Genomic DNA, 235,297 nt, shown 5'->3' with positions numbered 1-235,297 from the left:
TTCTGTTCTGATATTAACTACCTTGCAAAAGTGCTCTGAGCACTGTATCCTCCAACTTACAGTCTTTCTTGACTTTTCCCAAGCTTTTTACAAGAGGATATTATAGTCAGTATCTTGAGGCATGAAGGATTTGAGATTTTCACAGGCATACTCCACGACTTGATAATGGAACAAGCCACATCACCCATTCCTGGCTTGCTGGCTTTAAGCATCAGCTCGAACAAGCTCTCAGATGCACTAGAGCTCTGCCAACTGCAGAGGTAGACTGATGTAATTGGACACCTGCTCTTTCCAGAAAGTCATAGATTACCCTGTGTACTAAAAGGCTTCAGTTAAAGATCTTTTTCCACTCTATATTTCCTCATTTTTCAGTCTTGGTTTTTAGCCCTTCTTTCCCACCTACTGTTCCTCCTCAAACTGCCCCAGCAGGTACTGAGTAGATTTATGTTACCAATCCATTTTGTATTTTTAATGTTTAATTCAAACCCCATGTATTTAGGTGTGCATCATGTGCATTCTTGGAAGTCTACTCTAATGAAATATCTTGGAGACTAACCTGTGAAGTCACCTTGTGTCATGTTTCAGTCTTAAAAAATATATATATTTTTTAAAAAACCAAGAGTATTTTGAAGAGTTATCCAAGTATGGGACCATGAGGAAAAATTTAAGTTTTCATGTTTGCTTGCTTGCTAATACTTAATTTCATGTGAGTGTGCCTTTAATTTTTCAGTCTGTCAGTTTGTTTATATTTAAATTGCATGTAAGATTATGGCTCTTGAGTTATATAGGTCTCAGTGATTCTGAACCGTCCAGCTGAAAGATGCTGCTTGAACACCATGGCCATTATTTTTCAGTGACAGCTTACTTTCCTTATATACTTTTTCTTCTTTGGAACTGCCAGTTCTGTGGAAGATAGCGATGCAACTTCTTTGATGTTTTGTTAAACACTTTTAAACTTCTGCTGGCATTCTGCTCAAGGCAGGCCTTTGATGAGGTCTATGGTGCCTATTGCTAGGGACAAAGCACCTGCTCTGTGCTGTCTGCTGCTGCTAGTGGTGGTAGTGGTAAGCTTATGTTCAAAAAGAACCTTTGAATCTAAAGGTTCCTGAAGCCTGAGATTAACACAACCCACCTCAAAAGTTGACACAATCAGTCTTAGGATAGAGGGCAGTCCTATGCAGACAATTGTATGTAGATAGAAATAGTCAAATGTCTCATACTTAAAATGGTCTCTTTTCCTAAGCTTCCCTTTAAAGCTGGCCAGGATCATATTTTCTTAACTACTTAATTGTATCAGTGAGTGGCAGGACAGCTGAGGACCAGGTGTGGCTCCCTTCTCTCTGAGCCTCTTGGAGAAGCTTGCTTTCTAAGTGCTCTTGACTCTGCCTACCACTCCCTGATCCTCCCATATCTTGGCAGAGCCTTGTCAACTTCTGTGGTGTCTTCAGTAGTCTGCCTTCAAGCTTGTGTTCCTCATATACATCAGCTCTGTGATTATCAAGGTCAGGGTTGTTTTCATGTGATTATTGTAGTTCCTTCTTTATAACCTTTTGATTTCCTCCTGCCTGCTCTAGGATAAAGTTCACCCACTTGATGTGGCACAGGAACTCTCTGAGGTTCCTGTTTTGATAATCCTTATGCCATCTTCCTTATGATATCCTTTCTTCTTTGAGTACTTTATATTTTTTTTCTTTCTGATTATTTTAATTTTAAGAAAGCAGACTTAACAAGATTAGTTACAGTTGCCTGTATTTTGGTTGATATGCAGTACAAAGCACAGATGAGCTCCTTGAGATGATGTGTTGTCAAGGCTGTCAGAAGCTAGTGTGCTTACTTCTTTTAATGTATGAATAAGTATTGAGAAATACTGGACTTACTGGATGACTTACTGGATGTTTGGACCCTTAGCTGAGATAAGACTACTCAAACTCAGAACCAAAAGGAATGATTCTCTGTATTAAGATTAGATTAAGCTATAAGTGACCAAAATCATTGTAAAGAACAGTGACTTAAGTATGTTATTTTTCTACTGACATTCCAGAGATACGTACCAGTTCTGTGGCCATGAAGTAAATCCTCAGGGACCCAGGCCCCTTCCAGCTCTTGGCTCTACCTTCATTAGGATATATTTTCATGGCCCAAAGTCACATCTATTTTCTAGGCAGTAGGATGGAGGAAGATACAAAAAGGAGATTGAGTAGAACATTTTGGCTATCTTTTAAGGATAATTTTTGGTGGGTACCACATAATATTTTATTTCTATCCCATTGGCTAGAACTTAGTGCACATTCATTTCTAAATGCAAGTAGCCATTATTCAGTTAAAATGTTAATATGGAAGAAGAAGAGAATGCATTTCAAAGGGCACATATTAAAGGATTCATCCAAACTATTTAGTTTAATGTTCAATCTATATCTTCTCTTTCAGCACCCCCCCCTAGTTACTTAACACATGAACTCTGTGTATCAGCCAGAAGCCTTGTTATCTTTGATTGGAAGTGATTGCCTCTTCTTATTTTGGAATACCTCTTATTGTATTGTAAATTTCTTATGCTGAACTGTGCTTGCTGTCATTTGTCTACATATGTGGCCTTCCTAAATCATAAGCCCTCCCACAGTATAAAGTCTTGGGGCAGTGACCATGTTTTCTGTGTCTGTAATGCCTACCCTCGTTCTTGATAAATAATTAATTTCCAATAAATATTTCTTGTATGAGTAAATAAGTGATTTTTATGATTTCTTGTAGAATTTTAGGAACAAAAGATGGACAAACCTAGTGGAAGAAGTTTTATGCAAGTATTATGTGAAAAATACAGTCCTGAAAACTTTCCTTACCGCCGTGGACCTGGGATGGGAGTCCATGTCCCTGCTACACCTCAGGGCTCTCCTATGAAAGGTAAGAAAGATGGAACCTAACATATATATTTACTGAGGCTTACTTAGGAAGTTAGATCACAATATTGCCTTGTTTTCAAATGATATCCTTTCCTTTAAACAATGAATTAGATAATCTTTCCCTTGTATTATGATTTTAGTTTAGTTCTTTCTTAAGGACTTCACAGAACTTGTTTTCCTCCAGATTGGCCAAAAAGAGTATTCATTGCACTTGTGGGGCAAAAGCAGTATTTGAGTGATAATATTTGAAATACTTATTTTTTTTTTCAAGGAGCCTAGAGGGTACAGAAGTAGGTAGCTGGTCTGTGCCTTTAATTAATGGCCTAATTGGAAAAGACTACCATGTTTACAAAGATACAATACAAGATTGTTTATGTTGACCCAAGGAGTGGCACAGTGATTGGGAAAGACATTTAGAAGATGGTTCATTCATATGACCAGAAAATGTTCAAAGTATGAGACTTGAACTTGAAGAAATATAGAATTTGTCTAGAGAGCAGATAGAGATGGCCTAAGAGTGGGTTGGGTATGGAAAAAGTTATGAAAGTAGAAACGTGCAGGGTGCATTTGTGCTGGCTGTTAGCTTAATATTGTTCTTAACGGAACTCAGAAATAGTTCTTTGTAATTATGGTGCTTAATAGTGCATCCTTGTTTTAGTTCTTGTGTTTAGAGGTTACCGAATGTTTGCTGTTTATCAAAACATCTATCTTATCACTCCATGTAATCTGGAATGGCAGATAGAAATAGACTTTTTACTTGGTAATTTTTTTTCTAGAATCCATTTTCATTCTGATAAATTTTATACTGAAAAGTATGAAGCTGGAAAACAATACAGTTTGAGGCTTTCATTAAATAAATATGACCTTCATGAATACTTAATTTAAACCATATAGAAACATAGTGGTTGAATTCTCATGTTCACCCTTTTAGTAGAGATAGAGTGATTTTGTTGATGTGCACATTTTAGAGCCAGGCAGTTGTAGAGACTTACTACCTCAGTTTCACCATTTACCTCAGATTCTGAAACACTTTCTCTTATTACAATTAGACTTTAAAAGAAGGCTAATTTTCAGAAAGGACAAATTGTATATGGATATAAAATGTGGTAATTGATAGATAAGTATGAAAGAAACAGATGCAGATTTTGAATGGATCTACTTAAGTGAGGAAGATTTCTTGATGATATGAACTTGAAGAACAGAAGTGGGTTAGCAGGTAGATTATCTAGCAACTTGAGATAATTTTTATAGGCAGCAAAAGGTGAAGTAACATCGAGAGAAAAGAGTGATCCAGAATAATTTTGAACTAAATTAAAGAATTGAGTCCAGTAAGAAGGAGGTGGCAGTCTGGTCATTGACTTAATTTCTTCTGCATTTCATGGGTCTAGTGTTCAGATGGTGTAGTGATAGTGTGGACAATGGAGGTGAAGAGTCCTGCCAGGACTAAGAGGCGGGAGGACTTTGGTGATACTGGCTTGGTGCTTCTGAGCTTTTCCTCTGCCAAATTTATCTCTCTCCCCTTAGAATTCAGGACCCTCAGATCACATTACCTCCTGCAGTTTCCCAGTCCTTGTGTAATTTCAGTTTGATTTTTGTTTCTTGATGATACCTGGGGGTGAGTTTCTATGGATAAGAATTGGGCTGCCGTTGAAAGTGTTGTGTCTCTGTCATTCAGATCGCCTCAACCTCCCAAGTGTGCTAGTGTTGAACAGCTGTGGCATAACCTGTGCAGGAGATGAAAGAGAAATTGCTGCCTTCTGTGCTCACGTGTCAGAACTAGATCTTTCTGACAACAAGCTCGAAGACTGGCATGAGGTAAAGTTTTTATATTGCTGTGCATTAGTGAAAGGCAGTAATAACCATTGATTTGTTGCTTATGTTATTTAGTGTTCTGCTGGATCCTGGTTCTCACTTGAGGTTCATGTTATCTGTATGTCTCAAGATAAATGACTACATCAACTATCTATGTGAATTTTCAATTAGTTTTGTTATTGCTAACGTGTCTTATGTTGGTATGAAAAGCACTGAGGGGTTTTATTCCAGGCAGCAAGAGGTTAATGAGAGTACAGAGGTTTAGACTGCTAACAATACATTCAATCCTCTGCTGTTTTCCTTCATCCTGTGCTCCTTCTCTACTTCTGTTTCTATATTTATTACTATAAACTGACATAAAATAGCTAGAGCTTGAGACCAAAATTATTAAAATATTTATTCTTGCTACAGAAATTTATTACAGATATCTTAGCTTCTTCCTGTCTCCTATAATGTTACCATAGACTCCTTTCAGTAAGTGAATCATGACGTGACACTTCACATGGAACCCTTTCTGTCCTGTTCATTGTCTACAAACTAGGGTCTGGACTCCTTATGCATGACCCTTCATCCATATGGCCCTTTGTGATTTCTAGAATTTTATCTCCATCATTAGCCACACACACACACACACGTGTGTGTGTTTTTCCATGGGATTAAACCCAGGGATGTTCTACTATTGAGCCACACCCCTGACCCTATTTTATTTTGGTTTTGAAACAGGGTCTCACTAGGTTAATGAGAGTCTCACTACTTGCCGAGGATATCCTCAAACCTGCCACCCTTCTATCTCAGCCTCCCAAGTACTAAGATTACAGGCGTGCACTACCATGCCTGGCTAGCCAAATGCTTTTGCTTATTGCCCATGATAAACGCATCACATAAGCTTCCTCGCTTCTCTTCTACCTGGCCACCTCCTTTATCCTTCCAGGCCTGGCCCTAGTTGCTGTTCCACTGAATTCTTCCTGGCTCTCAATCATGCATGGTCAGATTGTCCCCATGCCCTGGGCCATGCTGCTGTGGAAGAGTTTATCACAGTGTTGTGGAATCACTTGCTTGCTTGCCAGTTTTCCTACTAGACTATGAACTTAAAGCAAGTGGAGATTTGTATCTTTTCTTTTCATCATTTTCAGTAGTGCCAAGCATACTAGGTGGTCAGATGTTTGTTGAATGTATTAATGAATCCTTTAATACTTCTGTTTGCTCATCCACAGACAGGCTTGGTGATAAAATTAATCATTAAAACACTATATATATATTGAATACTATGCAAGTCCCAAGACAGCTTTTTTGTTTAAGAAAAATTTTTGTATCCTAGTGTATTCAGTTTTTCTTATATTTATCTGTTTCATCGTTACACTTAATCTGTTAACTATATTCTTGGCTATATTTCCTATTTTTATTGGGATTTTTGCCAAAATGTTTTGCAATTCATGTCACTTCACTTCTAAATGATTATTAGTTTATATAGATTTATATATAGGGCTATTCTAAGAAGGAATCCCTAGTTGTGCATTTATTTGTTCTAAGAAATAATCTCTGCTTTTTGACTTATCTCAACAACTAGTATAGTTCTGGTTAACAAACTGCAGGCCTTCTTGGTACTTGGAGACACCCAATTGCCATGCATGCTCCACCCACACTGTACAAATGCAAGAAGAACTACAGTGCTAACCCCTCTTTTCTAGGGTTCTGTCAAGTGCCTCTGCTGAAGCTCTGATGAGATCTGTGATCTGCCTTGGCGGCAGTCAGGCCAAGCCTTCCAATGGATTAGTTCAGCTCCCAGGTCACATGCTGACTCCTCCACATTTGCTTCTTTGGGAGTGTGAACTTTTACAAAGGCTTTGCGCTCTGTGCTTTGCCCTGCACTTCAGTTATGTACATGAGCTTTTGCTAACTGGTAGGAACAGTTTAACAATCATGGAGTTGCCACTTCAGAAGGAAGATGTATAGAGTATGGATCAGAGCTTACACTAAGTAACTCAGCCTTTTCTCTGCTTAGACAAGGTCTCTATCAAATACTTTTCAGGCTACCATGATGTATAGTCAGAGGGTCGAGCGTTTATTCTTACTCTGCCTGCCTCTGCTCAGTGGCCTGTGCTCGGGTAGTTTTCAGCTAAAACGTTTACTATCAGGTTTTCATTTTTCAGCTTAGTTTTATTTTCATCATTTCTTTATATTTTCCCCTTATCCTTCACTGTAGTTGAGCCCAATCTCCTAGAGTATATATGAGAGCACAAAGAGATGGCAGAAATAACTGATATGGAGAGCAAAAGAATATTGATTTTTTACCTTTATTAAATTCTTTGCCAGGCTACAAATGCCTCATAGGTCACTGGTTTTAAGACACTGCATTTCAACCCCTTTATAGCCCATATGTCTGATGACCTGGAAGATCATTTGTCCCTAGCCACTAACCAAGTTTACCTCAGCCAGTACTAATACATCAGTGGGGAATGAAATAACATAGTAGATTATGTCAGTGTTTGAATGGTCACGAATGATAAGAATAACTTCTTTTGTAGTTTAAATTATTGGGCTGCTATATATCCCAAGGCTCAAATAAACATGGGTGAGAAATGTAATACAAAAGTATCGCCACCCTTCTAAAATAGGGCATCTATAAAAAATTCTTTCCTAGATACTTACTTGAATTTTGGCTGATTAGAATTTTGTCTGCCTTTTCCCAAAGTATTTCCTTTTTCCCTCTTTCCTTATCAAAGTTATTTTATAAATCAAGGAGTCAAGGGGGGGGGAATTAGCTGGTCAGGTGAGGTAGAGAATAGTTTGAAATAAATTACACGGAGTCATCTTCAAACCCTTTCTCCATTTTCCTTAAATCTTTAGTTTCTTCCTTTTTGAAGCCAGAGTGAAGGATCTATTAAATCATGGACTTTGGAAGACTAAGAGGTGATCTGAGTTTATTGCTGTGTTTTTGCACATGAGCAAATTCAACACAATCCAGCTGTTGGAGTCGTTTTCATTTTTGAAATTAAGAAAGGGAAGTCAGTATACTTCCTTGGAAACTCAGAGGAGTGTTTGTCAGCCTTTGCTATTGGAAATTTTCCATCATAAGTCAGATTATCTGTGTAATGAATATTACAGTTTTCTGAATCTTATCATCCCTTTGAGGTTACCCCCAAGTCATCTGTATTCCTACTCATTAAAAAGAATATATTTATTTCTAACATTTTTTTCTGATCATATTATGAGATCCTAGTCCAAGCTATGTTTCTAGGACATACAAGTCCTGATTGTAAATCTGTTTTTCACTGTGCAGTAGTATAGACAGAGTGTGAAGGTTATTTCACATATTTGTTAGCCTTGGGAAATCTCCCAGAAATTGCTTTAATTTAAAAATCTGTAAGCTATACATTTTTTAGTATTTTCCTCTTTATTATAAAAATAAAATTTAGAAGACTTTATGTTAAGGTTTATGTTATAAACCTTAGCAAACAGTTTATGTTTTCGATCTACTTAATTGGGGTTGTACTGTAATTAGCAGTTATTAATGCTTTAGATGGAATAAAATTCCACTTTTTTTCTTCTTAAAAGAGGTAGAATATAGCTGGTCATCATCTCCTATATGAAAGCCCTTCCTGTTGCTAGTATTAAGTCATAGGATGTGGTACAGACTTGGTCCTTGCATAAACTATTTATCTGTGTTGTAGTCACAGACTAAACTCCACATTCTAACCATGTATTACACAAGTGTTCAGTACCATTTGATCATAAAAGGGATCAAGCAGAATATGTACAGGTTGGTGTAAATTCCATGCCCTTGAAACAGAACCTATTGTATTTTCTATACATACAAGGCTGGTCATTTCTTCATTTGTAAAGTAAAAGTGAAAGTGGATCCACTTCAAAGGGTTATTGTGTGGAATGGATGAAATAGTGAGTGTGAGGAACCTTCCCTCTGACTTTACTGCTCTGAGCCTTCTTGAAGTTATCCACTTCTCATGATTTTAGAGTTCCTAAACTGAAAGTATACAGTCTCTCTCATGTAAAGTGCAAATTACTTTTTCTTTCTATCCATGTCTCTCCACCCTTATGCACATTTAGCACTACCTCCAGAAGTTCTGAAAAGAAACTAATACCTAGATCTCAACCCTGTAGTTTGTCCCACCTGTGAAGCTTCTGATTCAGTAGTTGATGGTAGAACAGGGCAATCAGTATATTTTGAAAATTCTACCAAAGATTCTGATGGATGAGACAATTGGTTCATACTATTCTTATCATATTAGTAGATGTAACATTTATTGAATGGTTTGTGTTATTAAAATGTATTTGAGAAATGTTACATGCTCCCCTAACCCTGCTTTCATAGAATTTAGATGTTATTAGGAATTAGGTAGGAAAACAGGTAAGAAAAAGACTTGCCAGTTGCTGTGTGGTAAGCATTACACGTGTGTCTCATCTGATTCTAACAAAAGTCCTATAACAGGGAGAGGAGCTATTTTCCCTGTTTTACAAATGAGAAAACTGAGATTTGGAAGGGTTAAGTAATTTGTCTGAAACCACACAGCTAGGACATGTTAGAAGCTGGTTTGAACCCAGGTTTTCCAACATAAGCCACGCCTAACTACTCTTCTGTTCCCTTTTAAATAACTTCCCATATCACCTGGCTCTTTGATGTTTAATACATGCACTGGGCATTTAGTATTTCTTTTGTACTTGTTTAAGCCAGTCCTACTCACTGATTGTGCCAACTACTCTTCGATTGTGTGCTTATTTTTTTCTGATTATTTTTCTGGTGGACTAGCTATAGTATGGTGGAAAGAACATTGGTTCTGATTTTCAATTCCAGATTTGACATTTGTGACAGTGAGACCTTACGCAAATTATTTGACATTTACAAATCTCAGTTTCCTTGTTTATTACAAAAGCCATCTTATTTTGCAAGTTGTTTTGAGAATTTAGTGAAATAAGCTGTGTTAAAAAGAATAGTACTGTGTAAACTTTTTAGTCATTTCTTTTTGTATCCTTTCATCTACCAAGTTGCAAGTGAAATTGTTAATTTGATGACCATGCTTTTCTTTACACTATACATCCAGTCCTGGACCCTTTAGACTTTTGTGTAAACATATATTCAAGTTTGATACCTTTGAAACAAACTGAAGCTTTTCTAAGTTGATTATGACTATAGTCAATTTTGAACTCATGAACTGTTTACTAGGTGGTTTTAAAGAAACTCTTAATTAGCCTTCATGTTGGACTGAGAATGAAAGGAAGAAGATATTCAAAGAGAATTACATGATCCAATCTCAACTCTTTAAAAGCTTAAAGTCTAGAATGTCATCTAAACTAAATTTTAAATCTTTATTTATCAAAGGAGCATCCTGTGGAGTAAAGCAGAATCAGAAACCTTGATAATAGTGACATAGTAAAACTTTATTTTGTACCGTTAGTTGTCAGTATGCTACTATTTAATAAAAAGAGTTTAAATTGTTGCCAAGATTTGTTGAAATCATTGTGCTGCTTTGTGGGTCCCATCACTAAGGAGAACTCCCCAAGGTAAATGGCTCTTTGCTTGGCGACCCACTCAGGCCTTCTGAGTATGCATGCTGTTTAAACACTCTGATTACTACCTGATATACTTTTCTTTTTTTTCTCCTCAGGTCAGTAAAATTGTGTCAAATGTTCCCCAGTTGGAGTTTCTAAACCTGAGTTCCAACCCTCTGAATTTGTCAGTTTTAGAAAGAACATGTGCTGGGTCCTTCTCTGGGGTTCGCAAACTTGTCCTCAACAACAGCAAAACTTCATGGGAGACAGTGCACACGATACTGCAGGAGTTACCAGAGTAAGCCCAGAGAGCATGGTGGAGAGGGAGCTGTGTTGCCATCTGTGTTAGTACCTAGAATCATTGCTGATCTTTCATCTCAGAAATACTAGCTGCAGATTGAATGGAGAAAGTGGTTAGAAAAATGAAGCAATTCCAATGAGGGTGTGAGGGCAATCGGGTCGCATTTCCAGTGGAATGCTTGTTCAGTGTTGAGTAGCACCAAGACATGGGATATGTCATCCTTTGGCTAGAAGATATTCCTGAGAAGCACTTATTGCTTGTGGATCAGCTCGGCCTTTCTCCATTTTAATCTTCTGATTACCTGATTTAAGAATTTTGCCACAACCCTTTTCTTTGGGAGAAAAAAGAAATTATAGTATCTCTAAAATATGTTAACATTTAGATGATTAGTTGCTTATCTGGCCTTATGAGAAAGTGGACCTATAATTTAAGAAAGAAATTACACTTTAGTTGCTTAGTTTCAAAATGCTGTATTGTGTTTTGTGTCTCTCTTTGTTTATGCACATAAATGTACAAAGGAAGTAGTTTAAAGAACTACATGAAGCTATAGTTTCCTTGACTGCTTAAATATGGAAATGATTAAAGCCCTTCAGATATCATCTGAGTCTTAATTTCTCACTCTAGCTGTAATGAGGTTGGTTTTTTCAGTGCATGTATCTGCCAGCATGGCATTGAGTGAACTTTTTTTTTTTTTTTTTTTTTTTTGGTGGTACTGGGTTCCTAGAAACCCTTCTACCTCCGGGCTACACCCCCAGACCTATTTTTATACTTTTTTATTTGGAAACAGGATCTCTTAAGCCAGCGCGGCTGGTTTCGAACCTGCGCAATCCTCCTATCTCTGTCTCCCAAGCGCAGGGATTACAAGCGTGGGCCACCATGCCCGGCATTGAGTGAGTTTTTAAATTCTAGTTCCATTTACTAACCATATGACCTTAGATATACTTCTTAACTTCTTTTAGCTCAGTTTCCTAGTCTGGAAAGTGGGCATAATTTTATTTACTTTGGAGAAACAAAATCTATAATGTTTCTGACAAGGTAGGGATTTAATAATTATTATTTCTTTTCTTTTTTGTGTGTGGTACTGGGAATTGAATCCAGGGACATTCTACCTCTGAGCTATATCCTCAGACCTACTTTATTTTTATTTGGAGACAGGATCTTGCTAGATTGGTGAGAGTCTCACTACTGCTGAGGCTGTCCTTGAACCTGCGATCCTTCTACCTCAGCCTTCCAAGTATTGGGATTGCAAGCGTGTGCCCCCACGCCTGGCTTAGTTATATTTCTATATATAAACATGTATTCGTGTTGTTTCTGGAATTCTCGGTCTCCTCATTTATGCAAGGTCACCTTTCCTTCAAAGCTATGCATCCTTTTTTGGTTATTCCAACTACAATTTCAAGTTCATTTGTGTATGGACCACCGTTATACTCACAGTTAGTATTACTCAAATTAGTACTTACTTATTTAAGCACAGAATTAATTTAGTACTAGCTTATTTCATTCTCTGTTGTCTTATACACTTTAGGTTTTACTTTCCAAGCCAAGTACTGTTTTGAGCTTGAGGAAGACATGTTTTGTACTTTCTTTACAATACCTACCAGAGTGAGTCCCATATGTAGTGGATTTTTTTTTTTTTTTTGAAACAGGGTCTCCTAAGCTAGCGCGTCTGGCTTCGAACCTGCACGATCCTCCTGTCTCCGCCTCCCAAGCGCGGGGATTACAAGCATGCGCCACCACGCCTGGCTAGATTTTTATTTATTGAATAAATGAGAATCAGTATGAAGTAGAAACTGAGTTGCTTTAAACAGTAAAATGTGTCCTTTTTTCCTTGCAGTTTGGAGGAGCTCTTCCTGTGCCTTAACGACTATGAAACAGTGTCTTGTTCTTCTATTTGCTGTCACTCTCTTAAGCTCCTACACATAACAGATAATAACCTCCAAGACTGGACTGAAATACGAAAGCTAGGAGTTATGTTTCCTTCACTGGACACCCTTGTCCTGGCCAACAATCATTTGAATGCTATTGAGGAGCCTGAAGATTCTCTGGCCAGATTATTTCCTAATCTGCGGTCCATCAGCCTCCACAAATCAGGTGAGATCCACAAGCTTGTTCTCATTTTGTGTGCAAGCTGAGCTGAGTTTATGCATGAAATGCAGCCGAAGTATAGTATATTCTTTTCACTCATAGCTCTACCTTTTTAGAGTACAAATTTTCAACATGACATGCAGGAGCCTATTTATTTATTTATTTATTTATTTATTTATTTATTTATTTATTGGGTCTGGGGATGGAACCCAGAGGCATTTGACCTCTGAGCTCTACCCTCTACCCAATTTTTTATTCTTTATTTTGAAACAGGGTCTCACTGAGTTGCGGAAGGCCTCACTAAGTAGCTGAGGCTGTCCGCGAACCGCAATCCTCTGGTCTCAGCCTCCTGAATGCTGGGATTACAAGCATGTGCCACCACACCTGGCGGAGCCTATCTTTTTAAATGTGTATGTATGGTACTAGTGATTGAACATTGCTCAATGAAGTGGGATTTCAGTCAGTGAATCTACACTAACATATCTTTCTCTTTCAAAGTCTGTAGCTTATATTATGGTTCATGCTTGGTGGCTTACATTCTATGGTTCTTGACATATGTATAATAATATGTACATATGTATAATGACATGTTTAATAACATTGTACTATAGTAAAGAATAGTCTTATTGTCCTAAAAATACCATCTGCAGCACCGATTTATCTCTTTCTTTTACTGACTTTTTTTTATTGTCCATCATGTTGTCTTTTTTAGAACATCATGTATGTTGAGTATATGTTATATCACCTTTTTAGATTAGTTTCTTTCACTTAGTATATGCATTTAAATCCTCTGTATTTTCATAGCTTGATAGCTTGTTTCTTTTTGGTGCTGAATAATACTCCATTTTCTGGATATACCAGTTTGTTTATCTATCATCTACTAAAGGACATCTTGGTCATTTCCAGGTTTGGGCAGTCAGGAATAAAGCTGCTATTAGTATATGTGTGCAAGTTTTTGTGTGGACATAAGTTTTCATTTGATTTGGGTAAATACTGAGGGCATGATTCTGGATGATATGTTAAGAGTATGTTTAGTTTTGTAAGAAACTGCCAAACTGTCTTCCAAAGTGGCTATATCATTCATTCTCAATGAATGAGAGTTCTGTTGTTCCAGATGCTCATCGGTATTTGTACTGTCAGTATTTTAGATTTTGACCACCTTTAACAGGTGGACTGTGGTATCTCATTTTAATTTGAAATACTCTAATGACATATGATATTGAGCATCTTTTCACATGTTGAGGTATTATATGAATTTTTTTAAGTTGGGTTGTTCTTTTCCTTATTGAGTTCTGTGAACATTTGATTAACAATTCTTTATCAGATATGACTTTTACAAAAAACATTCTTCCAATCTGACTTCTCATGGTGTTGTCTTTCATCCTGCTTTTTACCATAGAGGGTTTTTTGTTATTTTTGTTGTTTTGTTTTTGTGGTACTGGATATTGAACCCAGGGGCTTTTCACCTTCAAGTTACACTCTCAGCCCTTTTTTATTTTTTGTGTTGAAACAAGGTCTTGCTAAATTACTGAGAGACTTGCCAAGTTGCTTTGGCTAGTCTCGACCCTGCAATTGTCCTGTCCCAGCCTTCCAAGTACTGGGGTTACAGGTGTGTACCACCACACCTGGTACATCATAGATGTTATAAGTGGGAAATAAGTTTTAAATGTTACTGTTTTCTACCAGGAAGTAGATTATTTCACATGTTGACACCCCTGGATCTAACTGATCTTTTTTTTTTCTGGGAGGAAATGCCATTGCTAGGGTAGAGGATGGTTGTGACTTGGTGTTGTATGTACCAGAGTCCTCCTAAATTGCCCCTTGTTTTACCCTTGCTGAAGGTCAACAGAATAGAAAGGCACTATGCTGTTTTCCAGAGTGGATTTCCTATGCTGTAATATTGACCAGTTTCATCATTACAGGGATATTTTTCCTACCTGGAAGTCCTCCCTGACCTTGGAAGTCAAATACTATTTGTCTTGAATGCTACATTTGCTCACAACCACAGGGAGAAGATTAAAAAAAATTCTAATTGTTTTTGCATGTTCTCCTTACTCAAGGTTCAGGTTTTCTTCTGTTTATTTTTTTTAATTTGTCTTAACAATGGTTTTGTATCTGTTTCCCCTGTCACCAAAATGAGGGCAGTATGAGAATGATAATATTTAGTTTCTAATTCTGTCAACCTTGTCTCTGTCAACTTTGTCCCATTTCAGAATTTTTCACGTAGACATCTGGGTATGACAATATTGACTCTGATTTATAATTCTGTTCCATGAGTCTGTCAAGTGAAATGAGTGGTCATAGTACTTTTAAAAATGCTGTAATCATGGCTGTAGCCTGCTTATTGAAGACATGTGAGCCCCGGTGTGAGCCCGTTTGGTACAATTTGGAGGTGTGAGAATGGTAGAACAAGAGTCTCTCTCCTAACCCACTGAGATCATAAAGGCTCAGGGGAAGTCTTTGTGGTATTTAACTGAATTCCAGTTTTTCCTGGAGTAGGGAAGAGTTTCAGGTTAACATGTGATCATCTTAACAATTCAGGAATCATTGAAGTGATTTCTTTTGCTATGTTTAGCTTCTTATTTGTGTATTTTTCTGGATTAATTTAAACAATATCTTTCTCAAATTAGGTTTGCAGTCCTGGGAAGACATTGACAAACTAAATTCATTCCCAAAACTTGAAGAAGTGAGATTGTTAGGAATACCTCTTCTGCAGCCATACACCACTGAGGAGCGAAGGAAACTGGTGGTAGCCAGGTCTGTTGTCCCTATTTCTTTCCCCAGAGTCTTCGTTTTTACTAAAGAGAGTACACTGTGAACGTATCCATCTCTTGAGCACGCTGTGATTGAATTAGCTGTATCTGTAGCTCCCAGTCTCAGATAAAAAGAAATGCAATACAATGAGGAAAACATCGAATGCAATTGTCCTGCTGAGACCACTGAAAAATTCCCTCACAGATCTATCTTATTTTTATGCTTTTCAATATTTAGAATTTTCTATGTGAAGTCCTCTTTGGAGTTGTAACACAAAAGTCCATGTGATGGGGATTCATCTCTGTGATAGTTGTCCATAGTTCTTCTGTTAATACAGTAGTCATTTAAAATGGAAATACCTGGATTGGGGTGTTTAAGCTGCACCTGCATTTCTTCTTGAGTATACACTTACTTAAACATGACCACCACTATTATTATCTATTATTATCTTCTTATATATTTTTGCTACAGTGGAAAGGACCATGGAGCTTTGCTTTGTTCTCTTTTTGTAATGCACATAGTAGTTCTCAAAGAGGAATAGTAGGCTTTAAGGTTTCCTAAAGAAGGGTGGTTCTTTTAAACTGTGTTGCTTTTTCTGACTGGGGAACGCCTGCAGATCTTCACTACTTTGCAGTTGTTAACATACACATAAGCATCTCACTGAAGAAACCATTGTCAGCATACTTTGAAGAAGAATAAGTCTTGCAGTAGGAATTATACTCTATTTTCTTCAATTCCTTTGCAAATATAATAAATCGATTTCTGAATTACATCTCTAGACCTGTGCTATTTATTATGGTGGGCACTCGCCATGTGTGGCTATAAGCACTTGAAACATGTCTTGTTTAAATTGAAATGTGTTATAAGTATAAAAGAGATGTTGGTTTTCAAATAATTTATATAAATAATATAAAATGGTTCATTATTGCTTTTAATATTGATTACAACTGAAGTGATTAAATTTTCTACATTTTAGATTAAATAAAATAAATTAATATCACCTGTTTTATCTTTAAAAAAATTGCTAGTAGAGAATTTAAAATTGTATATGACTTAAATTTTGTCTACCTAAGTTGGACAGTGTTGCCTAGAATCTTATTTTGAAAAGGTGAAGTATGATATGAAAGGTCAGCATCACACCCAAAAATAAAACTAGATTATTTTGTTCCTTTTTAAATGACTTCAGTTCGTGTCAGTATTAATACACAAGCAAAACTGCATCAAATGTGTCCTTTTAAAAGAATAAGACTGAGCCTCAAACCAGCATTTTTATTTCTAAAGCCAAATATTTTCAGTATCTTTATTTTTTTCTTTTTCAGGAAATTTATTTATTTATTTTTTTGCACATATATATGATATATAAAACACTTTTCCGAACTTTTAAACATAGCTGAAACGAATGCATATAAGAAACTAAACTAAATGATATATTCATCCTAATGCTAATTGTAATCCTAATTCTAAACATATGTGAAGCGCTTACAATACACTGAAATTGAACATAATTGCACATAATATATGATATATGAAACACTTTTCTGAGCTTTTAAACATAGCTGAAACTAACACATATAAGAAACTAAACTAAATGTTATATTCGCCCTAATGCTAACTGTAATCCTAATTCTAAACAAATGTGACACTCTTACAATACACTGAAATTGAACATGATTTCACATATATATGATATGAAAAACCCTTTTCCGTGCTTTTAAACATAGCTAAATCTAACGCATATAAGAAACTAAACTAAATGTTATATTCGTCCTAATGCTAACTGTCCTCCTATGTCTAAACATATGTGAAACTCTTACAATATACTGAAATTGAACATAATTGCACATATATGTGATATATAGAACACTTTTCCAAGCTTTTAAACATAGCTGAAACTAACGCATATAAGAAACTAAACTAAATGTTTTATTTTTCAGTATCTTTAAATGCCTTCATTTTGGTTTAACTTGCAGATTGCCCTCAGTTTCCAAACTTAATGGCAGTGTTGTCACTGATGGTGAACGAGAAGATTCTGAGAGATTTTTTATTCGTTACTATGTGGATGTTCCACAGGAAGAAGTGCCATTCAGGTAAAAATCCTCTTGTCAGCAGAGCAAGACACCTTAGCGTGCCTTGTGCTCAAATAATTTCTGATTGGATCCTTCTAGAGGACTTTGATAAATAGTATTTTTTCCCTTTTTATTAAAGAAGAAACATAAAAGCAAACCTATTTATGTCACTTTGTGCAGTGTATTTCTTCTAGCCCTGCACTTACTTGACAGATGATTGGGTAAGCATTTGACTAACTCAGTCGTTCTCACTTCATACTTGATAACAGCAATTCCTTCTTTAATCTGAGAGTTGTTAAACTTTCATTCTGCTACAAGATGGCATATCTAGAGTTGTGTTCTGCCCCAATGATATAATTATCCCAAAGTATATTTATGCACCCACACTAGTTCATTTAATTGGGGGGGCACACATTTTACCTGTCCCCAAATTGGTCTCAATTCATTTTGCATTTGCTTGTATGATATACTACGTTCTAAGTATGGAAGATTTGACAGAGTATAGCAGGTTCATAGAATATGAGAAAAGGCCTAATAAAATAGACTTTTGAATAATTTTTTTTTTTTTTGGTGGTACTGGGGTTCCTGGAAGCCCTTCTACCTCCGGACTACACTCTCAGACCTATTTTGTACTTTTTATTTGGAAACAGGGTCTCTTAAGCCAGGCTGGCTTCAAACCTGCGCGATCTTCCTGTCTCTGCCTCCCAAGCACGAGGATTACAAGCATGTGCCACCACACCCAGCTTGAATAATTATTAAAGGAATTAGGATGGTCATGTATGAAGAGAAATTCTGAGAGCTAAATTAGTAAATACCATTAAATGTATGCTGAAATAGTACTTTATTTATTTATTTATTTATTTATTTATGTATTTATGTATTTATTGCGGGTCTGGGGCTGGAATCCAGAGGCATTTGACCTCCGAGCTATACCCCCTGCCCAATTTTTTATTCTTTATTTTTTGGTGGTACTGGGGGTGGAACCCAGAGGCTTTCTACATCCAGGCTATATTCCCAGACCTTTTTTTGGGAACAGGGTCTCACTAAGTTGCTGAAAGCCACACTAAGTAGCTGAGGCTGTCCGTGAACCTTGTTCCTCTGGTCTCAGCCTCCCAAATGCTGGGATTACAAGCATGTGCCACCATGCCCAGATGAAATATTATATTTAATAGTCTGTAAAGTTAAAAGGAAATGGAGCAGTGTGATATAGGCAGATATCCAAGGAAAAAATCTACTTGGCTGAAAATGAAGGATAGGAAATACTTCATAATTACATCCAGTGACCAACATATGAAACTGGCCTTCATATTCCTGAGCCTTAGTAGGTTAAGGGGCCTAAAACACAAGGGAGAGATGTCTGTTGTTTCTGGGCCTGCTCAGAGTGAGGTGGGATATCACAGTGGATGCGCTGATGGGATGAGACTATTTATTTCCTGGTGGCTAGGAAACAGAGGAGAGTGTAAAGGGGCTGGGGACTTACTTCTTTTAACTAGGCATCCCCTCCCAGAGTTTTACCACTTCCTGATAGTGTCACCAGCTGGGGGTCACCACATGAGTCTTTGGGGGACATTTCAGATCCGAACTATTGACAGGCAGGGACCAAGAGAGGCAAGGACAGCCTTGGGTTTGCAGGCCTATTCTGACTAAGGAATAACTTGGCATCAGTTGGTCAAGACCCATAACATTGAATACTCAATAGGGATATGAAAAGTCATCATCAAATCTCCTGGGTTTGGAAGCTTAGAACCCAAGAAAGAAATGGCAGTTGTTTCTGGGCCTTTGGGGAGGCAGTATTGCTTTTAGTTTATTGTCAGTTTATCACTTATTCTAGTCCTAAAAGTTTCATGATCTTTTAACTAGTGTGAACAGTCATAAAGACCATTTTGACTACCATTGTGGCCTTGCTGCCTATTTTAGTTATCCCCACTTTCCCATCCATCTAGTGGTTCGATGCCACTTTCTTGGTCTCATCTATTCTTGAAATTGAAATGAGCAGCCTGATTTCAGTGTCTTTTACCTGAATCTCTGGTCTGTAAAGTGTTTTTCTGAGATGTGGGTGCTCGGCTTACATTTTCAAGGCAGGGGTTTTGTAGATCTTTATAAGGCTCGTAGATGGAGAATGGGTAGAGGGGCAACACGAGTGATGCAATCATTTCCCTTGTGCCTGTGTCCTGTAGTTTTAAAATCCCTTCCTTCCCAATATCCTAAAGAATACATGGCATCTCAAATTGAAAACATATTGCCCATGTAAATAACCAAAGTTTTACAATTCTTCTGCTGTGGTGTTTTTGTGATTAACCCCAGAAAATACGCTGTTACCTGATGCAGGTGGAGCAGGATATGCGTGAGGAAGGTTGAAACAAACAGGAATTGAATTCCTTCTTGGAGAGGAATTCCTTCAGGGAGGGGATCTCACTGCCTTTTCAAGCCAGAGAGAGGAATAGTCTCTCAATACAAAAGAGGAATGGTTGCCCACATAGAAAAGGGAACCTGATTGAGGACTCGGGGTACTCCCAAATAACAATTTTCCCATGTCCCTCCTTTCCAATTTGTTCTTTTTCTCTCTTTTCTAATCAGTGCTCCAAATTTCAGTAAAAGTCTCAACATGGATGCACATTTAACTGACTTGCATTCAGCAACCTGGAGCATCAAATTTTGTGCGATATTATAGCTGCCTTAGCTCTTTGTTATAATAGTGGAAGGATCCTTTTCTTAATAGTTCTTAGGTTCCAGTCTGTGCCTTGGGCCTGTTTTATAGGGATTTGACCTTAATATATTTGTATTTGGACTTTCTTGTACCTATAGCCTAGTAGGTGAGCTACCTCATGGTCTTGAATTCTTCATGTCCTTCATTCTTTGGCAGCACTCTCTGAATCACCAAGAGCCTTGCATGTGACCAGCTGATAGTTCGTTACTTCACTACTCCATATCAACGACTTACAGAAGGTCTTTCACAAACACTAGTATGATATTTACTGGCCCCTTCTGCACCAGAAATCAGTCCCAACCACCCTTAATTACCTTTTGCCTGTAATCCACTCTCTGATCTAACTTCTTAGCACAAATCACAGAAATGAACTTTGGCCAACTTGAGTAGGGTAGGAAGTTAGAAAAGAATAATTAAAGTATATAGCTCACAAAGTTGAGCAAAAGATTAGGTGTGAGCAGGATTGGTGTTTTGACTTTATCTGCTGTCAGTGGTCTTGGTTTGACCTTGTATCTTTGCATTACTCTGAAAGATTTAAAATTCTAGCTTAATGTTAACTTCCCCATGTTTCATCTTCCAGGGAGTGGTGAAAGAAATATTTTTTCTAGTTTTTTAACTCCTTTCAAGCTTCTGCATCTCATATATCTTGAATTCCCTCCCCAGTCAGAAGGGCATTGAGATGCTAGACAACCAAAGTTGGCATCTATCCACTGTGGTATCTGTTCCCTGTTAGTTTTTCACATGTGTCTCCTGGTGTAATGATCCATATACTCAGCAGATTTATTTTTTTGAGTCTTTGCAATGTTTCAGGAGCTATATCAGGCACTTTAAGTGGAATGTAATGTATCGTCCATACTGATGGCAAGAGGAAGTAATGAATAAGAACCAAAGAACTTGTATTAAAATATGTTCATGAATTAAGAGTAGTGATAAATAGACTATCAATCTGTCTCCCATTATATGCATATAAATATAACTTTCACAAACACTAGTCTCTAAAATACTAACAAATAATGAACAGCACAGTGCATATTTAGTGAAAAGTGAGTTTGACCCTTTATATAGTTCAGTGTCTTATACTGAATCACATTTCAGCTCTAGTTTCTGAAAGGAGTGAAAATTTCTGGCCTTTTGGAGAAAACATTTCTATTTGACCAAGGGCTTATCTTTTAAATCAGTGTTTGACTTGATTTTTTTGTGAATTCTAACATTCACAACATCACCTTTTGGTCTGATTCCCTGAGCATCCCCTCCTCCTTTTAGTTTCCCATCTTGTGTCAATTAAACCTGAAATAGTTGTACTTAACTTAGATATAACTAAGAAAAGATGTTCATACTGTCTTTGAGGGCATGAGTCGAGAGTCCTTATAATCAACTGAATGTCCTCTGTGGTAGTAAGTTATCCTGGGAGTCAGTTAGATTAGTCATGTCTTTTTCTATATGATTAGTCATTTGGCCAGTGGAAGTCTTCACAGATGATCCAGAGATTTACATATCCTGTTTTCCCATCTCAGAATAAGGCATTTAAGGCACTGAAGGGAAACATCCTGTGTTTTTTAAGTGTGTCTTATAAACATAAGAGTTTTATAATTTCTTATAGGTACTCAATGACCTTTTTATTGCCTTCTCCTGATGGGTGGCACCAGAACTTTAGCTGCTTGTGGTAATGATGGACTCTCACAGAACTGAAGCATCGGTCACGTACTTCGTGTTTATTTACTTTGTGAAGTGATCAAAGATGAAAAACCTCTGTTTTCTGATTCTTGGCCTTTGAACATTGTAGTGTTTGCTTTCCTAGTCAATAGGTTCTTTCTTCCAAGGACTCCATCCAGGCCTTGTCTCCTAGTGGTTTGTATAGCAGTGGTGTGCTATTTCACAATAAGTTTAGTGTGTGCTGCGGGTGGCTGAAAAGATGTCCTCACTGGACTGGAAGCATTTCAATGATTGGACACTCTTATGCCTCACCAGGAGAACTTCTAGGAAATAACTCTAGACTCTAGCAAACTTTTAGAGGATAGTTTATTTACTGAATACCTACTATTACTGAACCAGAAGCTGGAGATTTAAGGACAGAAAATAATGTCTCCTCTCAAGAAGCTGCCTTCTGGGCCAAGCTGGAGATAATATTTCCTTTGTTGAATCTTCATGTTCCCAACCTTGAAAAGTTGAGTTACCCTTGACCTCAGTCTTTGAATTTCTTCTCTTCTGTATTCATCTTCCACATACTTTTACCTAGTTCTATAGCTATAAATGTCTTCTGTATTTTATTAAGAACCAAATATACCACCAGCCTTAACTCTTCTCAAATCCTGGACTAGTGTTTGTACTGGACCCTGCTACCTGGGTGTTTAGCCCAGTCTGTCTAAATCCATTTGGATTTTGCTATTCTTTCTTACCTAGTCCTTCACTATGTCTGCTCCTCTGTAAGCTTCCCCCATCTTCCATTTTTTCAGTTGCTTGGGATAAAATCTAGGGGTCATAGTTCATCAGGGTTTTTTTTCTTTCAGTTATACTTTAAAAAAATGTATATAGAGGCCAGGCATGGTGGTGCACACTTGTAATCCAGGTACTTGGGAAGCTGAGACAGGAGTTTGAGGCCAGCCTCAACTACTTAGTGAGGCCCTCTGCAACTTAGTGAGACCCTGTTTAAAAATGAAGAATAAAAAATAGGGCTGAGGGTGTAGCTTGGAGGTAGGATTCTCCTGGGTTCATTCCCAGTACCAAAAGTGTGTGTGTGTGTGTGTGTGTGTGTGTGTGTGTGTGTGTGTGTATGTATGTGTGTGTGTGTGTGTGTGTGTGTGTGTGTGTGTGTAGAACCTGAGTACCTTTTTACCATTGACTTTAAGGCTTCACCATCTCTTACCTGTATCATCATGGTAACCTACCAAGAGGGCTCCCCATGGCCTGTGCTCCACATGGCAGCCAGTTGACAGGAATTGCAGGGTGTACTTATGAAAGCACACAAACAAACCTGACTTGCTCTTCCTCAGATGTGTCACACACACTCTGACCTGGGGCTTTGCACTTTTCACCCAGTTATCTCTTGACTGCCTCAGTGACATGTTATTAGAGATTCCTTTTCTGCCCACCCTAGCTAAAATAGCACATCTGTGTTTCCTAAAATTATCTTGACCTACTTTTATTTTTTATTTTTTTGTCATTTATCAGCACCTGAATTACATTTATGGTAAGCAGGAGCTTTTTTGTTTGTTTGTTTGTTTGGTACTTTGCTATCTCCCCAGGGCCTAGACCAGTGCCTGGCAGGCTAGCAATGTTCAGTAAGATGAACGAACATTCACGTTATGTGCTGGAAGCATGAAGAAGGTGTGCTTAGGTCTGCTGAAAGAAGGTACTTTCCTAGAAAAAAATTGAGTTAAACTGGTGAAGGGTAGGGGAGAATACTCTGGAGAGACAAGAGCACTTGAGAAGTACAGGCACAGAGGGATAAAAGAACTCTGTATGTGTAGGGAACTATAGCAGATAGAGGAAAGGAGAAGTCAGGAAAGGAGAAGCCAGGGTCGTTCTGAGGGACCAAATGGCAAAGTTACAAGGGTGGCTTTTGGTTTGTATGTAGAAGGAGAGGCTGAGAGAGGCCCATAGTTCTAGTTAATAACTGCCATTTTGGTAAGAGGACATATCTTTTTGGAAAGCTACACATTAGGACTGATTCACTACATAATTTGATATATTCCTCAAAGACACTTGCACTTCTACTTGTTTTCTGATACTTATAGTCCTGATTTCTTTAGAGATCCATAAATATCATTTAAAGAGGAAGGAACCTCCACATTTATGGCTGTGAAACATGTTTATTATTTTTGCCTTGCCCTTTACTAGATGTCTGTCCAAGATGCCTGCATTATTAGTTGTGTGTGTGTGTGTGTGTGTGTGTGTGTGTGTGTGTGTATGTGTTTGCTTTTTCTCTGCATTTCCTCTGAGAGATGAGATTTAAATGATTTCTTTAGTACTCCCTAATATACAGCCTGTTTTTAAAGAGAAGAGGAAGAGACATGTACCTTTTCTGGAAATCAATGTACTATGTATCTTTGGGGGCTCAATGATTTCTTTTTGTTTCTGAGCAGAGTGGGGGTGAAATAAATGCACTGATTGCACTCTTTTCAGAGTTTAAAATATGGATTTTATAAAGAGGATTGCAAGAGGCATCACTCCAGTAAACAACTGTTTGATGGAAGGAGGAAAGGCTACAGCTAAAGATGGAGTGGCAAAGCCAGAAGGCTCCTTAAAGCATTTCTAGGGCTTTATTTTGTCCTATTCTCCTTTGGTGCCTTACTTTCTGCTTGTCCCAAGTAATCTTTAAACTGTGTCCTAGGAAGTCCTTTGTTTCGATGTCCAGGATTATATTAGGAATTCCTCCAGTGCTGATCCCAGTGTTGTTAGTGGTAAGCTTTTCAAAATATGGAGAGCATGTTTCTTCTCTACTCGAGACTAATGGCTTTTCTAAATGGAGCTGATTGTTATCTCCATGCCATTGTGAGAGAGGGCAGCAGCCTGTATTTGGACACCACCTGGATGAAGGCTCATTTTGTCGTGGATGCTGGAGAAATTCTAGCGTGTTGTGTCCGTTACCTCATATCCCTTGCAGACAGAGGCCTGCTGTTGTGAGGGAACATTCCGACACTGGGCACAAGTCTCCTGGGGTTCTCCATGTTGCCAGGCTCCATCATCCTCTGACAAGGGCCGTGACACAGCCCTCCTTACATTTGGCTGCCAGTCTGATGAGAAACAAAAGGGGCATTCTCCTTGGCGCACCAAGAGAGCCTCTGAAACGTTAGCTTTCCCGCTTGCCTAAGGCCTTTGTCAATCCACTGACCTTGGACTTCATTTTGACTTCTTGCCACTTTCCCAGCCCAGCAGAAGATAGGCTGCCTTCCTGATCTTGATTGGAGCTATATGCAAGTATTTGAATCTACCTGCAAGGGAGAGAGATGGGAACCAGCTCTCCCACCCCATAGTCTTAGGGGATGCTATCTTTGCTGTGTGAACTTTTGTTTTGGTCCTGGCAGGAAGCCAGTTTTATCATTTTTGTTGTTTGCCTCTTAGAATTTAAAAGAATAATGAAAAACATAGAGAACATTTATGTTCCCTGAGAGTAATAAAAGAAAATATTAACTGACAATAGTTAATATTTAACTTCATTTTTAATTGAAAAGAAATAATATTACAGATAAAATTACAGTGCCTTTTTGTCTGCTTTTAGTCCTTTTCTTACTAGGGTGACTCCAAGAAGTCACCCTGGTAAGAATTTAATGTGTTCAGGCAATGTCCAGCTTTTCTATCTCTATTAAAATGTAAAGGAGAATTTTACAATTCTCTGTCAATATGCATTGCAGCTTCTTTACTCAGGCAGTACTTTTTCCAGGTTGTTTGTTTGTGTTGTGTGTGTGTGTGTGTGTGTGTGTGTGTGTGTGTGTGTGTGTTTACTGGAGATGGAACCCAGGGGTATTCTACCTCTGAGTGATATCCCCAGCCCTATTTTCTTATTCTTTATTTGGAAATAGGGTCTCACTGATTTGCAAAGGGCCTCACTAAGTAGCTGAAGCTGTCTGTGAACTCTGGTCCTCCTGTCTCAGCCTCCCAAATGCTGGGACTAAAAATATGCCACCGCACTTGGCTCAATCTGGTTTGTTCACTTTATATTTTGTTGAAGAATATTAAATTTTAGGTCAAATTAATCCTTCTCTATGACTTAATCTTAATGCATCCTCTTAAAGGGAATCTTTTTATTTCCAAAAGATAACTTAATATAATCTCCTAATTTTTGTTTTAAGTTTCTGATTCCTCAAACATTTATTCTATCCTTATGTTGAAAACATTCAAAATCCTTTTTTTTTTTTTTCTTCAGTACTGGGGATTGAACCCAGAGGCATTCTACTCCCAAGTTACACTCCCAGACCTATTTTTTAATTTTTATTTTGAAACAGAGTCTCACTAACTTGTGGAGGGCCTCACTAGCTGAGGCTGGTTGCAAACCTGCAATCCTCCTGTCTCAGGCCTCCAAGTACTGGAATTACAAGTGTGCGCCACCACACCCTGCTTCAAAATCCTTTTTTAAAAAATTTTTTTGAAATATACAGAACATAATTGTTAGCCACAGCAAATGTTTTTAAAAGGCTGATATGTCATGGTTGTGAGAATTTGCTGAAACAGTTACTTTTAACACTTTTTTGTGGAATGCTATTTAGCAGTGCCCATTAAAAATGTTCAAATGTTTTGTTTCCATTATCTATTCTGTATAACAAACTACCCTTGAGCTTGGTGGCTTGAAATAACAATCACTTGATTTGTTGACTGTCAGTTCTGGAGTCTGAGCTGGGCTTGGCAGGGATATATTATCTTTGCCCTATGAGGTCCACTAGGGTAGCTCAGCTGAGGCAAGAGATTTCTTTGAGGCTGGCTCCATTTGGAGGCTGACCTGCTTATGCTGGCTGTTAGTGGAGCGTGTGGAGGAGCTGTGGCTGAGGGCTAGAGTGCTCCTTCTTCTGCCTCTCCAAATGGCTACGTTGGGCATCCTACTGCACAGAGGCCTCAGAGTAGAAAGGCTTCTTACAGGAGTACAAAAGCAAAAGTTACTAGACTTAAGCTGCTTAGATGGGGAACTGACAGACTGTCATTTCTGTTGCATTCCATTTGTTAAAGGGGAGTCACAGCATTATCAAAAATTCAAGGGCAGTAAACCACACAAGAGTATGAATACTGGAAGACCAAGAAACAAGTTACCATAGCTTAACTTCATTTAACCTAACAATCTTATCGATAGGACTCTATTCCAAAAATATGACCTTAAATATTAAAAAGTGTGTTTTCCTCAGGAATGTTCATAAGAGCTATTAATAACAGCATTAGCACCCAATGTCCACCTATAGAACAAGGTGTTATATGACCCATAACACATTTATGGTTTTGCTTCATGTATTTTTTATACATAGATACTTTTAGATACATACACATATATGATTGTCATGTCTTCTTCTCCCTCTTTCTAATGGTTTTGTAGTAGTTTCTAACCAGCTCCCCAGATTCCTGGTCCAGGATGAATTCTTGTATTGGATTTTGGAGAACCTGTCCTACAAGTATTAGAAAGATAGTACAAATCTAGTCACCTAGGCAGCCACTGGTTCTATACCATTCTAGGCGTAGCAAAGCTATCTTTTTACTTCTTGGGCCTGGACCCATTGCTAGGGTGCAGCAGTGGTATTTTGTTTTTTCATCATTGCTTTATGCCCAGCTTCCTATCACCCAACTCTAGCCCTGCTTCAAGCAGGGAGTCTGGCTGGAGTCTCCCTCTTGCCCATGAAGCACCTCTCATCTCCTTGCCTCTAGGACCTGAGTTCCTGACTGCTACTATCTCTCATGGATTTAGAACACTGTGATATTGTGATTTCAGTTTCTGGTTCATGGAGATGCTTATCACTTTTGAGCCTGGGTTATATCTTCTTGGATTTCAACCTTTCATATTTTATCCATTCTTACTCTGAGTTGGGAGTAGAAATGCACTAAAATATAAGTTAATGGAGCCATTTTGACTAAATTCCTAATCATATTGATAAGTATGGGTCAAAATCGTTTTTAATTACTATGGTATTTTCTCATTTGAATAGGTCACATACTCTCTACTTACTAGGTAATTTTGACAAAGAAATTTGAATTTAAGAAATAGTTAAAACATAGTTCCATGATGTAAAACTTGATGTAAAACTATGAAATAAACTAAGCTTGTTTGAAAATATTTTGCTATATGTGAAATATGGGAATAAATAATTCTACAGGTTGGTGAGATACAGACTTTGAAAAAGGTAAGTAGGAAACATCTGTGGCTTAAGTAAAAGAATGTGCTGTGAGATGGAACATCATAAATAGGTAGGAGAAGAGAACACGAGTAAATTTCTAGCACCACCCATATGTAGATGGCAGAAAGAAAAATAACTCATGAAAAGAGGCATTTGAAATATAGGAAGAAGAGAATTCTAGAATACTGGTCATAATTGTAGTAAGTCACTAAGGTGATGAGAATTAAGGAAAGGGATATCATGCGAGCAAGACTTGAGTCCCACTGTTTCCCCTCCCCTTCACTACTGTAAGTATTTGGGCTAATGAACTGGGTCTCAATTATTATATCCACAAAATATATAACACATGATCTCTCAGACTCCTTCTTCCTCTAAGATGTGATTTATTATTATTATTATTATTATTATTATTATTATTATTATTATTATTATTTTTGGTGGTACTGGGGTTCCTGGAAACCCTTCTACCTCTGGGCTACACTCCCAGACCTATTTTATATTTTTATTTGGAAACAGGGTCTCCTAAACCAGCAAGACTGGCTTCGAACCTGCGCGATCCTCCTGTCTCTGTCTCCCAAGTGTGGGGATTATGAGCGTGCACCACCATGCCCAGCTATGTGTTTTAATAAATAGAATATTGATGGTCTTGAGATGAATGTTTCAGTAGAGTATAATATCCCAGTTTTAGAATGTTAATGAGGTTTTTTTGATGTGCCATGATATACCCTATCAAAATGAGAGAAAGCATGCTATATAAAAAGAGATTAGATAGCAGCAATCAGAAGATATTTGGAGTATAGTTTTTATTTTTTTATTTTTATTTTTATTTTTTTGCAGGTCTGGGTATGGAACCCAGAGGCATTTGACCTCCGAGCTACAACCCCTGCCCAATTTTTTATTATTTATTTTGAAACCAGGTCTCACTGAGTTGCAGAGGGCCTCACTAAGTAGCTGAGGCTGTCCGTGAGCCACGATCCTCCAGGTCTCAGCCTCCCAAATGCTGGGATTACAAGCGTGCACCACCATGCCCGGCTGGAGTATAGTTTTTATATCCTCATAATGCTACAGAAGCAAAGTAAACTTAATGTTTTTATTTCTTCTTCTTACATTTAAGTGACTTGGTGCAACCAAGTGAACCACTGAGGATTTTTCAGGTTTTACATGTTACATTTTTTAAAGAGAGAAATTCCTGTTATTGGGATAAATTTTGTAGTAAGGATAGCTTCATTTAAAGACTCCACTGTGGGTGTGCATTTGAAGAATGGTAGGTTAACAAAATGATTAGCTTAAGACCACCTGTGAACATACCTTAGGGCAGCTTAGAAAACTTTTGGGATATTATGATCCCATTATGACGTAGGCATGATGGAATGTAAATCTCATTTTTTTCTCTAAGATGCTTTTTGAGATTGTGAGTTGCTGCTTTTGTGGCTGTGGCGGTATGATACGGAACCCTAGAAGCTTTCTGCCACAAAAAGCCCTTGATTCCAAGCACGCCTTAGTTTCCCAGTTTCCTAAAAAATATGAAAAATATATACAGTTTGTAGTGTTTAGTTAAGATAGCCTGTAAAATGACTCAGAGCTGAGAATGAGTTCACTCTCTCTATCCATCTTTGGGTTCTATGTTTTATCCTAAACATAGACAGATGAAGGTTTATGGCAGGGCCCTGTGGGTTTGAGGGTGTGTGTTTGAGCAGTGTTCCAGGTCTTTGTTTATGCTAGAATCACAGACTTATGAGTGAATTGTAGGAAATGCTCGCTGGTCTTGGAAATCAGAAGTGAGAACAAGCAATCAGGAGAAATAAGCACACTTTTCCCAAATGTGACCATCATGTTAATATCTGCTCAGGTGTCATTTTCAATATGATTCATATAAAAATGAAATCTGCTCAGGTGTGTCAGTAGGCAGGCACGCTGTGGACCCAGAGCCCCTCATGTGGAGACTGGCTGGTATGTGTTGAGAGGACGGCTCCCCGAGTTCCACCAAGCACGGCGTTGTTCTCCATGTCCTTTTTGTTAGTGCTCTGCTCAGCCCACTGTGTGGCTGCCTGGCTTCTAACTGCTCATGACGCAAAGACCCTTCACGCTATAAGGAGCTTCTCTCTCAAAGTGGGTGTGTTTGTTTATAGGAAGAGAAAGAAACAAGCCCGGTTCACCTGAGCTTGGTTCTCTACAGAGTGGCCGCTAGCATTTGATTCCCCTTTCCACTCTCAGTTGCCCATATGGCCATTTACACTGTGTGAAGTAAATTTTATTTATTTTTTCTGTGATTGGTCATTTTATGTGGACGGTAATGATGAAATAAGCCAGAGGACTTCTGAATGCATTACATTTTAGCTTCTAGGAATTGCAATATATTCTTATCAATAGTATTTCCAAAGTAGGTTTATAGTATTTTCCCACTCAGAAATGATGTATATGAATGGTGAATATTTGTTAATAACCAGATGAAGATACTGATTGGAAAAAATACCAGTTGAACTAATTAGTTTTGAAGACTACTTGGTCATCAGAAACCAAATAGACACTCTTAAGACTATCATTTTGGGAAGACATTGAACTGTTGCTAAGAAAAGCTCAGATAATTCAAAGTATGCAGCTATACTTCAGTCTGGATGGACTTCTGAGTAATGAATAAAACATCCAAGCCAGAAGGCTAGAAAGAAATTGCCTTCTAAAATTTAGTGGACATTTAGAAAGATCATGACTTTTATGTTTAGCATTTTTTTCTACTTAAAGACACATGTAACTTTTCAGCAATATATCCAATGTGTATAGTGAATCACAACTTCTTTCATTGTTTCTATGTAATAGTGAATATTTCTAATAGTGCAATTCAGAATCAAACCATATGCAAAATTCTGCTGGCTTTACCTGCAAATTAATAAGTGTTACATTTAAGGTTTAAGCCAGTAGAAAGAAAGTGCAGAAAATGGTCATGGTGATGGTACAAAAAAAGGTTGAGAAGTTGTGAAGGAACAAGATCACAAAGGGCCTTTTATAACCAATGTTGTCTATTGCTGCTATAACAATTTACTTTCCATTAGTGGCTTAAAACAATACCACTCATAAGTCTGTGATCCAGTTTCTGGGATCAGGAGTCCGGGCATGGTGGATCTCTGCTCAGGGTCTCTCAGGCTGAGGTAAGGGGTCAGAAGGCTGTGTTCCTTATCGGAGGCCCTGGAGAAGTGTCGGTTTGTGGGTTCACACAGGATAACATAATTCTCTTCCTTCCTGTACTCTCTGTTGTTCTCCATCTTAAAGCCAGTAATGATGCATTTAATCCTTCTCTGCTACTAACTGGGGAATCTCTTTGGTTTTCTCTTCTGCCACTAACTGGAAAAACTTGGTTTAAAGATTAGGCCCACCCAGATTTGGGGGTCTACCACAATCACATTAAAGAGTTAGGGCTTTCATCTGTGAGTGTAGTGTATTTTTAGCAGAGGAGTTAGGTGATCCAATTTGTTTTACAGTAATCACTTTGGCAATCATAGAGACAAGGAGATTGTTTTGGGGCCAGCCTGAAATCATGGAAAGTCATTAGCTATTTTCAGAGGAATCAGATTTCATGCAGTGAATAAAGTGCTTACAAAGTCTTTGGAAGGGCTGAAGGAGCAGACTCAAGCCATCTTCCTAGGACAGTCTCTAGAACGGTACCATAGAACTGACCCCCAGAGGACCATGCTTCTGTCCTTGGTGCTGACCACATGTCCTTAGCTGTGATCCAGAGGTTAGCATGCTGCTGCCAAGGCTGTTGACTCCAGGAACACATTGCTTGAACTTTAGCCTGTCATTGGGATGCCTCCCTCTGACTGTTCCCACACTGTGTCTCCTAGGTTTCTACCTCCTTCAAAACAGTGACTGTGACTGATAGAAGCTAAATCTCATCTGCAGGGGAGTGTGGGAAACACAGTTTTCAGCCATCTGCAGTACAGGAAGGCCTGTCAGGAGGAGATTGCAACAGATAATTGAGGAAAGTCATTTAGTTTATGCATCTGCAGAAAACTGGACTAGTAAGAATAGTGACTTGAACTTATAAGGCAAGAAGGCAAAAGATCTACAGATAGAGTTATTTAGGAGGAGTGTTTATAATATATATTAATTGATTGAATGAGAAATGGAGAGGGGAGTCCTTAGGAGATGAAGGAATTAGAATGATCATCGAGTTTCTGGCTAGCATAACTAGCTATTTTTGGTACTGTGTACTGAGATATTAAAGACAGGAAAAGAAGACGATTGGAAGAAGCAATGAATTATCTCTAGCATGTTGATTTTAAGAAAAGTTTCCTATTCTAATTTATAGGTTAGTTAACTTATAGATGCACATGATCATTTATAGACTGCATATGAGTCATAATCTTGTGCAGAAATGTGTTTGTGGTTGAGATTAATTCATTTGCCTATAGTGTCAAGTATAAGTGAGTCTAGGATTATATAATAATATAATAATAACATAGTATTATATGATCTCATTTTATGTTTAAATAGAATTAAGGCTTGCCACTAGTTTATTAATCTCATTGTTGAATAATTTTTGGGGGGTTACCTATTCTGTAAGTCTTTCTTGTTTCAGAATATCTGCTTGCTAAACTTATTTCTAAATAAAACTTAGCTCCTTTTTTTACTTATTTATTTGATTAGTGATGTTTATTTTCTGTTCAGTTTGTTTTAGTCACTTAACACTGTCCCTTTGCATCTCATTCCACAGTTTATCCTTTGGCTCTTGGACTTCTATATTCATACACCTTTTAGTTTCTGAATTTTCAAGTGTTTGTGGGGCATTTTCTTCTCTTGGTTATTTATTCTTTCAGATTGTGTTCTGCCTCTGCTTTCTGCTTACTGATGTCCTTGTTTGGTTTTTTGTTTTGTTTTGTTTTGTTTTTGCTATGTGCTTACTTGCCATTTTGTGTCTTTGCTTTCTTGTTTATGCTTAAAAGTAGGCACTTCTTTCTAGACCATTTCTTTGCTGAAACAGCATGAGCTAATTCTTCTTGACCCTTTGCCATTATTTCTTTTGTCACTCTGAGGCAAATTCTGAGGGCTGGAGTATGATTATTGCCTACTTTTCTATAGTCTAATGGAAAATGTCTCTGGAGTTGGGGATCAACTTTTATTTGATCACATGGGTTCTGCTGTCTTTTCTGAGATTTTGTTAGATTATCATAATCTTTTATAACCTATTTGAAGGCATATGCTAGGAAATGGGATAGGGGAAAAGACACTCTTAGACTGTGAATCATTTCACCTTTTGAGTCTGGAGCCGTGGATAACTTCAAGCCCTCATAATTTTACTTTTCTTTTGTTTGGGATTTTCTGTCTTGCTCTGTTTTTATTTGCTTGCCTTGGCTAAAATCCTGATATCCTGGCACAGGATATAGAGGCTTCTGATCAGGCTTCTGTTTCAGTCTGCTCCTTCTTTAATCTGGCTGACTTCTTAGCCCTCTGGGCCACTTTTCTTTAAATTAGAAACTGTTATAAGTATGCTCAGGATTTTGTTTCTTCCTTCTTCACAATGGTATCTAGGGGTTGAGTTCAAACCCTTGGTTAGCTGAACCACATTGTACTGAGATTTTGGTTCCATTTAAAAGGTTATGACAGTGAAATTGTATTTTTTCATCCCTTTAAAAATTAGTATTTTTGGCTTATGTCACAGGAGACGATTCTGTGATTTGTTGCATCATACCAACACCTTCTTTAATAAATTCCACCTAAGTAGATTTTAATCTTATATTTTCTAAGAGATATGTGCGTTTTAGTAATATGAGCCTCAGAGTAGTAGGGATATAATGTTAATTGTTTTATTTGTATACAGAGTTCACAAATTATTTATCTGTTACTTATTTAATTCTTATAACTGTCTTATAAGGAAGGATGGGCAGGACTTATTATCTAAATTTTACTAATGAAGAGACCAAGATCCAGAGGTCTGAGGTGCCAAGCCGCACAGTAGTTATGAGATGGAGTTGAGACACTGCAGTGAGAGCCAGAGCCATTTTATCCTGTACTCCACTTGAAGGGAGTGAACACTTCAGTCCTGAAGCACAGGTGTCTTACTGTGGCATTAATATTCCTATAAGCCTTATTTTGATACTGATTTACTGAGTAAAAGCCAAAGGTGGAGTGGGAGAGCCTGACAAATAATCTTATGTGACTATGGTATTGTGATCTATAATTAACTTCAACCTGTCTGAGATATTATAAAACTAATAATGTCTTTTCCCACCCCATCCTGTGTGTAGGAAACTGCCCAAATTCCTCAGTAAAATCAGACCTAGATCTCCTAGGGCCGGCAGTGGCTACAAGATTTTCCACATGGGAAACATGGCCTTGTAGGCTCTTTTTTCATATCTGTAATTCACATTTGTCTTGTATGTTTTTATTTCTGCTTTAATGAAAAAACTTGTTCTGTTTATTACCCACTTTATTCCCTCAAGAATGTATCCTTGACTCTTCCATAAATTCCTTGTATTACAGTTGAAGCTAGGCTGGAACATTTGAACAAGGTTTTGCTGAAAACTGGGTTAATAGCTGATACACATGTTTTTGGCTACAAGTTATGGTTTCTCGAGGCATCAGAAATTGCTGGCCTACTTATTTCTTTCCATTAATTACCAGGGAACATGTGCTTAGATTTCTACCCCCAATAATACCCAAGAAAGCAAGTTCTGTGAAGAGATGGGCTCTTTCTTTCTCTGTTATCTTTGTAGCACTTTTCTGGGTTCTGTTTCCTTTTTAGTTCATTCTTATGCAGGACAGGCCTGGTGACCACCTTTAAGAGAAATGCTTGCTCTAACCATAAGGTGTGGTTGTACTGTGGTCTCAGCAGGGCAACCATATCAGGTCACAGAATCTTTAACATATATACATACATAATGTACACAAATAAATAGAGGGAATTGTACTAGAATCAGACATTAGAAAGGTATTGAGAATAGCAGTATATTTAACCTGTTGTTTAGAAGTCCATAGCTCATCGTTGAAGCTGACACTTTTTTTTATCCTTCTAGGTATCATGAACTGATCACAAAATATGGAAAGTTGGAGCCTCTGGCAGAAGTGGACCTAAGACCCCAGAGCAGTGCGAAAGTAGAAGTCCACTTTAATGACCAAGTGGAAGAGATGAGCATTCGTCTGGACCAAACAGTTGCAGAACTGAAGAAACAATTAAAAACTATAGTGCAGTTGCCCACAAGCAACATGCTTCTCTACTACTTTGACCATGAAGCACCCTTTGGCCCAGAAGAAATGAAGTACAGCTCTCGGGCTTTGCATTCTTTTGGCATTAGGGATGGGGATAAAATCTATGTGGAATCCAAAACAAAATAACCTCTACCAGCCTTGTAAAAATGCTCATAAGGACTTATTGCAGGGCATTTGGTTCCAATGTGGTTTTCTTTGGGAGGGAGAAGGTTGTTTTGTTGTGTTGTGTTTTGTTTAGCATTGGGAGGGGTTTTGTATATTTTTTCCCCTAGAATGGGTAGGGGCCATTTTTGGTATTTTCTACCACAGATTTCTTTGGCCTAGCCAGCAGAATTGGCCGCCTCTCCAAGTTATATGCCCTCTCCAGTACACATGCCCTTTCTCAGGAGCAATGACACCGAAACCAGCTCCTCACTGTGCTCTGGGGCTTGCCTGTGCCGGGCTGCCATTACCCGTAGGCACACTCATGAAGACAGCAGCAGCAAAGTAGTCAGGAGGGTGTGTGACAGTATTGAAGCCAGGAGGCCGGGACGTGCCGCAGGAGGCCAGCACTTCTTGCTTGCAGGGCTTCCTTTCCCCTCCCTCTCCCTCCTGTCCTTTCTTTGGTTGAGATTTTCACTTTGACTTGTGTCAGCACATTTTTACCACATAGTTTAATTCTGTTCAAAATTAACTTCTCAAGTGACTTTTCTTCCCTCGTTTTTCCCTTTTGAAATAATTTCAAGTGTTTTAAGCATTTTTCAACCTGATTCTGATCTCAGGTACTCAGTGAGAACCTATCAATCTTTTTGGATCCTGAAGAGAGTAGCTGGAGATTTCAAACTTCAGGAAAACTTGCAGTTACTCTGGAAACACAGCAGAGCGGTCCAGTTTCCTTATCTGTGTCGTCCTTCCTGTTCCATCAGTCATTACTTCTGTAACACGAAATATGTCAGATTCCAGAGTTCTGTCATTGAATATATTTCCTCATAGCATCTTTTTCCTTTTTGTCATTTTAAACTGCTGAGAATAGAGGCCTGACTTTATGAAGGATCCAGTTGAGTACTGGGTGTATATGCCAGGAGAGCTGGTACACTTTCCACGGTGTGTGAGGGAGTGAAGTAGGAGAGACGGGAGAGGCTGCTTAGTGACTTTCCTCCCTGTGCCACCATCAGAAGCCTTTCCTCTTGCACTTTGCACTAAAGGTAGGGAATCTCTCTCAAGGGGAGTTTTGATTCCCAGTACTTTCTTTGGATTTTGTAATGTAGTGACTGAACAGTTCTTTTTGTTTCACATTTCATTTCATTTACTTCTGTAGAACAGCTCTGCTAATCTGTGAGTAAAGTGTTTAAGTGCGCAAACTTCCAGATTGCCTCCAAGTCCCGTGTTTGGCAAAAGCACATTTAAAGCACTTTCCTTTAAGTGATAGTCCCTTGCTACTCTGAAAGCTTTTTGTTCTTCTGTTCCTTGTTCATCAGATGTAATCCTTTTATTTAGTATGTGTCTTTCTTGGCCCACCATTTAGGGGTGGGAATCTTGAAAAGTACTTAGCATAAGCAGGGCAGGAGGTAGGCAGGTAAAGTGATTTTCAAAGAATGCAGTTACCATCTGATCGCATATGGCCTTTTGACCTTTGTTACCTGATTCCATCCCTCCTACAAACTTAATTTCTTATGAAATTTTTAGGTAATTCTTGTAAATTCTTCATGTATGAGGAGTTGTGTTTATTATCGCTACTTTTTAAATTTTCCTATGCCATGTGGCAGATGTTTATTCTCTTAATGCACTTCAGGTTCAGTATCTGTAAAGCCTTTGACTCAGGCCCACTGAGGCAAGTCTACATTCACTGTAATATTAAAGGTGGAAACCAAAGGGTTGGAGAAAGATGAATGAGGCCTATTCTCCTTCTGCTACAGTCTTTATCTTTGAAACCATCAAAGTGAGCAGTGGAGAACCAGGCTGGATAGAGACAAGAACAATTATTTTGCAATCACATTTTCCTGACAGATTTTTGGAAATAGGAAAGAAGCGTGGCAACAATGTCATGAAGATGAAAACTGTGGATGCTTTGTGTATATGCGCATGAGTGCAGACGTGTTTGCGAGAGGACTGTGTAATTGAGCCCGTAGCTTTTGTCAACCTGGGAGACAGATGCGCTCTTATTTTTTGAAGCTGTGTGGCCCTGACTGTCCCACAGCAGAAGGCAGAGTGAACACTTACGCTTTAATCATAAGTGGAGTGGTCACAATGAGATATTTTATATATGACAAAGTTTTATGAAATGCTTTTTTACTATTCGAGACCTGTTTCTTCTGCTACTGCAGAACACAGTGTTTACCCACTGGAGGCATCATTCTTTACTATACAGTTGCATGAAAAGGGAACTTCTCATTTAATTCAGCTAACATGGTTATTTTTAGGGCCTTGTAATTGATGGTTTTAATAATTGCTGAATAATTTTTAAGAAAATATAATTACTGATCTTTTAGAGTTACAGAACAGAAGTAAATGAGAAAATCTATTTGAGCATGTGTACTTAGAGATTCATTTGGGTAGCTGAGTAAAGATGCTGCTTTTGAAATAAAATTGGTGCTGAGTAGACACTTGTAACCAAAATTATTTTTATGACAAGTCTGAAAGAAAGAGGGAAGAGACCATGGACCTTTAAGTCTACAAGTTAGGCATAATGGATTGTCTATAGCTTATTCATATTTTAATATTGACTTTGTTCAGATTCAATGGGAGCATATTACTGACATTTATGAGGCAAAATGCTGTCATAGCCAGTATTATAGATATGTTACTTTAGGCACAGTGTATAGAACATACCTTTTATAAAACAAATTTTTTTCAGTTATGAAAAAAGGAAGCAGTAATAAAAGAAAGCCAAATGAAGACCAGAGGTCCTTTCTACATGTGGGTGCATAGCTGCTGAAGCCAGAGTTTTTGAATTTGAATTGTTGAAATACTCGATTGCTTAAAAAAAAAAAAAAAGTCCAGAGTATGTATCTTTCTTGTTGAAATTTTTGTTGTGTTTGTAACCTCTTGACACCATTGCCATGAACACCTAAGAAAGCAGTAAAGATCATAAGCCCCTTGTTTTTTAAGACCTTTTGGTGAAAAGCCTGAACAGAAGCCCATGTACGTGTAACAGGGATGAATGTTATGATGTTAGATTTTTAAAAATTGTATACTTTTGAAAAATGAAAGTTCAGTTCTAACTATATTTCCAGCTGTGTCGCTAAGCGGGCAGTGTAGGAACAGAGGATACAAGTTGCAGCAGAGCTGATAAGCCTTTGAGGCAGGGCACACAAACTTCTACTAGCACGCATGCGCGTGTGGATCCACTCACTCCCTGGGAAAGTGATGCTCCAGGGCATGTAAAACATGAGTTCAGAATGCCAGATTGTTCAAAGCAGTGTCACTTTTGTTTATGAATTTGATTTTTCCCTTCGTTTCACGTTAGATTTGTGCAAACAAACTGCTTTCAAGAACACCCAGAAGCCGCGTGTTGCCAGCTGCATCGTGAACACTTCTCGTCTCCTAGGTGCTTCCTTGAAATGTGCGTCCACTGTAGTGGGGGGAGGGCTGCGCTCTCAAGGCCCTTCATTGCCGGGGGTCTCCTACAGCTAATGGAAATATATATTTTATTTTAAGATATAATTTAAACATGAAGGTCTATTCTTTGCACTTTTTATTAATATATATATATATGAATATATAGAGAGAATCTTTTAAAAATTAAAAATCCAAGTCCATTTTCTCTTTGTGTTCTGATTTTTTTTGAGTAGTGAGTTAAAGGTTTATGTTTATTTTCATGAAGTTAAAAATAGACGTCCATTCTGTGGTTCAGTTCTTTGAGAAATTGGCTAACGCTAGTAAGAATGTGACTGTTTTGAACAAATTTGATCGGGATTTTGCTGAAGTTAAAAATCATAAAACATGAATTTATAAGAAATGTATTATTGCTTTTCTGTTAGCAAAACTGAATACTTATAACATGCTTTCTATACATCTTTTTATCTTTTGAGGATAAAGCTTCTGCTTTAAGATATTTGTCACCACTATTTTAAGTAAGATTGAAAATCTCATTTTGGTGAAATAAAAATTTGCCAGTTTTTATTCAAGGGCTACTTTTTCCTTTGAACAAATAAATTTCTGTAAGTATTGCAATTTGGGGCATTTGAACCCTACCTGCTTATCAGTAATTTCTTGATAAGCTATTATGAATTAACCTTGTATCAAGAATTAAAGCCCAAAGACTGTACTTTATTTCTATTTTTAAAAGACAGAGTCCACGAACTTCTCTCATAATACTTCAGAAATGTTTTAAGTATCTAATCTTTTAAATTTAGGATTATTTCTGCCTCCTATTCAAATTCCAAAGAATTGTAATTTTAACTTTTTGTTAAATTCTATTAAATTGCTATTTATCATGAGCTTCTCTGAATACTTACAAGGTAGACATATACCTAGACATTTCATATCTGTTGGACTGAAAAAAATGCCATGACTGTCTCCAGTTATTTAAATGCACCAGACATAGAAGAGCTGACCTTTCAAGTTGTGCTTCTCTTTCTGCTTCTCTGGAGACATTCCCATTTGATCTCCACAACCACCTTGTGAGGTCTATGCTGTCATCCCCATTTTCTTACTAGTGAGGAAATTGGCTCATAGGTTAAGTAACTTGCTGAAAGTCACACATTTGGTAAATGAGACCAAGGCCAGGATTCAGACACAAGTCATGACACACACACTTGATAATTCTGTTGTAATACCCGGTGCTAACATTCTCTTACATGCCTCCCAACACACCTTCATTGTTAGCTCCTTGATATCCATTCATTAAGTTGATTCACTCTGTGACAACATCGCTGATGTGGCTGATAGCTTTAAGTTCAGATTCGGGTAGGCCCTTGTGCCAATTCCATGTCTCCTGTTCCTCCTCCTCTGAGGAGCATATTACACTTGTGATGGATGCTGTCGACAAGAATAAGGGAAGCAGTACGATGAAGCAAGAAGACTGACGATTTGGTTTGAACCTGGGGATGTTAACAGAGCCACAGCACATGGTTTCAATAGATAGTCAAAGGTGAGAAAGGCTGTCCAGTGCCAACTCAGACTGTCAAGGAGGCCTGGTGTTCCAAGTGATTTTAACATTGGAACATTGGATAAAAGAAAAAATGTTTATAGTCCCATGAGACCTATCAATGGTTTTGTTTTGGAAAAGAGCAAGACTGACTGCCATTGTTTCTCCTTAATAGTAGAGAGGGGACCTCATGAAGAATATGAATATTGTTTATAAAATAGAGGAGATAGTTATAGATTATGGTCTACAAGATCTAGATCTGTCAAAAACGTTAAGACACAACTTCAGTTTGTGGAGTCTTTGACAGACTCCCTCCTCACCCTTGAACTTGCCTTAGTCACTCTAAGTAATCCAGGTAAGGTGTTACATAAGAATGAAACCAGAGGAGCAAGACAATAGTTAATACACACTAAAGAGAGAAATTTTTACAGAATACATTTGTGGACAGAGGTCAGCCTGACCACTGTGAATGAATACAAGGCCAGTATGAACTGCCTTGGTTGTGTTAAAAGCTTGTTCGCTTTGAATTACAAATTTAGAGTTTTTTAAGATTTATTTATTTATTTATGGAACTAGGGGGTTGAATCCAGGGGCATTCTACCTCCCAGCTACACCCGCAGCCCAATTTTTTTATTCTTTATTTTGAGATAGGGTCTCAATTAAGTTGTGAAGGGCCTCACTAAGTAGCCGAGACCGGCCACGAATCTATGGTCCTACTGTCTCAGCCTCCCAAGTACTGGGATTACAAGCATGTGCCACTATGACCAGCTTTAGATTTAATTTTTTTTTTTTTTTTTTGCAGTACTGGGGATGGAACCCAGGGGCATTCTACCTCTGAGCTACACCTCCTGCCCTATATTTTATTCTTTATTTTGAAACAGGGTCTCGCTGAATTGCAAAGGGCCTCACTAAGTAGATGAGGCTGACCATGAACTGCGATCTTTCTGTCTTAGCCTCCCAAATGCTGGGATTACAAATGTGCCACCACGCCCAGCTAGATTTAATTTTTAAAGAATATTTATATGGTTCAAAAAATCAAACAATATAGCAAAGATACTCTTTGAAGTCCTATTCTATTGTCTCTGTTCTATTTTTATTTCTTATGTGTTCTTATGTGTTTTCCCGGAGTTTACACAAATAATATGAAATAACAAATTGTAATAATGTAATAATAGAAAAAATATTCTGATTCCTCTTTATATAACAAAGTTGGAATATTTTACATTATCATGTATCTTACCTTTTTGCTTTATATATATCTTGGAGATTACTCTGTAATAGTGCATAGGGGAACCATTGCTCTTTGCAATGGTTCTATATAAACATTCCTTTTGTAGATGACCATAATTTATTTAACCAATACCCTATTCTCATTGACATTTTTTCTCTCAATTTCTCCTCCCAGTCCTAGTTTCTTTGTCTTTTTTTGTTGTTTTTTTTAATATTTGAAATTTGCTGCAGTAAACCACATATGTTCTTTTATATATTTTGAAATGCATCTTGTGACATACATTCCCATACATTTTGATGCCTGTAGAATCAAAAGGACAGCATTTGTGATTTTAGTAGATATTGCCAAATTGTTCTCCACAGGGATTTTTTTCACTGATTTTGTTATTTGTTACATCCTTGCAAAATTAAGGACCACACTGTTCTTGGGCTTAAAGTGGTCTCTGGGTGGTGTAAGTAAGGTAGACTTCTTCCCAGTGGGGCATGGTAAGTCTAGGAACTTGGACTCAACACATGACAGGTACATAAGCCATACATAGTGTCTCTTAGATGAGCCACCTGTCCTCTTGCACCTGTATTTTTAATCATTAGAAGGGAGATCCCACTCAACAGCAGAAGGTGTTATGTGTTATTTATCCTTAACTTCGTCTGAGTACTCACTTCAGACGAGCGCCCCAGTCATGGGTTAATTGCCCTGAAATCCCATGCTTACTGTATATAATGAGCTTTCATCAGAGCTGTCTCTTGCCTTCCTGTGAAATCCTTAGTGTATCTATTTCTCTCCATTTCTTTTCAACTTTACTCCTAATATGCTGGCAAGGTTATTAAAATGAGGCCAATTATGACTTGTTGTAATGTCAGTTTACTTAGAATTAGCTATGATAAATTTTTGCCTAGAGATACTTCAGTTGTTTTCAATATTTACATCCTTTAAATATCAGAGATAAGTACCTTTTGTTACTGAGTGTTTAGATCTAGAAAATATTGCTAACTAGTAAATAAGCACTAGTAAGTGTAACTAAATGTAGTTTTCAAAGAGCTGACACCACACTTCTCATATTTATTAATATTAGCTTAAACCAGATTCTGGAATGAGTAAGGATAATGCAAAATAAGTGTAACTTGCAGGTACAAGGTATGCTTTAAAAAGATGAAGTCCATGCCGGGCGTGGTGGTGGTGGCGCACGCTTGTAATCTCTGCACTTGGGAGGTAGAGACAGGAGAATCACGCAGGTTCAAAGCCAGCCTCTCAGGCTTAAGAGGCCCTGTTTCCAAATTATATATATATATTAGGTCTGGGAGTGTAGCCCAGAGGTAGAAGGGTTCCATTCCCAGTACCACCAAAAAATATAAATAGAGTCCAGCAGGGCATGGTGGTGCACGCTTGTAATCCCAACATTTGGGAGACTGAGACTGGAGGATCGGAGTTTGGCGGACAGGCTCAGCTATTATGGAGGCCCTTCGCAACTCAGTGAGAACCTGTTTCAAAATAAAGAATAAAGCCGGACGTGGTGGCGCACGCTTGTAATCCCCACGCTTGGGAGGCAGAGACAGGAGGATCGCGCAGGTTCGAAGCCAGCCCCGCGTGCTGGCTTAGGAGACCCTGTTTCCAAATAAAAATGTAAAAAATAGGTCTGGGAGTGTAGCCTGGAGGTAGAGGGCTTCCAGGAACCCCAGTACCACCAAAATAAATAAATAAAATAAAATAAAAAGTAAAGAATAAAAAATAGGGCAGGGGATGTAGCTCGGAGTTTGAGTTTGAATGCCCCTGGGTTCCATCCCCAGACCCCCCCCCAAAAAAAAAGATGGATTCCCAAAACAGTTTTACAGTGTAAACTCCTGATGTGGTCACTGATTATTGCCATGATACTTTAATAAGTGTGAAAATTTTTAGAAATATTACATCAGGTTATTAAAAAATCTCTTCAAAAATGAAAAATCATCCCATTTCATGAAAGTTAACCTAGAGGTCCAGGAGTGGAGATTAAAGGCAATTAGGAAGGCTTGCTTCCAGATGGGAGTTCCTGAGAACCTTCTCATAGCAAAAGCTGCTGCTGTTTAGAGGTCCAGGAGGCCAGCTATACTTTCTCCATCACTTTGTCCACTTGAGGGATTCCACTATGGAGGCATTACCCTCTAAAGGCAGAAGGTTAAGCGGAAACTTAGATGTGATCACCTTTCAGGGCTTGATCTGAGGCATTGGACATGGCTTAGTGAATAAATGGTATTTTTAAGCACTACAAAAATATTTGAATATCTCATGGCTGATTATATATTGAAACAAATACTCAGTTGTAGAGGACTTGTAAAAACATGTCCCAGACATCAGTACCAGGGGTTCAGTTCTCCAGGAAGCTGAGCTGGGAGTAACACCTGGTGAGCTTGGAGATTTACTGGGGAGTAACACCCGAGGAAGAAAGGGCAGAAGTAAGACTGGGCAGGAGAAACCATAGACCACAATACAGGTCTGACCGGGTCAGCCAGCCCAATAGGATGATGTTCTAGAGTAGAGATGTTCTGTTGGACGAGTCCTGCTCATCTTTCCCCAGTGCCTTTGATTGGAGAGTACAAGAATGGCCTCATCTTGAATACTTGTGGAGATACTGAAAGAACCAACTCCTGAAGGCTGTACCCTAGCCACACTCCTGCATCTGGAAACCTTCGAAGGTGGAGCTGAGAGGCACGTCTTCATTCCTGCCACAGTCCACCCCAGCGATACATAGACACAGATCTGCCCTCACGACTATGGCAGCTCCTCTGCAGCTCTGCTGGGCCTTTCTTCCTGAGGTTGGGGAACTGACTATAGCCCCTGTTGCTGCAGTTGATTTCAGGGCCATGACTAGTGCCACCTCTCCCTCTCCTACTTTTTATTTTGTCTCCTCTGCCAGTCTCAGTAGCTTGCCTGGTGGTTTCATCCAAACCTAACTTCCTGAGAATTCTGAGGCCCTGCTACCCAAATGCTGCTCAGATGGGGGCTACTACACTTGTGCCTCACAGCCAAAACGGGTTGGGGAGAGCCAAGAGGCACCAGAATGGGTCACCTGAGTTCCACACATTATCCCCTGAGCCCACTGTAATACAGCAGTCCTGCCTCCTCCTGCTGGCCCCAACAAGATGGTGGTCCATTTTCTTGTCTATTAGTCTTTGACCACAAAGAGCCCAGAGCACCCAGGCAGCATCGTAGCCACAGCTTATAGTTCCATGAGGCTCTTGCTATGTCCCCCAGGAAGAGTGCCATCAGGGGGAGCTAAACTTCCAATATCAGACATGGTCTACTTATGAATAAAAGAAGGTTTGCTTAGCTTGCAGTTTTAGAAGTTCTGAGTAAGTTCAGGCAGCCCCATTAGTTTGGTTTCTTTTGAGAGCAGTAATGGCACTATAGCATGGTAGAAGCATATGTGGAAAAGCAGTCACTTCTGGAACAGAGAAGAAGATAGGGCCAGGCTGGCTCCTTTTATAACAACTTCATCACAAGGACTATCAAAGGTGTTGTGTGAGAAATAGCCCATGCCCCAGTGACCTGAAGACCTCCTCCTAGGCCCCACCTCCTGAAGGTTTCACCACCTCCCTCCCTCCCTGCTCTCAGCCTTTGCTCAGCCATTTTTCCTCTTTAACCTACATATATAGTAAGAAATAATACCCTTCTAAAGCTGGGCGTGGTGGCACACGCTTTAATCCCAGTACTTGGAAGGCTGAGACAGGAGGATCCCAGTCTGTGGCAAACCTCAGCTACTTAGGCCCTCTGCAACTTAGTGAGACCCTGTTTCAAAATTAAAGAATAAAAAATCGAGCTGGGGGTGTAGCTCATAGGTAGAATGCCCCTGGGTTCAATCTCTAGCACCAAAAAAAAAGAAAGAAAGGAAGAAAGAAAAAGAAAGAAAGAAAGAAAGGAAGAAAGAAAGAGAAATACCCTTGTAGGTGGTATACAGTAGGTATGTAGTAAGCAATATCCTTGTTGGCTGGCCATCAACTTTGCTCCTTGGACATCAGGCTCTATTAACCATCTCCAGAGCTCTTTGTGGACCAAGTGCCCTTGGCTCCCACTCTGATCTTCCATGTTCTTATGAAAAGTATGCCGCTCCTACCCTGACAGTTGAGTGCTGCACTGGCCTCCCTTACTCCCAGAACTCACCATCCTCTTTGCCATGAGAGAGCCGGCCCTCTTGGTGGCCCTGAACATTACCTGGGTGTCACCACTGAGCATCTTAGTAATGTGGTGCTTCCTTCACTCGCAGCTGGCCTCTGGGCCTTCCATGGACCATCATTGTCTCGTGGGTGCAGTAGACTCACATAGTCTATACTAGCACGCCCACTTCCCTGAGCTTTTTGGTCCCTTCTGCAATTTGCAACAGTAATTCAGTATTTCAGTCCAACTCAGTGTGAGCCATTGCTTTGCCTGGACTTCTAGGAGCTGCCCTAGGAACAAGTTTGCACCTTCCCCTAGCATCCTTGACCAGAGTTGAAGCCTGCATCTCTAGAGAGTGCTGCCAGGCCAATGAATCCCCTTATTCTGAACCATGACTCAGCCTCCTTGATGGTAACGCTCAGAATCAACCCCTGGGCTCTCCCCCTCCTCACCCCATGCCATCGTGAGCCTGTGTGGTGGTTCGATCTTTCCGCTCCTTCACCATACAGTTCCTTCCCTATTTTATCAGGCCCAGCATGTCTCTTATTGGGTTATGCTGCAAATTGACAGGCTTGACCATTAGGCAAGAAGGTGGGAACAGTTTTTGAGCAGGGGAACTATTGCTGTGTAGGAGAGTCCTCTATTTTCCTGTGCTGGGAGAAAGTTTAGCTCTTAATGAGGTGGAAGGAAACACAGCTGAAGGCCCAGAAGTTTTGAGAAATCTGGGGAATCAAAGTCTCTAGGGGCATCTACCCAGAAAGCTCCATTTTGTATGTGTGTGTGTGTGTGTGTACATGTATATATATAAACACTTAATAACAGTTTCTGAGAAATGCATTGTTAAGCAATTTCATCATTGTGCAAATATCAGTTTTGTTCCAGTGCTACTAGGGGAAATGACTTTAGGCTATTGTTGGCTGAAATGTCACCATGTGACACGTGACTGTGTATATATATATATATACAATTTTGCACACATAAATATACATATTATATACACAACCAATCATGTATATGTGTGTATGTGTGCAAAATGAGTTACATATATATTTCATATGTATATGATTTTCTTTGATTTTGCACAATAGAGCTGTCTCACCTGAGCAACTGGCAGGGCCCTTAACACAGGGCTCTCCAGATCAAAACTACCCCACAGGGGAGCCCTGCTTTGGGAGGCAAGGTGCCTGGCTATCGTTCCTCCACCTGGCTCCACAATTGGCTGAGGCCCACCCTACGAAGACTGTGCACCCAGCACCAGTGCTGAGGCTGAGGCTGTAGAGTTCAGAAAAGTTCCCAGAAGTTCAGATCTGGAGACCTCTGGTTAGCCGCACACCTCTCTCAAAGAAAATCTCAGTGGCACATTTCTGTCTGCCTCCAGTAGCTACATCATTTCAAACTTGCTCAAACTCGACATCTATACTACAGAAAAAGTGTAAGCAACTTAAAAGAACAAAACAAAACTATTCTGTCATATGACCCATTTCCCTGGCTTTGAGGGAAATTATATACACATAACATACACATACACACACACTACATATATATACGTATATATATGCATATATATATATATATATATATATATATATATATACACACACACAAATGAAAAGTCTTGTTTGTGATGTTTTTCCTGTTGCCTAAGAAGCAATATTAAACTATGTCATCTTGGACATTTTGGGTAACTAGCTCCAAGTCACCCCCTTCCCTGTCTAAATTTTGGCAGAAGTCTTTACCCACCTCACACTTTCAACAAAATAACTCTTCCTGTTGACATTTTGTCATTCGTCCATCTGCGACCACTCTGTAACCAGATCCCCAGTCCAACAAGCCATCAGCCAGGCAGGCTCTCCCTAGCGCCTGGCGCTCCCTGGCAGCCAGAGCCCAAGGCCTCCTCTTTCCCTTGTGCCTCCGTCTTGGTCTCTGGTTATGCCCAGATGTCATCAGTCCCAGCAGCCACCCTGCCTCAAGAAGGATGAGGCGTTTTAACATGGGTCAGAAGGGTGGAGATGCAAATAGCTTTGCGTGCATGGAAAAGAAGACCAAAGCAATCCACGTACCACTAGCAGTTTTTAAAACAGAGCCAACTGGCCGGGCGTGGTGGCGCACGCTTGTAATCCCCGCGCTTGGGAGGCAGAGACAGGAGGATCGCGCAGGTTCGAAGCCAGCCGCGCGTGCTGGCTTAGGAGATCCTGTTTCCAAATAAAAATGTAAAAATAGGTCTGGGAGTGTAGCCCGGAGGTAGAAGGGCTTCCAGGAACCCCAGTACCATCAAAAATAATAAATAAATAAATAAATAAATAAATAAATAAATAAAACAGAGCCAACTATTTTGCTTTAAGAAATTTAGGTTGAGCATTAGACAAAAGCTTGAGTAGGGACTGGGCAAAAAGAATGCTTCTCCAGGTGAGTCTTAGACTTTGAGTTTAATTTTACTTTACATAACAACAACAACAACAAAAAAAACCCCTCGATCTTCTGTTACATAAACATGTGGCTTTGGGAGGAAAATCACCATTCAACATCTATAAACAAATATATTTGGAGGATTCATATTAGCAATTAGAGAATAAACTCATCATGCAAAAACCTACTGAATTATCATAGGCTTTGGGCAAAATATTAGATAACTTAGGGTAAAAATTTAGTTCCCCAAGCCCTCTTGCCATTTTAGGACAACTTGCCCAAATCTGGAATTATTTAATTTTTGTTGCTGTTTGTTTTGGTATAGTCAGCATTTAAATGTCTGGTAAGAGAAAACTTTGGAGCCATTTAAAAGTTCTCATTGATTTACAAAAGAGTTCTGCTGCATTCAAGAGATTTCTTTCTTAACAGAATTCATTTTTGACATTTTTGAACAGTAGATTTGGTTTTATGCTGCAGCCAATTTCTTTTTTCTCATGTCACGGATGCTGGGGCATCAAGCCTCATGGTCTCTCTCTTATCCCCTCAGTAAGTTCTTAACTTACTGTAGGTTTTCATCAGGAGGGGTCTGCCACCCTTTCTGTAAAGAGGCCCTGGGCCTCCGTGCAGGTGTCCAGGACAGGGTGTGTCTCCCTTTGTGAAGGATCCCGCCTGGCACTGGCTGCCTCCTTTGGTTTTGCCTGGAAAGTGTCTGCCTGTTCCTGCTGCACGGCAGTGTCTCCAAGAGAAAAGAGAAGGACTAAAACCTCAAGAAGTTTGGGAAAGTTCCTTTAAATATTTCATGCATACTTGTGAAAAAGCAGAGTAGAGCCTGTGAACAGATTAAAAAAAATACACACACACACTTTTGTAGAAACCCAACTTCATTTAAATGTTAGAGGCAGTATCTTTGTTTGCAGTTTTAATCCCATGCCGGTGGATGCTAATTCTGTAACATTATACAGTTGCCTTCTTTTGGGTACAAAGGGAGAAGGGGGGACTTCTTTTGTGTTTTTCAGTGCAAAATGATTCTGATCAGAAAGAACCAAGTTTCAGCTCCAAGTACCTGACATTTCCATCTGAATCTACTTTTTTTTTTTCTAACGAGGGAAAAAAAGGTCTAGTTTTTCAAGAAAAGAACCTTTCTACGCAATCCTGAAACTGATCTTTAGATTTACTTTTCCTTAATCAATAGGAAAAAAACTCGATCGCAACTCAACACTTCCCTGACTGTAGCTCAGGACTAACTGAATTTTTGGTTTTAAGAGTGTGGGATTCAGACATCATTTCAAGAATCAGAAATAATTGGCAGCAAGTTGAGGAGAACTGACGTGAATTTGTGTTTTACCTAATTTTTCCTGGTTTACAGAGATTTGGCTTACTAATTCTGACGCAGCTCCTTCAGTCTCTACAAAACAGGTTAGTGACATTTTTCATAAATGCAAATATCTCAATGAATCCTCCTTACTGTTCTCTGGGCTGTTTCCCCAAGGGCTCACGTCTTGCTCTTGCACACACCTGTCTCCGCTGAGGCGGTGGTGTGATCTCTACCCAAGTCCTTCTATTATTTGCAGCACAACTGACTAATATTTGGTATGTGCTTCAAATGTCAGTGTGTATACTTGACAACTGAAGATTTATAAGAAAGCTCGCGGGATGAACGCATGGCTTTTCCGTGAAAGTTTGACTCTTCAGCTATTATTGTGATAACTTCAAACAATGATAGGAGGGTTTCCTAAGAATACTGTTGGAAGCAAGGGTTACTAAGCAGGTGTATGTTTAACCTGGGGCTTACCTGCGTGTTTGCACCTCTGCTTTGCGGAGCAGCACAGACCATCTGTGCTCCTAATGGAGGGCAAAGCTACGAGTTCAACTGGTTGTAAAGTAACATAAGAATAAGTTAATTTTTGCAGTTCCTTCTTTAATTAAACTTGCTGGACTAATTACTTGTTGGTGTGCTGGGTTCTGTTTTGATTGTAATTCCAAGGAAGAACCCCATTGTGTTTTTTTTTTTTTTTTATTACCACTGTAACAAATTACTCACTTTGCTATGTGAAGTCAATGGAGAGTTTCAGTCTATCCATGATCTGGTCAGGAAAGTGATGAGTAGACGGTAATGGCTACGTGTACATCTCCTACCTGTAGAAACATACGGTGTTTCAACCAACATTTTGTTTCTTTAATCCTGAAGGGAAGCCATTGTGAGAATTAGGAAGCCAAGTCTCATGGGCGACCGCGGTCTCATTCTTGAGATCATGGCCCAGGACAGGAATCTCTGGAGCTGGGGTTTTGGGGGCTTTATCAGATGCAGAGTAGATACCTTTCCTTTACTGGTGGCCACATGCATTGATCCTATAAAGCTACCTGACAACTTGCATCATTTCACTGCACTTCCAGAGGGCTTCATCTGGGGGTCTAATTTGTTCATGAAGTGTTGAACTTAGGAGGATCTGCAGGACTGCGGGGAATTTCCAGCTGACTCAGAACCGTCGTTGCTCTTGTGATGTGAATTTGTTCTATGATGGTTGTGATGTGTCCTGGGATCTGCCACCCAACACACCTGGTGTTCTATTTACTCTGGCAAGCTGGGGATTTTTTTCTTTTTCTTTTTAAAATTCCAGGATGAATTATTCATCATTACTTAGAATTTGGGTCTCTTTCATCTTCGCACTTGTACGGCACCAAGGTGAGTACTATCGAATTCCATAAAGCTCTTGATTAGCATGCTCTTGAATTTATAAAGAGACACTTTGTTGGAACTGTAATTGTAAGGGCAGGTGCACATGCGTCTACAGATACTACAAGAAAAAAATGTAAATTAAATTCTGTTGTCAAGGGTAAGATACATTAACTTTGAATGATGTTCACTTACCTTCCACTTTTTCTTATTTAACTTTGAACAGAATTTGTTCTTTAAAATAATGCAGATTCATTGTGGGGGGGGTGAAGGTGAATGGGGGGAGCACCAAGCACAGTCTAAATGTATACCATTTTCGATATGTTCCACACTTAAAAAATTTTTAAAAATAAAAGAACAAAAGGAATATGATGATGAAAGTTAAAAAAATGCAGACTATTTCTACTAAAAGAATATAGAGTAGGTTGTGTGTGTGTGTGTGTGTGTGTGTGCATGTGTGTGTGTGTGCGTGTGCATTAAAGCATTTAAATGATGCTGGAGACTTAAAAAATACTTATTTTAGCCAAAGTTACAGTGGCATTAATGTTGGCAACCTGTGTATCAGTGGTATATGACACAACCAAAAATCAAAAACTGCAGACTGCAAGTTTAGCGAGATTTGTCTGTGTAGCATTGTTCTGGGCCAGGGAAAGGTCACCATATACTACTTTATACTGTTGTTTTGGATTTTAGACAAGAAAGATAGGGCAGTCCATATAGATCTTAAACTTCTGTGACTTAAATTCCAAAGTGTCTTTATTTTGCTGGTTGGTTTGTTTAGTTGAGCTGATACATTGCTAAGAGTCTGAATAAACATGTGTATAAGACCAAGTGTAGCCCTAACATTTTCCCAAGGTTGGGTGAATTTAAATAGTTATAATAGTCATTGTAGCATGTAAACCCCACGGTAATCCCACTGACTCCAACCCCTCACTCTTACTCCAAGCAAGTATATTTCCTTTGGGGAAGAAAATAACCCTGGAAGCACAGTTATGTTCATTGTAAAATTTCTAGCCTAGAGTGAACATGAGTAGGTATATTCTTTTTTTTACAAATGCTGATACTGTTGACAGACCATTCTGTTACCAGAAAGATCAATAGAGGCTATTATAGAAAGATAATAGAGATATATATTTAAACACGACTTTTTTTTTTTTTTGGTGGTACTGGGGTTCCTGGAAGCCCTTCTACCTCCGGGCTACACTCCCGGACCCATTTTTACATTTTTATTTGGAAACAGGGTCTCCTAAGCCAGCGCGCGCGGCTGGCTTCGAAGCTGCGCGATCCTCCTGTCTCTGCCTCCCAAGCGCGGGGATTACAAGCGTGCACCACCACGCCTGGCTCAACATGACTTCTAAGATGGAAATTACTGTAGTTAAAACCTGCTCTCTCTTATTAAAGCCCCCTTTTACATAATATTTACAATATTAGGGATCCTTATCATTTGTATTCTTCTTAAGATTAAAAAATTTTAACTGTTATTTTCTGTTCAAAATCATAAACTAGTCAGAGTCACCTATGAACAGAAGAATCTTGGAAATTGCCTCAATTTGGGACAAACATACAAATCAGGGACAGTTTCCATGGTGGGTGTCTGTCTCCTTCATGAAGTTTTCCAGTCCTGGGCAAATTAGCCAACCCAGGCTGCCCCAAACACCAATTAACCTTTGCACGAAAATGATTGCAATTTGAGATGAACTTGAGCCCTCCATCACACTTGGGCAGAGTTCTAAAAAGTTCCCATAGCCGGGCGTGGTGGCGCACGCTTGTAATCCCCGCGCTTGGGAGGCAGAGACAGGAGGATCACGCAGGTTCGAAGCCAGCCGCGCGTGCTGGCTTAGGAAACCCTGTTTCCAAATAAAAATGTAAAACTAGGTCTGGGAGTGTAGCCCGGAGGTAGAAGGGCTTCCAGGAACCGCAGTACCACTAAAAAGTTCCCATAAAGGGCAAACCCATGCCACGATTGGATTGGATTTGTTACTATTCATTTGAGAAAGTCCATTACCCTTCAGATTTAATAGGTGCTTGTGTATTCTGCTGTAGTAGAGATAATAAAGAATTCTATTCAAAGGAATTTGGGATTTGTTATTATTATGTAAGTAGGTATGTTAGACCCTTCTTCAACTATTGAGTGTAAATCAAACAAAGCACTTAGGCTGAGCCCTCCAGGATTTGACTACACACAGTGCCTCCCACTGGTTAAGAGTTCCTGGGCTTCTGCTAATGACTGGGCTACTTTTCCCTGTTATTCTCTGCTGGGAGGCCTCAAAAGAGACTAACGCTTTGTTTAGATAGATCTCTCCCTCTCTCTGCTTCTGAAATAGGGAGCTGGCCCTTCTCCTGTGTTGCTGGTCTGATCTCTGGCCCCTCTCTGTGCTGTTGTCTGTTCCCTACAAGGTTCCCAAGGAGCTGGACAGCCCTTGGCCAGTCACTCGCCATCCTCTCGACCCCATCAGTGCAGAACAGGGACTTTCCCGAGAAGAGGGCCTTCCCTGAGAATGGGCTCAGCTTCTCGTTGGCCATGAGCGGTACCATGAGAGCCGTGGTCAAAAGCCCCAAATGGACCTGCTGCTGCCCCTGAAACCACAAACAAATATTTTAAAGGGGAAAAAAGTTTCATTGTTCTATTTTTTTTATTCAAGACAAGAAGGGACAGAGGCAGAGGAAAGTGACACCTGAGATGTAGATTATTTCACAGATGCGATTGGACCAGGTCCTCTGTAACACAGGCCCTGGGGAGACTGTCTCATTTCTGCTGCCAAACTGGGCCACTCCTTGCAAGAGTTTGAATGGGATACTTTCAGAAGGTGGTGGCACTGTCACAGGAAAGGCCCGTGTGATGACTCTCACCTTTGACCAGGGAAACAGGGAGAGTCCAGTGCTTCCCCTCCAGGGAGTTCCCTAGGGACCAATCTCCCTGCTGCCTGGAGGATCCCAGGTCTGCCTTTGGTAAACAGAGATGGGCACAGAGCCTCTTGGGCAGAGCTGGCCCTCACTCAAGGTCACCCATTCCTGGGCAGTCACTACAGCCTGCCCTCCCCTTTACTGCCTGGTTCTAGCTGTGGTTTCCTCCCTCCTCAGCAGGAGGGCAGAGACTCCTTTCAGGAGAAGACACAATGATGATGGACTTCTTGGGCTAGAAGGGGACTGAGGCACGCTCCGCCAGCCCTGCTGGACCTGGAGGCCGCCTCTCATACTCTGATAGCTCAGGCAGAGTGATGCCACATCCCTCTCTCCAAAATACATGGGAACCTAGGAACGAAGCGGGAAGTGCTTTCTCCTGGGGAGAAATAATATCACTCCAACCCCCACCCTTCCCCAAAGTCCAAAGATAATGCTCTGTGTACAGCTTAGGTTTAGGGTGCATTGTCATGCCAATGAACTCATGCATAGCTTGTAAGCCTACTCAAAGAAGCTGGCTCCAGAGGTGAGAGGGAAGCAGCTGCATCTGTTTAACCTCCATCTTTCTCGACAGCTCAGCCCAGGGAGCTCATGTATCCGTTTTGGCAGAATGACACGAAGACCCCTAAAGTAGACGATGGAAGCTCGTCTGAAATTAAGTTGGCCATCCCAGTGTTCTTCTTTGGAGTTCCCTACCGCACTGTCTATGTAAGTGAGACACGGCCCAGCTGTTGCTCGGTGGCTCCCTTTTTTGTTTATGTCATTAAGGAAAGCATTTTAAATACCCTCTCCCAGGGTTCTGAGAAGGGAGGATTTATTGGCAGCCAAAATGACAAGTCCCGAGATTTCACGAGCTGATAGGTTTTATGATTAAGAAAGTCAAAGGTAAATTTAATGGCTAATGTTCATAGCAGAGGAGTATACAGGGCAATAAATTGCTCTTGTGGGTGATTAAACACAGAACCGAAGCAGAGGCTCCAATGCCATGAACAATCGCTTCTGCTACTCCACAAGATAAAAAGATACAACGAGCCACAGTAGGAGAGATATCATTTTTCTCTCCCTTCTGGGGGTGTGAAAAGTTTAGGCATCTGCTGTTCTCGGGCCTCCTACCAATTTGAAACAGAGCTGGAGCACAGTTGAGGGGTAATGAACTATTGTGTAAAAGTGGTTTGCAGCATCGGCCACCCTCGTTGGGTCTGCATTGATACTGGAGGATTCCGGTGTCTAGCCAGCACTGAGGAATGGTACCATTCGCTGCGGGAGCTCTCCTGGGCACCTACATTTTTAAGGTTATATTTTGGATCATTGGGTTTGCTGCTGCTGAGGTGATGGCTGCACATCAAGAGGAAGGCTCCGAGTGGCTAAGCCCATCCATCTTGAATATAATATGTAGATTATACCCCATCCATTCCTGATCTGTGTCCCAGCCCTGGAGGAATAAATGAAACTTTGAGTACCTCCCCCTGTGGCCCTCTCTACATCTGAGAGCTCCACTTCCCCAACTTGTGATCTGCAGCTGAGGGCTGATTCCCACTGGAAAATACTCCATCTTCCACTACCCAGCCAGTGGTTCTTACCTCCGTGGTGGCCCCGAGCCAGCAGCACCAGCACCACCCGGATACTTCTTGGCAATGTCATGTCTCGGGCCTCTCTCCATCCTACTGAGTTAGAACCTCTGAGAGGGGACTCCAGTGATGCAGTCGAGTAGGTCTTCTGGATGACTCTGATGCCCACAAAAGTTTGAGAACCACTGATCCTAACTATAGAATATAATCAAAACACATGTGAGCCAGTGCCAACTTCCTCTACAAATCTGTATGTTTTATTACACCTATGATTTCTCAGAAAATGCATGGCTCTGGCATCCTGAAATGCCTTCCCTGCTCTCCTCATAGCATGGACTCCCCAGTCTGGGCTCATCATAGATGACTGTAAGCTTTGGAGTATGTTAACCTAATTGGGTGAAGAGAGGAGAGCACAAGACTTTATTCCAGAAAGCCTCGACCTCCCAGTCCCCTGGGACTTATTAATCTCCATTGCATGATGTCACATGGAGTCTGAAGAATTCTTGGCCATGTGAAAGGAGGAACCATAGTTGGAGGAAGACTAGTTTGGGTACATTGTTCCTTAAGCTTCCAGCCTTTTGAGTAATAGTATTTTGTAAGCCTCTGGGTTGATCTGACTACTTGAAGACAGCAGGCTTTTAACAGTACTGCAGCTTAGTCTCTATCTGCCTTTCTAAACCCCAAACCCTCACTTCCAAAGCCCAGATGTAGATTCTTACCTATGGGTCACTGTTAATGTCTGTAATGCTACTCTTCCAGACTAGAACTATAAGAAACTAGAGTGTCAGGAAAATGACCCCAAGTCTTCCTGTGTAGGAAGTGCAAACATTCCCATCACAGGCATATCTGCTGCCAAAGCTGTGCAAGTCACTGGGGTAAATACTTTCAGATGCTGGCAGGGGCTAGCTGGTTTACACACCCCACCTGGGGGAACATGTTGGCTTGTTTGGCAGTAAGGTTTAGTGATCTGGTAAGTCTTCTGAGTCATTTACAAATCATGAGAAAAGTAACCTTAAACTAGTCATTTACATGCACAATGGAAGTACGGGAGTATCGATTTTTATGCAGCAAATTGTACAAAGAAGCTATCAACCATAAGAGCCAGAATGGAATTGTCATCTGTAGGTCTCAACTTTTTCTTCTTCTGAGTACAGAAGTGATTGTGACATCAATAGAAGTCTCTTAAATGGCTCATCCAGAGCAGTTTTCCTGAGATCTGAGTTCAATGAAGGATTATTTGACTGATCTTTCTCTGACACTCCTCTGTTATAAAACAGGAACCAAGGTCTCATATCAAGTTCCTTGACTTTTACATTTAGCTTTTCTTCCATGTTTGTTCATTTTTCCTGTCTATTTTGAATCTGTGATTCTGAGTCTTTCTTATACCCTTGCCCCCGGCTGGCCTCATGCACGTACACGTGTGTTCACGCACAGACACACACACACACACACACACACACACACACACACACACAGAGCCTAGTAGCATTTGATAAGTACAAACAGAGATAGAACAGAGAACATGAAAATGAGACCGATTATTAATAAGAAACAAAGCTGCCTTACAAATTGAAAGTGAAAGAAAACCAACAAGCATGTCTGGAGGTAAATGAGCCTTCTCCTTTGAACAATGGGAGCTGGTGTTTGGGGGTTCTAAGTCAGTAGTTTAAAAGTCTATTCCATTCATACAATTAGGCACATGTCTGTTTTGGCTTATGACTCGAAAGTTATCCTGGCTTTAGATCCGCTGTACCAAACCTCTGTTATTTTTCAGGTCAATAACAATGGCGTTGTTTCCTTCAATGTGTTGGTGAGCCAGTTTACACCAGAGTCCTTTCCCCTGACGGACGGGAGGGCCTTCATTGCCCCATTCTGGGCAGATGTGCACAATGGAATTCGAGGCGAGATCTATTACAGAGAGACCATGGACCCTGTCATCTTGAAAAGAGCCACCAAAGATATCAGGAAGTACTTCAAAGACATGGCGACCTTCTCTGCCACTTGGGTTTTCATTGTGACATGGGAGGAAGTCACATTTTATGGAGGCAGCAGCACCACACCTGTAATAATTTAAACTTTCCACTTTCTGCTTCATCTGACATCTAATTCTTGTCCATCTTCACTCCAGTGAAGGAGTCTAACTGGTAGAGCTGAGGGATGTCAGTTTTCTTGAGTTAAACTAATGGGTCCTGTCACCCACTTTTTAGGAAACAGAAGGAAATAACTGAGTGAACCACTCCAGTCAGCTATGATTTTTCAGAAGAGATGCCACCTGATCACAATTCATTACCAATGTCTAGAAAGAGCCCTCTACCATGAACTGACAGTAGGTAACCCCACCCCTGTTTCCCAGGAGAATAATGGGGACCCTGAGACCTCTCCCAGACCACAGATTTAGGGACCCAGTGAGGGACTCAAAGGTCTTTGTCTCTTGCCAGAGGCACAAATGTTTCTCTCCATCAATAATTTCCTTTTTCCCCTTGCCATAAAACCTGGTAGGAAGAAAATAATGTAAGGCACCAGATTTGAGCACAAATGGCCAAATGGCCTTGCTTATTTTATTGTGTTATGACTTTTTTTTTTATTGTGGCCAGGGCTGAAATTATTTATACTTGGTGTTAAATAGAGTGGGCAGTTAAAGCATTTCATGTATAAAGTTTCAACATCTGCTCTGAAATCCCAAATGAGCAGTCAAATAAGAAAGATGATCACTGGCGTTATCGTAGAGATAATCAACTTTCTGTATAAAGGAACAGACTATAGTTTTCACGAAAGCTTGCCTCTTGTTTGAATGACTTTGACAGTGAAGATTTTTAAAGTAGCAGACACATGCATTTTCAATTGCATAATTTCTCAGTAAACAAAAATACCTAAAACCTACCCTCCCCTTTCTTAGAATTATTTTTAATTCCATCTGTTTTTGAATGTCCTTGGCAATGAGTCAGTGATTTAGTGGTGGAACAGAAACTCTGGAGTTAGAGAGAGGTTGAAAAGTGCTGGCCTCGCAATTCGTAGCTAAGAAGCAAGGAGCACATTGCATTCTAGCACTTTCTGGCCAGAGCATCTCAAAGCACTTTATCGCTAAGAGGGCCTGCAGAACAGAGAGACATAAGTTTAAACAGCAGATGCATTGGCTGGGAATAACCTCTGAAGAAGCATACATTTCCCACTGTCATGTTATGGATCGCTAACGACTCCTTGGGTGATGTTTTATGTCCTTTAAGCCTCATATCTTATAGCGTTAGAATGCAGGATGCCAGCAATCAATAAATTCTAGTGTCAGTGAGGGAAAAAAATGAGAAGAAATGCCCATCAAATGCTGACCACCATTTTTTTTCCAAAAAAAATTCCATTGGCAATAAAAATGGCAAGATAATTTAGATACTTTCTCATTTGTACTTTGGAGTGAATTTCTGAACCAGGTGAGATCTCTTTCTATGAGGATGAATGAGGAAACATCTAAGTGCTTTGAGTTCCCTAGAGAAAAAAGATGACATTGTTCTCTAGAGCTGAAAAAGGTCCATTTATCCCCACCTTTGAAAGCGTGGGCCATCTAGGAACATGTATCATAGGACTTATTAAACAATGGACTTGAGAGATCCTTTAGAGGCAGAAAGTGTCGTGGAATCTCAGCAGAAAAGGAACATGTTTCCTTCAAAGAAGGAAAAGCAGTATTTATTGAGGGCTTACTCTGTGCCTGGTACGTAATAGGCTACTTTTGCATATAATTCAGTCCCCATAAAATATTCCTCAATAAGTAACATCTCCTGTTTCAAGAAGAAATAACTTGCCTGAGCAGCAAGAACAGAGATGTGAGCCTCCTAAGAGGCAGGACAGGGTTCACACTAAAGTCTATAAGCAAGTACCAAACTCTGTCCTCTCCTGCCTCCTTGGGTATCAAGGATACCCTCGAAAGCAAAAAGGGGGATTCAAGAATCAGAAAACATTTTACCAAAACGGATCCAGGAACATGTTCAAATTGAATGTTAAAGAAATATGTACATGCAGGGTTCTGTCAGAGCAAACAAGAGTGTGGGAGCCTTGGAGCGCCCACTGGGATGGCTGGGTGGCTTTGGGGTGACTTCCGGAGAGGGTGATGAGTTTCTCTCAGGACCTGCTTGGGCCAAAGGTATCTCCAATTTCAGTTCTGGAGAAGGAACTCACTCCAGAAGGCAAATCCCAGTCTGAAAGAGGCTCCAGCTTTAGCTCTTATGGGAACTTGACCTTGCATCTGTCCCTTGAACCTGACCCCCCCCCCCCCGCAATGACCATACAGCAACCTTGAGCTGACTGTACACCCTCCTCTGTGTCCCACTTTCTTTTGCCAACAGTGCCAAAGAATGAAGGCATATACTTGGGTGCCTCTATCAGCAACGCCATCAGCAGTGGCAGGCTAGGAACTTGAGGAGAAAGTTCTCCTTTACAAAAAGGGCTTTTCTTTGCCCGCACCTAGCCCCTCCCTGAAACCATCTAGGATGGGGAGATTTGGGGCTTCCAAGATCCTCTACACCAGTTTGATTACACAGGATAGGGATTTGGGGCTTCCTCTGCATCAGACAGAATGTTAGCCAGGATGGTATCAGGCAGCTGGGAAAAGGGCTTGGATTGAACAGAGAAAGGCCAAAGCTGCATCTACTTTCAGCTTGATTTCTGTTTGCATTTCCTGAAAACATGTGTCAAAGGGTGGAGATTAGGAAGGGGCAGTGGTTAAAGAGTTTACTGTAGCTGATTTTAGAGAACCATGTGCAAGGTTTGTTTGAATTCACATAGCATCTCTGTGTTCAAAAGTCTTAAATAAAGACAGCAGGTAATGACAGTGCACTAGGAGATAGGCTGGGAATGCTGGCTGCAACCAGCCAGTGCTGGGTCTGTGGCAGGGTCACTCTAAAAGTTCCAGCAACTTCTTTCCTTTAGTCTTCAGTTCTATTATCTATCAGGTGGGAAGGAGGACTGGGGATGTAGCATAGCGGTAGAGCACTTGCCTAGCATGCACAAGGCCCTTGTTCCTTTCCCAGCACCACAAAAGCAAAGAAAGAAAAGAAATGGATAGGAATGGGCCCCAAACATTGCCCATCCTAGCGTTGGTCCTAGTTACAGATGAGCACAGAGAATTTTACTGACAGTAATACATAAATGTTCAATTAGAGGAGCGATTTCTTTCCACAAAGTGCTTTTTAAAAACCACTTCCCAGCTTCCATTTTAAAAGGGGGAGACATTCCGTCAAGATTTGCAGTGTTTTCCAGGAAGGGAGCAGGCACAAGCCAGAGGGCCATTTTAATCACACTGACTAGCATCTGCTTGCTCTCCCCTCTCCGCCCACCCTGCGCTGGGAACTGGTATTTGCAGTGTCCTGGCCTGCCTGCTCTTATAGATTATTCTCGTGCTGCCATCTATAGGTGCTCTCACATGATCACAAGCTCAGCGGAGCCTCGGAATCTTCTGTCTGGTCCAAGACAGAGATGAGAGCCGAGCGGGGGCGCTGAGTCAGACTCCAGGTTTATCTCAGGCAATGTCTCTTTCAGATGCACCATCCCACATGTCTTGCTTTTCCCACTGGAGGCGAGAACAGATTCAGAAGGCTGGGCTGCAGAGCAGCTCGGAGCTGCCTGGGGGCAGGTTTGGAGAGTGGGTGGTGGGTGTGCAAGGTGAGGGGAGCCGCCACTGGGCGAGGAATGCGAGGCATGAGACCATCCCGTCCCATCCTGTAGGTGAACACCTTCCAGGCCGTCCTGGTGTCTGATGGCTCCTATACATTCACGCTCTTCAACTACTACGAAATCAATTGGACCACAGGAACAGCGAGTGGTGGTGACCCCCTGACAGGTCTTGGAGGTGTGATGGCACAGGTAGGTGGCTGTCTATGTCATCTTCTCATAGGCTTAAGTCACTGTGCTCCCTGTTTACATTGCTCAGCATCCTGGATGGAGCCCTGCTGACCACTTCTCCCTAGAGATGGGTGTGTGATTTTGCAAGGGCACTGAGAGGCTAGTTTTGCCCATCTCTGATACCTTGACTTGGGGATGGGATGAACGAGGCAGGTCTTTTGCACCTTGGATGGTGGCCCCAGGCAATCCAGGGAAAGGGTTTACTTGATTTCAGATGTGCTCAGTTCTGAACATAAGATATTTGCTCCAGTTAACCAGTAAGGGTAGTGGGAACACTCAAACGTCTTTTCTTTTTGTGCTGCAGGCAGGATTTAATGGTGGAAACCTCACCAATTTCTTCAGCCTCCCAGGCTCAAGAACCCCCGAGATTGTAAATATACAAGAGACCACAAATGTCAACGTTCCAGGCCGCTGGGCGTTTAAGGTTGACGGGAAGGAAATTGACCCAGCCAATGGCTGCACCTCCAGGGGTAAAGCACCTCCTGCCCTCTGTGCCAAAGCAGGGTTTGTTCAGTTTAGATTGACGGGCGAGCTTTTCAGCCATGGGGGCAGGCTTGTTTCTGATGCCTTACTCTTTTGACATCTCTTGGCTGGGTAATAGAGATCAAGGTAATTTTAGCATGCACGTTAATCACACAGGGAGCTGAAACTCTGCACTCGCTACACCACAGCTTCAGAAAAACACATCTTTCAGTTCTGAACAAAGCATACCAGAAATATGAGTGACTTCTCAGGCAGATGGACAGAAAGGATCCCTCCAGTTTGACAGTATTTTTGTTATTGCCATCCTCTTGAAGTTTTTGTTCTCATCCCTATTCTAGCTCTGACCCCATAGGAGTGGGCGATCTTTGAGCCTTGCCAAGTTCCTACAAGGGTAAATCAGTACTCACTACTATGATAAGAAAGGAAGAAAAAGTCGCATGGTCTTTATAGCAATCTCTTCCAAAATCTTCCCAGCAGCAGCAAAACATGCAGGGATTTGGGAGGAAATAAAAGCTGGCTTTCGGTCTCTGTGAACATGCTGTAGTTGTACCCCAGGGGTTTCCTTTAGGCTGATGTCCAAAGTTTAAAGCCTTTTCTAAACTTTCAAGACCTCTTCAAATGTACAAAATGACCTTGGATGATCACAGGAGCATCCCCATTTGTAGACTCCTGCATCTTGTGAGTTCAAAAGTATTTAGTAAGCAGGATTTCTGTTAATATTTCTGCTTGTAGAAGTACAGGCTACAATAACTAAAAGCAGAAAATTATGCCTATCTGTCCATCTATCTACCCAGCCCCTGACTTCTTACCCTTCTGCCCCTACCCATCTATCAATCCACACACCCACCCACTTATCCTCCCACTACCTACTCAACCATCTACCCCATCCATCTATCCATCCATCCACCCACCCACCTACTTACCAACTATCTACTTCCCCAATCCATACATCTCCCCATCAAAACCATCTTCCCATCCATCTATCCACCTATCCACCTATCCATCTATTGACTCACCCTCCTGTCTATTCACACATCTACCCATCTATCCATCCATACATACATATGTACGTACACCCATATATCTGTCCACCAAGCCAGTCACTGTGTGTAGAGCTGGAGACGAAGGTACTATTAGTTTCCCGTGACACTATTGTGATAGAAGAGACAGTCACAGGAACAGAATAAGATATAACATGATAGACACAAGTGCAAGGTACTGTGGAAACAGAAGAAGCCCTCGGTCAAAATGTTTCCAGATCTCCAGAGAAGTCTTGGGTTAGAATGAGAGGTCTCTTCCTCTCCAAGGATGGAAAGTATGGCCTGCCTGGTTTGGCAGTTCTGAGAGGCCTCTGGCTCTCTCAACTCAACTTTAATTTGCTAATATACAGGAAAACCATACTGACCCAGGAGGAAATGCCTGAGCCTCCTGCCCCGCTCCTTGCAGGGAGATCAGGATTTTCAAACCTCTGTCTTTGCCCTCAGGCATGGTCATGTGTGAAGGAGGCCTGCCTTGGCATCCTTGCCTTCTGGACTCTCTGAATTCCTCCATGTTCAGAATAGCAAATAAATGCTTTGGAGCTAAGCTTGTGTTAAAATGCATAGGACAGAATTCAGTCCTGAAGCTCTGTAAGAGCTCTCCTCTTGTGGAGTGTAACACAGCATCACTTAGGTCCAGGGGAGATGCTGACCCCATGCCTCATTATCTCTCTCCCCTTTGTGATCTGAACTAGAGCCCGACAAGCTACAGCCTGCTATGCAAACAGCTCTTTTCTTTTGTCATTGCATCGCAGAGCTGGCTGGGTGTGGACCTGCAGCATAAGTGCCCAGTGACAGTCTCTCACCCGAGTCTTGGGAAGAAATGCTGTGATAATAGGAAACACAGGCTGGCAGCACTGAGGAGCTGGTCAGAAGCCAGTGGTGTACAGAGTCCTCGCTCTGACTTCATTCTCTACCTCCTGAGTTATGGGTCTGTGTTTCATATACAGGACAAATCCAATATCCTTATACAGACTGCTGTGCATTTTTATGTGCCACTGAATGTATATCAATCTAATGAGATTGGAATTTGGCCTGGGTGATAGTAGGGAATACAGTTCCATGGAAGCGGTTTATAATATCATTTCACAAACAAAATGATCACAGAGAGTCTATTGTTTGGTCCAAACCTCCTCTATTCAAAGGCATTTTTTCCTCATTTATTGGAAGCCTGAAAAAGCAGAGACTGGCAATGATTCTGAATGGGGGCTGGTACAATATATTCAGCCTTGAACGAGTGCCACAGTGTTGAGGATTGAGGGCCTGTTTTAAGGGCTGATGCATGTGACCCTCCGGGAATGTAAATGAATCTATTATTTCATTTTGGGGTACTATTATCAACAGGTATAAAACATAATTTCTTGTTGAGACAAGTTCCTATTGGACAGATAGATAAAGGATTATTCCAAAGGCACCCAGGCAGCCCAAGGCCTTCAGCTTGGGTTAAGTTTGCAAGATATTCAGTTTCATAAAAGCTTCAGAAATCTTGTCTAATGTTTTTCAAATCACATTTGTGCCTCATGTATGACATCATTGTTTCTATTACTACTATTATTGTGGTGCTGGAGATTAAACCCAGAATATGCGATAACATTATTTTATTTACATTTCTCCTCTCTCTCTCTCTCTCTCTCTCTCTCTCTCTCTCTCTCTCTCTCTCTCCTCTCTATTCTCTCTTCTTTTTTCTTTTCTTTTTGGCAAGACTGGGGATTGAACCCTGGGCCTCACACATGCTAGGCAAGCATTCCACCTCTGAGCTATATTCTCTATATCAACCCTTATATTCCCTATTGCAACCTTTTTTAAGTTGCTGATGCTGACTTTAAATCTGCCATCCTCCTGTCTCAGTCTCCCAAGTACTGGGCTTACAGGCATGCACCACCATGCCCAGCTTAATATTGTGACCATGATATGTTCCCTTTTAGACTTTCTCGTCACAAAGGCTGCTACCTCTATGAGTGTGTGCTGGCTCTTGTTATAGCATCATCGTGACCCATAAGGCAGGGGTGAGAAATAGCATCGTCCCCACTGTACAGGCTAGGTAAACCGAGACGTGTGTGACTAAACTCAGTAGTCTAGGAAGCTGACTGCAGAGTTGCGACCATTGCTCAGTTCTCTTAATCCCCATCCAACCAGACTAGATCAGTCCCTAGTCCAGAGCTGCTTCTACTTCAGTTGAAGGTTGATATTAGCAAATGGTAAATTTCAACGTGCTTTGGTGGTGGAGATAATTTAGAGAAGTGATTTTAAAGACTGAATGCCACCAGGTATGGTGGTGCATACCTGTAATCCCAGTACTTGAGAGATTGAGACAGAGAAATGATGGGTTCGAGGCCAGCCTCATCAACTTAGTAAGACTCTCAGAAACTTAGAGAGGCCTGTTTCAAAATAATAAATAAAAAGGCTGGAAGTATAGCTCATGTAATATGTATCTGGGTTTAATCCCCAGTACTAAAAAAGAAAAGAAGAAAAGACTGAATGTTTACCAAAATAAACAGCAGTGAATATTTTTACAAATTAGCACATTCTTCACTTCCTGCACCTTGTTCCCCTCCCGACCTAGAGTGCGTCAGAGTTCTATTCAGTGGGTAAGGACAGCAGGCACTGGATGTGGACAGGGCCTAGGGGTGGAGGGACGAGAACTCACATAGGTTTAAGTCCTACCTAAGCAGCATCCTCAGGGTTTATGAGTCTTTGAAAGTGTCTTGCAACAGCAAGACCTTTCCAGAATTTCCCCAGGGAACTAGGATTTATACTTGCTAATCAGATTTCTCATTTGTACTATTGGCACTGGGCGGGGGCAAATATAGGGCCTCCGACAAATGTCTGTTGATTGAATGAACAATTTAACAAATAAACAAGCAAATGATTTTGTGGTCACCTGGGTCCATTAGGTCTTCTCTTAGAATACTTTTTCTCATATTCCTGAAAAGAAGGAACTGATTCCTGAGTGTTTCCTGCAGATTGGGACAATATGTCTTTCCTTGCATGTGGGTTTTCTCACCAACTGTGGAGTTAATAATGCCAAGAGCTTCCCCTGGATTCAGACACATACAGCTGGGTATCTTGGACGCACCACCTAGCTGTGAGTGATCTTGGATGAATTATTCAATGCTTTAAATCCTCGGTTTCTTCACTTATCAAATGAGGGCCACAATTCCTAACCAATAGGGAGCTGGTGTGGGTTATATGGCAAAGTGGAAATAAAGCATTTAGTCCAATGCCTGGCATGGAGGGTAATTGCTCAATAAATGTTGGCTCTGGTTTTCTTATCCCCCAGGACAGTTCCTTCGGAGAGGGGAGGTGTTTTGGGATGACCTGAACTGCACCATCAAGTGTCGCTGTCTGGACTTCAACAATGAGATCTACTGCCAGGAGGCCTCTTGCAGCACCTACGAGGTGTGCGAACCCAAGGGCAAATTCTTCTACTGCAGCCCCATGGAGACTGCCACATGTGTGGTGTTTGGGGAGCCGCACTACCACACTTTTGATGGCTTCCTCTTCCACTTCCAAGGCTCCTGTGCCTACCTCCTGGCCCGACAGTGCTTGCAGGCTTCCAGCCTCCCGTTCTTCAGCGTGGAGGCCAAGAACGAGCACCGAGGTGGCTCTGCTGTCTCCTGGGTGAAGGAGCTCTCTGTTGAGGTCAATGGCTACAAGATTCTCATCCCCAAGGGAAGCTACGGAAAAGTTAAGGTGAGACTCTCTCCATTCTTCATGGGGAGATGGAGAAGCTACAGATTCTTCAGTCTGCATGCAAATGCTTTACTTGGTCAAATTTTATTTGTACCAGAGCTTTGCTAAGCTCCCTTCTCAACATGTCTATCTGCTTTTTAACTCAAAGGATTGTATGTATATTCCTAGTTCCTTCACTGGGAGACACATGCACAAACCAACACACACACACACACACACACACACACACACACACACACACACACACCTCAGAAATGAGGTAAGTTCAATAATCCACTCACCTGGCTCTAAAAAGTGTAATCACCTGGCCATGCCCTGGCAATAGTGCAGATCCCTTATTCAGCATACCCTGTGGTTAACAGCCTTCACCCCACCTCAGCCCCCATCTTGTTTGCCCAAGAGTGTTGCTTCATTTGCACAGAAACCTCTATATTGATGGGTCTCTAGAGGTACCCCCTCCGCAGGACCTGGAGGGGCCTCCGTGGCTTCCGTAGTGAGCCCTGTGCAGAAAGGTCCTGTGACAGCTTTACCCAAATGCTGTGCTCTCAGAATCCCCCATTCCCACCTAGACTATCAGAGAGAACAGCTCTCTGTTTAGCATATGCAAATGGTGCCTGTCTCCACCTGGATGTTCAGCAGAGGCGCTGACAAAAGAGGGAACTCAGAAAGCACTAGCAATTACTCAATTTGTGGAGGCTCCAACGCTCACAACGTTAAGGAAGACCTTGTTGCAGCCTTGCATTTATTCAGGCAATAATAACCAAGACTGCAAGAGCTCGATTGTTGCAACCCTGTGCAATCCTTAATCCTCGTGCATAGAAGTCTCTGCAGAGATTACCAACCAGAACGGAGGCCAATACAAGGATTTCTTTCTTTAAAAAAATGTGTTGTAATTTTAATTGATGTAGCATGTCCAACAAAAGGCAGGACCAGGGAACTAATTCCACTTTTTCTGGCTCTGCCCTTCCTCAGTCTGTGTAGCTTATCGGCCTCATAATTAGGAAAGTGAGCTATTGCTCCGGTTGAAATGCCAATTCACTTGTTATTTGGTTAGTCTCTCTAGGGAGAGCTCCGTATATCAAATCTAAGCTAGGAGTTCGGGTACAGACCTTTGGAGTTTTACCATTTTAAGTGTATTTTGTGTTGCTGAGCACTGTCCTTATTCTGGCAGGTAGATGCTAGCATTTCAAGCTAGACATTTTTTTTTTTTTTTTGGTAGCTTTCCCCCACTTGCCTGCAGTGTGAAGATGATGTGTATGATATCGGTGGGTGAAGAAGGAAGCATCATGCTTTAGTCCAATTTTCCATTTTGATTAAAATTCTTTCTCGCTCACAGTCAGACTTTTTATTTTTTTGGAAATAAAGGGGCACTGTCATTTCTTTCAGGCCCAGCAGCTCTGCTAATTTTGCGTGGCTTGGTTCCATCGTCCAGGCATAGGGCACGGATTCCTCAATTTTCTGTAGCGACAGGGAGATGTGGATGTGAATATAAATGCTTCGGAAAGAAAAGGTTATGTGACTCCAACCGCAGGCTAACAATGGCTTCCTTTTCCTTTTGCCAAATGGTTTCCAGTGTCTTTGAATACACCTGCTCTATTGGGGAGAGTGACTAGATGGATGGCAGAGTCCTGACCCAGGGTGACGTGGGGACAGGCAGGGAGAGGGCTGGGAAGGAGGGAGGAGCCTGAGGTGCCTGGGAGGCAGCTGCCTTCTCCTGCCATAGGGCCAGCTGGGAGTGGACACTGAGACCCATCCTTCCAAACTACGGACCTGTCTCCAGAAGCTGGGGTCAGGAGGTGCATCCGACCTATGGATTTCTCCACACTGAACAAAATAAACAATTTAGGGTTGTATATGCTACAAAGACCCACAGGAAGCCAGAATAACTAAAACAAAATCATATAACAAATGTCTCCTTGTAGCTGGGAAGTTTTCCTCTTTCCCCCCACATGAACCCAAGTAATTTAGGGTACTCCAGTGGAAAGGGAGCCAAGGCTGAGCAGATTATGGAGGTGGAGAACTCAGACTCTGTGTAGGCTGCTTAACATTCATTTTTGTCATCTGCAAAATGGAGATGATTGGGCATCCCTTTTGGGGACCCCTAACCTGCACAAGGGCCATCCTACTTTCTCCTGTTTCTTTCTATTAAATACTGAGCGCTCTCTCTCTCTCTCTCTCTCTCTCTCTCTCTCTCTCTCTCTCTCTCTCACACACACACACACACACACACACACACACACACCACACACACACACACTCGGGGTAGTTGTTTCCTACATAACATTGCTGGGCTGTAGCTAGGATTTGAGTGCGCCTCTAATCAGTACCAGGACAGAGGCAGCCAGGAGCAGTGGTGAGACTGTGGCCTTGGAGCTCGAGAAGCAGAAATCAGACCCTGTCACCTGCAAGTCACACCAGTCCTGATGCTCAGTTTCCTCATTTATAAAGGAAGAATACAAAATGGACCTATAAGGCTGTGATGAGCATTAAGTAAAATAGCCCCATGTGCACACAATAGGCACTCAGTACATGTGCACACAGTAGGCACTCAATACATGCTGGCTCCATGTTGTCATCCCTACCCAAGACTCTCAGTTCTAAGGCCTCTGCTTCTATGGTTTCTCTGCTCTCTCCTTGCCTGGCCCTTGCCCACGTCCTAGGAGAGACACCTTGGAAGAGAGGAATGGTTAGACCAGAGGGAGGAGAGGGGAAAGCCTGGTGGTCAGGCTCAGCTGTTGGGTTTAGTCAAGGGCAAGGCATGGGCCTTGAGATGAAACAAGAAAGCACTCATCAACATAAGTGTCATTTAAGAGCTCCTGCTCTGAGCACCATGGGGTGCAGAACAATGACTAGTTTGTGATGAGCATGAAACGGTACCATGGACACTTGTGCCAGCACAAAGGCATCCACTGAGATGTTACCAAACCCTACAGTTGGTTGCCATATCCAGAGCCTGTCTCCTACCCTTGGCTTCTGCTTTAAGTAATATAAGACTTTTCTCTTTGTTGGCAGCAGCTTAAGTAAGAGGACAGGAGCACACTTAGCAATTGATGTATTTGGTATTTAAAATTCTACCAACCAGCTGGGTGTTGTGGCGCATGCCTGTAATCCTAGAACTTGGGAGGCTGAGATGGGAGGATCACAGGTTTGAGGCTAGCAGTAACTTTGTGTAACCTTGTTTCAAAATAAAAAATAAAATAGGGCTGGGGGGCATAGCTCAGAGGTAGAATGCACCTGGGTTCAATTCCCAGTACCACATAGACAAACAATAACAACAACAACAACAACAACAACAACAAAACAACCAACAACAGTAACAACAAACAAAAAACCCAGTTCTGCCAGACTTGGGGAAAACTTCTCCATTTCAGCATGGCACAATGGACAGTAATTGTTCCATATGCTTGCCAACTACCTTCCTTATAGTCTGGCTTTTCTTACCCTTGCTAGGAGATAAGGACAAATTAACAAACTCCTTCATTTTTCTTTCTACTTCTGGTTTTCTGCAGGACAATTTCTTTCTCAAGCCTAAATTTCTCATCCCCTTCTCCCATTGGTACAATCTGAATATTTATGTCACTCCCCATCAATACATTGAAATCTTAAACTCCCAAAGTCATGGTATTAGGAGTTAGGAGCCTGGCAGAGGCCATTAGATAAAAAGGACTCTGCACTCCTGAGTAGGATTAGTGCCTTTAGGAAAGGCCATTGAGAACTCATTTGCCCCTATCATGTGAAGACATGGTGAAAAGGCACCATTTGTGAGCCAAAAAAAAAAGTAGCCCTTAAAGACCCTGAATCTATTTGCATTCTTATCTTGGACTTCCCAGACTCCCAGACTTCCCAGAATTATATAAATATATTTTTTGTTATTGATAAACCACTCAGCTTATGGTATTTTGCTAAAGCAGGCCAAACAGACTAAGATGGAAGGTTGGTACCAGGAGTGGGGTGCTGATACAAGGAATTCCTAAAAATGTGGTAGTCATTTGGGAACTGAGTAATGGGTAGAGTCTGGAAGAGTTTTAAAGAGACTGCTAGAAAAAGCTTGTATCACTGTGAACAGCCATAAACATTGAATCTGGAGAGGGCCAACTACTGACCTTGGGAGTAAAGTTTAACTCTACTGCCTCATCTCCTAGACAGCTCAGAAAGCAGCAGCAATGGTACCAGGGAAGACTTGTGAGAAATCAGTATGGGTCCGGGGCAGCCTGCAAAGTTGATATGCAATTACAGTCAGCCCATCGAGGGCTGTGCTGGGACTAATCATTCTATTCCAGCCCACAGATGCGAGTCTGTAGACGCTACGCATGGTAAATGTGAAGAAGCAAATCTGCTCTCTGTTGGAAGCTTGCTAAGCCTCTTGCTCCTATTTTTTAGTTACCTGGGACTCACTCCTGACTCTTGCCCCATTTCTCATTCCCACTGGTCCAGCTGAGAGGGCTGCCTGTGCACATCCCTCCCCATCCCGCCCCTGTCTCCTGTGGGCTCTAAGCAGCATCGCCCCCTACCTGGGACTCTTGAGCAGTTGCCTGTCTGAGTTTCTTGCTTCTCTTAACTTAGTTCACTAAGTCCTTTGTGCTGGCCCAAATGGAATTTCTAAAATGCAAGTCCTTTCAGAGGCTCTCCCTACACAATGGGAGTCCAAGTTTCATGTTATCTTATTTCTAATGTGGCTTGAGAGGCCCTCCATAATCTGTTCTCAACGCAGAAGCCAGAGCAACTCCTCTAAAGTGGGACTCAAAGGGTGTGGGTTCTTCATCTAAACATCCTCTCAGCTCTCTCTGGTCCAGAGTCAAAGCCAAGGTTTTATGGAGGCTGGGGGTCCCTCCCTGTCTGACTGCTGCCCTCTCCTGCTCTCTGCTCCAGCCACCCCGGCCCCCAAGTCTCAGGGCCACTAGGCCTACTCCCACCCAAGGGCCTGCTGGCCCCTCCTTGTGAGCCCCCACACCCCAGACACCAGCACAGCTGCTCCCCCATCTGCGATGCTCCCTCCTACAGGGCTCTACCCTGATCATCCTACTTAAAACCAGAGGCCTTTTCCTTAGCTCTGGTGATCCATATTCCTTGTTTGGCTTTTCTGTGTAACACTTTTCTGATGTAATTAAATATCTTGTTCATTAATGTTATCTGTTGTGGGTCTCCCTGGCTAAAACACAGGTATTGTGAGGCAGGGATGTTTGTACATTTTACTCATTGTGCATTCCCAGATCTTAGAGCAGTACCCAGCCACAGACAGACCTCAGTAGGTTTGTGCAGCATGGATTTAGCCTGTCTTTAGCTCATCTCTGGCTGTCAGTTCCCTCTGTAGCCTGTAGCACCCCACAACTGTCCCCCAGCCTCAAGCGGCTGCCTCTAATCCCACCTTTATTCTCTTGTTCTGGAATCTCTGCCCAACCTCAATCCTCAATCTTCCTTTGGCCATTATTGTTTATCTTGAAAACTCCAGGTCAGATTTAACTATCTTTGCAGTCTTACATGATGTCCCTAGGCTGGACTGAATGTTTAGTTGCTTTCCTCCCACGTGTAGCCCATTGACTTAAAGTTAAGACAGTCAGTCTACTGTAAATATCCACCTAAATTCCTCCTCTTTAGCAGGCTCAGAGCTCTTTAAGGAGCAGAGGCAGTTGTTTTTATTATTTTAGTCCAGTGCTTGGTACCTAGCACGTATTCAGATCTGTTGATGTCACCGAGTAATTCAATGATATTGTTCTGGTATTAGGAAGTTACGGGGCAAACAGAGGCTGGTGCCAGGGTGGCCTCAATGCTCAGCTGCATCAACAGTGAAAGTTGAAGGTCACCTTTCAATGGGAGGAGGGTCATGGGTACTCAGAGCAGGGAGGGGATCAAGGGAAACACATGACAACCTGACACTTACTGGATCCTTAGAGGAATAAAGAGGAAAGTCCAGGTGACGAGTCCTTTCAGAGAAGGCTCAGAGCTGGTCTGGAGCCAGACAGGAAGGTGACAACCACCTGGTCCCTAGAGGTGGGTGGCACTAGAAATGCCAGGCTGTCATGACTCAAAGGCACAGTTCCCAGCTGGCCACACCAGCCACTCTAAGTGTGCCTCCAGGCCTTTGCCATGCTAAGAGGTGGACACATGGGTGGCTGTTCTTCCCGGAACTCCAGCTACTCTGCCCTCTTTTCTTGACCTCTGCTGGAACCCACTGCCTGGGAACCTGCTCACCTGCCTTTTATGGTTACTGTTGTTGGCAGGTTAATGACCTGGTGACTTCTTTGCCTGTCACCTTAGACTTGGGGGCAGTGAAAATCTACCAGAGTGGCATGTCTACTGCTGTGGAAACCGATTTCGGGCTCTTAGTGACGTTTGATGGCCAGCACTACGCCTCCATTTCCGTCCCAGGCTCCTATATAAACGCTACCTGCGGGCTCTGTGGGAACTACAATAAAAACCCGCTGGATGACTTCCTCCGCCCGGACGGCAGGCCCGCCATGTCTGTCCTGGACCTTGGGGAGAGCTGGCGTGTCTACCACACGGACTGGAAATGCGACTCGGGCTGTGTGGACAACTGCACCCAGTGCGACGCTGCCACTGAGGCCCTCTACTTCAGCCCTGATTACTGCGGCTTCCTCAACAAGACAGATGGCCCCCTGTGGGAGTGCGGCACGGTCGTGGACCCCACAGCCTTTGTGCACAGCTGCGTGTATGACCTGTGCAGCATCAGGGACAATGGCACACTTCTCTGTCAAGCCATCCAGGCCTACGCCCTCGTGTGCCAAGCCCTGGGCATCCCGATCGGAGACTGGCGAATCCAGGCTGGGTGTGGTAAGGTGGCGTCGATCCCAGTGACCACCTCTCTTGTGCCAGGGGGCAGGGATATGGCGTCGGGGCCCCTCTAACTGCCCTGGTGAAGGCTCATGGCCCTAGAGTGAGGGAGAGGTTGATTTAGTACAAATTATAAAGAATGAAATGAAAAAGGACCTTGACTTTCTACCCTACCCAGTATCGTAGACAGGAAGCAAGGACCCACGGAAGAACAAAACTGTTCTGGAAACACAAAAGGAGTGGCAGGAAACTCATGGCTAGAGGAAGGCCCAGGGCGGGGATGGCCACCCTACAACTGAGTGCCACGGTGGGGTCTCCAGGGCTAGAGGTGGAGTTGAGCAGGTGCAGGCCCTGGCTTAGGTGTCAACACCAGCCTTTGGGACAATAGTTTACCTCCCAAACAGAATCCTTGGCATTGCTCCCTGGCTCTTCTTCTCCACTTTCAGTCTCTTTAATATTGGTCCCTTTGGAGATTTTCAGCTGACCTGTGGTTGCAGGTCAAAGAAAGGGATGTGGAGAGTATAGAAAGGCCCTGTTTGGGGTATGTTCAGAGCAGAGAGGAAAGAGCCCCAACTTTGGGGAAAATTCAGGTTGCTTTGAATTATACTTTTGGAGTAAGCATTTTTTACCATTTAGTTATCTCACTATTTTTTCTTTCATCCCATTTAAAGCTCTCTTTTCCTAGTTATGTAAGAATTTAAAACAAACAACAAATGTGTTGCCTTCATGGCCCTCGGTTTCCTCCATGTGTGTAAATGGAAAATTATAATCCATGCATTTGAGTGCATTACGAAGTGGAGAAGATTTAGAAGTGTCTTTAAATTTCAAGGATAGAGGGAGATTTCGCCCCTGTAAATTCAGGTTGATTGTCATAAATCATCATGTGTCAGACTACTGAGCCACAGTGTGTTTTCCTTGCTCTCTGACTGACCAGTCTTTAGTATGCCCAGAGTAGCTATAGCATGAGTCAGGTTGAGATTGAATATAGCTTCTCTCTGATGCTTTGATAATCCAAGAGCATCTGAATTACCTAACTAAATTTTTATGTAGAATGGCTATATATGTTTTTTTCTAATGGTCTGTGTTTCCATCCCCCACACTTCTCAGTTTAGTAGGACAAATTATATTTCACTCAGAAAACTAGTTTATTAGACCCCTGAGCCCCTGCCTGCTGGATTCAACCAGATTCAAACATTTATGTAGCCTCAGATGCTCTTAAAATAAGAATGGAAGGCTTCTAAAGCGAGGGGGCCTTCAGAGAGCATCTAGTTCCCTCCAGACGCCTGGAGGATCAGGGACACAATTTTTGTCGCTAGTAGCCAGGGTTTTTTCTCATCTTTAACATCCCAGGGAATTCATTTCCACAGTCTGCCTTTATCACACTTAGTGTTTTAAGTCCCTCCCTGTTAGAAAATCTCATGTTTTCAAATTACTCTTCCAATAGTTACTTTTTCCTTTTGTTCTGGAAGTAAGGTTTATGTCCTTTCTGAAGGAGCCAGGCTCTTTCAAGTCAGGTTAGCTCATATGCCCATCCATTGAATCTGGGGATGTCTTGATGTTTGTAGATCAAATAATGACTACTGAGTAACCTAATCTAGTCTGCTGAATATAGCAACCCCGAGTTTAATTTCAGTGGAGATGATAAAATTTGAGTAAAATCTCACAACCCGACAGTGTTGCTCCATAATTCTTAGGAAAGCAGCCATGCTGGTTTCCACAGGTGCCTCCTCCAGTCTCTCTTCCTCAGTGATTGGGAAAGAGCATCTTTTCTCTGGGCCTCTGTGCTTGCTGCACCACGCCTGTTGCTGCCCGGGTCCACTCCCCTTGTGACCGCACTCTTTTCCTCTCCCTGCGTCAGTGTCCACCGTGCAGTGTCCAAGCTCCAGCCACTATTCCGTCTGCACCAGCAGCTGCCCCGACACCTGCTCGGACCTGACAGCCTCTCAGAATTGCGCCACGCCGTGCACCGAGGGCTGTGAGTGCGACGAGGGCTTCGTGCTCAGCTCCAGCCAGTGTGTCCCGCTGCACAAGTGCGGCTGTGACTTTGAAGGCCATTACTACACCATGGGGGAGTTCTTCTGGGCCACAGCCAACTGCACCGTGCAGTGTCTGTGCGAAGAGGGCGGGGACGTCTACTGCTTCAACAAGACCTGCCGCGGTGGAGAGGTGTGCGCAGTGGAGGACGGCTACCAGGGCTGCTTCCCCAAGCGGGAGACCGTGTGCCTGCTCAACCAGAACCAGGTGCTGCACACCTTCGATGGTGCCGCCTACGCCTTCCCCTCCGAGTCTTCCTACACACTCCTGAAGACCTGCCCCGAGCGGCCCGAGTACTTGGAAATTGATATCAACAAGAAGAAGCCTGATGCAGGACCAGCTTGGCTCCGGGGTCTGCGGATCCTGGTGGCTGACCAGGAAGTCAAAATAGGAGGCGTCGGGGCCTTGGAGGTCAAGGTAAGACTCCTTGACCCCTTGGAGGGTCCTCGGACGAGTCTCACCAAGCAAAGGAACTTGAGCTTCTTGGCAGGTTTGCTTTTCTGCCTCTGACCATGAGTGGATTCTAGGAAGCTCCTGGTAGGAGTGTTTTCTTCTGATTAGCACCAAATAAGACTCTACCAGGTGGAAGAATGGAGCAAAGCTGGGATTTCTTGAAATGGATAGAGCAGGGACTGCTCCACATGAGACAAGTGGTTATAGAGTGCCTGCTCTGTGCCAAGCACTAGTCTATGCCTTTGTAAGCAGTGTCACAATCTAGCAAAGGAAATAATATAATTGTTTCACTGTACAGATGGGAAACTGAGGTACAGGGAGGCTATGTAACTCCCTCCAGGGATACAGAGCCACAAAGTAGGATTTGAACCCAGGCAGCAGCTGGCACTGGAGTGTGTGTGTGTGTGTGTGTGTGTGTGTGTGTGTGTGTGAGAGAGAGAGAGAGAGAGAGAGAGAGAGAGAGAGTGTGTGTGTGTGTGTGTGTGTGTGTCTGGGGACTTGTGATATTCTACCTCTGAGCTACACCCCAACCCTTTTGTTGTTGTTTTTTTGAAACAGGGTCTCACTCTAGGTTGCTAAGGGTCTCACTGCATTGCTGAGGCTGTCCTGGAATTTGCGATCCTCCTGTCTCAGTCCCCTCCCAGATACTGGGATTACAGGCATGCGCTTCAGGCCCAGCTGAATCTATACTCTTGGGCCTTGGACTTCACTCGCTCTCCTGTAGAGGGGGCCCATGTGGGTAATGGGAGGGGTGCCTGCCATGCAGAGGTCATTGGTTCTAGAAGGAATAGTGGGAATCACCTAGTGCAAATATTCCCAAAGTCAGTGATACCATCCTCCTGGGGAGAGCTGGAATGATGGGGCACAGTAGTAGCCTCAGATGCAACTGGAGGACATTGAATATAAGGGGGCAGAAGAAGCTTTCAGAGGGGTGCTGAGTGATTTTTTTTTTCTGAAACGAGGGCAGTAAACCAACAAGCTTGGAGATCTTGCTAGATCCCACAGGGCCAGGTGAGGGCCCACTGCTAGCTGAGCAGAGCTAGATGAGTAAAGGGGTCTCCTTCCTCCCGAGAGACAAACATCTCACTCATGGCATCACGTGAGGTCTGGCTCAAACAAGCATCAACCCATAGAACTCAAGGAGCTCTTAAAACACACACCCAGGGACCCAGAGGACTGAGTTCTCATTCCCAAAGACAGGGGTTAAAGTAGTAACAGAATAGCTGGAGATAGATAGGTGGACGCACAGCTAGATCACTATACACATTGGGAAAACCCGAGGGGCTGGGGCAAGGGAATGTGAGCCGTGAAGAGAAAAGAGGGAGCCAGAGAGGTAGGGAGGAAGGAGAGCTGTGGGTGAAAAGGGCGCGCCAGGCATCCACGTGGAGATGCTGGGCAGCAGGAGGAAGTCACTATCTAAGAGATTTGTGCTCACATTTCGATTTTGTTTGTGGCAAGCTTGGGGTCTAGAACACATAAAAAGCAAATGGGAGTTTAAAAAGATAAGAACAAAAACGTTCACAGAGAATAGCTGGTTTCTGTCTGTGGTTTCTGTGGACCGTCACCTTCCTGCTACTTCCCGGAAGAGTTGGTCACCCGGCAGAACCCCCACTTTATCCCACAGCCCCGGAATGGGTGGGGAGGGGGCCCTCTGCCTGTCTTTGGAACTGATGAGGGCCCTTTGAATTTCCAGTTCAATGGTCAGGAAGTGGACCTGCCGTTTCTCCATCCTTCGGGGAGACTGGAGATTTATCGAAACAAAAACAGCACGACCGTGCAGTCCAAGGGCGTGGTGAGCGTGCAGTACTCCGACACCGGGCTGCTGTCCATCCACCTGTCCACCGCCTACTTCAACTGCACCGGCGGCCTGTGCGGCTTCTTCAACGCCAACGCCAGCGACGAGTTCTGCCTCCCCAACGGCAAGTGCACGGACAACCTGGCGCTGTTCCTGGAGAGCTGGGCCACCTTCGAGGACATCTGCAACGGCGAGTGCGGGGACCTGCTCAAGGCCTGCGGCAACGACTCGGAGCTGCTCAAGTTCTACCGCAGCCGCTCGCGCTGCGGCATCATCAACGACCCCTCCAACAGCTCCTTCCTCGAGTGCCACGGGGTGGTCAACGTGACGGCCTACTACCGCACCTGCCTCTTCCGTCTGTGCCAGAGCGGCGGCAACGAGTCCGAGCTCTGCGACTCGGTGGCGCGCTACGCCGGCGCCTGCAAGAACGCGGACGTGGAGGTGGGGCCCTGGCGCACCTACGACTTCTGCCGTAAGTAGGGGCGCGGGGTCTGCCGCGCCCGGAGTCCGCTCGGCCTCCCTTCCCTGAGGGACTGAGCCCCAGGGCGATCCGGTTACAAGGCAACCTCCCCAAGTCCCCGCGCACGCAGAGGCCACGTGGCCCCAAACCCGACCGACTGTCCCCCACCTTTATCTTGTTCTCACAACACTGGGCCTTTTCACTGCCGATCAGTTGGCCATCCCATCGCCTCCTGCTTGTATCTGGCCGAGGGTACAGATGCCATGTCAGAGGACTAGAAATGGCTCTGATGGTCCCGCAGGGGCCTTCTCCTTGGCAGAGAAGGGCCCCATTCATTTCAGTGGGAGGTGGCGGGTCAGGGAGCCTTTCAGGTGTGGAGATTAGCGTCGCTCCCTGGGGCAAACCTGACAAGGTCTATTAAGAGCGCCCAGGGCCACGGTGCAGGCTCCTTATCTTGTCCCGTTCAGCAGGGCAGTGACAGGACCAGTTGTTATTGGAATAGCTGCTAGGGAGACCTGACACGGCCCATCCTTACTTATCCCAATAGCAGGGGCTGGGGGATGCCCAGAGCAAGAATCACTTCACCTGGACTTCAGCACACACCCTCGCCCTGAGATGTTCATCCCCAACACCAAACCAATGCCACCCTCAGGATTCCATCTTCTCTATTTATTTCCTCTTCCTTTTTATCTTAAAATAACTTATTTTGATTTTGAAATGATGTTTTATTTCAAAATAATTCCCAAGTTACATAAAAGTTGCAAGAATAACTATATACACATTACCCAGATTACACCTCTTGCTAGCCTGCTGTCCCACAGTTCCCCCACCCCTTTTCATTTGAGAGTAAGTTGCCTACTTTGTGCCTCTTGTTTCAGTCTGTTTTCTGTCACTGTAACAAAATACCTGAGAATATCAACATGCAGACAGAGAAGGTTTGCTTTGGTTTGTGGTTTCAGAGATCCCTGTACTTTTGGGTCTATGGCAGGGAGCATATTGGGGAGCAAAGTAGTTCACCTATGGCCAGGAATAAATGAGGAAGAGAAAATGTTGGGGGACTGCTGTCACTGCACTGGCCAGAAGATCTCACGAGGCTCTGCTTCTATAAGTTTCCACCATCTCCCAGAAGCTTCAAGCTGGTGGCTTGAACTATATTGAATATTGACTATATTGCTAAATCCTAAACTTCACCCCTAAGTCTTTAATAAGTATTTCCTTAGGATAAAGACATTCTCTTGTATAACTATAGTGCAGTTAGCAACCTTATTCATGGATACAGTAACTTAACATCCATATTCCAATTTTGTCAGTTAGCTCAGTAACATTTTGTGTGTGTGTGGGGGGGGGGTACTGGGGATGGAACTCAGAGGCCTTCTACCGCTGGGCTACACTCCCAGACCTATTTTATATATTTTATTTGGAAACAGGCTCTCACTAAGTTGCTGAGAGCCACACAAAGTTGCTGAGTTGCTGAGGCTGGCTTCGAACCTGTGTGAATCTCCTGTCTCAGCCTCCCAAGCTCTGGCATTACAAGTGTGTGCCACCATGCCTGGCTCAGAACATTTTTTATGACTTTTCTTTTGCCTCAGGACAACAGATCTAGTCCAGGATCACATGTGGACACGTGTTTTTTTTTTTTTTTTTTTTTTTTTTTTTGTCATGGCTCTTCAGTTTCCTTTAATCTGAAACACTTCCTCAGTCTTGTTTTACCTTTTATGACCTTGGCATTTTGAAGGAATGCAGCTCTCTCCTTTAAAATAGAATGCCCCTCATTCAGACTTGGTGTGTCTGTGATGAGCCCCAGCTGCACACCTGCCCGATGCTGCCTCCTGCAGGGGCCACTTGTGATTTTTGTGGGATTTCCTGCTCACGCAGAAGAACACTCTTTCCAACCCCCTTGTGGTGATGCACACTCTGGCCCCTGGTTAGGTGCTGCCAAAAGCCTCTAGCACACAACTGCCATGTATTTCCCCTGCAACCCACTAGCAAATGTTGGGAGATACTTTGAGACCATGAACATATTCTGCTTTTCATTAGAACCCTGCTCCTGGATTCGGTGCCCATGTGGCTCCTGCTTGTATCAGTGTTTTGCAGGATGATTTTAACCAACAGCTCCCTTCCCAGCACCCTCTGCACATCTACCAGTCAGCAGCTGTCATTCTCCTGTAAGCAAGAGCCACCCCTTCTAGCTGTCCATCTATGCACATCCCTCTCTGTCTCTCTTTGTCTCTCATCAATATAGACATGGATTCCTTTTTGTTTCAATAGCCTGTATTTCACATTGCATTTGTGAGTTATTCTGGGTATTAGGTTGTTAGATTTGGCCTGTGAGAACCCACTCAGGCTGGCTCCTATATCCCTTGGGCACGCTTCTGTAATTTTTGAAGCACTTCCTCACTTTCTGATGTAACAAGATGCTCCACATTCATCTCTTAACATTTTCTTTCCAGACTGGAGTCATTCATGACTCCAAGAAGCTCTGATTCCTTTTGATGGGGAGTGTTGTTAAAAACCAGTATCTGGACGAAGGATATCCATAGCTCTTAGGGTGTCTTTGCTTTGCCTCTGACTCTTTCCAAGAGACTTAGGAGCAAACACACACACACACACACACACACACACACACACCACCTCTTTAGATCTCTGATTTCTGAATTTGGGAAGTCTAGCATGTAAGTGGAAGTCTTGGTGGCTCTCATCTCAGCAAGGGCCAGTTATATCCCTAGTGAGCCTTACCCGTCATGGGGAGGCACGAAGAGCAGATGCTGTGAATCCTAAACTGGGCCTCTAGAAGAATTCTCCTTTCATAGTCACCTACAGCAGGCGAGCCACACTGTTTCTATTGACCACCACATCTAGCAAGACCCGGTGATGCCTTCACAAAGCCTTCTCAAATGGACCTCCCAGCATCCTCTTCTGTTCTGCCTCCAGCATATGAAAACGATCTCTATTCCTGCTTTCACACCAAGCTTGCTTGCTCCCTCCTCCTCCTCCTCCTTCTTTACTTTTCATTTTATGTTTTGGTACTAAGTATTGAACCCAGGGGTATTCTACCTCTTGAACTGCGATTCGAGCCCTTTTTATTTTGAAGTGGGGTCTTGCCAAGTTGCTGAGGATGGTTTCAAACCTGCAAACCTCCTGTCCCAGCCTCCCAAGCCCCAGGATTACAGGCTTGTGCCACCACGCCGGCTTCACGCTCAGCTTTTTACTTGTATTTTATTCATGGTACAGAATGACCAAGCCTGCCCCCATACCATCTCTATGTTGTTTCAGGCTATCCCCGTGCCAGCAGGGAGGGTTTGGGGATTGTTTTTGTTCTGCATGGTAAGCCAGGTCAGCCCAGCATGGTGGTGACAGTTCCTCTTTTCCCAGGAGTGATGGCTGCTGAGAACAGCCTGTCACTGTGCCTCATCACCCCAGAGGAGCTGGAGGAGCTCTTGCAAATGGGTGTTTTAGAGAGAGATTGGGCAGCATCAGCAACATGGAATGTGGCTTCTTGGGCAGAGGGCCAGGGATCACATTTGAAATGGCTGGATGGCTCATCCACACCATGTGCACTGGGGTTTGGCAAGGACTAAAGTGTACACATTTATTAGCCAAGTTTCCAGGTCCTGAGGAGTTAATATGACCAGGGTCCTGCAGAATGAGAATCAGATGGGGCAAGAGCTGTAAATCAGGAACACCATCTTCTTTAAACCCAGAGAGAGAGAGAGAGACAACCACTGCTTCTGTGTTCAAATTTTTTCAGCTGGCCTTCCAGTCGGAAGAGGCAAGCTGCCCAATTAAGTAATTTCACCATCATTTCTGAGGCCGGGGGAAGTTTTATTACTCTATGTCTGTATGTTCCAGACTTTCAGACAAATTCAGACAACACAATAAGTCATAAAGCTAGAGCCATTTACATAAGTCATGTTATTTGCTATCGCCATAAACCTGCACTCAGTGTTATAACATTCATAATTTAGAGACAAATGTGAAAATCCCTCTATATGGACATACATAATCAGCACTGAACTAGCCTTCAACTCCAAAGCTGTACGCTATTGTAGTCAACTGAAATGGAGAGAGTCCTTTAGCCCAGAGGAAGAAAAGATTGGCTTCCAGTACACAGTGCAGAACTACTGAGTTTGTACTTGTGGGAGAGCTATTATCACCATGCGATTTATTTCTCTGTAGTGTCCTTCATGTCCTTGGCTTGTAAAGCACTATTAAAGAATGATGGTATGTGTAAGAGCCATAGGAAGGTCTAAAGGCAAGGCCTGGTTTTCTCGAGAAAGGGTGAGTACCTTGGCAGGTCTTTATACTAACACAGAGTCTCAAAGGTAGATTTTTCTGTGCTCCTGGATTCTGTCCTTGCCTCGGACAAATTGTGACCAACTGAAGCAACAGGGAGAAATGGAGTGCTTACTCAGACTCCACGGTGGGCATCAATTGTAATTTTGTGTGCTGTGCTTTCTTGACTCAGATTTGATCCATCAAGGAGGTCCTCCAGGTGGAACTACACTTTGGAATGAAGGGTGAAACATGGTGTAGGTCTGGCTGTGTAGGGGGCTGTGCAGGAGGGAGAAAGAGTGTGAGCAAAAGTGGTGGGCGCCCATGTGTAGAGTGTGGAGAGGAGGAGGCACAGAACACAGAGAGCAGAGAAGTGAAAGGCAGAGAGAAAGGCCTTGGACAGCAGTGTAGAGCGAGAATACCTACAGAAGGCCTGGCCATGCGAAGGAAGGAAGACCAAGGAAAGAAAGAGCACACTGTGTGTTGAGGCTCTGCTGTGGACAGTTAACTAGGAAAACATGGTGCTTACTTAATAAGGAGATATTGAAGCTCAGAGAGTTAAGGTCAGAGTTAAGAAAGCAGCACCCCAAGTCCCTGAGGCCCCAAAGCACATGCTTTTTCTAGCACAAACACACCCTCTCCGGAGGCTGAGTCCCGAGACCTGGCTCTGACTCTCTCTCTCTCTCTCTCTGGTTCTTGCTAGTTAGAGAAGTTAAGTTATTGTACTTTAACTTTCTCACCTGAGGATGGGTGTGCTAAGACCTGCCTTACTGTCCAGGTGGTTGTAAGAAGGTTCAGAAAAGACAGAGAGTACCTGGCAGGTAGCATGTACTCAATACTGGCTTGTGGTCTCAGAATCCCCTACATGGAAAGCTAAGTACACTTAGCAGAGCCTGAAAATGAGGGGTTCACTGGGCCTTCCATCACTCCAGACAAGGACGATGGTGGTGCCAGTCACATAACATTCACTGAGCTCACAGTGCTGGACAGTGTGAACGCAGACACGCGTGCACACGCACGCATGTTTCTGCCTCGGACCTCCTCCCCTTTCTCAAGCCTGTCTTCTCTCTGACCACCCTCAGCTTTGGACTGCCCGGAGAACAGCCATTTTGAGGAGTGCGTGACATGCACAGAGACCTGTGAGACCCTGGCCCTGGGCCCCATCTGTGTGGACAGCTGCTCGGAGGGGTGTCAGTGTGATGAAGGCTTTGCCCTGCAGGGCAGCCAGTGTGTTGCCCGCAGTGAGTGTGGCTGCAACTTCGAAGGGCACCAGCTTGCCACCAACGAGACCTTCTGGGTGGACCAGGACTGCCAGATCTTCTGCTACTGCAATGGCACAGACAACAGTGTCCACTGTGAGACCATTCCCTGCAGGGATGACGAATACTGCAGGGAAGAGGGCGGCCTGTTTCTCTGCCAGGCCCGCACTGACGCCTCCTGCATTGTCTCGGGCTACGGCCACTACCTCACCTTCGATGGCTACCCCTTTGACTTCCAGACCAGCTGCCCACTTGTCCTGTGCACCACAGGGAACAGGCCAAGCTCCGATGCCTTCCCCAAGTTCGTTGTAACTGCCAAGAACGAGGACCGGGACCCATCGCTGGCCCTGTGGGTCAAGCAGGTGGATGTGACTGTGTTTGGCTATAGCATTGTGATTCACCGGGCGTACAAGCACACAGTGCTGGTGAGTAGTCACGGGCCTGCCGCCAGAGGGCAGTCGTGGGCACATGAGGATGGGGTCTTGGGTCTTCAGGCCAGATATAGCAGAATCAGGCTGGTCTAGAATCCAAAGAATACTATGCCAGAGAAGAGAGAAAACTTGGAGAATTTCTGTCACTTTACCTTACAAATTAGGAACCTGAGGCTCAGTGGGTGAAGGGAATGATTTTCCCAAGTCAGGGGCACCAAACTGGGAGCAGAGGCAGCTTTGTACGTGCGCCTTTCCTGTTCTGGCAGGGTACGTTGGAGAGACCATAGACCTAGATCCAAATCGCGGCTTGGTGCCCCCTGTGGAACCTCAGATGGTCACTTAGCCTGCAGCTCTGTTATTCTTCTGTAAGAGGCCATGCCTAGCACACACTAAGTCTCTCTCAGTGCTACTATTTCCCCAGTATACTTCCTCTTTGAAGATCAGAATGATGTTTGCACACTCTGGTCCCCTCACCTCTTCTAGTCTCTCCATTGGCTCCCATAGATTCCTGGTGTCCAAAAGTCTTGGTTGCATTTGGAGCACTTAGGGGCTCTCCTACAGTCATTCTTTCCTGGGCTTCTGGTTCCTATTTCTACCCTTCCCACCTTTTTTACCCCCAATTCCTTTTCCTGGCCATAAAGGCAGGAACATCAGGGCCAAAGAGTTCCTCAAGTGCCCTGCTGACAGCAGCTCCAGCGATGAGCCCAGCTCTTTCTTCTCCAGCATCTTGTCTGGCAGGACATGAAATATGCACAAGCTGGCCAGTAGCCTCTGCTTGGACATTTAGGAGGAGCTGATTTAGGGTGCTCGCCTTCTTGACATTATCCTCCCAGGTCTGTGCCATAACTCACCCATGGCCAAGGGATATATTTTCATCTTAAAAATTCTCAGCTAAACGGGACTAAACTAACTACACCGAGCTAGAGTTCCCTGAGCGGCTCTACTGGTTCATTTCCTTCCTTGGGATTTGCTAAATACGCTCTGACACAGAGAGGGCTCCAGCTTCTTGAACTGTCATCTTTTTATATTTATTGGAAAACCTTCCTTCTTAGCGTGGCAGACAGCAGCCTCACCAAGTCTTTTCTTCTCCCCTTTCTTGGATGAGATGAACCTAAATCCCAATTGTTTTCCTTTAATAGTTTATTTCTGTATCCATTATTGCATCGATCATTGAATTGTTCACATCTAATTTCCTCGACTCCACTTGTGGGGACGGGAACCACACCTCATACCTCTTAGGACAGGAAACACGTCATACAACTTCATGTTGGACGAATATACCGTACCGTGCACCTAGAGACACGAAAAATACTCGTCAAGTGAGTAAATTGGGTGGGATTAGGACCCTTTTCTTCCAATGTTTCTGTGAGTTTTCTCTGGCTACTAGTAACTTCTTTGGTAACTTGAGAAATTAAATGATACAAAGAGGCTAGTTAGGAATGTAGCAGAGACTTTTTGCCACTGGATAGAGGAAACTGCCCATTAATTTCTCTCTCTCTCTCTCTCTCTCTCTCTCTCTCTCTCGTATTGGGGGTGCACTTGCAACCTTATTTTATTTTTTTGTTTTGAAACACGGTCCTGCTACATTGCTGAGGGTCTTGCTACATTGCTGAGACCGTCCCCCAACCTGAGATCCTTCGGTCTTAGCTTCCCAAGTACTGGGATTCCAGGTGTTCTACCATGCCCCAAGTACTGGGATTCCAGGTGTTCTACCATGCCCAGCTCCTCTACTTCATATTCATTATGGGTTAAAACAAATAGATCAGTCATTTTGTCCTGTGGTTTGCACCATATTTGTCCTTTCCCTTTTAGCTTCATTTGATTTATTTCCACCCTTTGGTTCATAAATTTCTATGTGGTTGCTTATCTCCTTGACATTCGCCACCCTTCCCCTTTCTACATTTCAGAGTTTTTATTCTTTTATTTTAAAATATATTTTGCTCCCAGATCCTGTCCCACCTACTTTTTATTGTGAATCATATACTCTGCCCTGTGTTGCAAGCTATCAGCATTTAAGTATCTATATATCTGAGGTTGCATATATTGTTTTTTGAGCTCTTCCTGGTTGTGCATGACTAGGAAGACTCTTGGACCCTCATAAACACTTAATTGTTTTCTGGTTAGCCTTTCTTTCTCCTCTATAGTAACTGGTTCCCCAGTTTCCCTGGGTCTTCCCTTTTCTTTCCTTCCACCTTAGGGTTAAGCCACTAACAGGTCAGAGCACTAACAGTCAAGTTCTCTGTTCCCATATCAGGAAATGCACTCATTGCTGAAGTTAAGAGGTATGATTCTCACTCACATAGACAGATGGACAGGAAGGCATGCATTAGTTTTCTCTGGCTGCTGTAACAAAATACTACTTGAGTGGCTTAAAACAACAGAGACATATTCTCTAGTAGTATTGAATACTGGAAATTCAAAATCAAGATTATGGCAGGCCATGCTCCTCTGAGTCTGGGGAAGAGTCCATCTCATGTAGCCCTCCTACTTTCTGGCACTGTGGACCATCCCTTCCCTGTGGCAGCACAACTCCAGTCTCCAAATCTGCCTTTACAGACATCCTTCCCTCCATGTCTCCCCTCTCTCTGTGTCCACATCTCTTTGTTTTTGAGGACACCAGTCATTGAATTTGGGGCCCACTAAATCCTCTGTGACCTCATGTTAGTTTTGCAGATGCAAAGACAAACCAAATAAGTTCATACTCATAGGTACCAGGGGTTAGGATCTCAACATATCTTTTGGCTGGGCATAGTTCTGCCCACAATAGGGGTCAGTTAGAAATTATTATAAAGGAGAAGTAGAGGAAGGGGTGGGAGTTGTGTTTTTTTTTTTTTTTCCAACCAGGGCTCTTTTAAGTGACCTAGAAATCCTAAGTGCCCAAGCTGGGAACAGAAAAGATAGCTTTCAAACTCCTGACAAGAAGTCCAGGTTCAGGAAGCACTGAAGATTCTTTTCTTTGGGGGCCTGAGGGACAGATATAGCAGTTACTTTGAATTATTAATATGCTTTACAGGATCTGCTTATTCAATGATTTGCATTTGTTTTTCTTGTGCTGTTATTATTAGTCACCATCTCTCCCTGAGCTGAGAGAATAATGGTCATCATAATGACAGTGTAAGATGAAGTACAGGACAAAGCCCAGCCCTGAGCCCCGGGTCACCATGGCGCTCTCAGAGATGGAGGGCAACATGGAAGCAGTGTCTCAGGATGCAAGATCCTCCCATGACTCTGACCTTCCTCTGTATTAAGCAGTACTGCAGGACGTGGGAAAATCTACGAAGCCCAAAGAAGCTAGAAATAAACATGCTATCTATAGACCAAGTGGGGCTATGGGGTGAGTGGAGGAAGGTGAGCCTCCCTGGGGGACACTGGCATCTCTGGGTCTCAGCTGTCCACAGCCAGAGCTGGACAAAGGTAGCTATCCTGCCGCCATGCCCAGGCTGCACGGCCAGGCCAACAGGGAGGTCTGTGGGCTTTGAGGTTTGTGAAAAGTGTCCTTTTCCCTCGCCATTCTGGTGTCCCCTGGAGAAGAGTGAGGTTTTGAGTATTTCTCTGGCTCATTTTAGTTAGACAACTTGTTCTATGCCAAGAAAAATGTCTTGCCTATTCTGTGCCAAGTGAAAATTTCTTGAAAAATGGCATCAAACATGACAATGGAAAATATAGGCAAGTATCAAACATAGCTTCTGTCCTGAAAGAGCAGAGTCTAGAAGAGACAGACCTTTTAAGAGTCTGTGCCAGTGGAATATGAAGTGCTATGAAATGGTTCTCATAGAGGGCCACGGTAGCGCAGAGGCAGGGTTGGCTTCAGGGAGGGCTTCCTGCAAGAGGTGACCAGATCTGAGCCCAGAAAGAATATATCTGCCAGGCTGAGAGTGAGATGAAGACGTCTACAAAAAGGGCCAGAAAGTAGCAAGGCATGGGGTGTGAGGGATGATTAGCTGTAGAAGGAGACCAGGGCCAGGTGTTTAAAGAAAAACTCTACAGAAATTCTGATGTCTCATCTTATATCCTGTACAGTCTGCCTTCCATATCCATGGGTCTGCATCTGCAGATTCAACCAAGTGCATAAATGGTGAGTGTGAAAAATGTGTGTGTGTGTGTGTGTTGTGTATTATACATCTATTATATGTTATATGTAATTGCATCTGTTCTGAACATGTGCAGGGTTTTCTTTTTTTTTTTTTTTTTTTTGGTCTTTGTTTCCTAAGCAGTACAGTATAACAATAACTTACACAGCATTGTATTAGTTATTATAAGTCATTTAGAGATGATTTAAAACACAGGGGAGGATGGGTGTAGGACTTATGCAAATATTATACCATTCTCTAGAAGGGACTTGAGCATCCTTGGGGTTTGGTATCCACAGGGTTCCTGGAATCAGTCCCCTGTAGATACTGAGGGATTATTATACTTAAACATTTAAAATATGTTTTCCTACACTCATCCCTATACCTTCTTCATGTCCTCCTCCATCCACCAAGCCACGTTGCTGTGCCAACCACCTCCTTTTTCTCTGACCTGCTCTCTCTCAGCTCTATCTTTCCTCTCTCTCTCTCTCTCTCTCTCTCTCTCTCTCTCTCTCTCTCTCTCTCTCTCTCTCTCTCTCAGATTTTGGGCAGTGGTGGCACAATGTGGGTGCATTCACGGGTGTCAGGGACAGAGACATGACAAGCCCATTGGGGTTGGAGGGTGTACGTACCTTTCTCAGGGACATCCTTGGCATCGACAATATTTGTAAGCCTTTTAGCTTTAATCTGGTCATTCCACGCGCCCTCCCAAGGGTTGGCTCCCATGTGACACCAGGTAGCCAAGAACACAGAGTGCTGGGGATGCAAGCTGGCACACCAGCCTTTGAGTACACAGCTCTGGTTCCTGGATGTGAACCTTCAGGGCAGGGCAGAGTCTCTGGGCCAACTTCCCTCAGTCACCTGCAGGGTCTGTGTTCTGTGTTAGCACAGGACCACCTCCTACCTCGGGGCCTCTTGGTTGAGAAAGCTGAGCTCATGGCACTCTCTCTTTTCTCCTCCCATCCTTCAGGCACTCTGTCTCTTAATGCCTCGCGGTTGCATCCTCTTCCCTATTCTCTTCCAGGCATGGAGGATGCGGCATCTCCTCTCCTCCCAATACCTTTCCCTCACCTATGCTTATCGTTTTTGCCTTCCCAGGGGCCTGACCCATTTGTCATCTCCCCTCCTTCCTGTCTTCAGCCTTTCCCTTTCTGTGAGGTCCTTCTCTTCAACCCATAAACATGCTCATTCTAAAGTCAACCTTGACCTCGGCCCTCCTCCAACTGCGCCCCAATCTCTCTCCTCTGCTACCGGCTGAACTTGTTTGCTACTTGATTCGCTGTTTTCTTCCATAAACTGGCTTCATCATTCTACTTAGATTCTCTTACGACGATTATGGATGACTTTTGTTATTTTTGGAAAATAAACGGGCATGCTTCAGGTTTTATGTCATAGCCTCTTTGCCACATGTGACCCTAAAGATGAGCCCCTCCACACCTCCATCTTGGGAATGTCTTCCAGCACATCTCCAAGCACTGGATTGTGGCGATTCTTCATATTTGCGAGGATTCTCCCCTCATTTGGGCCTTTGTCGGGGTGTGCTCTTTCCCTGGAATTCCCTCTTCTAACTCGCATTCCTCTTTGACTGGCCACCTCCTGCTCATCCTTTGGGATCCGCGTGGGCCTCATCTTCTGCCTCCCTGATTCTGTCCCAGGCTGAAGCTGGTGCCGGCGCATTTGTTTGCATCTGTCATTGCTTTCATTGGATGATCATGTTATCTGTTTATACTCTTCTCTCTGCTACATGTCAGTGAGCTCTTAGAGAAAAAGGCCCTAGGCTGTAGACCAGCCTCACACAGAGCCTGTGGGTATGCTTGGTGTGGAGGGAGGCTGGCTCTGAGAGGCAAGGCCAGCTCCTGCAGAGCCCAGTGGGATGTGTGAGCACAAAGGCCTTTTCTGGAGCTCTGGAGAGGGTTTTAAGTGTTGGATGAACTGCTTGCTGCTGTATTTTAAAAATGGCAGGTGGAGGCAAATGAAAGAGAGGTGCAGGCCTTGAACCAGGGAGACAGGCAGGTCAGGGTGTCTCAACCAGGCAGGAGCTGTGGAGAGGGGGAGGGGTCAGCTGGATCAGAGGCAGAGGAGGTCCAAGAGCACCATCAGAACACCTGCTTCTCCTGCGAGGAGGCTCACCTCCCCCACCCCAGGGCCAGGAGCAGGTGCAGGGCTCTGTTTTACAGAAAGCCCTCACTCAGCCCCAGGCTGCTGTAGGATGTGGCTCATCTGAATCAGAATAGTTCCAGGTCAGAGCAGTCCTGGAGTTAAATGTTGAGGGATTTCTCCATTGTCTGAATGTAGAAATATATAGGAGGAAACATATGTCAAGTGAGGCACTGAGGGTGAAGCCCTGGGCTGTGCTGCTGCCTGGGGATGCCAGGGGGAAGTGGAGATAAAGATGAATAGACCGTGGTCCCTGCCATCCCATTGTACATAATCTTGTAGGTGAGACAGAAACACATGCAACCAACCCTAATGTAAAGGAGGTTGTGGTGTGTGCTTCAGTGGCAGCGTGCGCCTACCTGGTCTTGGCTGAAAGTGGAGAAGAATATAAGAGAAATATTTTATAATGTGCTCTGCTTGTCTAGGTGAGGGATTAATTCTTTAATTTTTTTTTTTTTTTTTTTTTTTGGTTCTGGGGATTGAACTCAGGGGCATTCTACCTCTGAGCTACATCCCCAGTCCAATTTTATTTTTTTGTCTTGATCTAGGGTTTCACTAAGTCTCTGAGGGTCTTGCTAAATTATTGAGGTTGACCTTTAACCTGTAATCCTCCTTGTCTCAGCCTCTCAAGTACTGGGATTACAGGCATACAGCACCACATCCCCCCAAAAAGAGTGATTAATTATGACCATGGTCTTGGACTCAGAAAATCTTTCTCTCCAGGAGAGGTGACACTGGAGCAGGGTTGGGAGGAAAAGAGAGAAGCTGGCAGGTGAAGACTGGCTTGCCAGGCACAGCTACTGAAGGTCATCCTCCAAGGGGGAGAGAAAGGGAATTAGCAAATTGGGGCTTGCCTAAAATAAATCCAACATAGAGCTGGAAATAGAAATGCAGGAGTTCTAGGTTTGGGCACTTTAGTCTAAACTTTAATTGAATTCTTATTACCCTCTCATTACCTTGAAGAAAGCAATTTGAACTCCTGTGGGAGAATACTGCTATATAGACAGAAGGAACTGAAATAAACAGGTATATCAGTGTACAAAAGATAGTCGTTTAAGTCTGTTTCAAATCCTAATAATAATCGTTGACTGATATAAACAACGGTGATTACAAAGAGTGCATTCAGCTGCCCAAGGGCCCCTGCTGGGACTCTTCTTTCTGGAGACTAATCCCTGGAACAGCCAAGCAGTCTCAGGGCCAGCTGTAGTTCTCCACTCTCCTTCTCTCTTTTTATTTTTGCCCTGTATCAGCTGGTGCGTTTCCCTCTGCACCCCCAATCCCCAGGCGTTTAGTGAGAATGGTTGCGACACGTTCCTATATGGACATAGCATTATTTGAACTGTTTCCCTCCTCAGTCATCAACAGATGAATGGCTAAAGAAAATCTATGTCAACAATGGAGTTTTGCTCGGCCATAAGGAAAACAAAATTATGTCATTTTCAGGAAAATGAATATGGAACTAGAGAATGTGATGCTAAGTGAGATCAGCCAGTCTCAACGTCGAGGCTCTGATGTTTTCCCTCATGTGCAGAAGCTAGAGAGAAAATAGGAAACAGAAGTGACTTCAGATAAGTGAGGACAGGAACCGGCAGGAGAGGGGAAGAGGTGGGAGTAGGGAGGGAGAAGGAGGACCAAGGAAGGAAAGAAGTGGCTCCGTCTTCTCTTACAGGTCAACAGTGAACGGCTCTACCTGCCTCTGAAGCTGGGACAAGGGAAGGTAAATATCTTTTCCTTTGGCTTCCACGTGGTGGTGGAGACTGACTTTGGTCTGAAGGTCGTGTATGACTGGAAGACCTTCCTGTCCATCACGGTTCCCCGGAGCATGCAGAACGGCACCTACGGCCTGTGTGGCCGCTACAACGGCAACCCGGATGACGACCTGGAGATGCCCATGGGCCTTCCCGCGCTGAGCATCAATGAGTTTGGGCAAAGCTGGGTGAAGAGGGACACCTTCTGCCAGGTGGGCTGTGGGGACCGCTGTCCGTCCTGCGCCAAGGTGGAAGGCTTCTCTAAGGTGCAGCAGCTATGCAGCCTGATTCCCAGCCAGAATGCTGGCTTTGCCAAGTGTCACAGCAAAGTCAACCCCACCTTCTTCTACAAGAACTGCCTGTTCGACTCCTGCATCGATGGGGGCGCGGTGCAGACGGCCTGCAGCTGGCTGCAGAACTATGCCAGCACCTGCCAGACTCAGGGGATCGCGGTGACTGGCTGGAGGAACTATACGTCCTGCTGTGAGTCCCTCTTTCCTTATAGCTTCTCCCCTCCAAGGAGGCCAGTCTTCTAGCTCCATAGATGTCAGGGCAAATCGAGTTGAGCAATTTAAGAATGCCCACTTTGGAAATGAGTGTGTTATCTGAAATAGGATAGGCAACCTTCCAAAGTCACCATCTCCTGAACTATAAAATAAAGTTAATACCACTTAGGTTACTGGTTACCCTGGAGGATGGGATAAGACCAGGTCTATGAGGCACAGAGCATCATACGTGAAGTATGGACTTAGCAAAAGCTCAATAACGTGCTCATCAGAGACTAGCTGGGGTGGGGGCAACTGGTTAGTTCATTCATTCATTCTGGATCCCCATGAGTCCATCATTGCATTGATAATTCCCATGTTTTCTCTAGGTTTGTCTTCTATTTTATTTGTATGTATCATGTTTCAGTCCTTGTGTTTATGAAGCACAGCAGAATATTAAGCACACGAGAGGGCATGAGAGCTCCTCAGTCCAGCTTTGGCTGTGACCTTAAGTGTCCGTATGACCTTGGAACAATTCTCTTTTTCTCTCGGGGCTCAGTTTCCCTCTCCAAAGAACAATGATAAAGCTGCCTATACCATTGATGTTATAGAAATTTCAGGAGGATCAAATTAGGCAATTGGAACACCAGCACACGCATGCAACACATGCCGAGTGATATTATTATATTAATGGCTTGCTCTGAGCCAAGCCTGGTGCTAAACACTTTATCACCATTATCTCATTTATCCTTTGCAATAACCCAATTAGGCAAGGAGAAATTGAGACTCAGAGGAGCTAAGTAACTTGCCTAAGCCCATAAAATCTCAGTGGGAAAGTTGTGATTTGAACTTCTAACCTGAAGCCCATACACTATCCTAGTGGACTATGTACCGGCATATGGGTTCCCATTTAGCATGTGAGGATAGGAAAAGATTGGGAGGAGAAACCACTGTTGGTCTTTGGCTTCCCTGGTGTGGCCTATTTTCCCATTTCAGTCTCGTTAATGATAGCAAATTTCGTTTAGAAGGTCTCGACTGTATAAAAAGGCTGCAAATTGGTGCTGAATGCCTAGAGCTCTAAATAAGAGATACAGCAGGGTTCCTAGAGAATCAACTCCCATTTTCGTCCCGCAAAAGACAGATTTGGATGAAAAAATTAGAAATGGCATTGTGGCTTAATGTTCACGGTGTTTACATTCCGCGCACAGTCCTTGGGTCTGCAGAAACTGGGGGAGGGCGAGAAGATGCAGAGGTGATGGGGAGACATGCCAAAGCCATTTCATCCAGGCTCCCTCCCAAGAGAGGGAAGTGGGGACATGCTGCCACTAGGGGTGGCTGTCCAGACAAACTGCTTGTCTCCCATAAAATAAATATGCTTAGGCCAGGCATGGTGCTGCACACCTATGATCCCAGTACTTGGGAGGCTGAGAAGGGTTTGAAGCCAGCCTCAGCATCTTAGCAAGGCCCTCAGCAACTTAGCGAGACTCTGTTTTGAAATAAAAACTAAAATAGGGGAGAAGGTGTAGCTCAGAGGTAGAACACTGCTGGACTCAATCTCCAGTATCCTCAAAACAAAACAAAACAAACTCAATAAATAATTAAATAAATAAATAAAGTCTGAGTTTGGACAAATCCCCACTTGGGACTCACTGGGACCAGCACATAGGACTAGAGAGCTTGCCTTCCTCTAAACCAGAAAGCCAGGCTCCTGGCCCAGAGGCTTGAGCATGGTGCAGGATGAGGAAACAGGTTTGGAGGGGGAGGCTTGGCCTTTTCCTGTTGAGACCTACTGTAGGGGGCTGCCCCTTTACCTGTAGCCAGGTGTGGTGGCTATATGCTTTCTGAGGTGGCTGGGATGGGGGCATATAGCTACAATGTATAGGACAATGCTCTGGGGAGTTAATATCCAGAACCGTCACCTCACCGATGGCTTCAGCTTGTGTGACTCATGGAAGGAAAAGGAACTGAGTTAACAAGTCCCATAACCATCCCTGCAAAAACAAAGGCCACCCCCTCCTACAGAATTGGGCAAAGGATAAAGGATAAAAAAACAATTCTTATTGTCCTCCTGTCCCCTCTACCAGTAACCCTGGCAGACCTCTCCCATCTCAAAGCTCTGCCCAGAAACTACCTGCTTATCTCTGGTTATTGGTTGGATTAATCATGGGGAAGTTTATCTACAGCATTCAGAGCCCCATCTGCTCTGCCTCCATCTTAGCTCACCTTCCTACCATGGGCCAGCTGCCCCAGCACATCCCAGGCTGGCCCCTCGGGGTCAGCAGGTGATAGGGAATGGTTCCCATTCCAGGTGGTGTGGAACTACCTCTGCTTCAGCATTTCAGGATGGGGGCAAGGAGGTGGTAGTAATGAGAAAAAAGTGAGAATAAGAGCACAAGTCTATACTTTGAAGAGAGTATGTGGGTGGGGATGGGGGCAAGGCACACTTGGGGGCCACTTTGTTTTCCATTTTGAATTCCCAGAGCAGAGAAAAGCCGTGAGAGACTGAGCCCTCTCTCAGACATTCAACAGAAAGCCTGGCCTGGGCGTGGCCATTGGAACTGTATTTGAAGTGACTTTGTCCCTTTGACACCCCCCCACAGACCCCATCACTCTACTGAAAATGACTCCAATTAAACACACAACAGTCTCAACATGTGTTGAGATACAAGAAATGGTGCTTCCAGGAGAAAGAAGGTTAAACAGATTGCCCATTAAACATGTCCTGTATAGGTAACAAGTTAGAATGCCAATGGTTTTCAACGATATTGGCTTTTCCTTTCAATGGGATAATTTATTACTCAATTACCTTATTTGTAAATGCATCAGAAAGCCTCTTTACCCAAGTTGAACGAATGGGCTTAGAGGGAGAAGGGAAGTAAATTGTCCTAATTACTGACCCCTCCTTAGCATCCATTCAGCTCGGTCTATCACTCTCTGTCCCTTACTGAGGAGCTTAGAGCCTTAGCTGGTAGGTAGTGAGAAAAGCCAGTAGTAACTAAGCCAACAGCTGGTCCGCACCTCTCACGAGGTGCCAGGCCTTGTTCTGGGAATGTGGTGTGGCAGGTGCTGGTGACAGCCCCTTCTCTCCAGGAGGATGCTGAGAAATAAGGCAGCTTTCCCACAGAAGGTGGCCAGGCTAAGCGGAAAAGTCTCTCCAGAGGCAGGGTTCTCCTCGGTGTGGTGCCACCACATCAGGGAACCCTGGTCATCCAGCACCTGACCTACTGCAAGGGCCCAATCAAGGCCGATTATCATTATCATTCTTCTTATCAGAGGCAGCTTTTTGCTACTCCAGGATCCTGGGTCCAAAGTCTCATAATTAGGGTTTTTCCTACTTACTTCTCTGCATACATATCCAATAAATTCCTGGTGAATAATTTAAAAATTCTGCGATGACTATTACAGCTCCTTTTACCTTCAGTAGCAGAAGGTATCATTTAAGTGGTGGGCACTTTGTCACTCAAGGGAAGTAAAATGAAAGGGTGAGGAGCTTCTCAAATCATACCTCATTTTATCTTAACAACTGCTGGATAAGGGAGATATTGCCCCATTTCTAGATGATAAAATAGAGGTTCCAAGAAGCTAAAAACCTGCCGAGGTGACTTGGCCGGATAGTGGCAGAGCCAGGGTCTGAGTCCAAAGCCCTCTGCATTCCATTCCCAGGTCATTTTCCAGGGAAATCCACTGGCCCTGCTTACTGTCCACTTACTGCCCATTGTAGGCGGAAAGTCAATCTACTAGCCACAATGAGAGTTGTTGACCATGGTACAAACCCAGGTGTAGAGTCCAGTGGCCACTCCAGAGCTCCTAAGACCTCATTTGGGGAAGAGCAAAGCAGGACATCAATACCAGGAATTTGAAAGCTTGTTTTTAGATTCAAATACTCATTACCCATCTACTACATTGTCAGCACTGTTTTCGATGCCAGGGCAGAATCTAAAGTATAAATACAGAGCTGATAACCTAGTTGAAGACACAGGACCTGTCTGAAGTACTTCAAAGAACACTGAACCTCTTTTGTAGAAGTTTTGATCACTGTTTATACTGGCACATGGGCAAGTGAAGTAAGACAAGTTAGCAATAAAAATTCAGTACCTTAGCACTGACACATGGACAGGAAGACCAACAGGGAGAAGACGAGCGTCAGAGATAGGCCCAAACATGAAAGAGAAGTTATTACATGGTGAAGCTGACATTTCAAATAACCAAAGGAAAAAGTATATTATTTAATAAATAGAAAAAGGGATGAAGGGCAGATCAGCTGGGGAAATGCAGCTAAATCCCTCCTTCACTCCTCAGTCCAAAATAAAAGCTTCAGACAGAATGAAGATTGAGCATAAAAATTGAATTATAAAAGTACCAGAAGAAAAAAAAAGTGTTTTGTTACTTTTTTAGTAAATTTGCAATGGAAAGGGCTTTTCTAAACAAAACACTCAAAGCTGTAAAGAAAAACTTGATAAATTTAACGACATTAAAATTGTATATCTCTATGAGGCCAAAACATAATCAAAGCCAAAACAAGTGCAAAATTTTTCTTAAAAGAAGCAAAGTCAAAACAAGTGATAAATATTTTATAGCATATATGACACACAAAAGGCTATTTTAATTTATAAAGAGCTTTTATTAATTTAATAAGAAATTTCAACAATGTAGAATGTGCAAAGGATACGAAAAGGCTGGTTGCAGAAAAGGACGTTAAAGGAACTCTAAACAAACGCAAAGAAATGCACGCCAAATACAGAGAGAGCAGATGCAGCACTTGTTATTTTTCATATTGCCAGGGTTCAGAAAATTTGTGGATAATGTGAATATGTGAGAGAATACATCCTGTGCCGCCCTGATGGGGATGCGAGGAGCGGCTCCTTCACTGGGTGGATTAGTGAAGTCTGTCAGAAATGGGAGGGGCTGGATTTAGCTCATGCCTAGCATGTGTGAGGCCCTAGGTTCTATCCTCAGCAAGGAAGGAAGGAAGGAAGGAAGGAAGGAAGGAAGGAAGGAAGGAAGGAAGGAGAAAGAGAAAGGAAGAAAGAAAGAAAAAGAGAAAGAGAGAAAGAAAGGAGGAAGAAAAGGGAGATGGAGGGAGGGAGGAAGAAAATGTATATATTATTTGACTCAGAAATTCCACTTCTAGAAACTTATTGAACAGACTTGCTCACAATGTATATACAGTGGTATTCACTACCATATTATAATAAACACATGAACTACACAACCTTACAGCAGTACAAAAACAAGAGTTCAAGACTAGATGGAAGAAGCATTGTCATGAACGTGGCAGAAAGGCATGTAGATTGTTCCCAAGACACACACACACACACACACACACACACACACACACACACACACACTGCTTCTTTGTGCACAGAAAGCTTCTGGAAGAGTTGGTTATGATGTGTTATCAGCGGTTGTCTTCTCATTGGATGTATACAGCTGGCCTTTTTTATCCTGTGCAGGTATTATCCTTTGAACTAAAAAGGTATTTTAAAGCATGACGCATTGTGGTGGTGGTTATATATGAAGGTGTACATGTGTTGAAATTCATGGAACTAGGCACTTGCAAAGTACATTTTACCACTTAGCTAACAAGTAATCCCCCAAGTCCACAAGTGTGCTTTTTCATAAAGAGTAGATGTTTCCACATAATTGTGGTCGTGCTATAAAGTGTCTACAGGCTAAGGTAATAGCTTCTATAAAACTTTTAAGCAAACCTACCCTTAGCGGGCAATACTTACAGAGCGCCTAATGTGCCCAGCCACTCAGGCCCTGTAACCTGTAATCCCAGCCAGCCTGACCGGGATTTTCAGGAGCAGAGACAGAGGCCCATGGCCAGATGACTCCTTTCACTTTCCAGAGAAGTGGTAGGCGCAAGCGCCCTGCGCGCGGGCGCGCGCGCGTACACACACACACACACACACACACACACACACACACACACACACACTGCACATTTGCTTCAGGGTGATCATGGATGTCGGGGGCACTACTGGTTATATAAGAAGGTTCTGCAGAGAAGGGCGCTCTGTGGATGAGACTACAACCAGGATTTGAAGCTGGGGGACTTGGACGGCGTGGACAGGTCAGGGTGCAGGAGCGAGCACCTGGGGTCAGGCCGGTGCAGGCAGCGGCAGGGCCCTGAAGGGGACCCAGGGGCCTGCCCGGGCTGATGGGGTCTCCTCTGTTGCAGCCGTCACCTGCCCTCCCAACAGCCATTACGAGAGCTGCGTGAGCGTCTGCCAGCCCCGCTGCGCCGCCATCCGCCTCAAGAGCGACTGCAACCACTACTGCGTGGAGGGCTGCCAGTGCGATGCGGGCTACGTGCTGAACGGCAGGAGCTGCATCCTGCCGCACAGCTGCGGCTGCTACTCCGACGGCAAGTACTACGAGGTACGCCGCTGCGCCGCGCAGGCCGTCTGGCTTCCCTCTGGGCGCTGGGGACTGCGGGTGCTGTCAGGAAAGCCTCGGAGACTAAGACACAGATGTTAAAGGCCCTGTGGAGGAGGCTCTTGCTCCCCATCGGAGCTAGGACAGCATCCCCCTCTCTCCTCTCCTCCTCTTCCTCTTCCTCTTCCTCCTTCTCCTCTATCTTCTGCCCCTCCTTTCTCTTTCCTCTCTCTAGGAATTGAATTCAGAGACTTTGTACCTTCAAACTATACCTCCAGCCCCTCCACCCTGTCGTGTGTGTGTGTGTGTGTGTGTGTGTGTGTGTGTGTGTGTTTGTGTGTGTGTGTGTGTTTTGTTTATTTTGAAACAGGGTCTTGCTAAGTTCTTGCTAAGTTGGGGAGGGGCTCGCGAAGTTGCTGAGGCTAGCCTCCAACCTGTAATACTCCTGTCTCAGCCTCCCAGAATGGTGCCAGAGGCTACTAAGGCCTTCTGCTCTCATAGGCCTGCCTCTGGACCATATGCCTTTTCTCTCCGGTAATTCTGAGTTTGAAAGCCTAGGCTGTGGCTCTACTTTGGAAATATGATGGCCGTGAATCTGACAATTTTAGCTGTCTCAGCTAAGGACATTTTTAACTGGAAAATATGGACCTGCAGCTGGGAGGACTGGCCTCCCTCTCCGACTACTGACAAGCGCCACATGTGCACCTGTCATTCTGGTGTCACCCAGAGCAGTGTCTCTGGGCTGCTTATTGCTGAGCCTGTGCTTCTGTGGGGGCTGAGCATAGAGCTGCGCCCCTTCGTCCATGTTCCCAGTAAAATACATTAACTCACTCCCTGTAGCTGGGAGGCTGAGACAGGAGGCTCGAGACCAGCCTCAGCAACTTGGTGAGACCCTGTTTCAAAATAAAAAGGGCTGGGGTGTAGCTCAGAGGTAGAATGCCCCTGGGTTCAAACCTCAATGCCCTAAAACAACATAAAATAAAACAAAACAAAATAGGAGTTCACTATATCATTTTACCTTTTTCTCTCCCTCCCTCTTTCCCTTCTTCCCTCCCTCCTCCCTTCCTCTCTCCCTTCCTGGCAGTACTGGGAGTTGAACCTAGGGCCTCGTGCCCTTTGGCTAGAGAAGGTTCTGCCTTCAGCCTCTTCTCTTTTTCAAGGACATTGAAACCTTATGTGGTCAAGCAGACAGTGAGCAGCCACAAGTACTGAATACGTGCCGTTTGCAGACCTCTGCGCTGGCGGTCTTAGAGGGGATGAGAAAGAATGTTCCTTGCCTTAAGGAAGCTAAAAATCTATTCAGGAGAATAGAGGAAAAATTGCACTTTATAATACAAGAGAGCAATGGCAAAGTAACATATCATCAAGTGAAAAATAATACCCTCTAGAATGAATCAATTTTGAACAAAGGGTTATAGTAACATTTAAAAGAAATCTGACTAAAATGTCTGAAGTGAGAATCGACTAAGCAAGACATAAATAATGTCTCCTGTTTGTGAAGATGGATTGACTTGTTCGAGAACAACTGAGTTGCCTTTACTTTTGGGATAGGGATGTGGGTGTTAACCTTCAATTTAATTTTTGCTATAAAATGCATTTGAAGAAAAACAGGGAAGAAATGGAGTCCAAGAGGACTCCTTGGGAGAGGTGGCCTTGAAATGATCTCTTAAAAGTATTTGAAAGGAAGAGGTAGAATATGTGGGAGAAAATAATAATGTCAGTTTTCTCATAATCTGGAAGAAATTATAACCAGGCTCAAAACTCAATGACCTCCAGCCCAGAGGCTAACCAAAGTGTATCTATGGACCACGTCCCTCCCTATGGGGCTCGCCCATGCCAATGTGGCATAGAGGAATGGGACCTGGGCTGACCCTTGCCGGGCCGCTGCTGAGGTGTGGCATTGAACCAGCTCTGCCCTTTCCCTGAGCTCCTGTCTCCTTGTGAATGGAGCGTGGCTGACACAACAGCTTGGCAGGGTCACTGCAGACATAATCCAGGCCAGGTGCCTGGCCTGGTACCTGGCACCTAGGTGCTCAATAGCTGGTTGCTGCTATGGTTATTGTTCTCTTGAGGAACATTTTGTAAATATAAACATCCAGGCATGTTAATGAAATGATGCATATAAAAACCCTTAGAACTCTCTAGAAAGGCACCAGTACAGCTCCTGGCAGCTATTAGCACTATAAACATCATTACCTGGTTTTCCTCAGAAAGTCAGTGGGTTTTGACAACAGCTTATATCTGGGAAGGGGAAAACTCGGACAAATAACCCGCATCCGCTTGTCACCATTCAAACATGCTTAAGGGTTTGTTTGTACAGCAGATTTCTTTGGAAATAAAGAGGGAACACAGTCAGTCATTAGCATGTAGGGCAATTACCCAGCCATCCTCACCATGTCTAATTAGAGTGAAGAGAGCAGCATGGAGCTGCCGCTCTGCTGACATGCTAGCTCATGATCTCCTGCGGACGAGAGACTTACCCTGGATCTCATGTCCACATACATCAGGTTATTTTTCTCTTTCAACCAGTGCAGTGTCTGAGTTCTTATCAGAGAGAGAGAGAGGTCAGAACAAGCACTTCATTATTCTATAAATCTGATAAGAGCAATGAAGTCAAGGCATGAGGCTGCTGGCACCCAGAGTGCGTTTTGGAAGGAGAGGAGACTCAGTGCCAGGAGCCGCATCACTTTGAAGGTGACAGAACCTCAGGGTCTTGCTGAAGAATCACCAGTGGTACTGGGCCACAAGATTTCACCCTCTATTTACCCTTGAACCTGAATCAAAGTTGTAGTCGATATGGGCTTTGATAAGTCTATAATTAAAGCAGAAGGCAGTAGCCAAGATAGAATCATGGGCCTTTTTGTACATTAAAACGTCTTTTCTGGATAGCACTGTTTTGGTCAATTGATAATGGTTGAGCACCTTTAATCATCAAATCTGAAATTCAAAGTGCTCCAAAATACAAAATTTTTGAGTTATGACATGATGTCGCAGGTGAAAAATTCTGTACTGTGAAACTTGGTTTCATGCACAAAACTATTTAAAATACTCTATTAAAAATAAAAGAAAATACTCTATTAGAATACCTTCAAACTATGTGTAGAAAGTATATATGAAACATCAATGAATTTCGTGTTTAAATTGGGTCCCATCCCCAAAACATCTCATAATACATATGCAAACATTCCAAAATCTGAAAAAATATTCCAAACACTGTGGTCCCAAGAATTCTAGGTAAGGAATACTCACCATGTAGCACACAGAGGGCTTACACCTCTATGTATATGCACACCCCACTTGACAATCATGATCCAGTTCCAACTGTCCCCTGGAATTCTTAGTCTATAGCAAGTACAAAATCAAGAGCACAGACTTTACCAAGTAAAGCAGATGGTTGCTCATTTGGGGAAAAGTGGAAAATCACTCACTGCTGACTCCATTTGAGAATATACTATGTTGTAGGTTTGTTAGTTTCTTTCTTTCTTTCTTTCTTTCTTTCTTTCTTTCTTTCTTTCTTTCTTTCTTTTCTTTCACAGTATTGAGAATGAGAACCAGAGGCATTCTTTCTCTGAGTCACACCCTCAGCCTTATTTTTTATTCTTTATTTTGAAACAAGGTCTCACGAAGTTGTGAAGGGCCTCACTAAGTAGCTGAGGCAGTCTGCAACCATGACCCTCCTGTCTCAGCCTCCCAAGTACTGAGATTACAAACGTGTGCAGCCACACCTGGCTTGTTGTGGGTATTTTAATAGTGTTTTATGGTTCCTGCACCATCTAAAGGAGGCGAGAGTGGCTCTGTAATAGTAATATCAGCCACTATTTATCGAGTGCCTGCACTATGCCAGGAAGTACATTTTACATGTCTTATTTAATTTAACCTTTACAGTAGGCTGTAGTGATGCACACCTGTAATACCAGTACTTGTGAGGCTAGGCAGAAGGGTTGCAAGTTCTAGGCCAGCCCCCGTGTCAAAATAAAAAGTAAAAAAGGCAGGGGGTATAGATAAGTGTTAAAATGCCTCTAGGTTCAATCCCCAGTGTAATAATATTAATTATTATTATAAACTTTATGACTGCCCTGCAAGACATAATTATGATCTCCAGTTGAGAGGTGAGCAAACTGTCTCTCTGGGAAGAAATGTTAGCATGACAGGGCTGGGAGGGTCACCCAAGCCCATCTGATCCCCCAAACTTTCCTTTCATGAAACTTAGCTGTTCACCAGATCTTTCCCATTCAGAATCCAGAGAAATCGAGACACTTGCCATGAAAGTAAATCAAAAGTAGACTAGATGCCAGAGAAGGGTTTGGAAAGGTGAGTATTGTCACATGTCTTATTTTTAAGGAATTTAAATTCATGCTTGAGGTCAAGCCTACACTTGCTAGAAGTGTGATTCCTCGGTTTTAAGGGGGAAACATCTATACAACACGTATTTCCTCTTCACCTCATCCCTCCAACAGCTGCACATTCAGGTCGGCTGTGATTAGCCCTATGATCCAGCCATCAAGACCCTACAGCGCTTGACTGAAGCAGATAAGGTTAAATCGCGTATTATTTGGCAACGAGTTGCCAGGGACCCATACGGCCTGACGGTGGGTTGCAGCATCAGCTCCCTGCTGTGAACGGCCGCCCCATTTAAGACGGGCTAAGCGCGCCCAGTCGAGGGTCCAGATGGCCCCGGCTTCGGGTCCCGGGTCCCGGCCGCCGCCGAGCGTAATGCACATGGCCCTTCGCCCGCAGCCCAAGCAGCTGTTCTGGAACGGAGACTGCACGCGGCGCTGCCGCTGCTTCCGGCGCAACCTGATCCAGTGCGACCCCCGCCAGTGCAAGTCGGACGAGGAGTGCGCGCTGCGGAGCGGGGTGCGCGGCTGCGTGAGCACCAAGACCTCCTACTGCCTGGCGGCGGGCGGCGGCGTCTTCCGCACCTTCGACGGCGCCTTCCTCCGCTTCCCCGCCAACTGCGCCTTCGTGCTGTCCACCATCTGCCAGAAGCTGCCCGACGTCTCCTTCCAGCTCATCATCAACTTCGACAAGTGGTCCTCCCCCAACCTGACCATCATCTCGCCCGTCTATTTCTACATCAACGAAGAGCAGATTCTCATCAACGACCGCAACACCGTCAAGGTGACCGGCGGGCCCTGGGGGAGCAAGGGTGTGTCCTGCGCTGCGCTGTGGCTCTCCCAGATAACCTAGACAGAGGGGCGTAGGCTGCGGCGCCTGGGGACCCTACACAGACGGCCAGATTTTAAAGAAGGGAGGCATAGGAATTTCACCAACATACAAATGGGCCCTACTGAATAATCAGTCCTTCAGTCCCAAGGACGTGCAGGAAGTATCAGCATCCCAAGGCCAAACTATGGCCCTGGTAGTAATAGAGTTTCAGGTGATAAAATGGTAATCAGTCAGCTTTGACTCTGGCATAATTTCCAGAAAGCATCTCATTTGTTTTTAAGAGCCTTTAAAGTTGTTTTTGGCTCTGCGTACCTACGCTGACACCAGCCCGTACCCCTCTCTCTCTGTACTGAGTGAAGGCAAGCATTGCCTGTAGAAATAACTTCCTAAATCAAACCTGATGGAGCATCCCCACTGTTGGAGGCCTGCGAGGATATACTGAGTGGGAGAAGATGGGAGGCTGAACATGGCGAATTTTGCTTAGATTGGCTTTTCCTTGTACCCTCCACCTGTTTTCTTGTGGATTGTAGTTGTGTATGCAAACTAGTGTGAAGCCCTCCCTTACCTCCATGGCTAAAATCTGACTTGGGTTCCTCTACCCCTTTCACTTAGGAAGATAATCTGCTCTAATAAACAACAGTTCTGATGAACTCTTGACCACTATTCTCTGACTAAACCAGATGGATCACAGCAGGTAGACCTGAAAGATGGAGTCAGGCTCAGTTGCTCTGAACACAGACAGGGAGGGATGTGGAGACGACCACAGCAACGTTTTTTGGAATACAGTGTTATGTATCTATCTGTTTTGGCCTGGATAATCAGGCAGTGAGTGTATCTTTATTTGAAGAGTCATCATACAGCTTAGTATCCAGCATTAGGCAAAAGACTGGTTGCATTGTCCAAGCTTAAAATAAAATAAAAAAAATCTGGATTTTAAGACTGCTTTTTAACTTCAATGAAAGCCACCACCATCTTTGACATTCTAATTCTTTTACAAATTGGCCCACATGGACGCTATTGGTCTAGATCCAGGAGCCAGAAAGTAAAAGTGACCACCTGAGAGAGTGGTATTGACATTGTTGCTGAAAAAAACACCCCAAGCTAGCCAAGATAGGAAAGAAATACTTTTAAAAAGGCATCTGCTTTCTTATAAAACAAAAGTTACTAATAACCTTGGGGAAAAAAACCAATTTATTTTGTAAGTACAGAAAAAGCACGTTGTTCTATTCTATCCCAAGAGCTAAGAAAAGAAAATGTTATAAAGCAGGGATATGGTGGATAGAAAACACTGTATCTATATATAGGACCTCTGGGAGGGGGGGAACTTAGGTTTGTGCATCATAAACAAGAAAACAATAAACATGGCAGCGATCCCCAGATTCATTTTAACCACGTTTGGCTCTTCTAGGTTCAAGATTAGGATGTCATTTGTAGTAATTGGTTTATGCTGGGGAAAGTTTCACACCACATTCCAGCTGCTGACCGTGGGTTATACTGTTCTAACAGCTCCCTCCCTCTCATCTGCCTCCCCTTCTTCTTCTCCTTAAGAGAACTGCGGAGAGTAAAATAAGGGCATGCTCTTAAACTCTAGGGCAGAGGTTGGCAAACTATGGCCTGTGGCCAAACCCAGTAACTGCTTGATTTAGTAAAGACATCTATTATTAAAACAACAGCCACCCTCAGTCTATGGCTGCAGCCACATCAGAAAGGCAACACTTGGCCCTAACTGGAAAAGTTATCCAACCCCGACCTTAAGTAATGACTTCCTCCCTCCCGGCTTTAGGTGAATGGCACTCAAGTGAACGTCCCGTTTATAACTGGCTTGGCAACCAAAATCTATAGCAGCGAGGGGTTCCTGGTGATCGACACCAGCCCTGACATCCAGATATACTACAACGGCTTCAACGTCATTAAGATCAGCATCAGTGAGAGGCTGCAGAACAAAGTGTGCGGCCTCTGTGGAAACTTCAATGGGGACCTGACGGATGACTATGTGACCTTGCGGGGCAAGCCGGTGGTGAGCAGCGTGGTGCTGGCCCAGAGCTGGAAAACCAATGGCATGCAGAAGAGGTGAGGGCGTCCTCGCGGTTCAGTCTGTTAGCCTGGCTGGCTCTGGTCATCCACATCACACGTTAACAAGGAGGGTGCTTTTCTTAGTATCTGCCCCCTCCTCTCTTACAGAGCAGAGCCAAAGGTCTTTGGAGTTTTGATGCTACAAATAGGCACATCAGAGGCCCCAGTAGTCTCTTGAACTGCAAGAAAAGACCTGTGCTTAGATGATATAACTTACTCATCCTGCCATCTAGCCCTCAGATAAACAGGGTTAGAACTCTGAAGCCTTGGCCAGATGCCTCCCTGGGACCCAGGCTCCCCTACTGGGGGAGCCATTAAGAATTGACACAAAAAGAAAAGGTGACCCTTTGCTCCCTAGTGCTGGGCCTAATTAAGTGTCCTTGACTCGTCCCAGGAAGCTTGCCTGTGGTTGTGCAGGCAGAAGTTGGTGGGAATCAGGAAAGCCCTTTTAAAAACACAAGTCAGGAAGGTTATTATCAGGCCCACCTCTGGCCAGCTGAGAAGGAAGGAGCTAAACACTAAAGGTTTTCCAAAGGCTTTTTAATTGAGGAGCCCTCTCCCTCTAGGCTTCTGAATTCTGTAGATACTTTTTGGGCCTATAGATGGGCTTCTCTTTCCTGGTATTTCTTTGCTGACATAGTGGCCCAGTCTCCTCATGCTCAACATGCCAGATATCAGCTAATTCCTAGTAGAAAGGATGCTCGGAGCCCTCTCTGACCTTGCCTCTAGTGTAAACTGAATATTTTCTCATACAGTAGATTTTTCTGTGAATTATGGGACCCCCAAGCTAGAGAGAATCTTGGGCAATCTCTCTGTCTCAGTCTCCTCTTTCCTTGGTGAGGCAGAGGCTAAATCAATAGTGTGTTTCCATGAAGAAATCCTATAAGTGACATAAGGACTATATTCCAGGGTTCCTAATTTGATACTTTCTCTGGAATGACATCGAGTGACCCACAGATTGAAGGAAAGACAGTTTTAGACATTTGAGCCACTCTGGATTTTCCAGGGACATGCAAGGCTTACTTTCTCCTGAAGAGTTGTGATTCTGTTTGAACCTGCCTTCCTTCCTTCCTTCCTTCCTTCCTTCCTTCCTCCTTCCCTCCCTTTCTACCTTCCTTCTGCCCATTCATCTGTCTTTCTTTTACAAACTATCATCAGCTGGACAATACTTTTCTTGCAAAGACTATGCTTTGGGTTTCTGATAGGGACAAACTGAAACTCTTTTAGAAGGTTCCTTCATTTCCTTTCAAATCTTCAGTTCTGACCTCTATCACTACTATTATAATTGTTCTATCAATACTGTGAATAGTTATTTTATCAATAACATCAATCAGTTTTATGAAAGCGGTCATAATTATATCAGTATCTGCCTTTCATGTGGCATTTTGGCTACCAGTCCATTATATGATTTTGCCTTCCCTATATCCCAGTGATGTAAATCACAGGAATTACCATTTCACTTTTTAGCTCATTAGCTAGAGGCCATTAGCACCCAACCTTAGCAAGTCAGAGGTGTAGTTACTTAGTATTGGAGTCGGCATCCTGCCTTAATGTTGGGGCCTGTGCAGGAGGTAGGAGAGACTCGGTCTTACTGTCCACCCACTGGGGATCAGCCAGCTGTTTCCGCTCCGTGTGCTCTTACCAAACCTCTCCCCTGCAGCTGCAACGAGCTGCAGTTCTCCCAGTATGCGGCCACGTGCGACAACGTGCACATCCAGAGGATGCAGGGCGAGGGCTACTGCCTGAAGCTCACGGACATGAAGGGCTTCTTCCAGCCCTGCTATGGGCTCCTCGACCCCCTCCCTTTCTACGAGTCCTGCTATCTGGATGGCTGCTACAACCACAACAGGTTCCAGCTGTGCGGCTCCCTGGCCGCCTATGGGGAGGCCTGCCGCTCCTTCGGGATCCTCAGCACCGAGTGGATCGACAAGGAGAATTGCTGTAAGCAAATTATTTTATCTCTGTGCATTCTTTGCTTTGTCCACGGGGCAACCGGTGCTCTCCATTGTTACTCAAAGATGTGCCTCCAGGGTTTCAGGGTAGAGAGCTGTGAGCTGTGGCAGAGATTCCAGAAGAGCCTGGTCCACCCCCAGTTTCCTGTCCAGTTACAGAATTCGAAAAGCAAATTTGGGAAGCTGAGGTCCTCTGGGATGGAGTAGCGCCAGTTCAGCGACTTAGGAGGCAGAGGGACACAATCTGGGACTCCAAAGTGATGTTGGTTCCTGAACTTGGCTCTGCCTTGGCCTGTTAGTAGGAGTCAGTGCCAATGTCTGAGAGGGAAGACAATGAACATGTAGCCAGCGGGGTTGGAATGGGCTAGCTACACCTGCTTGGGTCGGAAGGAAGCTGCAGTTGGATTTATAAAGGTGTAGTATGCAAATGGTAAAACAAAGATTTGTAGATACTTGTGATTTTTTTTTCTGTAGTTAGAAAATCATTTTGATGTGTAAAGTATTTCTTCTATACAGTTTGTTTATTTTTAAATAACTGGAGCAAATATAGATATATAAACATAAATGTATAATATACACATATGTGTGTCCCTACTCATTAGGGACACTCCCACTGATGCAGAATGGTATTGTGACCCAGAGGTTGTGTGTGTACCCAGCACGAAACACCAGCCCGCATGGAGTATAGGCCCCTTCCAAGACTCTACGTACACATGGTAAATGTACATGCCACACTTGATCAGGTGTAGGAATACACCTAATTCAGAACCTAAAAACAACGTAGGTAATTAAATATGTATTCAATGATTTCAGAAACTGTTGAGCAAATTAGTCGTATCTGTTGGGAATTAGCATAAACTTTGGTAACAGTGATATTTTGCTCTAAGGCAGATGGGCCATTGTGTTTTGTGTGTGTATGTAGTATTGGGTATTGAACCCAGGTACATTTTATATCTTAGCTACACCCCCAGCCCTTTCTATTTTTTATTTTGAAATAGGGTCTCTCCAAATTGCTGGGGGTCTTAGTAAGTTGCTGAAGCTGATCCTGAAACTGTGATCCTTCTGTCTCAGCCTCCCAAGTACTGGAATTACAGGATGCACCACCACACTCAGCTTGAGCTGCCATGTTTTTTATTTTATTTATTTATTTATTTATTTATTTATTTATTTATTTATTTATTGGTGGTACTGGGGTTCCTGGAAGCCCTTCTACCTCCGGGCTACACTTTCAGACCTATTTTATATTTTTGAAACAGGGTCTCTTACGCCAGCACAGCTGGCTTCGAACCTGCACGATCCTCCTGTCTCCGCCTCCCAAGCGCAGGGATTACAAGCGTGCGCCACCACGCCCAGCGAGCTGCCATGTTTTTTATTTTTTATTTTTTTAAATTTTTTTAATTTTTTTTATTTTTATTTTTTTTTAAATTTTTAATTGGTGCACTGTATTCATACATCATAGTGGGATACATACTTTTGTAGACATACTTGCACACATTGCCCAGTCAGCCCCCACCCGATCCCCACCTCATTCTCTCCCTATCCCTCCCTCCCATGCTTGGCTTAGTGATTGACATCTAGTATTATAGCAATTTATCCAAAATTAAAAATGATAATCTCACATAACAGTTTCATTTGTCTGATACCAAGCTTTTGATGACTTAAAGATAACATTTCAATATTTCTTTTTGCTTTCTTTCTTACCAGAGAATCTATTTTTTCTATTTTTTAGGTGAAACTATCATATATTTATATATTTATTTTTCAGAAAAAAAATCTATCCTAATATGGAATATGGACTCTAGGTACCCACAACGATCTTGAAAAAGAACAAAGCTAGAAGATGTATATTTTCTGATTTCAAAACATATAAAGCTACAATAATTGAAACAGTGTAGTACTATTCTAAAGGCACATATATAAACCATTGGAGTTAAATAAAAGCCTAGAGCTAAATTCTTCCCTATATTGTCAAGTTATTTTTGACAAGGTTTCCACGAACATTTGGTGGTGGGAATAATAATCTTTTAACTAAATATTGTTGAAAAATAATAATTACATGGAAAAGAATAAAATTGGACCCTTACCTAATCCCATATACAAATATTAACTCAAAATAGATAAAAGACCTAAATATAAATCTTAAGACTATAAACTTTTAGGAGAAAATCTGGGTCATAAAACCTCACAACATTGAAATTGGCAGTGATTTCTTGGTTATGATTTCAATGGCACAGGCAACAGAAGAGTATACAAACTCCCTAAAAAATAAAAAACATATTGTATATCCAAAAACAATGTAAACAGAGTTAACAGTTACTAATAGAATGGGATAAAATATTTCCAAATGCTATATCTGAAGGTATATTAATATTCCAACTAGAAATCCTAAAAATTAACAACAATAAAGGCAAACAATACCCTTTAGAGATAGGTAAAAGACTAACATAGCAAATGAATCTCCACAGATAACCAATCTTAGTTGTCTGTTGGATGGAAACTCTTGTTTCTCTAGTTCTGATGTGTGTTACCTATTTCTTCTTTGTAGTTAATCTCTTTGAGTATTTTCTCTAGTGCTGGTTTTGAAGACATAAATTCCTTCAGTTTCTGTTTGTCATGGAAGCTTCTTATTTCTCCATCTAATTTGATAGAAAGTTTTGCTGGGTAGGAGATTTTTGGCTGGAAGTTGTTTTCTTTCAAAATTGGGAATATGTTACTCCAAGCCCTTCTGGCTCTCATAACTTGTTTTGGGAAGTCTGGAGTGATTCTAATTGGTTTGCCTCTGAATGTCACTTGGCCCTTTGCTTTTGTTGCCTTTAAGATTCTCTGCTTGGCTTCCACATTGGTCATTTTGACAATTATGTGGCATGGGGATCCTCTTCTCTGATCCTGTTTAAAGGGAGTTCTATACATTTCCTGGACCTGTGTATCGACCTCTTGCTCTATGTCTGGAAAATATTCTGCTATTACTTCCTTGAAGAGATTGTTGATCCCTTTGGTTTCACTTTCTTTTCCCTCCTCTATTCCAATGATTCTTAGGTTAGCTCTCTTAAAATGGACCCATATTTCTTCAATATCAGATTCCTGCTGTCGGATATTTTTTTCTAGATTAGAAACTATGCGTTCATTTTTGGAATGATCATCTTCTAAGAGCGAGATTCTGTTCTCCATGTGTTCTAAACGGTTGTTTGTGCTTTGAATTGAGGCCTTTACTTCATTAATTGCATCCTTTATCTCTTTTTGGCTCTCTCTGAGTTCTTTTCGAAGCACGTCTATTATTTCTACAGTTATTTTCCTGACTTGATCTTCTAGAAATCTCTGATTTTCTGTTTTATCGGGTTCTGATGTTGTGGGGTTGTGAGCATTCATTGCTTCAGTATTATTCCTCTTTCCCATGATTTGGGAAGTTTGTGCCTTCTCTGGGTTCTTCCCTTGGGTCACTATGACTTCACTTAAGGTGCTCTGGATCTCGAGTCAGTAGTATCTCAGACCCCACTACTCCTTTACTGGGTTGTATCACAGAGTCTCCGACCCAGAGAGTCGATAGAGGCTGCTTTAGACTGTGGGGGGTGCCAGGTTGCACGTTCTCCTATGGTGTGATATCACTGCCACCGCCCCTCTCCCACTGGGTCAAGTCCCAGTGAGTACAGTACTGGGATTTCTCCGCTGTGGCCCACAATTTGACTCACTGTTCTTGAGTACGCAGATGTAGCTCTACTGAATTCGGTGAATTCGGTGCTGTTGCCGCCGGTGGCAATATGGCGCCGCTGCTACGCCCTCGGCTATGGGGCTGGCGTTTTTTTTTCTTGGTTTTGATTTCCACTCTGAATCCCTGCAGCGTGTGCTGAGCTCAGCCAATGGAAGCTTTAGATGCCCTCTGCGCCGAGAAATCCCGCCTGGCTGTTCCGCAGCGGCTCCCCTCGGCTTGCTGTGGCCGTCCCATGAATTCGCCGGTGCCGCCGCAGTATGGCGCTGCTGCCGCGTCCTCAGGCCTGAAGCCACGTCCTCGGGCGTGAGGATCTCCTCTGTGGCTCTGTTCTCAGTCCGCTTTCTCTCTGGAGCCTGGTGATTTTTTTTGTTTCTCTGGTGATGTTGTTTTCTGGCTTTGTAAGGCGCTGATTTTGTGGTAATGGAGATTTGTTGTTAGCGGGGCTCTTAAGCCCCGCTTTTCTCGGTCGCCATCTTCCCGGAAGTCCTGCCATGTTTTTTAAATGAGATTTTTTTTCCCCCTGTGGGCTCTAAACCTTGCACTTTCTTTCCATTGTCCTCTTTGCTGGTTCTCATGCTGTGTTAAGCAGCCACACAGTTGGTGACTGGCTGCTGTGTGCTTGGTGACAGGGAGCCCTCTGAGGAAGCAGACATTTACATATATTAAATGACTCAAGGGCCTCCCTTCAGTCAACTTCCCAGACACTAAAATGGGCTGACTCCAAGATTCCTACACTCCCACTTCTAGCAGCCGGGTGAGGCGTGCAAAGCTTAGCTTTGTGCTTAGCTTCTTTTTCTGTGTGTGATAAAAAAAAAAAAACACTTAAAATCTACCCACTGAGTAATTTTCAGGTATACAATGTATTGATGCTTATTAACTCTCACCATGCTGTACATAGATCTCTTGAATTTATTTCTCCTGTCTAAATGAATTTTTTTTTTTAAACTGGAGATTGAACCCGGGGCATTCTGTCTCTGACACCCACAGCTCTATTTTATTGTGTGTGTTTGTAACAGAGTCTCACTAGGTTGCTGAGAGTCTCACTAAGTTGCTGAGGCTGTCTTCAAACCCGCAATCCTCCTGGCCCAGTCTTCTAAGTACTGGGATTATAGGTGTGTGCCACCAGGCCCGGCCTATTGACACATATTTATTGAGCACTAGCTATAAGATGGATGGGTGCTGGGATATAGAGCTAAATATTTGAACTCTGCTCTTTCATTACATTAATATGAAGACATAAACGCAAGTAACTGTAATATTGGATTGTGAGTGTGGTCATGGAGGTGTTCCTTGGCAGGTAACCCTGCCTGCATACTCTGTGTTTATGACTTGCCTTCTGGGTGACCTTGGGCAAGTTTCAGCTGTAAAATGGGGGCAATAATACTCAGCTTGAGGAGCATTTTTGAGGGTCTAAGGCATGACTCCAGCTAAAGCCAAAAGCACAGTGGCAGGTCCATAGCAAGTGCCCCGTCAATAGCTGTTGCCTTTATTTTCTGGAATGTCGCCCTCCCTGGTAACTTGCAGCCACTCACTGACCAGGTCCAACTGGACCAACGTGGTGAGGCCAGAGCATCACTACGCACCACCCAGGGTAGCGTGAAAATCAAGTTGTGCGTGTGTCTGTGTGTTTTCCTTTTTAGCAGGAGTGGTTGAAGATCCCTGCGTGGGGGCTGACTGTCCCAACCGGACCTGTGAGCTGGAGAATGGAGGAGAGCTGTGTGGCTGCATGGAGCCGCCCCCCTATGGAAACAGTGAGTGTCTGCACCACCTCCACCCAGAAAGGCCCCAGGGCAGGGGGAAAACTGCAGGGGGACCTTGATGTGCCAGGCTGTCTGTCAGAAATGCACACAGCAAAGCTCTGGGGAGCACTTAGGCAGACGGGAAAGCTCCCTGACGTCTTCAAAGTAGGTTAGTGCTCATTTCCCTCATAGCTACATCTTTTCCCTCAAATTCAACATCACAGAGACCAAAGCTGATCTTTCTGATGCTGGAGGAATTAGGAGCGGACTGCTAGGTCTCTTAAGAAACTTAAAGCCAGCTTTATCTGGCTCCAAACTTTTTGGTCTTGAAGATACAATGGAAATATTTGAAACAAGCAGCACAGAACTAGGACTCCTGGTCTTGCTCCTAAAGTAGTCCTTTGAAAGGAGAGAGGGTAAATTGGGTGATATGTGCATGTAAGCCTCCAACACCTTGTACCCCAGTCAGATGTCTGACTACAATGCACCAATAAAAAATAAAATAAATAAATAAATAAAAAGTAGAAAGGGCCTCGTCCGTGAGCCCACATGGAGAGCAGCTTGAAGGGTCGCTGCTCTGCCTTCCAGCTCTGTGCCCTTTCTTGAACCACGTGACTTAGAGGCATGTCCTGGGTTTGGCATCATTCGAGAATGCAGGCCTAACTGACCAAAGGCTCCAGAGGAAGAAATGTGTGCCTCGCCTAGGCGGACAGAAGCGGACCTCTCTGTTTCTACAGTGCTTGTCACCGGGTGTTTATACACTCAGATAAACTGCCACTTGGTGCATCGCTCTGCTAATAGCCCATTTCAGTGCTCACCTGGGACTCCCTAAGGGGTTTGCTGAGTGGATTCAACCAGGGCTTTGGGTGTGGCCAGACTCCTGCTGTTCTCCCAGCCTGGCATCCCCTTAGCCAGTCCCCCACCCCCCACCAAATTCTGTAGCTGCAGAAAAGTGTCTGCCACTAGTGTGTGGGAGGAAGGACTGGGCTTAGAAAGAAGAGACAAAAGGCACTCTATTAGCATTTTTATCTTTTTAATAAGGTTTCACCAGTGCCTGAGTTATTGCTTCAAATGAATTCATATACTCATTTATTCTGATCAAAGCTTAATTAGGCATGCTTGCAGCCTGTGAGTGGAGAACATTGCCTATTGTCATTTTTTGTTGTTTTGGGGTGTGTGTGTGTGTGTGTGTGTGTGTGTGTGTATTTGGTACTGGAGGTTGAACTTAGAGGCATTCTACCTCCAAGCTATTTTAGTTTTTAATTTATTATTATTATTATTATTATTATTATTATTATTATTATTTTTGGTGGTACTGGGGTTCCTGGAAGCCCTTCTACCTCCGGGCTACACTCCCAGACCTATTTTTGCATTTTTATTTGGAAACAGGGTCTCCTAAGCCAGCGCGCGGGGCTAGCTTCGAACCTGTGCGATCCTCCTGTCTCTGCCTCCCAAGCGCGGGGATTACAAGCGTGCGCCACCACGCCCGGCTTAGTTTTTAACTTAAAACAGGGTCTTGCTGGGTTGCTGAGGGCCCCACTAAGATGCTGAGATTAGCCTCAAACCTGTGATCCTCCAGTCTCAGCTTCCCAAGTACTGGGGTTACAGGTGTGCACCATTTGCCTCTTCTACAGGGCCGGGTGATGGCTGCCTCCCCACCCCTGCAAGACTGACTCGCACTGACTTGCTCTCTTGCTAACCCCCCACAGACTCGCAGGACATCATTGATGCGGAGGTGGCCTGCAGGGCGGCGCAGATGGAGGTCTCCATATCGAAGTGTAAACTCCTGCAGCTGGGCTTTGAGCGGGAGGGCGTGAGGGTCAATGACCGGCGGTGCACTGGCATCGAGGGGGAGGACTTCATCTCCTTTCAGATCAATAACACCAAGGGGAGCTGTGGCAACATCGTGCAGGTGAGACTGAACACCTGTGGAGGAAGAAACAGCCCCTGGGTTTGCACAGAGGTGGCCCTTAGAGGTGATGTCAGGGCGGTCTACTTAAAATAGGCTTCTCAGAGCCAGTTGGGGGGTGCATGCTTGTAACCCCAGGCTTGGGAGGCTGAGACAGGAGGATTGCAGGCTTAAGACCAGCCTCGGAAACTCAGCAAGATCCTGTTTCAAAATAAAAAATAAAGTAGGGATGGGAGTGTAGCTTGGAGGTAAAAGACCCTTTTTTCAATACCTACTACCACAAAAAAAAAGGAAGGAAGAAAAAAGAAAATGAAGAAAGAGGCTCTTTGGAGAACAGAATGGGCATCTGCACATTGAAGCAGGGCTGCCGCCTGCTTGGTGCTAAGCAGTTGACTGAAGCGTCTCTCCGCCCGCGTGCACTGTGACGGAGTCCCCCTCACTGTGCGGCGCCCACTGTATCTACACACTGTCACCTCTCTGATGCTTCTGTTGTCCCGTTGGGTAAATATGGCCTGGCCCGGCTCTTTGGGGTGGTGAGAACGTCCTAAACATCATTTAAGCGGTCTGCAGAGGTACAGCGAGGGCACATTGAGTGCTGGATTTTCCCAGGCACAGGGTAGTGATGCTTCTTGCTTCTCTTCTGCTTTCTTCCTGCATCGTGGCTTTTATTCAGGACTGTTTGTGATCACTTTTATTAGAGGGCAGGAGGAGCAAGAGGTGAAATGGGCAAGTTTGTTTTGGTACTTGTAGGCATGTTTGACAAAAAGCTTGATGGAGGAGAGGGTTTGAATTTAGGATTTAAAAAGAATCTTCAATTCAATTTGTATTACCTTGCCTTGGCAATAAATACTTCATGAGCCCCCTAGCTTGTGTTCCCATAGATAACTGGGGCTGGTTGTAGTTAGAATTCAGTGGTATCTGAAGTCTTTCTTCCATGATATTCACGGTTATCAGACTGAGGGGTGTGGGAGACATCTATTATAATACCCCACACACACTTCCAGTGGATGCTGAGGCTAGCTTCATACTGATACTGGCCTCTGGGTTAGGTAAGGAATGAAGTCATTTCTCCGCTTTCAGGGATATGGATTTGAAATTCGAGCCACATACTCACTCCCAGATTTAATGATTTCCGACCTCCCCTTTCTCTGCAGTCCAATGGCACTCATATCATGTACAAAAACACAATCTGGATCGAAAGTGCCAACAACACTGGCAACATCATCACCCGGGACCGCACAATCAATGTAGAGTTTTCCTGTGCTTATGAGCTGGACATCAAGATCTCCTTGGATTCCGTCGTGAAGCCCATGCTAAGGTAAGGGACTTCACGGGCTGTGCTCATTACTTTGTCTTTACTTGACAGTGAAGGTTAGTGTAATCAGATTGCTAGCATTTGTCTTTGAAGCACTAGAGGAAAATATAAGTCCTGTTTCTAGAACCGGAGTGCTTTGGACTAGCACTGTTCAATAGAACTTTCAGTGATGATGGAACTGTTCCACATCTGAACCATTTAATATGGTAGCTACGTGTGGCACTGAGCACTTGAGATGGGGCTTGGAGGGCTGAGGAATTGGATTTTTATTTAATTTCACCTAACTTTAAATTGTCCTGCCAGGCATGGTGGCGCAGGCTTATAATCCCAGCGTTTGCGAGGCTGGGACAGGAGGATCGTGGTTCGCGGTCAGCCTCAGCTACTTAATGAGGCCCTTTGCAACTCAGTGAGACGCTGTTTCAAAATAAAGAATAAAATATAGGGCTGGGGTATAGCTCAGAGGTAGAATGCCCCTGGGTTCCATCCCCAGGCCCGCCAAAATAAATAAATAAATAAATAAATAAATAAATAAATAAATAAATAAATTGTCCCACATACCTAATAGGTGGCAGATTGGACAGTGGAGCCTTAAATTCCTCACCACATGTTTTGCCTCCTCTCTCCCTGTTTCTTCAAATCGTGCTATATCCAGATATGGAAAGATCTCACTCCCATGTATGGGGATGGGGGAGAGTGGGGTGGGATCCAGAGGGAATCACAAGTGCTGTGCACACACATGTCTGTATCACCCTGAGCCTCACTATGATGTCAAATTACAGTGTGCCGGAAAAAAAGAATATTAAAAAGGAGAGGCAATTGAATACATAAAATTCTTTTGTTCCCTGACTCGTGACTGTTTCTTTTCTAGCGTTATTAACCTGACGGTTCCAACCCAGGAAGGCAGCTTCACCACCAAGATGGCACTCTACAAAAACGCCTCCTATAAGCATCCTTACCGCCAGGGCGAGGTGGTGCTGACCACCCGAGATGTGCTGTATGTGGGGGTCTTTGTGGTGGGAGCTGACGCCACGCATCTGATCCTGACGCTCAACAAGTGCTATGCCACGCCATCCCGTGACAGCAATGATAAGCTCCGCTACTTCATCATTGAAGGAGGGTGAGTGCCGCTCGCTAGACGACGGTCTCAGAGCCTTTAATGTTACAGTGCCTGCATTGCTTTTGGGGACAGGAACAGGAATTTACATCTGTCGACACCTCACAGAACCAGTGTGTTATATCAGCTAATTCATCTAATTCTCAAACGACCTATAAGATTGATTTTATAACCCTCGTTTTACAGATGTGATCAGGTCACTTGCTTAAAGTCACACAGTGGGTTAGTGGCTGACCCCTGAGTCATATGGCATTTACTGCAGGGTGCTTGACAAGCGTGACCCAGCGGGGATTCTGTACTTTGAACTCCAATTCGAGAGAAATGTGGGATCCTGAAGATGAAAATGAAAGAATGTAAGGAGAGTAGCTAAAGGCTGATGAGTAGAACACCTATCAAAATAAAAAAGAAAGTAGCATACAGTAGACTCTCTTATCTGAGGGGGAGACATCCCAAGACTTCCAGTGGATGTCTAAAATTGTGCAGAGTACTGAATACCACATATACTGCGATCTTCCCTGTACATATATGCCTAATAAAGTTTTGTTTGTAACGTAGGTGCAGGAGAGATGAACAGCAATAACTATTATAATAAAATAGAACTATTATAATAGAACTATTACAATACTAGAACTATTATAGAACTATTATAATAATACGCTGTAATAAAACATATGCAAAGTGATCTCCCTGTCTCTCAAAATGTCTTACAGTTTCATACTCAGTGTTCACTTTCTTGTGGTGTGGTGAGGTGAAGCGGTGCTTAGTGATGAGGGGAAGGGAGGCAAATGAGGTAGGCAGGTGTTGTGATGGAGCTGTCAGGTGTGTGGAAGGGCTGCTTGCACAGGAGCACTGAGAGATCACAACAGAAAGCCCAGCAATTGGGACGACTGCTGAGTAACGAGCGGGAGGGTACACTGACATGTGGGGATACTGAACAAAGGGACAACTCCCGTCCTGGGTGGAGGGCACAGGACAGCATGGTATTTATTTCATTGTGCTGCTAAGAACATCATTTAAAGCTTATGATTTATTTCTGGAACTTTCCATTTAATCATTTTGTACTGCTATTGAACCTGGTAACTGGAACTACAGAAAGTGAAACTGTAGATAAGAAGGACTTACTATAGTAGCCTGTAAGTTCAAAAAGTTTCTTTAATTCAGCACTATATGCCCACCACTTTGTGTTACACAACAAAATTTATTGAATAAATAAATAAATGAGACGAGAAGACTAAAGACCAAACAACGATAAGAATAATTATATTTGTTTTTTTAAAAGCACACATTGGTTATGTCAAGCGATTTACATATGTGATAATAGATTTTGAAGTAATTCATTTAATAGCTTTTTTGGACATAATCTATATGCAATGAAATTTACTTGCTTTAAGTTAAAATGTGATGATTTATAGTAAATCTGCAGAGGAGTACAAACATCACCATCATCAAATTTTAGAATAGTTTTATTACCCCACTACTATAATTCTAAAAGCATGGGACCGTGTTAATCAGGATTCTTCATACTGTAATGGATAGGAACCAGTCTAAATTAGTTTGTGCAAAACAAACAAAAAACAAGACATTTAGTGGTTACAGAATCAATCACAGGAGTGGATGTTGCTTCAGGGAGGATTGGATCCAGGAAACTGCCAAGACCTCTTCTTGCTTTCTCTGCCTCTCTCTCTGTCCCTCTCATTGACCTTGTCAGTCATAGGCAATCCTAGCCTCACGTTGCTACACCACTGTTCCCACCTATTCCAACTCAGGGAATCCTGGGTGGATGGGGATTTGCTGGGATCACTTCCCTTTGTTGGAGGAATGCGTCACTGGAATTGCCTGAACTGAGTCAGCACCACCCCTGTGCTGGGCAGGTGTCATCGATGATATCATTAGCTTTGTGGCTGGGGGAGAGAATGGTGCCCTAGGAGAAGAGGGGTGTGGCTCTAGGCAAATACAATAGACATCCACTATTCTGCAGATGAAACAGGCTTGGAGAAGTAGGCAGAGTTCATCCACAACCCCAACTAGCAAGGGCAGAGGAAGGACCGTTTCCAGTTTTAGAAGACACAGGTCCCTAATTAGCCTAGCCTGGTCCAGGCATGTTGTGGGATTTTCAGCAAAGACCTCACTAAGGCATCTGTCTCTCTGAATTGGTATTTAGCTTTCTCAGAGGCAAAGGGAGGTACTTAGTGGCTACTTGGAGTCTTTTAGACCTTTACGCTTGGGTTAACCTGACAGTTTTTCTTTTATTCCTTATGATACTCATTTCCCAGAGTCAAATAGCTACAATCTGAGCCATCTACAAACACAACCCCAGATTACAGAGTTTGTTTCCTTTGAAGAATGAGGTGCCATTTAGCTTTTTTCTTTTTTATTTGTTTTTGGTACTGGGGATTTAACCCAGGGGTATGCTATCTCTAAGCTACAACCCCCAACCCTTCTTAATTTTGAAATAGAGTCTCACTAGTTGCTAAGATTGGCCTCAAAATTTCTACCCTCTTATCCTAACTTCCTGAGTACTGGAATTACAGGCATGAGCATCTACCACACTTGGCTGTAGTTAACATTTTAAAAATAGTATTTAATGGACTTGACCCACAGAGAAAGGGGGGAGGCCCATGAGCATGGTCATAGATCTGAGGTTACCCCTGGTTTGTGTGAATACAGACCTTCAAATTAAGCTGTTTGGTGGAAAATGGTCTTTTAATCTGGGAGAATTTGAATCCATCAATCCTTCTAACCTTCCTTGGAGGTTACACATGGCTATTGTCTTTTCCCACTAAACTTAAAGAAAACCAATGCTTTGTGTGTAATGAAGGGGCGGGACAGTGTGCATGCTGCAGTGTCTGGGGGGATCAACCCCTTCCCTGCTGGGTGGAGGGCAGAGACTGCTCTGATTTCTACCACTAGCTGAGAAGCCCCACTTCTTTTTTCTCCTCATGCAGTTGGACAGAGGAAAGGACTGTGTTCTTCCTTGGTAGACAGAATATTCTCATGCTTGGCATGCTTGCTTGCTCTTAAGAAGGCACCGACAGCCGTCCATGCTCCCCAGACCTCCTAGGTCTGTTCCACGTTGTTCTGATACCTAACTTCAAGCTGTTTCCCTGGGAGAGAGCTGGTGGCCTGGTTAGGAGGGAAGGTCTGAGTGAAGATTGTGGAGATGCTATCATTTTAGCATCCTGGGACCAATTTAGATTATCCAAAAGCATCATCATGTCAAGGTAAAGCATGGCGTGTTAGGTTTTGCTTTCAAAGCTTTTAAGAGACCATTGCCTTGAAAAGCAACCTGCATTTTGCCTGGAAGACTAATTATGAGACTTAATGGGTGTGGGAATGCTGAAAGATCACTTCAATTTTTAATTTTCATTATTGCTCAGCTATTTAATCTTATAGGCTCAGGGGAAAGAAGCACAAGAAAGAAAAAGAGTCAACCCTTTTAGCTTTATCATCTTAAAGAGCCTCTTGGCTCCTATGGGTCCACCTTGGTCACGGCAACACCATTCATTCATTCATTCATTCGTTCACCTGACAGATTTTCAAATACCTCCTACATGCTGTACTGTGCCATGCATTGGAACCACAAGGACTGGACCTTGATTCTCACACTCCAGGAGCTCAGCGGGGTGCTGCTAGCAAATCCAGGAAAGGCCTGTGCCTGCCTGGTCAGGGCATGCCTGGGGGACACTTGTAAACAGAGGGGGCGCCGAGTGCAGTGGCATGGGCCTGTAACCCCAGTACTCAAGTGGCTGAGACCAGAGGTCTGAAGGTTCCAGGCCAGCCTCAGCAACCTAGCAAGACCCTCAACAACGTAGTGAGACTATTTCAAAACAAAAAATAAAGAAGGCAAGAGGTGTAGCTCAGAGGTTGAATGCACTTGGGCTCAATCCTCAGTGCCATAAAAAGAAGGAGAAGAAGCCATAGGCTGGTGTTCAAGGCAGAGCAGGAGCTGTGCATGGGAGAAGAGGGGAAAGATTCCGATAGCAAAATAATCCTTGAGTATACGAGCACATAAGACACTGTGATATTTAAGTAGTTGAAGCAAAATGTGTCTCTGAGGAATGTTTTCTCTGTGACTGTATATTGGCTCAAGACTACCAGGAGGAAGGGAGTTGAGAGAAGAGGGATCACCTCCAACAAAAACACCCCCAGCCGCTACCATGACTGCCCTCCCTCCCGTCTCCGCTCCTACCTATTTTAATGTGTGGGGAGAGTTCCCAAGAGCATTTGAATCAGAGGCCTCTGACAACAGTGATAACTAACTGAAGGAAGTACAGAGGAACTAAGAACTAATCTTGTGTTTGTTAAATTTTGATCAGTAAAACACGGCATTCTGAGGGGGCAGACTGGAGCTGGGAGAGTTGAGCGTGGTCCCGCCTTGTTTAGTTTTTAGTGGCCGTCAGGATCCTGACTGGAGGTGCTGGTCCACAAGAATATAAGGAAGTGGTGATACATGACAAGCAGCCAGAGGCCACTGCCAAATGCAAGGTCCTTTTTACCTTTTATGATGGTCTTTATGTGAAATTTTGATGTGGACAGTTAGGATTATCGTGTAAGGGGAAACAGACGTGAAGCAGAGATTCCATTGTGCTTTCTGACCAGGTGTCAGAATATTAAAGATAACACCATTGGCATTGAGGAGAATGGCGTCTCCCTGACCTGCCGCTTTCATGTCACCGTCTTTAAGTTCATCGGGGACTATGATGAAGTGCACCTCCACTGTGCGGTATCACTCTGTGACTCGGAGAAGTACTCCTGCAAAATCGTAAGTACGAGTGTAAACATGCAGGCTGCAGCCTATGTCTTCTTGCCCAGCCTTGGTTTCCCCAACACGGAGGCCCTGAGTGGCAAGAGACTGGGGTCATGCACGGAGGCCAAAGAGGGGACCGTCCTCTGTGGCGGGGAGAGCACAGGGGAGTGCTATTCATTTGTTCCTCTGTCTCTGAAACATCATCTGGTCTTTGTCTTGGCCCCACACCAGGGTCCCTCAACCTTGGTACTATTGAGGATTTGGAACCGACAGTTCTGTCGTGGGGACTGTCCTGGAACTACAGGACGTCAGCAGCATCCCTAGCATCTACACACTAGCTGCCAGTAGTGTCCACCCTCCAGTTGCAACACCCCCTAAAATGTCTCCATACATTGCCCTATGTCCCTGGGGTTAGTGGTGGGGGCAAAGCTGTCCAGGTCAAGAACCACTACACCAGCGTCTCAAGGAGCGTCATGAGCCAGTTTGCCTGATGGTGCTGGGCAGAGCTCTCCGCCACTGCAGACTCAAACGCCTGGGCTCAGGATGCAGGTTAGCCAGGTGTCCTGCAGCTCACCTGACCTACGCCGAGGGCTGAGGCTCTGGATAGGGCTGGTGAGGTGAGGATGAACTGCAAACCAGGCATCTGTTCCATGCCAGGCTGGCATCTCCACCATGTGACACTCTGGCCTTAAGATTTGAGCGCTAGTACCTGGCTCCCAACCCTTAACGCTTCAGCTTTCTGCTCTCCTTGTGTTTGCAGAATCAGGATGTGAATTATGGTCAGAGCTACTTACAGATGGTGCCGCATACATTAGTGTCTGATGACATACAGCACTCCTCCTTCCCAAGAAGAGAGCCTCTTTGAGTATGACTCTAGTGTTCTAGTGTGGAGAGTTCTAGACATAAAGTGTAGAGTCCCAGTGGGCTTGCGAATCAAGAATGCATTGGTTCTAATTAATCTAAGCGGGGCAGTGCTAGAGGCCAGAGTCACCCTCTCTTTTAGAGGTAGACTCATGGCGAGGAATAAGTTATCAGTTTAATTGTGTGTGATTTCCCCTCTGGTGTTCTGTCTTTCAGAATTGCCCACAAAATTCCAGGATCGCCACTGATTATACAAAAGAACCTAGAGAACAGATCATTTCAGTGGGACCTATTAGGAGAAAAAGTATGTATGCTCCCCAAAACACACTGCAAATTATTAAAACGAGGGCATTTGAAGGCTCAGACATGCTTTGCCTGTGATGTGGGTCTGGTGGATGAGGACGTGGCATTGGGGACAGAGTGGGAAAAGACTGACCCTCACTCCTTTGAAGAAACCTTTTCCTTGGCTTATAGAAACCAGAGAGCATCGGGCTTCGTGACCTTCTCTCCTCTCATTAAAGCACCCAACTCACAACCAGTTGAAGGGTTGCACTGTCCACCACTGAGTTGCCTGCCTGCTCATTTTCAGGGCTGGATTGGTGTGAAGACAATGGAGGCTGCGAGCAGATTTGCACGAGCCGGGTGGATGGGCCTCTGTGCAGCTGTGTAACCGGGACCCTGCAGGAGGACGGCAGGAGTTGCAGAGGTGAGGCTCCTTGGAGTTGGGGCCACAGGTCCTGGACACGGGACATCCCTTCCACAAGGAGGAGAAAGTCAGATTCAGAGCCCACAGAGTCAGCAACTTGCCTATGAAAGTTTCAGGAGTTAAGAAGGAGACAGGTATCACGGCACACGCCTGTAATCCCAGTACTTGAGAGGCTGAGGCAGGAGGGTTGCAGGTTGGAGGACAGCCTCAGCAACTTAGTAAGACCCTGTTTGAAAACAAAAAATAAAAGGGCTGGGGGTAGAATGCCTTTGGATTCAATCCCTAGTAAGCCTCAATTAAGAAGGAAATATAGGGAAACACCCAGGGAATCCTAGTGGCATTTATTTATTTATTACTTATTTATATCAGGGATTGAATCCAAGGGAGTTCTACTTCTGAGCTATACTCTATCCCTTTTTATTTATTTTAAAACAGGGTCTCACTAGGTTGCTGAGAGTCTTGCTAAGTTGCTAAGGCTGGCCTCAAACCTGCAATCCTCCTGTCTCAACCTCCTAAGAACTGGGATTATAGTCAGGTGCCACCACACCTGGCTCCTAGGGCCATTAAAAAAAAAAAAAAACCTTTTGTGTCTCTGCTATTTCATCTAAAAGATAAAGATAAATGAATATGTGTATCCAGATATTTCAGAACTCTATATTGGTCATCAACCTGGTGGCCAAGTCTATTTGAGCTGAGAATGGGGTTAGAATGTTTGCTTTAGCCCTGGCACCTGCTTCCCCTGAGGCCCCACGAGGTTAGCAGGACCATCTTCAAGGCTGATTAATTCTGCTTCTTAGCTGCCTTAGTCGGGGCCGTTGGGATGAAGTGGGGGTTTTGCCCATGGTGTCTCTTTTATTTAATGGATTGCAGCAAAGTTGTCTGATTCCCTATGAAACTGGCATTTCCCCCCCATAGGACTAACTCTGCTCCTGTCTGTCCACAGCCTCTAATTCTTCCATTGAGGTTCAGGTTTGGACGCTGCTTCTCCTCATGACCCAGATTTCCTTGTGGCACCTCATCTGTCAATCAGACACGACCTCATAATGAACTCAAGGTTGCTATATAAAGTACTGTGATTTACTTACTTCAATTCCCTGTAGGATAAAAAGTGTGTATCCCTAAGTCAAAACCTATTTGAAAGGGCCCGACACCTCCAAGTCATGCCACCTGCCCGTAGTGGTCAGGTCTGGAGGTGAGCGCAGTTTCAGGTTCTTCTTTCAGAGTGTGCAACAGGGCTCCCAGTTTTTACAGAGATAGGGCCTGTTGGAACGATTTCAAAGTGATGCTGGAGGTTTGACTCCCTCTAAGGAAGCTCCCTGCTGTCTGGAAGTGTCTGGCCTGCAGTACACAGGAGCTGCTCTCTCCCGTCCAGGACGCCCCCTCCCAACGTGCGTGACCCCCACCTCGCCACATCAGCTTGGCCACTGGATGTTTTGCTTGCAGCCCTGGGGAACCTCACTCCCATCCTGCTCCTCAAACTCAGCCCTTTCCCTTTTGACAAACCAGCCAAATCATTTTTAATGTGTTCTATCTTTAAATAAACTTTGTGTTCAAGTATTCTCATTATTTGGTGGCTAGAATCATTTGTTGCCCTTAAGCTTTACACACTAAATAGCACACAGGATTAAAAGCAGAAGTGAGAACCAGCAGCAACGTTGAACAGGTGGGCACCATGGACCTGGCTTAATGGGCTGTGCTATTGCTCTGGCTCCTGTGTACTTCTGGAACATTCAAAGAGCATTAAGTTGCTTTTTAGAAGAGAGAAAGGCTGTGTCCTCCTTTGTAAGTGGTACATAAACACACGCTGCAATTAACTATGAAATGCAGAGCCCGCTGAATATATTCCTGGAGTGCCTGCCCTTTTAAGGCTTAAAACAAAGCAAAACACACTTGAAGTTTGTTTTGAAATTGTCTTGGATTCAAGTTGTTAATATTTTCTTATTTTTTCTGGGAATGCTAAAAAGCTGAGCAGAAAAGCTTAGAATGCGGATGTGGTGTGGTGGCCGCGGTCTTGTGGATCCAAGGCGCAAGAATCACACTGTCCCTGGGCAGAGGTGGGGAGCAGGCGGAGTCTGCTCTGAGCCGCTTGGTTCTCCCTGCTCCCACAGGAGGGCCAGCAAAGTCTAGCTGATCCCAATAGTCACACCTGGCATGTGGCTAAGAGGACACCTGGCGTTGATGGAGAAAAATAGATGTCTGCTTATGCCTGGACATCCTCCGATCTTTGGGAAAATATGGACATTGAGATGGATGAAGGTGTGAAGCTGTCTATTCAATCTGAGTCACAATATTTCATCCTAAATGTGACACGGACTCGTGCTGGGCACGTGATCTTTGTTCACATGAAAGCACACCCCCCACTGTGCCAGCCTCAACATCATGAGACTCACACCAACTGCTGCCCCTCCCACTCACACCGCAGAAGGTCGAGGTTTTCAGAATGAGATCGAAGCCAGGCATGGTGGTGCACGCTGGTACTTGGGAGGATGATACAGGAGGAGGTATCACAGGTTTACAGCCAGCCTCAGGTACTTAGGCACTCAGCAACTTAGCGAGACCGTTTCCAAATAAAAATAAATTAGGGCCTGGGGTGTAGCTCAGAGGTGGAATGTCCTGGGTTCAATCCCCAGCACCAAAAAAAAAAAAAAAAAAAAAAACCAACAACAACAACAACAAAAAAGATTGTTTATGTGCTAAATACAATAATATTTCTTTATTGTTTCACTTGAGTTCCTTAGATGAATTTTAAACTACAACATGGAAGGAAATGCTAGTACTTCCTTGCTAACTTGTTATTATTGGTTCTCATATCAAAGTTATTAGAAATTGCCAATTAAAAACTAGTGTTTGGGGCGCTTTTGACTAGACCCTTTCTTGCTATGCTTTTGTCCTTGGCCCCTGGCTTTCTCACTTGACTGATGTCCTTCTTGTGCCTGTCATTGGAATGAGCCAGGTTATGGCACTATAATAGGACTCCCCAGGATCTTGGTGGCTCAAACAGCAAAGGTTCATTTCCTGCCCATGAAAGAAGACTCAGCGCCTCACTGGCATCTTGGGACAGAGGTTCATGGAGACATCGTTATCTTTTTCTTTTTCTTTTTCTTTCGTGGTATTGGGGATGGAACCCTTCTACCTCTGGGCTACACTCCCAGACCTATTTTATATTTTTTTTTATTTGGAAACAGGGTCTCCGAAGCCAGCGCGCATGGCTGGCTTCAAACCTGCGCGATCCTCCTGTCTCTGCCTCCCAAGCATGGGGATTATAAGCGTGCGCCAACATGCCTGGCAAACATCGTTATCTTTTGATGCTACCAGCTCGACACGTGGCTCCAAAGTTCACCTGTGCAAGGGGAGTGAGCACAGAGAATCACACTGGCTTGCTCTCCTGTCCCTCTGCTTAGAAGTTACACTCATCACCACTATTCCCATTCCATAGGTCTTTGCAGGTCACATGGCTGCCTCTCTCTCTCTCTCTCTCTCTCTCTCTCTCTCTCTCTCTCTCTCTCTCTCTCTCTGTCTCTGTCTCTCTCTCTCTCTTGGTGGTACTGGGGTTCCTGGAAGCCCTTCTACCTCCGGGCTACACTCCCAGACCTAGTTTTACATTTTTATTTGGAAACAGGGTCTCCTAAGCCAGTGCGCACGGCTGGCTTCGAACCTGCACGATCCTCCTGTCTCTGCCTCCCAAGTGTGAGGATTACAAGCGTGCGCCACCACGCCCGGCTGCAGCTCTCTTTTAAAGAAGCAGAGTGGAGACATCTCTGTGCCTGAAAGGGAGAAACAAAACAATGGCTCCCCTGTTGTCTTCTTTCTGGATGGAGAAATATTTGCACAGATTAAAACCCCAAAGGCCCCTTAGTTATCTTCCTGAGAGGCAGAGGGACTGCAGATGAACTCGGTGCTTCTACACATTCTCTGCTCAAAACACAAACCAGTTGGTGCCTTAAAGTCTTAATTTTCCTCCCTATAAAATGAGACATTAAACTTCTTTTCAAATATTCTTCTGTTAGGAAATGACACCTACAAACATAAGCCATATGATAGTATGCATCAACATTGTTCCAGAACATCACTTTTCCCTTGTATGAAGATAAAAAAGACTTTGCCTCAAGGAGGGGGTGGGGAAAGCACATGATTAGCAAAGGTTTCAAAGGCATGAACTGGGAATTCTGTTAACTTGGTATTTGATATCAAAAGAAGCATCTTTGAGCCTGACATTTGTGACAATGGGGAAATTCTGTAATTAGTTTCTTAACTAGTAGTATGTGCTGTACTCAAAATCCTAATGGCGAAACTTGAGAGCACTAATTGTTTAACAAAGTCTAATGTTATAACTATTTTTAGAAGCATTTGACATTTAGAAAAAGCTTGAAATTTAGTAAAATTTCTTTCAACCAAAGGAATTAAGTAATTATCAAAAGATGACAGGCAGGGCTAGGCTAACAAAAAATTACTTCTTTACTAATTCAGAACTAATTAAGTATCTCCCCCATTCAGAACCTCCCAGATTCTCTCCCAACACTTTGCATCTCTACACCTTGCATTTCACTGCAATTTGGTCCTGTTTAAAAGAACAGGATGGCATTTTCCCTGTGCCCTGGTCAGGACATCTGCAGCACAGTTCAGTGAGAAAGAAAATCAAACAGCACCCTCTAGTGCCCACTCTTTATTTCTGCACGAAAGCAAAATGTATATCAAACCACACCAATCAAATTCCTGCCTCCACCACCCCCAACACCTCAAACCTTAGCTGCAGAACATCACCAGAATATAGCTTTAGAAAACACATAAAATGCCAAGGACATTTTCTGGAGAACAGTATGAGATTTATTTTTATGCACACAGTAAGGCTCATTCCAGGAAAATACCAGCTCTTGGCATCCCATGCAAATTTTGCCCTTAATATCTACTTTTCTAATGTGATGATAAAAATAGCTGCCGAGAAGAATTAAGTATCTCTTTAAAACGCTGGGAAATAAACAATCCGATCGAGAAAGGCCCATGAAATATTTAGTGGCCTTTTCCCCCAGCCAAAAGTGGAATGCTTCCCTATGCATCTCCAGTGCAAAGAGCAATAACTCTCTTCTGACTAATGGAAGGCTCTGTTTGTGATGGTTTAATTATGTTTGCTGAAATACGGCTCTCCTCTAAGACAACATCTCCATGGCAGAGGGACAGATCTCAGTGGCTATAGATGGAAATAAAACACAAAAGACTCACCCACCATTCTGTGAAGAACTCTACAATTATATTTGCTAAGGAAAAGAGTGGAGGAAGAATACTCACTGTGTGTTTTGCCATGTGTTTCTGTGCATGAAGCCGCTGATGGGTCAGCCCTGATTTCACTCATTAGCATAAAATATCAATTGTGAACTATTTGCAAACTGGAATGTCCATGCTCCCTTTAGATGAAGCCACAATACCTTATGCTAATGTGGCATCTTCTACAAGTGTTGCTTTACCACCTGTATTTAGTAGTTCTCCAATCATGCTGCCTTTGCACAAAGAAATTAGAGAAGTATTAAATGGAAGTTATATATGGCATAAAGTATGAACTAAAGAAGGCACAAAGAGAAGCACACATGTGTTCTTTTGCATGCAAGTTTATTTAATAACTTTCTACTTCTTATGCAACATATTACAATGATGGTCTTGTAAGAACAAAGAACCCATGAGACAGAATTCTTGTTTTTCTCCTCTTAAATCTTAAATTTCTTTGTGAAATAGCTTAGGGCACAAAAATCTACTGCTGTGTTGTTTTGATATTATTATGATTATTATCATTATTATTGGTACTAGGAATTAAACCCCAGGGCATTTTACCTCTGAGCTACATTCCCTACCATTTCTTCTTTTTTTTTTATTTTGAAACAGGGTCTTGTTAAGGTGTTGAGAATCTCACTAAATTGCTTAGGCTGGCCTCGAATCAGCACATAACTGTAATCCCAGCAACTCAGGAGGCTGAGGCAGGAGGATCGCAAGTTCCAGGCCAGCCTGGGCAACTTAACAAGACCTTGTCACAAAATAAAAATATAAAAAGGGCCGGGGATTTAACTCAGTAGTAGAGCACTCCTGGGTTTGATCCCTAGTCCTAGAAAAAAAAATTTAAAAAAGACTCTACTTATTTACAAATTTGCTACAAGTTAATTATATAGTAATGAAAGAAAAAGCATGCTTCCTTTTTCTATGACCTGCCACTTACATTCTTAATCCAACAGTCTACCCTGGTCCTTAAATGTGATTTATGTAGCTTACATGGATCATTTCGGTGTAGGAGAATAAGTGTGTGTTTGTCCACCCTGTGGCTGCAAAGTGATGTTAGGAATGTCTAAAACAGGTGGGGCCGGGAGTTTGCCCTCCTGAAGTGTCACCACCAAAAAGCCATCTGGCAAATTAATTCAAACAGGTGAAAACTATTCACAATATCCTGCAGAAGTGTCTAGGTATCATAGCAGAACATCACAGCATGAATCGAGAAAAGATCTGAGGTAGCACAGAATGCCATCGTTGCCCTCAAGAAAGCCTGGGATTCTAAATGCTTACTCTGAACCTCCAAGACAGAGGAGGAGTGGAGTATTCTGAATATTAAGATGAGCACAGATGCAGTGACCCCAGCAAGGCTCGGCCCTGTAGAGTGCATGCTTGTCTCCACGTCGTAGTATGTTCTGATGGCGATGATGATGACCATGTTGACTTTGAGTCTGGTCTTTTTCACAGACAATGAGTTCCATTAGTTACTTTAAGTGGAACCAGGATCTAAGTAAACAGAGGGTGAGAAATCTCACCATGTCTATCTTGAACACCCCTCTGGACCACAGTGAGTAATTTATCCAATGGCTGCAGCTAGTTTAAATGTATTATTTAGCCAAAGGCACAAGCAAATCATAAGGAAATTTCTCCATCAATAACTAAATATTTTTATTATGAAAACAAGTTTAATATAGTCACAATACTTAAAAACTGTTGTATTTTCAGGCATATACTCTGAAAATATTAATTCAGCAAAAGCCAATTTTCTCCATACAGCTGGGAGAGGAATCCTCAATTCATACAAACCAAGAAATGCAGAACCAAGAACCTCATAACTACATTAGTAGGAACAATTTCTATTTTCTCTGCCTTAGGGTTTTCCACATTTTGTGGAGAGAATAAAAGTATAGAACCTAATGTATGATGATTTGAAAATTTTTCACGAGAAAATATTGTAAAATATATAGTTTGTTTATAAGTCTTCTATCAAAAAGAATCATTCTGAGGTTCTCTAATGTAATAGAAACAGTAACAAAAACATCAAAATTCCTCATCTTTGGAATCTCCTCTTAGAAATAGTTTCCCTAAATGCCACCCCAAAAACATGAACTGGCAATCACCCCTAGTCACCGATCACTGGCAATCTGCTCCTATTGTTTTATTTGTGTCAACAACTGAAAATGCAAATATTCTTACCAACTCCTACATTATTTATTCCAATCCTATTCTGAGCTGCTCCTACTCACCACAAGAATGTAAATGCACATGCGTTGAAGAAATGAGAGTGGCAGAACCTTTTAGTTTTATGAAGGGAGAGAGGACCTGGAGATTTCACTCAAATATGAAACAGAGTACGACAAAGGACTGAAGACGGAGTGCAGAAGGGTGAGGTTGGGGGAGCCCTACGCTGGCCCTCTCTTCTCATTAGCTGGGTTGACCAGATGTCGTTGAAGGCATCTTCCCCTTTATGAAATGTCAAGAAAAGAAGAGAAAAGATTATTTTGATTAAAACTCCTAAGACGATTGTATTAAAAGGTAGAGAAAATGATTTTAATGCCGAGATATTTAGAAATCTATAAAAAAAAGAGAACAAGTCCTCTCTCAGATTTAATTCAGTGGAACCAAAAACAAAGACATGAGATAGGATTTCCCCGAGGAAGAAAATTGAATTCCACAAAATAATTTTGTGTAGACGCTAAACTAATGTAAAGGGAAAAAGTGTCTTGATACTATTATGTTTCAATAACACAAGGTTTTAGAAATGAAAAAAAAACTAAAATGAATTATCCTGAACAGTGAGCAAATAAATATTAAAGTCAATCTGTAGGACACATAAAAACACTAATAATTTTCCCCTGGGATGGTATAAAACTATTTTCTCTGTTATTTCCTTTAGCCTGGATCCCAGCCATTTTATTTATTTTTATATTTATTTATTTATTTATTTAGTGGTACTGGGGATGGAACCCAGGGGCCTTCTACCTCCGGGATACACTCTCAGACCTATTTCATATTTTATTTGGAAGCAGGGTCTCTGAAGCCAGCTGAGGCTGGCTTTGAACCTGCTTGATCCTCCTGTCTCAGTCTCCCAAGAGCGGGGATTACAAGTGTGCGCCACCATTCCCAGCTTTTATTTCTTTTTTTTTTTTATGGCCAAAATACTCTGGTTTTATTTCTTTTTTTCCCCAGCCACTTTATTTCTATAGAAGTAAAGTTGTGTGTGTGTGTGCACACGTATATGTGTGTGTGTGTGTGTGTGTGTGTGTGTGTGTGTGTGTGTGTGTATGTGTTTGTGTAAGTTTAAGGCCTTGGTATGAGTTATTAGGAAATAACCTCATTCTGGTGAATCTTATAATTTTTAGTATTTGGCTCCAACTTCTCTTCTCCAAACTATGGAAATATTTAGCAAAAGTTCTGTTTATCCTGGAATCTATTGTTCAAAATCCATTGGTCTCCTTATACTAGTCTTTCAAATTCTCAGAGGACTTGTGATGCTTCCTTTGCCGGCTTGTCTAGTTTTGTCATGATAATATTCAAAACCCGAGAGACAGAGAAAAATTCCAAGGTTTTGTTGTGTTGTGTTGTGAAAGAAATATGGTCCTTTCAAACTGATCTCAAAGAAAAATGGGACCCAAGACTTTCATTAAACCACATGAAATAGAAAGCATGGGAAACATTGGATAACAACATCCTCTGAGTCAAAAAAAAAAAAGAAAGAAAAAAGATATCACTAAAAAAATCAATGTTTTTACCTTTTATTGTTGTTCAGGCAGAATCAATTAGCTGAATCAAATTTCTCTTTAAAAGTAATTTGCAAAACAACTTGTACGGTAGCCTATTCCTCTTGTAAAAAGAAATTATGCCTTTGTGTGAAATGGAAATTTATGAGCCAAACACAAATTCCAAGAACGGCATCAACTTCAAATGGGGACCACAGCCTACCTTTGCTGCAGTTGTAAAGTATAAACTCAATGGAAATTTTGAACTGTATTCCTCTAGATATTGAGTTTGTGTGGACTTTAAGATTCTCCCTCAGAGCACACCTGTTCCCTTCCTGTTCCTTTGATGACTTCACATGTCAGTCTAGCTCATCAAGACAATGATAGGGCCAGATGTGGTGTTATACACCTAGAATCTCAGTCCTTGGGAGGATGAGGCAGGAGAATCACTGATTCAAGAACAGCCTCAGCAACTTAGTGAGACCTCACAACTTAGAACTTGTTTCAAAAATTTTAAAAAGGGGGATGATGGTGATGGGGGTGTAGCTCAGAGGTAGAAGCCCCTGTATTCAATCCCCATCACACACACAAAAAAAAAGACTAGCTGAGCATGGTGGCGCATGCTTGTAATCCCAGTACTTAGGAGACAGACAGGAGGATTGCAGGTTCCTGGTCAGCCTCATCTATTTAGGACCTCTGCAACCTAGTAAGACTCTGTTTCAAAATAAAGAAAAAATAGGCCTGGAGGTGTAGCTTGAAGGTAGAATATCCCTAGGTTCAATCCCCTGCAAAAGATGATGACAGGCTTTAGAAACAGTTAAAAAGAACCCTGGTTAATTGACTGAGGATTAGAGCCTTTTGGTCAACTAGAGAATTATTTTAATCCATTTACTATTCACTTAGCATACACTAAGCCCTCTTATGAGAACTTAACATCCACTGCTTCCTTTAGTTCCCTCATTGATCCTATAGACTCGTGATTTTCTGACTTTGCAGGGAAAGAAATGGTGGTTCCAAGAGGTTAAGTTACTTGCCCAAGGTTATTTTATTTGATTTCACAGACTTTTTTGCTAGAGATAAAATAACACAGCAGAGGATCTTACCTGGGCCTCTAAGAAACAAAATATCAATATGGCATAATTAATGTTACTCAGCCCCACTGTCAGTTTAGAGGATAGAAACCAACCAAGTACAGCATTGTTTGTTTTTGTTTTTTTTTTTTTTTTTTTTTTTCGGCACTGGGGATGGAACCCAGGGGCATTCTACCTCTGAGCTACACAGCCACCCCTATTTTTCATTCTTTATTTTGAAACAGGGTCTCATGGAGTTTCAAAGGGCCTCACTCAGTAGCAGTTGAGGCTGTCTTTGAACCACGATCCTCCTGTCTCAGCCTCCCAAACGCTGGGATTACAAACCTGCGCCACCACTGGCTGGCATTGTTGATGGAAGATTATCTTATGTATATTCAGATTTTAAGAGAAATTAAAATTTCTATGCTAACATTAATTTCACGCTGAAATTCCACCCCTAATTTTACTCACAATGTAACAGTAAAGAGAACAAATTCTGAGGCCATGCCATTCTGGACAGGAATGCTAGTTTCACACCAGAAGAAGGACTTCACTCATTCATCCATCCACTCATTTATCGAACATTTACTGACCAAGTATTAGTTCTGCAGTGATAAATGAACCAGATAAATGAACCCTGCCCTCGTAGAATTTATAGTTTAGTGGTGTATAGTATAATAATAAACTGGTAAACAAAGTTGTGCTCTCCGTAGTCCTATGAAGAAAACAGAAAAGATGTTATAGAAGAAAGCAGGGGTGGGAAGCACTTTTAGATAAAGTAGTCAAAACGCCCTACAGAGATGTAGTATCCCCACTGAGACCCTGTGCCCATCACAAGGGGGGCAGTAAGACACCATGTCCCTGAATGCCTCCTTTCTGTAACCAAAAACTGAGCTAAGTTAAGGGGACAATGAGAACAAGGGTAGGTTGGGAAATCCGGAGACAGAAGATCCGAAGGTCACTGGCTTTCTCGTATGTACACTGGCTGGAGCAAGTTAGTGTTATTTGTAGAACCTACTCGCTTACATGTAGGCAAGGATAATTGCCCCTTGGGATGCTGGTTGGTGTTGATACTGAGGATGTCACTGCTTCAGCAGCCTAACTCATAAAGCCCTCTCTGGGTAGGGACAGGTGCAGAAGCGAGGGCACTCATCCATCCAGCCACTGCCGGGCAAGTGCCATGAGAGAGAGAAGGCGCTGTCTGTCAGCCTCTCCTGCCGAACTCTTCTTGGAGCAGTCACTGAAGTGAGCTTCCTAATAAACCATGTGCTGCCACGGTCTCTCTGGGCCTCTCTTTGGCCTCTCCATGGCCTGCCCCACTGCCCTGGCACAGCTGGGTTGTGATGTGATAGAGAATAAAGAAGGAAGCGAAAAAGCATGGAGATGCTGGAGCCAAGGGAGGGTTCCAGACAGATGCCAGAGCGCTGGCCTTGAGAATGGCATGTCTGCAGGAACGCGAAACAGCCAGTAGGCAGGGATCCTGTTAGCCACAGAGGCAAATGGTAAACCACTAGAGGATTGTAAGCCAGAGAGTAGCACCACTCAGTTTTATTCTTAAAATAACTGCAAATACTATATGGAGATTGCGAAGAAACAGGGAAAAACTAGTGACTGTTGTATTAGTCCAAGGCTGGAGTAGTTTTCCTTCTATGGTCACAGGTTTGCACCTGCAGATTCAACCAAGTATAAATTGAAAATGTTTTAAATTGTGCACAGGTTAATGAAACTGTTTTGTGGGATTATCATTTTTAATTTTGGATAAATTGCTATAATACTAGATGTCAACCACTAAGCCAAGCATGGGAGGGAGGGATGGGGAGAGAATGGGGTGGGGTTCGGGTCGGGGCTGACTGGGCGATGTGTGCATGTATGTCTACAAAAGTTTGTATCCCACTATGATGTATGAATACAGTGCACCAATAAAATAAAATAAAATAAAAAATAAAAAATAAATTGTGCACAGGTGCCGAACAAGAACACCTTTGTCATTAGTTCCTAGAAAATATAGGCTAACAACTGTTTACATGGCACTTACATCCCATTTGGGTATTGTAAGTAACCCAGAGACAAAATGCATATGGGAAGAGATGTGTAGGTTATGTGTAAATACCATGTTGATGTGTAGAACAGACTTGAACATCCACAGATTTTGGAATCTGAAGTGGGTCCTGGAACCCATCCTCAGTGGATAATGAGGGGGCATCATGTTAGCAGAAGTCCAGGGATTTGGGAAGAACTGGGTAACCCTGAGCTATATTTGGGGGGTAGAAGCTATGGGACTAAGTCATATCTTAGATTCAAAGAAAAGGAAAGGAGGAACAATATATTTCTGATCTGTAAAACTGGGTGGCTGATGTTATTATTTATTGAGCTGTGCAATTTTGAGTGAGAAAGACTTAAAGGGAGATAATAGAGTGTTGAGCTTTGTACGTGTTGAGTGTAGATGTCTGCAAGCGATCCCAGTAGAGGTGTCAAGTGGGCGGTAAGGTATATGACAGGAGCTCCTCGGGCTTGTGCGGGGTCGTAAGGCACAACGAGCACTCGGAAGCATCAGAGGGTTTTTAAACTGGGGCAGAATTTGGACAGGGGTCCTAGAAGAGGCCTCAATCTCAAGTGGCCTGGGAATCTTTGGGAGAAAAATTCAGTGGTTGAGAAGAGAAGGAGAAATTACCTAAGGAGACTGAGGAGTCACCAGGAAGAGCCAACGTGAACAAAGAGGAGGCTTGATTGACAGCAAGTTCGGTGAGCGCGTCAGGCAGCGTGGCTGATCATACTGAGCACAAGAAGATCTTGGGCAAGCTATTCAATTTTTCTTAGAACCTATCCAATCTATAAACAGATTAAAATATAAATGCTATTTGTTAGGTAAATAGTATTCATTAAAATGATAGAGTATTAAGTAAAACGACAACTCTAAGCCACTTAAGGTGGGTCTCTGTGTGTATTAATTGCACAGTAGTTTTTTTTAAAACCTTGTATTATCTTAATGTCATATTAATTGGTTACTTCTATGTTATGGATATGCAGAAGATTGGTTAAAAGAGAATTGTGCTTATAAAATGCCAATTAAGCTAGCTCTTGCTTTTCTCATTTCTTTACAGATATTACTAATCACTAAAAGGTACGAGATTAAATTCATTCTCGAAGCAAACCGCTATTTTTCAATGTCAGTGGGGGGGATATGCCATTAATTACTTTAAAATCTCTTTTACACACCCACCGTTCCCTAATACTATCTGATTTCCAGGCAAAGTGTAGGAGTGTCTTGTTGTTGTTGTTCAATTAATTTTAACTGCAACCTGAGGAGGGTCCAAATCAGCCAAGTTAATGACATCTTGAAAACACTAAGCCACTTACCACAGAAGCTTCCCTACAGACATCCCTCGTGGGAATAGTTTCCAGAGAGCCCGCTTGTATTTCTGAATGCCAAAGTGACATTTAAAAAGGAAAATTACCAAGAATGCAGGCTTTCTAAAAGGCAAGATAAATTAAAAGCTGCTAAAATCAGTAATGTATTAATGAAAAGAAAATGAGCAGATTTCACTTATTAAAAATTATGTAAACATGCTCATTTCAGACCCCTTATTAATGCATTTAGATCTTTTTTGCTGAATGTTATCAGCAGGTATAAATATAAGATGAAACCCGTTCTCAACTCACATTAAAAAATAAAAACTTCAAAATAGTGTTTCGCACAGAGTTCCATTAAGGCCATTTGGTCTGGTAACAATGATTTTTAGCCTGTGAAAATTCAACCAGCGGAAATTCGGGAATTAAACTTTTTAAGTTTGCAAAAAGAATCCAAATGAAACTGAATAAAACCTGATACCTTGTCATTCTCTGAATTTAACAGGTGGAAATTTTGTCCAATTAACTAAAAAGATTCACCTCACCAGGTGCAGTGGTACACGCCTGAAATCCCAGTACTTGGGAGGCTGAGACAAGAGGATCACAGGTTCGAGAACGGCTTCAGCATTTTGGAAAACTTAACAACATAGCAAGACCCTGTTTCAAAACAAAAAAATAAGCTGGTGGCATATGCCTGTAATCCCACTTTTTGGAAGGCTAAGAAAAGAGAATTGCAGGTTCAAGGCCAGCCTCAGTATGTAGTGAGACTCTCATCCGTCTAGTGAGACTCTGTTTCAAAATAAAAATAAAATAGGGCTGAGAATGTAGCTCAGATATAGAATGCCCCTGGGTTCAATCCTCAGTGCCATAAAATAAAATTAAATAAAATAAATAAAATAATAAAATGGGGCTAAGGTTGAATTCAATCCCGAATATCTCTCCTCTCCTCTCCTCTCCTCTCCTCTCCTCTCCTCTCCTCTCCTCTCCTCTCCTCTCCTCTCCTCTCCTCTCCTCTCCTCTCTCTCTCTCTCTCTCTCTCTCTCTCTCTCTCTCTCTCTCTCTTCACCTCAAACCTTTGAAGAGGTAGTGTAGACTATTTCATATACAGAAATAACAGATAATTATTATTATTATTTTTTGCAGTACGCAGATGGAACCCAGGGGCATTCTATCTCTGAGCTACAACCTCAGCCCTATTTTTTCTTTTTTGAAACAGGGTCTCACTGAGTTGCAAAGGGCCTCACTAAATAGTAGCTGAGGCTGTCCGCGAACCACAGCCTCCCCTATGCTGGGATTACAAGCGTGCCACACCATGCTCAGCTAACAGGTAATTTTCCTTACAAGATCTTGCTAGTTTGTTAGTATTTATTCAATGAATATATAGTGGAAGAAATGTCTGTGAATAAGTATATACATCTAGGCACCTGAACCCTAATTCTATTGCACTAAGATGTGAAGTCTCACATGACCAACACTTGAGTCCCTTCTATCTACTCTTTTCTTCTCCTTCCCTTTCATCCTTCTGTGTTCTCACTCTCTTCCTTCCCTTCTTCTGATTATAGTCTAACAACTCTGTAAAATGCTAACAGGGATATAGAAATTTTAAAAATAGTGTTATATTACTTAGAAGTAGATGAGAAAACGGGATAAAATATTAAATAGTACAAAACTTTTAGACACTTTCTTTTTTTCTTTTTTTTTCTTTTCCTTTTCTTTTTTTTGGGGGGGATGTGGTACTGGGGTTCCTGAAAACCCTTCTACCTTCGGGCTACACTCCCACACCTATTTTTACATTTTTATTTGGAAACAGGGTCTCTTAAGCCAGCGCGGCTGGCTTCCAACCTGCGCGATCCTCCTGTCTCCGCCTCCCAAGCGCGGGGATCACAGGCGTGCGCCACCACGCCCGGCGGAGACTTTCTTTTTTGCATGTTATGAAATTCTACCTAAGTGCTGGGTGGGTAGCAAACAATCCGAAGTTTCATGACTAAGTGTCTATAGGATAAAGAACTGCTTAGGGTAACGGGCTAGAGTGATAGAAAAAGTAGATATAACAACTAAGAGCAAAATATGATTCTGTTTTTCTGTTGGGGTCTGCATATCTATATGCCTTTTGTCAGCTACAACAGCCATTTTTTTTTCAGAAAAAAAATTGAGCAGAATAGAACAGAACATCAAGTGGCTGTAAGTAGAGCCAGGTGTGGCGGCGCACGCTTGTAATCCCCGCACTTGGGAGGCTGAGACAGGAGGATCGCAGGTTAGCAGCCAGCCTCAGCTAATTAGTGAGGCTTTCTGCAACTTAGTGAGACCCTGTTTCAAAAATAAGAATAAAAATAGGGCTGGGGGGTGTAGCTCGGAGGTAGAATGCCCCTGGGTCAATCCCCAGTACTTTAAAAAAAAAAAAGAACCATAAATATTCCCTATACTAAAAACAGAGAGAACTAGCTGCTAAGTGTTCTGGTGAGGAAAACACGGTGTTGTGACAATAAGAAGACACCATTGATTGAGATTTCATTGTGTGCTGGGCTCTATGATATCTGTAACTGATATAATCAATCATTCTAGCCGCTGGGATAAACTTAAAGGGCCATTTCTTTCTTACAGAGCTCTTTATCCTAGGTCAGTAGCATAATGTCAAAGTTTAGTTTAAGAAAAGCAGGAGTTTTTTTGGTTTTGTTTTTTTTTTTCAGTACTGGAGTGAAACCCAGAGTCATTCTACCTCCAAGCTACACTCCCAGCCCTATTTTTTATTCTTCATTTTTGAAACAGGGTCTCATTAAGTTGAGGAGGGCCTCACTAATTAGCTGAGGCTCACCTCGAACCTGCAGTCCTCCTGTCCCAGCCTCCCAAGTACTGGGATTACAAGTGTACATCACTACACCCAGCAGAAAAGCAGTTCTGTAGCCAGGCATGGTGGTGCATGCCAGTAATCCCAGTACTTGGGAGGCTGAGACAGGAGGATTGTACATTTGAGGCCAGAGTCAGAAACTTAGCAAAATCCTGTTTCAATATAAAATGGTAGGATGCCATTCAGTTCAATCTCCGGTACCAAAATATAATAAAATAAAATAAAATAAAAAAGGAGGGGGATAGAGAAAAGCAATTATGTGCAGTCTAGGGACTCAGCTCTAAAGATGGGCTTTAGTAGAACAAAACTGTGGCCGTGGACTCTCCTGGAGTGTGACTTGAAGGGGGTATCCCAGGACCCTCTCCAGACCGACTGAATCAGACCCTAGGTGTGGTGCTCAGGACACAACCCGTATGATGGCCATTCAGGTAACTCTTGGGCACCTCAGTCTGAGAACTGCAGGCTGACAATGATCCAAGCAATTGTCTTCAAATGTGCGGATTGTCAGTTAGATTTTTGAACATGCCTCCCCAATTTAATGTTTGTTTTATGTACAAATTAGTATCTGTACTAATTTACTGGCATATGATATACATTATAAAGCTCATGAACATTTTAAAAGGATGAGGTTTTAGTCACTTTTATTATTATTATTATTTTTTTTTTTTTTTGCGGGTCTACAGATGAAACCCAGAGGCATTCAACTTCCGAGCTACCCTATTTATTTATTTTATTTTTTATTTTTTTGGTGGTACTGGGGGTGGAACCCAGGGGGCCTCTACCTCTGAGCTACACTCCCAGACCTTTTTTATATTTTATTTGGAAACAGGGTCTCACTAGGTTGCTGAGAGCCTCACTAAGTAGCTGAGGCTGGCTTCGAACCTGTGCGATCCTCCCGTCTCAGCCTCCCAAGCGCGGGGATTACAAGCGTGCGCCACCATGCCCGGCTTAAGGATGAGGCTTTAAATAACTTTGGAGTAATAACATCTTAGTAGGAGCAAAGAGAATAAGCTCCATTATTATTTTTTTTTAATTTTAGGTACTTATCTGGAAATTCTATCATCACTTGGTAAATGCTAGCAAATCAGCAAGAGTCTCTAGTGCTAATATCATGTTTGCTGATGCAGGCAATATTTAATTTGTTAAAATGATTTGAGAAACATGTTTGCAAATAATCACAGAAAACGTCCAAGTATTTACTTTACAGATTGTAAATTTGTAATTAAAAATTTTGTGAAATGTATCACATTTATAAAAAGTAACCTCCACGTTATTAATCCTTCATCTCGTTTTCTTTTCCTTGTAACTTTAAAAACTATATATGTGACCCTCCCCCCACTAGAGATCTGGAATGTTCTTCAGAAGCTCATGCTTTGAAAGCGTGGTCCCCAGCACAGCGAGATCCAGAGGTGAGGCTTTTAGGTAATGATTGGATCACGAGGGCTTTGACCGCATCTTGGAATAATCCATTTGGTGAGTTAATTGATCCATCACTGACAGCTCAATGGCTACGGGGAGACAGGACTTAGTTTGAGGAAGTGGGTCACGAGGCGCATGGCCTGGAGGGGTTTCTCTTCTCCATGATGATGGAGCCCCTTTCTCTCTCTCTCTCTCTCTCTCTCTCTCTCTCTCTCTCTCTCTCTCTCTCTCTCTCTCTCTCTCTCTCTCTTTCTGCTTTCCAGTTGCCATGAGCTGAACGTCTCTCCTCCATGTGCCCTTCTGCCATGTTGTTTCTGCCTTGGAACCAGCTGAGCATTGACTGAATTCTCTGAAACCATGAGCCAAAGTACATCTTGCCTCCTCTAAGTTGTTCTTGTCAGTATTTTGGCCCCAGATATGAAGAGCCGACACAGCCCTAGACAATGCGTTACTTCCTTTTCCATTGTTCATACTGTGTACAAAAGGGATCATGCTGTATGTATTACTGACTTGCTTTTTTTCACTCAACACTATCATTTTGAGATCCATCCAGGCTAATGTGTGCTATTCTAACTCATTCACTTTCATTTCTGTATAAAGTAATTCATTAGAGAGATAGCCCATGATTTGTTTATGGTCCCATCATAGATGTGTGTTTGGATTGCATTCAGGATTGTTTATAAATGGGGCTGCCGTGCGCATCTGTGTCCCTGTCTCCTGCTGTGCACGTCCAAAGTGTGCCTTGAGGGTTGGACTTTCTGGGTCCCAGGGAACGGGCGGCCTTACTAAGGGGATGCTACCAGCCTTCCAAAGTGAGCGTGTCTGTCTGTCCTCGAGCGCCAGTTTTTTGCCTTCTTGCTCACACCTGATTTGTGAACGTTTTCTTATTTTTGCCAGTTTGTTGTATCTGAAGTAGTATCGTATGGTTTTAATTTAAAAGTTCTGGATCACTACTGAGGTTAAGTATCAGTACCCAGATTCAGGGGCCAATTTTGTTGCCTCTTTTCTACCATCTGTTTGGATTATTTTGCTTTTTTTTGCTCTAAGTTGTCCATGACTTTCTTTAAATTCTTTTATATGCTGGACTCTAGCCTTCATATTTACACATACCGAAAATATATTCCTCCACATCAAGATTCATTTTTACACCCTCTCTGTTAAGGGATATAAGTTCTTAATTATCAATTAGTGGTTTGTATGTGTGTGTGTGTGTTAAGAAATGCTCTCTTACCCCAAGTTCATAACAGTATTCTCTTAAAAGTTTTTACACTTCAGAATTTACATTTGCATCTCTAACCCATGAAGACTGAATTTTGTGTGAGATTTGGATATACTTTAGTTTTTTCTTTTCATTTGTTAAGAAATAGCCTAAGTACAGTGTTTCTGTAATAGGCTTTTCCACATATTTTTTACTGCCTGCTTTGGATTTTTTTCTGAGCTTTCCATTTTATCTACTGCCCTATTTCCTTATTCCTGACCTAAAACCACAGTCTTAACTATTATCTAAATATATTTAGACACATAGAAGGGCACAACCCTCAAAATATAGGCTTAGCTACTGACTTTTCAGTAATTATTTCCTTTTCCTAACATAAGTATTTAAGGCTATAAATTTCTTTCTAAGAGCTGCTTTATGCCAATCCTAAATTTATATATAAAGCATTTTCTCATTTAAAATTTTCTCATTTAAAATCTTTATATAGCATTTTCTACTATAAAATTTAGTATTTAGGTTAGTATAACTTTATGAGCTATAATATTATATAATATGTACTATAATATAATATATATAATAATATAATAACCTAAACTTAATGTACAGGTTTGTTTCATGTTATGGACACAATTTTAGTCTGCCAATTGGGTTATCTCATTACAATGTTGTTATTATATTCAGGTATGGCTTCTTTGTAGGGATAATTTTCAGCCACACTCATTTAGAAACAATGAATTTCATTTTAATTAGTTTTCATAAATTGCCTAAATCAGAGTATGGTGAAAGCTAACAGGTGAGAGCCCCTCTTGTAAGCTTTTTTGGCCTTTCCTCAGAAGACACAGGACTGGCACGTCACAGAGAATGAATCCAGCCAGGGCACTGATGTTAACTAATGGTTCAACTACTGGGAACATTTCAGTTCTTTCCCATGTTTACTTAAAAAATAATATAGAAAGCTGGGCGTGGTGGCACACACTTGTAATCCCCGCGCTTGGGAGGCTGAGACAGGAGGATCGCACAGGTTCGAAGCCAGCCTCAGCTACTTAGTGAGGCTCTCAGCAACTTAGTGAGACCCTGTTTCCAAACAAAGTATAAAATAGGTCTGGGAGTATAGCCTGGAGGTAGAAAAGCCCCTGGGTTCTACCCCCAGTATCACCAAAAAAATAATATTAATGATAATAATATAGATAAAAAGTCAGTGTTTTCTCTCCAACCCTCTAGAGCAATAATTTTTACGCATCTGCATGGTCCCCAGTGGGGACACAGGAAGGACACCTTCTCTACTGGGAAACCTGCAGAGGAAGCAGGGATTGCTAAAAAGTGCACGCACCACTGTCTCTAGGGGAAGAAGGGATTTTCACGTTTATCCTAAGAGATCCTGGTACTAAAAAGACTGGAAAATACGTCGATGCAGACTGAGGAATGACCAGAACACACAGCGCCTCACACTCCCGGGGCTATTGGTGATGCTCTTTGAAGGCACCTGGAGGACCCCAGGGCTGTGTTGCCAGGCATAATGGTGTCCATTGTTTTTAATACATGGAGCTGACAGTCCTCTAATATCCATCCTCAGTGCACACCAGTCATTATGATTCTCTTCCCCACTACAGTTTCCAAACTTTCTACCTTCTCTTCTTTCTATCTAAATTAAAACTTGGAAAATGGAGCTGGGTGTAGTGGTGCACACCTGTAATCCCAGTACTTGGGAGGAGGAGGATGGCAGGTTCGAGGCCAGCCTCAACAATTTAGTGAGACCCTCAAGAGCTTATAGAGACCTTGTTTCAAAATAGAAAATAAAATAGGCCTGGGGTGTAGCTTGGAGGTAGAATATCGCTGTGTGCCTATATGAAAATCCTCTCATACAAAAATACCAAATAGTAGAGATTTTTACACATATTTAAATGATGTGAGCTCTCATTTTTCTAATTCAGTGCTCACCATCTAAAATGGTTCTTGAATGATTCATCCCAGAAAACACAGCCTCAGACATTTTAATCACATTATCTTGTGTTTTAGAAGAAACATGTCAGTAAGTTATTTACTGGCAAATATTGCAACCTGTACAATAGACCAGTCTTTCCAATTACACTTTAAAAGGATCAGAAATGAGAGCTACTTACAGGAACGTCTCCTATTCCTGTCCTCGCTGCTCAAGCATAGATAACACGAATCCCCCTTTCTACATCTGCTTGTACAAAGGGCCATGCTCTTGTGGTTTCCCCAGAAACTTGCCTTGGTTCTTGGAATAGTAAATATGGCAAGAGAGAGCTGAATTTTAGACTTGACGACAAGATTATTTTGATATAGAAAAGCTAACGTCAAGCAGAATCTATCAAATATTTCTTGAGCTGTCTTCTAAAGGAGGGTATAAAAAGGGACTGTTTGGGGGATGTGGATGAGAGGGTACAAAGTCTTTGTTAGACAGGAGGAAGAGTAAGCTCTGTAGACATCTACAGGACATCAGAGACCACAGTTAAAAGCAATGCATTATGATCTTTAAAATAGTTCAGAGAGCAGATGTGAGGTGTTCTCACACAAAATGATAAGTTTATGGGTGATGCACATGTTAACTAGCTTAATTTAACCATTCCAAAATGCATATATATATATATATATATATATATATATAAACATCATCATATACAATTTTTATCTGTCATTTAAAATCAATCGAGGGTTTTTTTTTTTTAGTACTAGGGATTGAACCCAGAGGCATCTACCTCTGAGCTACACCCCCAGCCTTATTTTTTGTTTTGAAACAGGGTCTCACTAATTTGTTGCAGGCCTCACTGAGTTTTTGGGGTTGGCCATGAACCTGCAATTCTTTTGTCTCAGCCTCCCAAGTATTGAGGTCACAGGCTCCACTGCCATGCCTAGCTTACCTGAGTTGTTAAAGGCACCTGGATGCCATCTCCTTGAACCCCTTAGGTGGTGTGGGTAGCTGCCACGCAGGGCACTTAGAGTACTTATAATATCCTACTGCAACTGTCCACATTTACTAGTGCGCCTCCCACTACAATACAATCTCCCTCAAGCAGATATTAGCGGATCTATTTTCCTCTCAGTACTTATCACAGTGCTTGCTTAGCCTAGTAAGAACTAAAAAAAAAAAAAAAAAAAAAACCTGTTACATCAATTAAATGACATTTCAAAAATGTTTAAGATAAATCAAGACTATCTAGAGCAAATCTCTGGTGTTACTTACCAAGCACTCTGCTCATGCTCCCCTCCTTTGAGAGTGGTTTTCAGCATCAGCATCACCTGGAAACTAGTTAAAATGCACCTGCTGGATCGGAGGCTCTGATGGTGGGACCAACACTCTGCAGGCAGCCAAGCCTCCTGTGTATTTCTATTGTGTATGTAATGTCTGAGAACCCTCAAGATTTTATTATCCAAGCAGTGGATTGCATTCCCAATTGAATAATTTTCCAAACACAAAAATTTATGGAATTTCTAGCTGAGCTTACAACCTTGCATAATAAGAAAGGGACACATTTTAGACTGTATCTTGAATTTGTTAGAGATTAGGCTGAACAGTAGACTGAATTTTTACCCACACATAGATAGTCAAGAAAGTAAGAGAATGTTGGCCTTGAAATAGGATGACCAAGCAGACCACAGGCTTTCAAGCTGCGCTCCTGGGACGTCTAGAATTCCTCCAGCCTCTGCAGGGCTGCTGCGGACAGAGCAGCGGAGACTGCAGGGCCCCCGCTCTCCGCTGCATGTGGAACAGTCTCAGTTTGTTTCTGTTTTCCACATGGATTCTTCATGAGATTTCATGTGAGTAGACAATCCAACCTCTGATGCCAAAAAAAAGTTTCAAAACCACTGACGCCACATCTTCAGCATGTGTTAAAACCTGCTTAGCCTTTAGTAGATTTTTGGGAAACTTCTCTCTTTGAGAAATAAACTATGTCTAGTGATCTGTTCCAAATAAAAGAATATCCATGGTGAGAAGCAGAACTGGTTCTTCATATACAGCATCTCAGGTGTATTCATAACAGCCTATGACACAGACACCAGCTGATACTTCCACTTGATAGATGAGGGGACTGAGCACATGGAGCTTCGGTGACTTTCTGGAGGGTCACATAACTAAGGAGGCGTGGAGCCACAGTCTGTCTTCCACAATTTGTATCCATAGACTCGGCACCACAAGCAATATGTTGCTTTCTAGTTAAAGCGACTACAAGGCTCTAAGTTCTTACCTTTGGCTTTTCTCGAGCAGGAAGCCAAGGCTAAGGTAGAGTCGTGAACTACCTGACTGGGTGTTGATGGCCTGGCCCAACTCACACATAGAGTCTATTGGCAAAGACTGGAGACTTAATGGTTTCAGACACCAAAAGAGAAATGATGAGATTTTTTCCCAAAATATATACATATATAAAACATATATTGAAAATATTACTTCTACATGTGTAGATAGATAGAGCACAATATATCAAATTAGAATAGATGTCAAGGAATCCCTACTAGAATGGATTCCAAGGAATGCCTATAACGTTACATTATTACCTTCAGGACCAGCATGCCTGGAGATGAGGACTGGTGTTGCAGGCAGGCTGAGCATTGTTCTCACACACAGCTCAAGTTTATCTCTGCAGTAGATCATAAAGAGTCACCACCGCAGGTGGGGAGTTAACTATTCTGATGATTACAAATTATTCCAATGTGTGACTTCCAAATTTTGGAGATGTTTGTCAAAGTAAGAATGTGCCCTTGACACATTTGTTCCATATGTAGAGAATCATTTATCAAGCATGTCATGGCAGCAAAGAAAGGCTGAGAGCTGCCCCTGAGTTGGAGATCTGTGAGTAGTGCTGATTTGAATTATCTACCAGCCAGGGGACAGAGTGACCCAATACACCTTCTTAAGATGCTAACATGTCTGAAATCTGGGAATGTGCAAAAGAGACACACTGTAAGAGAGATTTTGAAAGGTGCACTGTGTAGTTTTATTAAAAAGAAATAAAAGGCAATTTTTAAAAATGGGGGATGGCCGGGCGTGGTGGCGCACGCTTGTAATCCCCACGCTTGGGAGGCAGAGACAGGAGGATCGCGCAGGTTCGAAGCCAGCCGCACACGCTGGCTTAGGAGACCCTGTTTCCAAATAAAAATGTAAAAATAGGTGTGGGAGTGTAGCCCAGAGGTAGAAGGGCTTCCAGGAACCCCAGTACCACCAAAAAAAGAAAAATGGGAGATGGATTTCGAGTGCTTAAAGGAGATGACTTGTCGGAGGAAAATATTTTTCAGTCATCTTTAGTATAGCCATGCTGTCTTCAAAATAACATTCTCAATTTTGTATTAATGATACTTGAGAAACATGAATTCTTATTTCTACTTCATTTAACATGTCAGCAAACCTCCCTCCAAGCTGATACTTACATGCAGCTTCCAGCTACATAGAGCACTCATGCCGTCAGGATGTAAATCAAGCTCATCTTCCCTCGTGGCTTTTTCTCTATTGACTTTCTCACTGCACAATAAAGTATTTTGCTTTTGGAAGATCTGCATCAAGAGTCTTCAGATACAGTGTAAACAATCACTTAAACCTCATTTTCTGTATTTAAAACACACTCAACAATATATGTTCAGCTCAAAAATCTGATTTTAAGGACTATACCATTAACAACAATGGAAATAACAACATGAGTTCCCTAAAAAAAAAAAAAAAAAAATCTCAGCTTCGTAAAAGCAATGAGAACACTGGCAAAAAGACAAAAAATAAGAATCAACTTTTTCAGAATTCTGGGAATTAGTCAAAGGCTAGAAGCAATCAGGAAGCATTTTGATCCACTCTTGGTAAGAAGAATAAGCACGTGGTGTTCTAACCCACCCGGTTTCCTTTTGTGTGTGTGTGTGTGTATGTGTGTGTGTGTGTGTGGTGGTACTGGGGTTCCTGGAAACCCTTCTACCTCCGGGCTACACTTCCAGACCTATTTTTACATTTTTATTTGGAAACAGGGTCTCTTAAACCAATGCGTCTGGCTTCCAGCCTGCGCGATCCTCCTGTCTCTGCCTCTCAAGCGTGGGGATTACAAGTGTGCGCCACCACGCCCGGCTAACCCACCCTGTTTCTCTTCCCCTCCAGATCTGTGGTAGCCATGAAAAGCAGTGGCCCTCGATCACAGTTGAATCCAGCAGCCTAGGAGAGAGCAGACAGGGGCTGGTGTTAGCCTCATAGCACAGAAGAGGGAACCAAAGAAAAGGGAGACGCTGAGACACCTGTGTGGGCTTCAAATTGCTCTGACAGTGGGTCAGTCAGCTGTGCTTCACTATGACACGTATCTGAGATAATCAGATAAAAGGACAAAAAGGCTTATTTTGGTCCAGAATTTTAAAGATTTCAGTTTCATGATTGTGCTGTTCCTGTTGCTTTGGCAGGTGGTTGCACATCATAATGCGAGTGGGTGGCAGAGAAAAAACGCTCACCTCATGGCTGGAAAGCAAAAAAACAAACAAAACAGCTGGGCACAGACATCTACACGCAACGATGGTAAACTGAACCACAACTGTTTTAAGAGGATGAACACTTGCAGTGATAAAACGGAGCAGAAGAAAGTCCTCTCCGCAGGTGCTCCCCACCTAAGAGGACTTACTGTACCTAGAAGAATCGGTCTGCTAAATGCCTAATATGCTTCTTTTGAAACACCCCTAGAATTCATTACTTACGCCACTGTCCTTACCAGAGCCTTCATCTTTGAACCTTAGTGGAGTTTTTGTTGTTGTGGATTTCATGTGCTGCTATCTTCTGGGCATGGCCCTCATGAGGCTCAGACATCTTTGCAAATGGAAAAGTACGGTAAAGGCAAACAGCAGAATGCTCACAGGTGAATTTCAAAGCCCATCAGGCTTTTGAATCCCATCTACCGCTAATTGTTAATAACTGTGAGATCTCAGCCAAGAATTTTTGAGCTGTAATCTATCTTAGACTTAAACTTCTGTCAGGCTGTTGTGAAGAGTAGATTCCACAAACAATCACAAGGGTCTAGAAAATAAGACTTAACAATTTTTAAGTGATTGTATGGCTAGTACAACATCTGGCACCTGGTTACCATTCAACAAATGGTAATCATCATACTTATTATTCAGAATGTATTATTATGAAGAGTAGAGTGTTGTTGTTGTTGTTGTTGTTGTTGTTGTATGAGTGATACCAGCCAAAGAAATAAGGGACTCAATGCAGGTCTCCGTGTAACATTAAGTAAAAATATTTGGCTCTCTGGGTCACTATGCTTGTAACATAGCCAATAGGGTTCAGCAAATTTGTTCTAATGCCTTCAGTAGCAATTTTATTCCCAGTATTGTAAGTAGCTGCTTGCATTAGGGAATCAAAAAAAAAAAAATCCTCCAAACACCTGTAATCCTATCAGCAGAGAGCTCTCCCAAAACTTTGCTTATCCAAGTAACACATGTGTAGGTGATTCAAGATGAAAAATCAATGAAATAGAAGAAAAACTGACACATTAAAACCTAGGCTAAATTGATTGTTTCATTTCCTTCCCCCTACCTTCAAAACTGTCTTACTGGGGATTTGCACTCACCCACTAGAAGCCAGTGGTCTGGGATGTGGACAAGGAAGCCACTGGATTTCTCTCTGCTCCCTGCCTGTGTAGCTGTCCTCCAGTTCCCACCTGATAACCCCTTTCTCTACTGGCACCTCTAGTCCTGACTTGCCACTCTCCTGTCTATCTCTGCTCCTGTATCATTCTCAGCCATTTTAAATGCGTACAGACAGCCAAGACAAACTCTTGAACTACCAGGATCTCCTGGGGTACCAGGTCTCTGATCTTCACCCTACTTCAGTCCTCACTCACATGGTCACATCCTAACCCTGGCCATCTAAAGAACTGAACCAAACCTGCAGTCTTGATCTTAAGTGCCACACTCCTAGACTCCATCTCTGGTCCTCCCAGCTCACACACTCTGACTGACAGAGCCTCGTAGCTGCTGGTAACTACTGTACCTCCACCATCACTCTCCTCTTGTCCTCACCTCCCCCGTGACCTAGTTTACAACTGTCACATGGGCACCCCTTCCAGCTATGCTTAGGCCTTCTGCAGGGCCCTTCTTGCATGACACCTGGAATGTTCCAGCCTTAGTTAATCCAAGCACCTGTGCCCTGTAGGCCTGTGGCCCAGAAACCAAGCATTGCAGAAGAAAACCACACACCTGCACCTGTTGGCTTCCCACTTAACAAAAGCTCAAATGAGCCATTGTTTCAACCAGACATCCTCCCACTTTTCCAGAGAATTTACTCTGTCTCTCCAGAGGCTAGCTCCCAACTTCATGTCTTTTCTTAAGCCTCTAACACCTTCTCAATTTATTCATTATTAGTTCAATGAGAAAAAAAAGCAGCAGAAATCCATCCTCCTGTTTCCCACACCACAAAACCTACCAACTGCACACCTATGCCTACATCTTCTACTGAGGTGGACGATGCCTTCCAGCCCTGGTCAGAGGTAACCACTTCTGCCCCGGCTTCCTATCCTACATCCTCTTGCCTTCCTCACTATTTTCTCTTACATCTTCCGCCGCACCCTGTATTGCCCCAGCATCATATGGCTATGCCTTAATAATACCAATTAAACAACAAAAAAAAGTCCCTGGACCTTCACATGCCCCTATGACACCACCCCATTTCTCTGATTCAGTTCAGAACAAAAGTCCTTAAAAGAATTGCATATTATTTTGTACCCTATTAAGATGTATGACTACAATGCACCAATAAAAAAGAGAAAAAATAAAAAGAATTGCATATTACTATGTCTTGGACTCCCATGCTCTCTTTAGTCTACCTCAATCAGGATTTTATCTTCCCACCAATTTTTTTTAACTACTGAGGACTGAACCCAGAGTCATTCTACCTTTGATCCTACATCCCAGCTCTATTTTTTTATTTTAAACAGGTTCTCACTAGGTTGCTGAGAGTCTTGCTAAATTGATCTTAAACCTGTGATCCTCCTGTTTTAGCCTCCCAACTACAGGGATTACAGGCCAGTGGGCCACTACACCCAACTTTTAAAGTATTCTTAATAAAGTCGTTATGACTTCTAATAATGCCATTTTCAATAGTCCTTTCTTTGTGGTTGACATATCTTTTTAGTAGCATTTGTTACTGTACTTGAAAATCAAATTTATTGGTATATAATTTACAAATAATAAAATGTATAGAGTTTGATGAATTTTGACAAGAGTATACATCTTTATAACAACTGCCCAGTGTAGTCAAGGTATAGAATATTTCCATTACCCAAAAGTTATCTTTGTTTCCTATCCAGTCAGTCCCCACAATTACATTGTCAAAAGCAATTGATGATACATACCTGGATCTATTTCTCGATATTCTGTCCCAGTGGTCTATAAATGTCAACACACTTTTTCTGGCTCGCTTTCTGTGATGTCATATTACCCTGGTTTTTCTGTTTGTCCCTGTCTCTTTTCTGCATCCTTCTTCATCATTTCTCTTTTGTCTACATCCTTCTAAAATGAAGATACCGGAACTTGATCCTAAGCCTCCTGTCCTCTTTTCTGTCTATACAGTCTCCCTTCATAAAAGATCAGCAGGTGTTAATTATAAAGAAGGAGTGAGAGCAGAAGTGGGGAGATGAGAGAGGTGGAGAGGGAGAAGTAAGAGGCCTTAGAAGGGCTAGACTGTGCTGGGTCCAGGGAGTCAGAGAAACACAATACACAGAAGTCCACTGAGCACAGCTGGGGCACAGGGAGAGGTGGGGCAAGGCGGAGTGGACTCTTGTAGGCCAAGCCACGTTCATACTTACACCTTATGGAACTGGGAAGTTTCTCATGGCAGATATGAGTGAAGAATAATATTCAATGGTTATATGTCATAAATAAGTATATAGTCATCAAAATAAAGCTTGCAAAGAACATTTAATTACCTCAGAAAATTTAGATTGTGCATCTTTTGAAAAATAAGATCCATATGAATTATATAAAATGTATATATTAATATAAGCATTTTTAAAAGTTTGGGGAAAATGTGCCAAATACTTAACAATAAACAGCTCTTCTTGAAGGCCATGATTGTAGAAGGCTTTATTTTCTCCCACCTTTTAAATTTTTTTTTTTTTTACAATTGGCCCGTATTTAATCTGTAATAAGAAAAATTTTAAAAGCATGTCAGAAAATAAGAGCTATTTATTTATTTATTTATTTATTTATTTATTTATTTATTTGGTGGTACTGGGCTTCCTGGAAACTCTTCTACCTCCGGGCTACACTCCCAGACCTATTTTTAAATTTTTAAATTTGGAAACAGGGTCTCTTAAGCCAGCGCGGCTGGCTTTGAACCTGCGCGATCCTCCTGTCTCTGCCTCCCAAGGCGGGGATTACAAGCGTGCGCCACCACGCCCAGCTGCTTCATTATTTTAAATGGTAACTGTGAACCTCTTCTAAAAATAAGGCTCCTAGCCAGGCGTGGTGGCGCACGCTTGTAATCCCCGCCTTGAGAGGCGGAGACAGGAGGATCGCACAGGTTCAAAGCCAGCCGCACTGGCTTAAGAGACCCTGTTTCCAAATTTAAAAATTTAAAAATAGGTCTGGGAGTGTAGCCCAGAGGTAGAAGGGTTCCATCCCCAGTACCACACACACACACACACACACACACACACACACACACACACACACACACAGAATTACGAAGTTGCACATGCCTATAATTCCAGTACTTAGGAGGCTGAAACAGGAAGATCACAGGTTCCAGGACAGACTCAGCAAGCAACCTAGGGTGACTCTCAGCAACCTAGCAAGACCCTGTTTCAAAACAAACAAACAACAACAAAAAAGAGATCTGGAGGTGTAGCTTGTAAGTAAAATGCCCCTGGGTTCAATCCCCAGTATGACAAAAAGAAAGTAAGGAAGAAAGAAAGGGAAGAAAGGAAAGAAGGAAGGAAGGAAGATGAAGCTGCATATATCTAGTGTTACAAAGTCTGTCATGATTTTTATTTCCAGTTTCAAGTTCCCTATTTAGTAGTTCTTAGACATATTAGATGAAAAAATAAAAAATAAAAAGTTGATGGGATCTCAAACAATCAGTTGTGAGAAAACCAGGTCTCTGAATTGAAAGACCAATTTCCTAGAACATACAAGTCACAACCCCAGGTCTGGTTTGAAGTCACGCTGCTGGCGGGGAGGATTCTTACCAAATCATCCTTTTAAGGTTGTTTTTTTACTCTTCCCAGGCTCTTGGTTTTATGGCAGAACTGAATGAAGAAATATTTTGAAATGCTCTACTCACTTGGGACAGATATTCTGTTTCCAGAAGTTCAAATCACCGTCATTATAGCTGGGCGTGGTGGCGCATGCTTAGAATCCCAGCATTCAGGAGGCTGAGATAGAAGGATTGCACGTAATCACAGCCAGCCTCAGCTACTTAGTGAGGTCCTTTGCAACTAAGTGAGACCCTGTTTCAAAAATAAAGAATAAAAAATAGGGCTGGAGGGTATAGTTCGGAGGTAGAATATCCCTGTGTTCCATTCCTAGTACCGCAAAAAACAAAACAAAACAAAACAAAAATCACCGTCATTATATTTCACTCCACTCTGGGGTCCTAAGCCAGCTTTTGGAATTGTATATATAAATGTTCTGACCAATAGATGAGCCAAATGGATACAGCTGAGGCAGCAAGCCAGGGGAACCTGCGGGGCACCCTCTGTAGGACCAGAGTGTGGTCTTGCTGTCTCAGAGGCCAATTTATTTGTGGTAGTACAGATGGTGGCCTAAAGAACATTTATAACATGGGGCTAACATGCCATGCCATTTCCATTCATGTAGGGCCAGATCAGCTTTATCTGAATTACAAATGGATTTAAAAATTCAGAATTTCAATAACACACACACACACACACACACACACACACACACACACACCGACCTTAAACTGTATCTTAAAATACATCTACTTTAAATCGGGACATAAAATAAGGATACGGGGATGGTCGTATCCAGACGTATGAGGCCCTTTCTAGAGGAAGCACTTTCTTCTAGTGTTTTTCTGTGCTGGGATTCTAAGGATCCCTGACTTGACTACAGCTGACACTTGGTGTTCTGTCCAATTTTCTCTTTATCTCCTGTCTGCTCCCTTCCTGGAAATCCCAGACAAATGTCTCTAGACCTTTGGTAGCCAAGAGAGTTCTAGTGGGCACTGTGCCCATATACCTTCAGTCTGTTGGGAAGATCCTGGAAATCTCAGAGGAAGCTCCTCTTGAGCCAAGTTTTGGAGGACACAAAGGTGGATGCCAGGCTGACGAAACTGGCCTCCAGGTAACACGAGGCACTTACGAGTTCAGGAGAAGGAGTCCGCTGGGAGCCGACAAGCAGCTGGCTGAGCTCACTTGCAGACGTGCAAGCTGCACGGGGAGCCTAAGGCAGGAGGCGAGGCGGCACCAGACACGAACCTGGAGAACAGGCCAGATCATCAAGGGGCTGAGCGTGTGGCCACTTTGATTTCATCATAAATAGCAGAATTGCAGGTGGTTGACATCTGTTTTCCTCTGTTTTTGTTTGTTTACTTATTTTTTTCTGCCTGGTTTGAACCCATCTCTCAGTCCTCCCACCCATCCCTTCACCTCTGGGGACACTTCCAAAGGATAGCGCATCAAAAGACAAGATTGCAACAAATGCGGTTATGAAGATCAGCTTCTCTATGTTTTTAATTCTGTCACTGGAGATCTGGCAGCTCCCCTTTACCTCAGCGAGGCAGCAGGTGTTCTTGAGACTTGAGTTTTCCCTTCTCCCTTCCTCCTTTTTCCTTCCTTTTTCTCTCCCTCCCCCAAACTTAGTGTAGCCCTAAGTTGCTGAGGCTGTCCTCAACCCTGCAATCCTCCCATCTCAGCCTCCCAAGTACTGGGATTGCAGGTGTGCGGCCCCACATCCAGTTTGAGATAGAAAATGGCTTCTATCTTAGCCCATGTCGTGCTGCTGGAACAATACCATGGACTGGATAATTTCTAAAGACACATGTTTCTTACAGTCTTGAGGCTGAAAGCCCAAGATCTATGGGTTTAGACGGGGACTCTATGCTGCATTACCTCATAGCAGATGGTGAGAGTGTGGGTTGGGGCTTAAACAACAACCTTCTCTCGTGATAATGAGAATGGTCCCACCATAATGGTGTCAGTCCACATAACCTAGTCAACTCTTACAGGTCCCGCTTCTCAGCACTGTTGCTCTGGGGATTAAGTTTCTAACACTTCAGCTTTGGGGATACTTCCAAATATAGTGCCTCAAAAGGCAAAATTATAACAAATTCAGTTATATAGATCAACTTCTCTATTTTTTTAAATTCTAGAGCCAGGCAGCATTTCATTCTGTAAAACAAAACAGGTATTCCATTGAGCTGAGCAGAAGAAGTCAGTTTATGTAGATAGAGAAGACCTCAAGAAAGCAGAAACTAAGAAAAAAAGAGTGGATTGATCATTAAGAGTAAGACAAGGACAGAGGAACAAAAATAATAGAAAAATAACTGATTATCAGTTAACTTCTGGTTACTTTTTTTTAAAAATAAGGATTGAAGCAGAGAAACTTTATTATCATGCTGGAAACTGGCTGAGAAATTTAGCTGTTGCTTATCTTCTGATGTCTCAGGTGAGATGACAACTTGGTTTTAGTCGGATGGCACTTTAGCCATCTATTTTGATTTTGACTTTTTATCTTTAGTCTGATCTGTTGGGGTTTACTCAAAAACAATGGCACTGTGTCTGGGTTCAGTGGTGAATGCCTGTAGTCCCAACCACTGTGGAAGCTGGGGCAGGAGGGTCCTTTAAGCTAGGAGTTTGAGCCCAGTCTGGGCAATATAGAGACCATGTTTCAAAAAAATTATAATGTCAGGGATGGTGGTGCTCATTTGGTGAGACAGGAGGATTGCAGGCTTGAAGCCAGCCTCAACAATTTTGTGAGATTCTGTTTCAAAAGAAAATATTTTAAAAGAGACAAAGGTATAGGTTAGAGGAAGAATGCCCCTAAAATTCACTCTTCAGTACCAAATACATATGTATATAGTAATAATAATAATTACCCCCTGTACTTGTTACTTAGCAGGTCCCTCTATACTTGCCTGATACTGTCCAGGCTTCTGCTTCTGCAGAATGCCTGCTTCGTTCTGTGTTTCTAACACTGACTAGTAAGAGAGTTAGATAGATAATTCCTCTCTTTTCTCGTGGGCAGAGCTTTCCATGTCAGATCATGGCATGAGCTACCAGCCTGGCCCTGGATTGGCCGCCCTTGGGTCAGACCCAGACTTGGCGATGGGAGAAGGGCAATTGGGTTTGGAGTCAGCACTCTCGGTACAGAACGTGCCTGCCCAAGGCCAGCTCTGGCGCTGGGAGCAAGGCTATTCTCCTTTGACCCACAGGGACTGAGGCTGATATCCTGGGCATCTCCTCACTTCCTGTGGCAGTCCCATATCAAATGCAACATTCCTCATCTTTAAGAAATGTAGAACCTTTTACCCAATTTAAAATAAATTCTCCCTAGCAATTATCTCTGTTGTGGAACATTTTATAAGTTTGTTCTAATTTTCCCCTTTATAATTACTGCTATGATAAACATCACCATGAAGATAGTTTTATTAAGGGTAAAGGATTTATTTAAGGACTATTTTAAAATTTTTATGATATTCTTTGCTAGAACATATTTCTATGGGCTTTAATGTATATTGTCAAGTAGAGATCCAAAGGAATGTAATGACTAATTCTTAAACATGTTAAGAGTTCACAAGTTATCTTAAACACACACTTGAATTGAATATTACACTTGGTTTTTACCCCTTTTTTGCTTAAAAGATGTAAATGGATCTTATTAGTGTTTGAGTTGGTGTTATTAGGACTAACAATACTAGACTTTAAAATGTGTGTTAATTGATTTTCCTTTTGTGTGACTGGACTATTCATGGATTTTATTGATGAGGGTACTATGCACACACACATATATTATGATAAAATCTCACATATACTAAATTATATGTGTATTTTGCATACTTATCAATTTTACATTTCATCATTCTTCTGTGTTTGTTTTTTGGTGCTAGGGATTGAACCCAGGAGCATTCTAACTCTGAGCCACACCCCCTGGTTCTATTTTATTTTTATTTTGAAACAGGATCTCACTAGGCTCATGAGAGTCTCATTTCTTGCTGAAGCTGTCCTCAAACCTGTGATCCTCCTGTCTTGGCCTCTCAAGTACGAGGATTACAGGTGTGTGCCACCACTTATGTGATAAAAATAAATGTGATATCTGATGAAGTAGTCTGGATTTGTTTCAGTCTAATCAGGAAAATATGTTAGTTGCAGGATAAGTCATTTTAAGTTAAAAGTAGCAGCTAAATATTAAGGGTGATAAATATGTCCAAAGACATGCTAGGAAAGATTCTTTCAACCCAGGTGAGACTATCTTTCCTGATAAACTACGGTTATCTTACATCATAGCTATGGAGCAAAAACACTTGAATGTAAAGTGCATTTGAATATTAGAGTGCTGCTTCAAAGCTTTTTATCTGTAAGATCTGTAAGAAATATATCTGTGTGATGCCATTTATGTACTAGTATTGGGAATGGCCTAGGAAGATTTGAGAAAGCTATGATTATTAATATATTCCCCAAATTGGGTGAGGGGCAAATCTGTGAAAGGACTTGGTTTCTGCCTAAAAGCAGGCAACTATTCCAATGTAAATTAAACTAGCTAAAGGTAATTAGCAAGTCTGTTGGAGAGGGGAACTAGGACTTCCCCATCCTCATTCTAAAGACAGGTTTACATAATCATTGGATCATCTAGCTAGGATGGGAGGAGGGGTCAACCTTCATGAAAGGAGATACCTTGCCACAACTTGCTGGGGGAGGAACCTTACAGGGATGTTTACTTACTAGTCAGAATTACATAAACAAGATGGAGGTCATGGATATAAAAAGTCTGGTCCACATGTTGTATCTTTGGTGGGGCATTCATTTGAACCATCACCCCCCCATGCCATTCTGACATGGGGCTGTAACTATCTTCTGTATTTCTAGCTTTTTAATAAACTTCTTTAAATCTTCAGCAAGAGTCCGGGCTAATGTGTATTTACCCTTAGCTCAGGACAAACATCCGTGATTTTTCTGGTTTTTTGTTTCTGGTTTTTTTTTTTTTTTTTTGGTTTTGTTGTGGGTTGAGGGAAATTGTGTCTGGGACTCTAACAGGGGTCCCCAGGGACAGTTTCCCCCAAACCTTATCATCTCAAACTGTAAAAATTTAAATATAGAATACATACATCTTTTCTTCTCTTTAAAATTTGTGTGAGAAAGTAGTACATGACTACTATAACAAAGCTTAACCAGCATCAATGACAGTTGCTTTAAAAAATCTATTTCTCAGCCGGGCGTGGTGGTGCACACTTGTAATCCAAGCATTCCAGAGCCTGAGACTGGAGGATCCCAGTTCGCGGACAGCCTCAGCCACTTAGTGAGGCCCTCTGCAACTTAGTGAGACTCTGTTTCAAAATAAAGAATTACAAAAGGGGTGGGGGTATAGCTCAGAGGTAGAATGCCCCTGGGTTCCATCCCCGGTATTAAAAAAAAAATAAAAGTACACACCTCTCTCAGCCCTGCACCTGGCTTGCTTTCATTCTACAAGGTGCATGTACGCAGCAGCCCAGACCTGGGCAGCTGCATGACTATCTCCTGACCTTGCTGCAGAGGTGAGGCAGTGGGGGAGCTCACATGAGAAATGGTGTGGGAAGAATGTACCGGCATTGGGAATGGCCTAGGAAGATTTGGGAAAGAAGCTCTGATTATTAATAAATATATATCAAAAATAGGGTCATGGAAGATGAAGGTCAGAGTTGTCAGGACGTTGTTAATGCTAGGAGTCAGATATCTATTGTAATGAAAATTAACCTAGCTAAAAGTAATTAGCAAGTGGAAAGAAAAGGGGAGCTAGGACTTCCTCATTCTAAAGACAGGTTTGCATAATAATTGAGATTGAAAGGAGAAACCTGGGCGACCGTAGTGAAAGGAGAACCCTGGGCTTAGACTAAAGTTAGGTGAAAAAAATTTAGGGGACCGACTTTACCAATGTCAGCGTTACTAGGAGAGAACAAGATGGAGGGTGTCGTGTCTATCAAAAGGCCGTTCCGTGTTTTGTATTTCAGTGAATTTGTTCAAACCACCCCCTCATGCTATACTATGGGGCTGTAACTGTCTTCTGTATTTCTCTCTCTCTCTCTCTCTCTCTCTCTCTCTCTCTCTCTCTCTCTCTCTTCTTGTCTTTTCATGGGTCTGGGTATGGAACCCAGGGGCATTCGACCTCCGAGCTATACTTCCTACCATCAGGTCTCACTGAGTTGCAAAGGGCCTCAAAGTAGCTGAGGCTGTCCCAAAACCGTGATCATCCGGTCACAGCCTCCCAAATGCTGGGATTACAAGTATGTGCCACCACGCCTGGCTTATTTCTATCTTTTTAATAAACTCCTTTAAATCATTAGCAAGAGTCCTGACCAGTGTACCTCTGTCCTGAGTTAGGACAATAACCCACGTTTTTTTTTTTTTTTTTTTTTTTTTTTTTTATATAGGAATTGTTTCCAGAAGCCTAACAAAGGTCCCCAGGGACAGTTCCCCCAAACAGTAACCCTCACCCCAAACCATAACAGGTAGAAAGGAGACTACAGGAAACCCCGGCGGAAGGTGCCAAACAAAGAGGTCTTCAATTCATTAAGGAAGTGTTTTTTTCTTGTTTTATTTTAAAACTTTTTATTTTTTTATCTTTTTATTTTTTGGTTGTACTGGGGTTCCTGGAAGCCCTTCTACCTCCGGGCTACACTCCCAGACCTATTTTATACTTTTTTATTTGGAAACAGGGTCTCTTAAGCCAGAGCGGCTGGCTTCGAACCTGTGCGATCCTCCTGTCTCCGCCTCCCAAGCGCAGGGATTACAAGTGTGCGCCACCACGCCTGGCTATTTTAAAACTTTTTAAAAGGTTTTTTAAACTTTTTAAATGGTTTTCAAAACCCTTTAAACTTTTCAAAACATTTTTAAACTTTTTCATACTAGTTTTTGTGCCTTGTCATTATGCATCATAGCGAGGTTGAAAGCAATACGAACTCACACGCACACAGCACTTGGTGTTTTCCTTCCACATCCCCCTGCTCCTCCCTCCCTCTCCACGTTAGCAAGATGGGTAGTGATGCCTTCACATCTGGACATATTTGGACTATTCCCTTCTTTAATTCTCCTTTTTCTCCTCCCCACCTCCTTCCCCCAATACCATTCCACTATTCTACTGCTCTCCCTTCTCATTTAACTAAAGTTCTTTTTTGGGGGGGTACTGGAGATTGAGCCCAGAAGAATTACACTTCTGAGCTATACCCCAGCCCTTTTGTTTTTATTTTATTTCTATTTGGAAACAGGGTCTCACTAGGTTGCAAAGGGCCTAAGTTGCTGAACCTGGTCACGAACCTGTGATCCTCCTGTTTCAACCTCTCAAGTGCTGGGATTACAGGAGTGTGCCCGCACACCCTGCTCTAAAGTCCATCCCTTTGCTTCCTATTTTTCATTCTTGCTTCCATATGTGAGAGAAAACATATGGCCCTTGACTCACTCTTTCTTTCTTTCTCTCCTTTTTTCTTTCTTTTTTTCTTTCTTTCTTTCTTTTTTCTCTTTTGGTGATACTGGGGGTGGAACCCAGGGGCTTTCAACCTTCAGGTATATTCCCAGACCTATTTTATATTTTATTTGGAAACAGAGTCTCCTTAAGTTGTTGAGAGCCTCACTAAGTAGCTGAGGCTGGCTTCGAACCTGTGCGATCCTCCTATCTCAGCCTCCCAAGCGTGGGGATTACAAGCAATTGTGTGCCACCACGCCCAGATGGCCCTTGATTTTCTGAGCAAGGTGGAGTTGGTTTTCTAGTGGGTTCTTTGAGTTGGGATGTCGCAGTCTTGGAGGTTCTCTAATTCACCACTAGATGGCCCCATTTGATATTTTGTTTTACCGAAAGACCAGTTTTGTATTTCAGAAGCCTTTCTGACTCCATGTCAAATGAACTTTAAGTAAGATTTATTTGATTTTTTTTTCTGTGCTGAGGGTAGAACCCAGGAGCATTATACCTCTGAGCTATACCCCAGCCCTAGTTTTTATTCTTTATTTTGTTTTATTTTATTTTAATTTTAATTTTTTGGTGGTACTGGGGATGGAACACTTCTCGGGCTATACTCCCAGACCTATTTTATATTTTTTATTTGGAAACAGGGTCTCTTAAGCCAGCGAGGCTGGCTTTGAACCTTCACGATCCTCCTGTCTCTGCCTCCCAAGCGCGGGAATTAGAAGTGTGCGCCACCATGCCCGGCTTATTCTTTATTTTAAAACAGCGTCTCACTGAGTTGCAAAGGGCCTCACTAAGTAGCTAAGGCTATCCGTGAACTGTGATTCTCTGGTCTCAGCCTCCAGAATGCTGGGATTACAAGTGTGCACCACCACTTATAAAGCATATGCTAAACTTATAAAGCATTTGCTAATAGTTACCTGTGTATTTAAATAATGTTAACTTAAGAAGAACACATGTATAATCACCACTCCTGGTTTAAGGCATTAAATACAATCAAATACATCTTAGAAGTCAACAGAATTCTCTGCCTGGTCTTTCTTTCCTACCTGGATAAACCACCAGTATGAATCATCCAGTTAATAGTCCAGTCCAATTAGTTTTGTTGTTTGTGGTGATGGTGGTAATGGTGGTGGTGGTGGTGGTGGTGTGTGTGTGTGTGTGTTTTGTCATTGTTGTTTTGAAATGTTTTTCCCTTCAGTAATGGGAATTGAACCCATGGATTCTCTACCACTAACTATATTCTAGCCTTTTTTATTCTTTTTTATTTTGAGACTGTGTGTGTGTGTGTGTGTGTGTGTGTGTGTGTGTGTGTGTGTTACTGGGGATTGAATCCAGGGATATTTCTTCCTCTGAGCTACAATCCTAGCCCTTTGGATTTTGTATTTTAAAATAGGGACTTGCAGCGGGGCGTGGTGGTACACCCTTGTAATCCCCGCGCTTGGGAGGTAGAGACAGGAGGATCACGCAGGTTCAAAGCCAGCCTTGCTATCTTAAGAGACCCTGTTTACAAATAAAAATATAAAAATTAGGTCTGGGAGTATAGCCTGGAGGTAGAAGGGTTTCCAGGAACCCCAGTACCATTTAAAAAAAATTAAAATAAAATAGGGACTTGCTAAGTTGAGCAGGGTCTTGCTACATTGCTAAGGCTAGCCTCAAACCTGTGATTTTTCTGTCTCAGCCTCCCAAATACTGGGATTACAGGTGTGCGCCACCATGACCAGCTTATTTTTTGTTTTGAAACAATCTCTCCAGGTTGCTGAGAGTCTCACTGCTTTGCTGAGGCTGTCCTCAAACCTGTGATCCTCCTGTCTCAGTCTCCCAAGTACTGAGATTACAGTTGTGTGCCACCACACCATGCTTGAGACAAGGTCGCACTAAATTGCCTAGGCTGGCCTCAAACTTGCAATCCTCCTACCTCATTCCCCCGCCCCCACTCCTGCTGCCAAGTAGCTGGGATTAGAGACTTGAGCTACAGCACTCAGCTAAATATTCTTGATATATAATCTGTATCTAATAATCCCAATCTCAATCCATGGAAGGTCTGACCCTTTGCTATCTTTTCTGCTGACTTTTGGTCACTTGGGATGGTTTCCTGATGTGTTTCGGTAATTTTTTTTAAAATTATGAGCCCATGCTCCTTCAGTGGAAATTTTCTAAAAATAATGCTTCATTTTGTCTTTTCCTCGAAGTCATGTCTTTAATTTGCCATGAAAAGTTCTCCACTTCTGTCTTCTAGAGAGCATTTCATGTCTGTTTGCAGCAGTGGTGAAACAAGTGCCCTGTCTTTGGGGCAGGACAAACACAGCCCGTTGCCTTCTGCAGTGACATATATGTTGGAAAGGCTGGTGTCAAAGCTATTGCCATCACATCTCTCACATGAGCTATATCAAGAGTCAGGATGCCTGTCTGTCTCTGTTGGTGATCACACTGGTCTGTCCCCGGTTTGCATGTTCTGTCAACATACATCAGTTTCCAGAACTTGATGAAATGCCTAATTAATTTGGCCAAGTTCCCAATCAATCTGGGTGGTAGTCACTAAGAGCATTCTCATTGCTCATAACTTGGACTTGGCCTCCTTCGGCATAATTTGATGTGTAGCAAGATGACCTTTGGGTTACAGATGAGATGGGTTCTCACTGGTTCTGTCAACACTGATGACTTGCATAAAACTGGTGGGGTAGCTGAGCAGTGAGGAGTTTGCCCTCCACCCCATGAGCTGCTGCATGTAGATTCCTTTACCCCTCTCCTCCCTTGAGCCTGGGCCTCAGGGAAGAGAGAGAGCTGCTTAGTGGGGACACTGGGTGCAGACATAAACCAGGCAGTCCGTCTGGCTTTGTATGCTTTGGGGATGCTACATACTTTAGGACCTTGCGTCACAGACTTTCCAAGTACAGGAAAAACTAAAAGTAACATGTTAATGAATCCAAGGAGGGTTCACTCTGTTTTTGCCAGGCATACAGGGGCGATACCAACCCGAGGCTACTTTAAAGTGAAACCTTTCAAGTCCGGCGTGGTGGCGCATGCTTGTAATCCCCGCGCTTGGGAGGTGGAGACAGGAGGATTGTGCAGGTTCAAAACCAGCCTTGCTGGCTTAAGAGATCTGTTTCCAAATAAAAAAAAATATAAAATAGGTCTGGGAGTGTTGCCCAGAGGTAGAAGGGTTCCATCCCTCGCACCACCAAAAATAATAATAATAATTAATAATAATAATAATAATAATAATAATAATAATAAAAGGGAAACCTTTCCTTGGTGATTGATTTATTTTTGAATGGAGGTGATTGAGGTTGAAAGTGATTCAAAAATATCAAAAATATAAAAATATTTTTGAGTGGTCCAATGAAGGGTAGGGCAGAAAGAGGAAAGAAGTCTGAGGCACACTAAGCTTTCACGGGACGTGAGGTAGGAGAGCTGAGCAAAATCCCTTCAAAGCCCTGTTAGTCCTATTGAGAACAAAGAGCTGATCCTCTGATGACTGGAAGCCAGTCAGTATGCAGAGAGAGTCATATGAAAGATGAGACTAGAACTGATTTGCAGAGAAATTCTCAGCTGTACACTAAAATAAGTATAAACATAAGTATAAATAAAAATGTAGCTGGAATTCAGAAAGCAGAAAGAAATCTCTCGTGGTTCAGAAAACTGGTGTCTGTACTATCAATCAGCAAATAAATGTCTGATGTTTTCCTGGTACTTCCTTGGTGCTTCTGCAGAGCTAAAGATTCTTGGCATTCTGACAGAGGAAAGGTTGAGTCATTTTCTGGAGAAAATATAACTTAATTTAGTCTCTACTGTCCTTTTGTTTGACCTGACCATGTACAAGTAAAACTGGAAGACACAGAAAGAAGCAAGGACATGGAACTGAGAAGAAAACAGACTTTGAGATGAACCAGATGTTTGAAGTACCAGACAGGGGCTTAAAATCACAGTGAAAAATGTGCTGAAGGAACTGGGGGTGGGGGGGGGGGCTGGACACCATTCATGAACAGTGAGGAATATCACCGGAGAGATGAGCCTGTAAAAATGGACCAGATGGAAGTGGCAGAAAGGAATACAACATCATAAATGAAGAACCCATTCAATGGGACCAACAGCACTCTGTAAGCTTGAAGATGGTATAAATCATAAAAACTGAAACACAAAAACAGAAAAGACAGAAAATATGACAGGGAATGGGGTGGGAATTGGGTAATAGCTAATTGGGTGATGTGTGCATGTATGCCTCCACCATCTTGTACTCCATTAAGATGTATGACTACAATGCACCAATAAAAATTAAAGAAAGAAAATATGACAGAGTCTGAGATCTATGGGACACATGCACTTAGAGGACCAGAAAAGAAGGGAAGACAATGAGTCAGAAGAAATTCTTAATAGTATCATTGGGATTTTCTAAAATTGTTTAAAGATATCAGTCAGCAAACTTCATGAATGATAGCTATCTGCTTGAGCATTCATACACACATGTGCACACTACACCACACACTTAAGAACACTGGACTCAAAATGCTGAAACCCAAGAAGTAAAAGAAATGCAACGCAGCTGTTATGTACGACATGGGAGAAAGCGATGGTGAGAACCACACTGACCTCCAAACCCAAGCACGTTGGCCAGAAGTCAATGGAAAGGCAACTTGTAAATGTATGGGGAAAAAGTAGCCTAGCCAGGGTCATGGCACATGCCTGTAATCCCAGTACTTGGGAGGCTGAGACAGGAGTCTCGCCGGTTCAAGAACAGCCTCGACAATTTAGTGAGACCCTCTTTCAATATAAAAAAATAAAATAGTGCTGATATGTAGCTCCAAGGTCAATTGCCCCTGGGTTCAATTCCCTGTACAAAAAAAAAAAAAGACAAAATAAAAATCTCTCAGCCAAAGCAGAGATAGTTCATCTCCAGAAGAACTTTTACTACAAGAAATACTGCAAGGGTTGTTCAGACCGATGGCAAGCAATACCAGAAGAAAACAAAAGTGGAAGAAACACATGTGGGTAAACATGAGAGGCTAGTTTCATGTTTGAGAGACAATAGCCCACATTTATATCTAAATTTATTTACACACTATGTACCATTTAGAGCAAAAATAATGCCAATATTTGTGGGGTTGCTCACGTATAGAGAAGTAAAATACACAGCAAGAACACAGCAGGAGAAAGGAAGAATAAAAAGAACCTCACTCCCCCAAGAGTCTCCTATCATTCACAAAGTAGCATAATGCTATTTTAGGATTGACTGCATGTTAAAGATGTATACTGTAATTTCTAAAACACCACTAATAATTACTTTTACAGGTGTAGCTAAAGAAAGTAAAAGGAAGTGAAAAAGTACTCGATTCATTTAAAAGCAAGCAGAAAGGCCTACTGGGGCCAGGGGCCAGCAGGTCAGTGAGGTGTGCGCAGGAACAGGTGGACTGGCTGCAGGTGGACAGATCCCACCACACACCCGGGATCCTCCGCAGGTCGCTTGGTTGTCAGTGATATTGTGTTGGGAGGCCGGTGGCGAAGTCAGGTGTCTGGGCCACGGGGAGTGAGCACCACCCAGGCCAGGCTGCCAGAACACCTTGGTGGTGCCGCTCTGTGAGAAGATGGTTGGCCTCCAGGACCTGGACTGGACCTGCCCTTGTTTTAGCCACTATACCGGTGGATGAGTCACTCAGGAATCAGAGGGAGTTGCGGGCGACATCCCGCCCAGCCCACACTGACACTCCGGAAAATGGCTTCTTTGCTAAAAATGAGGAATATTTCCAAGAGCAGAGCTCTCTCCACAGAGTGGGGATGGGGAGCCCTTTAAGACCCGTCAGTACTTGCCTGACCTCCCTCAGCAGAGAGTGGATTCCAGAGTCCTTTAGAAGGCCTCGGGGAAAACGAGACTATTGGGGAAACCCTTAATACTGAATAGAGTCAGCACTTGCAAATGTCCCTGTTGAGAAAGCTCATGTGTTGCTCCACTGGAGACTGTCCTCAGGCATGGGAGATGAACGCTGCCAGTTCAATTTGTAGGTACGGAGCTCTCCAGTAATGAGGGTTTGCAGTCTACTTTGATGGGTGGAGATTCTGCTTAGGTAAACCTAGCAGAAACCGGTTGTGGTGGTGCACACTTGCAATCCCAGTACTTGGGAGGCTGAAACAGGAGGATTGCAGGTTCACGGTCAGCCTCAGCTACTTAGTGAAACCCCTACAACTTCGTGAGACCCTGTTTCAAAATAAAGAATACAAAATAGGGCTGGGGGTGTAGTTCAGAGGTATATTGCCCCTGGATTTCATCCCTAGTACAAAAACAAAAACAAAACAAAACAAACAAACAAACAAAAAGCCTAGTGGTGCTTAGCAATTTCCTGGACACTCTTGCCTGGAGGGCTCCTATGCATCACAATGAAAGCATTTGATAAAGTAACTTACTGGGCATTTTTCTAGGCATATATCGTGCTGGAAAACTTCTAGCTAGTTCTTTCCTGAGAGGTGGTAGATTATTTATTCCAACATTCTTGTAGAAGTTTTTTGTTTTGTTTTGTTTTGTTTTGTTTTGTTTTGTTGCAGTACCAAGGATGGAACCCAGGGGCATTCTACCTCTGAGCTAAACCCCCAGCAATATTTTTTATTCTTTATTTTGAAACAGGGTCTCACTGAGTTGCAAAGGGCCTCAGTAAGTAGCTGAGGCTGTCTGGGAACCGTGATCCTTCTATCTCAGCCTCCCAAATGCTGGGATTACAAGCGTGCACCACCATGCCTGACTTTTGTAGACTTCTTGCTTCAAGTTTGTGATATATCAAAACTAGCATTTCACTGCTCCACTTCCCCCATGTGTTCTAGTTTTTCTGGATATTTAAATGATTTTCTAGCCTTTTGACAAGACACGTATTTGCTACATTTAAAAACTGTCCAGGTGAGTCAATGGTAGTTTTGTACTAAAAAAGTCAACGTGTATATGTGGTACTGGGGATTAAACCCAGAGGGGTTCTACCTCTGAGCCACAAGCCCAGCCCTTTTTATTCTGAAACAGGATCTCTCTAAGTTACCATGTGCTGGCCTTGACCTTCTGTCTCAACCTGGCACTAGGATTACAGGCATGTACCACCATGCCAGGCTTGAAAAAGAAAACATTTTAGTTCACACCAATAAACTGCTTTTTCTTAATCTATTGAAAACTTTATGCCATTTAGTATGTATTTATTTATATATAAACACACATATATATGCATATCCATACATATACATATATGTATACATACATGTATATATGGTAGGGGAAGATAATAAAAAAAATATGTTGAATGTAGAAAAAAAGGGGCAAGCTACTATTTCATATCATTCATAGTAAGATGATATATTTTTATTAAAAGTTCCAAATACTGTGTGTTAGAAAGCAAACACTCACCGGGCATGGTGGCGCACGCTTGTAATCCCCGCGCTTGGGAAGCAGAGACAGGAAGATCGCGCAGGTTTGAAGCCAGCCATGCGTGCTGGCTTAGGAGACCCTGTTTCCAAATAAAAATGTAAAAATAGGTCTGGGAGTGTATCCCAGAGGTAGAAGGGCTTCCAGGAACCCCAATCCAACCAAAAAAAAAAAAAAAAAAAAAAGAAAAGAAAGAAAGAAAAAAAAGAAAGCAAACATACTCATTAGCTCAATGACTACCTTAAACCATGCTATATTTATTAAAATATTTCATTAAGACTTCAGGAAAAGAGGCAGAAAATATTAAACAAAAAAAGAAAATGGAGACAAATGACAGCAAATTCTGAGATTACATACATCTTCTGACTATCAATAATTATGTTACATACAAATAGATTAAAACCCAGCCCTAGAAAAGCAGATATAACTCAGGGAAAAGCAAGCTCCAGAGTTTCTTGCTCTTGTGGGAACACTTGAAACATTTTGTCTCCTGAGCAACCTCTGTATAAAAGAGTCTGGTTGTTCTTTAAACTATTAAATATACAATTACCAATATAACAATATAACCTAGCCATCCCAATCCTAGCTATACACAGAAGAATTGAAAGCAAGGACTCGAACAGTCACGTGTACACCAATTGTTCATAGCAGCATCATTCACAGTTGTTAAAAAGTAGAAACATTCGAATGTCCATCAATCATAAATGAAACAAAATGTGGTACACAAGGCTCTGTGCAGCCTTAAAGAGGAATGTACCCCCACCCCCGTACTGGGTGTTGAATGCAGAGCCTCACATATGTGCTGGGAAAGTGCTCGACCACTGCGTTACATCTTCAGCTTTTTAAAATTTAGATGAGATCAGGCATGTTCAGGGTGGTATGAAGGTCTAGGGGAGGTAGGCAAGGTGGAAGGGTGTCTGATGAAGGAAACACTTCAATTGGCATGATGTGGGTATATAAAATTATCAGTGCCGACCTCAATAGCATGCGCAGGGAAGGGGAGGTCGTGTGTGTGTTGGGACGGCTCACCAAGTGTTGTGTGCATGTGTGACTCTCACGCTCTAAACTTCATCATGAGTACAGTGCACCAAGAAAAATTTAAAAAGAGAATGACTGGGCAAATGTAGCTTGAAATAAAATAAAACAAAATATTTAGAGTTTTCTTTTTTAAGCAGCTCTCATTAAATTTCCCAGGAAGGCTTCAAGCTTGCAGTCCTGAGGATCTGGGATTACGGGTGTGTGCCACCATGCCTGATTAGAAATGAATTTCTGATACATGTTACACAATCTGAATGAACCCTGAAAACATCATATTAAGTGAAATAATCCAGACACAAAAGGACAGATACTGTGTGATTCTACGTATATTCAATGACTAAAATGGAAAATTCATATAGAGAGAAAGTAAAATAGAGGCTTCCAGAGGCCAGGACACTGGGAGCAATTGTCTCAGGACTATAGAGTTCCTATTAGGAATGTTGAAACTGTTCCAGAAATAGATGTTGATGATGGTTGCACAACACTGTGAATGTACTGAATGCCGCTACATTCTACTTTAAAATGGATAAAAAGGTAATTATTTTTTTATTTCTGTGTATTTTTCTCACAAGAAAAATTGGGTGAAAAAAACCTGACCTCTGATTCCTTCCCTGACTCTGTGTTCTATTTTATTCTTGGAAATGTGCTTAATATTTTGTTCAGGCATTTGTAGATGTTTGCCTATTGCCAGAAAATAGTAAACAGAAACCTATCTTTTATTTATTTATTTTGACCTGCATTCCTTCCTCACCTGCACAAACACACATAAACAGATTCCCTCCACCACTCTCCTCACTTCTCTTCCCTCCCTCTCACTTTCTGTTCTCTCATGAATCATCCTTGGAATACTCTAATCTCTAATCTCACTTCTGCCACGCAGCTGTTCTTCCTACTTAATCATTAGTAATCCTTCTTTTTCCATTGCCAAATCCAGTGTCACTTTTCAAGTCTTATCTAATTGACTGTCCTCCACACTTGGCCCTTTTTTTTTTGTACTGGGGATAAAATCCAGGGGCATTCTACTTCTGAGCTGCACCCCCAGCCCAATTTTATTTTTTATTTTGAAACAGGTATTGCAAAGTTGTGGAGGGCTTCACTAAATTGCTGAGGCTGGCCATGAACCTGCAACTCTCCTGTCTCAGCCTCCCAAGTACTGGGATTACAGTCCTGAGTCGCCACCCCTGGCTTAGGGGAAAATGTCACACCCTTGCATTTTTCACATACTTCCTAGCCTCGCTTTCTGTGAAACCATCTCTCCAATTTTTCTACCTCTAATTCTCCTTTACTGGAGTGTTTTCCTCAATTCAACCTTTACATTTCTATATCTCCTAAATTCATATTAAAAATATCTGAGTTTAGCCCAATGTGGTGGCGCAAGCTTGTAATCCCAGCATTTGGGAGGTGGAGACCAGAGGATTGCGGTTCGCCGACAGCCTTAGCCACTTAGTGAGGCTCTTTGCAACGTAGTGAGACCCTGTTTCAAAAAGTAAAAAGACTAAACAAACAAACAAACAGAAAAAAAGGACTGGGGGTGTAGCTCAGAAATAGAATGCCCTGGGTTCCATCCCTGGTACCGCAATAAATAAATACATAAATACATCTTAGTTTTATTCAAGGTACTCTTCTGGAATATCTCATCTTCTCTCTCTCTCTCTCTCTCTCTCTCTCTCTCTCTCTCTCTCTCTCTGTCTCTCTCTCTCATACCACTTCTATCAGAAATCACAAACTATTGGTTATAGGTCAAACACAGTACCCAGAAAAGAAAGATTTTGTTTGATTGATATGTGATCTTCCTTTTTTAACTTAATGTCTCAAACAGGGTTTACAGTTTTTAGTTTACCACAGCCTCCACCAATTCATTTAGAGTCAAGGTATCTACATTCACATGCCTGGTCCTGCTGACATCTATTCTTAGCCTCATCTAAAATTCCAATTGAGACTTCCGGGAAGATGGCGAATGAGAAAAGCAGCGTTTACGAGTCCTGCTAACACTTGATCTTTATCACCACAAAATCAGAGCTTTTCATACCCAGAAAACACTATCATCAGAGAAATAAAAATTGTAAACATAAGGGACAGAGAAAAAGAAGACTAGAAGAACAACCAGAGACCAGAAAAGAAACCAGGCCGCATTGCAGCGGTGGAGCCGCGCTGGCGCCATCTTCCCTCACATCACCAGGCTCCAGAGAAGAAAGGTAACCAAGAAGCTGACATGAGCAGCTGCGGATCATTCGGGTGTAATTCAGCAGTTCTTTCAGCGCAAAGAACATCTAAAACTCCCAGTGGCCAAGCTCATCACACCTTCCAGGGACTTAGAACGGAGCTCAAAACCAGAAAGGAAATATGCCAGTCTCACGGCCAAGGGTGTGGCAGTGGCGCCATATTGCCAGCAGCGGTGGCAAGTTCACCACGCCCGCGGCAGCTCCAGATCAGTGCGAACAATTACCGTAAGTGAAATTGCAACACCCCCTACAGGAGAAATCCTAGCACTGCACCCCCAGGGACTTGCGTAGCTTTGATAATCTCACTGGGTCTGAGATTTTGCAGTCCAAACCAGTGAAGGAGTAGCAGTGGCAAAGATAACACACCCCAGTTGCAGCTCTCCATGGGAAAACGCCCAGCCTGGCACCCCCATAGTTTTCCGCAGCCTTGATTAACTCCCTGGGTTTGAAACTTTGCGATAAAATCCAGTAAAAGAGTAGTGGCAGCTGAGGTTACCACAAACTCAAGATCCAGAGCACCCTAAGTGAAGTTGTGGTGACCTGGGGAAGAACCCAGAGAAGGCAAAAACTTCTGAAATCATGGGAAAGAGGAACAATAGAGCAATGAATGCTCACAACCCCACAACATCAGAACCTGATAACACAGAAATTCAGAGATTTCCAGAAGATCAAATCAGGAATATAACTGTAGAAATAATACAGGACCTTCAAAAAGAATTTAGAGAGAGTCTAAAAGAAATAAAGGATGTAATCATTGAAGTAAAGGCCTCATTTCAAAGTATAAACAATCTATTAGACCACATGGAGAATAGAATCTCGCTCCTAGAAGAGAATCACTCCAAAAACAAACATATAATTTATAACTTAGAAAAAAAAATCAGACAGCAGGAATCTGACATTGAAGAAATATGGGCCCATTTAAAGAGAGCTAACCTAAGAATAATCGGAATAGAGGAGGGTAAAGAAGGTGAAACCAAAGGGATCAATAATCTCTTCAAAGAAATAATAGCAGAAAATTTTCCAAACATAGAACAAGAGGTTGATACACAGGTCCAGGAAACTTACAGAACTCCCTTTAGACAGGATCAGAGAAAAGGTTCCCCACACCACATAACTGTCAAAATGACTAATGTGGAAGCCAAGCAGAGAATCTTAAAGGCAACAAAAACAAAGGGCCAAGTGACATTCAGAGGCAAACCAATTAGAATCACTCCAGACTTCCCAAACCAAGTCATGAATGCCAGAAGGGCGTGTAGTAACATATTCCAAACTCTGAAAGAAAACAACTTCAGCCAAAAATTTCCTACCCAGCAAAACTATCTGTTAAATTAGATGGGGAAATAAGAAGCTTCCATGACAAACAGAAGCTTGAAGGAATTTATGTCTTCAAAGCCAGCGCTAGAGAAAATACTCAAGGAGATTAACTACAAAGAAGAAATAGGTAATACACACCAGAACCAGAGAAACAAGATTTTCCATTCAGCAGACAACTAAGATTAGTTATCTTTGGAGATTCATTATTTATGTTAGTCTTTTACCTATTTCTAAATTGTATTGTTTGCTTTTATTGTTGCTAATTTTTAGGATTTCTCTTTGGAATATTAATATACCTTCAGATGTAGCATTTGGAAATATTTTATCCCATTTTATCAGTAACTTTATATCTATTTACATTGTCTTTGGATGTACAATATTTTTTATTTTTAGGAAGTTTGTTTGTTTATTCTTTTGTTGCCTGTGCCTTTGAAATCATATCCAAGAAATCACTGTCAATTTCAATGTTGTGAAGTTTTATGACCCAGGTTTTCTTCTAAAAGTTTATAGTCTTAAGATTTATACTTAGGTATTTTACCTATTTTGAGTTAATATTTGTATATGGTGTTAGGTAAGGGTCCAATTTTATTCTTTTTCATGTAATTATTATTTTTCAACAATATTTAGTTAAAAGATTATTATTTCCTTCACCAAATGTTCTTGGAAACCTTGTCAAAAATAACTTGACCATATATGGAAGAATTTATTTCTAGGCTTTTTATTTTACTCCACTGGTTTACATATCTGCCTTTATAGCAGTACTACACTGTTTCAATTATTCTAGCTTTATAAGATTTGAAATCAGAAAATGTACTCTTCTAGTTTTGTTCTTTTTTCAAGATTGTTTTGGGTATTTAGAGTTCATATGTCATGTTAGGATAGATTTTTTTTTTCTGAAAAATAAATAAATAAATGTATGATGGTTTCACCTTAAAAAAAAGAAGAAAAAAGGAAGAAAAAAATATCCTCTGGTAATGTAGCTTTATAAGATTTGAAATCAGAAAATGTATGTCTTCTAGCTGCATTCTTTTTCGAGATTGTTTTGGGTATTTAGAGTTCATATTTCATGTTAGGATAGGTTTTTTTCTGAAAAAGAAGTATGATAGTTCCACATTAAAAAAAAAAAGAAAAAAATATTCTCTGGTAAGAAAGAAAACAAGAAAGAAATATTCAAATGTTATCTCTAAGTGATCAAAAGTTTGATATCAGACAAATGAATCTATTATGTGAGATTATCATTGTTAATTTTGGATAAATTGCTATAATATTAAAAATGACAAAAAGAAAAAAAACAAGTTTCAGAAAAAAAAAAAAGAGTTGGGGATGCATTTCAGTGGTAGAACACTCCTGGGTTCAGTCTCCAGAACCAAAAAATAAAATAATCAAATGGCAATAAATAAATAAATAAATAAATAAATAAATAAATAAAAATAAGACTAAAAATAGGGCTGGGAGGTGTAAGTTAGAGGTAGAACACCCCTGGGTTCCATTGTCAGTACCGCCAAAAAAAAAAAAAAAAAAAAAGCAATTAGAAAAAAAATCTGCTATAATTCTAAGAGGAAAATTCCCTAATATTCCCTAATGTACATGATGTACATTCACAAACATATCAAAGCCAATCACTAAGCCAAACATGAGAAGGAGGGAGAGGGAGGGGATGGGGTGGGAACTGGGGAAGGGCTAAATGATGTGATGTGTGCATGTGTGCCTCCACCATCTTGTACCCCATTTGAAAAATATGACTACAATGCACCAATAAAAAAATTTAAAATATCAAATTGAGTACTTGATGTTTTAACCTGGAATGTATTTAAGAACATGTTCAACATTGGACTCTGTGACCTTCTGACAAACCTGTTTTTCTTGCTGTTGTTTCTCCATTGAGTAGTTACTACATTAATCCAGGTTACCAAATTTATGCCTGGGAGCCAGGTTTGAGTTGGACAACAAGGTTAAAAAAAAAGATAACAATTACTCAATATTTTAAAAATGTTTGTCTGTAATAAGTCCTGACCTACATTCCTCTGCTCCATCTCTATAAACACCACCTAATTTTAGGTATCTCTAACCTGGATTATTGAAATAATGTCCTAATTTGCCTTGCAACCTGTACTTTTACCTTCCCAAAAGTTGCCATCCATGTGGTCGCCAAAACTATTGTTATACTAGGCAAATATTTTTCCATTAAAGGTCTTCAGTAGCTTCTCAGTGGTTACAAATGAAGATTGAGCTCCTGTACACGGTCTTAAAACCTTCTGTGGTGAGAGCTCTACCCATTTTCTACCTATATCCTGTAATTCTTTGTCTCATAAATTGTATTCCAATAATTCAAAATTACTTAAGTTCTGTATATATCTTAAAATTCCATATCTGGAACCTCCTCTTCTGTGTCTGCTAAAGACTAGTTCTGTGTGACAGTCTCATTCATCATGTGATGTCTCTATATTTTGGGTGTATTTCTGAAAATGGTTTGAATGATTCATTTTTAAATTGAGATATAAAGCATACAACATAAAATTCACCTTATTATGCCAGGCATGGTGTCACACGCTTGTAATCCCTGCGCTTGGGAGGCGGAGACAAGAGGACCATGCAGGTTCGAAGCCAGCCGCGCTGGCTTTAGAGACCCTATTTCCAAATTAAAAGTATATAAATAAAAATAAAAAGTATATAAAAAATATAAAATAGTTCTGGAGGTAGAAGGGCTTCCAGGAACCCCAGTACCACCAAAAAAAAAAAATTAAAATGTATGTTTCAGTAGTTTGCATTTGATTCACAGTTGTGCAAACATCACTGCTATCTAATTTCAGAACATTTTCATCATTCTCAGAAGAAACCCTGTATCTATTAGCAAGTCTCTTGCATATTTCCCCTCCAGTCTCTGGGAAACATGATCTATTTCCATTTTTATAGATTTACCTATTCTGAGAACCCCATATCAATGGAATTATATAATATGTGGCCATTTGTGTTTTGTTTCATAATTTTTCAAAATTCATCCAAATTGTAAGTTTAATCAAAACTTTATTCACTTTTTAGAGTCATATGATATTTTTATATTAGACATCAAATAAATGTGCCTTGATTTGTTTATCCATTAAACAATTAACATTCAGGCTGTCTCTATTACTTAGCTATTGTAAATATTGTTAATGTGAATGTTCATGTTTGTATGTGGAGATCCATTTTCAGTTATCTTGCTTATATCCTACAATTCTCTTGGAATCATTGGATAAGGTACAAATTCTATGCTTACTATTTTTGAGGAACTATTTTTCTCAAAACTATGTTACAAAGTGCTAGACCACTTTACATTCCCATCAACAACATATGAGAGTTTCAATTTCTCCACACCTTGCCAACATTTGTTAACTGTCTTCTTTTACTACAGGCCACTTAGAAAGTGCTAAGTGGTATCTCATTGTGCATTTGTCTAGAATTTTTCTGATGACCTGTTATATTTAAGATTGAGTTTTATTTTTTATTAAACTATAATTTCTTCCTTGATCCATTTGTTATTTGGGAGTATGTTATTTAATTTCCATATATTTGTAAGTTCCCCAAATTTTATGATAATTTAATTTCATTTTTTGTGGTAGAACTTACTTTATATGTTTCAATCTTTTAAAATTTATCAAGGATTGCTTTATGGCCTATTATGTGGTCTAGGCTAGAAAACACTCCATTTGTACTTAATAATAATGTCTATTCTGCCATTTTTGTTTGCCAGTATTGTTAGAGATTGAACCCAGGGTTGAACCACTGAGTACAACATGGTCTTGCTCAGTTACCACATGTTTACCTCGAACCTGTGATCTTCCTATAGTAGCCTTTCATTTACTGGGATTACAGATGTGCACCACCATACCTGGCATGTGTGTGTGTGTGTGTGTGTGTGTGTGTGTGTGTGTGTGTGTGTGTGTGTATGTGTGTGTGTATAGTGTGACCTATATATGTCTGTTATATCTGTTGGTTTGTCTTTTCTTTCCTTGTTTATTTTCTTCCTAGTTGTTCAGTCTCTATTGAAAGTAAGATATTGAGGTCTCTTGAGAGGCAGAGCCAGAAAAATCTCAGGTTTGAGGCCAGCCTCAGCAATTTAGCAAGAACCTGTCTCGCTGGGCATGGTGGTGCACGCTTGTAATCCCAGCACTTGGGAGGCTGAGACAGGAGGATTGCACAGGTTCGAAGCCAGCCTCAGCTACTTAGTGAGACCCTGTTTTCAAATAAATTATAAAATACATCTGGGAGTATAGCCTGGAGATAGAAAGCCCCTAGGTTTCACCCCCAAGTATCACACACAAAAAAAGAGAACCTGTCTCAAAATTTAAAAAAAAAGGGTTGAGGGTATAGTTCAGTAGTAGAACACCCTGGGTTCAGTTTCCAGCAAAATACACACACACACACACACACACACACACACACACACACACACACATCCAACTGTTACAAAAAATTAACCCTTTCATTATAAATTGGTTTTTTTTAGTTATATCATGGTCTTTATAAATGCATTCTTCCACTAGCCGGGTGTGGTGGTGCAGGTTCCAACCCGTGCTTGGGAGGCAGAGACAGGAGGATCGCACAGGTTCGAAGCCAGCTGCACTGGCTTAAGAGACCGTGTTTCCAAAAAAATAAAAAAGTATAAAATAGGTCTGGGAGTGTAGCCCAGGGGTAGAGGGCTTCCAGGAACCCCAGTAACAAAAAAAAAAAAAAAAAAAAAAAAAAAGCATTCTTCCAACTTCTGTCTTTCATTGGAGTGTGCTATAGTTTGCATCTGAAACATCCCTCAAAAGCCCACGTAGTGAAGGTTTGGTCTCCAGTGTGACTCTTTTGGATGTGGGAGCTAGTGGGTCTTCTGGTCACTGGAATTGTGCCATAAAAGGGTGCTATGGAACTCTAGTTCCTTCTTTACTTCCTTCCTTCCTTTTTCCTTCTTCTTTCTTTCTCCCTCTTATTCCTGGCCATAGAATGAATATAGTTTTGCTTTGTCCCATTTTCTGATAATAATGCATTACTCCAAGCCAATTATGTCCACTCAATTATGGATTAAAGCTTAAAGACTGTGAACCAAAATAAGCCATTTCTCTCTATAAGTCAATTTATCTCAGATATCTGTTACAGTAACAGAAAGTTGACTAATAGTTTTTGATCCTTTTACATTTAATACAACTACTAATGAAGTAGGATTTATACCAGTCACTTTAAATTTATTTTCTTTTTTTTTTTTTTTTTTTGTGTGTGTGTGTGTGTGTGTGTGTGTGTGTGTTTCATTTTTTTTCTTTTTCATTTTTTTTATTGGTGCACTGTATTCATACATCATAGTGGGACACAAACTTTTGTAGACATACATGCACACATCGCCCAGTCAGCCCCCACCCGATCCCCACCCCATTCTCTCCCCATCCCTCCTTCCCATGATTGGCTTAGTGGTTGACATCTAGTGTTATAGCACTTTATCCAAAATTAAAAATGATAATTTCACATAACAGTTTCATTTGTCTGATACCAAGCTTTTGATGACTTAAAGATAACATTTCAATATTTCTTTTTCCTTTTTTTCTTACCAGAGAATATTTTTTTTCTATTTTTTAGGTGATATTATCATATATTTATATATTTATTTTTCAGGAAAAAAAAATCTATCCTAATATGGAATATGGACTCTAGATACCCAAAATGATCTTGAAAAAGAAGAAAGCTAAAAGATATATATTATCTGATTTCAAACCATATAAAGCTACAATAATTGAAACAGTGTAGTACTGTTCTAAAGGCAGATATATAAACCATTGGAATTAAATAAAAGCCTTGAGCTAAATTCTTCCCTATATTGTCAAGTTATTTTTTGACAAGGTTTCCACAAACATTTGGTGGTGGAAATAAGCTTTTAACTAAATATTGTTGAAAAATAATAATTACATGAAAAAGAATAAAATTGGACCCTTATTTAACACCATATACAAATATTAACTCAAAATAGATAAAAGACCTAAATATAAATCTTAAGACTATAAACATTTAGAAGAAAATCTGGGTCATAAAACCTCTCAACATTGAAATTGGCAGTGATTTCTTGGATATGATTTCAATGGCACAGGCAACAGAAGAGTATAGAAACTCCCTAAAAAAAAAAAATTGTATATCCAAAGACAATGTAAACAGAGTTAAAAGTTACTAATAGAATGGGATAAAATATTTCCAAATGCTATATCTGAAGGTATATTAATATTTCAACTAGAAATCCTAAAAATTAACAACAATAGAGGCAAACAATACCATTTAGAGATAGGTAAAAGACTAACATAAATAATGAATCTCCACAGATAACCAATCTTAGTTGTCTGTTGGATGGAAAATCTTGTTTCTCTGGTTCTGGTGTGTGTTACCTATTTCTTCTTTGTAGTTAATCTCTTTGAGTATTTTCTCTAGTGCTGGTTTTGAAGACATAAATTCCTTCAGTTTCTGTTTGTCATGGAATCTTCTTATTTCTCCATCTAATTTGATAGAAAGTTTTGCTGGGTAGGAAATTTTTGGCTGGAAGTTGTTTTCTTTCAGAATTGGGAATATGTTACTCCAAGCCCTTCTGGCTCTCATGACTTGTTTTGGGAAGTCTGGAGTGATTTTAATTGGTTTGCCTCTGAATGTCACTTGGCCCTTTGTTTTTGTTGCCTTTAAGATTCTCTGCTTGGCTTCCACATTGGTCATTTTGACAATTAAGTGGTGTGGGGATCCTCTTCTCTGATCCTGTCTAAAGGGAGTTCTAAAAGTTTCCTGGACCTGTATATCGACCTCTTGCTCTGTTTGGAAAATTTTCTGCTATTACTTCCTTAAAGAGATTGTTGATCCCTTTGATTTCACCTTCTTTTCCCTCCTCTATTCCAATTATTCTTAGGTTAGCTCTCTTAAAATGGGCCCATATTTCTTCAATGTCAGATTCCTGCTGTCGAATATTTTTTTCTAGATTAGAAACTATGCGTTCATTTTTGGAATGATCATCTTCTAAGAGCGAAATTCTGTTCTCCATGTGGTCTAATTGGTTGTTCGTGATTTGAATTGAGGCCTTTACTTCATTAATTGCATCCTTTATCTCTTTTTGGCTCTCTCTGAATTCTTTTCGAAACACCTCTATTATTTCTACAGTTATTTTCCTGATTTGATCTTCTAGAAATCTCTGAATTTCTGTTTTATTGGGTTCTGATGTTGTGGGGTTGTGGGCATTCATTGCTCCAGTGTTATTCCTCTTTCCCATGATTTGGGAAGTTTGTGCCTTCTCTGGGTTCTTCCCTTGGGTCACTATGACTTCACTTAAGGTGCTCTGGATCTCGAGTCTGTAGTATCTCAGACCCCACTACTCATTTACTGGGTTGTATCACAGAGTCTCCGACCCAGAGAGTCGATAGAGGCTGCTTTAGACTATGGGGGGTGCCAGGTTGCACGTTCTCCTATGGTGTGATATCTTTGCCACCGCCACTCCCCCACTGGGTCAAGTCCCTGGGAGTACAGTACTGGGATTTCTCCTCTGTGACCCGCAATTTGACTCCCTGTTCTTGAGTATGCAGATGTAGCTGTACTGGACTCAGTGAATTCACTGCTGCTGCCGCCGGTGGCAATATGGCGCCGCTGCTACGCCCTCAGCCCTGAGGCTGGCATATTTTTTCTTGGTTTTGAGTTCCACTCTGAGTCCCTGTAGCGTGTGCTGAGCTCAGCCACTGGGAGCTTTAGATGCTCCCTGCACCGAAAGATCCTGCCTGGCTGTTCTGCAGCAGCTCACCTTGGCTCGCTGTAGCTGTCCGGTGAATTCGCCGCTGCCGCCGGCAGTATGGTGCTGCTTTCGTGTCCTCGGGCGTGAGGCCGGTGTATCTCCTCTGTGGCTCTGAGCTCTGTTCTCAGTCCGCTTTTTCTCTGGAGCCTGGTGATATTTTTGTTTCTCTGGTGATGGTGTTTTCTGGCTATGAAAGGCGCTGATTTTGTGGTAATCCATTTTTTTTCATTTATTTTTTTATTGGTGCACTGTATTCATACATCATAATGGGATTTAAAAAAAAACACTTTGTAGACATACATGCACACATCGCCCAATTAGCCCCCACCCGATCCCCACCCCATTCCCTCCCCATCCCTCCTTCCCATGCTTGGCTTAGTGGTTGACATCTAGTATTATAGCCATTTATCCAAAATTAACAATGATAATCTCACAGAACAGTTTCATTTGTCTGATACCAAGCTTTTGATGACTTAAAGATAAAATTTCAATATTTCTTTTTTGCTTTCTTTCTTACCAGAGAATATTTTTTCTTTTTTGGTGAAACTATCATACATTTATTTATTTATTTTTCAGAAAAAATCTATCCTAATATGTAATATGGACTCTAGATACCCAAAACGATCTCGAAAAAGAACAAAGCTAGAAGATGTATATTTTCTGATTTCAAACCATATAAAGCTACAATAATTGAAACAGTATAGTAATGTTATAAAGGCAGATATATAAACCATTGGAGTTAAATAAAAGCCTAGAGATAAATTCTTCCATATATTGTCAAGTTATTTTTGACAAGGTTTCCATGAACATTTGGTGGTGGAAATAATAATCTTTTAACTAAATATTGTTGAAAAATAATAATTACATGAAAAAGAATAAAATTGGACCCTTATCTAACACCATATACAAATATTAACTCAAAATAGATAAAAGACCTAAATAAAATCTTAAGACTATAAACATTTAGAAGAAAATCTGGGTCATTAAACTTCACAACGTTGAAATTGGCAGTGATTTCTTGGATATGATTTCAATGGCACAGGCAACAGAAGAGTAAACAAACTACCTAAAAATTAAAAAAATATTGTATATCCAAAGATAATGAAAACAGAGTTAAAAGTTACTGATAGAATGGGATAAAATATTTCCAAACGCTACATCTGAAGGTATATTAATATTCCAACTAGAAATCCTAAAAATTAGCAACAATAAAGGCAAACAATACAATTTAGAAATAGGTAAAAGACTAACATAAATAATGAATCTCCACAGATAACTAATCTTAGTTGTCTGTTGGATGGAAAATCTTGTTTCTCTGGTTCTGGTGTGTGTTACCTAATTCTTCTTTGTAGTTAATCTCTTTGAGTATTTTCTCTAGTGCTGGTTTTGAAGACATAAATTCCTTCAGTTTCTGTTTGTCATGGAATCTTCTTATTTCCCCATCTAATTTGATAGAAAGTTTTGCTGGGTAGGAAATTTTTGTCTGGAAGTTGTTTTCTTTCAGAGTTTGGAATATGTTACTCCAAGCTCTTCTGGCTCTCCTGACTTGTTTTGGGAAGTCTGGAGTGATTCTAATTGGTTTGCCTCTGAATGTCACTTGGCCCTTTGTTTTTGTTGCCTTTAAGATTCTCTGCTTGGCTTCCACATTGGTCATTTTGACAATTATGTGGCTTGGGGATCCTCTTCTCCGATCCTGTCTAAAGGGAGTTCTAAAAGTTTCCTGGACCTGTGTATCGACCTCTTGCTCTATGTTTGGAAAATTTTCTGCTTATACTTCCTTGAAGAGATTGTTGATCCCTTTGGTTTCACCTTCTTTTCCCTCCTCTATTCCAATTATTCTTAGGTTAGCTCTCTTAAAATGGGCCCATATTTCTTCAATGTCAGATTCCTGCTGTTGGATATTTTTTTCTAGATTAGAAACTATGCGTTCATTTTGGATTGCTCATCTTCTAAGAGCGAGATTCTATTCTCCGTGTGGTCTAATCGGTTGTTTGTACTTTGAACTGAGGCCTTTACTTCATTAATTGCATCCTTTATCTCTTTTTGGCTCTCTCTGAATTCTTTTCGAAACACCTCTATTATTTCTACAGTTATTTTCCTGATTTGATCTTCTAGAAATCTCTGAATTTCTGTTTTATTGGGTTCTGATGTTGTGGGGTTGTGGGCATTCATTGCTCCAGTGTTATTCCTCTTTCCCATGATTTGGGAAGTTTGTGCCTTCTCTGGGTTCTTCCCTTGGGTCACTATGACTTCACTTAAGGTGCTCTGGATCTCGAGTCTGTAGTATCTCAGACCCCACTACTCATTTACTGGGTTGTATCACAGAGTCTCCGACCCAGAGAGTCGATAGAGGCTGCTTTAGACTATGGGGGGTGCCAGGTTGCACGTTCTCCTATGGTGTGATATCTTTGCCACCGCCACTCCCCCACTGGGTCAAGTCCCTGGGAGTACAGTACTGGGATTTCTCCTCTGTGACCCGCAATTTGACTCCCTGTTCTTGAGTATGCAGATGTAGCTGTACTGGACTCAGTGAATTCACTGCTGCTGCCGCCGGTGGCAATATGGCGCCGCTGCTACGCCCTCAGCCCTGAGGCTGGCATATTTTTTCTTGGTTTTGAGTTCCACTCTGAGTCCCTGTAGCGTGTGCTGAGCTCAGCCACTGGGAGCTTTAGATGCTCCCTGCACCGAAAGATCCTGCCTGGCTGTTCTGCAGCAGCTCACCTTGGCTCGCTGTAGCTGTCCGGTGAATTCGCCGCTGCCGCCGGCAGTATGGTGCTGCTTTCGTGTCCTCGGGCGTGAGGCCGGTGTATCTCCTCTGTGGCTCTGAGCTCTGTTCTCAGTCCGCTTTTTCTCTGGAGCCTGGTGATATTTTTGTTTCTCTGGTGATGGTGTTTTCTGGCTATGAAAGGCGCTGATTTTGTGGTAATCCATTTTTTTTCATTTATTTTTTTATTGGTGCACTGTATTCATACATCATAATGGGATTTAAAAAAAAACACTTTGTAGACATACATGCACACATCGCCCAATTAGCCCCCACCTGATCCCCACCCCATTCCCTCCCCATCCCTCCTTCCCATGCTTGGCTTAGTGGTTGACATCTAGTATTATAGCCATTTATCCAAAATTAACAATGATAATCTCACAGAACAGTTTCATTTGTCTGATACCAAGCTTTTGATGACTTAAAGATAAAATTTCAATATTTCTTTTTTGCTTTCTTTCTTACCAGAGAATATTTTTTCTTTTTTGGTGAAACTATCATACATTTATTTATTTATTTTTCAGAAAAAATCTATCCTAATATGTAATATGGACTCTAGATACCCAAAACGATCTCGAAAAAGAACAAAGCTAGAAGATGTATATTTTCTGATTTCAAACCATATAAAGCTACAATAATTGAAACAGTATAGTAATGTTATAAAGGCAGATATATAAACCATTGGAGTTAAATAAAAGCCTAGAGATAAATTCTTCCATATATTGTCAAGTTATTTTTGACAAGGTTTCCATGAACATTTGGTGGTGGAAATAATAATCTTTTAACTAAATATTGTTGAAAAATAATAATTACATGAAAAAGAATAAAATTGGACCCTTATCTAACACCATATACAAATATTAACTCAAAATAGATAAAAGACCTAAATAAAATCTTAAGACTATAAACATTTAGAAGAAAATCTGGGTCATTAAACTTCACAACGTTGAAATTGGCAGTGATTTCTTGGATATGATTTCAATGGCACAGGCAACAGAAGAGTAAACAAACTACCTAAAAATTAAAAAAATATTGTATATCCAAAGATAATGAAAACAGAGTTAAAAGTTACTGATAGAATGGGATAAAATATTTCCAAACGCTACATCTGAAGGTATATTAATATTCCAACTAGAAATCCTAAAAATTAGCAACAATAAAGGCAAACAATACAATTTAGAAATAGGTAAAAGACTAACATAAATAATGAATCTCCACAGATAACTAATCTTAGTTGTCTGTTGGATGGAAAATCTTGTTTCTCTGGTTCTGGTGTGTGTTACCTAATTCTTCTTTGTAGTTAATCTCTTTGAGTATTTTCTCTAGTGCTGGTTTTGAAGACATAAATTCCTTCAGTTTCTGTTTGTCATGGAATCTTCTTATTTCCCCATCTAATTTGATAGAAAGTTTTGCTGGGTAGGAAATTTTTGTCTGGAAGTTGTTTTCTTTCAGAGTTTGGAATATGTTACTCCAAGCTCTTCTGGCTCTCCTGACTTGTTTTGGGAAGTCTGGAGTGATTCTAATTGGTTTGCCTCTGAATGTCACTTGGCCCTTTGTTTTTGTTGCCTTTAAGATTCTCTGCTTGGCTTCCACATTGGTCATTTTGACAATTATGTGGCTTGGGGATCCTCTTCTCCGATCCTGTCTAAAGGGAGTTCTAAAAGTTTCCTGGACCTGTGTATCGACCTCTTGCTCTATGTTTGGAAAATTTTCTGCTTATACTTCCTTGAAGAGATTGTTGATCCCTTTGGTTTCACCTTCTTTTCCCTCCTCTATTCCAATTATTCTTAGGTTAGCTCTCTTAAAATGGGCCCATATTTCTTCAATGTCAGATTCCTGCTGTTGGATATTTTTTTCTAGATTAGAAACTATGCGTTCATTTTGGATTGCTCATCTTCTAAGAGCGAGATTCTATTCTCCGTGTGGTCTAATCGGTTGTTTGTACTTTGAACTGAGGCCTTTACTTCATTAATTGCATCCTTTATCTCTTTTTGGCTCTCTCTGAATTCTTTTCGAAACACCTCTATTATTTCTACAGTTATTTTTCTGATTTGATCTTCTAGAAATCTCTGAATTTCTGTTTTATCGGGTTCTGATGTTGTGGGGTTGTGGGCATTCATTGCTCCGGTGTTATTCTTCTTTCCCATGATTTGGGAAGTTTGTGCCTTCTCTGGGTTCTTCCCTTGGGTCACTAAGACTTCACTTAAGGTGCTCTGGATCTCGAGTCTGTAGTATCTCAGTCCCCATTACTCCTTTACTAGGTTGTATGGCAGAGTCTCAAACCCAGGGAGTCAATCAAGGCTGCTTTAGACTTAGGGGGTGCCAGGTTGGGCATTCTCCTATGGTGTGATATCTCTGCCACCACCACTCCCCCACTGGGTCAAGTCCCTGGGGGTGCTGTACTGGGATTTCTTCTTTAGGGGCCGCAATTTGACTCATTGTTGTTGAGTGCGCAGATGGAGCTGTAGTGGACTTGGTGAATTCGCTGCTTCTGCCGCCGGTGGCAATATGGCGCTGCTGCCATGCCCTCGGCTCTGAGGCTGGCGTATTTCTTCTCTGGTTTTGAGCTCCACTCTGAGTCTCTGCAGCGTGTGCTGAGCCCAGCCACTGGGAGCTTTAGATGCTCCCTGCGCCGAAAAATCTGCCAAATCCCACCTGGCTGTTCCTCAATGGCTCACCTCGACTCGCTGTCCGCCGCTCCTCTCTGGAGCCTGGTGGGCTTTTGAGTGCGTTGGTCTGGTGCCGTTCAGTGAATTCGCCGCTGCCGCCCGCAGTAAGGCGCTGCTGCTGCGTCCTCTGGCATGAGGCCAGCGTGTCTCCTCTGTGGCTCTAAGCTCCGTTCTGATTCCCCTTCCTCTCTGGGGTCTGGTGCAGCAAGGGAAAATGGCGCCCACCGCTCCGCGCCACGGCTCCAGCCACAGCACTGCAATCTGGTTTCTTTCTGTGTCTTGTTTTTCCAGCCCTCTTTTTCTCTGTCCCTTGTAATTACATTTTTTGTTTCTCTGCTGATGTTTTTTTCTGACTATGAAAGGCGCTGATTTTGTAGTAATAGAGATTGGTTGTTAGCGGGGCTCATAAGCCCCACTTTCCTCTGTCACCATCTTCCTGGAAGTCTTAAATTTATTTTCTATAGATCATATGTCTTTTTGTTTTTTAATTATTTTTTGTTATATTTTTGGGGTGATGTTGGGGATTATAGTTAATATCTTCATTTATAACAATCTAATTCAGATTAATGCCTAATTAATTAATATAAAAACATTGTTCCTTTAAAATTGTATCCCTTAAACCTACCTTTGTGCTATCATTATAATATAAATTACATTTTTACACAATCACTGTCCATTAACATTGATTTAAATTTTTTCCTTTTTGCATGTGTCCTTTAAATCATGTAGGAAGAAAAAGGCATTATAGAATTAATTTCCACTAGTTATTCATTATGCTTTTATTATTTATCTGAATTTTAATTACTTCCTAGTGACTTTTTATTTTTACTTGACAGTCCCTCTTTAGAACTGCTTATAGGGTAGGTCTCCTGCCAATGAGTTCTCTCAGCTTTGTTGATTTGGGATTGTCTTAATTTCTCCTGAATTTTGGAAAAGCAGTTTTGCTGTTTATAGAATTCTTGGTTGACATTCCTTTTTTCTTTAAGCATTTTGAATATATGCCATCCTACTATCCTGTCTTTTGTGTTTCCAATGAGAAATCAGCTGTAAATCCTATTGAGAATCCTTTGTAAATTATGAGTTCTTTCTCTATTACTGTTTTCAAGATTCTCTGTCTTTGGCATTTTAACAGTTTGATTATGACCTGTACTGTGAATCACTTTGGGTTGACTCTATGTCGAATTTGTTAAGCCACTTCAGTGTGTATATTAATGTTGTTAATCAAGTTTAAGCATTTTGAGCAACTAATTTTAAATATTCTTTATTCCCTATTCTTTTTTTTTTTTTTTTTTTGCAGTACTGGGAATGGAACTCAAGGGCATTCTACCTCTGAGCTACAACCCCAGCCCTATTTTTATTCTTTATTTTTGAAGCAGGATCTCACTGAGTTGTAAAGGGCCTCACTAAGTAGCTGAAGCCTTCCCCGAACCCGGATCCTCCTGTCTCAGCCTCCCGAATGCTGAGATTACAAGTGTGCTCCCTATCCTTCCTTTCTTCTTTCCTTCTGGGAGTCACACAACAGAAATGCTAGAGAAGAAAATCTTTCATCAATATCCACAGGTGATATCTTGGATATGAAAATAGAATTATATAGGATAACACTAAATAAAATTAGTACAGCATTACATTATATTTTAATTGTTTATTTAATGCCATTTCCTCAGTGAGATCTAATGAGACAGAATTGCAATAAATGAATCTATTATTTCATATTGCTAGATTATCCTTTAATCATTTATACAATGACATTTATTAGTTATTTCATGTTATAGCATTAAGTATACCTTAGTATATAAAATTGTAGAGTAAGAAAATGAAGGACTTTATCTGGTTAATAATAAATGGTATGAAACTAAGCATGTGAGGTTCAGAGAGCAATAGTCTTCCTTTTGGGACAGAAACCTTAATGAGTTACAAGAGTCAGCGATACTGCTTTTTACTTGGTTCTTTGGGGGTAGGGCTATTTAAAAGCCTAGATCAGTGATCATGTTAAAAGCTTCCAGGACTAATTTATGTGAGGATCAGGAAAAGATCACACAGAACATGTTAATCAGCTTTCTGTCACTATGACAAAATATCTGAGACAAACTGCTAATCGAGAGGAAAGATTTATTGTGGCTTATGGTTTCAGAGATTTCAGTCCTGGGTCACTTGACCCTGTTATCTTTGGCAGAACATAATGGCAGAAAGCATTTAGTGGAGGAGGTATGTTCACCTCATAGCAGCTGGGAAGCAAAGAGAAAGAGGAGAGGATCTGGGCTCCCACAACGACCTAAATTCCTTCCACTAGGCCCCACCTCCGGAAGGTTTTACTGCCTCCTATTAACTCCATAGACTGGCAACCAAGCCTTCAACACATGAGCTTTGGGAAACCTTTAGATACAAACCACAACAGAATATATCTTTAGTCAAAAAGGACTCATCTTCTCATAAAAAATCCGCAGTGAAAATATTTCATATTATGTGTTTTTATGGTTGGACCAGAGTCATGCTCATAAAATGAATAAAAGTGGGGCTTTATAGAAAACCCCCAAAGTTGTTCATTATAACCTCCTTTTTGTCTGTGCATTGCTCGTGTAAAAGGATATAAAGTCCCTCAATATCCTCTAACAATGCCTGAATCCAGATTCTCTGCGAGACATTCATTTCCTAGATTCATCTTTATGTTTGATGTACCAGATAGCCTCTTACCAGTTCTTCAGCCTAAGAAATACATGCAAACTCTCTAAATATGCCAAGAACAAACATCAATGGCTAAAGAAAAACAAGTAAACAGAAAACATATAGAAGGATTTGTCCAGAGCATACATTGTCTTCTTCAGATCATGGATGCTAAATTAAATAATTGGGCCAAATAAAATTGTAATCATCAGTTTATTGCCTCAAATTCATGGCAGTGGAACAATTTGATCATCTGATATGGCCACTACAGTTTCTACATGAAGTAAAGAATTTCTCTGGCCATATCCTTCAATTCTATACCCAAGAGGCACCCAGGAAAAGGTATGCACTGCAGCAGTTTGTACAGTAGCCCTCCACTTCCTATAGATGTTGGTACTTGAGTTTGGATATTGTCTTAAGGATCAGGTATTGCCTGACTTGAAAAGTTTTCTCACACTACAACTCCCTTATATGCATAGTTAGGGGCACACTAACTTGATTTGTTGGGGGAAATAAGTGTGAATGGTTGTGCTGAAATTTCAGTTCAGAAGTCTCATGGGTGAGTATGGATGGGTAACTATTATGTTGCTAACGTCTTCCTTAATTCCCCATGTAAGTGCACTTTATTTTTTTATTTTTATTTTTTTGGTGGTACTGGGGTTCCTGGAAACCTTCTACCTCCAGGCTCCACTCCCAGACCTATTTTATACTTTTTTTAAAATTTGAAAACAGGGTCTCCTAAACCAGCGTGGCTGGCTTCGAACCTGCGTGATCCTCCTGTCTCCGCCTCCCAAGTGTGGGGATTATAAGCGTGCCTGGCCTATAAGTGCACTTTATAATAGGAAGCATCATAACTTTTCACAATGGGACACGTGCACACATATAAAAAGTGAGGAGGAGAAGGAAGATAGAAGGTCCTCGGTCCTTACATGGGTGGAAGGAGGCTTTGATGACAGCTCCCAGTGATCTCTGCTCCTGGCATTCATGTCCCTGTCTAAGGACTAGATCCAGCAGAAACTTGTTCCTGACAAATAACGTATGGCAGAGGTGATGGAATGTTCCTTCTGAGACCGGGTTGTAACAGATTGACTTCCAACTTCTTCACAGTCTCCATTGGTCTCATTGAGTGACTTGCTCTTATAGAGCAACAGGAGGAACCTCATGTGGCAAGGAACAGAGAGTGGCTCTTGGCTAACTGAGAGTGGCTCTTGGCTAGCTATCTGTGAGCTCTCACTCCAGTAACCCTGGAAGAGCTGAGCTCTGCCAACAGCTCAGGTATGTGATCTTTGGAACATACCTTTCCCCAGTTGAGCCTTCAGATGAGACCTCAGCTCTGCCCAACACCTTGATGGCAAATTTGTGAGACTCTGAGGCAGCAAATCCAGCTCGTCTATGCCTAGATTCCTGATAGAACATTAATAACAACAATCATAATAAATATGGTAATGATGATCATCATTATTATTTTGGTAATGCAGGGAATTAAATTAAAGGCCACTGAGCTACATCCCCCCAAGCCTAACAGAAATATTAAGATAATAAATGTGTGTTATTTGTTAAGCAGCCATACAAAATTATACAGGTGGTTATCTCATTTTTGTTTACTAATTGCTCAATATTTACTAATATTTCAGTCAGGATGAAACTAAAAGCCAGCCCTTTAGACATTAGAGGCTAAATTCTTGACATCCTGTGGTATTAAAAACCTCAAAATGAAGCTGGATGTGGTGGCACATACTTGTAATCCCAGGACTTGGGAGGCAGAGTAGGAGGATCGCAGGTTCACGGCCAGTCTCAGCTACTTAGTGAGATGATTCTCAATTTAGCAAGACTCTGTTTCAAAATAAAGAGTAAAAAAAAGGGGGGGATAGGGATGTAGCTCGGAGGTAGAATCCTTCTGGGTATGATCCTCAGTACCAAAAAAAGGAAAGAGAGAAAATACCTTAAAATGAGAATTTAAATTATAGGATCTTGGATGAGAAATATCACCAGAAGACTGGATTAAACAAATTAAATTCTCCTACTGAGAAATTCAGACCAGGTCTCAAAAAATCCCAATAGGAATCACTCATTCGTTTACCTCATTTGTAATAGAATTTTTGAGTTAGCATTAAGGCATGCCCATCTCACATGTGAAACACGTTCTGATGTCTCATTTTGCCCTATGTTGAATGGGCAATATCCTTGGCTTCTATCCTGTCTGTCAACCAACACTGGAAAACTCCTGGTTCTCCTTCAAGTCTTCTTTGACTGCTTTAGACAGAGAAAGCCAATGCCATTTCTGTGTTCCTGTTTTATTTGGGCAAATATTTTGGATTTAAAACCCAAATCTCTGGGCCTACCAGTCTATAATTATGAATGACAACACATCTGTTATGGTGTGAGATGATAGGGTTTTTGGGAAACTGTCCCAGGACCCCTGTTAGGGTTCCGGATACAATTTCCCTCAAAACACACACACAAAAAACCCCCCAAAACAGAAAAGCACAGAAAAACTGCAGGCTCTTGTCCTGAGCTAAGTATAAATACACATTAGCCTGGATTCTTTGTGAAGATTTAAAGAAGTTTATTAAAAAAGATAGAAATACAGAAGATAGTTATAGCCCAATGCCAGAATGGCATGGGGGGGTGGTTCAAATGAATGCCCCACCAAAGATACAACATGTGGACCAGACTTTTTATACCTGTGACCTCCATCTTGTTACCATAATTCTGACATAGTAAACGTTGCTATAAGGTTCCTCCCCCAGCAAGATGTGGCAAGGTGTCTACTTTCATGAAGGTCAACCCCTTTCTCCAATCCTAGCTAGATTATTATATATATCTGTCTTTAGAAAGAGGAAGCCCTAGCTCCCCTCTCCTATTGACTTGTTAATTACTTTTATCTAAGTCTAAGTCAATAGCTGTTTGCTTCCTGACTGAAACTGAAACCAAGTCTTTCTCTCTAGGTCTTCCATTTTGACACAACTATTTTTGAAATATATCTATTAATAATCAGAGCTTTCTCAAATCTTCCTGAGCCATTCCCAATACTGGTACAACATCAACATGAATAGCTCCAGTGCTACAGATTAATTGGTCCTTTATCCACTGGTCCTACACAAAGTCACCCACAGTTGTTTCTGAGAAGATGGGTGTGCCCCAAGTGCGTTTGTGAACAACTCTGTGTTCTGCTGCTAATGTAGCCCTAGCATCAGCTTTCTGTAAGAGTACCATTCCTAGCCAAGACACCTAATCCCAGGGCTGCAACGTAGAAGGGCACTGAGAGACCCAAAGGGCACAGCAAGCATGATTATATCTTGTTTGTTTAATAGAAGTATCAGAAGATAGCCAGGGATGGTGGCACATGCCTGTTATTCCAGTACTGGGGAGGCTGAGACAGAAGCATTGCAGGTTTGAGGACAGCCTCAGCAAAGTAGCAAGAAGACTCAGCAACTTAGCAAGATCCTGATTCAAATAAATAAATAAATAAATAAGAAAAGAGCTAAGGGTGTGGCTAAGAGGTAGATACCCCCTAGGTTCAAGGCTCAGTTCCCAGTATCCGTCCTTCCTCCAAAAGGAGGGAAAAAAAAGATTACAACACCTGACTTCTACTTTTAGATAAGATGGACTAAATACCTTTAAGCAAAACATAATACAAGATATATTAAAACTTGATTTTCAAATAGCAGACATTAGACATGGCAAACAACAGACCAGATCCAACATTTGCCCCATCATGGTGCCTACGACAGTCTATGCTGCAGTTTGGGGGCAGAGAACTGAGACAGAGCTCAAAGGGCTTTCTGAATTGAGGAGACAGAGCTGAGGGAGTGGAGAGACCATTCTGGAGACAGAGTTGAGAAAATGGAGAGACCAAGACAGCTGGAGGGCACTGAACAGAAGCTGCACAGAGAAAGAATCCCAAAGGTCTGTGGAGGGCCACAGAATATGGACTCATGTGTGCATTCCAGAAAACTATCACCCACCTAAATATTAACTAGAGAGATTACCCAACGAATAATGGGATTTGTTTAGGAATAGCAATTGCAAAAGGAAAATGCATAGCCTAGTTAATTACCAACATATTCAAAGAAGTGACTCAAGACAATGTTTTAAAAGGTTGAATAGAGGAGGATTATGTAAGATATTTTGAAATATTAACCTGTGGCTACAAGGATCAATAACAGGTTGTGCCAGTCCCAGGTTGAACAGACAGTTGCTGGGCAGATAGTGTGGTAGAAATGTTTTTTTGTTCACAATGGCCTTTGCACAAGTTATGATTCTGGTGGTCTTTTGTGAATCATTCTTATTGTAAGGCATGCAGTGTGGAGATTCCTCTCCGGTACTTGGGAGGGAGAGACCTGAAATGAAGGACCCGGACAATTGCCTCTTGTGAAACTGACAAAATTTATTCTCTAAAACTAAGTTTTTATACCCTTCTCCATTTAGGTTAATTATCAAATCCTCATGGGAAAGAGTAAATGCCAAAATACAATGGGGGGGGGGTGTAAATTGCTAAGATACCGTCATACACAAGACAAAAAGACCTCTGAGACATTATAGGTCTTGTAATTAAGATCAGGCCCCTGCTCTCACTGGTGGGCCTTAGAGGACAAACTCCGGAGAGGACAGGAGTCACACACAGTTTTTGGAGGATTTGACCTTTTGTAGAATCTCCTTTAACTGTTTTGGAACCTTTCATTCCTCAGGCTTCATCCTTGTGCTCCATCAATGCAGAGACCCTCTTTCATAACTTTTCCTTCCTTCCTTCCTTTAGGGCTTGACAAAGTTGACTCTGTTTTGATTCTAAAAGCCTTCACTTCACCTCAGCCAGGAAAAAAAATCTGTCCAAAAGGATGGAATAGGACCCAGCATTTCTCAAGGAAGACATAGGACCAATTTTCTCACAAGAAAGAGAGGAGAGAGTCATGATTCTGGCTCTGTTTATCCATTTGGGCTACTAGGACAGGATACTATAAACTGGGTGGCTTAAAGACAACAGAAATTTGTCACGCATGGTGCTGGGGGCTGGGAAATGCAAGATCAAGAAGCCAATGGGATTGGTACTCGACAAGGGCCTGAATTCTAGCCCGTGGGTGGCCATCTTTTTGCCGTATCCTCCCATGGCAGATGCATTCAGTGGCAGTATTTTACTTTAAAATATTCAGATGCTAAGTCTAGGCTTGTGAATGAGGAGGCCCTCGAATGTTATTCAAGAAAAATGGTACCCCCTCAGAGAGGTTGATCTGAGCATACTCTAAATAAGCAACTCCCAGCAAGGTTGTTTCCCTTGCTCTTTTTTGTGTGTTTGTTTCATAGCATTTATCACTGTCTGACATTGCTATTTATTTGTTATTTGTTTTCTATCTCCTCAGAGTATATAAGATTCATGATAGCAGAGTCTTTGTTTCTTTTTTATTTAATCCAATAGCCAGATTTTCTTCTTTAAAAATCCTTCATTTCTAGCTGTGCATGGTGGCTAGAAGAAATGGGAGAGGGTAGGCAGAGACTTGGTTAAGAGGTAGAATGCCCTGGGTTCTATCTGTTGTACCCCCCCAATATTGATTTTTATTTGTAATTCTAGAATCAAGCAGCATTTTAGCCTATAAACAGCAGGAGTGCTGCCCTGGACATGAAAGAACAGTCGGTGTGTATAGGTGAGAAGAAGGAGGCAGAGCAATAAAAGAAACAGGCTGGTGAGCATCAGGTCATTTTTCTCATAAGGGTTAAGCAGAAGGACTACCTAACTGTACTGACACAGGTTGACTGAGTCCTTTATGATTGGTTGCCATGACTGTTTTCAGGGAAAATTAGCCTTTTTGGGATCTACCTGTTTCTTTAAAGTTTCAGTTTGACTATTTGTCACTTAGAGTGAGTGACTCCAATTTGGTTTGGTCTGTTCTATAGGGACCTAGTGAAGAAACTCAATCCCCAAACAATGTGTTCATAGAAATTGTTGGATTAGCGCCGGGCGTGGTGGCGCACGCTTGTAATCCCTGCGCTTGGGAGGTGGAGACAGGAGGATCTCGCAGGTTCAAAGCCAGCCGCGCTGGCTTAAGAGACCCTGTTTCAAAAATATAAAATAGGGTCTGGGAGTGTAGCCCAGAGGTAGAAGGGCATCCAGGAACCCCAGTACCACCACCACACACACAAAAATTGTTGGATTAAATAAACCCCATATGTATGCTTTGTCCTATAGCTGCCACACATGTAGATGTCCTGTACTAGGTAAATATTCTTCTTTAAACTGTGTGTGTGTGTGTGTGGGGGGAGAGCTGCTACTGACCCTGGCAGCTAACAGGTAGCCTGTTTCAAATCTGATACTTTCCTTTTCCCATTTCTTGCCCTCCCCTTTCCTTTTCCCCTCTGTTAACAAATAACATGCTCATCAGTTTGCTGACCAAAGGGGTGAAGACCTGACACCTGTGGGTCTGATAAGAACCAACTCAAGATGACTTAGGCACCTTGAGAATTATGTCCCTTCTGACGTGCACACTTGTGTGATCCTGAAGAACTAACTCTTAAAAGAACTTGATTCCTTTGTTCGGGGAGTATCCATGGCTTATTCCTGAATACTTAAGTTCACTAGTTTCTTCAAATTGCTAGCAAATCATAAATTTCTTATTTCTTCTTCCCAAAGGCTTGCCCCAATTATCTGATCTGGCAAGTTGGAACAGGTGCCCGAATTAGGTTACAATTTTTGACACCCCAGACGGGACCTGAGTGTGTCCCTTGCTCCTACTGCCTATAGGCCATGCAGCCAGGCTCAGATGTGGGTCGAGGTGGTTAGCCTAGGGTAATACAATTGTGAAGGTGTTTTCTTACACGGGGAGAAGTTCAAAGATTTTCTAGCAGCTGCAAAGGGTTCTTTCTACCTTGGAGGAACTCTTGTTTATCTCTTTTTGAGCAGGTGCAGTTCCCTTCACCATTCGGACTGGTTGGGGAGGAAGGAAACTGAATGCAGTAAGTTGTGACAATTCTGACCACCTGGGAAAGTTCCCCTTGGCATGCTCTCCACAGCCCTTTGATTTCTCCACCTGGTCCCTGTTGTGGGGCCATCTGTGGTCCCTTCCAGGCACCTTCTGTGATACCTCTTGTGCCGGAATCATGGTTAAGTGGGAACCAGGAAATCCCATCTTGTGGACTTGCCCCTTTTTGTGATTAAGGGTACTTTGTCCTGCTGGCTGATTTGTTATCTGAAGACTCCCATCTGTCTCTATATGTGGGCTGGTCTGAGTGTGTGTGTGTGTGTGTGTGTGTGTGTGTGTGTGTGTGTGTGTTTTCCCTCTGGAAATGGCAGAGCTATGTCAGCTCCCACCTGTTTGAGGGTGGTGTCATCTAAATGAATTTTTATGTTTCACCTGACTATAGGGGTAAAACTAAGAGAAAGATGAGATTTTATAATGACATAATCTGGCTGAGGTATATTAAAAATGTGTGGGTGATGATATATGAAGTATTCTGTGTATGGTGTGATCTTGTAGTTGGAATTATTTGACTGAATGGAAAGAGATTTAGTTTGTGTGTGTGTGTGTGTATATATATATATATATATATATATATATATATGTGTGTGTGTGTGTGTGTGTGTGTGTGTGTGTGTATGTATGTATGTATGTATGTGTGTGTATGTATGTGTGTTAGAGAGAGAAAATCTATGCAGTTTTGAGATATGGAGTCTGAATGGCCTGGATCTAAGTTAAACACCTGCCTCTTGGCCTTGCTAGAGTCTGGAGAGAGAGAGGGAGAGAGAGAAGGGGGAGGGAAAGAGAAAGAAGCTCAATGATAAAGGGTTTTTTTTTTTTAGGTACTGGGGATGGAACACAGGGGCACTGAACCTCGAACTACACCCCCAGTCCTATTTCTTAGTCTTTTTATTTTTTATTTTTGAAACAGGGTCTCATTGAGTTGCAAAGGGCCTCACTAAGTAGCTGAGGCTGTCCGCAAACCGTGATCCTCAGGTCTCCACCTCCCAAATGCTGGGATTACAAGCGTACACCACCACGCCCAGCCTGAAAGGGTAGATTCTAAAGCAAGTTTTTTTTTTTCCTTTTCTTTTTGGTACTGATGGACCTCAGGGACATTCTACTCTACTTCTAAGCCATACCTCAGTCCTTTTAGTTTTTGTTTTGAAACAGGGTCTCACTAGGTTGTTGTGAATCTCACTGCATTGCTGAGGTCCTCAAACCTGCCATCCTTCTGTCTCAGCCGCCCAAATAATGGAATTATAGGCATGCACTACCACACCTAGCTTGAAACAAGATTCTTAAACTTTTCTAAGAGCTGTGAGAAGCTCTCCAGATCCCTAGAGCAAATATTCTGATACGAAGCTGCTTTACAAAAAAACAAAAACAAAACAACAACAAAAAACCCTCCTCTGTATTGTTAAGTAACTTTGATTGGACAAACAGCCTGGACATTAAAGGGAAAAAGTCTCAGTGAGTAAAGGGAAAAAATTGGCATTAACCCCTCACAGCCAAGTCAAGTTGCCTTTAAAGTATGTAATGCCAGGAAGGAACCAACATTAAAGCCAACATGTGTTTGTTGGCTGCCTCTGCAAAGGGAGAACCCCTACCACACCCCTGGACAAAAATTGAAATAGGAGACTCAATTAAGATTGTTTGATCCTTCTCCTGTGACAAAATTTGCTATGTCCCTTAAATTCTCATCTAACCTTTTCACCGGAGAGGCAGTGACTTCATTTGCAAGGACCACTAGAAAATGCACTCTGGTCCCAGCTCTTGTTTACCAACCAAGAAACGAAAATGGTTCAGTTCCCTGGAAGCCTTCATTGCAGAAAGAGTAAGGCTGTAGGGGCTAATGGGAAGGATGGTCAACACTGCCCCAATTAAGATTTTACTTAAGAAAGAAATAGTCTTTCCCAAGGGGGGAAAAGATCATATCTCCTTAGGAAGAAAACATCAACAGGAATCCAGCCTCTTCTACACAGATTTTAAAAATATGGATTGACTCAGCTTTGCTCATTCCCATACACCCCCCTGACTGTGATACCAAGTGATTATGGCTGGTGTATAGTACTGTCTTAGAAGATGGATTCTTCTGCATCCCACTGAGAAGGGGATTTCAGTTAGTGCTGGCTTTTAAGTGACAGGACCCCAGTAACTTCCCAGCATCGCTGGACTCTTTTATCTCAGGGATTTGAAAACTCCCCTGCTCTGCTTAATAAAAGACTAGCAAAGGACTTCGAAGAGTTGCGGTTGGATCATGGAGTTCTGTAATATGTGTATGACTTACTTTATAGCCAGCCAGATTATGGACACTAAACACTCATGGTACTGAACCACTTGGCATCATGTGAGTATAAAGTCTCCCCTAAGAAGGGATTTGCAAGAAACAAGTTACCTATCCTGGATTTCAGATTAGCCAAGGTACCTAATAACTAATGTCAGATTGGAAACAGACTGTTTTGACCCTTGGGGAACAAAGAGATTGAACAGTTAGGTGGATTCCTGGAAATGGCAGAATTATGCTATATTTGGGTTCTATATTTTGAACTAATAGCAAAACCCTTGTAGGGGGCTTTAAATGAAACAGAGACAGAGCTTTTGACTTGGGCATAGAGTAGCAAACTGCATTTGACAAGTTAAAACAAAGTGTCCTGACAGCCCCTGAATTAGATCTGCCTGTTTATTTTTTATTTATTTATTTATTCTTGCAGTACTGGGGATGGAACCCAGGGGCATTCTACCTCTGAGCTACACCCTCAGCCCTATTTTTTATTCTTTATTTGGAAACAGGGTCTCACTGAGTTGCAAAGGGCCTCACTAAGTAGATGAGGCTGGCTGTGAACCGTGATCCTTCTGTCTCAGTCTCTCCAGTACTGGGATTACAAGCGTGCACCACCATGCCTGGCAAATCTGTCTGTTTTTTAAAAAAAATAAGGAATTCAATCTCTATGTACAGGAGAAACAATGAATAGCGTTGGGAATAATTTTATAGGCATTAGGAGACATAGTGCAGCAGTAGCCTACTTGTCAAAGGAGGAGGACTGCACAGCAAAAGGATAACGTCCTTCCTGTTGAACAGTGGCTGCCACTTAAGACTTCCTAATGGAGGCTCAAAACAGGCTTTTCTCATCACACTGTAGCACTTCTTGTGGTCCTAACAAGGAAATGGAAATTACCTTTCCCAAATTTAGCCATTTCCTGCAACCCAGTATATACTTATTGATCATTCTGGAAGAAGCGGAACTTAACAATCAGGGTTTCATCCAGTTGGTCAAATTTAATACAGGAGGGGTCCTCAAACTTTCACCAAACATCAAAATCACTCTAGGACTTGTTAAAACACAGGTTACTAGGCCAGATTTTTGGCTCTAGAAGGTATGGGGTGGCCTCAAGAATGTGCATTTCCAGTATTCCCAGGTGCTTCTGAATGCCCAGCTGGTAGACAGTACTCTGAGAACCAAACACTGTGGTAGCTGAGGCTCCCAGGAAGACTGATTACAAGTGTGGCCTCTGTGCTTCATCTTTGGAAAAGCTAAAAGCCACAGAAGTAAAAACTATACACTTCCACACCAAAGCACATCTCTGAGAACCTACACCTCTCCCAGTTTACTCTACATAGATTTGCTTTATTTTGTCAAATAAAATTGATGGAAATCATTATTTTGGATTAGGATCCTGCACCAGACCAGGCCAAACCAAGATGGAGTCACTGGTGCTAAGTAACCCATAATCGAACTGACCTCGAACCGGCCCCAGTTTCCCAGAAACAAAACAAGAGTCACAGCAACCAATCAGAAGGGGCCAGTTAACCAGCAGCCCCAGAACAATTAAGTCCTCTTGGTTTTAACCCTGTAAGAAAAGCACTTTTGTTTAAAAACACCACTCTTCTTGTTCCTTATTTGTACTTTCTTCAGGCCCCTCTGTCTAGAAAGCCAAGCTCTCCTGTTCGGTTAGTAGGAAACCTGTTTTATAGAGTGATGTGCTGCCTGGATTAACGAATCACAAATAAAAGCTCGTCCTATCTTCAAATGTTGTTTTGAACAATCTGTACTATAGGAAGTCTTTTGCCTTTACCCTAATCTTGTATAACCTACATAAACCAATTTGGCCAGATTCCTGCCCTTCCACGCTGTATGTAAAAGAGCATGGTCCTATTGTGAAAACAGTATCAGCAACTGATGGATGTGACAGCCTCCCTCGCTGGGCTGGCGTGAGAGAATGCCTTCTGAGGGACTGTTGCCAATCTCCCCTCCAGCAGAGCATCATTTCTAGGAATGTTTTCACAAACACCGGGAGCCTGCAGGTTGGAGAGCTAGCTGCAAACGCCAGACCTGCCGAGCGCCCGCCCCGCCACTCGGCCCCCCCGGAGGGGGCGTGGCCTCACGGCCCACGTGACCGCGGAGAGCGGCGAGCTGCCGGGTCGCGCGATCCGCCGTCACATCAGCTTACGGCGCGGGCCGCTGATTGGCTGGCGCTGCGGCCGCGTGGGTCAGGGCTCGCCCCGCGGTCCGAGGCGACTCTCAGCCCGGGAGAGGCGGCGGCGGCGGCGGCGGCGGGACTGTCCGCAGGTAGGCGAGGTACCACACCTGGGCGGCGGAGGGAGGGACCAGGAGGCGAGGAGGCGGCGGGTGAGGAGGCGGGTCTGTGGCGCCGGCCTTTCCTCTGATCCCGCGGGGTGCATCCCTGATGGTAGGCACCCGGCAGCTGCCCGGGGCGCAGCGCGAAGCCCAGAGGCCTGCAGGTAGCTGGGCATCCCCAGCACCGGCCGGCAGGTAGCTGGGCATCCTCAGCAAAGCTGTGGGGCTCCGTGCAGGACGCCGGCCTGGGCTGGCGGAAAGACGGCGGCCCCTGACACCTCGAGCCAAGGCCACGACGCGAGAAGGGCGTCAGGCCCGGACCCAAGGGAACAGGTCGCCTCCAAAAACATGCGTATGAGATCGACAGTAGATCTCTTAATCCACGGCTAGACTGGCCGCCAGCCGCTAATGGTTTGCACTGTCACGATTTCCTTTCGTTCTTGGAGGATTTTTTATTTTCGTTTTCCTTCTTTAAAGGGCAGAGAAATCTGTCAGTCAGGGCAAGGCAGTTACAGTCGGGGGACAGCAGTCTCCGGGTTGAGAAAATTAGAAGAGAATGGGAAACAACCTGTTACTTTAGCATCATCATAAAGGGGAAAATCATATACACTGGCAACCCTGTGTTACTGTAGAGTACTTTGAAAGGGGTGTGATGAAGGAAACATTGACTCAGTAGATCAAGTTACCTAACTGGAAAGTTTGTGGCCGCTCGGCATTTTAGAACGAAACTAGGTTATCAGATTTTATATCACCATCGTTTCTTCTTAAGTTTTTAATGATAAATACATAATAAGTAATAAATACATGAGCTTTGGTCATTTACAGAGGACTTTTCCACTCATTAAGTGATGTAATTAGCATGGGGTAGTACTCGATTTCCTACCTGTATGTATAATAGCTAAGAGAAGAGGCTCGGGCATACACATCGCAGCTGCTGTTACTAAACCAGTTAAATTCTCCTGACCTCAGTTTCCTAGCAATAAAGAGGAGATTAGAAGTCCGTGTCTTATAGTGTCTTGAGAATTAATTGAGATAATATATAACACAAAACAAGTACTTGAGGCCAGGCTCGTGGCCCACGCTTGTAAGCCCAGTGTTTGGGAGGTGAAGAACAGAGGATCACAGTTTGAGGACAGCCTCAGCTACTTAGTGAGGCCCTTGGCAACTCAGTGAGACCCGGTTTCAAAATAAAGAATAAAAAATAGGGCAGGGGGTGTGGCTCGGAGGTTGAATGCCCCTGGGGTTCTATCCCCAGACCTGCAAAAATAAAATAAATAAATAAAAATAAAGAATAAAAGAAAATAGGGCTAGGGGTGTCACTCAGAGGTAGAATGCTCCTGGGTTCCATCCCCACTACCGCAAAAAAAAAAAAAAAAAGTACTTGAAAGCATCCCTGGTTCTCAATAAATGCTAGCTATTTTTATACTTTCTATACTTTTCTGTTTTTATGTTTTTTGAGCAAAGGAGAATTAATAAACTCAGTCATTCTAAGGCTAAGAGTGTTTTCTGATCATGTTTTAAGAAAAGTTTTCTTTGTTTCTCTTCTCCAAAGGCAAAATAATATTTAACATAAGCTTCTGTTTCAAGCATTGGTACTTAATTAACTTAGGGTTTGTGGAACCCCTGTCTTCAGGGGGTGTTAGCCTCTTAAAATTACATGTAGTTGTAAAGTCACTGAAAGTTTTAAAAATCTAAGGGCTTATAAAGTTGGCATCATGGCATAGAGGCTGTAGGACTTAGGTAAAGTCCATGGACTTTGCAATCAGACTGCATGTGTTTGAACCTAGCCCCAGCATGTATTTACTTTATGACTTTGGGCAGGTTACTTAAGTTTTTTGTACCCAGCTCCTTTATCTGAAAATACAGATAATACTAGTATTTAACTCTTGGGGTTTCTTGAAAGGGCTATATATGTTAATTTATGTAAAATATTTCTAATACTTAGTATATAGTAAATATTAGCTATTGTTAATTGTCTTTTAAAGAAAAATCATGATTGTACCTTTTTCTGCCTTACATAAATTTTGACTCAGCCTTGGATCCAATAAGACTAAACTTTACACCTCTAGAACATCAATATATTATCTCCAGTTTGTAAGTGTGAGTTGAAAGTTAAACATTTCAAAATTTAATTGCAGTTTTGAAATCATCTTATGCATCAAAAGATGTTGTGTTAGATGTCAGGAATTACAACAGCGTGTTTGTGAATACCTAATTACTACATTCAACAAATAGAATTCATTGATACCAAAATTCTAAACACTCTTAAGGCAGTCAGATTTAACTTCAAACTATCTAAATGGCCTCTAGATTGACCAAGGGACAGTTCCTCCTCTGAGACACTGTTTTACTATTAGCAGCATGTTTTTCATGTCAAAGCAAACTTGAAGAGTTGTTTAAGTTGAAGACTGAAATCTTAGTAAGGTCTTTACTAAGATATTGAGTGAAGCAGATTCTTGGTTAAGATCTGAGTTCTTTGGACTCTGTGGTCCTGCAGGTGGTCTCTGACTTAATGGTGGTTCTGCTGAGGATATTTTGACTTTAAGATGGTAAGACAGCGATTCACATTCAGTAGAAATTCTCTGAATGTTGATCTTTTTCCCGGCTCATGATACACAGTAGCTGGCAGTAGCAGCTCGCAGTCAGCCCCCAGCTGAGCATACTATCCTGAGAAGAAACAGCTGTCTTGCTAGGATGCTCAGTAGGTTAGGTGTATTGAATATACTTTCAATTCCTGATAGGTTTATTGGGACATTACCCTGAGGAGCTTCTGTGTAGTGACAGGTAGGTTAGTCTATCAACCTATAATGTTAGTCTATCTATTAGTGGTATCACAATATCCTCTTCAATTATTAAGTAGTTGTGTTCCTTGGGATCACTTTTCATTTAGTGCACTCCCCTGCTGTGTGGTCTCCCTTGACAGTCTTCACCCCTTATGACTTAAAGTACTTAGCAGTACTCCCTTTGGGATCCCAGATTCATACCTACATGTGACTTACTGGTGCTGTGTAAGAGTTCAGGTGAGCCACAGGCAAGCTGAGCCCATCACTCTTCACAGGCCCTGTTCCTATGCCACCTGAATTCACTAGCTCTCCCAACATTCCTTGTGCCCGTTATAATGATGCCACCACCCACTCAGGCAACTGAAATTTCAATTATCCTCAATTTCTCCTTTTCAAATACCAGTATCTGTAGATCATTCAGTCCTGTGGATTCCCCCCACCCCTTTAATACTGGGAATTGAACCGAAGGCTTCATCTATGCTAGGTGAAGCACTATCACTAACCTAGATTTTCAGCCTTTTTCTTTAAATCTTATTTTGAAACAAGGTCTTACTAGTTGTTCAGGCTGTCCTTGAACTTGTGATCCTCTGGCCTCAGCCTCCAGAGCAGCTGAGATTATAGATGTGTGCCACCTGGCCCAGCCTGTACTTGCTAAATCCCTGATGCTTATGACCAGACTGGAGGTCAGACTGTCCTCCTCTCCGAGGCAGTCTAGCACAGAAGCAACCAGCCACATCTCCTTTCTTCCCATCAATACTCCATATTCCTGATGGAATGGTCTTTATGAAATACGAGTCTGAGTATACCTCCTTCCTGCTCAAAATTCCACAGTGTGGCCTCCCCATTATATGTAAGAGAAAGTTAAGATTCTTTGCCAGAGAGGCATATCCCAGGTTCGTCTCCCGACATCTTTTTCTCCTCAGCTTCACCCTGGCCATCCTGTTTGACCACCTACCATATCCGGTGAGCTATGACTGCTTCAGGCCCTTTCTTGCGTTTCAGTCATTACATCTATTTAGAATGGCAGTCCTAAACTTTCTCTTTCTGGTGAAGTCCTTCAGAGCCCAGATCTAATGTCAAAGTCACTGTGGAGTGTTTGATTATAAACTGAGGTAGAGTGCTGCATTTTCTTATTATAATTTCCACCTATACTTTATTAAAGCACTTGTTATATTGGTGTCATTATGTGTTTCTGTATTTGCTTTACTTTTAAGATTGGTTTAGATGGTACCTTTTTAATCTTCTCATGGCCTAGTGGAGTGATTGGTAGTCACTAAATTGTTTATGAATTACCACTGGTACATGTGATGGTTATATGCTAATATCTAGCATTTGCTGTTAGTTTTTTCCATGATAAGTATGAAAAAGTTCGTGACCCATACCCTAAGCAAAAGGCCAAGAACCCTAATAAATAATGAGCCTCCAGAACTTGATTTTTATGAAGAGACTAGAAAACCCAGTGAGGAAATGGGGGGATGAAGGGTATTCATAGGAAAAATGATAAATATGTGAAAATGATACTTAACCTCACTCATAAGGTAAATTTAAATTAAGTATATCATGCCAGGCATGGTGGCGCACGCTTGTTAATCCCTGTGCTTGGGAGGCGGAGACAGGAGGATCGTGCATGTTCGAAGCCAGCCGCGATGGTTTAAGAGACCCTGTTTCCAAATAAAAATATAAAAATAAAGATCTGGGGGTGTAGCCCGGAAGTAGAAGGGTATATCGCTAAGATATTCTTCTTTTCTCTTAAATTGATGACTGTCCAAAAGTGTGGCTGTGTGTGCCCTCTGATGGCAAGGTTCTAGTGAATTAGGAACCATTCTACATTGTTTGAAGACGTGCAAAGCAGTGCAACCCACGAGGTGTAACACAGCAATGTGCACTGAAGGTACAACTCCAGTTGCTCTTTGACACAGCTTTCCTGCTTCTAGAATTTTGCTCAATACAGCATTAGTCACAATTTCAAAGTCTACTAAGTCTTGAAAGATAAAAGGTTGGTTTTTGTTGTTGTTATTTTTTGTGATACTGCGGATTGAATCCAGGGGCACCCTACCTCCAAGCCACACCCCCAGTCCTACTTTTTATTCTCTATTTTGAAACAGGGTCCCGCTTAGTTGTAGAGGGCCTTAGTGGCTGAGGCTGGCCACCTGTAATCCTCCTGTCTCCACCTCCCAGGAACTAGGACTACAGGTGTGCTGCCACCAGCTGAGGTTCCTATTATGTCTTGGTGCACTGTTCTGTTTCCTGGTACTGTTTTTTGTTTGTTTTGTTTAGTCCTTTTTTTAGCTTTGGATTTAACTGCATATGAAAATGTCAAAAAAATAAATAAGCTGGACATATTGATACATGCCTGTAATCCTAGTATTTGGGAGGCTGAGATAGGAGGATCGCAGGTTTAAAGCCAGCCTCAGCAACTTAGTGAGTCGCTGTTTCAAAATAAAAATAATCGAAAGGAAGGGCTGGATGAGTAGCTCCAAGGCAGAAAGAACACCACTAGTTCAATTCCCAGTACCAAAAAAAAGTCAGTAAGTAGCTTAAGGTAGTCAGGTGGAGAGCAATTAAAAGAATGAATGTCTGTCAGTAGTAATACAGAATATGGAGTGATTGGAGCTGCTGGTAGGTGGTGTGTTTGCGGCACCCTGCTGAATGAGTGGGAACTGCCACCTCATGTGACATAAGGGATAGGAAGACAGATTATCAGATTCTTATAGTGGTGACGAAGACACCATCAACCAATGAAAAAATAACAAAACATTGTCTGGGACAGAAAATGAAGTTCCTAACCATGTTTGATTAAGTGGGTTAAACAGTAAAGAGGTAAATAAATGCCACTAGTTCCTGTGTTGATCGTGAAACAAGGTAGCATATGTGAAGAATTACTACTGAAGATGAGCGTTTGCATTAAGAAGAAAGGATTGAGAATTGTAGGAAGGAGTGTGGAGAAACCTACCTGCAAGTATGGCAAAAGACATCATCCCTAGACAGCTTTTGAACATCCCTCTTCTGGACTTTGTGTTTAGAACAATCCTTCTAGCATTTCTTTCCCCACACTGTGGCTAAAATACAGCTTTTGTCATCAAGGAGTGTTATGTTCTGGAAAAGCAAATCTTTGTATTGGCTGCCCTGTTTAAAAAAAAAAAAAAGGCCTGGGAATCAAAACTGCCTGTAAGAATCCAGTTATGAAAGTCTGTTTTCAAAATGACTGAATGCTCAAAATGACAAATCGGTGTTAATAAATGTTTAGCATTTTAGCATTTTAGCTGACAGTGAGCTTTGAAAATGAGCCTGCAGATGTTTTGAAGGGTTTTCTATTACTAATGTGATGATGATTCCTAACCTCATTGATTACACTATACTTTTAATGGCCCAAAAACATGAGTAAGTCATGAGAAACTGCTCTTGAAGAAATCTGAACACTGATCATGATGCTTCTGTCAGGCACTTCTTAGATATTGAGGACGTGACTGAAAGCTCGTTAAAGGTGCATGAGTATAGGAAGCAACACACCATAATATAGCAGCGGCTACATGGTAAATGAGTGATTACCCAAGCAGAAATGTATTCATAAGACATGACATTGGCAGAAATCTTATGAAGGGCCATTTTGGGTAGTGTTATTTTATTTCTTGAATTCTTTTTTTAATCTGCTTTTATTTGTGCATTATAGTTTCACATCATAATGTAAATCATGTTGATAGTGACACACATGCACACAGGACTTGGTGTTCCCCCCACTGCCTGCCCATTTCCCCACTTCTCCATACAGAGTACTGAAATTGACACTGGTATTTTCACATATATATACACATAGCCGATGGTAGTAATTCCTTCAGTGAACCTCTCTCTCCCCCCTCTTCTTCCCTTTGCCCACTTCCTTGGCTCTACTGAGGTTTATCCTCCATTATCGAGTTCCTCTGGTTTCCAGTTACTCCTTAGTTTCTGCATATTAGAGAACACATATTAACTTTCATTTTCTGTGACTGTCTAATCTCACAACATAATGATCTTCTATCATATCATCAATATCTAATCATAACGTGATGGACCCTGCAAGGTGCTCAGGCAGCCATGTAATCAGTATTTATTGCATACGTATTACATTCACATAATGAATACTTATTGTGTATATATTGCATATGATTCCTTGAAAGTTTCAGCTTTGACCAACTTATATGAACAACTTTGTTGTTGGGTTATTAAATCCTCCTTTGACCTATCTTAGGACCTGCTCTGTGTAGTTTTATACCCGGGGTGCTTGTCAAGAGCAAGCATTGTTTAGCATCAGAGTTCTAGGTAGTGCTCCTCCCAGTTGGCACTAAGAAAAGCCAGATCAAAAAACTTAAAAAGGGACCATAGGGGAACCATGCCCACAGGAGACTTTGACCTCTGGAATCCAAGATGATTCTCACAGGCAGCATTATACACCCAGCCAAGGGACACAGAAGAAAGCCCTGCTTCCTTGTCTTTGACCTCTGAGATCTGCCCAAGTAAGAGATGTGATCCACGTCGGAGTTGGGAACTACCCATGGTGGCGTTTCACTTTTACTCACACACAGTGTGGAAATCTTTTGGTTCAAAGAGTTTAAGGAAATCATATCCATTACAAGTCTCCAGTAGCCGCACAAAACAAAGAATATAGATGTTATACAATTTGTACAGAAAAATCACTTAAATGAACATGAAACCCTGGGAATTCTGAAGGAAGTCAGATAGAGAATCTGATAGCCAGAGTTGCTAATCTGTATTATTTCAGATGTTTCTGTTTTATAAAAAAATGTGAGACATACAAAGAAACAGGAAGGTATAGCCTGTACACACAAAAAAAAGGCCATCAATAGAAATTGCCCCCAGAAAGCCCAGGTGTTTGGCTCACAGAGCAAAGACTAAATTAGCCACTATACATATGTTAAGAGAACTAAGGAACACCATATTCAAATAAGGAAAAGAAATCACAGGAACAATTTTCTCCCAAGCAGCTAATAGCAGTGAAATGATAGAAATTATTTTTAAAACAACCAAATAGAAACTCAGCAGTTGAAAACTATAGTAACATTAAAATTTGTCAAGCTTAACAGCAGGTTTGATCTGACAGAACAAAGACCGTATAAAGAACTAATGAACTTAAAGGTGAATCCATTGAGATTATCTAGTCTGCAGACCAGAAGAACGAGAGAGAAAAACAGGACTTTGGAGACTTGGGGAACACCATCAGACACACCTATATATGCACAATGGGAGTGCCACAGGAGAAGAGAAATGAGTAGAAAGTTTATTTTGAGAAATAGCGGTCCCAGACTCCCCAAATTTGATGGGAAACGTGAGGAAGCTTAATAGTATGGGGGATAGAGTTTCTTCTTGTGATAGTGAAAATGTTCTGAGACCAGATAGTGATGAGGATTACACAGATTTGGGAATAAGCTAAAAACTAATGAATTGACTTCTTTAAAGTGAATTTTTTATATTAATGAATTATACTTCAATAAACACACACATTTTAAGAATGTAAAAACAAGGAATATTTATGTAGAAATGGAAAAATCTCTAAGCTATAGATTAAAAGAAGGGAACTTCACCATGCATACTGTATATCACTTTTTGTAAGGAAGGAACGAAAGATAAATTTTGTGGTTATTCTTGCATTAGAAAACACTGTCAGCGTTTGTAGAGGCGACGATTGTGGTAGAAATGGACCAAAGCAAGACTTCCTATTGTCTGCTTTCCTGTATCAGTTTGTAGTTTTGAACTGTTTATATGTATATAAATAATAATACATAACATATGTATTATTATTATTGTTATTGTTATTATTTATGTGGTATTGGGGATTGATCCCAGGGTCAGTCTGCCTCTGAGCTACATCCCCAGCACTGTTTTTTGTTTGTGTGTTTGTTTTTGGTGGTACTAGGGTTCCTGGAAACCCTTCTCCGGGCTACACTCCCAGACCTATTTTATATTTTTTTATTTGGAAACAGGGTCTCTTAAGCCAGCGAGACTGGCTTCGAACCTGTGCGATCCTCCTGTCTCTGCCTCCCAGGCGCGGGGATTACAAGCGTGCGCCACCACACCCGGCTGTTTTATTTTTTATTTTGAAACAAGGTCTTGCTAAGTTGCTGAGGCTGGCCTTAAACCTACAATCTTCCTGACTCAGTCTTCCAAGTACTAGGAATACAGGTGTGCACCCCCATGCCCACTTAATTTTCAAAGAGACTTTAAATCCCTGTGGCATATGATGGGAACCTAGTGGGGGAAATAGGCTACGAATGACTATTACATAATGCATCAATAGTTTAAGAATCTCCCTTTCTTAATTTAATAAATCAGCATTTTTTACATAGTTCTGTAGGTAGTAGATAAAATTCGTTTGAATGCCTGAGATATAATGTGATTAGATAATTGTCAGACTGCTTTTTTAATATTCAAGATTTCAAGTATTAGTGAATTTTAGAATACTGAACACATTTTTCTCTACAAATAATGCAGTGAAGAATGAGTGAGTACAACACAGGTGATAGGCTCCAGCCAGATATGGAGGCACACACACACCTACATTCCCAGTATTTGGGAGGCTGAGACAAGAGGATCACAGGTTCAAGGTCATCTTCATCAACTTAGTGAGACCCTTAGCAACTTAGACTCTGTTTCAAAATTTAAAAATAAAATTTAAAAAAAGAGGGCTAGGAGTATTCTTGGAGGTAGAATGCCCCTGGGTTCAACCTCTAGTACCCAAATAAGTAAATAAATGATGGATTCCATGTTCAGATCACAAGAGCTGCGCCGTATCAGAGAGTCGTGAGCATCAAGTAGACCAGTGCATTTTCTGGGGAAGTGCAGCTGGCCAGAGTTCAAGCTCTGGAGCAGGCGCTGCCAGGCTGTTCCTAAGCTGCCTCTGCTTTGTCTCTTGTGGTAACTCAACCCTCTGTGTGGTGGTAAAGAAGCCACAGGTGACATAAAAACATCTGGGCACACCTGTGTCCTAGTAAAGCTTTGGTAAAAATTTGACTTTGGATTTGGCTCCTGGGTCACAGTTTTCCAGCCCCTAACCTAGAATGTTGACCAGAGGAAGAAAAATAAATATATTCTAGTTCGTGTGTGTGTGTGTGTGTGTGTGTGTGTGTGTGTGTGTGTGTGGTACTGGGGGTGGAACTCAGGGGCTTTTCTACCTCCGGACCTATTTTAAAAAATATTAATCCTCCCAGACCTATTTTTAAAAATATTTTATTAGGAAAGAAGGTCTCACTAAGTTGCTGAGAGTCTCACTAAGTAGCTGAGGCTGGCTTTGAACCTGTGCGATCCTCCTGTCTTGGCCTCCTGAGTGCTAGGATTACAAGCGTGCACCACCACGCCCAGCGAGACAGGTTCTTGCAAAATTGCTGAGGCTGGCCTCAAGCCTGTGATTTTTATTGTTCAGCCTCTCAAGTATTGCTATTACTAGTGTGTGCTACCACACCAAGCTAGAGACCTTAATATGAACAAGCAAAAAGACTTGACTTTTTTTTTTTTTTTCTGCCGTTGAGAGTACCTTTCCTTCTGTCCTCAAAAGCAAGTGGTCTCTGACTTTATCGTCGTGGCAACTACCTTGTAGGGAATTCATCTTAGGTCTCAACACTGAAATAAAAATCTCTGGAGTATGTGTTCTTGAAGGAGAGAGATGGTAGCTGAAACATGTGGCTGAAGGAGGAAGCCATTTGGTTATTTAGGGCCCTTCAAACCCATCTTAGTGATTTGCAAGGTAGTAGGAAAGAACCTGAAAATGGCATTAAACTGGTCTTATGCCACTCACCAGCTTGCTGGCCTTAGAGATAAAAGTCCATGGCCTCAGTTTCTCTAGATTAGATCTGATGCTCCTGCATGTGATATGAAGAGAGTAGACTAGGGATTATAACTGGTCCCTTCCAGTGCTAAAGAGGGGGCTTGGTTGCAGAGGACTGTTCAACATATGATCATTCTTAAATTAGAAACTTCATATATAGTTTTTATGGAAAATTTTGCTTAGAAAGATAATAGATATAATAAGTAATTGATGCACTTATTTATCCTTTAGGGGCCAAGATGGACCTTGTTCTTAGCACTGCAGATTATTATTTTTTTACACCATATGTTTATCCAGCCACATGGCCGGAGGATGACATCTTCCGACAAACTGTCAGCCTCCTGATCGTGACAAACCTCGGTGCTTATATTCTTTATTTCCTCTGCGCAACACTGAGCTATTATTTTGTCTTTGATCATTCATTAATGAAGCATCCACAGTTTTTAAAGGTAAGAGATTTTCTTGACTGTTTTCTAACTACTGGTATAGTACAAATAACAATATAATGTATATGCGAGGTTTTCAGATTACACTGGGTATATGTAGCTATTAACTAAAGATTTTAAAACCAGTCCCCCCAAAAGATTAGGCATTTTTGTGAGGATTAATCCTCTCTCTCCTTTCCATTATTTAACTACATTATTCAAATTTTATTTTATTTTATTTTATTTTGGTGGTACTAGGGTTCCTCTGAAAGTCCTTCTACCTCCAGGCTACACTCCCAGACCTATTGTATACTTGTTATTTGGAAACCAGCGCGGCTGGCTTTGAACCTGTGCGATCCTCCTGTCTCTGCCTCCCAAGCGCAGGGATTACAAGTGTGCGCCACCACGCCTAGCAAATTTTTAAGCTATAAAACTAACTATCTTACCTATTATACTTTTTTTTTTGCTAATATCAATGAATAAGTAAATATTTGCTTATGTATATTGTAATGTTTGACTTTTACAACTGTCTTTACCACATTATTATTTTAGACAGGAAATTTAAACTAGTTTTAGAGTTATTTACAGTTGTTTTCAAGTTCAGTTATTAGTATTTGTCAGTTTCTCCAAGAACTGAAATTAAAAAAAAAAAATAGAAAGGGTTGGGGATGGAAATTAATGATGAAAGAAATGATTATTCCATAAGTAAAGTTTAGAAATACAGATTTTATAGGAAGGAGCAAAAGTTTCAGAATTTAGAGACTGCATTTGCTCAGTACCAAATGGATATTTTTCTCTCACACACACATTTTCATGCATTAGTTTTCATGGAAACAGTTTAGAGATAAAACCCTTAATATAATAGCCTAAAATTCCAATCCAAAACACTTTGATACCAGTTGTGTTAAACATAGATTTTGTGACTTTTAAGTTCTGGAAATCTCATTTGCAGAATCAAGTCTTTCGGGAAATTAAGTTCACTGTCCAGTCGCTGCCCTGGATCAGTATTCCCACTGTTTCCTTGTTCCTGCTGGAGTTGAGGGGCTACAGCAAATTATATGATGACATCGGGGAGTTTCCAAATGGTACGTCAATAAGACGGGTCGGGAGAGTGGTCTGAGCACAGGCTGATTTCTTTAAAAAACCAAATTTGTCTCTTTTTCCTTCCCTTTAAATTGTTCCATTGTTTCAGTGCACTGTTTTATACATTTGTGTCTTGACACATATGCACATATGTGTGTTTCTTTCCTTTTGTCTATCAATTTTAAAGTCTGTTGTAGATGATACTCTGCCTGGGATTGACTGGAGAGGTCAGAGATGGACCCTTGTGTTTGTTTCCTAGGCTCTTTTTTGGATTTAAGCTTCTAAATGTAACTCAAGCAGTACACAAAAGTTACTGGAAGTCAGAAAATGCATATTTTTAAGATTCCATTATCCTGGTACCCACAAACTAAGTCTTTTGGCATGTCTTCCTACTTTTCTGAACCTGAACACTACATTATTTCCTTTGCAAAAATGAAAGCCTCATAGGCATACTGGTTTACACTCTTGTTTTGTTTTTCTTCTTAAAAATATGGCTATAAGCTGGGTGTGGTGGCACACGCTTATAATCCCGGCATTCGGGAGGCTGAGACCAGAGGATGGTGGTTCGCGGACAGCCTCTGCTACTAAGTGAGGCCCTGTTTCAAAATAAAGAATAAAAAGCAGGGCCGGGGGTGTAGCTTGGAGGTTGAATGCCCTTGGGTTCCATCCCGAGACCTGCAAACAAACAAAATATGGCTATATTTCATATTGATGGATACTGACATTACGTAATATGCTAGCAATAGTATTTAATTGTGTAGATACCCACTATTTATTCATTGATCCCTAATTGTTAGACCTTTAGATTTTTACTTTTTTCCTATTATATACAGTCTTTCAGTGATTAAATTTTGTGACATTCTGAAATTATTTTATCAAGATACATTTCTGGTATCTAGTATATAGAAAGTACATGTGCTGGGTATTTGTATGTGCCAGTGATAGTGCAAGCTCTTCACTTGTGTCACCCCATTTCTTTCTACAACAGTCTTATGAGGCAGATACCCTGCTCTTTTTAAGGTGAGTAAAGCAGCTACACATAAAGTTTAAGTCCCTTGGTTACTCAGCAAATTGGGAGTATGTCTGCAATGGGAACCCAGGCTTGCTGGCACCAGAGCTTGCTCTCACAGTAGGAGGTTAGTTATTTAAGAGTTGGGAACAAAAATCATGCACTGGGTGATGAATTGGCTGGACCAGGCCTAAGAGTTTGAGTAAAAGTAGAGAAATTTGTGGACCAGTGCCTTCAAGGTACGGAGATGAGACTATCCAGATGCCAGGAAGGGGCTGAGCACAGGTGCAGAACGATGGGTCAGATCATGAAGCAGATGCTAGGTTTAAGGGTTTTAGGGAAAAATAAGGTTCTAAGCAGGGAGATGCTAGATGAAGATATGTTTTAGGGAGGTTACATTAAGAGATATCGTTAAGTAGTGTTCTCAGATTTAAATAATAAAGGTATCTCAGGTCTATTCTTTTCTGTCCAGTATGTGTATTTATGGTTTAATTAAGAAATTACTCTTTCATATGTGTAATTTTTATGTTGTATATTGATTTAAAAATCAAAGGCAGGACACTGCAAGTTTCTAAAGGAAGGAAGTAAGAAAATGGCCAAATTCTGGGGGGTGAAGAGAGATTCATTTCTACTGTACTGAATTAACTAAAACAAACAATTGATGATGTTTGAGTCTCGGGTCCCATTGTGCACTGACAGGCATGTACATAGTGCTTTCTTGTCCTGGGAGCAGAATCTTGATCCTCCTGTTGCTATTTTCTCTTCTAGGCTGGCTTCACCTCATCGCTAGTGTAATATCCTTCCTCTTTTTCACTGACATGTTGATCTACTGGATTCACAGAGGCCTTCATCACAGACTTGTGTACAAGGTAGAGCCATTTGAGGGGGAATGAGGAGAAAGAGCCCACATTTCAGGAATGTAGGGTTATAAATTCTGTTGTCTGTTTCTGAGGATTTCTACTAACTGTATTAAAGACCTAAGTAGCTCTACTTGTAACAGGAATGGGTTGCATTTTGTTCATATCCTTCTTTGTGGGTCTGGAGGGCTGTCTTAAAATATTAGATCTGGAATAATGAAAGAGGGAGACCCTCTTATAAAGTGATTTTACTAATTTCAAAGGGATTCTGTTTTAGCTAACTTTTCACACTCATGGTGTGGAAATGACCTATGTCGACTGCCCTGGGTAGAATCCTCGGTGCTAACTGTGTCCTTTCTTCTTCAGCGCATACATAAGCCTCATCATATCTGGAAGATCCCCACTCCATTTGCAAGTCATGCTTTTCACCCGGTGGATGGCTTCCTGCAGAGTCTACCCTACCATATCTACCCTTTTGTCTTTCCATTGCACAAAGTGGTTTACTTAGGTTTGTACATCTTGGTTAACATCTGGACAATTTCCATTCATGATGGTGATTTTCGTGTCCCTCAGATCTTACAGCCATTTATTAATGGCTCAGCTCATCATACAGACCACCACATGTTCTTTGACTATAACTATGGACAGTACTTCACATTGTGGGATAGAATTGGAGGCTCATTCAAAAACCCTTCCTCCTTTGAGGGGAAAGGACCACTGGATTATGTGAAGAAGATGTCAGAAGAAAAGCGCAGCAGCCCTGCAGAAAATGGTTATAAAAATGAGAAATTGTGCAATGGAGCATTCATGAAGACTGAGTAGATTATTGGCCCAATTATTCTTGAATATTTTTAATAAGGAAAAATAATTTATAAATAGCCATGATGCATAGTAAGTAAATGGTAGCATTTGAAAATCTGCCTGGAGAACTACTGAGGAATGGTCATCAGGTAGAGTGAGTGAGAAATGCTGTGAGCACCAGGATTGTCATCTCCTGCTTGGAATGCCAGATGTTGGTCCAAAGGACAATTTGTGTCTTTCCAGCCAGCAGATCTATAATCTGTATAGCCTCAACAGTTTTAAATAAGATAGGAAATAAACTACTGAGGGGACTAGGCTACCTCCTTTTGTCTAAATCCCCATATTCATTATGAAAAATTCATTCTTATTAACACCAAGACTAAGCACCATAACGAACAAATACCGATATAAAGATGGTTTCTTGTTCCAAGGATATTTGATTCTTCAGTGTTATTATGACAATGAATACTCAGACTTTGTTCAAGTGGAAACATCAGTGTGAAAAAATTCTGATACATTAACAGCGATGTCAGTGATGAAATCGCAGATATAATAAGATCATCTTTCTATACATATCTGGGGACATTGTCAAATAGTCCATGTTAGTGATGGATAATTAAATTATAATTTTTAAGAATATCAGTTCTTCCATGATTTACTCCAGATTGGAGATTGCTTAATGTGAGATAGGGATGGTTCGCACTGAAAACCATTACTTAATACACATAAAAAATGTAAATCAGAATATAGTTAGGGAAATTTGATGCTCAAGTAATATATTTGGCATTAGTGAATTTTTTTAATTGATGGACTGCACTTTCCATAAATTTCTAAATTACTAACCTGTCATTTTTTTATAAAAGGAAATAATTGCCAGATATTTAGGCCTATCTCTGAAGACTTATTTTGAAATCTGATTCTCTGTTTCTCCTGTTACTTACTTTTTCAAACTGTCTCTGCAGAAAGGTCAAAGAAACACTTTTATAAAGAAATGATGTGTTGTAATATAAGTATATTGGAAAAACAATATGTTGGTGTGTGGATGCCTCTATACTTAATAAACTATCAGTTAAATATTATAATGGTACAAAATATTTCTACAAATTTGTTTCCATTTGAAGCCACAGAGAGGATGTGAATTGATAAAACTGTTCTAGAGCATTCCCAAATGCTCAGTGTCAAGGGGAGATAGTTCACATCTCTCTTAGATTTGAGAGCTTTAGCAAGAGACTGTCATAAAGCCTAATGCCTGGAATCCAGAAGAAAGTGTTTTCTATTGTTAAAATATTATCTCAGTTCAATGTACCAGTTAGTATTTTAGAACAGGTAAACGCAGCTGAACAACTTTCGCTAGGACCACCCATTCTCCGGGCTCCACTTTGTCCGAGGAAAAAAAAGGAAATTAAGCAGAAGTTTGCTTTCTGATAATAATGACTACATTATTATTATACACGTCATCTGACATGTATGGAACTTTTTGTAAGTCTTTGACACAAGACCAGTGATCCAGTTCAGTAGCTTCTCTAGAGTGTATTTCTTGCCCATACTAAGTCCCACAGATGCTTCTGGTCAGTGAGCAGCTTTCCATATGTTTTCTCTTTGACCCAGGCTCCCTCCATGCTAGAGTTTGCCTGTCTCTCAGTCCACGATGCCCTCTATCTATCGAAAGGGTATGTAAGGAGAGAAGGGGACATTTGCACATGAATATGTCTGTGGTCAGTGGTGCCTAGCCCTTTTGCCTACATTTTATGGACAAAGCTCAGTCATGTGGCTGCCTAACCAGAAAAGATTTCAGGAAATGTGTCCACTGTGGGAAAGGAGGAAGGGGAAGCCAGTTTGCCTTATCTCTGTAGTTTATTAACCTCTTTGTGAGAGGAATGAAGGAAATAAGGTTGCTGAAATGGTGAATGTGCTCAAAAGTATTTCAAGTTCCCCATGCACTGATTGTCTTAGTTGTCTGTAATTTTGTAACTCTGTGTATTAAATTTTCCTCTAGGGTTTTATTCTTGTATAGCTAATAGAAAAGGAAATAATTTATGAGGAGGGGGGAGTTTCTCCAAAGTGATGGGAATAATCAAACTGCTCTCTGCCATCTCGCACTTCTCCCTTCTGGTCCAGTTGAGCTGTATTGTGTTGGTGGCTCCAGCTCTTGGATGCACTCCACTCATTCTCCTGTCCTCTTAGAGGAATTTGAGGAGTTACATGGAAGTGGGGATCCAAATTCCTTCCTATAGGAATAGCAAGTAAAAGACTGCCCCCTTGACTGAAACCTCTCGTCTTTATAGGACAGAAAGGGAAAATCAAGGTTGCATTTGCCACTTTGTGGCAGAAATGGTAAAGTGGATGGAGATACTGTAAGAACACTTTGAAGACACCCAGGGACATTTCCCGATTCTTCATGTTCCTCCCTGTCTCTAGCACTGAAGGCTGACTCTCCTCTTCCCTGCCTCTTGTTTTGTTTCTTCCATTGTCTAAAAGTCAGAGACAAATTTAGGAGAGAATTATGGCTTTAGTTTTTGATGGATATTGTTTAAAGTAAGGCAGATTATTTATAGAGAGATGGTGTCTGGAAGAGAGATTTAGGATTGACCCGGGTTAAAGGAAAGTTTGAGATACCAAGATTGCCTTGGAGAGTCTACAAAAGGCATCCAAAAGAAACGAACCAACTTGGAGGGTGCTGTGTTCCCATGAAATTTCCATGAGCACCAGCATGACAGTGGCAGTTGGAGACTGAGGTGGCCTGAGGAGGGGAGGGAGTCACGCCCTCACAAGTGGGATTCAGGATCTTATAAGAATGTCAGGGAGGTCTTCATCCGTTTTGCTTTTCTGTCCCTCCCATCATGTGAGGACACAGCACTTGCCCCCCTCTAGAGGATGCAGCGGCGGGACACCATTGTGGAAAGACCATATTCCTGTCACCATAATATTGGACTTCCCAGACTACATGCCTGTAAAATAAATTTGTATTTATCAACAACCCAGCCTACGGTATTTTGTTAAAGCAGTGAGAAATGACTGACCAAGGGGAAAGAACTTAGCTGCAGTCTCATTGCAGCCCTTACTGCTTCTGTTATGTGTACCTTATCTATTCTAGAACACAGACCCCTGAAAAGTAGAAACCTTATCTGAATGCTCATTGCCATTAAACCACTCATTCTTACAGAATGCCCAGGACTTCGACACAATTCAACAAATACCGTGCTGACTGTGTTAATGAAATGGTGAAAATATTTCCCTCAATGCATATTTAACGTGTCCCACATAGGTGCCAAACACTACACTAGATGCAAATATTTAATCTGCTTCAATGCTCTCTTCTTAACCCACAAATTGTTTCTTGTGAACTGGTTGGCTGACATTTGAGTGCCTTGGGAGAGTCTAAAGAGGACTCAAAGATGGTCCTTAACACCTTTGGGAAGACTCCCTTTTGTTCCCTCACTCAGAGGCAAAAAAAAAAATCACCAGGACCCTGGGCTCTGACCTTATCTGTATCAGTAACCCAAGTACTGATAGGAGTCAGGTGAATCTGCACACCCTCAGTGCTCTGGAAACAAAAGGACCCTCAGACATACACCAAGGGCAAACTGAGGAGGACAATAGAGCTATCCCAGGGTTACTACTGCTGAGAACTTTGGATTCAGATAGGAAAGTGAGCCCTGCTTCTGCCAGTTGGATGGCATGGCCTTGGTTGCCCTATGTGGATGCATGGACTCACTGCCCACCTGGTAAGATCAAGCAGAAGCACCCGGGTACTTGAGGCTGTTGTTCATGTAAATTGTGCTTCATGCTTTAAGGCTCAGTGGTTATTGTCATATCTCACAAGGAATTGCAGGAGGAAGAGAGCCAAATATTTTTACCTTAAAATTGGTGGGTGAAAGACATTGAGGGAATTAGAGAAAGGGGCCACAGAGGAAAATCATATAAGCAAAAGTGGACACTATTTCTTGTAAAACTCCTTATAAGCAATAAAATATCTAGATTATTGTTACATAATTTCACTTTAAAAGCAAATTGCTGTAAACTAATACAAGTAGACAAGATTTGGTGATAAAAATGTAGAAACAGCATCCCTAAAAAGTAGAAAAAAATTCTTAAAGGCGAGAAGTCAGTGTGAACCATGTGTTAGCGAGCTTTACTGTCAAGGCAGGTTTTGTGGTGTGGAAATAAAAATATTGACAAATACTTGTTTTAATATTTATTTTATTAAAATACATTTATGTTTTTTCTGGGACTGGGGATGTGGCTCAGTGGTAGAGAACTTGCCTAGCACACATTAGACCTTGGGTTCTATCTCCATCACAGAGTGTGGTGTGTGTGTGTGTGTGTGTGTGTGTGTGTGTGTGTACACATATATTTTCTCCTCAAATCTCCTAAGTTTAACGTAGAGATTTTATTAAATTGTAAAATGTATAAAAACTTAAGAAATTACATCTCTGATTTATGACTAATTGTTAAATTTAACCTAAATTCTAAACATTGATTACATTTATATATTTGATCATATTTTCTTAAACATTTGATAAGAGATTTACTATTTTGATTCAGTCCCCAAAAAGCAGAATGGTGTACTTGACAGATTTTTTAGGCACCTTGACCACTTTTGATTACTGGATTAGCATAATGGTATCAAAAGTTACTCTTTTGACTTAAAATACTCATCCCATAGGCTTTTACTTGCCTTATTTTTTATGTCTTCTTCTACTTTAAGATTATAACTTTATTTATTAAGTTATTTATTTGGATGAAAACTCAGCCCGCTGATGGGTGCTACCAAAGAAACAGAAACCCAGCATAGCACACATTGAAATACTGAGAACACTGTTACGCTGGGGGTTCCTGCCTGACCTTTCATCAGGACTGCTGTTTGGTCATTTTAGTGGAGGTATAGTTTTCTACAATAAAGTGTGCCAGTTTAATGGTACAGTTTAATCAGCTTTGGCAAATTTATACACCGGCATCATCCAAATTAAGATATAAAACATTTTCTTTACCAGGAAAAGTTTCATCTCCTGCAGTCCCTCTCCCCAGCTGTGGACAATCACTGGTTTTCTTTTTGTCACTGCAAGTTAATTTTGCCCCTTTTAGAATTTAAATTGAACCCAATAGCATATACACTTTTATTTAGTTTCTTCAGCTTAGCAAGTGTTGAGATTCATGTTATTCTACATACCTGTAATTTGTTCCCTTTTTAGAACTGAATAGTACTTCACTGTAGTGTACTGCTATTTGTTGAGGGATGTTTGGGTTATTTCTAGTGTGGGGTTGTGAATAAAGTTGCTACAAACATTGTGTACAAGTCACTGTGTGGCTTTAAGTTTTTATTTCTTTTTGATAAATATTAAAATTATGGGTCCAAGCCAGGTGTGGGTGAGGGTGTAGAATGCCCCTGGGTTCAATCCCCAGTAACACACACACACACACACACACACACACACACACACACAAATTATGGGCTGATAAAATAGATATATGTTCAATTTTATTTATTTATTTTTGTGGCACTGGAGATTGAACCCGGGGACATTCTACCTCTGAGCTACACACCCAGCCCGATTTCTTATTCTTTATTTTGAAACAAGGTCTCACTAAATTGCGGAGGGCCTCACTAAGTAGCTGAGGTTGGCCATGAACCCAAATCTTCCTATCTCAACCTCCCAAGTACTAAGATTATAAGGGTGCTCCACACGCCCGGCTCTTAGTTCAATTTTTAAAAACTATCAAACTACCACCTTACATTCTCACTACTGATTATTCAAATTCTGTTTTCTCCACATTCTTCCTAACTTAGTATTGCTAGTCGTTAAGCCAGTCTAGTGGGTATGAAAGAGAATCCTGCTGTTGTTTAGTTTGCATTTTCCTGTTTCTAATAAAGTTAAACCACTTTTATCATGCTTCTAAAAAACACATATCTTTTGCAATGTATTCGTTCGAGTCTTTTGGTCACTTAAAAATGAGACTTTTTAAACAGAAAATCTTTGTACACAGACTCCTTGTCAGATTATTTATTACAAACACTTATTAGCTGGGGGCGTGGTGGTGCAGGCTTGTAATCCCAGCATTTGTGAGGCTGAGACAGGAGGATCGGGGTTTGCGGACAGACTCAGTTCCATAGTGAGGCCCTTTGCAACATAATGAGACTGTTTCAAAATAAAGAATAAAAAATGGAGCTGGGGTTGTAGCTTGGAGGTAGAATGCCCCTGGGTTCCATCCCCAGTACCACAGAAAGAAAATACTTATTAATTTCATCCAATCTCACTTACCTTTTCTTTAATGATGTCTCTTGATATGAAAAAATGTTCAGTTTTAATGGCCAAATTATCAACTTTTGTTTTTATAGTGTGTTTTATGTCTCACCTAAGGAATCTTTGCCTGCCCCAATGCAAACCTAGGGTTTTCTCCGTGGGAAGTGTTTTGGTAACAAATCCAGTATTTTAGTAGGTATAAGACTTTTCTTCTCTTTATTATTTCTTTATTGGTTTTGATACAGTTTTCTCAAGAGATTTCTTTATTTATTAAAATATGTATTGAGCATCCTCACTTTGATGCTTGTAGGCTCCATAGTGATGTCTCCTTTTTATTTCTTACATTATGATTGTGTTTTCTCTTTTTCTTGATCATGCTGAGATAATATCAAATTTATTGATCTGTTTAAAAAACAACTGCCAGGGTCTGAATGTGTTCCCTCAAAAGACATGACCAAAGCTTAATCATCATTATGATTGTAGTGAAAGGTAGGGTCTTTGGAGGTGGTTGAGTGGTCCACCTTCCCAATGAGTTATGCCTTTAAAATAAAAAGGCTTCAAAGAGGAACCCTTCCCTCTCCCATCCCTTCTGCCTTGCAAGGACACAGCATTCATCCCCTCTCACCACTGAAGCTTCCAAAGCACCGTCTTGGAAGCGGAAACCAGGCCCTTGCTTGGTCTTCTCAGCCTCCAGAACTGAGACATTCCTGTCATTTATAAATTACCCAATTTTAGGAATTTTGTTGTAGGAGCACAAATGGACTAAAACAACTTGGCTTCATTGATTTTTCTCTACTGAGTGCCTTCAATTTCACTGATTTCTGCTCCTACCCTTTTCCTTCTACTTATTTTGTGTTCAAGCTGCTCTCCTCTCTTACCCTTGACCTCCACGTCTTAAACTGGGAGCTTAGATAATTGATTTAATTTTAAATAAATGAGTAAAGCCAGAGTTTCCTCGAAGATTTATCGCACCTGTGGCCCACAAATTTCGATACCTTGCACTTTCACTATTATTCAGTTCAAAGTATTTTATTTCAATGTAATTTCTTTGACCAGTGGTACGGTGGATTTGCCTTACTACCTGGGCCAGAGCTCTGGCTCCCACAATGACTTACTTGCATAGCTGTGGGTTGGCATGGCCACACAAGTTGTTTTGTGGGGTTTGGAAGGGAGAAAAGCGTGGGGGTGGGGGGAGCAGCCATCTTTTTTTTTTTTTTTTCCAGTCTGGGGATGGAACCCAGGAGCATTCAACCTCCGAGTTACACCCCATGCCCTATTTTTTATTCTTTATTTTGAAACTGGATCTTACTGAGTTGCAGAGGGCCTCACTAAGTAGTTGAGGCTGTCCATGAACTGCAATCCTCCAGTCTGAGCCTCCCAAATGCTGGGATTACAAGTGTGCGCCACCACTCCTGGCTGAAGCAGCCTTCTTTTTAAGCTTGGGAAGGTGGAGGCCTCCACCGATGCTCTTGGAGCTCTCATTTTGGTCCTCAGTACCTGGTCGATCCCCTGAGATGCCCATTTGCTCCTCCTCTGCTTCTCTAGAGTCAGGGCAGATTTGTTTTGACATGAGAAAGGCACCAGCCCCCGTGCAGGACAGTGCAGGCAGAAGCTTGGAAAGGGTGAGAAGACAGCTGAGGGCCTGTCCTGGTCACATGCTGTCCAGCTCAGGCTACCACATTCTTGTCCACCTTGCCCCCACCACTCACCCTCCTTCTCACCTCCCTGCCCCATCTATCCAAAGTCCAGCCCCAGGCAGGGAAATGGCCTCACATGGAGCAAGCAGCTCTCATCATTGCCTGCGGGCACCTTCCTACTTCTCTGATGGACCACTCATAGACAGTTTGGGACTAATAGTGGCTCCAGAGGTCTGGACAGGGTCTCTGACCTGGCCCTGTGTTATCTGCACTTGGTTCTCAAATATGAATGGATTGAATGTCACTCCTGACCTTGTTTTCAACAGTATATGGTATATTAGGAGCCCACAATATGGATATGTAGTAGCAAAACAGTTACTTAAGATAACCCACAGATGCCTGTAGGAGTGCCTATCAAAGGTAAGACTTTGGAAGAACAAGGATTTGTTGGCTTAGAAACTGTGATATCCTCCTTTCTCAGCCTCCCAGGCACTGGGATTATAAACTTGTGCCACCATGCCTCTTAAGTTTAAGGTAATTTGCCCCAAATCACAGAATGAGTTTTAGACAGAGTCAGGATCTGAACTTAGGACTTGTCTTAGTCAACATTCTCACTGCTATAACCCAAAATGATTAACCACACAATTTAGAGGATGGAAGGTTTATTTGCTCATAGTTTTTTTGAGATTTCAAGTTCTGTCTATGTAACCGGAATTTTTCTTGCAACTGTGGCTTCACCCTGACAGCTTCACAATCACCCCATTTAGGTTTGCTTGCAAGAATTCTGACCTGCCACACATTGCTTGGCTTCCTAGGCCTTCCTTTAAAATTGGGGAGAAGACTCCATGACCCCTTTGTTCCAGGAAAGCCAGCATTATATGCGGGCCGAGATGGACTACCAGCAGAAAAGGTAGTCACATCTCTTTAATCATTGCCACTGGTCCCTGTTCAGTCAGAGTTTTGAAGCCTGCCTCCATTAGGGCCCTGGTTGAGTCTGTCCCCCATTAAGTTCTGGGTCGGCCTCCATTAAGGCCACAGGGAAGGAATCTGAGTGCCTTTCTTCAAAATGGCTGCCCTTGTTTCCATGGTTACAAACTGCCCTGACCCCATTCTTTTCTTCTTCATGCAATTCTGCAACTGCCTTGACTGCATTCCTTTATTGTTTCTAGTCAAGGAATTCAAACTTCCTTCAGATATCTTACTTTCTTTCATAACACCATTTCTCTAGGCCCCAGCTTTTATGAATGCCTTTCTGGACAAACTGCAAATCTATAGTCTTTCTGTTTTGCATTCCACTCCCAAAATTCAGTGTACAATTTGTTGAACATGGACATCAATATCCATAATTCATTTTGGATATTTTGCTGTTTTGAAAATTTTCTCTGTCAGTTGAATCAGCCCATCATCTTTAAATTTGGCCTCACACAAAATTTCAGGACACTGGCAAAATGCCAATAAATTTTTTGCCAGAATATGACACTGTGGCCTCTACTCTATTTTCCTATGGTGTCCTCTTTGCCCTCTAAAATCTCCTGAACATGGTCTTTCCCATTTACCTTTCTAGCCACATTCTGGCCCTTCCAACTTTCTCACACAAATTAGTTCCAAAGACTCACAAAACACATGGTTAGACTTAGATATATCTATGACCCCACTTCTGGTACCAATTTCTGTCTTGGCCAGCATTCTCAACACTGTAGTCCAAAACAACTGGCCACAACCCTTAGAGGAAGGAAGATTTATTGGCTCACAGTTTTCAGAGATTCTAGGATTAGTCCATGAGAGGCCAGCATGTGGAGCTCAGGCATTACAGTGACAAGCAGAGAGAGTGAGGGCATAGGGGCTTCATTCCTCACATCATGGAGGCCAGAAGCAGAGACACCAAAAGGAGGAGAGAAACTGGTGCAGTCCTCAAGGCCACACCCCCAAGGGTCCCACTGTAGCAACTATACCCCACATCCAATATTGCTACCTTTTTTTCTGTGAATTATAGGGGGACATTCTAAATAGAAATCATTACTGATCTGTTTCATTTCATAACCTGTGGTTATGCACTGGTATACACTGCTATAATGTAAAAATGAAATAATATTTGCTACATCGATACCTGATGTTAGCCCCCAAAATATGGTTGTCGTTTATTTGTTTTAAATCTCCTAACCTAAGCCCTCACTCCTTTTTTTTAAACTTCTCTCAGGGGATGAGATCTTCAAAATTTGTTCATCTCTCAGTCTTTTTCTCTAGACTTGCTCCATGATTCATAGGTAGGTATTAATAACGCATTTTGTGTGTGTGTGGTGCTAAGGATTGAACCCAGTGGTATTCTACCTCCAAGCTACACCCCGGAGCCTGATTTTCTTTTTGGTTCTTTATTTTGAAACAGGGTTTCACTAAGTTGCAAAGGGCCTCACTAAGTAGCTGAGGCTGGCCTCGAACCCAGATCCTCCTGTCTCCACCTCTCAAGTACTGGGATTACAAGCATGTGCCACTAACGCCTGGACTAATAACTAATTTTTTAACCCCACCCTTTCTCTCTTTTTTCCTTGGATACTGGGAATTAACCCCAAAGGCATTCTACCTCTGAGCTACACCTGCAGCCTTTTTTTTTTTTTTAATTTTGAATAGGGTCTCTCTAAGTTGCTGAAGGTCTCACTTAGTTGCTGAGGCTGACCTTGAACCTGTGATCCTCCTGTCTCAGCCTCTCAAGTAACAGTTCTTTAAGAACCTTTTATGGAATAACAAAATGGTGGACCTGCCTAGGACCTTAAGGATCGTGAGATTGAAGCAATCTTTTAATTGTAAGAAGAAAAAGAAACAAGTCTGAGGATGTAAGGCTCATTACTCAATGTTTCCTGGTGAGTATCATCCTGTAGGAAAGGGAGATTGATCAGATTTCTGGTTAGGAGCTGGCTAGGAGGCTCTTACTCCTTTGAGGCTATAAAGCATCCAGCTACTTGCGTAGTAATTAGAAATGAGCTGCTTATCAGTAGGGAACAGCCTACATTGTAACCAACTGTACAGCTTGTTTAAAACTGAGAAAGAAGACTCAACGTGGTATGGAAGCATTTCTTTCTTTCTCTTCTTGTCCTCTTCTTCCTCAGGAGGAGGAAGACTCAGCCAGGAGGTGAGAATCAAGGAGGGCAACCGCGCAGGGATCAAAGCCGCAGCCACTTGAGGAGGGCTTTGTGGCTGCCTGCACTGTTCAGTACACATACTACATTTCAATATCACTTAAGGTCTATAAAATACATTTAACTGATGAGAGAGATAGAGAGAGAGAGAGAGAGAGAGAGAGAGAGAAGAAAGGAAGGAAAGAAAGAAAGAAAAAGAAAGAGAGAGAGAAAGAAAGAAAGAAAGAAAGAAAGAAAGAAAGAAAGAAAGAAAGGAAGAAAGAAAGAAAGACTGGGAATGGTGATGCCCATTTGTAATCTCAGTACTTGGGAGGCTGAGGCAGGAGGATAGCAGGTTTGAGGCCAGCATATAGTAGGGCTGGGGGTGTAGCTCAGTGGTAGAACAGCCTTAAGTTCAATTCTCAGTACCACAAAAATAAAAATAAAGAAAGAACTCATGAGGTGCTGCTTTTGATCTGGCCCTGAGTCCTCTCTCTCAAGTAGCATCTGAGCAGAGACCCGGGAAAAGAAAAAAGGCAGGCTTCATGTGAATCTGCAGGAGGAGCATGGGGCTGGCCTTTAGTCTACCTCACAAGAAACAAGGAGGCTGTCATGTCTGCGCTTGAGAGGGTCTGGGAAGTTATAGAAATGGCAGCAGTAGAAAAGGGAAAAAGTGAGAAAGTAGAAGGTCACAGGAATGAGGTGCGGTCAGGTGGCCTGGGACATGGATTAGTGAGTGCAGAACCAATCCAAGGGCAGAGAGAACTCAGGTGTGAGGGTTGAAGATAACTCCACAGGTTGAGTCCATTCAGAAACAGAGAAATCCTCAGACCTGGGCCGTGGATAGTCAGAGCACCTGGTTTTGGCTGGGTCACTGTGTGAATGTGGACAGCTACCTTACCTCTCCCCTTGTCTCTGTCCCTTGTCAAAGGAAGAGCCAAACGCTCTACCTCCTCCTTTTCTCATGGGATTGGCATCCCTATGAGACCTAAAGTCTACAAATGAATAATTACTAAGACTTGTACAAGATAAAGATTTTAAAGTTACAGGTACCTTGAGAAGCTAGAGTACAAGTAGATTCTTGGGGGAAATTCTCTCTCTCTCTCTCTCTCTCTCTCTCTCTCTCTCTCTCTCCCTTTCTCTCTCTCTCTCTCTCTCTCTCTCTCTCTCTCTCTCTCTCTCTCTCTCTCTCACACACTAGGGATTGAACCCAAGGGCATTCTACCACTAAACAACTGAACAACACCCACAGTCCCTTTTATTTTGAAACAGAGTCCTGCTAAATTGCTGAGGCTGGCCTTGAGTCTACTGTCCTCCTGTCTCAGCCTCCCAAGTACTAGGATTATAGGAGCCCCCAGCTACTCTGCCTTATTTGGTTTGGTTTTGTTATTGCTCTTGGTTAACGCTGAGCAGTTTCTAGGATCAGACTGTAGGTGGAGCAGTTATACTTTCCCCCGTTGTAGCCATAAAAGCAGGAACATCCACATTTACTGTCTAGACAGAGGACGTGCGTGGAATCATAAACTCTTCAGACTGGAGAGATCCAGAAAGGTCATCTACATCCTCTCTTGTCTTTAAGAGCTGTGCTCCTAAATCAGCCCGATGGTGAAGCAGGCGCCTGCTGTGTTTCTTAGCTGCATTTATAGCACCACTGTTTTGCTTCTGACCACTTGCTTTGGGCCCAACAACAAAACAAGAAATTCCAAATAAACCCCAGTCTGTGCATGCACACATACCCCTTTCCTATGGGACGAAATATCAACCGTGGGGCTGCAGGATGTCAGAGGTGTTCTCTATTACATTTTGGCATTTTATTTGATTCTTATGGAATATCTTGTTTATCTGAAGTTGAGATGTCCTGGTGTTTTAGGTCCAAATACAGAAGGGGGTGGGAATACCTTTCCAAGTAGCAGGGTTAAAAATCAGTAGGACAAGATTTAGAAAGAAGCAACATCTTCACAAGCACACTGAAGACCCATGGCCTTTCCTTGGGCCTCACCCACAAGGAGGTATATGAGAGATTGTTCTCAACTTCATGAAACAAGTATGCTCCAGCCGGGCGTGGTGGCGCACGCTTGTAATCCCCGCGCTTGGGAGGAGGAGGATCGCGCAGGTTCGAAGCCAGACACGCTGGCTTAAGAGACCCTGTTTCAAAAATATAAAATAGGTCTGGGAGTGTAGCCCGGAGGTAGAAGAACTTCCAGGAACCCCAGTACCACACACACACAAAAAAAGTATGCTCCTGAATGTTTCTCTGGGAAGTTAATTTCTGCATGTCTAGTCCTTATGTTACCAGCATTTTAGAAATTTCAGTTGCTTTTGTTTTTATGATGCTGGGGATCCAACTCGGGGCACTGAGCACACTAGATAAGTGATCTGATACTGAAATACAACCCAAGCCCCCTGTTTGTTGTTTTTTTCTTTCCTTTGGAAAACCCCAGGTCTAACTAATCTAGGTTTATAAGGTCATATTTTAAAATATAGTCAATATTTTTCAGACGTTGAAAGAAAAATGTTTTCATGATTGGCTCTTAATCATAATACTCAAAGCAGGTTTTGAGTGTATGTGCGAACTTCCCAGCAAGTTTGAAAAGCAAAGTGGGAAAAGTTGTTGAATCAGATGTTAGACACCTTTTCAATTAGACTCACACCCTGCATCTCACAGCTGGGGTGCAACACAGCTGTTTTGAGGTGTCACAGCCTCTTCTTCAAGATTTTATTAGATAACCTAATTGTTATGACTACACCAGTTGGTTTAGAAACAGCAATTAATTAGCAAAGGAGAGAACAAATAGGTCCACCCTCCCACCCTCCTGAAAATGGAAACTCTCAAACATGAAGGCACAGATGGAATTGTCATTTAGGTAAATTTGTTTATTCAAGAAATAACTTTTATTGCCTAATATATATGTGGAGATATATATATATATATATATATATATATATATATATATATATATAGTAGGTGAGATAAACCACTAAAAATATTTTAAAAACAGAGCAACCTGGATGTGGTGGCTCACACCTTTAATCCCAACCATGGAAGTGGGAGGCTGGGTCAGGAGGATTGCAGGTTTGGGGCCAGCCTGAGCAATTTAACAAGATCCTGTCTCAAAACAAAAAATAAATAAAAGGACTGGGGGGTGTGACTCAGTGGTAGAGCACCCCTGGGTTCAATCCCTAGTACCCTAAAAAGGTATACCAAATATTTTGATAGGAAATGTGTGCTAATACTATATATGTGTGTACGCTATGCTAGCAGGGCCTAACAGAACCTGGGGGAGGTCGTCCAAAAGGATGTAACGCTTAACCAGAGTTCTGAGGATGTCAGGAAGGAAGGGGAACAGAAGAGGGTTTTGGGAAGAAAGAACTTGTCCTGGTCAGCTACAGAATCCCCTGAAGAGTTCATGTATCAATGTTCAGAGCTGATGTCATGGGGTCAGAGTTTCAATCTCATCAATAGATAAGTCCACCATAATAGACTTACTGGGTGGTAACCTGGGCAGGTGGGATGTGCCTGGAGAAGGTGGATCTCGCCGGTGTTTCCCTAAGGACTGTGCTGGTCTTGGAGTCCCCTTACTTGCACTTTCTCTTGCTTCTGGCCTCCATGATGAGAGCAAAGCCTTGCTCTCACCCTCTCTCTGCCTCCCACTGCCGTCCCCCGAGCCCCGAAGGCCTGTCCTGACCTAGACTGAGCTCTGAGATCTCAGAAGAACCGCGAGCAAATCGATCTTCCTTCCTGTAAGTGTGTGGTCAGTTGCTTAAGATTCAGTGAGAATGTTGAGGGAGGCAGAACCGGATCATGGAACGTTCAGAGCTGAAAGAGCATGGGTCCTCCAAGACACTGAAGAATGTCCAGCGTGGCTAGAATGAAGAGTTCTAGAAGACTGGGAAGAGATGGAGACTGGCGAACGAGGTGGGGCTGGATCCAGGACGGCTTGCTTGGCCCTGGAAAGAGGGTGCTCCTATCCTAAGCGTGATGGAAGACATGGAAGAGTGTGTTCAACAAGGTGATCAGATTAGGTTTGTATGTGAAAACCATCTAGGTGCTGGGGGCTATTGATTTGAAAGCATTATGAATGATAACGCCACATTTACATGTGAACAAAAGCCACAGCTGTCCCAGGTGGTGTGTACCAAGTGAGAAAAGAACCAAGGACAGAAGCCCAAGGAATCTGGTAGGGTCAAACAGAAGACCCCAACAAGGAAGCTGGAAGAAGCCAGAGAAATGAGGCTGACTAGGAGAGGGCTGCTTTGCAAGAATCAAGATGGGAGACTGTTTCAGAAGGGGAAGAATCAGAGCCAGAGCCGTCGAATGCTGCCGAGAAGCCAAGTGCTCTAAGCTGAGCAGCCTCTAGTACATTCCACACAGAGAGGTCAGGGCGAGCACGGGACGAGCTGTCAGTGGAGAGGCAGAAGTCAGATGGCCACGTGTGCACAGTGAGTGGTTGGTGAGGCAAGCAAGAAGGGTCTTTAAATGTACCTACAGACGTGGGGGAGATAGAGCAGTGGGGCACAGTCAGGGGTTGGGTCCAGAGTATGAGAAATATGGAGGATATTTAAGTACTGGAGGGAAACGACAAATGGAGGAGTGGCGGGAGGAAGGCCAGATGGAGCCTACTGCTTAGGAGGCTGGAGAAGCTGAGGGGCGAGCCCAGCAGAGCAGTGGTTTCGGCTGGGAGGAGGAATGGCCTCCCACTGTCAGGAGAGGAGGGAGGCAGGGGCTCCTGGGAAAATGGCAAGGGTTCCAGAGTATTCCTGTCTGGGGATTCTTGAATTTATGAGGGTAACATGTACTGGGCTTTAAACTCTCATTGTGAAAGTTTAAAGTCCTTATGAAGAGGACGTTTATGACTAGTACTCATGAAGTTGAGAGATGGAAAGGATATTTCTTAAAATATTGTATTTTTTAAAAATCAAATGGGATTCATGGCTGTGACAGAGTGTAACAGTAGGAAAACTCATGATGAAAGTCCTTCCTTTGACAGTTGATGGCAGCTGTGCTAAAGATGAGTGTAAACTAAAACTGTACCTCTTACTTTGACAAACATTTTATGATCAAATCTAATGGTTAGAAGAATCAATTCACCTTCCATATCCAGACTTAATGTGTGTATTTTTTTTAATCCAAGCAGTTGAATGAAAACATAACCACTAATTGCAGTAGAGTTGAATTAAAGTCAAATAGCTCAATAAACTTTATAGATCTGGATGATACTAGCAGAGCATCCTGAACATAAATACTTACATTTAAGTGCTGACAATAAGCAAGTCCTTCCTTTGATGATATCCATTTTAAATGCATACTAAATATCACAGCATGGTCCAATAAAAATAGACACAAATAGTTAGGAATGCTTGAAGAAGTTAAACAGGATAAGTAAGCCATGCTCATATTCATACCCTGGGGCAGGGAAGGACAAAAGGAAGCAAGCTTGTTGTCTCAGCATCGTTGTGCAGAATCCAGTGATCTGAACCATAAGGAGTTACTCTTCCTCTGATGCTGAGATCCTTTCTGTAGGTTTTGAAAGGAAGAGGCCCTTAACCTATAGAGCACCAGGAGGGCCCTCCACCGCAGGACCCAGCCTTCTCCTTGTTATTCCTCAACTCACAATTTTCTTTCTTTCTAACCGAAATAAGAAAATGGGAATGTGCTTTCCAGAATTCTACAGAAAAATCCCCCAAGCCATCCCAATCTCAGCTCCTCACAGACCATCTCTGCAAAATCTCTTTCTGATTAATTGTCCTCTGTGGCAAGGTTGGAACCTAACTTGAAACTCACCAGTGAATAGCGGTGCAGAAGCTCCTTACCCTTCTCTTTTTCTTTTTTAGTGCTTTGAACATGCTAAGTCACTTTCACCACCGAGGTACCTCTATAGCCTTCATTTTCGGTTTTAGGTATGGGGATCTCACTGTTGTGCTGTGTTGCCCAAGCTGGCTCCCAAATCCTTACATATCAACATGCCCGATTTCCTCTTCTTAACTTTTAAACAATACTACCCAATTTTTTTTTTTTTTTTTTTTTTTTTTTTTTTTTTTTGTGTGTGTGTGTGTGTGTGGTCCTGGGGATTGAAAACCCACAGGCATTCTACCTCCGAGCTCCATCTCCTGCCCTTTTTTATTTTTATTTTTGTTTTGAAACAGGGTTGTGCTAGGTTGTTGAGTGTCTTACTACATTACAGAGGCTGTTCTTAGCCTCCCAATCCTAGTATTGTTGGCATGCACCACCATGCTTGCCTTAATTTTATGTATTTTTGTTCACTTATCTATTTTTCTGTTTGTTTGTTTGTTTATTTTAGGTACTGGGGATGGAACCCAGGGGCATTCGACCTCTGAGCTACACCCCCTACACTATTTTTTATTGTTTATTTGGAAACCGGGTCTCACTGAGTTGCAAAGGGCCTCACCAAGTAGCTGAGACTGTCCGCGAACCGCAATCCTCCGGTCTCAGCCTCCCAAATACTGGGATTACAAGCCTGCGCCACCACGCCCGGCCTGTTTGTTTATTTTAAACTGCTTTGTTGTAATATAATTGTATATCTAAAACCACATGTATGTATGCATGCATAAATTTATTTATTTAGGTACTGGGGATGGAACCTAGGGGCATTCTATCTCTGAACTATACCCTCAGCCCTTTCTAATTTTTATTTTGAAACAGGATCTTGCTACAGCATCTCATGCAGGCCTTGAGCAAAAGCTTGCATCTGGTATCGTGTGTCAGAGTCTTCTCTCTCGAGACCTCGACTTTTCTCTCACCAACACAAGACCCCCGACTCCTGCTAGGGATGGACCCCGGCAGGGTCTTATTAAGTTTCTGAAGGCCTTATTAAGTTGCTCAAATTTGTGATCCTCCTGTCTCATCCTCCAAAGTGCTGGGATGACAGGCGTGTGCCACTGAGTCTGTTTAAAACTGTGTGTACTAAATGTGTATAAACTGATGAGTTTGAACATATATTACAACGTATGGAATGGAATCAAGGTAATAGACATAGCCACCACCTCCGAAAGCTTTTTGGTACCTCTTTGTTTTGGGTGTGTGTGTGTGTGTGTGTGTGTGTGTGTGTGTGTGTGATTATAAATAAATTGGAATGACTTCAGACTTGATACAGCAATCATGGGGACTGTACGCACATGACTTTTGTCCCAGGGTAAGTGCCAAGAACTTACCTTGTGTCCCTCTGTCTCCTCATAACAAGTTATTCACAATATGTAGAGATCTACTCTTTTCCTGAAGGCCACCTTCCTCTGTTTTCTTGGGTCTCATGGACCAGTATTGACTGTACTATAGTCTACAATACTCTGACCTCTCTGCCTCTGGCTCTATTTCAGGGCAAGACCCAAAGGCTGTGCAGCCCATGTGAGATGCTGTTGGAGGGTCCAGGAGTGACTACACACTTCCTCCCCCTTTCCTGCTTCTCTTGTGAAAGTCCAGCCGGCTGCATTCTCTTTCCAGTGCTATCCATTGGTATCATTTCATTCTTCTTTCATTGAATTACCATCATTTATTGAATTACTCAGAAATGCCAGGCTCATGCTTGCCTGGCGCATGTTCGATATGCCGAAGCCCTGTTTGTGCCTGACCATGTATTCCAAGGAAAGTTAACCACCTGGGCAGCTGTCTTCTTTTTCCTCTTCTGCCCTAGACACCATGACTGGTTCTGTACACTACGGCCTAGTGCAGTGTGGGTTGAGCTATTTATTTGTAAGGAAGGTTCATTATGTGAGTTCTGCTTTAGATGGATCTAGCTTTGGATCCTGCGCTTAGAACTTCCTAAGTCTGAGACTTGGGAAAGTTATTAAACTTCTATGGGCCTTATTTTCATGTTTAGTAAAATGGCAGTCATAATGCCAAGAATTATTATAGCTTTATCATAGTGCCTGAGAATCAGTGAGTTCACAACTCAGCTGTCAGGAAGAGTCTGAGATCTAATGTGTAGCTTTTATAGTTGTGTAAGGAAGAGGACCATGCTTTTTTACTCCCACGCGGTGTACAGTACTGCCTTTGTAGACACTAAAGGCCCTAGTTGAAGGACATTTTCGTTTCCCTTTTAAGTGGTAAGAAGAACTTATTCCCCAGCGGGACACAAATGGAGATGAACCTTAAATAAAACTGTATATACTTGAGTGGATATAGTTTAAAAATCTTAACCTGGGTTTTTAATAACCCAAGACTGAATGCCACCCACCTTCAGTTAAACAAGTCCCAAGAAGCTGGCCATGGTGGTGACTCATGCCTGTAATCACAGGACTTGGGAGGCTGAGACAGGAGGATTGCAGGTTCAAAGTTAGCCTCGGCAACTTAGTAAAAACCTCTGAAACTTAGTAAGACTGTTTCAAAATTAAAAATTTTAAAAAAATAGAGCTGAGGATATAGTTCAGAAGTAGAACATTTCCTGGATTCAATTCCTAGTAACACACACACACACACACACACACACACACACACACACGTGCAAGCGCTTAACTTGCTTGAATCTCCTCTAGAGACATAACTGTAACTAAGAAAAGGCTAGTTTTCTGGAGCATCTATATTTTCCATAAGTATGTCATAAATTAAAAGGAAATGTTGAAATTTCACTCCTTTTTTTTGAACTGTTAAAAGACAAAATAACTAGGAATCTAGTTTTGCAGAGCTCAATTTGCAATTCTAGAATTAGGTAGCAGATGCACCAAACATGATTCAGAATGCCCACCCCACCAAATGGACAGGTTGTGTCAGCCACAGAAAAGGAAGCGCTGTTCAGAGGCAGGCTGATGGGCTAAAGTGCCTGCCTGTCTTATTTGAACCTGGTTAAAATTATTGTTTGTTTGTGACTGGCTGAGACTTGGCTACTTGTTACAAGAGTGGGTTGCAGTTTGTTTTCATATCAAGTTTCGTTACATGTACTATATAGGAGAAAACTTTAGAA

The 235,297-nt window shown here is 42.0% G+C and overlaps 3 protein-coding genes across 3 annotated transcripts; all 3 read left to right on the top strand.

The window, feature by feature from the left end:
• Positions 1-2,762: 2,762 nt before the first annotated feature.
• On the top strand, positions 2,763-35,258 carry TBCEL (tubulin folding cofactor E like; the record flags this gene model as incomplete). Its single annotated transcript, XM_080714156.1, has 7 exons — positions 2,763-2,895; positions 4,570-4,709; positions 10,328-10,509; positions 12,347-12,603; positions 15,228-15,354; positions 17,322-17,438; positions 34,940-35,258. The coding sequence occupies 7 exons, from the start codon at positions 2,763-2,765 to the stop codon at positions 35,256-35,258; spliced, it is 1,275 nt and encodes a 424-aa protein (XP_080570282.1).
• A 15,197-nt stretch (positions 35,259-50,455) lies between these two features.
• LOC308276822 (alpha-tectorin) lies at positions 50,456-124,873 on the top strand (the record flags this gene model as incomplete). The annotated part of the gene is made up of 23 exons (XM_080715730.1): positions 50,456-50,645; positions 54,112-54,245; positions 56,880-57,167; positions 60,815-60,952; positions 61,296-61,461; positions 65,792-66,204; positions 72,423-72,993; positions 74,852-75,444; positions 77,174-77,747; positions 83,090-83,691; positions 91,594-92,155; positions 98,342-98,541; positions 103,276-103,659; positions 105,491-105,777; positions 107,441-107,721; positions 113,079-113,189; positions 114,887-115,089; positions 116,241-116,404; positions 117,270-117,518; positions 122,115-122,277; positions 123,340-123,427; positions 123,713-123,829; positions 124,773-124,873. Exons 1-23 carry the CDS (start codon positions 50,582-50,584, stop codon positions 124,871-124,873), a joined length of 6,453 nt encoding a protein of 2,150 aa, XP_080571856.1. The 5' UTR covers positions 50,456-50,581.
• An 86,587-nt stretch (positions 124,874-211,460) lies between these two features.
• On the top strand, positions 211,461-215,417 carry SC5D (sterol-C5-desaturase; the record flags this gene model as incomplete). The annotated part of the gene is made up of 4 exons (XM_080695530.1): positions 211,461-211,670; positions 212,599-212,731; positions 214,507-214,607; positions 214,962-215,417. The coding sequence occupies 4 exons, from the start codon at positions 211,461-211,463 to the stop codon at positions 215,415-215,417; spliced, it is 900 nt and encodes a 299-aa protein (XP_080551656.1).
• Positions 215,418-235,297: the final 19,880 nt, after the last annotated feature.

Source organism: Muscardinus avellanarius (assembly GCF_963383645.1).
Source record: "Muscardinus avellanarius genome assembly, chromosome: 1".
Classification (NCBI taxonomy): domain Eukaryota; kingdom Metazoa; phylum Chordata; class Mammalia; order Rodentia; family Gliridae; genus Muscardinus; species Muscardinus avellanarius.
The sequence above is the reverse complement of the archived record's forward strand: the minus strand, read 5'-3'. Positions and strand labels throughout refer to the sequence as shown.